Genomic DNA, 288,358 nt, shown 5'->3' with positions numbered 1-288,358 from the left:
TACTTTTCAACTTATCATTTATTAATCTTTTCTTTGTAAGTAACCACACCTGGTCTTATCAAAAAAAAATGGTACAACAAATACTTGTCTTCTGTGGTAATGGGTTTCCCTAGGAGCTCACAAGAGGAACCCCTGGAGAAGGGCATGGCTAAAAGAAAGCTGAGCACCGAAGAACTGATGCTTTTGAACTATGGTGTTGGAGAAGACTTTTGAGAGTCCCTTGGACTGCAAGGAGATCAAACCAGTCAATCCTGAAGGAAAACAGTCTTAAATATACATTGGAAGGACTGATGCTGAAGCTGAAGCTCCAATACTTCGGCTAACTGATGCAAAGAACTAACTCATTGGAAAAGGCCCTGATGCTGGGAAAGATTGAAGGCAGGAGGAAAAGGGAATGACAGCAGGTGAGATGGTTGGATGACATCACCGACTCTACAGACATGAGCTTGAGCAAGCTCTGGGAGTTGGTGATGGACAGGGAGGCCTGGCTTGCTGCAGTCCATGGAGTTGCAAAGAGTCAGACATGACTGAGTGACCGAACTGAACTGAACTGAACCCACTCTAGTATTCTTGCCTGAAGAATTCCATAGACAGAAGAGACTAGTGGCTCCTGTTCATCGGGTCACAAAGAATCAGAAATGACTGAGCAATCCATACTTTCTCTTTTCTGTGGTCATAAGACACATAATTTAGTTCATCTAGGCTATCTTTCCATGCGAGGTGATTCTGTTATTAAATGCCCTCACAGTAAAGAGAATCCATGCCAGACACCTGGAAGGCAGAGGGAGAACCACTTACCCAGCATGTCACTGCCTCAGACCAACCTTGACGTGACTGTGTAGACACTCCTGCCCCAGGTGTTGCTCATGTTAACTCAGCCTCCCAATCACAACTGCACCTTTCTCTTACAAACATGACCTTTCACTTAAGATAACAGGACACATTGTCAGGCTGAAAGGATCACCCTCAGCCCCTGTGAAAAGACCTTAAGAAACAGACTCTGTGCTCTCCCTGTGAGAACTCTGACAGGACTATTACATTACCTGGATGAAATCAAGAAATGTCAGGGGCAGCAAGTCATCCATATCGCCAATGTCTTTAGAGAAACGATTCAAAATTCTTCCTGCAAGAACAGGACACAAGAAATTACTTCCCCAAGTAAGCCCTTTAAGAGAAACAATTCATGAGCAAACCAAAACAATATTTTTAAACTATATGCATTTATTATAGAGTCATATGAAATAAGCTGATGTCAGTGGTAAAGAAGGAGAAAATAGGATGATATCTAAACAGAGATAAAATTCTACCAAATAGCAGTGGGTGGGATGTAGAAATTGCGCCCTGATTTTTAAAAGAATGGGGGGAATCTTCTTGGCAGCATCAAGAAGAGTTGGTGAATTTGAGAATCTTCTCCCTTTTTAGATCCATCCTATCTAAGACCCATTCCAAGTGCTAAGTCAGTAAATAAACACTTGCAAAATACTTCAATTAATCTCAATCATTATACTAATTTTGCTTTAGTTGTCAAGATTAATTTTGATGTGATACTTTTAAAATAAACATTATTATTATCTCTCTGTAATTTTTTTCCCACAAAATGGTTCACAACAACTCACATTTCAGGAAATTATAGGTTCCTGTAGTCTTCATGTTGTGAGTTTACTATCATGGTAATGTCATTATTTTCACAGGTGTACCAGATGTGACAAACATAGACTTATGCTTAAGCATCTAAGAAGACCAGAGGGACGTAGGCAGGAAAATGGCAATATTATGTAATGACTAAAGATCACTTATCATTATTGATTTTATTTCCCTTCTCAAAATCCACAAAAACCGTATATCCTAAAGGCTGCAAGACTGGAAGACTAGAACTAATTTCTAATGAATATCTAGTCCTTTAATGATCAAATTTTAAAAAATTGAAGCTACACATAAGCACGCGCACACACACGACTTTGGTGTAGCAAGTCCTGTTACCTAGACCCCTGAATTTCTTTTATAAATGAGACTCCAGGAAGCCAGCCTGCAGATGAGACATGGGAACCTGACCTGTTCTTCCTGACCTGTCAGAGATGACTTCCTCCGAAGGCCTGCACAGCAAGCCACAGCTGGACCGTGAATGAGCAGCAGCTGAGGGCTGTGTTTCTGTGGCCTGACTGTGGCTCTGCTGTCCTCCACAGGGCACCTGGCTGACAGAAGCACAGGGTGTGCCCATGCCAGGGGCTGGGGCTGCTGGAATATTTCACCCTTAGCCAGGCTATCACAGCCTGTGTCTCAATTTTCCTTTCTCAGGTTTAGGAAATACAGACTCCAGAAACTGTCTCTCAGTGACACTTTTGCAGGCCCAGTGACAACTTCTCTGAGCCTCTAGGAATGCCTGCTTTAGAGGGCAAATCTCAGGATTTAACAGGCTCATGCAGGTGAAAGAACCCAGTCACGATGCCACATAGATTACCAGGTGCTCTACCACCAGTGTGAGATGATGACTCTGAGCCCCAGGTTCTGCAGCATCACGTCCCCTGGGAAAGTCCACCAGGAGCTGCAGGAGAAACTTGGTAAAATGCAGATTCTGATTCAGGAGTGCTGGGGGAGCCAGAGAGTCTGCATACCCTCCAAGCTGGCAGGTGACACCCTTTCTGCTATTGTCCAGGCGGTTTAGAGGGGCAAGAAACTGGGTTATTATTTAATCAGTTGTGCTTCAGGAACATTAAAATCAGATGGGCAGTTTTGCAGATATTCTTACAAAAGTTGTGACCTCTCTGGTCATTTTTATACTTCTCAAAGTATCGATTTTGAAATAAATAAAATATATGTCAAAAATGTTAAAAGTGTGGTTTAAATACTTGTAATTTCTTTGAAAAATGCAACTTTTTAACATTGGCAAGATTCAGAAACACTACAAGTATGATTTGGCTTAGAAAGTGTTGAAGGCAGTACTGAAAATTTTTTAAAATAAAGTGAACAGTATGTAAAAACTACCCCTTTACCTTTCACCGGATATGTGAGCCTTAAGGTCTGAGAGACCAAGGGTTGGCAAAGAGTGTAGAATACAAGAAGAACAGAAACAATGAGAAAAAACATCTCCCCACATGGTGACTACACAAACTGAACCTAATATCAAAGATCATCAAAAAACTAAGCACTTATTCACCAGTGAGCTGAGTGTAAAAAAATGTGAGATCAGAAAGTTCAACAGTTTCTTCCTTGCTCTAAGAAACATTAAGAGAACATATGGTGTTTGCAGAATATTTCCTCTGGCTTTGGGATAAACCGGGCTTCCTAAGGGGCTCAGTGGTAAAGAATCTGCCTGCCAATATAGACAGAAGCAAGAGACAGGAGTTCAATCCCTGATTCGAGAAGATCCCCTAGAGGAGTAAATAGCAACCCACTCCAGTATTCTTGCCTGAAAAAATCTCATGGACAAAGGAGCTTGGTGGGCTACAGTCCATGGGGTCATAAAATGGACACAACTGAGCTACTGAGCACACTTTAACTACAGCTGTGATTTCAAGTTCACAGCCTTGTAGTCATAAAGTTTTCTCAGAAGTCTCCAAATGAAATATTAAATCCTTATCATGAATTCCTTTCACATACATGCCATAACTCTTCATCCAAATAACATGAGGTCCCTGATGGAAGATCTCCAGGGATGTAGAGGGAAGAGGGATTCAGATGAACAGGGGGATCCCAATCCATTTTCAGACTGGTCTGTGTTAGAGGATTTCTTACATTTAACTGAATCTTGTCTTCCTAAAACATCCTTACTTATTCTGCCCTTATAACTGTATAAGGTGAATCTAATTTCTCTTGATATGACAGCCTTTCAAATACTTGAGTGAAATGAATCATATTCTTTGTAGCAACTTTTCCTTGGTGCCTCAATGATCCCTCATAACGCATGGTCCTATACTGTCTGCAGTCTCTTGACCAGACCCAGACAGCCAGTGTCAGTTAATGCCTTGTGCCCAAGTCTTGATTACTTTAGGGTAAAGTGGTATCACCACCTCCCCTTATCCTGCATAGACAGTCACAAAGCTACAACCGCAGTAAATTCTAGAGGCCAGATCATGTTTTGGACACATCACTTCCATCTGTAAGCACAGGTAGATTTGGGGGGAACAATTTAACAATATGCGTAAACTACTCTAAGTGCATCCCTTCTGACCCAGAAAATCCATGTCTGGGATTACATCCCCAGGAGTCAGTAAGTGCATCAATCTGTTGAATGTGGCATATTTATAAAGTCATCTGAGCAAGTCTGAAACAAGTCTGTAATGTATTACGTGCAACTTTAATTTTTTTTCTGCCCATTCTTATTTCTCTACACTGTGTATTATTATTTGTGTAAAAATGTAAAGTAGAGGGAGGACAAGGAGGAGGAGGAAGAAAGGGGTGATAGAGAGGATCAGGGGAAGGGAAGAGAGAAAGGCAGAGAGAAACAAGGGTAGAGAGAAAACCCCCCTTGAAGACCATGATATCCAAGAACCAATCAGTGTCCTCCTAACTGCTCTGGTTCACAGTTTTCTGTCTTGTCCACAAGACAGAATATCACAAAAGATGCCATTGAACTTGTCAAAATACAAATTCATGATGATTGTATTTTAAGGACCGAGTCTATACTCTAAGTTAGATTCAGTCACCTTTAAAATTCTGACACCTGACCCGCAACTAGAATGTCTCAGCTTAGTTATAAACAAACTGTTTCTTAAAACTTTGAAGTTCCTACATCTGGTCTTTGCTCTATCTTTTTAAGCAACAAAAATTAAATATTTATGTATCATAAAATATCAAGGTATATTTTTACTGAGGTATATTTTACATCTCATAAAATTCACCCATTTCAGGTGCACAATTCAATTGGACTGGATTTTAGTAACTTTACTGAGTGATGCAACCACTATCAAAAGTCAGTTTTAAGATATTTTTATGCTCCAATTAAGATCTCTCCTGCAATTTACAGTGATTCCCTATCCCCCTTCCACCCTCAGGCAACCACTACTCTACTTTCTTTCTCTATAAATTTGCTTTTCAGAACATAACATCCAAATGGAATTGTATAATATGGGGTCTCTGGGTCTGGCTTCTTTCATTCAGCCTAAGGTGCCTAAGGTTTCTGCGGTTCACCAGTGACATAGTATTTGTCTTTTTGAGGGCTTTTTTTTTTTTTACCAAAGAACTAGTCTTATATAATTATAGTTAAGTCGCTCAGTCATATCCGACACTTTGCAACCCTATGAATCGCAGCACACCAAGCCTCCCTGTCCATCACCAACTCCTGGAGTTCACTCAGACTCACGTCCATCGAGTTGGTGATGCCATCCAGCCATCTCATCCTCTGTCGTCCCCTTCTCCTCCTGCCCCCAATCCCTCCCAGCATCAAAGTCTTTTCCAATGAGTCAACTCTTCGCATGAGGTGGCCAAAATACTGGAGTTTCAGCTTTAGCATCATTCCTTCCAAAGTACACCCAGGACCAATCTCCTTTAAAATGGACTGGTTTGATCTCTTTGCAGTCCAAGGGACTCTCAAGAGTCTTCTCCAACACCACAGTTCAAAAGCATCAACTCTTTAGCACTCAGCTTTCTTCACAGTCCAACTCTCACATCCATACATGACCACTGGAAAAACCATAGCCTTGACTAGACGGACCTTTGTTGGCAAAATAATGTCTCTGCTTTTTAATATGCTGTCTAAGTTGGTCATAACTTTTAGTCATCAGAAAAAAAAAAAAACTCCATATCAGGTCACGCCACACCTGATCTTGCAAGTAAGAGCAGATATGTTCTGTGACTCTTCAATATTGTGAACTTCTTTATACGTGTCCATGGTTAGCTTCATTAATGGTTCCTGAACCTAATTTTTTTGAAAAGAATCTTCCATTGGTTTGACAGCCCTTCAGAAAGTCAGATGCCAGGAGTGCAGTGCCAAAGCCAAGCTTTGAGTTCAGTGAAGTGTAGAGGGGTAGGGTGGGGAGGATAATAAAAGACTCACTGTCCCACTGAGAAGTTGGATCTATATCCATGCAACATATTGAAAAAGAAGCACAGTCTCTCCAAAGAGGCATAGCAAACATGCCATGCTGGGGCATGGATTAAAACCTGGCCAAAGAGGAGTAAAGCCTGGAGATGATCACCAGGCTGAAAAGGATCCCTGTGTGCATGAGAGAGCCACTAAGGGAGGTGGGCCAGCATGGACTTCCTGCATCATTCTACATAAACTAATTCAGCTTGGGTGAGCCTGAGAATAGGACCTCAAGCTATAGAAGTCGAAGTTTCATATTTTCTTTGTTTTTGTTAGAATTAACAAAACTTAATTGCTGTTAGAATAGGTCATCAATACGGTGGCTGCTCAAAGAAGGTTATGAAACTAAAAGAGCAACAGAAATATTCATAGGAAACCACCAGTGGAAAACCGCCAAGTAATGGTCCTCCTCTGGCCTTCAGCAGCAAGACGCCTTTAGGTAACTCATTCAACCTCCACTGAGAGGAAAATCCCTCATCTGTAAAAGGGAGATGATGAAAATCACAGGATAAAAGATCATGAAGATGAAAGAGATTATGTGTATGCAGATACCATCTAAATTACGAAGTTCAGTTCAGTTCAGTCGCACAGTCATGTCTGACTCTGCGATCCCATGGACTGCAGCACACCAGGCCTCCCTGTCTATCACCAACTCCCAGAGCTTACTCAAACACATGTCCATCGAGTCATTGATGCCATCCAAAAATCCCTTCCTCTGTCATCCCCTTCTCCTCCTGCCTTCCATCTTTCCCGGCATCAGTGTCTTTTCCAATGGGTCACTTCTTTGCATCAGGTGGCCAAAGTATTGGAGCTTCAGCTTTAGCATCAGTCCTTCAAATGAATATTCAGGACTTATTTCCTTTAGGATGGACTGGTTTGATCTCCTTGCAGTCCAAGGGACTCTCGAGAGTCTTCTCCAACACCTCAGCTCAAAAGCATTAATTTTTTGGCACTCAGCTTTATTTATAGTCCAATTCTCACATCCATACATGATTACTGGAAAAACCATAGCTTTGACTAGATGGACCTTTGTTGGCAAAGTAATTTCTCTGCTTTTTTTTTATTATTTTACTTTATTTTACAATACTGTATTGGTTTTGCCATACATCAACATGAATCTCTGCTTTCTAATATGCTCTCTAGGTTGGTCATAACTTTCCTTCCAAGGAGTAAGCATCTTTTAATTTCACGGCTGCAATCACCATCTGCAGTGATTGTGGAGCCCAAAAACTAGTCTCTCACTGTTTCCCCATCTATTTGCCATGAAGTGATAGGACCAGAGGCAATGATCTTTGTTTTCTGAATGTTGAGCTTTAAGTCAAATTTTTCACTCTCCACTTTCACTTTCAGCAAGAGGCTCTTCAGTTCTTCTTCACTTTCTGCCATAAGGGTGGTGTCATCTGCATATCTAAAGTTATTAATATTTCTCCTGGCAATCTTGATTCCAGCCTGTGCTTCATCCAACCCAGCATTTCTCATAATATACTCTGCATATAAGTTAAATAAGCAAGGTGACAACATACAGCCTTGACATACTTCTTTCCCGATTTGGAACCAGTCTGTTGTTCCATGTCCAGTTCTAACTATTGCTTCCTGACCTGCATATAGATTTCTCAAGAGGCAGGTCGGGTGGTCTGATATTCTCATCTCTTTCAGAATTTTCCAGTTTGTTCTGATCCATACAGTCAAATGCTTTGGCATAGTCAATAAAGCAGAAAGAGATATTTTTCTAGAACTCTGTTTTTTTTTAAGATGATCCAATGGATGTTGGCAATTTGATCTCTGGTTCCCCTGCCTTTTCTAAATCCAGCTTGAGCATCTGAAAGTTCACGGTTCACGTACTGTTGAATCCTACCTTGGTGAATTTTGAGCATTACTTTACTAGCATGTGAGATGAGTGCAATTGTGCAGTAGTTTGAGTGTTCTTTGGCATTGCCTTTCTTTGGGATTGGAATGAAAACTCACCCTTTCCAGTCCTATGGCCACTGCTGAGTTTTCCAAATTTGCTGGCATATTGAGTACAGCACTTTCACAGCATCATCTTTTAGGATTTAAAATAGCTCGGCTGGAATTCCATCACCTCTACTAGCTTTGTTCATAGGGATGCTTTCTAAGCCCACTTGACTTCGCATTCCAGATGTCTGTCTCTAAGTGAGTGATCACACCATCATGGTTATCTGGGTCATGAAGATCTTTTTTGTATAGTTCTTCTGTGTTGTCTTGCCACCTCTCATGTGAAAGGTGTTATTTTTATTGTCGTTTGAGGACTTTAGAGCTTTGAAGGGCATGAAAGATAACCAGGCCTAGTCTTCCCAAATTTTATCCTGGGAAGCATCTGAGATTTAACAGAGTTGCCTTGGAGAATGAAAGAGAAGTAGAGGAAAAGACACCCCCTCTGTCTCCCTTATTGTCCATCCCTTGCAAACAGAGCCCTTTTCATTCATCTGGATGTTCACCTTAGAGATGGCAATTCAAGAAGGGGGTTCTATAGCAAACAGAAGTATTCAAATTCGTTTGTAGACCAAATTTCTGATGTTGGAGGAGATAAGGTCCCACCTTGCTCAGGATGATGCAATAGTATTAAGCATACAATATTTCATCATGGGGTGGGTGCTACTGCCAAGCCATCCTGCAGAGAGAGGAGACAAGGAACCTCACTTTTCAGGGAAATTTCCTACAATATCATTTGCTGCCTCTTATTTTCACTAGGGATAGTGCCCATCTTACCTCCCTTGAGGTAATCACTCTTGATTGTGTACCCTTATTCTGATAAAATGTTTTTTTCTCCCCTCTGTTCACCCACTAAGAAGGTCCTCAGTCACCACCCACCCTGTCCAGATCTCAACCTTAGCCCTTTCTTTTCCTGAGACTCTTGATAACAAATATAGCTCCCAGGAATCTTCCACTCACTTGAACTCCTTTAACTTTATCAGACAGGCTTGGAATAATTACTCCTCTCCCAGGAAACTGCTAGAGCCTTGACCACAGCTAATGGAGCAAAGTACCAGGGGATCCTAACCCATGACTAGCCACCAAGTCATTCTGATTTCCCCTCCTGAGAATTATAAGGCCAGGAAAAAACAGAAGAGTAGAGCAGAGTCACCACACCCAGCAAAGGTGAGAGACCAGGGAGCTTGGGCACATGCACGCATCCTGTGACAGTGGCTCCAGTACCCATGAGGACCCCAGTTCCTAACTCCAGGAAAGTCAGCATTGCTCCAGGTGCGCAAGACGCCCATTTCCTTTCCATCAAGCCCTCTTCCTTTGAACTAACCTGGATAGATTCTGCCACTAGCCACCCAAAAGCCTCGACTAGAACAGTCACCACAGGTAGAACAAAAGACTGCATACTAAAATTAGTTGGGGAAATGAGACGTTATTGTAAAGTTAAATTTTCAAATTACTACTTAGGAAGAAACTATTAGTGAGAACTTGTTTTCACAAGGACTGCAGAGTTTTGTCATCTTAAAAGCTGACAGAAATACATCTTTTCTTGAAACTCAGATCTAAAATTTTGAGCACCAATGGTCTCATTGGGTTTTCTCTTTTTTTTTCCCCCTCTGGTCTGATTTAATTGTTTTTAAACATGGCAATGTCCTTTGGGGTTGCTATTGGTTGCCTAAAATGCACTCCAACCCCCACCTATCCACTATTTTCTTTAAAAAATTTATAACACTGTGCTTTCAACTGATACATTTTACTGTTGCCAGCATATTACTCCACCCTCAATCTTTATGTTTATAGCTGAGAACCAAGGATACCCTGCAACCAAGTGGGGCCCAGAAGAAGACTCCACAGGCTCTTAGCAAAGCCATAAGCAGCGCTCATATTTAAAGACATAGTTTTTCTGACACTTTGTTTGATGAGGAACTGTTTCAGTGTCCTTTCAGATTCCACCAGAGACCTGGGTCTATCCTCAGAACATAGTATAATATAATCTATTTGGTGGTTTAACTACTGTCTATGTCCACTAGCCTTGAATTCACGTCTAGATTATACATCTTTTGTAAACATGGACCATATTTCACACACAATCTAAGATATGAAGCCTTCTGTGCTTCTGGACTCTTACACAAAAATAGGAAACATATTAGTAAAATGAGTATTTTTAAAGTGGCTCTTACTGAAGTAAGACTGTAAGATATGTAACCCACTTAATGACCATCTTGGTACATGTCAATACGTGGAAAAGTTGGAAAGATTAATTCTGATCACTACGGAGTCTACCAATGTTCATTTCTTCCTTAGATCTCCCAGGGATCTGCTTAAAATGTAAATTCTCAAGAGCATGTGTGAGGTCTGAGATTCTGGATTGCTAACAACTCTACGGTGATGCTGATGTCGCTGGGTCCAGGGACCATACTTTGAGTAGCAAAGAAGAAACTGAACATTTCTGTCACCCATACCCACCCCTGGGAGCTAAATAATCTTTGCCCTAATTTACCTCTGTTTGTTTTTAAAGCATCTAGTATTTGACAGAGATATTTTGCAGCTATGCTTTGAGAGATATGCTGTGGCCAACCACCCTGAACCACCTCTGACTTAACTATAGGAATGGCCATGCACAGATGAGACTGGAACTATCTGAAAGTTATTTTTGCTTCATTACCATGTTAAGATTTCTACCCAAGGTGGGAATTTGTACTGGACTAGGCACAATTCCCGCCATGTGCAAAGGAGTGTGGATGACTGCACATGTTCCAGCTAACCTGGCTGTTCCCAGAAATCTCTGCCCCTTTCCTAGAGCCCCAGTGACATGCCTGCCTCCTATCCCTTAAAGTTCTTCTACTCCCACCTCCCCTTTGGGAGAAGGTGTGTTTTGAGCATAAGCTCTCCCTTTATTCCTTAATCAATGAATAAAGTTTCTGCTCTACTATATACAACCGGGTTTAAAAAGTAGCATTTGTGATTCCAGGCAAAGAACCCATTCAGGAGTCACTGACCCAGTGGGAATCATCTATACCTTCTGTCTCAAGAACATTTAAATTGATCTTGTCTTATCTACATGTATAACTATTGCCCTTTTAAATTCCATTCTTTACTTTCAGGGGCTAACAACCACTTGTCTTCTTTTTATTCACACAAATTAAATTAGAATATAGAGTAGGGGATGACAGAGGATGAGATGATTGGATAGCATCACCAACTCAATGGACATGCGTTTGAGCAAATTTGGGGAGACAGTGAAGGACAGGGAACCCTGGTATCCTGCAGTTATGGGGTTGCAAAGAGCCGGATATGACTTAGCAACTAACAATAACAGATATTGCTAGGACAGAGATTTTTGTCTATTTTATTCACTGCTGTTACCCCCGTGCCTGGACCAATGCCTCACTGCTGCTGCTGCTAAGTCACTACAGTTGTGTCCGACTCTGTGCGACCCCATAGATGGCCGGCCACCAGGTTCCTCCGTCCCTGGGATTCTCCAGGCAAGAACACTGGAGATGCCTCACTGGAACACCTCAAATAGAAGGCACTTGAATATTCTGAGTGAATCAATAAAACAAGCTCTTCTACTATAAATAAGTGGTTTGTCCTCAAATTCCAGTCTCTATTGATATTTTGAACAATATCTCTTTTTATTTTTAAGCTGTTGTTTTCTAACCTGGAAAAATTCGTTTCAAAGTGAAGCATCTGGTCCACCATATTGTCAACAAAGCTCATCATGTTGATATATGGTGAAACCAATACAGTATTATAAAGTAAAATAAAGTAAAAAGAAATAAAGAAATAAAGGTAGAATCTGCTACTGCTGCTAAGTCACTTCAGTCGTGTCTGACTCTGTGTGACCCCATAGACAGCAGCCTACCAGGCTCCCCAGTCCCTGGGATTCTCCAGGCAAGAACACTGGAGTGGGTTGCATTTCCTTCTCGAATGCATGAAAGTGAAAAGTGAAAGTGAAGTCGCTCAGTCATGTCTGACTCTTAGCGACCCCATGGACTGCAGCCCACCAGGCTCCTCCGTCCATGGGATTTTCCAGGCAAGAGTACTGGAGTGGGGTGCCATTGCCTTTTCTGGTAGAATCTGGGAAACGAGATAAAGTCTAACTCCTTTTTCCCTTTCAGGTTAGTCGAATTTCATGTGCTTATAGAGTACTACGTGCAGAAGCCTTGCACCTAACTCTTCAGATCAGAGTCCCTAGAGGGAAATGGCTTTGAGATGGTGGTGGGGGGCAGGTGCAATGACAAGAAACCTGTAAAGCACCCTTTCTTAGGGCCGCCTTTAGGGGAGAGAACAAGAACTTTAGAGTGCAAGCTCGTACCTCTCCATTCTCTGATCAAGGAATAAAGATTTCCTTTACTTCTGAACTGAACTCAGCCTCATTCTGTTGGCACAAGCAACACCAGGTAGAAAGACACATGTTGGAGACAGATTCACCCAGGTTCTAGAGACTCAGAAAATTCATATCAACACATTTATGATACGCAGCCATTTTACTGGACACACTGGAAACCCCTATTAAATATCTGCTACTGAAGATAAACCAGTAACATCATAGGTAGGGCTGGTGTTAAGTTGATATGAACAGTGATGGCCAACCAGCCTTTGATAGCCTGGGCCCTTGATTGGGTACTGTCTGCTCCACTGGATGCTGAATACATTAAATATTCAAAGAGTTTTTAAAAGTTACAGGAATTCTCTCTTACCAAACCATAATTAAAGTAAAACATTTAAAATAACTCCACTTCAAAATTACATTATGTAAATTACTGGAAGTTGAATGAATTGATTAACAAATGAGCAAATGACTGAAAGAATGAATTGGGACAGATGGTCTAAAAAAAAGCATAATTGGTTAGGAAAGTCCAGGACTTGAGAGCCCCCTCATCCCAGGTCTTGTTCTGTTCTGTAACTTGGGGCAAGTCACATTGCCTGTTGCTAAATATGGTAGGACACTGACCTTGAAGGAGTAGACACACCTCACACACGGCCCCAGGGAACCCCTCTGCCACAGCCACCATAAATGCTTTGCAACAGGGTGTAATTGATACTTTACTTTTCCTAAGTATCAAAGTCAGGGGTAGTGTACTGGGAAACTAGACCAGATTAGTTCCTTTAGCTGTGGATCCCATCCATATGTAACACACACTATCACATAGGAGTTTGGCTAACAGCTCAGTCACTGTCAGGAATGAACAGTAGAGAAATTAACAGGCAGAAATATCTCTAAGTGACTCTGAAACACTGCACATCTGATGAAAGCTATGGAGCATGTCTGCTAGAAATGCTCATGGACCCAGCTTCATGATTTCTGAGGATTCCTAAACCATGAACCACAGGAAGTGGGGTGGCCACAGAGAGATGTGGACCAGGTAAGAATTGCTGATTCTGAGGGAACAGGACACCACCTGTCACAGGACTCCTTCTGCTACAAGAATTCACGACTATCTCCAAGAAGGGTATTTTTCCTGGCCCAGTGCACCTCAACTATCTTTCAAGGCAAAATGCACAGTCTCCATCTCATACCTCTGGGAGAATTTTAACTGCCAACAGATGAAACCTCTGTCCTGCAGCAGATCTCTGAAACATTAGATACAGAAACTATTATCACAAAAATCCTCTGAAGTCCTTACAACCTATTTTGGCTTTCTTTTTCACCAAATTATTTCCAAGTAAGTTCTGCAGGATGATAGAATTACTGGATTTCAGAGCTTCAGGCCTCTCAGATATGACTGAGGTCAAATGTCAAGACTCACTTCCTGCCTGATAAACACAGCTACTAGCAGCCAGGCGTTAATGAAGTAAGTGCTCTCTATCTTCACTCAGAACTCTTAACCAAGAACTATATATTTCTTCATCTCCCTCAATACCACTATATAACCCAGCCAGCAGTTTGCTGCACTTAAATGATTCATTTAATAATGCTAATTGGGCAGTATTTATAGGAGAGTTGTATTTGCTCTGTTGTGTACATTATGCCTTTAACAGCTTTAAAAATATAATATACAGTTTATAAAAACTAACCAAGAATCCTATTTTTGTCCCAGGCTGTTTTAACTATATTTTACCAAAGGAGAAGTTCTGAAGTATCAGAATGTCCATCTAATAGAAATGTAGAAGAGCTGCCTGAAATTAACTGCAGTGAACAAGCATGAAATGTCTCTAAAAACATTCTGTAAATAACATTTGAAGGCTTGACAATCTAAAATTCAGTTCAGTTCAGTTCCATTGCTCAGTCATGTCCAACTCTTTGTGACCTCGTGAGATACAGCTCACCAGTCCTCCCTGTCCAACACCAACTCGCAGAGCCTACCCGAACTCATGTCCATTGAGCCAGTGATGCCATCCAGCCATCTCATCCTCTGTCGTCTGCTTCTCCTCCTGCCTTCAATCTTTCCCTGCACCAGGGTCTTTTCAAATGAGTCAGCTCTTTGCACCAGGTGGCCAAAGTATTGGAGTTTCAGCTTCAACATCAGACCTTCCAATGAACACCCAGGACTAATCTCCTTTAGGATGGGCTGGTTAGATCTCCTTGGAGTCCAAGGGACTCTCAAGAGCCTTCTCCAATACCACAGTTCTAAAGCATCAATTCTTCAGCGCTCAGCTTTCCTTATAGTCCAATTCTCACATCCATACATGACTTCTGGAAAAACCATAGCTTTGACTAGATAAACCTTTGTAGTCAAAGTAGTGTGTCTGCTTTTTAATATGCAATCTAGGTTGGTCATAATTTTCCTTCCAAGGAGTATGCGTCTTTTAATTTCATGGCTGTGGTCACCATCTGCAGTGATTTTGGAGCCCAAAAAAATAAAGTCTGCCCACTGTTTCCACTGTCTCACCACCGAAGAGGAACTAAAAAGCCTCTTGATGAAAGTGAAAGATGAGAGTGAAAAAGTTGGCTTAAAGCCCAACATTCAGAAAATGAAGATCATGGCATCCGATCCCATCATTTCAAGGGAAATAGATCAAAAAAGATTTTCATGACCCAGATAACCATGATGGTGTGATCACTCACTTAGAGACAGACATCCTGGAATGCTAAGTCAAGTGGGCTTAGAAAGCATCTCAATGAACAAAGCTAGTGGAGGGGACAGAATTCCAGTTGAGCTATTTTAAATCCTAAAAGATGATGCTGTGAAAGTGCTGTACTCAATATGCCAGCAAAACTGGCATTTGGAAAACTCAGCAGTGGCCACAGGACTGGAAAGGGTGAGTTTTCATTCCAATCCCAAAGAAAAGCAATGCCAAAGAACACTCAAACTACTGCACAATTGCACTCATCTCACACGCTAGTAAAGTAATGCTCAAAATTCACCAAGCCAGGATTCAACAGTACGTGAACCATGAACTTCCAGAAGTTCAAGCTGGTTTTAGAAAAGCCAGGGGAACCAGAGATCAAATTGCCGACATCCATGGATCATCTAAAAAACAACAGAATTCTAGAAAAATATCTATTTCTGCTTTATTGACTATGCCAAAGCATTTGACTGTATGGATCAGAACAAACTGGAAAATTCTGAAAGAGATGGGAATACCAGACCACCTGACCTGTCTCTTGAGAAACCTGTATGCAGGTCAGGAAGCAACAGAACTGGACATAGAACAACAGACTGGTTCCAAATCGGGAAAGGAGTGTGTCAAGGCTGTATGTTGTCACCCTGCTTATTTAACTTATATGCAGGGTACATCATGAGAAATGCTGGGTTGGATGAAGCACAGGCTGGAATCAAGATTGCCAGGAGAAATATCAATAACCTCAGATATGCAGATGACACCACCCTTATGGCAGAAAGTGAAGAAGAACTGAAGAGCCTCTTGATGAAAGTGAAAGAGGAGAGTGAAAAGTTTGGCTTAAAGATCAACATTCAGAAAACTAAGATCATGCCATCCGGTCCCATCACTTCATGGCAAATAGATGGTGAGACAGTGGAAACAGTGAGAGACTTTATCTTTTGGGGCTCCAAAATCACTGCAGATGGTGACCACAGCCATGAAATTAGAAGACGCTTACTCCTTGGAAGGAAAGTTATGACCAGTCTAGACAGCATATTAAAAAGCAAAGACATTACTTTGCCTACAAAGGTTTATCTAGTCAAAGCTATGGTTTTTTTCAGTAGTCATGTATGGATGTGAGAGTTGGACTATAAAGAAATCTGAGCGCCAAAGAATTGATGCTTTTGAATTGTGATGTTGGAGAAGACTCTTGAGAGTCCTTTGGACTGCAAGGAGATCCAACCAGTCCATCCTAAAGGAGATCAGTCCTGAGTGTTCATTGGAAGGTCTGATGTTGAAGCTGAAACTCCAGTATTTTGGCCACCTGATGCAAAGAGCTGACTCATTTGAAAAGACCCTGATACAGGGAAAGATTGAGGGCGGAGGAGACGGGGACAACAGAGGATGAGATGGTTGGATGGCATCACCGACTCAGTAGACATGAGTTTTGGCAAGCTCTGGGAGTTGGTGATGGACAGAGAGGCCTGACGTGCTGCAGTCCATGGGGTCGTGAAGGGTCGGATATGACTGAACGACTGAACTGAGCTGATCTGAACTCCCATTAGTCTATCAGCTGATTTCTCAACAGAAATTCTACAAGGAAATGGCCTGATACATTTGAAGTAATGAAAGGGAAGAAAGTAAAACCAAGAATACTCCACCCAGCAAGACTCTTGTTTAAGATTTGATGGAGAAATCAAAAGCTATCCAGATAATCAAAAGTTCAGAGAATTCAGCACCACCAAACCAGCTTTACAATAAATGCTAAAGGAACTTCTGTAGGCATGAAATTCAAGAGACAATAAAGACTTACACAAAATAAACCCAAAGCAATTAAGAAAATGGTAATAGGATCACATATATTGATAACTACATTAAATATAAATGGATTAAATGCACCAAAAAAGACAGAGACTCACTGAGCAGATGAGAACATGTTGCATGGATGCATTTCCATTTACCATGTTACTCTGCTTGATCCCCGCAAATTGTATGTGATTATTGTATATTATTAAGTTAATCATGTTCCCTTTATGACTTGCAATTTTAATTATCCTTTTTTTTTTTTGGTCTGGCTATTGATTTATTTGATAAACATCTTTTACTATTGTGATTATGTAACCATTACTCACATAATACCATTGTATCAGGACTGGTCAACAGAAAAATAATAGAAATCTGTAGCATCAAAACTGCTATTTAATACAAAAACCTGTAATCACTTTTTAAAATCCAGATGCATATCAGAATTATCTTGGAATTTTTTATAAAATATAAATACCCAGGTATTGATTTTTTTCTCCAGAACTCCAGATGTTTCTAATAAGCAGCCATGTTTAAAAACAGCTGGACTATATGGTGATCTTTTAATTTTACCTAGCTTGTTTCACTCCCATTTCATTTGTTTTCCAATTTATCTGTCTTTTTTATTGATGTACTTTCTCAACCCCTTATCAAGCATAGTAGAAAAAACTTGTGTATACCTATATATAAATATGTATAATATATGTATTTCATAAAACTGAAAAATTCTTGCCTAACTAAAAAATTTATGACATCTTTATTCTATTTGTTTGACTTAGTATGACTAGAGTGCTGATGTCTAACTAATTTTAAAAAAATAGACATGAAACAAGTAACAGAGGTTTACTATATAGCACAGGGAACTACAGTTAATATTTTATAATACCTTTAATGGAAAATAATTTCAAAAATAATATATATGTATAACTGAATCACCTTGCTGTGCACCTGAAACATTGTAAGTCAACAATGTTTCAATAAATAAATATATATATATTAAGAAAAGCATTAAAAATAAACACTTCAAAAAAAGAAAGAGGTCCAACAGCCTAACACCACAGTACTAACAATGACATCCCTCTTGTGTGAGAGTCAGGTGTTGGGAAACATGGTTTTTCCCAATCACTTGCTCTCAGATGCTCTTGGATGGTCTTTTGCAAATTGTTTTCAGCCCAGCAAGTTGATATCACTACTTCCTTGTTTCCAAGTTTAATAATGGAATCCCTCTTTCTCTCATTTAGACACATTATCTTTATTTGCAGAGAAAAAAAATAACTTTCTAACTATCTATTTAACAATGGGCCACATCACAATAACCTTTGCACATGATGACTTTAACTGGGGGCACTTTTTTTGCATGCAGTATAATTAAGGATTTATTTGAAATACCTTATGTTATAAACTGAAATAAACCTGGAAAACTACAAAAAAAGAAAAAAGAATAAGAAGAAAGAGAGGGACTGTTTGTCTCAATGCTGGGGAACACAACTTACAACCAGTAGATGATCAGTAAATGCTTGATGAGTGGAAAGGCCCCCTCTTCTTACCTGTTAGAATCTGAGGCCAAGAGAAGTGGCTGGCACAGCTCTTCCAAAGCTCTGTTCCAGCAGAACCAGAACATCTAACATCTCCACCTACATCCCAACTCCCTGTCCAATAATAGTTTTTAAATGTCTACTTATGTTTAAAAATGGCTGAATTCCTCATTATTTCTTAATGGCCTTTGGTTTGTAAGGCAAAACTATTAGGTACCAAATATTTAACCCACATAAGCACCATGATTTGCCTTCAATGCTCAGCTAAACCCCAGGAAATGTATTACATGTCTTACGGTTCCATTTCCTTGATTGACAGACACAGAACTTAGAAGCTTGGATAGTCTGGTTCTAGGAACCAGAGCTTCCAAAGTATCAATACATGTGGTTTTCTCTTCATGTGATCACAAACCAGCAATAAAATCCACCATAAATAATCTATTGTAAATTTTACTTTGACAATAAACTATAGGAAAGAGTTCAACTGAATATACCACTGAAGGAGAAAATAATTGATGGCCCTGAATCTTTTGGGCAAAGCAGGCCTATAATCTTTGCAGTATAATACTTATTTGGGCTTCTATTTTCCTGAAGGAATGAGATTCTGCTAAGAGATAGAGGAAGGGGAGGAAAACAAGCACCAGTGTGCCAACTGCTCTAAGATTAGTGACTTTGAAGATTTAAACTTGATTCCAAATCCTTGAATAATAAATAAATCAGCTTCTGGAGACCCTACAGGTCTTGAACATGAAGAACCTGGTTAACTGTGGTCATGAGCACCCAGAGGCTGAAAAAACAGAAATCCAGTCCCACTTAAGGCTCCCAACTTGATGACCATAGTTTTTACGTTAACTGACAAAGTGGAGCAACTTCACAGCCATACTAGTATGGACTTCTCCAAATACTTCCTCACTACAGCTTCATAATAAAATGAGATCTGTATGGGCCTTTGTACTTAACCATTCTGTGCTTGGCTCACTGCCTGGACCAAACAATATGTTTTGAATACATCTACACAAGATGCTCCCCTGAATAGCTTGCACTAATCCTCACAAGAGTCTTGTGAAACAGGAAGGGCATGTGAAATTACTCTCATTTAACAAGAAAGGAGGTTCCCAGATATAATTTCCTCAGCATCAGTAAGGTTCACTAGTCACTGACCATGAGCTAAGTGTTGTGAGTATATTAATAAGCTTATTTCTAACACAGTCAAAAAGTATATTAATAGAATCCCCATTTAGAGATAAGAAAACAGACACAAAGAAATTAAGTAACCAGCACATAAGAATTATATTAATATAGCTATAACCTGCTATTACCACTTGTAACTAGCACCAGGACTGAACCCAGGCAGCTGGCTTCAGGCAAAGCCACACTTTTAAACCAAGACAGACCAAATCCTGCCTTGAAATTTGCCTGCCCAATAGGATCCATCTGCTTTGGCCTTGGTCACATGGTGAGTTGATGGCCAGGCCAGGACTACTCCTGTCCTCCCTCCACTCCACATACCTGCTTCAACAAGTCCTGTCAATCATCGCCTACAAAAACAAAGCTTCCCTGGGCCTCAGCACAAGTCCAACCAACTGAACGGAGGGGCATGTACACTGATGTACTAATGCTTCATAGAAACCCATGGCAGGAGGCTGCCTTCAGAAGCAAAACAAGCCAAAGGCCTCAAGGTGAAAGAAAAAACTACGGAGAAACCTCCAGGGACACTTATATTGGGAAACTTACTACTGAAGATTCATGCGCTATGTACTGTAAAGGGTCTTACCTGTCACCAAGTGTCCACTGTAAAACTATAAAGTTAGTTTCTTTGAAAAAGATGCTTACATTTTACCAATTTGGTATTTTAATAAATTTTTATTACTATTTTTATGTAAACCTCAATGCATGGGCATATGTCAGAGTTCTGTGATTCCAGAAGTGGATGGGAAAAGAAAGAAACACACAGCCTGTCTCTTGAAGATTCATTGTAAGAAGATCCTATCTAGACAACAGCCTAACTTAACACTATATGACACAGCCAGCTTTTAGAAACTGGTCAACAACATTAAAACATGTTTGCATCTAACATAGGATATGTTATATGGCACATAACAAACGGGCTTCTAAATCATTCTGCAAAGTGAACATTTATCTTTACACACACACACACATTGGAATAAAAACTTATATGCCCCTATATTCAGATCAGTACATTTTTTTGTAGAAAATAGATCAATATGCACAGTGATTATCTTCTAAGTATCTCATCCATTTTCAAATATCAAATGTAGTCAGGAACTAAATGCATTAATAAGACATACTGAGAAAGTTGGTGTCTGACTTACCTATTGGATTTCTATCGAAGAACAGCATTGGAGCTCTGAAAATGGACTTCAACATTTTGTTGTGCAAAGTTTGTGAAGAATTAACAAGGACGTAGAATATCAACAGAGATCTTGTGATGCCATAAAGGATGGTACCTTCAGTTAGAACTGAAATAAAGTAACATCACTCAGCACAAGATCTCTACCTTTCCTTCAATTATGTGAAAGCATGGCAGACAGCTTACAAAAATGTTATGTGTCTTATTCTATAAATATAATTTATATATAAATTCACCTATAGACTATAGAATAAATATATAATGGATTCTATGAGAGTTTAGTACATTTACTAGGTACATTTACAAAGAAGAATATAAAAATAAGTATGGTTCTCTTATTAAATAGAAACATGAGAAAAAAATCAGGTGTAAAATACCATTTCAGATTTTCCTAATCCAATTACAAGTACTAATAAAAACTCAGGAGAAAGAAAATGATTTTTAAAAAGACATATCTTCCTTTTGCCATATTTCAAATCCTTTTGCCATATTTACATGTCCCATAATCTAAAATTGAGAAATGTTTTGATAACACCATGAATTAAAAGGGAATAGGAGAGATGACTTACCATTTCCTTATAAATGGTACATGTATATGGAAATTTACTTCCATGTAAAGTAACAATTTCCATGCCCAAGCAGCTTTAAAGAGTATAAAAAGACGATATTAAGTTGCAAGCAATCTCTTCAATAATTGAATTGCAAGAAAACATGTACTATATTTTCAGTCAGTTCAGTTCACTCACTCAGTCATGTCCGGCTCTTTGCGACCCCATGAATCGCAGCATGCCAAGCCTCCCTGTCCATCACCAACTCCCAGAGTTCACTCAGACTCACGTTCATCAAGTCAGTGATGCCATCCAGCCATCTCATCCTCGGTCGTCCCCTTCTTCTCTTGACCCCAACCCCTCCCAGCATCAGAGTTTTTTCCAATGAGTCAACTCTTCACAGGAGGTGGCCAAAGTACTGGAGTTTCAGCTTTAGCATCATTCCTTCAAAGGAAATCCCAGGGTTGATCTCCTTCAGAATGGACTGGTTGGATCTCCTTGCAGTCCAAGGGACTCTCAAGAGTCTTCTCCAACACCACAGTTCAAAAGCATCAATTCTTTGGTGCTCAGCCTTCTTCACAGTCCAACTCTCACATCCACACATAACCACTGGAAAAACCATAGCCTTGACTAGACGGACCTTAGTCGGCAAAGTAATGTCTCCGCTTTTGAATATGCTATCTAGGTTGGTCATAACTTTTCTTCCAAGGAGTAAGCGTCTTTTAATTTCATGGCTGCAGTCACCATCTGCAGTGATTTTGGAGCCCCAAAAAATAAAGTCTGACGCTGTTTCCACTATTTCCTCATCTTTTCCCATGGAGTCATGGGACTGGATGCCATGATCTTAGTTTTCTGAATGTTGAACTTTAGGCCAACTTTTTCACTCTCCTCTTTCACTTTCATCAAGAGGCTTTTTAGTTCCTCTTCACTTTCTGCCATAAGGGTGGTATCATCTGCATATCTGAGGTTATTGATATTTCTCCCAGAAATCTTGATTCCAGCTTGTGTTTCTTCCAGTCCAGCGTTTTTTACCATGAGATAATTAATCAAAATGAGCAAGTAATCTCTCACTAAGTGTTTTATAGAAACACAAAGCATGGGGGTGGTCCTAAGATGGCAGAGGAATAAGACAGGGAGACCACTTTCTCCCCCACAAATTCATTGAAAGATCATTTGAACGCTGAGCAAATTCCACAAAACAACTTCTGAATGCTGGCAGAGGACACCAGCCACCCAGAAAGGCAGCCCATTGTCTTCAAAAGGAGGTAGGACAAAAGATAAAAGATAAAGAGACAGAAGAGGTAGGGACAGAGACCCATCCTGGGGAGGGAGTCATGAAAGAGGAGAAGTTTCCAAACACCAGAAAACCCTCTCACCAGTGGGTCAGTGGGGAGTTTTGGAATGTCATAGGGCAATATAACCAGGAGGAAAATAAATAAAGAAATAAAGCCCACAGATTACATGCCTAACCACAACTCCCAGCAGAGAAGTAGCCCAGATGCTCACAACTGCCACCAGCAAGCGGGGACTGAACAGGGAGGCACGGGCTGCATTGTTTAGGGTAAGGACCAGGCCTGAATGCCCTGAAGACAATATGAGGGAACGTGCTGCGATTCATGGGGTCGCAAACAGTTGGACACGACTGAGCGACTGAACTGAACTGAACTGAACGTGAGACAGCAACCCAAACTATGGGATAGCCAGAGAGAAAAAAAGAAAGAGAGAGAACATTCCCGTGAAAAGCTCTAACCTAAGGCACTGCCAGGCCCACTCACAGAACAAAGAACTGAGTGAATACAAGAGGAGAGCTAGCCAGCTGCAGACCGGCCCATACCCCACTAGCAGCAGAGAGGCAGGCGGGCGACAGCCAGAGCTGGAAAGGGACAATCTCGGCCCCAGAGACCACATCCTCCACCAAACTGCGAGCAGACTCCAGTTGCTAACCAAATGTTCCTGGGATCCTGGACAGTTGACACGCACCAGGAGGGTCACAGCCAGAGATCAGCTCCCCCGAGGAGACACACAGCACACCAGCACACATGGGACAACGCTCCCACTGAGCTCCCAGGAAACCAGTGGCTGGGACTGGGGAGGTGATAAGACCCACCACACACCTGGGGAGAGTGCACTCACCAAGCACCTGGTCACCTGAGCTGCTTGGACCTGGGAAGGGCACAAAACGTAGGCCCAACCAAGTATGTGCCTTTGTGGAGTACCCAAGAACCTGAACCTGAACCTGAGCAGCTTAGACCTGGGAAGTGCACGCAACCCAGGGCCCACTTTAGACAGTTCCCCTGCAGAGCAACCTGAAGCCTGAGCAGTGTAGACAGGGAAAGCACAGGCACCATGAGTGGGGGCAAACCCAGTGTGGTCCAGACAATGTGAGCACTCCCCACACATGCCAGTGATATTTGTTTGCAGTGTTCCTCCCTCCCCACAGCACAACTGAATGAGTGAGCCTAAATAAGTGACCACCTTCACCCCCTTGTGTCAGGGCGGAAATTAGACACTGAAGAGACTCACAAACAAAAGCCGCCAAAATAAACAGAGGGAACTGCTTTGGAAGAGAGAGGTGCAACAGATTAAAACCCTGTAGTTAGCAATGATTACATTGGAAGGGGCCTATAGACCTTGAGAAGAAGTATAAGCTGGAACAAGGAATTATCTGAAACTGTACTGACCCCACATTGCCCACAGTAGCTCCAGAGAAATTCCTAGATATATTTTACTATTATCATTTTTTTATTTTTTTAATTTTAACTACTTTATTACTCCATTAATTTTCATTTTTATAACCTACTAACTTGCAAAAAAAAAAAGAACCTATTTTTAAAGCAAATTTCATATATGCTTTTTATAATTTTTGTGATTTTGTTTTTTTTAATATTGTATTTTTGAGACTTTAACCTCTACTCTTGATTTTTAATCTTTGCTTTTTGGTATTTGTTATCAATTTTGTACCTTTAAGAATCCAATCTTCAGTACCCATGTTTAGTTAGGAGTGTGATTACTGGCTTGTTTGCCCTCTCCGTCTTTTGACTCTCTTTGTTCTACCCCAGGTCACCTCTATCTCCTCCCTCCCACCTCTTCTGTACCCAACTCTGTGAATCTCTTTGGGTATTCTGAGCTGTGGAGAACACTTAGGGAACTGATCACTGGCTAGATCTGTCTCTTGCCTTTTGATACCCCATGTTCTCCTCTTGGTCACCTCTATCTCCTTCCTCCCTCTTCTCTTCTCTATGTAACTCCATGAACCTCTCTGGATGTTCCAGGTTGTGGACAGAACATAGGAATTTGATTACTGGCTAGATTGCTCTCTTCCCTTTTGATTCATCCTCTTCTCCTCCTGGTCACCTCTATCTCCCTCTCCCTTTTCTCTTCTCCATGTAACATTGTGAACCTCTCTGTGTGTCCCTCACTGTGGAGAATCTTTTCTCCTTTAACCTACATGATTTATCATAGGTGCTGTATGGATGGAGAAGTCTTCAGCCTACTGTAGAGTAAGACTGAAAGCCAGAGGCAGGAGGCTTAAATCCAAAACCTGAGAACACCAAAAACTTCTGACTCCAGGGAACATTAATGAACAAGAGCTCATCCAAAAGCCTCCGTAACTACAATGAAACCAAGCTCCACTCAAAAGTCAACAAGTTCCAGAGCAAGACATACCAAGCTAATTCTCCAACAACACAGGAACATAGCCCTGAGCATTAAGATACAGGCTGCCCGAAGTCACACCAAACCCATAGACACCTCAAAATTCACTACTGGACACTTCATGGCACTCCAGAGAGAAGAGATCCAGCTCCACCCACCAGAACACCGACACAAGTTTCCCTAACCAGGAAACCTTGACAAGCCACTCGACCAACCACACCCACAGGGAGGAACCTCCACAATAAAGAGGAACCACAAACTTCCAGCATACAGAAAGGTCACCCCAAACACAGCAATCTAAACAAGATGAAAAGGCAGAGAAATATTCAGCAGGTAGAAGAACATGATAAATGCCCAACAAACCAAACAGAAGAGGAGGAGATAAGGAGTCTACCTGAAAAAAGAATTCAGAATAATGATAGTAAAGATGATCCAAAATCTTGAAAACAAACTAGAGCTACAGATAAATAGTCTGGAGACAAGAATTGAGAAGATGCATGAAATGTTTAACAAGGACCTAGAAGAAATAAAAAAGAGTCAATCACTAATAAATAATGCAATAACTGAGATCAAAAGCACTCTGGACAGAGCCAACAGTAGAATAACTGAAGCAGAAGATAAGGGGTGGAAGATAGAATAGTGGAAATAAATGAAGCAGAGAGGAAAAAAAGAAAAAAATTAAAAGAAATGAGGGAAACCTCAGAGACCTCTGGGACAATGTCACATGCCCCAACACTCAAATCATAGGAGTCCAAGAAGAAGAAGACAAAAAGAAAGGCCATGAGACACTACTTGAGGAGATAATAGTTGAAAGCTTCCCTAAAATGGAGAAGGAAATAGCCACCAAAGCCCAAGAAACCCAGAGAGTTCCAAACAGGGTAAACCCAAGGTGAAATACCTCAGACACATATTAATCAAATTAACAAAGATCAAACACAAAGAACAATTATTAAAAGCAGCAAGGGGAAAACAACACACAAGGGGATTTCCATAAGGATAACAGTGGATCTTTCAATAGGAACTCTTCAGGCCAGAAGGGAATGGCAGGACATACTTAAAGTAATGAAAGAGAAAAACCTAAAACCCAGATTACTATACCCAGCAAGGATCTCATTCATATATGAAGGAAAAATCAAAAGCTTTACAGACAAGCAAAAACTGAGAAAATTCAGCACCACCAAACCAGCTCTTCAACAAATGCTAAAGGATCTTCTCTAGACAGGAAACACAAAAAGGTGTATATATTCGAACTCCAAACAACAAAGTAAATGGCAATGGTATTATACTTATCAATAATTACCTTAAATGTAAATGGGTTGAATGCCCCAACCAAAAGACAAAGACTGGCTGAATGGAAACAAAAGCAAGACCCCTATATATGCTGTCTACAAGAGACCCACCTAGAAACAAGGGACACATACAGACTGAAAATGAAGGGCTGGAAAAATATATTTCATGCAAATGGAGACCACAAGAAAGCAGGAATAGCAATACTCACATCAGATAAAATACACTTTGAAATAAACACTGTGAAAAGAGACAAAGAAGGACACTACATAATGATTAAAGGATCAATCCCAGAAGAAGATATAACAATCATAAATATATATGCACCCAACATAGGAGCACCGCCATATGTAAGGCAAATGCTAACAAGCATTAAGTAATAGTAACATAATAATGGGAAATTAATAGTAACACAATAATAGTGGGAGACTTTAATACCCCACTCACTTTAATACACCTATGGGTAGATCAACTAAACAGGAAATTAGCAAGCAAACACAAACTTTAAATGATATAATGGACCAGTTAGACTTAATTGATATCTATAGGACATTTCACCCCAAAACAATGACTTTCACCTTTTTCTCAAGTGCACACGGACTCTTCTCCAGGATAGATCACATCCTGGCCATAAATCTAGCCTTGGTAAATTGAAAAAAAAAATGAAATCATTCCAAGTATCTTTTCTGATCACAATGCAGTAAGATTAGATATCAACTACAGGAAAATAAAGACTATTAAAAATACAAACATAAGGAGGCTAAACAATACACTTCTGAATAACCAACAAATCAGAAGAACGCACAAAAGAAATCAAACTATGCATAGAAACAAATGACAATGAAAACACGACAACCCAAAACCTTGGAGACTCAGTAAAATCAGTGCTAAAGGGAAGGTTCACAGCAATACAAGCTTACCTCAAGAAACAAGAGAAAAATCAAACAAATAACCTAACTCTACACCTAAAGCAACTAGAAAAGGAAGAAATAAAGAACCCCAGGGTTAGTAGAAGGAAAGGAATCATAAAAATTAGGGCAGAAATTAATGAGGAAGAAACAAAGGAGACGATGGCAAAAATCAACAAAGCTAAAAGCTGGTTCTTTGAGAAGATAAATAAAATAGACAAACCATTAGGCATACTCATCAAGAAAAAAAGGGAGAAGATTAAAATCAACTAAATTAGAAATGAAAATGGAGAAATCACAACAGACAACACAGAAATACAAAGGATCATAAGAGACTGCTATCAGCAACTATATGCCCAAAAAAATGGACAACTTGGAAGAAATGGACAAATTCCTAGAAAAGTATAACTTTCCAAAACTGAACCAGGAAGAAATAGAAAATCTTTTCTTTTAAGTATTTATTTATTTTTTGGTGCACTGGGTCTTCATTGTTGCAAGCAGGCTTTCTCTAGCTGCAGTGAGTAGAGGCTACTCTCTAGTTGCAGTGTGCAGACTTATCATTGTGGTGGCTTCTCTTGTTGCAGAGTACGGGCTCTAGGGCACAAGGGCTTCAGTAGTTGCAGCACGTGGGTTCGGTAGATGTAGCTCCCGGCCTCTAGAGCACAGACTCAAGTGTTCTAGCACAGGGTCTTAGTTGCTCCATGGCATATGGAATCTTCCCCGACCTGGGATTGAACCCGTGTCCCCTGCATTGGCAGGAGGATTCTTAACCACTGGACCACCAGGGAAGTCCAGGAAGAAACAGAAAATCTTAACAGACACATCACAAGCATGGAAATTGAACCTGTAATCAGAAATCTTCCAGCAAACAAAATCCCAGGACCAGATAGCTTCACAGCTGAATTCTACCAAAAATTTTAGAGAAGAGCTAGCACCTATCCTATTCAAACTCTTCCAGAAAATTGCAGAGGAAGGGAAACTCCCAAACTCATTCTATGAGGCCGCCATCACCCTAATGCCAAAACCTGACAAAGATGCCACAGAAAGAGAAAACTACAGGCCAATATCACTGATAAACATAGATGCAAAAATCCTTAACAAAATTCTAGCAAACAAAATCCAACAACATATTAAAAAGATCATACATCATGACCAGGTGGGCTTTATCCCAGGGGTAGAAGGATTCTTTAATATCCACAAATCAATCAATGTGATACACTACATTAACAAATTGAAAGATAAAAACCATATGATTATCTCAATAGATGCAGAGAAAGCCTTTGACAAAATTCAACATCCATTTATGATAAAAACTCTCTGGAAAGCAGGCATAGAAGAAACATACCTCAACATAATAAAAGCCATATATGACAAACCCACAGCAAACATTATCCTCAATGGTGAAAAACTGACAGCATTTCCCCTAAAGTCAGAAACAAGACAAGGGTGCCCACTCTCACCACTACTATTAAACAGCACTCAGAGAAAAAAAAGAAATAAAAGGAATCCAGATTGGAAAAGAAGTAAAACTCTCAGTTTGCAGATGACATGTTCCTCTACATAAAAAACCCTAAAGACACCACCAGAAAATTACAAGAGCTAATCAATGAATATAGTAAAGTTGCAGGATATAAAATTAATATATGTTGCATTCCTATACACTAACAATGAGAAAACAGAGAGAGAAATTAAAGAAACAATTCCATTCACCATTGCAATGAAACAAATAAAATACTTAGGAATAAATCTATATAGAGAAACAAAAGACCTATATATAGAAAACTATAAAACACTGATGAAAGAAATCAAAGATGATACAAATAGAGGGAGAAATATACCATGTTCATGGATTGGGAGAATTGATATAGTAAAAATGAGTACACTACCCAAAGCAATCTACAGATTCAATACAATCCCTATCAAGCTACCAATGGTATTTTCCAGAGCACTAGAACAAATAATTTTATAATTTGTATAGAAATACAAAATAACCTTGTAGAGCCAAAGCAATCTTGAGAAAGAAGAATAGAACTGGAGGAATCAACCTGCCTGACTTCAGGCTCTGCTACAAAGGCACAGTCATCAAGACAGTATGGTACTGGCACAAAGACAGAAATATAGATCAATGGAACAAAATAGAAAGCCCAGAGATAAATCCACACACCTATGGACACCTTATCTTTGACAAAGGAAGCAAGAATATACAGTGGAGAAATGACAATCTCTTTAACAAGTGGTGCTGGGAAAACTGGTCAACCGCTTGCAAAAGAAATGACACTAGATCACTTTCTAACACCATACACAAAAATAAACTCAAAATGGATTAAAGATCTAAATGTAAGACCAGAAACTATAAAACTCCTAGAGGAGAACATAGGCAAAACACTCTCCGACATAAATCACAGCAGGATCCTCTATGACCCACCTCCCAGAGAAATGGAAATAAAAGCAAAAATAAACAAATGGGACCTAATTAAACTTAAAAGCTTTTGCACAACAAAGGAAACTATAAGCAAGGTGAAAAGACAGCCTTCAAATGGGAGAAAATAATAGCAAATAAAGCAACTGACAAAGAAATAATCTCAAAAGTATACAAGCAGTTCCTGCAGTTCAATTCCAGAAAAATAAATGACTCAATCAAAAAAATGGGCCAAAGAACTAAACAGACATTTCTCCAAAGAAGACATACGGATGGCTAACAGATGCATGAAGATGCTCAACATCACTCATTATCAGAGAAATGCAAATCAAAACCACAATGAGGTACCATCTCACACCAGTCAGAATGGCTGCTATCCAAAAGTCTACAAACAATAAATGCTGGAGAGGGTGTGGAGAAAAAGGGACCCTCTTACACTGTTGGTGGGAATGCAAACTAGTACAGCCACTATGGAGAACAGTGTGGAGATTCCTTTAAAAACTGGAAATAGAACTGCCATATGACCCAGCAATCCCGGTGCTGGGCATACACACTGAGGAAACCAGAATTGAAAGAGACACGTGTACCCCAATGTTCATTGCAGCACTGTTTACAATAGCTAGGACATGGAAGCAACCTGGATGTCCATTGGCAGATGAATAGATAAGAAAGCTGTGGCACATATACATAATGGAATATTACTCAGCTGTTAAAAAGAATACATTTGAATCAGTTCTAATGAGGTGGATGAAACTGGAGCCTGTTATATAGAGTGAAGTGAGTTAGAAAGAAAAACACAAATACAGTATATTAACACATATATATGGAATTTAGAAAGATGGTAATGATGACCTATATGCCAGACAGCAAAAGAGACACAGATGTATAGAACAGTGTTTTGGACTCTATGGGAGAAGACGAGGGTGGGGTGATTTGAGAATAGCATTGAAACATGTATATTATCATATGTGAAACATATCACCAGTCCAGGTTTGATACATGAGACAGGGTGCTCAGCGCTGGTGCACTGGGATGACCCTGAGGGATGGGATGGGGAGGAAAGTGGGAGGGGTGTTCAGGATGGAGAACACATGTACACCCATGGCTGATTCATGTCAATGTATCGCAAAAACCACTACAATATTGTAAAGTAATTAGCCTCCAATTAAAATAAATTAATTAATTTTAAAAAGAAACACAAAGCATTTGGAAATGAACACAATAACCTAAATTTAACTTTATTAATGACATAAATGAGTACCTGCTATGCATACAAAAATGAAAATAGCCCTCCTAACATCTCTTGAATTCACAATGCCAAAGAGAGTGGAGAAACCTCTGTAATATACACTCCATCAAATATTTTGTTTTCCTCTTTAGCTGATGCATCATTGTAATTTCAGCTTTGAAAGCTGTTCAAATTCCTGAATTCCATCAATAGGCATTTGCCTTAGGCTACTGGGCTTCCCTGGTGGTTCAGATGGTAAAGAATCTGCCTGCAGTGCATTGCAACCCTGGTTCGATCCCTGGGCCAAGAAGATCCCCTGGAGTAGGAAATCACACCCCACTCCAGTATTCATGCCTGAGAAATTCCATGGACAGAGGAATCTGGCAGGCTACAGGCAATGGGGTCACAAAGTCAGACACAACTGAATGACTAACACATCATCCTATATGAATATATAACATAAGTCCATCTTTCTTTCTTTATCTTACCATAGTTCCTCAATTCAGAAAGTAAACAACTAAGGGATTCACATTTCTTAGCAAGTGATCAACATAATAAATACCAAATTTCAATGAGTGGGTTCTAACAAAGATAATACACTCTACCTTTGTAGAAAGCTTGTATGAGGGTTTCCTATGAGAATATATAATATTTTAGGTGAGAATTTCCTTTAAAAAGTATATAACACTACATGTATTCTAAGCACTCCTGTGAAAACACAGAGAGCTGTGTTAATATTGGCGTGGCAAGCCAGATATTAATCACATAGTTGAGGACACAATAACATTGGGATCTCAAGGGAAGAAAGAGAAGGAATTCTAATTTCTAGACACTGGATTTCTCCCTGCTTAACTTCTTTCTTAAGTAGTGAAGCCCAAGAGATGAGTGTGGTGAAGGGAAGTTTGCATACCTGCGAGGGAATAACACTTTTATGTGGGACACTTTCTGCCAAAGGATTTCATTCAGGATCAGTAAAAGCCATGGTTTATTCAGAAAGAATTGAAACAATACAAACAACAGGGTGGGAATCCGTTTCTAATCCCCTTGCCCATTCATATAATGATGTAGGCTTTAGCTAAAGCAACCTGTTAGAATAGACAGTAGTACATATTTCCAGTGGCTGATTTTCTCAATATGAAATCCTTGTTTAACTACCAAAATCCAGTACAGAGCAAATTAAGAGTCTTCATGAGCCCACTTTCTTCTAGTAGATTTTTAAAATACTCATTCTAATTAATTCACAGAGTAAATGCAACTCAGACTCTTCATCTGTTAAGACATTACTGAATTACTCCTGGGAGCTCTAGTTGTTCACACAGGCTCCTAGTAAACACCTCAGACTCTCGTGTAACAGACCAGATGATTTACCTGAGTAAACTGTTAAGTACCAGCCAGAATCAGGTATTTCAACTACCCTTCCTTTTCCATATGCCATGGCATATAGGGTACTCTGTCTATTTGCCCTAGGGAAAAGGAAAAACAAAGAAAAAATATTACACTCTAGATAGAATTTAGGGAAACAACAGAAAAATTAACCTCTATTTAGGAGATGTGTTTTATGGTGGAAAATGGTTCCCAGCTCACTAGGCCCTGTGTCTGTCTACCTTGTAAAAAATCCATTTGAATCACAACTTTCAGCTCTCAAGAATGTGAGGAAGCTGCTGAGGGTCAAATATGGGGATAGTCTCACTCCACCAGCCAGAAATTTACTTCTTTTTCAGAGAAACTATGTGAGAATCAGAAGAAGAGGCTGAACAAGCCCCAACTATCCCCTCTGCTATGGGAAAATGAGGCTTTATGTAGACTTCACAGCCCTTTGGGTCAGACCAGGAATCACTCACCAGTACGCAAGCCACCAATCCTGCAGGACGTAGGAAACCTGGAGCAGGAAATGATAGTCACTCAGACACTGACATCACTGAGCCTCACACCCTGCTCACTAGGTTGGGAGATGGAAAGGCTCCAGAATGTGGAGACGGTCCTTCCAGGTCAGGTCTGCACCAAGTCCACACCCCAGATGACCACAGGTCAGGGGAGGGTATGATACATTTTAATATCTTTACAAGACATTCTTTTTCTTCCTAGAAGCTCTCTGTTACGTACAAACAACACCTCACCTCAATAAGTAAGCCTCAGTTATTTTCCTCACAGATTTCATTGAGTGCAAACCAAAATGGACGGAAAAGCATAATAAAAACAGCATAAAAGTCAGCACTTTTCAAAGAAAAAAGAACTGATAGAAACTGTGATGATGCTAAAGCCTTTGACTGTGTGGATAACAATCAGTTCAGTTCAGTCGCTCAGTCGTGTCTGACTCTTTGCGACCCTGTGAATCGCAGCACGCCAAGCCTCCCTGTCCATCACCAACTCCCGGAGTTCACTCAGACTAATGTCCATCGAGTCAGTGATGCCACCCAGCCATCTCATCCTCAGTCATCCCCCTCTTCTCCTGCCCCCAATCCCTCCCAGCATCAGAGTCTTTTCCAATGAGTCAACTCTTCACATGAGGTGGCCAAAGTACTGGAGTTTCAGCTTTAGCATCAGTCCTTCAAAGAAATCCAGGGTTGATCTCCTTCAGAATGGACTGGTTGGATCTCCTTGCAGTCCAAAGGACTCAAGAGTCTTCTCCAATACCACAGTTCAAAAGCATCAATTCTTTGGTGCTCAGCCTTCTTCACAGTCCAACTCTCACATCCATACATGACCACAGGAAAAACCATAGCCTTGACTAGATGGACCTTAGTCGGCAAAGTAACGTCTCTGCTTTTGAATATGCTATCTAGGTTGGTCATAACTTTTCTTCCAAGGAGTAAGCGTCTTTTAATTTCATGGCTGCAGTCACCATCTGCAGTGATTTGGGAGCCCCAAAAAATAAAGTCTGACACTGTTTCCACTGTTTCCCCATCTATTTCCCATGGAGTGATGGGACCGGATGCCATGATCTTCATTTTCTGAATGTTGAGCTTTAAGCCAACTTTTTCACTCTCCTCTTTTACTTTCATCAAGAGGCTTTTTAGTTCCTCTTCACTTTCTGTCATAAGGGTGGTGTCATCTGCATATCTGAGGTTATTGATACTTCTCCCAGCAATCTTGATTCCAGCTTGTGCTTCTTCCAGCCCAGCGTTCCTCATGATGTACTCTGCATATAAGTTAAATAAGCAGGGTGGATCACAATAAACTGTGGAAAATTCTGAAAGAGATGGGAATATCAGACCACCTAACCTGCCTCCTGAGAAATCTGTATGCAGGTCAGGAAGCAACAGTTAGAACTGGACATGGAACAACAGGCTGGTTCCAAATAGGAAAAGGAGTACGTCAAGGCTGTATATTGTCACCCTGCTTATTTAACTTCTATGCAGAGTACATCATGAGAAATGCTGGACTGGAAGAAACATAAGCTGGAATCAAGATTGCCGGGAGAAGTATCAATAACCTCAGATATGCAGATGACACCACACTTATGGCAGAAAGAGAAGAGGAACTAAAAAGCCTCTTGATGAAAGTAAAAGAGGAGAGTGAAAAAGTTGGCTTAAAGCTCAACATTCAAAAAACGAAGATCATGGCATCCGGTCCCATCACTTCATGGGAAATAGATGGGGAAACAGTGGAAACAGTGTCAGACTTTATTTTTTGGGGCTCCAAAATCACTGCAGATGGTGACTGCAGCCATGAAATTAAAAGACGCTTACTCCTTGGAAGAAAAGTTATGACCAACCTAAATAGCATATTCAAAAGCAGAGACATTACTTTGCCGACTAAGGTCCGTCTAGTCAAGGCTATGGTTTTTCCTGTGGTCTTGTATGGATGTGAGAGTTGGACTGTGAAGAAGGCTGAGCACCAAAGAATTGATGCTTTAGAACTGGGGTGTTGGAGAAGACTCTGGAGAGTCCCTTGGACTGCAAGGAGATCCAACCAGTCCATTCTGAAGGAGATCAGCCCTGGGATTTCCTTTGAAGGAATGATGTTAAAGCTGAAACTCCAATACTTTGGCCACCTCATGCAAAGAGTTGACTCATTGCAAAAGACTCTGATGCTGGGAGGGGTTGGGGGCAGGAGAAGGGGACAACCGAGGATAAGATGGCTGGATGGTATCACTGACTCAATGGACGTGAGTCTGAGTGAACTCCGGGAGTTGGTGATGGACAGGGAGGCCTGGCATGCTGCGATTCATGGGGTCGCAAAGAGTCGGACACGACTGAGCGACTGAACTGATCTGAACTGTGATGATCAAGTTTCTGCGTCAGCTTGGCCAGGCCAGTCTCTAGTGGTTCAACCAAACCCTCGTCTAGATGTTGCTATGAAGGTATTCAGTGGATGTGATTCACATCATCCTTAGAACTGAAGTAGAGGAGATCACCCTCAATACTGTGGTGGCCTCGTCCAGTCAGTAAAGGCCTGAAGAGCAAAACCTGAGGCTTCTTGGAGGAGAAAGAAATTTTGCCTCAAGACTGCAGGGTCAGCTCCTGCCTGAGGTTCCATCTTGTAGGACTGCCTTTCTGATTTCACATTCACCAGCTAGACTGCACAAGCTCATGAGCAGTTCTCTGAAACAAATCTCTTACTATATATATTAAAAATGTTAATATTAATAAATTAAATAAATACAGTATAGACAATATGTAAATACCAAGAAGAGGGCACAAACCAAAATAAATGTTCTTATTTACCTGAGCTGCGATGTTCACTAAAATAAGGAAAATGATGATAAACCAGTGATCACCGGCTGTGAAGTAATTCTCATAGCTCTTAAAACCAACTCTTCCAACCGAACGGCCCTCCAGTGGAAATGTAACCTGGATGGTCTCAGCCTGGGAGGGAGAACAGCAGTAAAAACAAAATTTTAAGTAAGGAACCCCCAAATTTCAAAAGTTTAAAATGCCCTTCACTGCAAAGCTGTGAGGAAACAGACACATCTCATATGCTTGTAGGAGTGCAGGATGGTCCATTTCCTACAGAAAAGGGTGTGCAAATGTCTATCCAGACCACATATGCATTTACCCTTGGACTCAGCCATCCTATTTTCAGAAATCTATTAGAAAAAGAACATCATTTGCACGAAATTATTCACTTGTTGGGTGGCTTTGCTTAAAGTCAATCATGACTCTCAGCACAAGCACAACTACCTGATTCAAGTACAAATGCAGAAGCTTCTTCCAAAATAATACACAAAGTGATATGGCACTAACATATCCCTCTAAATGACTTGTATCACTTCCAAAGATAGAAACATAAAACATACTTGGTGCTCAAAATCCTAGACAAATACAGCAAAATAAGTTCACACAGGAAGTTGAAATAATGTGAGTCTGGACAGCACAGGACAGCACATGACCCAAATCTATTTAATTCCTGAATTTCAGGGAGTGACTCCTGAGTGTAGAATGTGAGTGACTAATCTGAATATTTATCAGAATCATCCAGGTTCCTAGGTCTGGATATTGTGGGCTTGGATACCAAGGAGTACCCATGTATATTTTTAAGAGAGAGCTAGTGCTTTTCTCCATTTCTGTCTGTAGGACCTAGAATGCATTATAGAGTCACATGAGCCAAAGATGTACTCAACTCTATGCTGACCACTGGACATTCAAGGTGAATAAGATGTGGCTCTAGGTCTCAAAGGGTAATAAAAAAGGAAGACAAGAACTAACTCTAAAGTGTCTGGCCTACAATGAACTATCTAACAAAGGGGCAAAATATTACCATCAATCACCTGCAGTGCCAGAACATTCCAACATATAGGAAAAGTAGCCAATTTAATGTGGTCACAGAAAGACTCAGTCTAAGGGGGTCTTCACATTAAACCTCTAGATGCATAAGGGAAGTTGGGAGCCACCAGAGTGAGTAGGATGTAACTATGGTAAACTGATGAGTTCTCATATCAGCGTGAGCCACAACCAGCTGGAAATTCATAGCAGTGCACCCACTACTGAGCTCCATATGACTCTTCATCCTACACCCAAAGGAGAACACCAAGCAGGCTTGCTCCCTTCATGATTTTCTAATTCTACCAATTCCATGAAATGAGGCTTGGAATCTTAAGATCTACTTTGGGATAAACAAAGATGTCATGACAGAAGTAGACTGAAGGTCCACGAGGCCACCAAGAGCAGACAGACAAGGGCATGTTGCAGGATGAGAAACTCACATCTTGGTCCTCTGGAGCTGCATCTTTCAAAGAGGGTCTGGAAGACGGTTGAGACTGAACCGAAGACTCGGAGATCAGAGTGAGTGTTCCTGGACCTGGAGATGGTTCAGCCTCCTCTGTCTCCTCCCATAAAATAATATCTTCAAAATCTATCCCAAATTTTGAAAACTCAGCAAAAGTCCCCTTTTCCATAACTTTGCCCTAAAATAAAGAATTTGAGAGGAATTCATTTACATTTGATAATATTAATCCAATCTATATACTAATTAAGAAAAGTTAACTAGTTTTAAATTATTATTTTCCTAAGAAAATTATCTCTAGGTTTGGAATTCCGGTGAAAAAAATCTAGTTCAGTTCAGTTCAGTCACTCAGTCACATCTGACTCTTTGCACCTCAGGGACTACAACACCCCAGGCCTCCCTGTCCATCACCAACTCCCGGAGATTGCTCAAACTCATGTCTATCAAGTCAGTGATGCCATCCAACCATCTCATCCTCTGTCATCCTGCCTTCAATCTTTCCCAGCATCAAGGTCTTTTCAAACGAGTCAGCTCTTCACATCAGGTGGCCAAAGTATTGGGGTTTCAGCTTCAGCATCAGTCCTTCCAATGAATATTCAGGACTGATTTCCTTCAGGATTGACTGGTTTGATCTCATTGCAGTCCAAGAGACTCTCAAGGCTCTTCTCCAACACCACAGTTCAAAAGCATCAATTCTTCAGCGCTCAGCTTTCCTTATGGTCCAACTCTCACATCCATACATGACTACTGGAAAACTTATTGGACCTTTGTTGGCAAAGTAATGTCTTTGCTTTTTAATATGCTGTCTAGGTTGGTCACAGCTTTTCTTCCAAAGAGCAAAATGAGCATGGTGTTCACTGTCAAACCCTATGCTAGGTGCTGGGAGATATGAAAGAAATGTATGTTCATGTTTTAAAAATGGAGGCCATTGACATAACTACCATGGGAACTCAGGGATGCTAAAACTACAGATGTGGGTAGAAGTACCAGTACAGTATTTTTGGGCAACATGGAAATTGAGAGAAGCATCATGTTAAAATGCAAGCAAACAGTTAATTGGGGAAGATATTCCAGGAAAGAAACTGAAGGCTCACCCAGACTTGGCAACAAGCACATCTCCAGGGGTAATGGTCTCTCATCAAATCTTCACAGACCATTGTTATAGTATCATGTGCTATAGGCATGTAGGAACCAGCCCTAGAGAACCCATGAGCTTTATCTTCATGGTCTTTGCCACTTCCCCACAAATGCAGGAAGTTCCCAACTGAAAATTCAATATTATAGCTGCCAAATTTAAACAAAGAGGCCATGAGACTGAGGTGGCTCTAAATCCTTGACCTCCCATGCCAGCAAACCAACACCTAAGAACCAATGCACTCAGATCTAACAAAAAAAAATTTTTAATAAAAACTGCAGAACAACCAGTCACAAGCAGTCAACCAGGTATCCTCTACTCAGGCAACTGTTTAAGCTACAGTCATTCTAATCATTTTCTTTGAACACATGTGACACATCATTGCAGTTTCCCTCCTTTTGTTGTTGTTGTTCCATTGCTCAGTCATGTCCAACTCTTTGCGACCCCATGGACTGCAGCACACCAGGCTTCCCTGTTCCTCACTATCTCCCTGAGTTTGCTCAAACTCATGTCCATTGAGTCAGTGATGCCATCCAACCATCTCATCCTCATCCCTCTCTTACAAAGTCCTATAAAATAATGTGCAGATATCTTCACTATATTCTGACCCCACGAAATAAGGCTCAGCTCATTCACTCAGTGTCAAACAAAATATAGGGAAAAATCACAGGATGCAAAACTAAACAGAGGAGGGCATCTCTGGTTAAGGCAGGTCAGATGGAAGAAGGTACCCCAGGACCCTAGCTGGGACCTCTTTCACCCTATCTCCTGAGGTGGTCCATTTTGAGAAACTCAACAAAGCATTTGGGTACTGTCTATACTACAGAATTAGAAAATTATTCAGGGTATACTGTGCCTTGTTCCACTTTGGAGGCAAAATTCAAGGACTTTATTTAATGAAATTACCATTTTCTACATAGTACCTATAAGACACACAAGGAAACAAGTAGTGGTACAAGGATAGCAACTTCACTGAGCAGCCAAGCACAGACAACTCTGAGGGGATGAGAGGGCAGCCATTCCCTTTCTGCTGTTAGAGAGGAACCAGACAAACAGTAAGGATAGACCCCAACTCATCCAGGGGTGCTCACACTTGGACAAATAGTTGTTCTGATAGCACTAAAATTGGGGGTAGTATCCTCAAAAGAAGCAATAAGGGACCCTAAAAGATCTAGGGACAAACTAAATAGGTTACTCTGTCTCCCACTGATCCTGTGCTAATAATACTGTCATCATTGGGGTTTTACACACTAGTATCACCCTCTTCCAACATGAAATTAACTGCTATAAAATCTGAGAAACCTGAACTCCCCATTCCTGAAAGAGGACATGAGACAGTTGACATGAGATATTTCTTCTAGAGAAGCAGAGGTTCTGCATTTAATAATTTTTCTCAGGACAGAAGTTCATTTGATAAATGAGGGACCTGACCAACCTTGACAGCATATTAAAAAGCAGAGACATGACTTTGCCGATGAAGGTCTGTATAGACAAAGCTATGTTTTTTCCAGTAGTCATGTATGGTTGTGAGAGTTGGACCATAAAGAAAGCTGAGCACCAAAAAATTGATACTTTTGAACTGTGGTGTTGGAGAAGACTCTTGAGAGTCCCTTGGACTGCAAGAAGATCCAACCAGTCCATCCTAAAGGAGATCAGTCCTGGGTGTTCACTGGAAGGACTGATGTTGAAGCTGAAACTCCAATATTTTGGCCACCTTATACAAAGAACTGACTCCTTGGAAAGACACTGATGCTGGGAAAGATTGAAGGCAGGATGAGAATGGGACAACAGAGGATGAGATGACTGGATGGCATCACCGACTCAATGGACATGACTTTGAGTAGACTCTGGGAGTTGGCAATGGGCAGGGAGGCCTGAATGTGTCCCTGGGTCAGCCTCCTATTCCCCTGTCCTTTGTCACTAATGGTAGCTTCAAGATACGAGAAATAGAAGATTAAAAACAGAGGGGAAGCGTACATAAGGACGTGATTACTGGCTAGCTTGCTCTCTCCTCTTCTGATCCCACCTCATCTCATTCCAGTCACCTCTAACTACCCCCTCCCTCTTCTCTTCTCCATGTAACTCAGTGAACCTCTATGGGTGACCCTCAATGTGGAGAAACCTTTCATCTTTAACCTAGATGCTTTATCATCAGTGCTGTATAGATGGAGAAATCCTGAGGCTAGGGTAAAAATAAAACTGAAAACCAGAAACAGGAGGCTTAAGTCCAAATCCTTAGAACATCAGAGAAATCCTGAATCCAGGGAACATTAATCAATAGGAGCTCATCAAACACCTCCATACCTACACTGAAACCAAGCACTACCCAAGGGCCAACAAGTTTCAGAGCAAGATATACCACGCAAATTCTCCAGCAACACAAGAACACAAATTCTCCAGCAACACCCCTGAGCTTCAATATACAGGCAGCTCAAAACTACTCTAAAACCATTGACGTCTCACAACCCATTACTGGACAATTCATAGCACTCCAGAGAGAAGAAATCCAGCTCCACCCACCAGAACTCCAACACAAGCCTCCCTAACCAAGAAACCTTGACAAGCCACTGATACAACCCCACCCACAGAGAGGAAACTCCATAGTAAAGAGAATTCCACAAATTCCCAGAATATAGAAAGGCCACCCCAAACGCAGCAATATAACCAAGATGAAGAAACAGAGGAATACCCAGCAGGTAGAGGAACAGGAGAAATGCTTAACAAACCAAACCAAAGAGGAGGAGATAGGGAATCTACCTGAGAAAGAATTCCGAATATTGATAGTGAAAATGATCCAAAATCTTGAAATCAAAATGGAATCACAGACAAATAGCCTGGAGACAAGGATTGAGAAGATGCAAGAAAGGTTTAACAAGGACCTAGAAGAAATAAAAAAGAGTCAATATATACTGAATAACGCAATAAATGAGATCAGAAACACTCTGGAGGCAACAAATAGTAGAATAACAGAGGCAGAACATTTATCAGTAATTACCTTAAACATAAATGGGTTGAATGCCCCAACCAAAAGGCAAAGACTGGCTGAATGGATAAAAAAACAAGATCCCTATATGCTGCCTACAAGAGACCCACCTCAAAACAAGGGACACATACAGACTGAAAGTGAAGGGCTGAAAAAAGATATTCCACACAAATAGAGGCCAAAAGAAAGCAGGAGTAGCAATACTCATATCCAATAAAATAGACTTTAAAACAAAGGCTGTGAAAAGAGACAAAGAAGGCCACTACGTAATGATCAAAGGAACAATCCAAGAAGAAGATATAACAATTACAAATATATATGCACCCAATATAGGAGCACTGCAATATGTAAGACAAATGCTAACAAGCATGAAAGGGGAAATTAACAATAACACAATAATAGTGGGAGACTTTAATACCCCACTCACATCTATGGACAGATCAACTAAACAGAAAATTAACAAGGAAACACAAACTTTAAATGATACAATAGACCAGTTAGACCTAATTGATATCTATAGGACATTTCACCCCAGAACAATGAATTTCACCTTTTTCTCAAGTGCTCATGGAACCTTTTCCAGGATAGATCACATCCTGGGCCATAAATCTAACCTTGATAAAATTTTAAAAAATCGAAATCATTCCAAGCATCTTTTCAGGAGAAAAACTATTAAAAATCCCAACATATGGAGGCTGAACAACACGCTTGTGAATAACCAACAAATCACAGAAGAAATCAATAAAGAAATCAAATTATGCATAGAAACGAATGAAAATGAAAACACAACAACCCAAAACCTGTGGGACACTATAAAAGCAGTGCTAAGAGGAAAGTTCATAGCAATACAGCCTACCTCAAGAAACAAGAAAAAAGTCAAATAAATAACCTAACTCTACACCTAAAGCAACTAGAAAAGGAAGAAATGGAGAACCCCAGAGCTAGTAGAAGTAAAGAAATCTTAAAAATTAGGGCAGAAATAAATGCAAAAGAAACAAAAGAGACCATTGCAAAAATCAACAATGCCAAAAGCTGGTTCTTTGAAAGGGTAAATAAAACTGACAAACCATTAGCCAGACTCATCAAGAAGCAAAGAGAGAAAAATCAAATCAATAAAATTAGAAATGAAAATGGAGAGATCACAACAGACAACACAGAAATACAAAGGATCATAAGAGACTACTATCAGCAATTATATGCCAATAAAATGGACAACGTGGAAGAAATGGACAAATTCTTAGAAAAGTACAATATTCCAAAACTGAACCAGGAAGAAATAGAAAATCTTAACAGACCCATCACAAGCATGGAAATTGAAACTGTAATCAGAAATCTTCCAGCAAACAAAAGCCCAGGTCCAGACGGCTTCACAGCTGAATTCTACCAAAAATTTCGAGAAGAGCTAACACCTATCCTGCTGAACTCTTCCAGAAAATTGCAGAGGAAGGTAAACTTCCAAACTCATTCCATGAGGCCGCCATCACCCTAATACCAAAATCTGACAAAGACGCCACAAAAAAAGAAAACTGCAGGCCAATATCCCTGATGAACATAGATGTAAAAATCCTCAACAAAATTCTAGCAATCAGAATTCAACAACACATTAACAAGATCATACACCATGACCAAGTGGGCCTTATCCCAGGGATGCAAGGATTCTTCAATATCCGCAAATCAATCAATGTAATTCACCACATTAACAAATTGAAAAATAAAAGCCATATGATTATCTCAATAGATGCAGAGAAGGCCTTTGACAAAATTCAACATCCATTTATGATAAAAACTCTCCAGAAAGCAGGAATAGAAGGACCATACCTCAACATAATAAAAGCTATATATGACAAACCCACAGCAAACATTATCCTCAATGGTGAAAAATTGAAAGCATTTCCTCTAAAGTCAGGAACAAGACAAGGGTGCCCACTTTCACCACTACTATTCAACATAGTTTTGGAAGTTTTGGCCACAGCAATCAGAGCAGAAAAAGAAATAAAAGGAATCCAAATTGGAAAAGAAGAAGTAAAACTTTCACTGTTTGCAGATGACATGATCCTCTACAGAGAAAATCCTAAACTCTCCACCATAAAATTACTAGAGCTAATCAATGAATATAGTAAAGTTGCAGGATATAAAATCAACACACCGAAATCCCTTGCATTCCTATACACTAATAATGAGAAAGTAGAAAAAGAAATTAAGGAAACAATTCCATTCACCATTGCAACGAAAAGAATAAAATACTTAGGAATATACCTACCTAAAGAAACTAAAGACCTATATATAGAAAACTATAAAACACTGATGAAAGAAATCAAAGAGGACACTAATAGATGGAGAAACATACCATGTTCATGGATTGGAAGAATCAATATAGTGAAAATGAGTATACTACCCAAAGCAATCTACAGATTCAATGCAATCTCTATCAAGCTACCAGCAGTCTTTTTCACAGAACTAGAACAAATAATTTCAAGATTTGTATGGAAATACAAAAAACCTCAAATAGCCAATGCAATCTTGAGAAAGAAGAATGGAACTGGAGGAATCAACTTGCCTGACTTCAGGCTCTACTACAAAGCCACAGTCATCAAAACAGTATGGTACTGGCACAAAGACAGACATATAGATCAATGGAACAAAATAGAAAGCCCAGAGATAAATCCACACACCTACGGACACCTTATCTTTCACAAAGGAGGCAAGAATATACAATGGAGTAAAGACAATCTCTTTAACAAGTGGTGCTGGGAAGACTGGTCAACCACTTGTAAAACAATGAAACTAGATCACTTTCTAACACCACACACAAAAATAAACTCAAAATGGATTAAAGATCTAAATGTAAGATCAGAAACTATAAAACTCCTAGAGGAGAACATAGGCAAAACACTCTCAGACATAAATCACAGCAGGATCCTCTATGATCCACCCCCCAGATTACTGGAAATAAAAGCAAAAATAAACAAATGGGATCTAATTAAAATTAAAAGCTTCTGCACAACAAAGGAAAATATAAGCAAGGTGAAAAGACAGCCTTCTGAATGGGAGAAAACAATAGCAAATGAAGCAACTGACAAACAACTAATCTCAAAAATATACAAACAACTTATGCAGCTCAACTCCAGAAAAATAAATGACCCAATCAAAAAATGGGCCAAAGAACTAAATAGGCATTTCTCCAAAGAAGACATACGGATAGCTAACAAACACATGAAAAGATGCTCAACATCACTCATTATCAGAGAAATGCAAATCAAGACCATAATGAGGTACCATTTCACACCAGTCAGAATGGCTTCTATCCAAAAGTCTACAAGCTATAAATGCTGGAGAGGGTGTGGAGAAAAGGGAACCCTCTTACACTGTTGTTGGTAAGGCAAACTAGTACAGCCACTATGGAAAACAGTGTGGAGATTCCTTAAAAAATTGCAAATAGAGCTGCTTTATGACCCATCAGTCCCACTGCTGGGCATACACACCAAGGAAACCAGAATTGAAAGAGACACATGTACCCCCAGTGTTCACCGCAGCACTGTTTATAATAGCCAGGACATGGAAACAACCTAGATGTCCGTCAACAGATGAATGGATAAGAAAGCTGTGGTACATATACACAATGGAGTATTACTCAGCCATTAAAAAGAATACATTTGAATCAGTTCTAATGAGGTGAATGAAACTGGAGTCGATTATACAGAGTGAAGTAAGCCAGAAAGAAAAGCACCAATACAGTATACTGACACATATATACGGAATTTAGAAAGATGGTAATGATGACCCTGTATGCGAGACAGCAAAAGAGACACAGATGTGTAGAATGGACTTTTGGACTCAGAGGGAGAGGGAGAGGGTGGGATGATTTGGGAGAATGGCATTGAAACATGTATACTATCATGTAAGAAACGAAGTGCCAGTCTATGTTCGATACAGGATGCTTGGAGCTGGTGCATGGAGATGATCGAGAGAGATGATATGGGGTGGGAGGTGGGAGGGGGATTCAGGATTGGGAGCTTGTATACAGCCGTGGTGGATTCATGTCAATGTATGGCAAAACCAATACAGTATTGTAAAGTAAAATAAAGTAAAAAAAATAAAAATAAAACAATAAAACAATGGTATGTCTAGGTCACACACTAAATAAGTAAATAAATAAAATCTACACAAAAAAACAAACAAAAAAAAAAAACAGAGAGGAAAAAACCTTACTAAATTGTGACTAACCAAGCCTGTGGATGAAATCTGCAAGGCAGCAGAGCAGTGGCTGCAGAAAGTACGCTGTGTACCACATGGGGACCAGGAGAACCAACAATCTGTGTTGGCAATGAGAGGGGAAATGATTCACATGGTTCACACCGGTGACTGTGGGCAAAGGGAGGAGGAAACCAACATTCCTGATGCTCACCAGATCTCAGTCAGTCCTCTTGCTCTCTCCACCCACTTCCCAAACTAATGAGCTCTACATCTACCCCAGAAGAGAGTGGCCAGGAATATCCAGTCTTTCCCAAATGTTCTCCAAATCTTGGTCAAAACTGTCAGGTCTCTGGCTGAGCTCATACATCAACATAATCCAAATCAAACAATGTGCCCCAGGGACACATTCAGTTTTCCTACACGGCCTCTGTACACGGCTCACTACGTCCTGAGTTCACACTACTTGTGCATATGTGCCAAGTCGCCTCAGTTGTGTCTGACTCTTTGCAGTCCTATGGACTGTAGCCCACCAGGCTCCTCTGTCCATGAGATTTACCAGGCAAGAATACTGGAGTGGGTTGCCATGTCCTCCTCCAGGGGATCTTCCCAGCCTAGGATCGGACCCAAGTCTCTTAAGTCTCCTGCATTGGCAGTCAGGATCTTTACCACACTAGCTCCACCTGGTCTCACTGCCCAATCCTCCATAGCCATCCACAGTCCAGATTTTGCCAGGGGAGGGTGGGTGTCATAGAGTGGGACAGCTAACTACACTGATCTCTACAGGGTGTTACAAGTTCATCACTCTACCCTCAGGGGACAGAAGAGAAATCTACAAAGGAACAGATGCACCATCTTTAAAGAAAAAGGGCCTTTATGTTTTGTTATCAGAAGTCTCATTTGTGAGGTCTGCTGAGCTTTCTTTCCCAGTCCTGTCTTCTTACTGGCTCCCTTATAATATTGTAAATAGTAAGGGAAAAGTTTTCACTCTGTAACTCAACACTAATTGAGAATCCTCTCTTGTTGATTGTGGGCCTTCAGAAATGTTTAATGCTTGATGGGTGGTTTGCAAGACAGGGACTTTTTTTTTTTAACACCTTTATTGAGGCATATTATCATAAAGTTCACCCATTTCAAGTGTACAAGTCAGTGATTGTAATAACTTTCCTGAGTGGCACAGACATACAATTCTGTTTTAGAACCTTTCCATCCCTTCAATAAGATCCTTCTTGTCTATTTACATGGTACCCATGGTACTTGGAGAAGGCAATGGCAGCCCACTCCAGTATTCTTGCCTGGAGAATCCCATGGATGGAGGAGCCTGGTGGGCTGCTTTCTATGGGGTCGCACAGAGTCGGACATAACTGAAGCGACTTAGCAGCAGCAGGGAGGCCTGGTGTACTGCAGTCCATGGGGTCGCAAAGAGTCAGACACAACTGAGCAACTGAACTGACTGACCAAGGGCCTGTGGAACAGACAAGGGTTAATGACAGAGGTGCTGATGCTCAAAGATAAAGAAGCCGAGGTCTGAAGCATCAAACAACCAGTAAGCCTGAAATATTCTCACTAATCTCCACCCATCCCCAGTCATGCTAGGAGTTGGGGTTGATTGGTAGCCCCCCAAAAAGTAAGTTCAAGCCCTAAACATGATGCCTGTGAACATGATCTTATTTGCATTCAGTGTCTTTGTAGATGCAATGAAGTTAAGATGAGGTCACATTGGAACAGGGTGACCTTAAATCCTATATGACTGATATCCTTATGAGAAGAGACTCAGACACGGGGACAATGGCCATGTGACATCAGAGGCAGAGACCACAGTGCTGCAGCTGAAACCCAAGGAACACAAGGAAGGTCGTGACTACCACCAGCTGGAAGGAAGGATTCTTGCCTGGAGCCTTCAGGGAGATCATGGCCCTGCCAGCACCTGGATCTGGGATCTATAACCTCCAGGGAGGAGGGAGATGATAAACTTCTGTTGTTTTAAGTCATCCAGTTTGCAGTGCTTTGTTACAGCAGCTCTGGAAACTGATACCCTATCCTGAGCCCATACTTCTGCCTCCTCAGCTTTACTAAGATTTCTAACTGCTTCTGCTGTCACCCCTCCAGTGACCATCAGAGGAATCTCTTAACTCCAACATCAGACCACATCACTCCTCTGCTCTGGCCCATCCAAGGCTTCAATCCCACTTCCAGGCTCACTGCCCACTGCCTGGAGAACAGCTCCCTCCATGTCCCCCTGCTCACTCTCCTCAGACACACTGGTCTTCCTGCTGTTCCTCCAGCCTGCCAGGTCAGCTCCTTCCTTAATACCCCCTGCCTCAGACCCCCTCCCCCAGGTGACTGTGTGGCCCCCACCTTCATATCATTCAGTCCCCAAGAGGCACCAGCTCCTCAAGGAGCCAGCCAGGATGTCACCGTCTTTGTCACATCCATCCCCATAAGAACAGGAGTCCCATGAAGGCAGGGCCTTGTCCTCCTGCTGCACAGGCTCCCACACGTATCGAGCTCATAGAGACCTGGGCAGGGAGATCTGCAGAGTGGGCGTCTCTGACCCAGGTGCTTGGCTACCCAACCTCGCTTCTAATGTTAATGGAAGACGCTCTTGAGGCAAATTGTGCTTGACAATCATGTGGATACAAACAGGTCTCAGTAGCTCTAATTTCCAAGTAAAAAACTTTGACTTAAGTTGTATAAGGGGAAAACACACATTATAAATAAAATAGCACCATTATCCTTAACAAATTTCAATAGAACAGTAATATTTCAGTAGTCCTGTGGTAGCACTCCTATATGCTTTAGTGTTTATGTGGCTTCAAGTTTAATAGTGACACTTTACAGGTCTTTGGATTGATCCTCAAAGACATGAATAGCATCAGCTCTGAGAAAAAGAGGGAGTTAAATTGAGGGAGAAGAGGACATTTACCATGAATCCAAGGAGAGTGACCTGCTGGAAGTTCTGGCCTTCAACACACCTGAGTTCTAGCAATTTCACAGACTTCTAGAAACTACTTACATCTCTCAGTATCAGAATCTGACTTGCATCTTTTAGGTACTGCAGCTGATGAGTCACTAAGATTGTGATCTTCTCCTTCAAGGCCTGACGAATACACCTACAAATGTAAAAGGTATAGAATGCAAATACACATTAGTGGGGGTGCTCCAAACTGAAAACACATATTCTGAAAACATAATGAGACAAAAACAACACAGCAAAGGTCTATAGTTTAAATAAAAAATGAATAATACAAGTTAAATACAAATATGTCAATGATCCTGAGCAGGTGCTCAAATTTATCAGCAGCAAATGTGAGCCCAGTTCCGCTAAAAAAAATTCTAAAATACAGTCCAGTGAAGGAGGCACTTGCTAAATTTTTTCTAAAAACTCAGCTTAACAATAATTTACATTTCATAATGAAAAAATAATTGAGCAATACTGAGATTCCAAAACTTGACTGAACTTAATATTTTATCACTATGTGGGAATGGGAAAAGAAGCATCTATGTTATATTAAAATATGTGCATTTTCCTTAGACAGTTTTCTAGGAAATTATTTATGACTTATGATGTACACATTAACAACAAAAAATTAATAGAATCTTGGTAACCTTTGCTAGAGTGCCTTTTCTAGACACTTCTTCCCAAATAATATTAAACAGAAAATGAATGCCAGTGTGGCTTCCATCAGTCTCTACAACAGTCCCAGTCCCATCCAGGAAACCAGTCTTCTTTCATAAGGACTGAACACCTTCCAAATATGAAAATAAAGAACAGAATTCAGATGGCCCAAATCACAATGGGAATCATCCAATGGCCAAAAGATACACCAGTTCTCTTAGCGAAGACCCTTGTGTGATCAGGCCACCCAAAATGGCTCTTCTCTTGCTCTCTATACACCCCTGCTCAACCAGTGTCTGCTGCACCTACACCTACTTACATGACTGACCTTCCTATATGCTTGTCCCAGGGCCCAGCTAATGACTGCTCTAGCTTTAGATAACAACCCTGTACAATGCTTGTCAAAGGGGCAAGAGGAACATGACCCTCTGCTGGTTTTCATGGTGACCAATGGCCCAACCTGACATCAACTTCCCCTATAACAGGTAATCTCCCCCCTCTCCAGCCCCCTTGCCCTGGGAGCAAAGACTACCATGTCCTGTTCCAACGTGGGCCTCAAATGATAGGATGCCCTTCCAGGATTTCCTTTGGACATGTAAGTTGGCCCTAATCATTAAACCATATGTGTGTCTATCACTGATTCTGGGCTCTTTCTTAAGTCTAATCTGGGCAAGTAATAGGCCTGGCAGGTCTGGAAGGCCAACAACCTCTTTCAGTATCCAACCTTAAAGGTGTTTTTTAAGTAACTTTTCCAACTGCTTCACATTTTTAATTCAGACCCCTAGAAACTCAGCCCCAGTCCCATCCCACAAGGTCCACAAACCCTCCAGGGAAGCAAGTAGTTGGATTTGGGGCCCTAGGTGACCATAGTCAGGGCTGCAAGCAGGTACTCCAGGTGCCGAAGTTCCTCACAGAGCAAATCTTAGGAACCTGGGCCAGAGCTCAGCCTGTGAGTCAGATGGAGAGTGTGAAGGCAGCAGACTGCAGCTCAGTCCCTCTCATGAGCCTGATGTCGGATGAGTGACAAAACCTGTTTCTTCATCTCAAAACAAGGCCAAGGACAACTCACCCACAGGTTCTGAGCAATCAAACCACCAATCCACTCAGTAAATGTCAGCGCCCTTCTCCACTCCTCCCTAACCATTAGCAGTCATGTGCTTTGGACTCATGACAGAAAAGTCCTAAGGGGACACTCTGGACACTGGGCCTGTGATCAGAAGCAAGACACCAGGATGTAACTACACACACCATTGTTTCATTAAGTCCAAAAGAATTCATTTTTCCCTTTGACATGTCTTAGTTCAGCATTTGTATCTAAGATTCCTGAGTGAGTAAACCTCTTCAGACTTAGTACTAAAGCTTTTAATGGAACTGTTTCTCCTTAATTCATAATTACTTGCCAATAGTCCCTGAAGGCACATGTTAATCAAATCTGATGGGATTCTATGTCCAAGACAGAGCAACACAAATTTGGTAAAATGTTTGCTTTCTAACATTCCATCAGAGATGAAGTAATATAAAGAATTACAACAAAGTGGCCAATTAATGACTTTGAAATTTTTGTAAATAATTGCCAACATCCACTGGATCATTGAAAAACCAAGAGAGTTCCAGAAAAATATCTCTTTCTGCTTTATTGACTATGACAAAGCCTTTGACTGTGTGGATCACAATAAACCGTGGAAAATTCTAAAAGATGGGAATACCAGACCACCTAACCTGCCTCTTGAGAAACCTATAGGCAGGTCAGGAAGCAACAGTTAGAACTGGACATGGAACAACAGACTGGTTCCAAATAGGAAAAGGAGTACGTCAAGGCTGTATATTGTCACCCTACTTATTTAACTTATATGCAGATTACATCATGAGAAATGCTAGGCTGGAGGAAGCACAAGCCGGAATCAAGATTGCCAGGAGAAGTATCAATAACCTCAGATATGCAGATGACACCACACTTATGGCAGAGTGAAGAGGAACTAAAAAGTCTCTTCATGAAAGTGAAAGAGGAGAGTAAAAAAGTTGGCTTAAAGCTCAACATTCAGAAAACTAAGATCATGGCATCTGGTCCCATCACTTCATGGGAATTAAATGGGGAAACAGTGGAAACAGTGGCAGACTTTATTTTGGGGGGCTCCAAAACCACTGCAGATGGTGACTGCAGCCATGAAATTAAAAGACGCTTACTCCTTGGAAGAAAAGTTATGAGCAACCTAGATAGCATATTCAAAAGCAGAGACATTACTTTGCCAACAAAGGTCCGTCTAGTCAAGGCTATGGTTTATCCAGTGGCCATGTATGAATGTGAGAGTTGGACTGTGAAGAAAGCTGAGCACCGAAGAATTGATAATTTTGAACTGTGGTGTTGGGGAAGACTCTTGAGAGTCCCTTGGACTGCAAGGAGATCCAACCAGTCCATTCGAAAGGAGATCAACCCTGGGTATTCTTTGGAAGGACTGATGCTGAAGCTGAAATTCCAGTACTTTGGCCACCTCATATGAAGAGTTGACTCATTGGAAGAGACTCTGATGCTGGGAGGGATTGGGGGCGGGAGGAGAAGGGGACGACAGAGGATGAGATGGCATCACGGACTCGATGGACATGAGTTTGAGTGAACTCCGGGAGTTGGTGATAGACAGGGAGGCCTGGCGTGCTGCAGTTCATAGGGTCACAAAGAGTCAGACACGACTGAGCGACTAAACTGAAACTGAACTGAATGCTTTTTATCCATCTCTAAAAAGATAGACTATTTTTCAAGTTCAGAGTAAAGATTTCCAAGTTATGTCATAAAATGATTGATTCAGAAACAAGTTAACGTTAATTCTATATAAGGGCTGTGTTAATTCTATTTATTGGGTTGGCCACCAAGTCCCTTTGGGTTTTTCCATAACATCTTACAGAAAAACCCAGCTGAACTTTTTGTCCAATCCAGCATCATTCTATATAGGGGCTGTATTAAGAGGAGACACATTCCATGGTAGAGGGGATACAAATAATTCAGAATCTGCACCTTCATCCATTCAATCTGCAGAGGTTTACTAAGGTGCCACTCCCTAGACTTACATCGCAGGTCAAGAAAGCAGACATTACTTTGCACCATGTAAAAGGGGGATACACTGAACGAGTATAGGAAATGTACTATCAGGCCATGATGTATGCTCTGAAGAAAAAGCAAGGGGGCTGCTGTCTTAGATGGGGAGACACAGGAGCCCTGAGATTCTCTGGGGAAACATCCCTTGAAGAAGACACAGCAGGTGCAGGGGTCTGGGGCAGAACATGCTAGGCTGAGGCGCCTTCCTGCAATCACAGCTTCTTGGGGGTGGAGAGACTCATAATGATCAAGCGTACCCACTGAGGGCTGTGGGAAAACAGAGGGCATGGGCACCCCCTGGAGGAGCGGGAGGGAATGGCAGGTCTCGTCTTCCATCTTCCTGCTGTGTCCTGCTGTGTCCTGGCACACTGCTCCCTGGCTCTGGGACAGAGGGGCCAGTATGTATAGACAGACAGGGTGAGAAAGGATCCCCACAAAGCCAGCACAGTGGAATACTGAGTAGGTGTGGGGACGAGCTGGAAAGGCTGATGGGGGCAGACGACAAAGAAGCCTGTTCTCTGAAGACCTGGAGTTGCTTCCTGAATTGGGGAGATGGGAGGGGAGGGCAAGGCAAGGTCTGTGAAGGGCCGGAGCAGGAGGGTGAGCTGTGTAGACAGCAGCATGGGAGTCTGATCAGGACAGACCTGAAAAGCTGAAGACGTAGGAGGCAGGGGTCTGGTGATGTGGGGTTGAACCAGGAGAGGGTCCATGGCTGGACACAAGTGAGACTGCATCAGTTCATCTAAGGACTCTCACCTTCTATAGGTAATAGAACCCACTTAATCATCACAAAATATAGTTATAAAAATCACAAACATTAGTAACCTGGTATATACTCATGACTAAAGGAAGCTGATAATGGCAAGTAGAAGTGTGATTCATTCACTTTTAATAGAAAATATTGACCACGACTAAGCTTCAACACGACCACCATCTCTCATAGCATATTGCTCCGTCCAATTGCCTAACTCATTGAGAACATTCTCAGTCACTGTTGAGTGATTTCCTAAATTGCCTTTGTGATCCCTGCCCTAAGTTTCCCTAGAGAATGTGGTTCTGATTAGCAAAGAACTCTTGACAAGCTTGCTTCTATCAAGTGAACATCCAAGGTCACTAAACTGAAAGGTTGGAGAGGACTTTACAAACATGTTATAAACACCTCACCTTTATAAACACCTGAGAGAGTTTTTGTGTTCAGCACACTGATACATGGCAATCAGTAAGCTTTCCCTTCCCCTTCCTGTGACACAGACACAAGAGCCAGCAGAAACTGCTCTTGCAGTGATGGGGAACTTTTGCAGATAGCAGACATTTGCAAGTTCAGGGTGGAGCGCTGGGAACAGGGAGGCTGAGCCACTCATGATGCCAGGAGAGTGGGGGATGGAAATTCATGTCTCAGTACTAGTATCCCATCATTGAACTCATGACAAGCCACAAGGCACTTCCTGAGGGAAAAGTCATCAGTGAAAGTGTTGGTCACTCAGTCGTGTCTGACTCTTCAACCCCATGGCCTGTAGCCTGCCAGAACCTTCTGTCCATGAGGATTCTCCAGGCAAGTATAGTGTCATGCCCTGCTCCAGGGGATCTTCTCAACCAAGGGATTGAATCCAGGTCTCCTGCATTGCAGGCAGATTCTTTACCATCTGAGCCACTAGGTGCTTTAAATAAGAGAAAATTTATCAAATCACAATCAAAAGAGGGTGGGAAAAGGGGGGCGGTCAGATCAGAGAATGGGAGGCCATGCCACATGTCAGCTGCCCTGCTCTCTTTTGTTCTGAAAGATTCAATGCTAATGTGTAATTTTTGTGTGCGGTAAAATATACATAACATGAAATTTACAGTTTTAACTATTTTTTATGCATACAGCTCAATGGCATTAAGTACATTCACATCATTGTGTAACCATCACCACCATCCATTTCCAGAGCTCTTTCATCGCTCCAACACTAAGCACCTTTCACATACAGCCTTCAGTGGTACCTGCCCCATGACCCCTGCTTAATGGATATGGAATCCCAGCTCCTCATATCCAGAGCTCAGAGCTCCTCACATATCTCTCTCACTCACTCCACTGATCTGCTTAAGTCTCTTTACTTTGCTGTTAAGGATTTGCTATGAATGAATTCTGTTCCCCAAAAAATTCGTATGATGGCACATTGACCACCAGAACCTTAGAATCTGGCGACAGAACCTTTAAAGAGCTAACTGTTACCCTTAATTAGAGTGGGCCTAATCCAATCTGACTGGTGTCCTTAGAAGAGGAGACTAAGACATAAGGACAGAAACACGGAGGTGTGCGTGGACAGAGGGAGGACCATGTCCGAGGACACAGCGAGGAAGCTGTCATCAGAAGATAAGGAGGTCTAAGGAGAAACCAAACTGCCCACACCTTGTCATGAGAGTCCAGCCTTTAGAACTGTGAGAAAATGAATTTCTATTATTTTTGCACTGCTCCCCCAGCGCTGCCATCTCTAACAACCTGCTGTGACTGAATGTTTGTGTCCTCAAAATACATACATTGAAACCTAATCTCCACTATGAAGGTACTGGAGATGGGGCCATTGGGAGGTGAGGTCATGAGGGTGGAGTCTGCCTGAATGGGACTAGTGCCATTATAAAAGGGACCCACACAGCTCCCTCACCCCTTCCACCACATGAGGACACACGAATTGGGTCCTCACCAAACACCAACTCCACCAACACCCTCACCTTGGACTTTCCCAGGCTCTGGTCTCTGTGAAGTCAGCCTGGACAGACACAGCCCCAGCAAACTAACACAGGACCTGACAGCGAGAATTCCCAAACAGCTTCTCTCTGCTGTACAGCCTGCCTCCTCCAGGCGAGGATGTGCCTTCTGTTCTCACAGCCTCGCTTCCTGCGCTTCTACTCTTCCTCCAGCAAAGGGAACTGGGTCATCTTCTCAACCTCCACATACATACCCAGCCTGCACACCCCCAGGGCACTTCCCGCTCAGCCCGGGGCACAGGGAGCTGTCCAGCATCCACTTCCATTCAGCACTTACTCTCCTGTATAGAAACCTCTGAACCCTGACTCAGCTGACCTTTCCCCGGGTAACTGTCTTAACAAACTCCACATTGAGACAGATTCCTCAGAGGCAGAAATGAGAGCTGAGCATCCTAAGTCTGCCTTATGCTGCCCAGTGTGGTCCTTCCCCTCTCCTTGCTCTCCGTCCTCCTTGTAAACTAAGAGGTTTCCTGCAGTAGCATCTGTAAGGGCACTGATCTCAGTGCACACAGCAGGGCATTAATAAGTGCAGCTGGAAGGCTCATTGGCCTTAACAAGGTGGACAACAGCAAGGTAAGCAACCATGGGGTAGGTGTGGATGCTGTTTTAGCAAAAGCAAGCTCATGAGGCTTTCAAAAAGGCCAGTCTAGACTCCATCAGAGGCTTCAGTCAGCATGTATTAGGACAAGTTATTCACAGAAAAGCACAAGAGTTGTTCCACTTCAGCCATTCTGTAGCCAGGCAAGAGCAATTTGTATTCCAGAAACACAAAAACGGAAGTCGAGATTGCCACCAGATTCTAGATCTCTAGTTCCACATTCAAGCTAACCCTACATCATGGGTCTAAGTATTAATTCAAGTAAGCATCCATGAAGCAATGCTAAACAATTAATTTCATGCTTAGATGTGGGATATAGTCTTAATTCTAGGCCTGATTAAGAATTTCCAAACCTACAGAATAATAAGCACAAACCAAGAGGGCCTTTCCACGGAACCCCTGTGTCACTACTGAAAATTTTGCTTCATATGTGCCTTAAACACATGATGGAGGAAAAGGACAGACACTAAGTACTAGATTACTGGGTCCAACTCTATGATTTAAAAACCATTCATCATCTTTCTTATTTCAAGGATATGGATCCATCACAGTGTCTGGTTATCAACTGCAGGTCATGGGGAAATCTCCCATCTATTCCTCACTCCCTAAAGTACAGACCCCACTGTCCTTCACACACTGGAAGCACCTTCTGTATTTTCCTGTCCTGACCTCATTGTGATGCAAAATTTCTCTACAATGGATCTTCTGTGGAGGGAAGGGAGGGAAGGGAGGGAAGAGAGAGACACCAGGGCAGAGCGAGCTGAGTCTCCTGAGGCGCAAAGGCTTTCCTGAGCTCTCTTCCCCAATCTCTACAGGGTTCCTGGAAAGCAGAGATTACAGAAAATAGCAAACTCACTGTTCGAACAAGTGTCTGCTGACTCCTACGTCCACTGCACTGAGCGGATCGTCCAGGAGGTAGATGTCTGCATCCTGATACACGGCTCTAGAAAACATAGAGAGATGTCAGGAGAGGACACTTCACACTCCCTGGGTCTCATCTCTGAATCATGATGGCGTCCAGCAACTCCAGGTTCATTCTGAGAGCCCAGGGAAAGAGGCAAGACCCTGCTTCACACAGGCCCACCTGGTGAACAGGGTCTGTGTGCTCACATCCAATAGGAGCCGCGGAGGAGGAGGGGCAGGATGGCAACTGAAACCCCATTTACCTGGCGAGGCTGACCCGGGCTTTCTGTCCTTCACTCAGTGGGGTTCCCCGGTCTCCTATCTTAGTTAGATCATTTTCCTTCAAAAGCTGTAAATCCTACATGGAGATAGAAAAGGAGAGGAAAAAAAAGATCTAAAATAAGTTATCCTGCCATCCTAACTTTTTAGCATCAGTTCTCCCCACAGTGTTTGATCAACAATGACAAGTATATTTCATAGTGGCTAAACCATAACAGTGAACAATTTAAAAAATCCTCAGGGCTCTTTTTTGTTTTCATTCTGTAGTTTTTCCCAACATTTATGCATCTGACCATTCTAACAGATATTTATTGTGGATCAATATACACCAGGCATTGTTCTGGTCACAATGAATTCAGCCATGAGGAAACAAGCCCCTAGAGTTTCTCTCCACAGTAAGAGATGGTCAATAAGGAAAATTAACTTTAGTGTAAGTACTGAGGATGAGAAGGAAAAGGAAGCCAGCTCAGGGGGATGGAGAGTGAAGGAGGGAAGTGAGTTCACACTGGGGTGTCAGGGCTCTGCTCAGAGTGGGTGTGAGCAGATCTGGGGGAGGGGCTCAGGCAGACCTGGAGAGGCTGCTCCACACAGAGGGATGGGCGAGTACAGGGGCTATAGGGAGATGCCCAAGGGGTTCAGGACAAGCAAGGAGGCAGGAGAGCAGAGCTGAGTAAGAATGAGAGAAGTGAAGGCAGAGACAGAGCAGGAGGAGCCTGGGTCACTCCCAGTAACAAGGGGAGAGGGAGAAGGGAGGATTGACCTGGTCTGAGATTTCTACAGACTCACTCCTGTGCTTTCCAGAAAACAAGCAGTAAGGCGGAATGAGTGAGGGTAGATACAAGTAAGGAGGCTACTGGAATAATCTAAGTGAGAGATGACGGTGGCCAGGACCACAGTGGAAGCAGCAGGGATGGAGAGATGGAGCACACTCAAGACACATTCTGAAGGCAGAGTCTGTAAGACCTGCTAATGGGATGGGTGTGGGTTGTAAGAAGAGCACCATGGTGTTGGAGCATGAGGAAGAACAGGATCACCGTTTACTGAGTTGTTACTGATGAAAGTCAAAGTGAAAGTCGCTTAGTCATGTCTGACTCTTTGTGACTCCATGGAATTCTCCAGGCCAGAATACTGGAGTGGGTAGCCTTTCCCTTATCCAAGTGATCTTCCCAACCCAGGGATCAAACCCAGGTCTCCCATACTGCAAGCGGATTCTTTACCAACTGAGCTATCAGGAAAGCTCTGCTACTGATGACTGATGCCTGTTTTCTCATTAATCCAACAGGGGGACCCCATTCACAGTGTGAATGTGACCAAGAGGACAAGAAAGAGAGTGTCTCCATCATAACCCTCCCTGACAGCCACAAAGACACACAGACACACACAGGTTCCCTGCTCACTCAAAGCTTAACAAGGGAGGATCAAACAAAAAGCAGCAATTGCTCTGTCATGAAAATTAATGATTTCATCTTATTTCTTCATCAAGCTCAGAGGTTAATACCATCTCTCCCTCCTGGTTTTCATATCATTTTAAGATAGGCTCCAGCCATACATACACACACACTGTTTTCTGGGCCTCCATTTCACTGTTGACAGTCCTTGCAAACTGTTATTAGGTTTTATCCTTTAATTTTATTAATGTATCTTTCTGGTTTCCTTCCCCAAATAGCATCACATTATAGCACAGCAATCACAACATGCTCTAGAAAAAGCACTGAAGTTCACTCTTTCACTTAGCACAGTCCGAGCATAAGAAACAGGCTCTCTTCAACGCTGGTGGTAGGACTTTGAGTGTGTTGTTGACTTTGCCAATTACTAATGGACAAGTCCCAGATGGGAAGAACATTTTAAAGGATTTGAGGTAAAATCCAAATCAGGCTAATTTCCCAGCCACGATTTTCTGATTAGGTTAAAGGGAAAAGCCTGGCTTGAGCATATATTGCAATTCTTCCCACTGACAGGACAGTGTTCTTGTTCATGTTATTTTCCTCTAAGTTAAATTTAAACAATTTTCACTGAACAACAGATACACAAACTAGAGGCAGACTAGGAAATGAAGAAGCTGGTTTGATACCATCTCCCAGAAACATATCAAGGGCCCTTCAGCAATGGTGGAGACTTAACAGTAGAAACGCAATGGAGCAGTCGTCGAAACAGTTGATGAGCGCCCTGGCAGAGGAGGCTGGATTCCGGAGTCAAACAGTGGAAGGCCATACCTTTCTTTACTGCTTGTCTTCCGTTTGGAATTGCCCTCCTCTGACGGCCTGTCAATATCCTGCTCATCCTTCCAGGCTCAGCCCAAACACACTCTCCATGAAACCATCCTGGAGTCACTCTCTTCCTGCTGGGTTCCTAAGGCTTTGCGTACATTTCTTCTGAAGGACCTGTCCTATTATGATCAATAATTTGTATACATGCACATAGCTTCTCTCAGCTCCTGGTAGGTAAGGTCTGTGCACCAAGCACTGTGTTGCACCCTAACACTGATTATCTTTAATCTTTGCAACAAGCTACCTGGTAAGTACTGATCCCATTTCCCAGATGAGGAAACTGGGACTAAATGAGGTCACGTCACTGTTCTGAGGGTCAGTTCAGTTCAGTTGCTCAGTCGTGTTCAAATCTTTGCAACCCCATTGACTGCAGCAAGCCAGGCCTCCCTGTCCATTGCCCACTCCCAGAGTTTACTCAAACTTATGTCCATTGAGTCGGTGATGCCATCCAACCATCTCATCCTCTGTCATCCTCTTTTCCTCCTGCCTTCAATCTTTCCCAACATCACGGTCTTTTCTAATGAGTCAGTTCTTCATATCAGGTGGCCAAAGTATTGGAGTTTCAGCTTTAGCATCAGTCCATCCAATGAACATTCCAGACTGATTTCCCTTAGGATGGACTTGTTGGATCTCCTTGCAGTCCGAGGGACTCTCAAGAGTCTTCTCCAATACCACAGTTCAAAAGCATCATTTCTTCGAGGCTCACCTTACTTTATAGTCCAACTCTCACAGCCATACATGACTATTGGAGAAACCATAGCTTTCACTAGATGGACCTTTGTTGGCAAATAATGTCTCTGCTTTTTAATATGCTGTCTAGGTTGGTCATAACTTTCCTTCCAAGGAGTAACTGTCTTTAAATTTCATGGCTGCAATAACCAACTGCAGTGATTTTGGAGCCCCCCAAAATAGTCTGTCACCGTTCCTACTGTTTCCCAATCTATTTGCCATGAAGTGAGGGGATCAGATGCCATGATCTTCGTTTTCTTAATGTTGAGTCTTAAGTCAACTTTTTCACTCTCCTCTTTCACTTTCATAACAGGCTCTTTAGTTCTTCACTTTCTGCCATAAGGGTGGTGTCATCTGCATATCTGTTTTTTATATCTCTCCCAGCAATCTTGATTCTAGCTTATGCTTCATCCAGCCCAGCATTTCTCGTGATGTGGTCTGCATATAAGTTAAATAAACATGGTGATAATATACAGCCTTGACGTACTCCTTTCCTGATTTGGAACTAGTCTGTTGTTCAATGTCCAGTTCTATCTGTTGCTTCCTGACTTGCATACAGATTTCTCAAGAGGCAGGTCAGGTGGTCTGGTATTTCAACCTCTTGAAGAATTTTCCAGAGTTTGTTGAGGTCCACACAGTCAAAGGTTTTGGCATAGTCAATAAAACAGAAATAGATGCTTTTCTGGAACTCTTTGCTCTTTTGATGATCCAGTAGATGTTGGCAATTTGATCTCTGGTTCCTCTGCCTTTTCTAAAACCAGCTTGAGCATCTGGAAGTTCACAATTCACATACTGTTGAAGCCTGACTTGGAGAATTTTGAGCATTACTTTGCTAGCGTGTGAGATGAGTGCAATTGTGTGGTAGTTTGAGCATTCTTTGGCATTGCCTTTCTTTGGGATTGGAATGAAAACTGAACTTTTCTAGTCCTGTGGCCACTGCTGAGTTTTCCAAATTTGCTGGCATATTGAGTGAACCACTTTCACAGCATCATCTCTTAGGATTTGAAATAGCTCAACTGGAATTCCATCACCTCCACTAGCTTTGTTCATAATAATACTTCCTAAGGCCCACTTGACTTTGCATTCCAGGATGTCTGGCTCTAGGTGAGTGATCACACCATTGTGATTATCTGGGTGGTGAAGATCTTTTTTGTATAGTTCTTCTGTGTATTCCTGCTACCTCATAATATCTTCTGCTTCTGTTAGGTCGATACCATTTCTGTCCTTTATCGAGCCCATCTTTGCATGAAATGTTCCCTTGATATCTCTAATTTTCTTGAAGAGATCTCTAGTCTTTCCAATGCTATTGTTTTCCTCTTTTTCTTTGCACTGATCGCTGAGGAAGGCTTTCTTATCTCTCCTTGCTATTCTTTGGAACTCTGCATTCAAATCGGTATATCTTTCCTTTTTGGCTATTGAACGGAAGAGCTAGAATCTGACCCAGCTCATGTCAGTTCAGAGACGTCTGCTCTTTCACATCATACTGCCTCTAGTTTCCATGCTTATCCATGGTGTTGTGCTGCCTCTCAGTTGAGGAAGTTTAGAAGTAAAAATTTCTTGAAAAGTGAGCAATGGATGAAGGTGTAAAGGGGCATGTAAACAGAGACCCTGACCAGGGTGTGCCTCTTTCTTCACCAGAAAAGCAAGGTCACGAAAGAAACAGGCACACTCTGCCTGGGTCTCTGGAATTTGTTTGGGTTTTTTTTTAGAGGTTTTTTTTTCCATCTTTATTATTTATTGAAGGTTTTTCATGTTAATAAACTCACATACATTAGGTGATAAGACTAGAAAAAATAGTAATTAACAGATTCATAATTAGCCATGTGCACATATGCATGTGGTCATTCTTCAGTGAAGTTCTAAAGCTCTTTTTTTTTTAGGGGATTATCAGTTTATTCTTTATCTTTTTATTTTTTCACTTTACAATATTGTATTGGTTTTGCCATAAACCCTGTAGTTAGCACCGACTACATAGGAAGGGGCCTATAGACCTTGAGAATTACAAGCCGGACCAAGGAACTATATGAAAATGAACTGACCCCACACTGTCCACAACAGCTCTAGAGAAATTCCTAGATATATTTTTACTATTATCATTTTTTTAATTTGAACAAATTTTTTATTATTTTTAAGCCCCCTATTACTCCTTTAATTTTCATTTTTATAACATACTCAGTTCAGTTCAGTTACTCAGTTTTGTCTGACTCTTTGCAACCCCATGAAACACAGCACACCAGGCCTCCCTGTCCATCATCAACTCCCAGAGTTCACTCAGACTCACGTCCATTGAGTCAGTAATGCCATCCAGCCATCTCATCCTCTGTTGTCCCTTTCTTCTCCTGCCCCCAATTCCTCCCAGCACCAAAGTCTTTTCCAATGAATCAACTCTTCGCATGAGGTGGCCAGAGTAGTGGAGTTTCAGCTTTAGCATCATTCCCTCCAAAGAAATCCCAGGGTTGATCTCCTTCAGAATGGACTGGTTGGATCTCCTTGCAGTCCAAGGGACTCTCAAGAGTCTTCTCCAACACCACAGTTCAAAAGCATCAATTCTTCGGTGCTCAGCCTTCTTCACAGTCCAACTCTCACATCCATACATGACTACTGGAAAAACCATAGCCTTGACTAGACGGACCTTAGTCAGCAAAGTAATGTCTCTGCTTTTGAATATGCTATCTAGGTTGGTCATAACTTTTCTTCCAAGGAGTAACCCTCTTTTAATTTCATGGCTGCAAACACCATCTACCTTGCAAAAAAAAAAAAAAAGACCCTATTTTTAAAGCAAACTTATATATATACATATATATATAATAATTTTTGTGACTCTTTTTTCTTTAATATTGTATTTTTGAGAATCTAACTTCTACTCTAGATTTTTAATCTTTGCTTTTTGGTATTTGTTCTCAACTTTGTATCTTTAAGAACCCAATCTTCAGTATCCATTTCTACTTGGGAGAGAGATCACTGGTCTCTGGAATTTGATCTGGGTGTCAGGAGCTGGAAGTGATTAAGGTAAAGAGGAAATGCCCGAAATCTGTTTACTCCAAACCCTACCTTCCATGGAATCTAGGGTTATGCAGAAACAGATCTGAACTTGAGCTGCAAATGCAGCAATGAGCTGTTTGACCCCCTCAAGTCTCAGTTTCTCCTACTATAAAATGAAGATAGGAACATCAAGGACACTCATAAAGAATAAATAAATCATATTCCTGTTTATGTGTGTGCATGTGCACGTGTGAGAGACAGACATAAAAATGATTTGCACATAAACTCTGAATAAATAGAAGCTATTGTCTCACTGTTTCACATTTGTTTCCCCTCTTCTTTTCTTATGCAGTCTATGCACCATTTAATAAAAATCTAGCTCATTCCTCCTAACCTCACATCATTTCTGCAAAAGCACAATCTCTCATTAACACAAGCCCAGGAGAAAGAAATAGCAGCCATTAAATGAATAATTCTGTTCTGTCCACATTATCATAAAATGCTGCTCACCTGATACCATCTATGATGTTCAAGCCATCGTTCAAGCAGAATTACTATTTCGTCACAAAGAGAGTTTGGAGCCTTTAACACCAAACCTTTGAAAGTCTGTCCCAGCATTTTCCTCACAGTATAAAAGAATAGTCAGATGTCCAGACTGCCCTGAAGAGACCAGGGGGAGCCCTTTGAAACTGTTTTTCACTGATGATTATAACCCAAGAGAATAACAAACTATTTACCGGTATTTACATTTTTCTTTCTTTCTGCCAAAATATATTTTATCAGATAAGTTTAGTTTTCCTGATTCATTCACTAATTTCATCTAAATCCTAATATAGAGTTAAACATTTCACTTTGCCATTTTCTGTGAAAATTGATGCACTTTCTGAAAACAGTCTCTTCTCCAACAAAATGATGCAGTATTAAGAAGAAACATAAGTATTCTATTTTCTTTAAATAATAAATTGTAAATCAAAAATGAAGTAAAGAGGGAAACCTACAGACTGAAAGGGATCGAGGAGGCAACAACTAAGCACAATGGACAGACTTTGTGTGGAATCTGATTCCAACATCAGTGAACAAGATTTCTCAGTGAGATGTCTAACAACCTGTAAACACAGATTAGAAGATTGATAACATTCAGGGTTATCTTTCAGGTGAAATAATGTGGTGATTTTTTTCCCAAAGAGAAAAGATTTTTTCTCTTAGAGGAAATTAATGAAATGTTGACAGATGAACTAATATGATGTCTAGGATCTGCTCCAGAATAATAGGTTGAGGGTGGGGCAGGCAGAAGGCCCGGGTAGAGATGCAGCAAGACCGGCCACCAGCTAATCCTGGCTGAAGCTGGGGGTGGTACATGAGGGTTCATTACACTTTGCTTGCTATTTTAGAAATTTCTGTAATTGTTGAAAGTGAATGAAACTTCACAGAATGGACTGATCCCCTTAAGGGGGGAAAAAAAGGCATTCTGTGAGTCTTATCACATCAGGATTAAAACAGCAATATACCTGCGTATATACAGTATATACACACACTGTATATAACACTATATACCTGCATATTTACCCGGAAGATCAGCTTCAAATAATCAGCAACAATCAAAGATTTTTCAAATTAAATAAATAAATAAATAAAAACTCTCAACAAATCTTGTAGGTTAAACCAATACTATCATTATTTAAAATTCAAGTATATCCAACTTAGGAGTCATCACTCACCTCTTCCAAAGCACAAGCCTTTATTACTTTTTCATATCGTTCTTCTTCATATTTCTTCCCAAATAAAATGTTACTCCTCACAGTTCCTGAGAACACCCAAGGCTGCTGAGAAACATACACGATCCTCCCGTGCACGCTGACCTGTCCCTGGCTCGGGGGCAGCTCCCCCAGCAGAGCATGTAACAGTGACGACTGAAACAGACGGCAACACACACATGTGAACAGGCAGCACTCAGGACGGAACAATGTCGCAGCACAGCTGACCCCACCCTGGCACTTGATACATGATAGAATGCTTGTGTTTAGAACAGGATAAAGTATAGTTCTGGATGCTGCTGCTGCTAAGTCGCTTCAGTCGTGTCCGACTCTGTGTGACCCCATAGAGGGCAGTCCACCAGGCTCCCCCGTCCCTGGGATTCTCCAGGCAAGAACATTGGAGTGGGTTGCCATTTCCTTCTCCAGCGAATGAAAGTGAAGTCGTTCAGTCGTGTCCAATTCTTAGCGACCCCGTGGACTGCAGCCCACCAGGCTCCTCCGTCCATGGGATTTTCCAGGCAAGAGTACTGGAGTGGGGTGCCATTGCCTTCTCCAGTTGCAACCAAAAAGTTGAAAATAACACTGTTGGTCAATGTAAACCCACAGTTGACAAGAAATACTAATAAAATGCTATAACAATCTACTGTGCCCAAGAATTTCCCCCAAATGAAGCGCTATACTCAACAAAGACTAAATAAGAATGTTTAACATTCTTAATTAGCAGAGCAGCCCAGCAGGATGTGTATTTCTTGCATCTGATGCTTATGCAGCTATTCCTACATCTGGGTATCCTTCACTTGACAAATACTTGTTCTTAAAAAGCTACATGTGAAAACTATATCCAAAGATGATTATTAAAAGAACTCTGAAGTGAGTTGTGTCCAAAGAGCAAAAGTCCATCACAGAAGAAATCATCAACCTCTCCTGTACACACTTACATTTTTTTTTAACTTTTAAATTTTTATTTTTACTTTGTTTTACTTTACAATACTGTGTTGGTTTTGCCATACATTGGCGATTTCTGTATTTTGTTGTACAGAACACAAGAGACTAAGTGCATGTACACATGTCCTTCAAATCTTGTACACCACACAGATGTGGTGTGTCTGTGTCCCCACATCACAGTGCTAGGGCACTGGGCTAAAATAATCTGCCTGCATACCTGTCTCACCCCAGAACCTGGTTGTCTCTGGATGGCAGAGGTGTCAGGGCCTTGCTCACATCTCTTCCTTTAGCTCCAGCACATGGCTGCACAGTCACTACATGTGCACTGAGCGGGTCAAGTCAAGTCATGTGAGAAAATACTCAAAGCTTCCTGGAAGAGCCTTCACAATCTCCAGACTTCCTGGAGGGACCACTGTCACAAAAAGAAGTCCCCACTGTCTCATTCTGTCCTGAATAGATGTCACATACATAATTTCCTTCACTGAGACGTCCAAACTCCCGACAAGCTGTTCCCAACTGTGCAACGTGAAACACGAAGAAGGAAAACAGTGTGCATTTACCCGGATTCATGTGGCCACAAAACCTTCTTGCAAAACGAATGTCCCATGGAACACACCTACAGGAAAGCGATTCTAGATTTGCCCTGTTCAAACTGTGTTATACACAGCTTTAGGCTCAACTCTTAAGAATTTTTAAAAAGATTTATTTATTTATTTATTTTTGGCTGTCGGGTTATAGTTGCAATACTTAAGATCTTTCATTGCAGCACACAGGTTTAGCTGCCCCGAGGCATGTGGGATCTTAGTTCCCTGACCAGGGATCCAACCCATGTCCCCTGCATTGGAGGGCAGATTCTTAACCACTGGACCACCAGGGAAGTCCCTCAACTCTGAGAATTTAACAGGGGCTGTGGCGTTGCAACAAGCTGACCAGGGTATCATGACTTACCTTTCCTGCTCCCACAGGTCCAACCACAGCTAACAGTTCACCAGGTCTGACAGTAAATGAAATGCCTTGTAGGGTTGGAGTTTCTAATTCCTGCAAATTAATGTTTATAAAGATCTGCCCATTTCAATAAAGTAACACACATTACTTCAGAAAGTGGAGAAAATAACAAAATAGTCATTGATATGCTAAACATAGCCCACATTTTTCTCCTCCCTATTTTAAGATAATGTGTTCTACAGGACTTTTCATCCAGTCTTCTCTCTTCCAGGGTCTGAAACAACTTCGTTGCCTTTAGAAGGCTCCTTTTACCAGCTATCCATATGGACACAGTATTAGATAGCCACAGAATTTAGCAGTTGAAATGACAAGTTGAAATTTGAAATGTGAATTTTCTGATGTATACTTATTAAAATAATATACTTAATAGAATAGTCAGTATAGGAAGTTTTTAATCATTTATGTTTGCATTATGACCCTTGGTTTTAACTATTTCATTAATCTCCATGATGCGGCAGCTTAAGTACATCATGAGCCTGGCCCTCTACTAATAAATTGAAACCTCCACTATCTCTCCATTTTCATTTGATAAAGAATGAATCTCAGTAATGCTAAGGAAGCAGGTCACCTTGTATGATGAAGTCTTTCTTAGCAAAGTAACTCATAAATACTCGTCAAAGCTCTAACTTCACAAGAGCTCTAATTTAACACCAGCAATGACAACAAAAAAATAGGGAATTAAGAAATTAATTATGACTTTGCAGGTCAGAGTAATAAAACCTCAATTTTAATATGTGTCACATGCGTTACCTGTCCTGGCTAAACAGGGGCCATAAAGTACTTGTGCTGTAAGAAAGCAAAAAAACATGGAGGTACATGCAACAGCACACAATCCAATGTGAGGGAGGTCATGCCAATTACAGGTCATATTCCTGAGAGACTTAAGGGTATGTGTAGGTCTTTACATGTTCTTAGTGTTAAGAAAATTGTCAGTAACTGATAATTTTTGTTTTTAAAAAGAGGTTACAGTTCATCAGTAAAATGCCCAAAAAACTAAAAGTACAAAGTCTGGACAAACTATTGGGATAATCTTCAAAATGAAAAATATTCTCTGGGAAGAACTGAATTATAAAACATTAACTTTTTTTTTCCTTTTTGTTTTTAGAAATTTTTTGCCATGGGTGTACATGTGTACCCCATCCTGAACCCCCCTCCAACCTCCCTCCCCATCCCATCCTTCTGGGTTGTCCCAGTACACCTGCTTTGAATGCCCTGTTTCATGCATTGAACTTTGACTGGTCATCTATTTCACATATGGTAATATGTATGTTTCAATACTATTCTCTCAAATCATCCCACCCTCACCTTCTCCAACAGAGTCCAAAAATCTGTTCTTTATATCTGTGTCTCTTTTGCTGTCTTGCATATAAGTTTGTCGTTACCATCTTTCTAAATTCCATGTATATGTGTTAATATACTGTATTGGTATTTTTCTTTCTGACTTACTTCACTCTATATAAGCTCCGGTTTCATCTACCTCATTAGAACTGATTCAAATGTGTTCTTTTTAATAGCTGAGTAATATTGTGTATATGTACCACAACTTCTTTATCCCTTCATCTGTCAATGGATATCGAGGTTGCTTCCATGTCCTACCTATTGTAAACAGTGCTGCAATGAACAATGGGATACATGTATCATTTTCAAGTTTGCTTTCCTCAGGGTATATACCTCAGAGTGGGATTGTTGGGTCATATGGCCAGTACTCTTGCCTGGAAACTCCCATGGACGGAGGAGCCTGGTTGGCTGCAATCCATGGGGTCACTAAGGGTCGGACACGACTGAGTGACTTCACTTTCACTTTTCACTTTCATTCATTGGAGAAGGAAATGGCAACCCACTCCAGTGTTCTTGTCTGGAGAATTCCAGGGACAAAAGAGACTGGTGGGCTGCCGTCTATGGGGTCGCACAGAGTCGGATGCAACTGGAGCGACTTAGCAGCAGCAGCAGCAGCATGGTGGTTTTATTCCTAACTTTTTAAGGAATCTCCATGCCGTCTTCCATAGTGGCTGTATCAATTTACATTCCCACCAACAGTGCAAGAGTGTTCCCTTTTCTACACATCCTCTCCAGCATTTATTGTTTGTAGACTTTTTGATGATGGCCATTCTGATCAGTGTGAGGTGATATCTCATTTTCGTTTTGATTTGCATTTCTCTAATAATGAGTGATGTTGAGCATCTTTTCATGTGTTTGTGAGCCATCTGTATGTCTTCTTTGGAGAAATGTCTGTTTAGGTCTTTTTCCCACTCTTTTATTGGGTTGTTTGTTTTTTTGGCATTGAGTTGTATGAGCTATTCATATATTTTTGAAAGTAATCCCTTGTCAGTTGTTTCATTTGCTATTATTTTCTCCCATTCTGAAGATTATCTTTAAATCTTGCTTATAGTTTCCTTTGAAGTACAAAAGCTTTTAAGTTTAATCAGGTCCCACTTGTTTACTTTTGTTTTTATTTCTGTTACTCTAGGAGGTGGTCATAGAGGATCGTGCTTTGATTTATCTCATTGAGTGTTCTGCCTATGTTTTCCTCTAAGAGTTTTATAGTTTCTGGTCTTATATTTAGGTCTTTAGTCCATTTTGAGTTTATCTTTGTGTTTGGTGTTAAGAAGTGTTCTAATTCCATTCTTTTACAATGTAGCTGTCAAGTTATCCCAGCACCATTTATTGAAGAGGCTGTCTTTGCCCCATTATATATTCTTGCCTCCTTTGTCAAAAATAAGGTACCCATAGATGCATGGGTTTATTTCTGAGCTTTCTATCTTGTTCCATTGGTCTATATTTCTGTTTTTGTTCTAGTACCATATTGTCTTGATGACTGTAGCTTTGCAGTATAATCTGAAATCAGGAAAGTTGATTCCTTCAGCTCCATTCTTCTTTCTCAGGACTGCTTTGGCTATTTGGGATCTTTTGTGTTTCCATAAGAATTGTGAAATTTTTGTTCTAGCTCCATGAAAAATGCCATTAGTAACTTGATAGGGATTGCATTGAATCTTTGGTAGTATAGTCTTTTTCACAATATTGATTCTTCCTACCCAGGAACATGGAATATCTCTTCATCTGCTTATGTTGTCTTGAACATAAACATACTAAAAAACATTCTAAAATATGTCTAAAACATTAACACATGAAAACAATGACAATTATTTTTCATCACTAAAAAGGAGACTTGGATATTATAGGAATACAAATCTATCAATAAGAAACTAGATTTTTAAACATGAGAAATTTTTTTAAGTTTCTGCACTCTTTTCTTGTCTGATACTGAGAGTTCTATTTTACTACTTTCACTCAGTTATGACAACAAAATAATGAGCCACATACATTCAGCTTCCTGTCCCCACACCTCACAGTTTCCCAGGGCCAGACACTGAGCTCCCTCCCTGTTCAGGCTTCAGAATCTGGCATTGCTCTGCCATTTTGTCTCTCCAGTCCTGTAAATTCTAACATTACAAACATATATACTCTAAGTTCAAGATATGCTAATATGTTGAAAGCTCTCTTGAAAATGAAAGAGAACATGTCAAATGTCTTAAGCTGATTTTACACGTAATCTCTGTTAGCTGCAAATTTTATCTCTGATTTTGAGAATTTTGATAACATACTTTCAGTAAATGTGCAAGTCACATTTTACACCATGTGTAAATTCTCCAATAAATCTATGTCACAGTTATCTATTATCAGTCATGATCTAGGAATGGAGGACTTATTACCTTATCCCAAAAAGCAGTAAAATCTTTCATGTGCACGATTGTCTTATCATCTGATGGCAGTTGAGTGTTGAGCTGTGATATCTCATCGAGTAACAGAAAGTTCTACAGAAAAAGGAAAAACATAGACAGTTTAGTCTTCAGGATGAAATACAAACAAAATAATTTCTTCCTTGGAATTTTCAGTAAAAATCTATACAACCTACAAATTGTTTTGCCATTTGTACTTGAAGTGTTGGCTCACATCAGAACAAACTAATATATAGAATAATATATACTATTATTACAGCACATAGTATGTACATTCATAATATAGGACATATAGTATTCATAGAGTTCTTTATATAAGGGAGTGTGTGTGTGTGTGTGTATAATGTGTGTATTTGCATGTGTATATATGATATAAGTCGAGTGCCTGGCCATGAGTCTATCTGCAACTTTCTCAACATTTCTCAGTGTACAAGTTTTTCCCTAAGGAGAAAATATAGCTCCAAAATCCAACATATTTAGAACTTGGACATTTATATTGCTTTAGTCTTGTGTTACCAGCAATAAACATGGGAGCTGATAGGAAATTATTCCATACATATTTACTGAATAATGACCATGTGACACTGCTAGGAACATAGAGAGGAAGGCCATTCCCAGGCCTTCTTCAATCAGGTGGCGCAAGACAGGCTGGGAACACAAGACCTACAGAGATGCTGAATGAAAACTCTGGCTCTACTGTGGGTCATGACCCTCACATGTGCACTCAAGACCACTCTGCTTTTCTCATGTGTGTTAAATCAATATCACTGCTTTTCATTAACTATCACTTGTTATCATTCTAAAAAGAAAATGTTCTTATGAAAATTCTACCTCTTAAAAATACTTCACAAGCATCTTTTCACTGTCACTTATCTCTTCTCTTTAGTCAGTGCCTTCTCTCCGGCTCAACAGGAATGGCTACATCTTCCACTTCTTGCTATTTTCACAGCACTTAGCAGTCATTCAATGTGATTTAGCTGAATAATACCAAGTCCTGTGAACCACTACAAAGCTAACATAAATATATACCAGAAAACTCTCTCTTGCCCTACAAGTGATAGATGTATTAATAACTCAGTGAAAGAAACTACAGTGGTAGAGAAATTGAGTAAACAACTGAGACCACCTCCATTGCCCACACCCCAAGAACTATGAATGTGTGGCAGAGACTGCTGACTATCCTCAAAATCTGCTCTCATTCTTCCGTGGTAACAAACCCTGGATTTTGGCTACACGTGGCAGTTTGGAAGGAGGGCCTCTCTCTCCAGCCTCACAAGCAGATAGGCACAGCCATGTAGCTAAATCGAGGTCAGTGGAGAGTGACAGCAACCAGGACCTTCCTCCACCCCCACGGTCTGGGCCTTGGAGGCTGCCAGCGGGGTCAAGGTCACATGCATTGGAGTAACATAATAAGAGAGAAAGAGTCTGGGTCCCAACACAACAGAGGTTCACACTAGCCATGGGACTTGTTATGGGGAGAGTAGTATCACCACAAAAAAGATATGTCCTAACCCCAGCTAGCTCAAAATGTGACTCTATTTGGAAATAGGGTGGTTATAGGTGTAATCCATTAAGGTGAGATCACAGTGGAGTAGGGTGGGCCCTGAATCCAACATGATTAGTGCCCTTATAAGAAGAGAGATGCAGAGACAGACACACCAGCAAAAAACAGCCAGATGATGATGGAGACAGAGGCTAGAGTGATGGCAGTCACAACCCTAGGAAAAACAAGGTTTGTCTGAAACCATTTAAGTTAACAGAGCTGACAAAGGAGTCCCCCTTACAGTATTTAGAGAGATTGCAGCCCTGCTGACACCTTGATTTCAGACTTTCAGCCTCCAGGTCGGTGAAACAATATACTTCTGTGATTTTAGGTCTTGTGGTTTGTGTTACTTTGTAAAGGCAGCCCCAGGAAGAGAATATAGAGCCTTACAAGGACTCTTGCATGAGAGAAAAGCAAACTATCCTTGTAAGCAGCTTTAATATGGGCAATTCCAAGACCCAGAGGCAAACCAAATCCCTGCTAACACAGGGGAAACTGATAAAAGCTTCTGGGGATGTTTGAGAAAGAAAACATTTGAATAGGAACCTACTCCCCTAAAATCATAAACATCCTTCAAGTCCTTGACATTCTCATCATCTATCACACCACAGAGCTACGAGTGTGATTGCAATCTTCCTCTTCAAAAGAACAATTGGCAAAAACTGATCATGAAAACCTGCTTCTGTGGGAAAGAAAAGCAGAACCCTTGCATTTCCCTCAAAGACCAGCAGCCAGGAGGTAAGATCCTCTCGTTTCCTCCTCCTCTCATCCAGGCTCACTGAGAATCTAACATGGGACACAGCTACTCCTCCCTGCCCCGAGCCCATGTCCAACAGGAGGCAGGTTGGATGGATGGTGTTCTGAAGACTCCTCTGCAGGCTCTCAATCACCACAGCCTGAGTTCTCTCTCCACATCACCTCTCCCATCATCAGTCACGTAGCAGCTCTTGTCTATTCTGCCACAGCTCATTCATCTCCCAATTTTCCTTTTCTCTTGAAGCAACATAATTTCAGAGTCTAATTTACTATTAATCATTTCAAATACTGATACAATGTTTTGGGTTTTTTCCCTAGTTCCTTCCCTAGACACACCCCCCCAACAGCACTCCTTCCTAATCTCTTTACAATACCTCTGGGAATGTTCACCATACTTAATATCCCCCAGTGATCCATAAGCACCTAAGTCCACACTCCCCAGGTAGCCTCTGCCTGGACACCCTGAGTACTAACCCACCCACCCTTCCAGTCCATCTCAAAAGCTAGTCCTCCTGGGAACCTGTCAGGACATCGCCAGCTGGCACTGTCCTTCCTACCCCTGAATCCCATGAGGGATTCTCCTATATGTCACACAGGAGATATAGACACTACATCACTCACACACTTACAGACACTAGTTCCAACTCCAACAGAGACCAAGCCTTGTACAGAGTCAGCAAATCATGGGTAAGGGAAGGAATAGATTACAGGGCTCTTCAAATCCATCCAACCTGCATTGCTACAGCTTTACATAGACTGAGCTAACACAGCAACAAGCAAAAAGTTGTTGCATATATTGTACATGCATATATTGTACATCTTCCCTAGACAGAATCAAATGCCGATTTCAGCTTAAATATGTTACCAAGACAAAAACTCAATATTCAGTGTGCTCATGTGTTCAGTTCAGTTGCTCAGTTGTGTCCGACTCTTTGCGACCCCATGGACTACATCATGCCAGGCTTCCCTGTCCATCACCAACTCCTGGAGCTTGCTCAAACTCATGTCCATTGAGTCAGTGATACCAGACACCATCAGTGTGTACATAGTAGGACAGAAATTCCCAGCACTTCTCCACAAATAATAGGTTTGAGTGAGGAAATATGTCACAATCTTCCAGGGGTTAAATGAGATTCCAACACATAACCAGCTTGTGAAGGTGTCAGAAGTGCTGGCTGAATTTTTTTCTAGGGCTCAGGCTGATTTAAAAAAAAAAAAAAAAAGCTGAAAATAAATTACAGATGATGTGCAGACCCAGAACAGATCATGTGGGAAAATACCAAAGTCAGAACTTCAGCCAAAAAGATTGACTTCCCAGTGGCTGGTGGGGGAAAATCTAAGCCGTTTTATGAATAATAAAACTTCAGAGACCCATTTTACTGGATGTGAAAGTCACTGAAGACTTATAGTGCTTTCAAGATATTTACAATCCTATTGGACTCATTCAAAGAAAAGAGCTTCCATCCATTTTCCTTATTAAGATAAAATAGAGGGACTTCTGGGGCCTATAAAGTCACAGTAAACCATTCATATTTTGTACATGGGAAAAATGACATGGAAAAGCACATGTAGACAAGAAGACACAACGCTATGAAGACCATGTGTAGGTCTGCCCTTGGGATGGACCACCGCACCCCCTCCAGGTGGGCAGGGGTAGTGGGTTTCCTTCCTGGGGCTGCCAGGCATGACCTGAGCAGAAATCCTGGATGATGAACCACCTAGTCTACTGAGCCCCAGGCTTCAGGAGGCTGTGGGGCAGCAGGGCTCAACACCACACTGTGTTCCAAACTCTGCATGCCCACCACTCCCCCAGCCCATCTGTGGTCAAATCTTGCCCAGATCTGACCACCTGGTCAGTAAACTCAGTTGACCTTTTCTTCCACTTCTGTGGCCTTTTCACCTTCTAGTTGGGCATCATCACATCTAAGTGAGAGGCAGGGAAAGGAAGAAAATGATTATCCGATAATTGCTGCTACTTGTTAGATAACAGGACAGGAGGTTGAATCTGGCCAATGGCTGCTCAGTGAGGTGGGTCTTACAGCAAACACTGAGTATTTCAAAATGCTCTCAGAATCCAAAACCACATCCAGGCCAGTCATCTCCTCAGATTTGGTTCTCTCTTAGCATTCCTTATTATAGTGAATCCAGGTGATTTTACAGTCTGAAAAAGCAAAGCAGCCTGACATCCACCTCTCCTCTCCCTGCCCCTAATACCCAACTCAAAATGTGCCCCTGAGTGGCTCTCAAATCTGGCCAAGTCTCTCTATTTCACCCTAAACCAAACCACATCATCTCGTCCCTGGACCATGTTCTGCATTAGCCTCCTGACACACTCATCTTCCTGTCTCTGCTCTGAGTCCCTAACCTACCTCATTGCCCTGTTCCCCAGGCTGCAGCCAGGCTGACTTTTGAGATGATAAAAACCTTAATGTTTCCTGTAGGATCCTGTATGGGCCCCTGCTCAGGCCTCCAGCTCTCTACTCTGCAGCCTCAGACATTTCTGGTTCCTCAAATGCACAGATCCCCCTTCTTATCCACAAAAGGCCTTTGTCACATGACCATCCCCAGGGAAATGTGAAGCATCAGCCTCCCATCTCCCACACCCCCACACATGGAATTCTCCAAGTAACTTGCTTAGCCTTCCCTGCTCAAACTTCTCAACACAACCTCCAAAAATACACCAGTGACTCTGCCAGAGCAACTCATGGCCCCTCAGACTCTTCCTTCCAAGAACTATCGACACAGAAATGCACGCCAGGTATCACTGTTCGATGCTTTATTACCTCCCACTTGATGGAACATAAATTGCACGTAGGAAGGACTTCTCTGCAGTTGCTTACCTGCCACTGTATATACTCATCTGTACCATACTCAAGGCTGCACCAGACTTGTTATTCTGTGGAATGATTGGATGAATAAATTCAAATTTGACCCCCAAAAGTCAAACATAAATCAAGACAGCTTTTTCCTCTCAACTGATTTTAGTTTTTAAATGGTCCTGTTATCTTTTGCATTTGCTAAGGTAACTTTTAGATTTCTTTCTACAACTAGGCAATGTTTCCCAAACATGATTTATTTTCAGGGACACAGGGACACTTATTAAAGACATAGGTAAGTTGGACTCCAGCAAAGGAATAGTGAATCAGAGACTCCAAGATGTGATAATTTAGTTTTAATAAGCACACCAGGTGGTTCTCATGAACTAGAGACCTACATTCTTTATAGGGTAGTAAAACTAAATGGGTTGAAGAAGTTTCTATTAATAGGATCTAAAAGAAAAAAAACTACTTCCAAGATTACTTCAACACACCATGGAGCAGTTTCCAACACAAACAATCTCACCACTCTTATTCTCAGCTATTTGCCATGCCTTTACTGCAAACTACCATCAACAGATCTCTAAATTCCAAGACCACCTTCTGGCCATGAAGAGAAAATTTAGATGTTTTTCCAAAATCAAAGGTGTGTCCTTCATCAGGACACAAAGCAGCCTGACAAAGTCAGCACCAGGGAAATTCAAAGTTCTCCACAGGCCATAATTTTAATGTTACTGCACACACCTACACATGAAGAAGTCTCAGGCCTTAGACATTGAGTTCATTTTAGTAGAAAAGAAATAAAAACCCACCCAAGTATTTGAGCACAATTCTCTGAAAACCTTCTACAGGACCCCTTTCCCACCATACTCTCTGGTGCATCACATCATCCATCAGAGAATCCCAGTTATCACTGTCTCCACTTCAACCATGCTTAATGGTTAGGTATTTGCAAGATCCCAGACATGATGGAGCCGGAAGGTCCCTTCAGTTACACATTTTCTGAGCATTTGCTATTTCTGAGCACTACGAAAATGAAGAAGGCACTGTCTGCAAGAAGTCTGGAGTTCAGGGAAGGAAAGAAATCCATGAACACATGGCTTAGTGAGGACAAAGTCACATCCAGAAGCTCAAAGGAAGATATGGAGATTCAATAGGGTGTGATAGTTAATTTTATTAACCAGACACTTGGCAGATCAGCCCCCAGACACTTGCTCAAACACATATTACAGTGAAAGCATTTTTAGATGAGATTGACATTTAAATCAGTAGAGTCTGAGTAAATAAGATTATCCTCCATTACGTGGGTGGGCCTCAGCCAGTTAGTCAAAGGTGTTAAGAGAAACTAGACTGACCAACTCCAAAGAGGAGGGAATTCTGTCTCAAGAGCACCTTCACACTAGAGATGAATTTTAGCATAAAGCCTCATGGTATAAATCTTCTTTTATGATGGCCATCAAGACAGACTAATTTTGTTAAACAAGTAAGAGTGTTTCTAGTTTACTACAAGGCCCAGGAGCCAGGCCAGCAGGAGCTACGTGAACACCTGGCTGTGCAGGGCACAGCTAGCTCCTCTCTTTAGAGAGCAGGTCCACCAAGTGCACTCGGGCTGGGTTCAGATACACAGATGGATGCACAAAACAAGCAGAAGATTCAGACCTATCCCCACACTGGATAAGATTCAGCTCCCCTGATTTGACACTCTCATCAAGACCCAATGTTCCAGGAATGCCTATGTCCAATCTGCTCCCTCCTCTGCATTTCTCCAGCTTCTACTGCAGACTGACCCAACCTGGGCCTTTGTAGGGACCCAGTCATTTTCTGTAACTGTTGTCTCAGTCAATCCAGCATTTATTTGATACCCATGATGTGTCCAGCATGGACTAGGCACTACGCTAAAGAAGCACTACAGACAGTCTGCTGTCAAGGGCTCAGAACACTCCCAGGGAGTCAGCATCAACTCCACCTGACACGAGGCTGGCTGTGTACATAGATGGGAACCCCAGATCAATGTTAACAAAAGTGCTGGGAGAGGGTCATAGGGCTGCTGGAGGCTCAGAAGCATTTACTTAAATCAAGGACAGAAGAGAAAGCAATCCAAGAGGCTGAACAGAGTGAGCCAAGACCTCAAAGTAGGGATGTATATGGCAAGTCACAGGCAAGCCCGTTTCCTCCTCCCCATCCCAGTCCCCATGTGCTGAGAAACAGAGAGACCAGTGGAGCCCAGAGTTTAAAACTTGATTCTTCAAAAAACAGGGACTTCAAAGGTCTTCAGAGTAAGAAAAGACGATAAAAACCATACTTAATGCGATAGTCCACATGACAGAAGGTACAGAGAAAGCAATGTAACAATGGTTAAGAAATCAGGCTTTGACAGTCATCAAGACAGTATGGTACTGGCACAAAGACAGAAATATAGATCAATGGAACAAAATAGAAAGCCCAGAGATAAATCCACACACCTATGGACACCTTATCTTTGGCAAAGGAGGCAAGAATATACAATGGAGTAAAGACAACCTCTTTAACAAGTGGTGCTGGGAAAACTGGTTAACCACTTGTAAAAGAATGAAACTAGATCACTTTCTAACACCACACACAAAAATAAACTCAAAATGGATTAAAGATCTAAATGTAAGATCAGAAACTATAAAACTCCTAGAGGAGAACATAGGCAAAACACTCTCTGACATAAATCACAGCAGGATCCTCTATGATCCAACCCCCAGAATTCTGGAAATAAAAGCGAAAATAAACAAATGGAATCTAATTAAAATTAAAAGCTTCTGCACAACAAAGGAAAATATAAGCAAGGTGAAAAGACAGCCTTCTGAATGGGAGAAAATAATAGCAAATGAAGCAACTGACAAACAACTAATCTCAAAAATATACAAGCAACTTATGCAGCTCAATTCCAGAAAAATAAACGACCCAATCAAAAAATGGGCCAAAGAACTAAATAGGCATTTCTCCAAAGAAGACATATGGATGGCTAACAAACACATGAAAAGATGCTCAACATCACTCATTATTAGAGAAATGCAAATCAAAACCACAATGAGGTACCACTTCACACCAGTCAGAATGGCTGCGATCCAAAAGTCTGCAAGCAATAAATGCTGGAGAGGGTGTGGAGAAAAGGGAACCCTCCTACTCTGTTGGTGGGAATGCAAACTAGTATAGCCACTATGGAAAACAGTGTGGAGATTCCTTAAAAAATTGCAACTAGAACTGCCTTATGACCCAGCAATCCCACTACTGGGCATACACACCGAGGAAACCAGAATTGAAAGAGACACATGTACCCCAATGTTCATTGAAGCACTGTTTATAATAGCCAGGATATGGAAACAACCTAGATGTCCATCAGCAGATGAATGGATAAGAAAGCTGTGGTACATATACACAATGGGGTATTACTCAGCCATTAAAAAGAACACATTTGAATCAGTTCTAATGAGATGCATGAAACTGGAGCCGATTATACAGAGTGAAGTAAGCCAGAAAGAAAAACACCAATACAGTATACTGACACATATATATGGAATTTAGAAAGATGGTAATGATGACCCTGTATGCGAGACAGCAAAAGAGACACAGATGTATAGAACGGACTTTTGGACTCTGAGGGAAAGGGAGAGGGTGGGATGATTTGGGAGAATGGCATTGAAACATGTATACTATCATGTAAGAAATGAACCACCAGTCTGTGTTCGATAGAGGATACAGGATGCTTGGGGCTGGTGCACGGGGATGATCGAGAGAGATGATATGGGGTGGGAGGTGGGAGGGGGATTCAGGATTGGGAGCTTGTATACACCCGTGGTGGATTCATGTCAATGTATGGCAAAACCAATACAGTATTGTAAAGTAAAATAAAGTAAAAATAAAAATTTAAAAAAAAAAAAAGAAATCAGGCTTTGGTCAAAATCCTATTTCTGTCATTTGCAAGCTGTGTGAGGATGGGTGAGCTATTTCAACTGATACAGGAACCTGTTTCCTTATCTGTAAAGCAGCGACACTAATGTTTACCCACTCAATTGCTTTCCTGATTAAATGAGATGGCATGATGCATAAAGGGTTCAAGAGGGCCCAGACCACAAATAGATCACTGGTAGCCATGATCAAAGACAACAGCTGCAGCAGCAGTAATAACAAAACCACAATAGCACAGCACACATATGAAGCTTCCAACTGGATAGGTTAATGTGTCACTAAGAATGTCACTACAGTCCAAGGATTTTCCTAAATGTCTATTTCAAGATGTGAAAGCCATGAAAAAGGAATTTTTTAACAAGTTGCATGGACCAAGCCTTATAAGTGTTGCTAGAAGCCCCCATCAGAAAGAATGACAAACTTAGGGAACCAGAACTAACCCCATATGACTGATGTGTTTTATGCAAAATGGCTTCTTATAGCATAGAAACTTCCATCACAAAAAAGATTGGCTTTTATGACAAGACCCAAAAATAAAATATAATCACATGGAGAACTATCTAACTTCACTAGAGATCTATTACTAGTTGCCCATCACTGTGGAGAAGTAGAAACAAGCCAGATTTTTCATAAAGCCTAGACATTCAAGCTCATGCCCAGGCTGACTCACAGAACCAGTTTATTTAATTTTAGATTTATTCACAAACACATGAATAACTGATCACCTACTGTGTGCCAGACCCTTGTCTTGGTGATGTAAATTATTTGCCCAAGGCAATTTACGAACAACGGGGCGGGGGTGGGGTGGGGACCATAGTGGGTATGGTGGGAATCACAAATTTGAAGGGAAGAGTCCAGCTACAGACAGAATTAAGCAGTGAAAAGAGGCAGAGAGGAAAAGGCAGATCCGAAAGGCAAGCTCAGAAATTAACAAGCAAATCACTTATGCAGGAAAGAACCCGTTTCCAACAGAGAACTAAGTAAATCTTCCTGCCCAAGGAGCAAGGAGCTCTCAGAAAGTTTTTTCCTTCCCAGCCCAGAGAGGAATCCTGTTCACTCCAGGACTGTGCGCAGTCACTATCTAGTCATTTGAGTTAGCACAGGAGAGGCAACCTGTTCGCTTCTCTTGTTTTTAGACATATTAATCACCCTGACATCATCACTTGTATGTAGAGAGTCCTGTGTTGTTGCTACTGCTGCCAATAAATGAGCAGGGAACTTATGATATTTATAATATACTCTATCAAAGAAGAGAGGGGAGTATATAAGAGAGTTTGGAATGACTACCTGCTTTGGCACAGAGCTAAACCTCATCTAACTGGCACACAGTCACACCAAATAAAAGAAGGCATTTTATGTAAAATACACCTACAACTTTAAAAAGTTATTTGTTCCCAAACCTTGATTCTTCGGATACTGACGATGGCCTCTGACACTTTCTCGATGGCCATGGGGAAGTAGAGGGTGCTTGTAAACCGCAGAGCCTCATAAAGCGTCACCACCACAAACACTTGGCTGGCTGTAATCACCTTGTTGAAAGCCACATTGGTGGCAAAGGTGACAAAAATCATGATTTTGGTTACAGCAAAAAATGATGCCAAATTCATTCCTCTAAGGTAGGAACTTTGCAGAATCTTGGAAATTTCCTTCCTGGAAAAGAGAGTAGAAAATAGATTTTAAAACAATCACCTACATCCAAGGCATGAATTCCAGTGCCCTGTGTGAGTGGCCCCTTTTGAGAGTGGGTACAGATAAACTATCCCTCACATCATAGGGATGCTACACAGTGCACACCCGGAGGTCTGCCCCCAAACCAGGACCACACTCTGCAGCACCACTTCACTCTTCCAACTAGAAGAAGACTTAGAGTCACACTTTTTTAAACATTTTGGACCAATGAGACTGAGTTTGAACATTCATTCAACAAGCATTCAAAACCACAAGTCCTGGACCAGGCTCCTCACTGATGACAGAAAGACACAGCCCATCACCTCCAGGAGCTCATGAACTTGTAGATGAAGAGAATAAGACACCCCAAAACTGTGACATACCAAGACATTAGACAGAGGCAGCCACACAGCCCCTACAGGAGCTCAGATCAGAGATGTGTAACATGGAGCAGTGGAGTGAGAGCAAGTTGCATGAATGTGGATCTTGAGAAGATAAGCTGGGGTCAGGGTTGGCAGAAGCCAGAGAATAAGGAAGATGAGAGTGTATTCCCAGGAGAGGGAGGGCCCCCACAAATGTGCAAAGTAAGAAGTGACAGGGAGCTGCCAGAGAATTCTAAGTGCCCTGTGCTGGAGTAAAACACACATCAGACATTTAAATGAAAGATGGAAAAGTATTCCACAAAGAAAAAGCAAAGAAAACAATATAGTGTTTTCACGGCTCTGTTTGGAATGAATAATAATGATTCATAAAGTTTTGCCTGATACAGTTACATCCAATCTCTAAAATCTCACCATTTGTGCTACATCAAACTACAGTTTTAGTTTTAATGTCATCATCGCAAATACTAGTACCTTCTGTGGAGAAGGAAATGGCAACCCACTCCAGTATTCTTGCCTGGAAAATCCCATGGACAGAGGAGCCTAGCAGGCTATACTACATGGGGTCATAAAGAGACGGACACAATTTAGAGACTAAATAATGACAACAAGCCCATCCTGTACCCTGCATTGACAACAGGCAAAAACCACCTGCTTCAAGAGAAGAGAGAAAACCAGCTTCTGCCCAGGATCCTGAAATTGTAAGAAGCAGAGGACATCAGCTGGGGCAGAGAGAGGAAATTCCTCACACACAAACTCCACCAATATAGGACAGAGAGACAGAAAATCCACTTGCTATCATCATCAGAAGAAAAGGCCTTGGACTTTTCAGCTAAAGACTGTCCAGCAATTACATACTCTGCTATCTGAAACATTTAGCCGTCAACCATCATGTCTCTGTTGATGTTTCTGTATTGGGTAAGAAAATAAAACTTACCTTGTGGAGTTCTTTTGTAATTGATTTCCATGTGACAAAACTTTATAGACAGTGAAAAAGCTAAGGAGTATTATTAGGTAAAAAGGAATATAAAAGACAGGGAAAAAATACTAACATCTTGAAATTACTGCTTTTGGAGGGTTTCTGGTACTAAGAAATACTTGGAAATTCATTTCTATACAAGAAGCACATATAAATTTTTCCTTTAAGAAGACAATAAGTGGAAGAACATGTTAAAATGATGTCTCTCCTATTCTACTTAAACTTTCTGCCACATGTTGGGGGTGGAGTGCATAAAATTTAAGTTCATCGTAATGTGAAAAACTTGGTAAGACTTCAAAATTGATTCAGAAAAGTCAACTGTAGTAATGTAGGTGAACCTAGAACCTGTTATACAGAGTGAGGTAAGTCAGAAAGACAAAAGAAAATATTAATGCATATATATGGAATCTAGAAAAACAGAACTGATGAACTATTCACAGAGAATAAATGGAGACACAGATGCAGGGAACAATCTCAGAGACACAAAGTGGGAGGGAGAAGGTAGGACAAATTGAGAACGTAGCATTGACATGTATATGCTGTCATGTGTGAAATAGATAACCAGCAGGAAGCTGCTATATAACACAGGGAGTCTAGCCTGATGCTTTGTGATGACCCAGAGAGGTGGAATGGGAGTGGAAGGCAGAGATTCAAGAAGGTGGGGATAGATATATATAATAATTATGACTGATTCGCCTTGATGTATAGCAGAGACCACCACAACATTGTAAAGTAATTATCCTCAAAAAATAATAAGTAAATTCAGAAAAAAGTGGAGGGGAGTACAAAAATATGGTGTGATATATACAAAAACTTACCTTCTCAAGCTGGTAATGAGGTCTATAAGTGACTTTTCCCAAGCATACATTTTTACTGTTCTGATGCCACTTATAAATTCATTCATGGTCCTGATCCTGTCATCTGTGAGAGCTGCAGTCTTACTCCTAAGGGGACAGAAGTGAGACATAAGCCTTAGTTATCACAGCCTAACTTTCTGTAGCATCAGCAACAGGGGACACGGGGAGGCACCAGAGATCAAATGATTCCCTACAGCTCTTCTGTGCTGACATCACAGGCAGGTTCTACTCAAAGTACAAATGGAGAAAAAGACTTCTAGGAAGTCAACAACTCAGCCTAATGCAAAGACTAACTCAGAGAACTTGCAGTATCAGCCAAGGAAGACCTGAAGTGAGTCAGATACAAACCATCTGCCCAAGAAGATGGTGGTTAAACAGGAAAGGCAAAAAGGAATTTAACAGGAAGACAGTGTCTGTGCTGTAATAAAACAGGAGTAAAATTCTGGGGAACAGAAAAAATGAGGCTGTTAATAAAATCAGGAAAAGAGAACAAGAAAAACATCGGAGACCTTGTAGCACTGGAATAGGGCCTCAAAGGATAAGGAACATCTCTCCACAGCAAAGAGAGGAAAAGAAATTTCAAGTAAAGAAAAATACCACATGTAATGGTACACACAGACATAAAAGAACTTAACTAGCTTCAAACAACACACCACCACCTGACAATCTGAACAATGACCCACTCCCAATCCTCTGGAACCCGCCTCAGCTCTAACTCATCACCATTAGCCCTTCATCACCAGTTACTTTTCTATCACATATGCTGCTGAGACTGTGGGACTTTATGAAAATGAAGTCGCTCAGTCGTGTCTAAGTCTTTGCAACCCCATGGACTGTAGCCTACAACACTCCTCCATCCATGGGATTTTCCAGGCAAGAGTACTGTAGTAGGTTGCCATTTCCTTATCCAGAGGATCTTCCCAACCCAGGGATCGATCCCGGGTCTCCCGTATTGTAGGCAGACACTTTCGATGTCTGAGCCACCAGGGAAGTCCTAATAAAGACATAGTTAATCAAGACTGGGGGTGGTCCCAAGATGGCAGAGGAATAGGATGGGGAGACCACTTTTGCCCCACAAATTCATCAAAAGATCATTTGCATGCTGAGCAACTTCCACAAAACAACTTCTAAATGCTAGTGGAGGACACTAGGCACCCAGAAAGACAGCCTAATCTCTTCAAAAAGAGGTAGGACAAAATACAAAAGACACAGAGAGAGACAAAGAGTTAGGGACAGAGACCAGTTCTGGGGAGGGAGTTGTGAAGGAAGAGAAGTTTCCACACAGTAGGAAACACTCTCACAGGCTGGTCTGTGGGGAGTTTTAGAATCTCAGAGGGCAACATAACCAGGAGAGAGAAAAAAAAAAAAAAAACAGAATATGCACCTAACTGCAACTGCGAGCAAAGTAGCCCAGACACTCGTGTCTGCTACCAACAAGTGGGGACTAGACAGGGAGGCAGAGGCTGCATAATCAGTACTTAGGGTAAGGACCAGGCCTGAATACCCTGAGGACAATCTGAGGGAGATAACATGAGATAGCAACCCAAACTATGGGATTGGCAGAGAGAGAAAAAAGAGAGAGAGAGAGAGAACTTGCCCATGAAAGGCTCTAAGGCACAGCCTGGCCCACTCACAGAACAAAGGATTGAGCTAACACCAAAGAAGAGCTAGCCGGCTGCATACAGGCCCCTCCTCCGCAGGTCCCCAGAGGCAGACAGGCAGGCGTGTGACACCCAGAGCCCCACTGCAAGGGGCTGCTCTAATGTCGGCCCCAGGGACCGGCATCCTTCACCAAACTGTGAGCAGGTTCCCAGTTGCTAACCACGTCTTCCTGGGATCCTGGACGGTTAACATCTGCCAGGAGTGTCGTAGCCTGAGATCAGCTCTCCGGAGGAGACACACCTCTCACACAGCACACCTGAGATCATGCTCTCGCAGCGCACACGCGATACTAAGCAGCATGGACCAGGGAGGTGATTAAGACGCATGGCCCACCTGGGACAGTGTGCTCACCAAGTACCTGGTCGCCTGAGCTGCTTGGACCTGGGAAAGGCACAAAACGCATGCCCAAATGAGTCTGTGCCCTTGTGGAGTACCCAAGAACCTGAGCAGCTTAGACCTGGGAAGTGCCTGTAAAGGCAGGTCCACTTTGGACAGTACCCCTGCAGAGCACCCTGGAGCCTGATCAGTGTAGACCCAGGAAATACATGCCACCTTGAGCTTTGGCACACCCAGTGTGGTCCTTACACTGCAAACACTCCCCACACATGCCAGCAATATTTGTTTGTAGTATCTCCCCCTCCCCACAACAGAACTGAACAAGTTAAGCCTAAATAAGTGACCACCTTCACCCCTTTGTGTCAGGGTGGAAATTAGACACTGAAGAGACTTGCAAACAGAGGAAGCCAAAATAAACAAAGAAGAGGGAACCGCTCTGGAAGTGACAGGTTCAACAGATTAAAATCTTGTAGTTAACATTGACTAAATATTGGAGGGAGCCAATAGACCTTGAAAAGAAGTACAAGCTGGAACAAGGAACTATCTGAAACTGAACTGACCCCACACTGCCCACAACAGCTCCAGAGAAATTCCTAGATATATTTTTACTATTATCACTTTTTAATTTTTAATTTAAGTTCCTTATTACTCCTTTAATTTTCATTTTTATAACCTATTATCTTGCAAAAAGACCTCATTTTAAAGCAAATTCACATGTATATTTTTCATAATTTTGTGATTGATTTTGTTTTATAATTTTAATATTGTATTTCTGAGAGTCTAACCTCTACTCTAGATTTTTAATCTTTGCTTTTTGGTATTTGTTTTCCATTTTGTACCTTTAGGAATACAATCTTCAGTACCCATTTTCACTTAGGTGTGTGAAATTGCTGGCTGGCTTTATTGCTGTCTCCCTTTTTGACTCTCCCTTTTCTCCCCCAGGTCACCTATATCTTCTCCCTCCCCTTTTTCTTCTCTACTTAACTCTGTGAATGTCTCTGAGTGTTCTGGGCTGTGGAGAACACTTAGGGAGTTGATTACTGGCTAGATTGCTCTCTCCCCTTTTGACTCCCTCTCTTTTCCTCCTGGTCACCTCTATCTCCCTTCTCCCTCTTCTCCATGTAAGTCTGTGAACCTCTCTGGGGTCCCTCACTGTGGAGAATTGTTTCACTATTAACCTAGATGTTTTATCATCTGTGTTATATGGATGGAGAAGTCTTGAGGCTACTGTAAGAATAAGACTGAAAGCCAGAGGGAGAAGGTTTAACTCCAAAACTTGAGAACATTAGGGAACTCCTGATTCCATGGAATATTAATAGACAAGAGTTCACTCAAAAGGATACATTCCTACACTGAAGTCAGCTTCACCCAAGAGTTAAAAAGTTCCAGAGCAAGATATACCATGCTAATTCTCCAGTAAAGCAGGAACACAGCCCTGAGCATTAAAAGACAGGCTGCCCAAAGCCATGCCAAACCCATAGACACCCCAAAACTCACTACCAGACACTTCATGGCACTTCAAAGAGAAGAGATCCATTTCCACCCACCAGAACACAGACACAAGCTCCCCTAACCAGGAAACCTTGACAAACCACCAGTCCAACCCCACCCACAGGGAGAAGGCTCCACAATACAGAGGAACCATGAACTGCCAGCAAACAGAAAAGGCACCCCAAACCCAGCAATCTAAACAAAATGAACAGGTAGAGAAATATTCAGCAGATTAAAGCAACATGATAAATGCCCACAAAATCAAACAAAAGAGGAGGCGATAGGGAGTCTACCTGAAAAAGAATTCAGAATAATGATAGTAAAGATGATCCAAAATCTTGAAAACAAAATGGAGTTACAGATAAATAGACTAGAGACAGGATTGAGAAGATACAAGAAATGTTTAACAAGGACCTAGAAAAGACAAAGACTGAAAGTGAAGGGCTGTAAAAGGTATTTCATGCAAATAGAGACCAAAAGAAAGCAAAAGTAGCAATACTCATATCAGATAAAATCGACTTTGAAAGAAAGGCTGTGAAAAGAGACAAAGAAGGACACTACATAATGGTCAAAGGACCAATCCAAGAAGAAGATATAACAATTATAAATATATATGCACCCAACAAGGGCTTCCCTCATAGCTCATTTTGTAAAGAATCTGCCTACAATGGAGGAGACCCTGATTTGATTCCTGAATTAGGAAGATCCTCTAGAGAAGGGATAGGTTACCGACTCCAGTATTCTTGGCCTTCCCTTGTGGTTCAGCTGGTAAAGAATCCGACTGCAATATGGGAGACCCCAGTTCAATTCCTAGGTTGAGAAGATCCACTGGCGAAGGGATAGGAAACCCATTCCAGTATTCTTGGGCTTCCCTTGTGGCTCAGCTGGTAAAGAATCTGCCTGCAACGTGGGAGACCTGGTTCAATCCCTGGGATGGGAAGATCCCCTGGAGAAGGGAAAGGTTAACCACTCCAGTATTCTGGCCTGGAGAATTCCATGGACTATAAAGTCTATGGGATCACAAAGAGTCGGACACGTCTGAGTGACTTTCACATTCATACACCCAACATTGGAGCACCTCAATACATAAGACAAATGCTAACAAGTTTGAAAGGGGAAATTAACAGAAACACAATAATAGTAGGAAAATTTAGTACCCCACTCACACCTATGGATAGATCAACCAAACAGAAAATTAGCAAGGAAACACAAACTTTTTAAACAATACAATGGACCAGTTAGACCTAATTGATATCCATAGGACATTTCACCCAAAACAATGAATTTCACCTTTTTCTCAAGTGCACACAGAACATTCACCAGGATAGACCACATCCTGGGTCACAAATCTAGCCTTAGTAAATTCAAAAAAAAAAAAAAAGAAATCATTTCAAGTATCTTTTTGGATCGCAACGTGGTAAGATTAGATGTCAACTAGAGGAAAAAAACTATTAAAAATACAAACATATGGAGGCTAAACAACACGCTTCTGAATAACCAGCAAATCACAGATGAAATCAAAAAGGAAATAAAAATATGCATAGAAACAAATGAAAACGAAAACCCAACAACCCAAAACCTATGGAATTCAGTAAAAGCAGTGCTAAGACAAAGGTTCATAACAATACACACTTACCTCAAGAAACAAGAGAAAAATCAAATAAATAACCCATCTTTACACCTAAACCAACTAGGAAAAAAAAAACGAATGAAGAACCCCAGGGTTAGTTGAAGAAAAGAAATCATAAAAATTAGAGCAGAAATTAATGAAAAAGAAACAAAGGAGACCATAGAAAAAATCAACAGAACTAAAAACTGGTTCCTTGAGAAGGTAAATAAAATGGGCAAATCATTAGCCATTCTCATCAAGGAAAAAAATGGAGAAGAATCAAATCAACAAAATTAGAAATGAAAATGGAGAAATCACACCAGACAACACAGAAATAGAAAGGATCATAAGAGACTAGTATCAGCAACTATATGTGAATAAAATGGCCAACTTGGAAGATATGGATAAATTCTTAGGAAAGTACAACATTCCAAAACTGAACAAGGAAGAAATAGAAAATCTTAACAGACCAATCAGAAACATGAAAATCAGAACTGTAATCAAAAATCTTCCAACAAACAAAAGCCCGGGACCTGATGGCTTCACAGGTGATTCCTACCAAAAATTTAAAGAGCTAACACCTATCCTACTCAAACTCTTCCAGGAAATTGCAGAGGAAGGGAAACTCGCAAACTCATTCTATGAGGCCACCATCACCCTAATACCAAAACAAGACAAAGATGCCACAAGGAAAACTACAGGCCAATATCACAGATGAACTTAGATGTAAAAATTCTCAAAATTCTAGCAAAGAAAATCCAACATATTAAAAAGATCATACATCATGACCAAGTGGGCTTTATCCCAGGGATGCAAGGATTTATTGATATTTGCAGATCAATCAATGTGATACACCACATTAACAAACTGAAAGATAAAAACCATATGATTATCTCAATAGATGCAAAAAAAGCCTTTGACAAAATTCAACATCTATTTATGATTTAAAAAAAAAACCTTCAGAAAGCAGGCATAGAAGGAACATACCTCAACATAATAAAAGCCATATATGATAAACCCACAGCAAACATTATCCTCAATGGTGAAAAACTGACAGCATTTCCCCTAAAGTCAGGGTGCCCACTCTCACCACTACTATTCAATATAGTTTTGGAAGTTTGGGCCACAGCAATCAGAAAAAAAAAAAGAAAGAAAGAAAGAAATACAAGGAATCCAGATTGGAAAAGAAGTAAAACTCTCACTGTTTACAGATTACATGATCCTCTGCATAGAAAATCCCAAAGACACCACCAAAAAATTACAAGAGGTAATCAATGAGTATAGTATAGTTGCAGGATATAAAATTAATACACAGAAATCCCTTGCATTCCTATACACTAACAATGAGAAAACAGAAAGAGAAATTAAGGAAACAATTCCATTCACCACTGCGATGAAAAGAATAAAACACTTAGGAATAAATCTACATAAAGAAACAAAAGACCTGTATATAGAAAAATATAAAACACTGATGAAAGAAATCAAAGATGACATAAATAGATGAAGAAATATACCATGTTCATGGATTGGAAGAATCAATATAGTAGAAATGAGTATACTAAACAAAGCAATCTATAGATTCAATGCAATCCCTATCAAGCTACCATCAGTATTTTTCAGAGAACTAGAACAAATAATTTCACAATTTGTATGGAAATATAACAAACTTCGACTAGCCAAAGCAATCTTGAGAAAGAAGAATGGAACTGGAGGACCCAACCTGCCTGACTACAGGCTATACTACAAAGCTACAGTCATCAAGACAGTATGGTATTGGCACAAAGACAGAAATATAGATCGATGGAACAAAACAGAAAGTCCAGAGATAAATCCAAACACCTATGGATACCTTATCTTTGACAAAGGAGGCAAAAATATACAATGGAGAAAAGACAATCTCCTTAACAAGTTTTGCTGGGAAAACTGGTCAACTGCCTGTAAAAGAATGAAATTAGAAAACTTTCTAACACCATACACAAAAATAAACTCAAAATGGAGGAAATATCTAAGTGTAAGACCAGAAACTATAAAACTCCTAGAGGAAAACATAGGCAAAACACTCTGACATAAATCACAGAAAGATCCTCTTGATCCACCTCCCAGAGTAATGGAAATAAAAGCAAAAATAAACAAATGGGAACTAGTTAAACTTAAAAGCTCTTTTACAATGAAGGAAACTATAAATAAGGTGAAGAAACAGCCTTCAGAATGGGAGAAATAGTAGCAAATGAAGCAATTGACAAAGAATTAATCTTAAAAATATACAAGCTACTCATGCAGCTCAATACTGGAAAAATAAAAGACCCAATCCAAAAATGGGCCAAAGAACTAAACAGACATTTTTCCAAAGAAGACATACAGAGGGCTAACACATGAAAAGATTCTCAACATCACTCATTATCAGTTCAGTTCAGTCACTCAGTCGTGTCCGACTCTTTGCGACCCCCTGAATCGCAGCACACAAGACCTCCCTGTCCATCACCATCTCCCGGAGTTCACTCAGACTCACATCCATCAAGTCAGTGATGCCATCCAGCCATCTCATCCTCTGTCATCCGCTTTTCCTCCTGCCCCCAATCCCTCCCAGCATCAGAGTTTTTTCCAATGAGTCAATTCTTCACATGAGGTGGCCAAAGTACTGGAATTTCAGCTTTAGCATCATTCCTTCCAAAGAACACCCAGGGCTGATCTCCGTTAGAACAGACTGGTTGGATCTCCTTGCAGTCCAAGGGACTCTCAAGAGTCTTCTCCAACACCACAGTTCAAAAGCATTAATTCTTTGGTGCTCAGTCTTCTTCACAGTCCAACTCTTGCATCCATACATGACTACTGGAAAAACCATAGCCTTGACTAGATGGACCTTTGTCGGCAAAGTAATGTCTCTGCTTTTGAATATGCTATCTAGGTTGGTCATAACTTTTCTTACAAGGAGTAAGCATCTTTTAATTTCATGGCTGCAGTTACCATCTGCAGTGATTTTGGAGCCCAAAGAGATAAAGTCTGATACTGTTTCAGAGAACTGCAAATCAAAACCACAATGAGGTACCATCTCATGATGATCAGAATGGCTGCTATCAAAAATTCTACAAACAATAAATGCTGGAGAGTGTGTGGAGAAAGGGGAACCCCCTTACACTGTTGGTGGGAATGCAAACTAGTACAACCACTCTACAGAACAGTGTGGAGATTCCTTAAAAAAAAATGGAAATAGAATGGCTATATGACCCACCAATCCCACTGCTGGGCATATACACTGACGAAACCAGAATTGAAAGAGACATGTGTACCCCAATGTTTATCACAGCACTGTTTACAATAGCTAGGACATGGAAGAAACCTAGATATCCATCAGCAAATAAATGGATAAGAAAGTTGTGGTACATATACACAATAGAATATCACTCAGCTATTTAAAAGAACACATTTGAATCAAGAAACCCAGAGAGTGCCAAACTGGAGCCTATTATACAGAGTGAAGTAAGTCAGAAAGAAAAACATCAATACAGTTTATTAATGCATATATATGGAATTTAGAAAGATGGTAACAAGGACCCCATATGTGACACAGCAAAACAGACACAGATATAAAGAACAGACTTTTTGACTCTGTGGGAGAAGGTCAGGGTGGGATAATTTTAGAGAACAGCATTGAATCATGTATATTGCCATATGTGAAACAGATGACCAGTTCAAGTTCGATGCATGAAACCGGGCACTCAAAGCTGGTGCACTGGGACAACCCAGAGGGATGGGATGGGGAGGGAGGTGGGAGGGGTGTTCAGGATGGGGGGCACATGGCTGATTCATGTCAATGTATGGCAAAAATCACCATAATATTATGAAGTAATTAGCCTCCAATTAAAATAAATAGATTGATTTAAAAATTAATCAAAACTGACTTTGTCCTTGGACACTTATAAATTAATGGAAACGCTGAATTAAAAATAAGACATGAATATACATACTGGAAAAATCACTCTAACCCAAGCATAACAAAAATATATGCAGCTAAGATCAAGCCTGAAGGATTATTACTATTTAATAATGTTTAAATAACTTCAATATAGGTACATTGTACTCAAGGACACTCTACATATTCAGGTACAGTGCTGGGAGGGTTTGGAAAATCCCATAACTTTTCCTGCTTCAAGATTATCCTTCAGCTTAAAGCTGGAGCCACCACTGGCTAAACTAAGCCTGAAGCATCTACAACACACACAAAGAAGAGATCAGAGAAGGCATTTTATTTCTTAAACAAAAGCATTCAACAGATTGTGGTTTTCACCAAATATACGTTACCTATTGTTTAAACCAGTGTTTCACTTACCGGAGTGATGCAAACCACATCCCAAAGCAGCTTTGCAACAGCAGAAGGAAAATGAGAACTGCCATCCCAGCAAGACACGATATTCCTGTTTCCATCCAGAGCAGGGCAGTCACTGCAATTGCCTGCAGTGGCCCCACCCACAGATAGTGCAAGAACATCATTACCTTAAAGAAAAAGATAAGCCCTTTTAGGATATTATAAAAAACAACACAAGTAAGGACACAGTATAGAAATAATATGCTTGTAAATGGAGCCTGGTAGGCTGCAGTCCATGGGGTCGCTAAGAGTCGGACATGACTGAGCAACTTCACTTTCACTTGTTACTTTCATGCATTGGAGAAGGAAATGGCAACCCACTCTAGTGTTCTTGCCTGGAGAATCCCAGGGACGGGGAAGCCTGGTGGGCTGGCATCTATGGGGTCGCACAGAGTCGGACAGCAGCAGCAACAAAGAAGATACAGGAACCAAAACAGAAATGATCACAGTGGGTTTTAAACCTGCTAAAGCAGAAATCCACACATCCACCCCAGATGACACTGTTCTGGGGCAGCACAGAACCGGCCAGACAGAATCCAAGCAGCAGCACTGGGAGGAAGATCTGAATTTTATCCACAACACAGATGAGCTCAGGGTTTCCCCAAACTCTCTTTGTTCCAAAATTCAGCCACCATCTCCCCAGGAGAGCCTATATTATGGTACCTACTACTCTCTCCAGTAATTACTTAAGTATTTACCTCCCTGACAGGCTGTGGCTTTTGGGGGGCAAAAACTAAGCCTAATTTATCCCTGAAACTGAGTAGAAGTCTTACTTCATGGTTTATGAATTAATAATTGAAGGAGAAGTGGTCTAGTGCAGTACAATTCTGACCAACAGCTACAATGCCCTGGGTAATATGATCTATTCATAAAGTAAGTGGGAAAAAAGAGTACAGAGGGACGCAGAGAGGAGGTTGTGTCTGGCTGAGGACCATCCACTTGGCATTATTCCTCACAGGCTCCCCATACAGCAGGCACTGAACAGGGAAAGAAAAACCCCTGCCCACCAGGCCTTCCTCATCCAGAAGAGGAGGAAGACAGCCCAGCAATACCAACACCATGTGCCAAGATGAGCTACACCAGGAGGACCCCTAGGGACACTAACCAAGCTGGGAAAGAATCCTGCTGCCTGTCTATTATTAGAAAAACAAAATTCTCATCCACAGGACAACACACATTGTTACATCTAAGTTGCACACAGAAGAAACGAGAGTTGGATAAAAAGGACCCTTGTCTTAGGTCCTCAACAGAACCCTGGCTGACACCAAACACTGGCACCTGGCATCCCAATAAGCTACACTAAGTAAGAAGGATGGGAAATGGAAGAGGATCCCTCAGGGGCAGCTCACCTGATCAAACCTGTTCACATCGTTGGACAGCAGGTTGACTATCTGTCCTGTGGTGGTCTTCCCCATGGCTGAGCTACTCAGACGAAGTACCTAGTGAGAGAAAGATACAGAGAACTGGATTGCTAAGGTGATACCAAGTCAACATTCAGTTCAGTTCAGTTCAGTCATTCAGTCGTATCCGACTCTTTGCAACCCCATGAATGGCAACATGCCAGGCCTCCCTGTCCATCACCAACTCCTGGAGTTCACTCAGAATCACATCCATCGAGTCAGTGATGCCATCCAGCCATCTCATCCTCTGTTGTCCCCTTTTCCTCCTGCCCCCAATCCCTCCCAGCATCAGAGTGTTTTCCAATGAGTCAACTCTTCGCATGAGGTGGCCAAAGCATTGGAATTTCAGCTTCAGCAACATTCCCTCCAAAGAAATCCCAGGGCCGATCTTTAGAATGGACTAGTTGGATCTCCTTGCAGTCCAAGGGACTCTCAAGAGTCTTCTCCAACACCACAGTTCAAAAGCATCAGTTCTTTGGCATTCAGCTTTCTTCACAGTCCAACTCTCACATCCATACATGACCACTGGAAAAACCATAGCCTTGACTAGACGGACCTTTGTTGGCAAAGTAATGTCTCTGCTTTTCAATATGCTGTCTAGGTTGGTCATAACTTTTCTTCCAAGGAGTAACAACATAGCAAAATGGAGTGTGTTTTCGTGGGGTCTTGAGCAGTCCTAGGACAGAGAGGGTGACCCCAAACAGCAGAGTTCTATGGACCTACATTCATTCTTTGTCTCCTCCTGTGGCAGCAGCCCTGCCCACAAGAACAACAAAGGGAGGACCAGGAGGTAGAAGCAAAATCCCCCATCCTGCTTCTCAATGAACTTGAACCTGCCTGAAGGATAAAGGAATGTTGATTTAGACTTAATAACAAACCAAAATAAATTTGAGCCAAACTAGATGAGAGTGGAAAGGCTACCTTAAAGAAAGAAATTAGAGGACTTGGACAGACTATCAATCTGGAATCAATTATTAATTCTGTGTGTGATCTCATTTAAACACTTTGGCCTTAGTTTATTCTTTCTGAAATGAGTGAGTATAATGTTCAAAACACTGTTCCTGTGAGGAACCTCTGTTCTTAATGCCAGTCTGCTGACTTTACAAGAAACACAGCCTCTGCTGCAAATTCCTCTATTTGTTAAGAAAAATGCCCTAGAGATCTGAGGAACCTGAACAGACACCATGAGCTGCTTCAAAGACCACCAACTGGATCCAAACAGAGTCTCATGGTTCACAAAACTTTTTCATATAGTCCTCAGGTTAAACAAAAAAATCAATGATAAAATGGGAATGTAAAACAACGTAGCTGCTGTAGAAGAGAGTATGGTTCTTCCTCAAAAAACTAAACACAAAATTAGCATATAATACAGCAATTCCACTTCTGGGAATATACTCAAAAGAACTGAATGTATGAACTTGAACAGATATTTATACACTTGTGTTCAGAGCAGCAATGATCACAATAGCCAAAAGATAGAAACAACCCAAATGTTCACTAACAGATGAATGGATACAGAGAATGCTGTATATACATATAATGGAATATTATTCAGTTGTAAAATGGAATTAAATTTGACACCTGCTTCACCATCAATGAACCCTTAAGACATTGTGCTACATGACATAAACAAGACACAAAATGACAAATATTTTACAGTTCCATTTACATGGGACACCAAGTCAAATTCAAAGATTGAAGTAGAACAGTGATGGCTGGTAGGGGTGGGGGTGGGGTGGCTGGAGAATTAATGTTTATTGGATGGATAGGATCACTTTGTGAAGATGAAATTCTGGAGATGGAGAGCAGTGTTGTTTCCTCAACAATGTAAATGTTCCTAATGTCACTAAATTGTTGTTGTTCAGTCACTAAGTCATGCCCAACTCTTTGCAATGCCGTGGACTGCAGCACACCAGTCTCCTCAGTCCTCCACTATCTCCTGAAGTTTGCTCAAATTCATGTCCATTGAGTCAGTGAAGGTATCTAAACATCTCATCTTCTGCCACCCCTGTCTCTTTTGCCTTCAGTCTTTCCCAACATCAGGGTCTGTTCCAATGAGTCAGCTCTTCATGTCATTAATGTCACTAAACAATGTTCCCCAGTTTAGTTAAAATTGTAAATTTTATGTTGTGCATATTTTATAATAATTTTAAAATCAATGACCAAAAGCCAAAAGTAGCTTTACCAAATTTGTAGAAATGACAAATCATTTTATTTATGACACATCCCACAAGATCATTCAAAGTTCAGCTAAAAAGAGCCTAAAAATTTCCCAAAGGTGACATTCCAAAGTGTTAGTGGGAAGAGGAAGAAAAACAGGTGGACAATGGCTCACCTGTGCAGCAAAGAGGAGCTTTGACTGAACCATGACCTCACACCTAACTGAAGGTTTTCACAGTGCAGTTCTGGTGAAATTTCACACATACTTATGGGAGGTAAGCACGATCTAGAAAGACAAACATCTAGCTAACTTGTGGAGAAATCTGAGTACTCATCTCCTAAACAGTGAACGGTGCAAGAGAATAACAAATATATGATGGGGGACAATGAAGAACCCTGGCTAGAATGTTCAGTCATCACTGCCATTTCCATGTCACCAGGAGGAAATCAGCTCTTGTGCCAAACATACACAGTGAGATGCCAGGGCCCCTGGGTTCATACAGCACTGAGATTAACAAGAAGCTGCTCAAAGAAAGATGAGGAGAAGACACTTTACCTTTTTTTTTTTTAGGTTTTATTTTTTTATTTTTAATTTTACTTTACTTTACAATGCTGTATTAGTTTTGCCATATATCAACATGAATCCGCCACGGGTGTACTACCCAAAGCAATCTACAAATTCAATGCAATCCCTGTCAAGCTACCAGTGGAATTTTTCACAGAGCTAGGACACTTTACCTTTTGCCAAGAAAAACATTCCCAAGAAACAGAAGCTCTAGATAAGCAGCAGAAGTAGCAACTAGGTAAAAGAAGCTATAATTTCAATTTAAATTGTTTGGCTTTAGCTTTTGGTTAGGATTTTATCTTTTAATAAAAATTATATGTATTAAGGTGGACAACATGATTATTGTTAAAAATATACATTGGGAAATGATTTCTGTAGTAAAACCAATTAACATTCACACTTTATGTAGTTACCATTTTGTGTGTCTCCTGAGAACACTTAGATCTTCCCTTTTGGCTCAGCTGATAAAGAATATGCCTGCAATGCGGGAGACCTGGGTTCGATCCCTGGGTTGGAAAGATCCCCTGGAGAATGAAAGGCTACCCACTCCAGTATTCTGGCCTGGAGAATTCCATGAACTACATAGTCCATGATGTTGCAAAGAGTCGGACACAACTGAGCAACTTTCACTTTCACACTTTCACTTAAGAACACTTCAGATCTACTCTCACAGAAAAATTTAAGTATATAATACAATTAAATGAGGATTTTTTAAAGCAAATAACCCAGGGCAACAAGATACTGAGAAACAAGTTTACACAGAGCCTTTCAACAGTTGACATGGTGTATCTGCGGCGATTTCTTTGTAAAAACACCTGAAATCCTAATTCCTTTTACACTAGCTAAGATCAGGGTAAGCTATGAAAGAGTTGTGTGCCATTTCTCAATATAAAAATCACTGAACACATCAAATCAGGTGTTATTAAAACTTCTATAATGCATACCAAAGAGAAAAAGGAAACACAGTATTATGAAGATAACTTGAAAGAACAGCAACAAATTCTCTCCCAAATTACTAAAGACAATGGAAATTTTCAAGTTTTATCCAAAATAGACAATTATTGTCTTTAATGCCAATAAAACAATCATAACTATAGCATATAGCGAGTCTGTATTTAGCCTGAGTTATATTTATATTTTTCTTTAGTTAACACAATTGTACTGAATGTGATTAAATGGGCCATTGAAAAATATAATCATTCCCTTTATCAAATCGATTCTGTTCAAGATTTAATTTTATGGATCCAATCCTGAAGTTCACTTTTAAATACAGCTTTGAAGGTTTTAATGAACAACAACAACAAAATTTCCAGAAATACCACTATGAGAATTAGGCATAAAAACATTGAAAATCAATGGGATACCTTTGATACTTTAATTTTTAATTAGATTTTATTACAGATTTAGTGGATATTATGCAACAGTGGATATTATGTGGCTAAAAGTCATAAAAGGTAGCCCTGATCCAATCTCAGTAGAAAACTTTTTGTTATATATTGGAAAAGCAACAAAAAATACTTGACTTGGTGCAGATACCAAACTTCTCCAGTAAAGTACAAATGATCCCAGTTACAAAATTTTTAGTTTACAGAGAACTTTCCCTAAATGTTCCCGATCCTTCAGGGGGGGTACACACTGTGGAACCGAGTGACACTCACCTTGCGGTAGATCATGTGGCACACGGCTACTCTCAGCCTCATCCCCACACGCTGAATGCGATAGAAGTACAAGTGGTGCAGAACGGCCCACACGAGCACGCAGGCGCTCAGCCCTGCCGCGCAGCCGTAGGCTCCCTGCAAAGCGGCAGAATCCGTGCGATTGGAGTTTTCAACATAATTAATCATTTTCCCCAAAAATATGGGCTGAACGACTCTGGTAGCTTCCTAAAAGGAAAAAAAAAGGCTTAATTAGAAATGCAAGCTCTACCAGTTTTCTTAACACAAGCTTTACTTTTACTATTAGTGTATTAAAAGGGCATTTTGGCAAAACACTACATGTATGATTCACCTGAAAAGAAAATATCTATCTCTTATTAGACAAGCAGACAGTAGTTTTAACCTTAAGCCAAAATTTTACATTCACAGACAATGAAGCCTTAGTACTTCGTACTCACTACACTCTAGAAGTTCAATAAATACTACAACCAATGCTTTAGAATGCATTTGGCAAAATACCAAGTTATTCTTAGGGTGCTGGTGCTACATCGCTTCAGTCACATCCAACTCTTTGTGACCCTGTGGACTGTAGCCCACCAGGCTCCTCTGTCCATGGGATTTCCCAGGCAAGAATACTGGAGTGGGTTGCCATTTCCTTCTTCAGGGAGTCTTCCTCACCCAGGGATCGAACCTGTGTCTCTTTATGACTCCTGCATTGGCAGGCAGGTTCTTTATCACTAGCACCAGAAAAAGGGTAAGAAATTTGCTTCCATACAAACAAGCTCTGCTGGCAGTCCATCCCTGTCCCCCTGTTCTTTCAACATCTCAGCCTAACAGAAAGTCAAAATGGTTCATGTATGGGAGACACACTCTAATCACCTTAAGAATCTTTATGAACTGATACACTGGGATAAACGCATTCACTTGTACCCACCCCAAACTTCACACATCAGTACAACAAGAAAACAGAGCCCAGACTCTGTTGGAACATCACAAAGAAACCAGGCTGGGGAGGTTCTCAGGGTCTCAGCCCTGAGGGACACTGTGTCAATATGTCTCTACCCTCTAGAAGCTGGGCTGTTCCTTGGAATCAAGCTAAAAAACAATTTTTGTCCACAGTTTGCCATCAGCCACTTATTGAAGGTGCTGGTTTGGAAGAAATGTTACCAATCATCTCTTCCCTAAGGCAAAAGTTAACATCCTAAACCAGTGAGGTGGGGGACACTGAACCTTCTCCCTTGAGTAAGACTTAGGGAAAGCAATTTTCTTTCCCCAAACTAAAGGTAGAAAACTGCAACACTTGCTCACCCTGCCAAATGGCCACTCCACGCCACAACCTACTTCTTCCCTCTAGTCACCCCTTGAAGGTCCCCTTCTCTCCCATCAAAGAAAACCAAACACTCAACACAAATCCAAGTCATCAAAAGTAAACGCCATGACCCTCAACATCATGTCCTCCACAGACTTCTCAAAAGACAAAAATGTCAAAACTTTGGAAATCTTTCAGGAACTTGACTTTGGAGCAGGCTTTTCCTTTTAAGCAATCCTTCCTTATTAACACAGACAGGAGAAGCAACTGACAGGTTTTCCTTGATAGCGCTCTTCTGTCTGTCTGAAGTTGTGGAAAGGATATGCAAGAGGAAGGGAAGGAGAATCCCAAACACAAACAAAACTAAGAAACATTTTCTCCTCAACAAACTAGTGTCTGATGAGGATATATAAAGTTGTCCCCATTCCTCAAATGAATATAACATTAAACCCCGACACCCCTGTCTTGTTCTGCACTCACAGGTTCACAGGCTACACCAACTGCCTCACCTTCCTCAAGGTAATAGAAAGCTTCATCTATTACAGAGAAGAAATCACTGTTAAGCTAAAGAATTATGCATAGGATGATCAGATCAGAGTAAGAGGATCCATTCTCAAGAACACAAAGTTTCACTGTTACATTTCCATTAAGCCCTGTCATTCACCCCTAGAGAGTCTAAAAGCTTATGGAAGAGCCCCTCAGATTGTACACTGTAAAACAGACTTTGTATAGACTTCACTGAGATAGAAATATGTAGGCTCACACAGAGAAACAAGAATATCAGCCCAGGTATGGCCAAGGGCAGTCCGGTGCTGCAGCCTGCAAACCTGGGGCTCTCCATCAGAAGCCCAGCACTAACACCTGCCATCCCAAACAGCCCTAAAACTTATGATTTTCTTAGGAAATCATTGTTGCCTGTTACTCAGCTCTCCTTTTCACCCTGATACTGTTCTAATTACAGTAAGAGTAATGTCACCCACCAAAGAGAATACTGATAGATGCAAAAAGTTCACCAAAAAGTAGTATAAAATAAAGGCACCTCATTACTATCTTATTGGATTTTTTCTGCTGAGAGATAGTATTTAATAACCCAGTTGAGCAGATAGCCTTATTAAGTAGTAATGCCATGGACTTTCCTGGTGATCCAGTCGTTGAGAATCTGCCTGCAAATGCAGGGGACACAGGTTCCATCTCTGGTCAGGGAAGATCCCACATGCCGTGGAGCAACTAAGCCTGTGCACCACACCTACTGAGCCCATGCGCGCTGACTACTGGAGCCATCACACCTAGACCCTGTGCTCTGCAACAAGAAAAGCTACTGCAGTGAGAAGCCCACGCACTGTAACCAGAGAAAAGCCCTTGCTCAGCAGTGAAGACCCAGTGCAATCAAAATTAATTAAAGAAAAAACAAAAAAAGAGTAAGGCCAGTGGTGAAAGACAGGGAAGCCTGGCATGCTGCAGTCCCTGGGGTGGCAGACACTGACATGACTGATCGACTGAACAACAAATGCCAGTCCTGGCTCAGAGCTTCCACTCCTCTGTCTGCACTTTCTTAAAATCTTGTTTATTTATTTATCTTTGACTCTGCTGGGTCTTCATTGACACACATGGGCTCTTCCTTGCTGTGTGGGCCTTCTCTTGTTGTGGGGAGTGAGGGCTACTCTCTAGTTGCAGCGGTCGTGCTTCTGGTTTTGCTGGCTTCTCTTTTTGCAGAGCAGAGGCTCTAGAGCACACAGGCTTCAGTAGTTGCACCAAGTGGGCTCCGTAGTGGCAGTTGATGGGCCCCAAGGCATGTGGGATCTTAGTTCCTGGCTGCTGCTAAGTCACTTCAGCTGTGTCCGACTCTGTGTGACCCCAGAGACAGCAGCCCACCAGGCTCCTCCATCCCCGGGATTCTCCAGGCAAGAACACTGGAGTGGGTTGCCATTTCCTTCTCCAATGCACAAAAGTGAAAAGTGAAAGTTAAGTCGCTCAGTCGTGTCTGACCCTCAGCGACCCCATGGACTGCAGCCTTCCAGGCTCCTCCATCCATGGGACATTCCAGGCAAGAGTACTGGAGTGGGGTGCCATTGCCTTAGTTCCTGGACCAGGGATCAAACCCATGTCCACTGCACTGGCAGGAAAATTCTTAACCACTGACCACTATGGAAGTCCCTCCTCAGTCTGTTCTTGATCCTAATCCTCAACGAGTAAGAAATAAAACAATTGAGAAAATGTTCATTAGCAAACTTGAAACTAAGCAAATGAAAACCTTCTGGATAGCAGGAACAATATTAAAAATTGTTCCCATTAGCTTTCATTTTTGACACCAACATATAACCCAGTGAATAGCCTTCCCACAAAACAACTGGGAACATTGTTCTTCTAACTTCACAAGAATTTCTGCATAACTGTTAAACTGTAAAAGATATTTAAAACAGTCCAACATAATACCACAACAATTATTTCAAAGTTCTACAAGAGTCTCAGAGTCTCTGAGGCAGACATCTCTTGGTGGAGTCCTTGTTAGTTAACCTCCTGCAAGCACTTGACATTCCGGCTCACCTCTTGCTTCTCATGGGAACTTGTAGTTTCTCCGCTACATTTCCACACTACTTGAAGTGTTTCTGGCCCAATTCTACCATCTTCAAGAAAAACTGAGTAACTCCCTGAGATGGCCCAAGCCACCACCTTAAATACCATCTCCAGCTAAAGAAAGGTTGATAGGGACACATATGAGAAATTAATAGGAAAAGCAGCTAAAATTTAAATGGCTGGGTTTGTTACGGAGATTTAAGTATTCTCCATTGACAAGATTCTTCTGTGATTTAGAGACATCCTTCTCTTTTTGGTACTGGGAGGAAGACACCTTTACAAATGGAGATTTCCTTCATCAATGTAAATGTCCCTCACAGAAGGGTAACTTCTGCTCTGTCTTTACAATTTCTCCTATTTCTCAAAAAAAAAAAATCAGCTAAAAATAAGCCTTGTGTCAAAAATGCACATTCTCAGGTGACACTTTCTACTACCCTTCAATCATATTCAATGTTTGTAGTTTTGAAATATTTGTAACACCTACAGGGAAAAAAAAAATACTCTGTAGGAAGTGGGTGACAGAGGAGCACAGAGCTATTGTCAGAAAAACATCTCTTGACTCTGAGTCTCAGAGGAGGCTGTGGGAGGAGAGGAAGCCTCAGGACAGAACACTGGCCTGGGAGTCCGAACACTGGGCTTCAGAAACCAGGTCGGCCACCTGTGAGTCACATGACCCTAAGCCCATCATGTGCCCACCTGCCCTCCAGGTCTTTGTTTACCTCGAGGAATTGTGGGACAACTGAGAGCCACAACAGCTCAAAGTACTCTAAAACCAACACTAAAAAACAAGTGATCATTTTTATGATACAGAAGTCCTGGGAAGAGACCTGCTCTATTAAGGGCAGAGGCTGGTTTCACAAAGGGCTTAGAAAACTCAGTGTTGCTCATAGGCCACCATGCAGAACAACTCTTGGGAAAAGTCATTTATAAAAGCCAACATTTCTGGATAGCAATTAAAAGTTCCACTTCTAAGCAGATTTTTTTTTTTAATTTTTAACCATTATGAATGCAACCTTTAAAATAGAGGCACCTACTTCCCTGACTTCTAAAAGAAAATGGAATAAGAGAGGAGTGGGGAAAATGAGTGAAATAGGTGATGGAGATTAGAAGGTACAACCTTTTAGTTAAAGAAATAGTGAGATGTGATATACAACATAGGAAATACAGTCAATAATATTGGAATAACTTTGTATGGTGACAGAGGGCAACTAGACTTGCAATGATCATTTTATAATGTATACAAATATTGAATCACTATGCTATATACCTAAAACTAATATAAGTCAATTATACTTCATTTTTTTTATTTTTAATGGGAATAAAACCTTTTTTATGCTTTTTAAAAAATGAATCCACAGGTCATCACTGTGGATATCACTAACAACTAATGGCTAATGCTATGCTCTCAAGATCCAGCAGGGTGCACACAGCAGGTCTGCTCTGCAGGTCCTCTTCTGCTTGGCTCAGTGCCCCCTCCTCCTCTCCCTTGCTGTGTGGACTTCGGTGGTTGCTCTCAGCCCACAGTAACTTTGCCACCGAAGCCTCCACTTTGCCACTTTTCAGCTTCCTGCATTGAGCAGACTCAAGGGACACTTGGAAGAAAGCGTTGGGAAATAAAGGCAAAAGCCCAATACAGCTCTTGGGGAACCAGCCCTGAGTCAAGGCACAACACCCACTGTGGGACTCAGAGGATTCTGTTTATCCCCTGCCCATAAGCTGAGCTCCAAAGTGAATATTTACACAAACATGTGCCTCCTTCAGCCTCCACCTAGACCAGAGACCATCAGCAAAAGTGGCCTTGGACAAACAAGTAACTGGACAAGGCCAGGCCCTTTCTAATGTTCCTGGGAACAGGACATAAACTCTGGTCACTCTGTCCCTCTCAGAGAAAGGGACTGGGTGAACCTACTCTGGTTCTCTGAGGTCACCCCACTTAAACACCAGCAGGTGGAGACCTCGCCTCTCAGAGGGAAGCTCTGATGACCTGCAGAGGTGTTCTCTGTGTCTCTGGTCCAGGCAGAGACTTCAGGCCCCTCCTCCCCACCCTGAGGGCCCTGGGCAGGTGGAGACCTGTCCTCTCCCCCCACATTCCTCTTGGAGGTGTACAAAGGGGTGGGGCCAGACATGCTGAGAACTCGCTGCCGGTTCTGTTCTAATTAGGGGTGACCTGTGAATGCCCCAGGTTCAACATCAGCCTGGTACTTGTTTCCCGAAGCATTACAGTCACTCCTGAATTCTCATGGGACAGAGGTTCACATACCTTGAAATTCTAACCCCAAAATTCTCACCCTGGACTGGTATGGCCCTGCCTCTTCCCACTGATGCTGCCAGGAATACCTGCATTGTGGTTGGTCAGAGCACTGTCTGGGAACCACAGACAATCCATGAGTCATCCTGTGCACCAGAGGAATTTAAAAAAGGCTGGAGGTCACAAAATAAATGTGCTCATGTTTTAGAGAATCCTGAGCTGAGTTTAGATCTTCCACCATATAAAATAAAAAGCCACTTAGGGATGGTAATAAAGGGAAAGGTGGTTTCTTAAAGGGTTTCCTGGGTCCATCTGAACACAGCATGATGCTACTGCTAATGTCAACATCCTAGTCACTTCTGGCACCCAGGGTATATGGTCACCTGGAATCTACCCTCAATTACAATCCCCAATCTGACTTCCTGCTCTAGGAAGTTCTTAGCATCTTATTTATTAACTTCAGGCCAAGTTCAGGATGCATGTGTCTTGAGACCTGTAGACAAAGCTCTCAAGATGAGTCTTCCTGGGAATTCCCTGATGGTCCCGTGGTTAAGATGCTTTGCTTTTATTCCATGGCTGAAGTTAAATCCCTGGTTGCAGAACTAAGATCCCATAATCCACACAGTCAAAAAGAATTTTTAAATAATTTTTTTAATGAGCATTTCTGACACTGGACAAGCTATAAGTCATTGAGATGGTCAGGATGGTAAGTCAGAGTGCCTGAGACATAATGTCCCTCTGTCCTTTATGCTTTGTGAGACCATGGGCACATTATGGAATTACTTGGCACTCAGTGTCCTCTGTTCTAAAACCAGGATAATATTAAGTCAGGAAGGTGGATTCCTCCAGCTCCATTTCTTCTTTCTCAAGACTGCTTTGGCTATTCAGGGTCTTTTGTGTTTCCATATTAATTGTGAAAATTTTTGTTCTAGTTCTATGAACAATGTCATTGGTAATTTGATAGGGATCACATTGAATCTGTAGATTACATTTGCTAGTATAGTCATTTTCACAATATTGATTCTTCCTACCCAGAAACATGGAATATCTCTCCAGCTCTTGTCTAGTTTGGCTCAAATTTATTTTGGTTTGTTCTTAAGTCTAAATCAACATCCCTTTATCCTTCTGGAAGGTTCAAGTTCATTGAGAAGCAGGATGGGGGATTTTGCTTCAACCTCCTGCTCCTCCCTTTGTTGTTCTTGTGGGCGGGGCTGCCACCAAGGAGAGGAGGAGGTAAATTGAGGAGACGAAGGGTAAATGCAGGTCCCTAGAACCCTGCTGTTCGGGGTCACCCTCTCCAGCTGTTTAAGTCATCTTTGATTTCCTTCATTAGTGTCTTATAATAATTTTCTATGTATAGTTCTTTCATCTCCTTAGGTCAATTTATTTCTAGGTATTTCTCTTTTTTGCAATGGTAAATAGGATTGATTCTATAATTTCTCTGATTTTTCATTGTTAGTATATAGAAATGCAAGTGATTTCTGTGTATCAATTTTGTATCCTGCAACTTTGCTAAATTCACTGATTAGCTCTAGTAATTTTCTGATACTATCTTTTGGGTTTTCTATTCAGTGTCATGTCATCTGCAGTGAGAACTTTACTTTTTCTTTTCTGATCTGAATTATTTTTATTTCCTTTTCTTCTCTGATTGCTGTAGGTAGGACTTCAGAAATATGTTGAATAATAATAATAACAAGACACCCTTGTCTTGTTCCTGATCTTAGGGGGAATGCTTTCAGTTTTTCACCATTGAGAATAATGTTTGCTATAGGCTTATCATATATGGCTTTTACTATGTTTAGGTAGGTTCCTTCTAGGCCCATTTTTTGAAGAGTTTTAATCATAAATAGGTGCTGAATTTTGTCAAAGGCTTTTTCTTCATCTATTGAGATGATCATATGGTTTTTATTTTTCAATTTGTTTATATGATGTATCACATTGATTTATTTGCATATATTAAAGAATCCTTGCATTCCTGAAATAAACTCAACTTGATCATGGTGTATGAGCATTTTGATGTGTTGCTGAATTCTGTTTGCTAAAATTTTGTTGAAGATTTTTGCATCTATGTTCATCAGTGATATTGGCCTGTAGTTTTCTTTTTTGTGTTGTTTTTGTCTGGTTTTGGTATCAGGGTGATGGTGGCCTCACAGAATGAGTTTGGAAGTGTTCCTTCCTCTGTAATTTTTTTTAAAGAGTTTTAGGATAGGCATTAGCTCTTCTCTAAATGTTGATAGAATTCTCTTGTAGAGTCATCTGGTCCTGGGCTTTTGTTTTTGGGGAGATTTTTGATCACAGCTTCAATTTCAGTGCTTGTAATTGGGTTGTTCATAATTTCTATTTCTTCCTGGTTCAGTCTTAGAAGACTGAACTTTTCTAAGGATCTGTCCATTTCTTCCAAGTTATCCATTCTATTGCCATATAGTTATTCATAACAGTCTCTTATAATCCTTTGTATCTCTGCATCCTCTGTTGTAACCTCTCCTTTTTCATTTCTAATTTTGTTGATTTGATTCTTTCTTTCTTGATGAGTCTGGCTAAAGGCTTGTCAATTTTGTTTATCTTCTCAAACAACCAGCTTTTAGTTTTATTAATCTTTGCTATTGTTTCTTTCATTTCTTTTTCATGCATTTCTGCTCAGATCTTTATGATTTCTTTCCTTCTACTAATTTGGGGATTTTCTTGTTCTTCTTTTTCCAGTTGTTTTAGGTGTAAAGTTAGGCTGTCTATTCAATGTTTCTCGAGGTGGAATTATATTGCTATAAACTTCCCTCTTAGAACTGCTTTTGCTGCATTCCATAGGTTTGGGGTTGTTGCGTTTTCATTGTTATTTGTTTCTAGAAATTTTTGATTTCCCTTTTGATTTCTTCAGGAACCTGTTGGTTATTTAGAAACATATTGTTTAATCTCCATGTGTTTGTGTTTCTTAGAGTTTTTTCTCTTGTAATTGATATCTAGTCTCATAGCATTGTGGTCAGAGAATATGCTTGATATGACTTCAATTTTCTTAAATTTACTGAGGTTTGATTTGTGACACGAGACATGGTCTATCCTGGAGAATATTCCATGTGCACTTGAGAAGAAGGTGTATTCTGCATTCAGATGGCATGTCCTGAAGATATCAATGACACCCATCTCATCTAATGTATCATTTAAGACTTGTGCTTCCTTATTAATTTTATGTTTTGATTATCTGTCCATTGATGTGACTGGGAGGTTAAAGTCTCCTACTATGGTTGTGTTACTGTCAATTTCTCCTGTTATGTCTGTTAACATTTGTCTTATGTATTGAGGTACTCTCATGTTGGGTGCACAGATATTCACAATCATGTCTTCCTCTTGGATTGATCCCTTGATCATTATGTAGTAACCTTCCTTATCTCTTGTAATCTTCCTTTTAAGGTCTATTTTGTCTGATATGAGGATTGCTACTCCTGCTTTCTTTTGCTTCTCATTTACATGGAACATATTTTTCCATCCTCTCACTTTCAGTCTATATGTGTCTTTGGGGCTGAAGTGGGTTTCTTGTAGACAGCATATATATGGGTCTTGTTTTTTTATCCATTCAGCCAGTCTGTGTCTTTTGGTTGGAACATTTAATCCATTTACATTTAAAGTAATTATTGATATATATGTTCTTATTGCCATTTTCTTAACTGTTTGGGGATGAGTTTGTAGATCTTCTTTCTTCTCATGTATTTCTTGACTATATAAGTCTCTTTAACATTTTTGTAAAGCTGGTTTCGTGGTACAGAATTCTCTTAACTTTTGCTTGTCTGAAAAGCTTTTGATTCCTCCATCAGTTTTGAATGAGATTCTTGCTGGGTACAGTAATCTTGCCTGTAGATTTTTCCCTTTCAGTACTTTAAATATATCCTGCCATTCCCTTCTGGCCTGCAGAGTTTCTGCTGAAAGATCAGCTGTTAAGTGTATGGGGTTTCCCTTGTATGTTACTTGCTGCTTCTTCCTTGTTGCTTTTAATAGTCTTTATTTGTGTTTAGTCTTTGTTAGTTTGATTAATTATGTGTCTTGGCATGTTTCTCCTTGGATTTATCCTGTATGGGACTCTTTGTGCCTCTTGGACTTGATTGACTGTTTCCTTTTCCATGTTCGGGAAATTCTCAACTATAATCTCTTCAAAAACATTTTCATACCCTTTCTTTTTCTCTTCTTCTTCTGGGACCCCTATAATTCGAATGTTGGTGGGTTTGACATTGTACCAGAGGTCTCTGAGGCTATCCTCAGTTATTTTCATTCTTTTTACTTTATTCTGCTCTTCAGAAGTTATTTCCACCATTTTATCTTCCAGCTCACAGATTCATTCTTCTGCTTCAGATATTGATTCCTTCTAGAGTATTTTTAATTTCAGTATTTGTGTTGTTTGTTTCTGTATGTTTATTCTTCAATTCTTCTTCTGCTGCTGCTGCTGCTAAGTTACTTCAGTCGTGTCCGACTCTCTGTGACCCCATAGATGGCAGCCCACCAGGCTACCCCATCCCTGGGATCTTTGTTAATTGATTCTTGCAGTTTCTCCATTTTGTTTTCAAGGTTTTTTATCATCTTTACTATCATTATTCTGAATTCTTTTTCAGGTAGCTTGTCTATTTCCTCTTCATTTATTTGGACTTCTGTTTTTTCTAGTTTGTTCCTTCATTTGTGTAGTATTTCTCTACCTTTTCATTTTTTAACTTATTGTATTTCAGGTTTCCTTTTCCCAGGCTTCAAGGTTGAATTATTCCTTCCTTTTGTTCTCTGTCCTCCTAAGGTTGGTCCAATGGTTTGTGTAAGCTTCATATAGGGTGAGATTTATGCTGAGTTTTTGTTTGTTTGTTTTCCCTCTGATGGGCAAGGATGAGTGAGGTGTTAATCTTGTCTGATGATGATTGTGTTTGTATGCTTGTTTTGTTTGTTGTTTAAATGAGGCATCCTGCACATGGCGCTACTGGTGGTTGGGTTATGCTGGGTCTTGTATTCAAGTGATTTCCATTGTGTAAGTTCTCACTATTTGATACTCCCTAGGGTTAGTTCTCTGGTAGACTAAGGTCGTGGAGTCAGTGCACCCATTCCAAAGGCTCAGGGCTTGATCTCAAGTTTTGCGTGGGTCTATATATTCTTTTCCACTGGTCAGGTACTCCTGTCCACTCTCAGCTGGTGTTCTGCATGCACTTCTGTGTCTGAAAGTTTATTCCTGATGTATCGTAGAGGAAGATGTACTCCAGGTCCATCTACTCCTCTGCCGTCTTATTATCTGCTACTAGTACTTCTAATACTACAGAAGATGAGCCCCCACATTTACCAGGTCCTCAACTTCCCACTTCTCTGCCATGACTGCCCAACAACCAACTTCCTGAAAGAGGGGCCAGGGCTCTACCAGTTGCACCTTCCTAGATCCCCAACAGGCAGTATTACTGGGGCTGGACAACTTTGAAATCAACACTCCACCCTGCCCTCATAAGGCACTGCAGTATCTCGGTGGTCAATACCCTCTCAAAGGTGGCACTCCACCCCCACACACCTGTCCCCACTCTCTGACACAACGGTCAATCCACTTTTGTCATCAAGGACTCCACCTCCCAGAAACACTCAGTCACCTGTGAGCTGACAGACTGTTTGGTCTCTCCAATTGTGTGGGGCAGACTTCACCTACTCTGCTGCCTGCTGCCCACAGTGCCCTTTGGTTCAACACAATCTTTAAACAAGAGCCACACCCCCAACTCTAAACCACCTGGTCCACCCCCTTTATCCCCAACACAATGGACTTATGACAACTCATCACTTTCTCCACCCCTTTCACAGCACCTGCATCTTCCATCCCTCCTGCTCTCACACACTCACAGGCCACCCATGTCCCTAAGGCAGTGCTAAGGAACCACCGAGAGCACGAGCCACCCAAGTGGGTCTGCAGCAGACCTTGAGCAAGCTCAGCCAGAATAGGTGGGCTAATGGCACTGTGTCCCCAGGGTGAAACTGTCTCTCTGGGGGATCTTGACCCGGGATCTTCAGGGTCATGAAAGCCACTAACCTCACTGCTTTCTGTCTCTGGTTTTCTACTGCACATCCCCTCCTACACCTTCTGCCAATGCCAGGCTACCAGGATCCCCCTTCAAGCAGGAAACCACCCCGCATCCAGGGACAGAAACCAGCATGGATGGTGCATGGAATCTCTGCAATTCAGTGATGAAGCTGGAGCTCCTCATCACAGGGAGCTCTGGCCTGGGTGACCCAGCCTACAGGGAAGGAGGCGGCCCAGGGAAGGGTGTACTCTTGGGAGCTCTGATAGCTCCAGCCCATATGCAGGGCCACGGGTTCGGTGTCACAGGAAGGAGAGAGGTGATGATCTCTTCTTAGGAAAGCATTTATCAGATGTGAATTGGGCAAGTTAACAATCACTTGCTGAGCATCTGTAAAATGTCTTATGTTGTCCAGGCTCTGGTCCAAGTTTACGTCCTCCAAACCACATTTCTTGAGTTTGTAGTATATTCTTTTGGTCAAGGATCACTTTCAGCATTTATGTTATTTACTGAGCATCAATAATATCCTAATATGGTATAAAATGTCTTTTCCACCATACTAGGTATATGGTATAAAATGGCTTTTCCTTCCACAACACTATGTTTTAACCTATTAAAAGGAAAAGAGTTAATCCCTGGAGGTCCAGTCCTTTAAGCATCTGTCCATTCTAAAGATAAACACAACTGCTGGGCTTCATCATGATTTCTAGACATTTTATCCTCTAATCTTAAAATACTGGCCTCTCTCCTCACAGGTCCCGTCCATCTCAGTACTGACTTGCATATAGTAAAAAGCAATGCACAGTATAAAAAAAGCTTTTACCTCAAGAAGTATAAAAAATCCCAAAACTAAATAGGATTTCCAGTGACACTTTAAGATTGCTTTCATTAAAGAAGGCTCCCGTGCATCTTTCTCAGCTCTCAAAACTTCTTGATCCCAGTACCTGTGATGAGAAACAAAGTACAGTAAAGAACAATGTGTCCACCAGACAAAACAAGGAAGTGGCAGACTGGAGGAAAAGCCTTTCCTACAGGGCACTCTGTGGATGCCCCATAAATGCTGGCTAATTGCTCACTGGATGCCTGAAAGATGAGTGGTGCGGACCTTGAAGCACCAGAAAAACAGGCCTTGAGGGAAAAGTCTCAGTCTCAGGAAACAAGTTCCTGCCAAGCCTTTGCTGGATTCACAGGGTCATGAGCAGCTCAGGAGAGCAGACACCCTCCTCCAGGGACCCCACCTCAAGGGACAGAGTTCAGCCTCCAGGGTCTTGGCTGCAGGTTCTCTCCACTTCCACAAATGCACAGAAAATATAGGCTCCCCAGCCTCCAAAGTGTGTTAAGCCCAGGGTCAGCCTGAGGGGAGTGAGTGTGCCATGTCAGGGGAAGGAGGCTCAGGAGAATCCAGAGGAAGGCAAAGCTCCCCACGACACAACGTTAGCCACACGTGGAAATTCTCAGTCTTCCTCCCCTTCTCCCTCCTGCCTGTGCTCACCCTTGTAGTTCTTCTCCAAGGTGCTGGGAGCGATCTTCCGGAAGCACGGAGTACATGTCATCTTCTTCTAATCTTCGTTTGTAACCAATTTTAAACAAGGGGTTTAGCCAACTGTTAAAAATTAAGAGAAATGGAGAGTCACCAATATACAAATCACACATATCTAATTAAGTTATAACTCTTGAGCTTTGTAAAAAAAAAAAAAAAGGAAGAAGAAGAATAAAGAGAGAAATGGAAAAGGAAGAATCAATATAGTGAAAATGAGTATACTACCCAAAGCAATCCACAGATTCAGCACAATCCCTATTAAACTACCAAGGTATTTTTCACAGAACTGGGACAAATAATTTCAGAATATGTATGGAAACACAAAAGACCTCAAATAGCCAAATCAATCTTGAGAATGAAGAATGAAACTGGAGGAATCAGCCTGCCTGACTTCATACTACACTACAAAGCTACAGTCATCAAGACAGTATGGTACTGGCACAAAGACAGAAATATAGATCAATGGAACAAAATAGAAAGCCCAGAGATAAATCCATGCATCTATGGACACTTTATCTTTGATAAACGAGGCAAAAATATACAATAGAGAAAAGACAGTCTCTTCAACAAGTGCTGCTAGGAAAACTGGTAAACTACACGTAAAAGAATGAAACCAGAACACTATCGAACACCATACATAAAAATAAACTCAAAATGAATTAAAGACCTAAATGCAAGACCAGAAAGTATAAAAGTCTTAGAGGAAAACATAGACAGACTCTCTTCGACATAAATTACAGCAATATCCTCTATGACTCACCTCCCAGAGTAACAACAATAAACAAAAAGGACCTAATTACACTTTAAAAATTTTGCACAACAAAGTAAACTATAAGCAATGTGAAATGACAGCCTTCAGAATGGGAGAAGATAACAGCAAACAAAACAACTGACAAACAATCTTCACAGTATACAAGCAGCTCATGCAGCTCAATAGCAGAAAAAGTAACAACCTAATCAAAAAGTGAGCAAAAGACCTAAACAGACTTTTCTCCAAAGAAGACATACAGATGGTTAATAAACACATGAAAAGATGCTCAACATTACTCACTTGTTAGAAAAAGACAAATCAAAACCACAATGAGGTATCATCTCACACTGGTCAGAATGGCCATCATCAAAAAATTCTACAAACAATAAATGCTGGAGAGGGTGTGGAGAAAAGGGAACCTTCTTACACTGTTGGTGGGAACACAAACTGGTACAGCCACTATTTTTGGAGAACAGTGTGGAGATTCCTTTAAAAACTGGAAATAGAACTGCCATTTTGAGTGAGTTAAAATGAGTGAAGTCTCTCAGTCATGTCCGACTCTTTGCGACCCCGTGGACTGTAGCCCACTAGGCTCCTCCGTCCATGGGATTCTCCAGGCAAGAATACTGGAGTGGGTTGCCATTGCCTTCTCCAGGGGATCTTCCCGACCCAGGGATCGAACTCAGGTCTCCCGCATTGCAGGCAGACACTTTAAACTCTGAGCCACCAGGGAAGCCCAGCAAACTGCCATATGACCCAGCAAATCCCACTGGTGGGCATACACCTCAAGGAAATCAGAATTGAAAGAGACACATGTACCCCAATGTTCATTGCAACACTGTTTACAATAGCTAGGACATGGAAGCAACCTATATCTCCATCAGCAGATGAGTGGATAAGGAAGTTATGGTACATATATATAGTGGAATATTACTCAGCTATAAAAAGGAACACATTTAAGTCAGTTCTAATGAGGTAGATGAACCTGGAGCCTATTATACAGAGTGAAGTAAGGCAGAAACAGAAAGCCAAATCCTGTGTATTAACACATATGGAATTTAGAAAGATGGTACCAGTGATCCTACATGCTGGGCAGCAAGGGAGACACAGATGTAAAGAACAGACTTTTGGACTCAGAGGGAAAAGGCAAAGGTGGGATGACTTGAGAGAATAGCATTGAAACATGTATACTATCATATGTAAAACACATGGCCAGTGCAAATTCAATGTATGAAACAGGGCACCCAAAGCCAGTGCTCTGGGACAACCCAGAGGGATAGGGTGAGAAAAAAAGTGGGAGGTGGGTTCAGGATCAGGGGGACACACGTATACCTGTGGCCAATTCATGTTGATGTATGGCAAAAACCATTATAATATTGTAAAGTAATTATCCTGCTGCTACTGCTAAGTTGCTTCAGTCATGTCCGACTCTGTGCGACCCCATAGATGGCAGCCCACCAGGCTCCTCCATCCATAGGATTTTCCAGGCAAGAGTACTGGAGTGGGGTGCCATTGCCTTCTCCAAAATAAATTAATTTTAAAAATAATTAGATATGTGTTTACAAACACACGTATACACCCTAATTCTATACAATGAGAGGCCCTGGATTAATGACATACTGGTAGCAAAGAGCATTCCAGTCCTTAGATCTTGGGGTTCTGTTTTTTTTAACATACACAATTACATTTCCTTTCTTGTGGTGAGAATTTTTAAGGTCTAATCTCTTAGCAGCTTTCAAATATGCATAGAGTATTACTAACTATAGTCACCACACCAGACATTACATCTCTAGAGCTTACTTATTTTATAACTGGAAGTCTGCACCTTTTAGGACCCTTCACCCAGATCTTAACTTTCTGATACCCTTCTTCTCTAAAAGGAGCCAAGGCTCCTTGAAGAAATAGCTGGTTCCAAGGTTGGGGCAGTTTATGTAAGCACCTAATAATCAGCTTTTTTGATTATAGTATAAATGCCAGACATTAAGCTTTGGAGACATCCTTGTTGAAGACAGCCACCTCCAATGAACACGTGCCAGCTACACAACTAGATAAAGAGCCAGGCCACCTCACCCACGAAGTTCCCGCTTGGAGAAAGCTCTGGTTGACCTGATAACAGACTATCTTGCTGACTGCTTGGTTCTCCCCTCTCACATTTTATTTCCCGCTCTTGTGTTTTAAATTCACCAATAAAGAGTGAAACTTCAAAATCCTAGACACCCCACCCTCAAGCCCCAAAAGGCAGAATCTCAAATCCAGACTTACTCACGTGCCCTCTCTCTATTCAGGACCTGGCTGTGTCACCCCAGGTATGTCTGGTACCCTCCACGACACGTGAATGAGTGATACACCTCATCATTTCAAAGTCCCCGGATGGTTGCTGCTGACATGTGTCTCACAATCATAAGAACCACAAGAGCCAGTCAAGCCACAACATTGGCTCCAAAAGGAGAATTTCTGTGGGGGCTGCTCATAACTAGTATGAGCCCTGGTAAGCAGAGCCCCAAGCAATCCCAGCAAAAGCCTGTCTACAGCGTAAGACCTACAGGCAGAGAAAGTCCAAGAAGGAACACCTTGCACCATAAAATAAGGAAGCCCTGAAAGAATCATGAGGTTGTATAGGAAGCCTAGAGAAGCCAGCTTGAATGACTTTTGCTAGACAAATCGGGGATATGTTGAGAATCAAAACAAATAAATGGCAATGAATAACAACAAATTAAACAAAGAAAGGATCTCTGAATCCATGTTGTTACATTAACAGGAAAGAAAGGAATGCTCTTGCAAACAAAGACAAACAAACACAAAAGGAGTGATGGAGTCAGAAAATTATCAATGTAAGTTAAAATCAGTGGGTGAAAGTTTGATGTGGAAGACGGTATCCATATAATCTCAAATTCTCTCTCTGCAAATTACTTACTATAAAAGGAAAAAAGCAGTTAACTATACACATGATACCCCTCAAACCCTATTCAAATCAATTAGGCATTATTTAAATGATAATAAAATGTAGAGATAGCCCAAAGATTAATATCGTTTTCCTGACCTTGCCAGGGTAAGGAAATTTTCAAGGTCAGATAATAATAAACAGTGAAAGCAGAGATCACACTTCTTTTATACAATTATTCCAAGGAGAGTATGTGAACAGAGGTGATGCTCAAGAATTATTTATTGAATGTATCAATGTCCATGAATCATTAAAGAAGCAATAAGAGAAGCTGAGCTTCAACTTTTATAAACTCTGGTAGGTTGGCACCTCAAAAGAACCCCAATCCAGGAGACAGAAGACTGGATCCTAATCCCAACAGTGGCAAAGAGGACCCAGGGCCTTAACTGTGCTCGTTCCTCCACTCCAGGTCAGCATCTCAGTGACTATTAATATGTCTTCAGTTTGGTTCAGTCGCTCAGTCATGTCCGACTCTGCGACCCCAAGAATCTCAGCACGCCAGGCCTTCCTGTCCACCACCAACTTCCGGAGTTCACTCAGACTCACGTACATCAAGTTGGTGATGCCATCCAGTCACCTCATCCTCTGCTGTCCCCTTCTCCTCCTGCCTCCAATCCCTCTCAGCATCAGGGTCTTTTCCAATGAGTCAACTCTGTGCATGAGGTGGCCAAAGTATTGGAGTTTCAGCTTCAGCATCAGTCCTTAAAATGAACACCCAGGACTGATCTCCTTCAGAATGGACTGGTTGGATCTCCTTGCAGTCCAAGGGACTCTCAAGAGTCTTCTCCAACACCACAGTTCAAAAGCATCAATTCTTCGGCGCTCAGCTTTCTTCACAGTCCAACTCTCACATCCATACATGACCACTGGAAAAACCATAGCCTTGACTAGATGGACCTTTGTTGGCAAAGTTATGTCTCTGCTTTTCAATATGCTATCTAGGTTGGTCATAACTTTTCTTCCAAGGAGCAAGTGTCTTTTAATTTCATGGCTTCAGTCACCATCTGCAGTGATTTTGGAGCCTAAAAAAATAAAATCTGACACTGTTTCCACTATTTTCCCATCTATTTCCCATGAAGTGATGGGACCCGATGCCATGATCTTCATTTTCTGAATGTTGAGCTTTAAGCCAACTTTTTCACTCTCCTCTTTTACTTTCATCAAGAGGCTTTTTAGTTCCTCTTCACTTTCTGCCATAAGGGTGGTGTCATCTGCATATCTGAGGTTATTGATACTTCTCCCAGCAACCTTGATTCCAGCTTGTGCTTCATCCAGCCCAGCGTTTCTCATGACGTACTCTGCATACAAGTTAAATAAGCAGGATGCCAATATACAGCCTTTATATACTCCTTTTCCTATTTGGAACCAGTCTGTTGTTTCATGTCCAGTTCTAACTGTTGTTTCCTGACCTGCATATAGGTTTCTTAAGAGGCAAGTCAGGTGGTCTGGTATTCCCATCTCTTTCAGAATTTTCCACAGTTTGTTGTGATCCACACAGTCAAAGGCTTTGGCATAATCAATAAAGTAGAAATAGATGTTTTTTTGGAACTCTCTTGCTTTTTCTTTGATCCAGTGGATGTTTGCAATTCGATCTCTGGTTCCTCTGCCTTTTCTAAAACCAGCTTGAACATCAGGAAGTTCACAGTTCACATATTGCTGAAGCCTGGCTTGGAGAATTTTGAGCATTACTTTACTAGCATGTGAGATGAGTGCAATTGTGTGGTAGTTTGAGCATTCTTTGGCATTGCCTTTCTTTGGGATTGGAATGAAAACGGACCTTTTCCAGTCCTGTGGTCACTGCTGAGTTTTCCAAATTTGCTGGCATATTGAGTGCAGCACTTTCACAGCATCATCTTTCAGGATTTGAAATAGCTACACTGGAATTTCATCACCTCCACTAGCTTTCTTCGTAGTGATGCTTTCTAAGGCCCATTTGACTTCACATTCCAGGATGTCTGGCTCTAGGTGAGTGATCACACCATCGTGATTATCTGGGTCATGAAGCTCTTTTTTGTACAGTACTTCTGTGTATTCTTGACACCTTTGTCTTACTATGTCTCAATTTCCTTCCAAAACAAAAGTATAAGTCTGTGAGCTTTACCACTAAACAGATTTGAAACATGTTAAGCCATTTATCCTACAGTCATTCTTCACAGAAAACACTCAGGGAATTAGCACTGGAACATGCCAAGATGATGACACTCTGTCCCCACACTAGTGCAGGATGAAAAGAGTTCTGGAAATTGTTTGCAAAATAATGTGAATGTACTTAACAATGCTAAACCGTATGCTTAAAAAGGGTCAAGATGATAAATTTTATGTTGTGTGCTTTTTTCCACAATTCTAAAAAAATGTAATGAGAAAAAAATTGCACATGATATGCCTCAGTTGGAAATCTTCCTGTGTTAGAGTCTGGACTTTGTCACTTTCTGGTTGTATGACCAAAAACTAACAACGTACCATCTCAGTATTGGCCCCTGGAAACTGAGGAGAACATGTGGAGATAACACCTCCCAAGGCTGTTGAGGTGTCAGTGGAGTAGGCGGTGTTGCTCTAAACAGAACAACATCTCACCAGACAAAGAGCAGCCATCACCACGACAGAGCTCCTTAGTAATTCCATTGTACCCGGTAGAAAACCTTTGATAATTTTGATATATGTAGTTACAATGGCAGAGACTGACAGGAAGAACAAAGATTCTGCTTCTTTCCTGGCAAGGAATCAGCCAGTGAAAAGCCTTGGACTCATTCCTTAACAGACCTGCCAACTTCCTTTCCCTTCTATAATAGTAATCTCTTTCTGTGGCCCTTTGAGGACTTGCATGTAGCTCCCCACAGTTGTAAACACTGAACTACAATTTTCCATTGATACCATAAGCCTGTCTCTGCCAGAGAAATGTCTGATACCCTATTTGTTTCATGCCAACAGAGAGGAAGGGGGTTAACATGATCAGGGGACCTCTGGAAGACTCAGAAAGGCAACTTATTCCCTTGACACATCTGAAAAGACTCTAATTGACACCTCTCAGGGTGATGACATAGCATGATCAAGATCAAAAAAAAATCAAGAAAAAAACTACAAGTGATAAACTTGTTAGGCAGTTTAGTTTTCCACAAGGACACACCACACCTCTAGGATGTTCTACATCTAACTTGAGGCTTTAGTTATTGTATAAAATTACCAAAACTCATCAAACTAAATGCTTACAGGGAACAGATCAAGACCAGAAAAGAAGCCTTGCAGAGGTCACCCAGCCTCAATCTACAACATGGGGATCTCTGACTGTTAATGAAGAACAAGTGGTATTCTGAAAATGGTGCAAGAATCCTAGTTTGAAATTAAACATTTCTATGTAACCATGAAATTCCAGATGTTCAAACTGGTTTTAGAAAAGACAGAGGAACCTGACATCAAATTACCAACATCTGCTGGATCATGGAAAAAGCAAGAGAGTTCCAGAAAAACATCTATTTCTACTTTATTGACTATGCCAAAGCCTCTGACTGTGTGGATCACAGCAAACTGTGGAAAATTCTGAAAGAGATGGGAATACCAGACCACCTGACCTGCCTCTTGAGAAACCTATATGCAGGTCAGGAAGCAATAGTTAGAACTGGACATGGAACAACAGACTGGTTCCAAATAGGAAAAGGAGTACATCGAGGCTGTATATTGTCATCCTGCTTATTTAACTTGTATGCACAAGACATCATGAGAAATGCTGGGCTGGATGAAACACAAGCTGGAATCAAGATTGCCAGGAGAAGTATCAATAACTTCAGATATGCAGATGACACCACCCTTATGGCAGAAAGTGAAGAGGAACTAAAAAGCTTCTTGATGAAAGTGAAAGAGGAGAGTGAAAAAGTTGGTTTAAAGCTCAACATTCAGAAAATGAAGATCATGGCATCTGGTCCCATCACTTCATGGGAAATAGATGGGAAAATAGTGGAAACAGTGTCAGACTGTATTTTTCTGGGCTCCACTGCAGATGGTGATTGCAGCCATGATATTAAAAGATGTTTACTCCTTGGAAGAAAAGTTATGACCAACCTAGATAGCATATTGAAAAGCAGAGACATAACTTTGCCAACAAAGGTCCATCTAGTCAAGGCTATGGTTTTTCCAGTGGTCATGTATGGATGTGAGAGTTGGACTGTGAAGAAAGCTGAGCGCCGAAGAATTGATGCTTTTGAACTGTGGTGTTGGAGAAGACTCTTGAGAGTCCCTTGGACTGCAAGGAGATCCAACCAGTCCATTCTGAAGGAGATCAGTCCTGGGTGTTCATTTTAAGGACTGATGCTGAAGCTGAAACTCCAATACTTTGGCCACCTCATGCACAGAGTTGACTCATTGGAAAAGACCCTGATGCTGAGAGGGATTGGAGGCAGGAGGAGAAGGGGACAGCAGAGGATGAGGTGACTGGATGGCATCACCAACTCGATGGACATGAGTTTGAGTAAGCTCCAGGAGTTGGTGATAGACAGGGAGGCCCTGCATGCTGTGATTCATGGGGTCGCAAAGAGTTGGACATGACTGAGGGAATGAACTGACTGACTGACTGATGCATTCATAATCATTAGTTACTGAGGGCCTAATAGCACCAACCTCCCTAAATCATCTCAACAATCGGCTAGTTCACATCCACCCCTCATGTCATCAGCTTCTCTGATCAGAGTCTCTGGAGAGTCTGACTTGACACCAGTGGCAGTTTCCACATCCGCACTCACTTTGCAAGGGGACAGCTCACTGACTGAGACATGGCCACTGTCAGTGGAGTGAGGATGCAACCACTCCCTGATGGGCCAAGTGCAGCTAATCCAAGACCCTGATCCACCCTCATCTCTAGGGACAGGCCCTGCATCAACACCCAACCTGCTGGCTTCTGGGATGAGGGGGGAAAAAAATGCATAGCTCACCTCCAAGGCTGCAGTGCAGGGCAGCAGGGACATTGCCAGGGAGAGTCTCAGCAGACTGGACATGGTTCAAAAATTGTGCCACTGATTTCCAGTAATGGGAAAAAGGAAGAATCACTCAATAAACTATGATAGGAATATGGGCTGTTTGGGAAAATGGGGTCTATCTTATACCAAATACTAAAAAAAAAAAAAAAAAAAAAAAAAAAATTCTACTTGTCTTTTTTGTTAGAAATTAAAAAAGAAAAGAGGGCCAAAATAGAATGCTTACAGAGATTTAGAGGATGCTAGGATTTTAAAAAGACATTATGAAAGCAATAGGAGAAACCAAAAAGAAAATTCAATTAATTGTATCTAATTTAAAACCTCTAAAGAACAAATGAAAATCTGAAAAAGTATTATATGCACTATTGCAAATTATTCAAATATAAAAATGCCTCATGGGAAAAAATGTCTATGAAGAGACAATTCAAAGAAAGACAAATAGTCAATAGACATAAAGTTACAACTCTAAAAATCAAATAAATTCTTATGAAAACTGATACTGGACTTCCTTGATGGTCCAGTAGTTAAGAATCCATCTGCTAATGCAGGGACACAGGTTTGATTCCTGGTCCAGGAAGATTCCACGTGGCATAGAGCAACAAAGCCCATGAGCCAAAACTATTGAAGCCCACTTGCCCTGGAGTCTGTGCTCCATAACAAGAGAAGCCATGCACCACAACTAGAGAGTGGCCACCGGTCACCACACAATTAGAGAGTGGCCACCGGTCACCACACAACTAGAGAAAAGCACAAGAGAGGCAATGATGGCCCAGCGTGGAGAGCAATAAATAAATAACTGCTTGACATTTTTAACCTCAGGCATATAAAAAATGTAACTCAGATACTCACAAATAGCAATGAAATAAGCACACAAGCAGGTTTTTTTTTTTTTTTCCCCACAAGCAGTTTTTAAGCAGGCAAACCTGATGGAACAGAATTCAGCTTTCACCAGTTACTCTACTTCTAAGAAACAGCCAAATTATCAGTAAGAGTACGTGGCCAACAGAAATAAACTTTTGTTCATTTCTTCTTCTGTAGTTTTAATTTTATTACAGAAATAGTAAAGCATATATTATTTTCTAAAATCCACAATAATTATGTGTAGCCATAATGCATGCCTTTTTTTGACCCTAAGTCCCATCTGTGTTTAGTGTGAAAACACTAAAACTCCAGTGAGATCATTTGTATAAACACAATAAGCTAGTTACTGGCATCATTTGCAAGTTTAGAAAGCAGGTGAAATACGAGAAGAGCAAACACCCAATGAGAAGATGAAAACTCAGTTTTTCTCTACAAGGCAGACTTTGTCTCTGGGCAGTACTTCCTGCCTGGGCTCATGTCAGCTTTCCCCAGAGCAGGGAGTGGGGAACACAAGGAAATCATGAGGGTACCTCAGACTTTATGTACAGGCTGGAAATTGTGGTCAACAACTAACTTCACAAAGTCCGGATTCCTTTTAAAAGTTAACATTGAAGTAGTAATGCCAGTGGGAGGGGTGAAAGCAGAAGCAAGTCTCAACCTTCCATCAGAATCACCTGGAGCTTATTTAACCCCACCCCCAGAATTTCTAACTTTACACAATTGGTCTGCAAAGAGTGCAGGGGGATTTGTGTTTCTAACAAATTCCCAGGTGAAGAGGATGAGCAGGTCAGAGAGCTATACTCTGAGAACAGTCGCCCTAAAGCTCGATTATAGAGATGTTTCACATGCATCATCTCCAACAGCAAGAACTTTAAGAACTTCCCTTGAGCGACTCCTGCCAATATGACCAAAGGTGTGTTTGGAATCGGCTTCTCTGTGCATTTACAAACAAGGACCTACTCGATACAGCACAGGGAGCCAGACTGCTTGGTCTGGGATCCAACTCTTTCACTTTCTAGCTATGTTCTGGTAGACAACTCACTCAACTTCTCTGCTTCAGCAACTTCAAGTGTGAAATAAGAGGTAATAGCTTCTCTCCTTCCAACAGGAAAACTGGAAATTGGTGTCTACCAAAATCAATGAGAAGTCTTTATCTTCCCATTTCCACACACACATTTTGAAAATCCACAGACAGAAGGTGGCTGGAGAGTTGCTTGCCCTGCCTTTAGCAGATGTTTGACTGTTTCAGTATTAGTTAGAGTAACCACACCCACATCCCTTCTTCTAAGCCCCTCTTTCCTTAAGGGCCACCAAATAACCAAGAGATGTAACTACACACTGAATACACCACCATCAGAACAAGCATAGTAGCTTCCATTCCCTGGGAATCCCCTTAGGCTGTCCCATAAAAGAAGTATCAGACTTTGCAGAAAAGATGAATGGGTTAGGTTCCAGAAACAAAAGACCTAATAATCACCCAAGAGTGATTAAAATCCAGAAGTTCAGGCCTGCCTAGTTAGTTCAGTTCAGTTCAGTTGCTCAGTCATGTCCGACTCTTTGCGACCCCAAGAATCTCAGCATGCCAGGCCTCCCTGTTCTCCCAGAGTTTACTCAAACTCATGCCCATCGAGTCGGTGATGCATTCCAGCCATCTCATCCACTGTCGTCCCCTTCTCCTCTTGCCCCCAATCCCTCCCAGCATCAGGGTCTTTTCCAATGAGTCAGCTCTTCGCATGAGGTGGCCAAAGTATTAGAGTTTCAGCTTCAGCATTAGTCCTTCCAATAAACACCCAGGACTGATCTCCCTTAGGATGGACTGGTTCGATCTCCTTGCAGTCCAAGGGACTCTCAAGAGTCTGCAACACCACAGTTCAAAAGCATCAATTCTTCAGCACTCAGCCTTCTTCACAGTCCAACTCTCACATCCATACATGACCATTGGAAAAACCATAGCATTGACTAGACGGACCTTTTTTGGCAAAGTAATGTCTCTGCTTTTTAATATGCTGTCTAGACTGGTCATAACTTTCCTTCCAAGGAGTAAGCATCTTTTAATTTCATGGCTGTAATCACCATCTTCAGTGATTTTGGAGCCCAGAAAAATAAAGGTCCCAGCTATTAGATGAAGACTTCAGGTAAGAGCTTCAGCTCTCTGCAGCGTTTTTCATTGGTGTTTCCTCACAGTTCAGAGACCCATCAGTGGTTTCAGGACCAAATGACTCCTGGGCAGGACCACCTGCATCGAGACCATGCACTGCTTCTCTGAAGGCTAAAGATCTGCGTAAGACCCCACAGGTTTCAGGGACCACATTCCCAGGGTTTGGTCCTCAAATGTGGAAGTGGAGATATTCACAATAGAGAAAGGGGCTGTTCAAATACATACTCCAGTCCTGGCTGTGTGTCCCAGGCAAAAGCAAAACGCATTCAAGAAAAATGTCCCCATTCGTTACATTAAAAACAAGCGTTTTTACACACATGAAACTTGTCGCAAATAGATACCAGGAAATGCAGTGAGAGATGTACAGGGAGAGACGGAGGGAGAACGAGAGACATTGTCACAGGCAGAGTGACGAGGGAGCCCGGTGCAGGCGGAACTCAGCTGTCACCTAAGGACTATGGGGGAAATGGGGACGTTCTCGGAGAAGGCAATGGTACCCCACTCCAGTACTCTTAACTGGAAAACCCCATGGATGGAGGAGCCTGGTAGGCTGCAGTCCATGGGGTCACTAAGAGTCGGACACGACTTAACTTTCACTTTCCCTTTTCACTTTCATGCATTGGAGAAGGAAATGGCAACCCACTCCAGTGTTCTTGCCTGGAGAATCCCAGGGATGGGGGAGCCTGGTGGGCTTCCGTCTATGGGGCCGCACAGAGTTGGACATGACTGAAGCTACTTAGCAGCAGCAGCAGCAGCAGCAGCAGGGGACGTTCTTGGACTATGGTAGCAGTGCAGGGCACTAACTGGATAAAGGAAGCTGTTCATAAACTGCTTGCTTAAGAGAAAACATGCCGCTTTAGTTCACAGCTGCGAGTTCCTGAGCGGTACTGGGGAAGTCGGCTAAGGATGGAGTGTGGGTGTGTGGTATTGGGTGTTGGGGGGAGGATGGCGGGGGTGGAGGGGGTGGTCCAGTCCTTCTCCCTTGGCGGGAGACTCCCCTTGGGCAGCCTGGGTTCTCAGCTTCCCTGCCTCCTGCTTCACTCGCTGCCCCTCCGGCTTCACCTGCTTCCCCTCCTACTAGGGCCTAAGGAGTTCGCTGGTGGGGCAGCGAGCTACAAGTCAGGGAGCCCCACCACGAGTTCCCTCTCCCGGGCTCTGTTCCCCTCGCCAGACGCCAGGGACCACGTGGCCCCACGGGCTACAAGCAGCCAGGTGCCCAGGGCGCCAGTGGAAGCGCTCCCTCGCCCCGACCACCCCCCTCCTCGGTCCCCAAAAGCGCAGCGGCGGCGTCAAGCACCTGCCCCACGACGGCGGAGGTGTCCCAGCCCAGGCGGGCTCTCACCAGAAGAACAGGCGCGAGCAGAAGTTCGCGTCCTGCAGCGGGTTGGGCTTCCCCATCTTGCCGGCGGGGGCGGCCGCGGGCCGGGGTCGCGCTGCTCTGGTGATGCAGCTGCTCCTGGAGGCGCCGGCGGGGAGGCTGGAGGCTCAGACACAGCGCGGTCCTCTCTCAGGGAGACAGAACCACCTGCTTCAGGGAGTGGAGCACCGGCGGGCAGCCCGCTCCTCCCCTCTGCCCCTGGGGCCTGGAGTCGGGAGCGGTGGGGGCAGCAGGACCAAGGGGCGGCCAGGTGGGCTCTGCCGGGGGCCACGCAGGTGTGAGGCGAGGCTGCAGGCGCACTTGATGGAGCCACTTAGGGAAACTGCTGCACCCAAGGCACCGGACAGAGGCGCCTACGTTTGGGTGCAAATTCTCCCAAAGGGCGCGCTCTGAGCCCGGGCCCCCACCCAGAAGACGGAGAGGGAGGGGCAGGCTGCATCAGAAATGCTCCCTCAGCTGTGGTGAAGACCCAGAGAAAGCTGGCAGAAGGAGATAGCAGCCCTTGCTCTGGGCACTCTGCCCTCATCAAGACCAAATAGGGGTGCTATAGGAGGCTGTCCAGCTGTTAGGGAGCAGGACCCTGTGGGGCCTTCCTGGGATAGATCCCGCCCCACCCCACTCCCTCTGCCTGCCTCTTGTTCCTGCATGCGGTGCTCACTCAGTCCTGTCCGACTCTTTGAGACCCCATGGACTGTAGCCCACCAGACTCCTCTGTCCATGGGATTATCTAGGCAAGAATACTGGAGTGGGTTGCCATTTCCTCCTCCAGGGGATCTTCCTGAATCATGGATCTAGCCTGCATCCTGCTTCTCTTTGCACTGGCAGGTGGATTCTTTACCACTGAACCACCCGGGAAGCCCCTCTTGCTTGGAGAAAACATTTAATCTCCCAGGCCTCCTCTGAGCCACAGAAGGCTGGCTCAAGAATTAATGATTGAAAGAATGTGTATGTGTAGTAACAACAACAACAAAATATTAAACAATAGATCAGCCATATAGCAATCACAAAATCTTTAGTCCTTCCCTGAAGGATTTAGATCATATAGATGACAGTGTCTGATGCACATTCCTAGGTTGTTCTGCAGATACTAAAACCTCACCAGATGGAAGAATTTAACTGCATGATGACCACGAGCAGGGAGCCCCCACACCAGCTGGAGCCTGAGGACTGAAGATGCTAAACCCCATGACACAACCCTGTTACCTCATCATCAACCAATCAGAGAATAATGCTGGAGGTGAGCACCTACAAGCACTTTCTCCCTCACCTTCCCTGTGAAAACTCTCCCCTGAAATCCATCAGAGAGTTTGGATTTTTTTTTTGAGCATAAACTCCTTGCTTGACTCTTTCAATAAACCTTTCTTTGCTCCAAACTTCAACAGTTTTTTTGACCTCGGACAACAACAGGGTCTAGCACAGATTATGTCTGTAGAGCTGCAAGACCTAATGAAAAGTAACAGAAAGTTAGAGGAACTCAGATGATTTTGGAAGAGATATGCATGGTGTTAATGGGGGCAGCTTTCTGGCATCTTACATGCTGCATTGTGCAGGGAACCTCTGTGAGCTTGTTGCTGCCCTGTTAGACTGGGAAAGGGAAATCTGAGGGGAGAGAGACTGTCTCATGATTTCTTTCATCATGAGCTCAGGGCCTAGACAAATAACAGTGGCATATGTTACAGAACACAGGTCATGCATACTTCTGGTAAACTTCCCTCACCTTTAACTCTAGCAACACCCTATTCAGCAAGGCATTATCCCTGTTTTATGGATGAGAACGATGAGGCTCAAGGACAGCACTTGTCCAGGGTCTTTGAATCAGTAAATGATGAATCCTGATTTGGACTCAAGTCCAAATCCAGCATGACTATCTCACTGGTGGATGGACAGTGTGCATCAAAACTGCCTAGAATGTGGTGTTTGAAAGAATGAATGGCTGTAGGACTGAATGAACAAAATGTTGGGCTCCCACCCATAAGTATGTATGTATATATATACACACACACATACACATCAGTTCAGTTCAGTTCAGTTCAGTTCAGTGGCTCAGTCATGTCTGACTCTTTGCAACCCCATGAATCGCAGCACGCCAGGCCTCCCTGTCCATCACCAACTCCCGGAGTCTACCCAAACCCATGTCCATCGAGTCGGTGATGCCCTCCAGCCCTGGTGACTCAACTGGTAAAGAATCCACCTGCAATGCAGGAGACCTGGGTTCGATCCCTGGGTTGGGAAGATCCCCTGGAGAAGGGAATGACTACCCACTCCAGTATTCTGGCCTGGAGAATTCCATGGACTGTATAATCCATGGGGTTGCAATGAATCAAATATATACACATACAAGTAGGTAAATGTCCACAGAAAAATGAAGATGGAAGAGCTTGGACTGGGAAGAGTTTTGATCCCATTTGACCCCAGTGTCTGCATTTCCCGCCACTACTCTTCATTGCCTCCCCGTTCTCAGCCTTCACTCACTTCCCCGGGTTTGTCGTTCTGTCTATGTCCCGTGTCAGGGTGCCAGCCCCACCATGGGATGCAAGCCTGCAGAGCAGCCTGAGCCCAGCAGCCATAGCGTCTTATTGGTGCATGGCGCCATCTCGTGGCAAAATTGGGCAACTGTCAGGGTCAGTTTGACACCACTGTATTTGGGACCCTTACTGAGGTGAAAACAAAGCTCTCAATTGTTTGTTTGTTTTTTCTCTCCTTTACTTTTCTTTAGACAGTAAATCACATACACTCAAAGAAATTCGTGTTCCTATTTTAATCATCTCACTGAAGGAGCAAGAAATGCACGTGCAGATAGAAACGGAAACGGGGAGTATATCACAGGAGCAAGAGGGGTTGCGAGGAGCATTTTATTATGAACGCAGTACTGATGCCTCTTTCTCCAGTGTGATTCAAAGGGAGAAGTACAAGTGTGCATCAAAAAAAAAAAAAAGGAAAGAACAAATTAAAAAGAAGAAAAAAGAGATTTCTTTGAAGAGGGGTGGAAATCTGTGAACTCTTCCAGGCTCATACATTTTATTATGTCATAAATACCTCCCTCCTAATTTAGAATGAAGATTATGACCTAAGACATGTAGAGCACAGAGAAAAGCGTTAAATAAATGTCATCTGTTGTTATTTTTATTCCCAGAAAGAGGAGGCTACTGAGAGCAGGGTGATGAACACTTTCGGTTTGCTCAGATGGTCCAGTTTTTAACACTGAATGTCCTGTTTGCTGTGGATTCACTCATCCCCAGGGACACAAATAGTTCTAGGTTTTCAGCTTTTGTTGGGGTTGAGGAGGATGGAAGAAAGTGACTGAACGTCTATTTTCCACAATCAAACGATAATCTCCTGTCAGAAGCCCAGCAGTTCCTATTTCTACCTTATCTTCTCCTCACATTGCCACCTGCCTGCAAAAACGAAAGAAATTCTTGTCCTGGGAGACAAGTCAGCACGTTGCACTGAAGAGGGCAGCCTGAAACTGGACTTGGTGTTCTCTGCACCACTCAGCACCTACCAGCAGAGGGCACACTTCTATCCTGCTTACTGTATTCCCAGTTCCCCTCCCCTGACCTGCCTAGTTTCTGCCTTCCAGGAAATCTTAGTCCATTCATTGCTCTTCCAAGATAGGCTGTGTTCATCCTTTTCCCTCTGCCTCCTTCCTCTCCCTCCTTCCTACCTCTCTACCTTCCTGCCTTTCATTTCCATGAGTAAAGTTGCAAGAAATGTGAGCTCACAATTACAAAGCATCTGTTTTAACAAACCACCATGAGTAAGAAAGTCAAACTTTTGGAAATTTTAGGGAAAAACTAAAATCAATCCAACCTGCAAAAAACACAGATATGAGAATAGTGAGATACAGAATATAAAATAAGCCTCTTTAGGGGCTTCCCTGATGGCTCAGTGGTAAAGAATCCACCTGCCAGTGCAGGAGATATGGCTTCGATCTCTGATCCAGGAAGATCCCACATGCCTCAGGACAACTAAGTCTGTGCACAACTACTGAGCCCGTGGTCTAGATTCCGGGAGCCACAACTACCAAGCCCAGGGGCTGCAACTACTGAGCCCTCTCACCCCAGAGCCTGTGCTCTAAAACAAGAACAGCCACCGCAATGAGAAGCTCATGCACCAAACCTGGAGAGGAGACCCCATTCACCCCAAAAAGAAAAAACCCATGCTGCACCAAAGACTTAGCACAGCCAAAAATAAATAAATAAAAATGAACAGCAAACATCTCTAATACTAAAAAATAAAATATGGCTTCTGAATTTTGACTAAAGAACAAGAGGTTAGGAAAAAAAACAAAATAGACAGATTTGATGAATAAAATGGAAATTCTAGAAGTTTTTTTTAAGAGTTTTACATAGCTGAAGCTAAATTTTTTTAAATCAGAACATATGTCTGAAAAAAAATTCTCAGAATGCAGCATGGAGCAATAAAGAGGTAAAAAATGTTAAAGGGAGTTTGAGATATAGGACAAAGTAAAAACTACATCTTATCAGAGTCACAGAATGAGATAAAGGATGAAGGCAGAGGTAATTCCTAGAGAGAGAAAGAACTAACAGTTCTTCAGAACTGATAAAAGAGCATCAGTTTCAAGAAGATCAGTAAATCCTAAAGAAGATTTAAAAAAGAAAAATCCACACTTAGAAAATTAGTGAAACTGCCAAAACCAAAGAAACAATCTTAAATCCAGCCAAACATAGATTAATCTACACAGAAATGACAAATCAGGCTCTCAGTTTCTCAAAAACAACAATGGAAGTCAACTAAAAATAGTTGTATCTTCAAAGTACTGATTCAAAATGATGATTCAGTTCAGTTCAGTTCAGTCACTCAGTCGTGTCTGATTCTTTGCGATCCCATGAGATGCAGCATGCCAGGCCTCCCTGTCCATCACCAACTCCCAGAGTTCACTCAAACTCATGCCCATCGAGTTGGTGATGCCATCCAGCCATCACATCCTCTGTCGTCCCCATCTCCTCCTGCCCCCAATCCCTCCCAGCATCAGGGTCTTTTCCAATGAGTCAACTTTTCACATGAGGTGGCCAAAGTATTGGAGTTTCAGCTTTAGCATCAGTCTTTCCAATGAACACCCAGGACCCATCTCCTTTCGAATGGACTGGTTGGATCTCTATAACCCAGTAAAATTCATCCAATTAAATACTATATTCTGCTCTCATAATTTATGAACTATAGCTACATTCCGGAACACAGATAAATTTCACAAATGCAATGTGTGGGAAAAAATAGGTTACAGAAGAAACCTAACACAATGATTCCATTTATGTAAGACTCAGAAACACACAAAATTAAAGCAATGGGTCAAGTAAGCCTTCACTGTTACTGTATAATTTGTACTTTGTAATATCTGGTCATTCCATGGTTCGTTAAGCTTCAGACTAACAGAAAATTAAGCATTAACTACGGAGCCAGGAAAAAAAAAAAAATCTGCAAACTCAAAACCTTTAGAATCGGTCTACAAAGTTTTAGTAAATACCCGTGTAGAAAGATTGTCTTTGGCTACTTCTAAAACGCCATCGGTAAATCAGACTGTATCCTAAATTCCAGTCCTTCCTCCAGCCATCCGAGCATGAAGCGCTGTCACCTACCCGCATTGACTTGCTGCCACGCTGGTCCACGCGGGTTGTGCCCGCTGCATGCCTAGACCACGGCTGCCATCTGTCTGGACAGTGTCCCCGGAGACGCCTGAGCGACATGTCCAGGGCTCAGATCTCGGCTCTGGTGTTCGGCGTCGGGGGCTTTGGCGCTCTCGTCGCGGCCACCGCGTCCAATGAGTGGAAAGTAACCACCAGGGCATCTTCGGTGATAACGGCCACTTGGGTTTACCAGGGGCTCTGGATGAACTGCGCAGGCAACGCGTTGGGTTCTTTCCACTGCCGGCCGCACTTTACTATCTTCAAAGTAGAAGGTAAATATAATAGCTTTGCTTGGGGTGGAAGCAAAATGCCACTTTTCCCCGTTACGGCGATCGAGTGTCTGCGTTCTGTCTGCTGTTGACTGGGTGCTTAATCCAAGTGCCAAGATTTGCCTAAGACGGATGATGTGTGTGAGTGTTGGCTGAAAGAATTAAATCATGCCTTTCATATGGAAAAGGAAAATTAAGAATAACTTTATGGATATGGTGAAAGTCGTTCAGTTGTGTCCCACTTTTTGTGACCCCTCCCCCACGGACTATACAGTGCATGGAATTCTCCAGGCCAGAATATTGGAGTGTGTAGCTGTTCTCTGCTCCAGGGGATCTTCTCAACCCAGGGATCAAACTCAGGTCTCCTGCATTGAAGGGGGATGCTTTACTGTCTGAGCCACCAGGGAAGCCCAATGGTTGTGTTAGAAATACCTAATGTGAATAATAGATGCCAAGGGAAAGGGCAGAGGTGACTGGCTTGTTTTAAAACTCGTTTCGATTTGCCTTATGTCATGGAGGACTCCATATACACACATATAGGAACACACGCCACCAGAAACCATATGTTATACTGTTTTGTTTTCTTGGCCTCCCTGCCTGGCATGTGGGGATCTTAGTTCCCCAACCAGGGATCCAACTTTTGCCCCCTACAGTGGAAGCAGAGTCTTAACAAGTAGACCACCAGGGAAGTCCTGATCCTATGTTATCCAAAATCCTTATATTTCCTCAGGCCATTCTAACATGAAATCCATACACACACATGTATATACTCATATATATGTGTATATATACTTATATTCACAGTGATATGAACATATGAGAAGACATATAGTATTGAGAGAGTAAGAGTTTTTAGAGGGGTTTCCATATTTTTAAAGAACTATGCTTAGTGATAAAATAGCAGGACAAGAAATTTTTAAAGTAGAAGGGAAATAAAATGCACATGAGGTTTTCGTCAGGATTTATCAAAAATATGTATGTAGATGAGCTTTCAACTTTATGCATATTAGAAACTATTGCAAGGGGTTTCTTGCAACATACTGCAAGTATATGTATCCTCAAGAGGGAAAAAATTTAAAGGTTTTTCAGTATAATTTATAAGAATACCAAATCACTGTGTAGTACACCTGAAATTAATATGATATTTAAATCAACTATACTTCAAAGAAAGATATTTTCATACCTTGGGATACCTCCAGGCAACAACTATTGGCTACTTGCTTGTTTGACATTATGGAATTACTATCTGCATCTGTTTTCTGCCTATTAGGTATGTTTACAAATCAGTCACAAGTTGTGGGTTTATTATACTAAAAATTGCCCCCAGTAACTTATAATACATAGAGTTTTCACAATCAAATGGCAAAACTGAACCTTGGCCCCAGTAAAGAAAATGAAATAAAATTTTAACTAGGAAGTTACTAAAGCATAATATTTTAAGGGGTTTTTGTGTCAAGTATTCATGTCATTAGTCCACAATGTGTGCCAAGGGATAAAGAGAGGATATTTAGCTAAATTCAGGAGATTCTAATGACAATCAAGGGAACAGTTCAAGCTTGGACACAGGCCTCCAAATAACATGGGCTTTCCTAAGCCCTCATTATAGGAATCAATGCTCATCTCTCTTCAGTCCCAACTTGTAAACTTATCTTGGGATATTTCAAAATTGTTCCTTCTGCTGTGGAAGGTTTCCCGAGGTGCAGGGGAAACCGTTAAAGGAGAGTGTTGTGGGGGACATGGTTGTCATTCCACAGACCTCTTGGCCCAGTTCCACCTCGGGCAGCAAGTAGAAGATATCTCATGCGGGTAAGTGTATTTCTTTGTTCTTTCTGGGTTTGTTCTTTATATATATACATACATATATATGCTCCGCTGCACTGTGCATTAGTCGCTCCAGTCATGTCCGACACCTTGCAACACTATGGATTGTAGCCCGCCAGGCTCCTCTGTCCATGAGGATTCTCCAGGTGAGAACACTGGAGTGGGTAGCCGTTCCCTTCTCCAGGGGATCTTCCCGACCCAGGAATTGAACCGGAGTCTCCTGCATTGCAGGTGGATTCTTTACCAGCTGAGCTGGTATATATTTATGGTCTTCTATCTTTCATTCTCTATTCCTTAATGAAACCCAGTTATTGTGAAAAATAGGCAATCAACCTCAGCTCCAAAGTGGGCTAAAGAATCATTGTAACCTTTTATAATGATTTCAACAGCTACTTCCCTAAATGTATCTTAGAAAATGTGGAGTTAGAAATTTTGTTTCTAAATATTGTTGATGGTGATCCAAACAATCTTCTACCCTTAAACTTCATGCTCGTGACTTTGCTTCTCAATAGAAATATAGCGTGTTCTGTTCTATGTCTGCTGTGTACGCTGCACATGAGAGGTAATTTGGAAAATTTTCTTCATTGACAATGCTTCAATTAGAATTTTTAAAATTCATTTAGGGCTTCCCTGGTGGCTCAGAGGGTAAATGTCTGCCTACAATGCGGGAGACCTGGGTTCGATCCCTGGGTTGGGAAGATCCCCTGGAGAAGCAACACAATCTTTCTGCTTTCTTCATCCTGAATCAAAATCTTTATCAAAGACGCAGGTTATTATTGAGATGTATGTTCAACATCAGGAACACTGATTCATATTTTCAAGGAAATGGACACACAAACTTGGATTTCCTCATTCACACAGAGTCATTGCTGTCAACGCTAATTACTTTTCTTTTATTCTTTTTTTAAAGCATAACAGTGAGATGTTTGGAAAGTTTTCTATGCCAATAAGCTCTTAAATGTCACAATAATTTCAAACTGAATTAAAAAATTCAGAAGCCAAAGAGGAATGAAAATGGTTGTATCGTGTTTTAAAATAATAAATTGATTTAAGCCTATACTGTCAATTTGAGACAAATCTTCTTAGGCCAGATTAAGCCTCCTCTAAGAAAGAAAAAGAGAAGATCTTTTTAAGCTGCAAGATTTTTTTTTCTTTGATGTTTACATAACTTCATATCAAAGTCATACCTTCTTGTTGCTCACCATCTTAGATGCCCCAGTATAGCTACAGATTTTTAGGAACTCATTTAGATTAATAATGATGACATCCTTAAAAGATTTGATGTAAGCCAGGACCTCTTTGGACAAGAGGCATTTCCAGTTGTGAAAAATATAAGCCCCCTTTTACTGTAGTTATAAGGAATCAATTTTAGGAGATTACCATATACTTTATTTTTCTGGGCTCCAAAATCACTGCAGATGGTGATTTCAGCCACGAAGTTAAAAGATGCTTACTCCTTGGAAGGAAAGTTATGACCAACCTAGACAGCATATTGAAAAGCAGAGACATCACTTTGTCAACAAAGATCTGTTTAGTCAAGGCTATGGTTTTCCCAGTAGTCATGTATGGATGTGAGAGCTGGACTATAAAGAAAGCTGAGCACCGAAGAATTGATGCTTTTGAACTGTGGTGTTGGAGAAGACTCTTGAGAGTCCCTTGGATTGCAAGGAGATCCAACCAGTCCATCCTAAAAGAGATCAGGCCTGGGTATTCAACGGTAGGACTGATGTTGAAGCTGAAACTCCAATACTTTGGCCACCTGATGCAAAGAGCTGACTCATTTGAAAAGACCCTGATGCTGGGAAAGATTGAGGGCAGGAAGAGAAGGGGACAACAGAGGATGAGACGGTTGGATGGCATCACCAACTCAATGGACATGGGTTTGGGTGAACTCTGGGAGTTGGTGATGGACAGGGAAGCCTAGCGTACTGCGGTTCATGGGGTCGCAAAGAGTCGGACACAACTGAGAGACTGAACTGAACTGAATCATAGTTGTTCAGTCGCTCAGTCATGTCTGACTCTTTGTGACCCCATGAACCACAGCACACCAGGCTTCCCTGTCCACAATCCCCTGGAGTTTGCTCAAAGTCGTGTCCCTTGTGTCGATGACACCATCCAACCTTCTCATCCTCTGTCACCCTCTTCTCCTCCTGAATGCAATCTTTCCCGGCATTAGGGTCTTTTCCAATGAGTCAGATCCTCACATCGAGTGGCCAGAGTATTGGAGCTTCAGCTTCAGATCATAGGAACACTTGTAATTCAGTCCTCACTGTGGCCTGAAAGCTTCTTGACTCAATTTCAAAGCACTTTGTCGTCTTTAGATGCAATATCCACTCTAAGCTGTGTCTCTTGTTTTGTCTTCTTTGTTTTTTCTTACCTGTGAAATGGTGATGAAATGAAAGAACATAGGCAAAGTGCCTTGTACAGTGCCTGACTCAGAGCCGTGCACCATAAAGAGTGGCAATCATTCCTATGAATACAGATTTTGATGCCAGGAGAGCTCACATCTCAGTGGTAGGAAGGTGACTGTTTCTTCTGCTCCATCTATTTGTTTCTAGCCAGGACAGTCATAGCTGCTATCTGGGATCCAAAACCAAATAGAAGGAGGCCTCTGATCCTTTGTTGCACACCCTATGTCATATTTATGACAAAGTGAAGGCTATTGTGTTCATTGGATTAAAGTTTATGCTTATCCTACAGGTTAGGATTCACTGTACATCATTAGCCAGGACCACACATTGTGTCAAAGCCAGTTTCTCACCACAGATGTGGACCTGTTCCTTCTGTCAATCACATGTTGCATCTGCTGAAATGGGGAGAAAAGACCCCCTTCAGGCTTCATGGTGGGAAGTAGAGCCTCACCAGACCTAGGATGTGTTTGTATGCTCCTACCGTTACCATGCCGTGCTCAGTCGTGTCCGACTGTTTGCAACCCTATGCACTGTAGGCCACCAGGCTCTTCTGTCCATAGGATTTCCAGGCAGGAATATTGGAGTGGTTTGTCATTTCCTTCTCCAGGGGATCTTCCCAACCCAGGGATGGACCTGTGTCTCCTGAGCCTCTTGCATTCCAGGCAGATTCTTTACCTGCTGAGCCTTTAGGAAAGCCATTGGGATAGCCTATTTGTGTTCTGGGCAGTCAAAAATAGACAAAGTTTCCTTAAATATTCCTGGTTCTGAGCACTGGGGAAAACTTTGTGACAGTTTAATTTACTGATTTGATTCACATTTGCATTTTACAAAGTGATTTCACATACATGATCATATTTATCCAAAAGATGGTACTCTGTAGTTCCCATTTTACAGATTAACCAAGACTCACAGGAGAGTGTATTTATAACCTTGTATGGTTGTCTATAGAATTTTGGGGGAAATGTCCAGTGTTTGAACCAGCCTAAAACCTGCATTGAAGTCCTAGCTCGGCCACTAATTTTTTGTGTGACATGCATGCACAGATAAGCTACTTAAATTCATTGTTTCCTTTTCTCACTGAGAAGATGATGATATTAGTTACATACCAAAATTTGTGGAAGATCAAGAAAAAGAATCCTCTGTGTGTGTGCATGCTCAGTTGTGTCCGACTCTTTGCAGCCCCACAAACTATAGCCCACCAGACTCTTCTGTCCATGGAATTCTCCAGGCAAGAATACTGGAGTGGGTTGCCATTTCCTTCTCCAGAGGATCTTCTCAACCCACGGATCGAACCTATGTCTCTTACATCTCCTGCACTGGCATAGGATTTCTTTACCACTAATGCCACCTGGGAAGCCCTATTAAGTATATATTTTTAAATGTGCCTGGAATTTGTTTTAATCAGGGATGGTAAGATGCACAGACATGAAATGCCATCGAGGAGGAAGTTTTCACACTCACAGATCCCCAGAAGTAGGAGCCTGGATCCCCACACAGGCTCAGGCTAGCAAGCACTAGAGTCAGTCAGGAGGCTGAGGAGTGAGAGGAAAACAGAGGCAAGAGCTTTTATTGAGTTGTCTGGTACCCACCCCAGGTTGATCACGATGGAGGAACATTGGCTTGACGTATGAAAGCTTGATCAAGGAGATCACTGGGATGTGGGCTTTGGATTAGTTGATTTGTTTCTGAAAGCGGCACGTGTATTTTATCTCTAAGAATCCACTGGCCTTGGTACTGCCCTCCCCTACCTGCCACAGTGATGCCCTGGATGCCAGAGCACTGAGAATGCAGAAAGCAAGAAAATACAGGGACTTTCCGGATGGTCCGGTGGTTGAGATTCTGCCTTGCCATGCAGGGGACATGGGTTCGAGCTCTGATGAACAGCGAAGCCTGCCTGCACGCTCCAGCACTCGTGTGCCATAACTAGGGAGCCAGAGCATGGGAACAAATCATGCGCTAAGACCCCATTGCTGCAGCTAAGACCCAACACAGCCTAATAAATAATTTTAAAAAAAGAAAAAAAAAAAAGAAAATACAGTAAACACAGTATGGCTATGGAAGCCTTTGGTAGTGTTTGCATAGGTAGGTCAGGAAGGCAAGTGCTTTGCCATCCCCCCTCCCCTTTATGGCCTCTCTTGCTTATCTGTTGGGAGAAGGCAATGGCACCCCACTCCAGTACTCTTGCCTGGAAAATCCCATGGACAGAGGAGCCTGGTGGGCTGCAGTCCACGGGGTCGCTGAGGGTCGGACACGACTGAGCGACTTCACTTTCACTCTTCACTTTCATGCACTGGAGAAGGAAATGGCAACCCACTCCAGTGTTCTTGCCTGGAGAATCCCAGGGACGGGGGAGCCTGGTGGGCTGCCGTCTATGGGGTCACACAGAGTCGGACACGACTGAAGTGACTCAGCAGCAGCAGCAGCAGCTTATCTGATTGTCAGTCTTTGTTTTCTTGTGGCGAATATTTTGTGTAGAAAAGGTTCAGGTGAGTTTCTTGCCAGGTCCAGGGCTCCTCTCTCGCCCATTGCCCATCTGACCCCAAGTGCGGCCAGCTGGCGCCGGCGAGTCTCTTCTGCTCGGATTCCCTGACTCACCCACAGACTAATTCGCATCCTCAAGCAGATGAACTCAAAGGGCATCTAAGCAAAGAGCATGCTGGAACTGGTAAAACCCACCACTGTTATGCATTTTTAGACACTTGCAGAGCATTTCAGAAATCAGTAACGCTCTTAAATAAAGCCAGGATAATTGAGCAGATTTTCAGGAGACAGCTGGTCTACAATTTAACTTCGACCAAATTTTTGTACACATTACAGGAAAAAACTGATGATCAAAAATAACAGTCTGGCAAATGGCTATGGTATCATATTACAACTACAAAAGGAATCCTCTAAGCAGTTAATTTGCTTATTCACTAATAAGTTCCTTTCCATTCATTAGATTCCCAGGGCAGCATATGGGGACAAGTGAGGACAGGACCCAGGCCTATCCTCTGTGGATATATGGCTCAGAGGAGACGATCATTTAGCAAGCGATTAGCCCAGGACAGTAAGTGCTGTCTGGGGTTAAGTTCAGGGCATAGGCAGACTTCCCAGAAAAGCTAATGCTTGAACTGACATAAAAGATGGGTAGAAGTTGGCCCAGAGAAAGGAAGGGAGGGCATTTCAGGTCAGGGGACTTATCCAGCTCTACAATTTATTAACTGTGTGACTCCAGACAAAAATGCTTAAAATATGAGCTCCCCTGTCTGTAAAATGGAAGTAATATTATTACTACTATTTAATTAATTAAATATAATTAATATTATTATTACTTAGTAATATTATCTACTTTAGAGGGCTGTAGTGAGGAGAAAATGAATTGATTAGTGCAGAGGATTCAGAGCAGGGCCTGAAGCATCTACAAACAAAGACCTCAAGGCAGAAGGAGCTAAGTGCATCAGGGACCATCAAGCACATCGGAAAGGCTGACATGTGGACATGCAGGAGCAGGCTCAGACGGGGTGCAGGTGCAGAGAGAGGGGAATTTGCAGAAAGACCTTTAAGCTTCATTAGGGGATTTAGACTTTGTCTTAGAGGAGCTAGAAAGCCATTGAAACATTCTGAGCAGAGAATTTCTGATGGGACTTGCATTTCAGAAAGATCCTGCAGTATTTCATGTGAGAATCTGAACCATGAGGGCAGCATTGGGAACTGACAAGGAGGGTGCTTAGAGGCAGAGATGATGAGACCAACTAACTTGGTGACTCGTGAGGGATGAAGGGGTCATAGATGCTCTGAGGTTCCTGCCCAGAGACTTGTGGGCAGCGAAAGAAGAAGCTGGCTACAGAGCAGGTCCCAAACTAAGTTCCATCCCTTCTCCCAGAACAGTGTTTTCCAATATATACCAAGATCTCAAGCAATCAGATCCTCAACTTAATGTCTGGCTTTAAACATCAATTGGATAGAATGAAAGATAATAGTTTGAACCAAATTAAAAAAAAAAACAAAACTGTGCTTTTTAGATGCCTAATAAAGAACAACAGGAAAAGGTGGCAGCCATAAGGATTAATGCAATCTGAAGTGCCATTAATAGCATAAGAATGTTAAGTTAGAAGACATATTCTCCCCATATGCTCCCCATATTCTGTAGTCAAATTGCATAGGGCTAGCCTGGGCACCATACATCAAGGAACACAAATACAAACCACATTCATTGATTTGAGAGGAGGGTAACTAGGAGGATGGAAGGTCTTGAAATAAATTCACATGAGAAATTGTTTCACCTGGAAAAAGGGGAAAAAAAAATGCTGGGTGTAGGAGGGACTGAGGAATGGGAAGAAGATGAGTAGGAGCGATGTGTAGATGGTACCAGGGAATCCGATTCACAGGGGCTATGGAGAAATTTCTGAGTTGCCCAGTGATGGAACAGGCTGTCCCACAAAGAACTGGCTAGAAGTATCCGGAGGAGGCTGCTATTGGTCCTCTGTTAAAAGATGGTAGAAATAATTCCTGCACTGGCTGGAAATACAGACTGTGAGCATACTCAGTCACTCAGTCATGTGTAGCTCTTTGTGACCCTATGGACTGTAGCCCACAAGACTCCTCTGTCCATGGGATTTTTCAGGCAAGAATACTGGAGTGGGTTGCCATCTCCTCCTCCAGGGGATCTTCCCAACCCAGGGATTGAACCTGGGTCTCCTGCATTGCCAGGTGGATTCTTTACCACTGAGCCACTTAGGAAGCCCAGAAAGACAGACTAGGTAATCCCTCAAGTCAATTCCAGTTTGAGATCTAAGATTCTGTGACATATAAGTAGAGAATATTTAAACATCAGTATTTCTGATTTGCATATTGCCTTATTTTTGGACAACTCATGAGCTCCATGTTGGTTACTTTGGAACAAAATAATAAAAAGACCTGTCTGACGTGGAGATTGTTCACAGTCCAGAAGGGAACATGAATTAAGGTAGTAAATGTTATAGTAATGTTATTATATTTAAATCAATATATTAAGGTATGTTAGAATTAACATAATAATCATGCAATTCTCTATCTTGAACTGATAACTTCAAAGGTCCTAAGCAAGCCCTAGGGGTGTGCCTCCTAACACTTGCAGAGGAAGGAAGGACTCCTGCTAAATCCAGGCATAGAGTAAGCCCTGGTGGCTGAGGGGAGAGGTGGATATAAGAGCACAAGTCTTGCCTTTAGCTGGATTTCTTTGAATCAGTATTTTTGTTTTATATGAATCAAACATAGTCCATGAATATAACAGCCAAAGCAGTCACCTTATTGGGAGACACATTTTCTGCAGAACACAAAATGTGACTCTCAGTGACATGGGCAGGAAAATGAAGGCTAGTTTCTCCCTGTCTGACCACAGCAGAGGCTCTCATTCATTTACCAGCAAACCTCCAGCCAGTCATGTCTGGGGATTTTCACCCACTCTGCAGGACTCTTACAAACGTCCCCAGGGAAGCTGTCTCACCTGTGGGCGTTGGGACCCTTCCTCAGTCCTGCACGCCTGCTCTGTGCTCTTCCCACTATGATCAGCCTCTCACTTTCTGGAACAGAACAGTAAAACTGCTCTCCTGTTGAAACCTGGACCTCAAACCTCACATTTCGCTCTGCCCGCTGATATCTGGGCTCCAGACAGTACATCTGTCTCATGACTGTCCTACCCACGAATTGCAACCCGCCAGGCCACTCAGTCCTGACCCAGTGCCTGCTTTCAACTCTGAGCTCCAGTCCCAGCAGGCCAGACTGCCTGCTGGTTTGCCCAGGGGGTTCTCCTGCCCCGGGTTCTATTTCCTTAGCAGAACAGGCTCCTCTCCTACCCTCTACCTTGGGAAGGACTATTCTCCAAGATGTGAGAATGTGGGCGGGAAGGAGTGAAGCAGGAATCACTTCCATGGTCCAGTTAACAAAGGGAATGCAGTGGGTGGTGGTCTTGGTAGGAGACGGAGCCACAAAGAGGAGCCAACAGATGCTATTTACAGAATTATCTAGAATTGATTTATGTCACCTGGGAAAATACCCAAGTTATCCTAATATCTTGTCCCATCACTTCATGACAAATAGATGGGGAAACAATGGAAACAGTGACAACTTTATGTTGGGGACCCCAAAATCACTGCAGATGGTGACTGCAGCCATGAAATTAAAAGATGCTTGCTTCTTGGAAGAAAAGCTATGACCAACCTAGACAGTATATTAGAAAGCAGAGACATTGCTTTACCAACAAAGGTCTGTCTAGTCAGGGCTATGGTTCTTCCAGTAGTCATGTATGGATGTCAGAGTTGGACTATAAAGAAAGCTGAGCACTGAAGAATGGATGCTTTTGAACTGTGGTGTTGGAGAAGACTCTTGAGAGTCCCTTGGACTGCAAGGAGATTAAACCAGTCCATCCTAAAGGAAATCAGTTGTGAATATTCATTGGAAGGACTGATGCTGAAGCTGAAACTCCAATACTTTGGCCACCTGATGCGAAGATCTGGCTCATTGGAAAAGACCCTGATGCTGGGAAAGATTGAGGGCAGGAGGAGAAAAGAATGACAGAGGATGAGGTTGCTGGATGGCATCACCAACTCAATGGACATGAGTTTGAGTAAGGTCCGTGAGTTGGTGATGGACAGGGAAGCCTGGCATGCTGCAGTCCCTGGGCTCACAAAGAGTCGGACATGACTGAGTGACTTAACTGAACTGAACTATCCTAACTCCCCCTATTCCAGATTCAAGTCGGTACCGGGAGGGTTAGGAGACCATAGCAGCCTCCCCAGGGAACTTCTGTTCCAATGCTGTCCTATAGGGGCGCCCGAAGGTTCTTAGGGAGCAGTAACTACACTCTGCTTTATAGGGCTCTTTCTGCTTCTGCTTCCTGCTCCTTCATTAATCTCCCCTGGGAGTGCTAGGGGTGGGGGGGACTGCCACCACCCAGGGTGGTGAACCACCCAGCTTGTGCTCCAGTTACTCTAGAATCATAAGACAGACTCACACCAGAGTGCTCACTCCATGTGGGCACAGACATGCACACAGACTCAGCTGGTTCTACAGCTAACTACACGTCCATACAAACTCTCACCATGAAAACACCTCTACACATCATGTGCACACACGCACACACACACACACAACTTACCATGTAGACATCTCACCCATATCCCACACCACAGTCATCAGAGTCAAAAGACAGATTTAGAGGCCAAGATTTTCACAGACAGAAATGTGGACCCAATGAATAGAAATGACCGATCACCATTCATCCCAGCCATAGTAACAAATAATTCACGTAGATCTGGGGTCAGCACAAAAAAGCCATAATCCTGCCTCATCCTCAAATGCCTTCCTAGGCCTGGGCAGTGCCTAAAAATAACCTTCTATTACATCGCCATCATCTTTCACCAGGTCCTACTTTAAATCATTTCATCTCCTTCCAGGCCTTCCAGCTTCCTAAGTATTCCCTTGGGGGAATTTGGTGTCTGGCAAATTATAAATACTCTATGACCATCAGTTTCCTTCCTACTTCCTTCTGGAGAGCAGAACCTGAAACCTGACTTCCTGTTCAAATCCTAGGTTTACCATTATCAGCTGTGTAACCTTGGTCTAGTTTCTTAACCTCTCGTGTTTCAGTTTGTTTCCCTGTAAAATAAGGATGATAATAATACCTCCCTTATGAAAAAAATTAAATGAGCTAACAAGCGAGTTCATTATTATTGTGGTGGTTGTTTTCTCCAACCAACAAATCTTGCCTTCAAGACGATTTTGAATCCCGATTTGGTCATCTCCATGTTGGGTGTTCATTGGTAGGACTGATGTTGCAGCTGAAATTCCAGTACTTTGGCCACCTGATGCGAAGAGCTGACTCATTTGCAAAGACCCTGATGCTGGGAAAGATTGAGAGCAGGAGGAGAAGGGGACAACAGAGGATAAGATGGTTGGATGGCATCACCAACTCAATGGACATGGGTTTGAGTGAGCTCCAGGAGTTGGTGATGGACAGGGAGGCCTGGCATGCTGCAGTTCATGGGGTCACAAAGAGTCGGACACGACTGAGCGACTGAACTGAGCTGAACTGATGTTTAATATTGGGCTTCCCTGGTAGCTCAGCTGGTAGAGAATCTGCCTGCAGTGCAGGAGACCTGGGTTTGATCCCTGGGTTGGGAAGATCCCCTGGAGATGGAAACAGCTACCCACTCCAGTATTCTGGCCTGGAGAATTCCACGGACTGTATAGTCCATGGGGTCCCACAGAGTCCAACGTGACTGAGCAACTTTTACTTTCACTGTTTAATATCGTATAAAAGCCTTCTGCGTACTCCCTGTGGTCTCTGTGGAGCTCCTGCTCTAGAGGTAAAGACATCTTCCACCCAGTTGCACACTTAGCCCTGGATTTCCAAATCCAAGAGGATGCAGCATGATTTCTCCTCTTTGTTTTTCCCAGACTGCTGATCGCACACTTTAGTGGTGGTGGTTTAGTAGCTAAGTCATGTCCGACTCTTGCGACCCCGTGAACTATAGCCCGCCAGGGTCCTCTGAGCCCCCACCTTGTCAACTGCCAAACCCTGCAGAATCTGCCTACCACCCTCCCGTTGCCCCTGCAGGAAGCTCTGCCTTGTCTGTGGCTCAGCCAGCGGTTCGCCTGAGCTCAGCCTCCCCGCTCACCTGCTGCACTAGATTGAGAAAGACACTGTCTGCTCTTTGACTTGCCATCTGGTGCTGCCAGTTCATGCTTGCAAAACAGAGCTTCTTCCAGTTTAATTCTGAGAGCTTCTTGCCTTACTAAGAGCTCTAAAACCACCTCTTTAGTTATCTATTCTAGAACCGATCTGGGGTTTGCCATCAAGCACACCAATGGCCATTTCTGAAATGTACCCTTTTGAAATTTGGGGTATTTCCTTGACCTTTGCCCTTCTCCCTGGTCATTGCCTTCATTCTGAGATCATACCTGGTCCTTTCATCCAGCTATTAACGTTATGAAAAATCTCAGGCACCATTCACATGTTTCCTTAGGGCCATAGCAAACAGCTTGTATTTGAAAGGCGCAGCTGAGAAATCAGAAAGTGATTTTATTAAAAAAAAAAAAGTCTGATTATTCTGATTATTTGAACATACTCACTCTCTGAGAACTTTCTGTCCTCTGAGTGGTGGTGGGCTGAGTCCTCTTGGTAATTAGTGACTCTGAGATATGGATGCGGCTGTTGGTGTTGACCATAAATCACCCAGCCATGCATGACCACTGTCAGCAGAAAACAGAGCTCCCTAGCCCTTCATCTGCTGAATTCTGAAGAGGGGCTGGACTGTTGGGCCCTTTCTGTGAGAGTTATTTTCTGCAGGTTACAAGCAACTGGGTAGAAAGTGCAGGGTAAACGTCATTCACTTCAAGCAGACCAGATTAGAGGCCGTCCCCAGCAGCAGCAGCAGCAGCTCGAGATAGCCTGGTACCACTCGGGTTAACTGTGCTACAAAACATGTTTGAGGACAATTTTTCTGGAAACAGTGGTTCTTTCACAGGTCTTACTTTAACTCAAATGGTTGACAGGAGGAGGGGAAATCAGTAAGCTACTTCCTTCCTGAATTTTTTTCTCGTCAGGATTTTCTCCTCATTACTCTGTTGCCTGGCCATACACCACCCCACAACTGAACTGTGCTTTCTTAGCTTCTTAAAAAAACATTTATAATTATCTTTATTAAGTTAATTGAGAGCCCTTCTCTTCCTATTTACAAATCTTGATTCTTCCCTTAATCAGGATGCAATTTTTTTTTTACTATTTAATCTCTATCTTATATATTTTCTTCTTATGTGTAAAAGTTATATTCTACACTACACCAACCTATGGGAACAAATGCTAAATCTTCACATTTCTGCCCCCAGTTCAAATGAAATCCAGGCAGAAACTCCAGACTCTTCCAGGGATCGCTGCCCTAAATATCTCCGAGCTCCCTGGTAATGCCTACGATGATCTCGTCTCCTACTTGCTCTTGTCTCAGGGGAGAATGTGGATTCTCCTCAGCAGGGCTCAAGTCCCATGACCACCACCTCTGCTCCACCTCAGACACCATCAGCCTTTCCTCTACGTGAACACACTTTGCTTTCTATGCAACAAGGCTTCTAGAAAAGACCCCTAGGCATAACTTTCCCAATGACATCACTGCACACAAGCTCCTCCCACCTAGAAATCCAGCACCTGCATTTCTCGTCAAGGTCATTCCACCACTGCTGGCCTCTGCGTCCACCTGGCTCCTTCCTCCTCCCTCCCGATGTCAACTGCAGAGAGGCTTGTCCCAGGGCCCCAAGATGGTGACACTTTCAGCTCACCTATGGGCAGGTGTTTCCCACAGAGACACCACAGCCAGGATGGCCAAGGCAAGACAGGTTTTAGTGTTGGTGCCACATTGGACCAAGACCTGGTCCTCCTCTCCAACAATTTAAAGAAGGCTGATGCTGAGACCACACTGCTGCTCAAGCTCCTCGCCCACTCTCCCCACCCATTTATGGGGTTGATGGCCGGGTGGGAAGGGAAGTGCTGTCCTTTCTACACTCTGGCCTCATCTTAGCGGTTCAGGGGGGATGACAGCAGAGTGGGTGGTGTGTGTGAGGAGAGAAGGATGCAAGGGGGCCTGGAAATGATGTCAGGGTCAGAAAGCTTGACTCCCATGAAAATTTGTCAATATGAATAGATATTGAAGACAAACTCCATAGGACATGTCATAGTTACATGTAATGCAAAAGGACATTTGGGGGCTTAATTCCATTCCCCCATGTCACAATAAAGTTTGAATTCCAAGCCTTTAAGTCCAGTTGAAGGAAAAAATGCCCCTTTACAGAAACCCCTGGCTGGTGGACTTTGGCCAGTGGGACTAGGTCATTCTCTCTCCAGGCTGTTCTGTGCTGACCAGTCCCTGGAGCCACAGAAAGAGATGGACATTGCTGTTTCTAGAGGTGTTGATAGTTCCTGAGCACACCGTGTCTTCTCATGCAATGTTTTGTGGTTCTCAGAGGCTGAATCTCATCCTGGGTTCCAGAAAATACAGCACACTGACAACCTCAGGCAGGGAGCAGCCCCTTGTGACTGGTCCCTTCTTCCCCCAAGGACCAGTGGGACAAGCAAAGCCAAGGGCCTCCCAAAAAATGGTTCCCTAGAGTTCTTCTGCCTCTAGCCTCCACTGGTCCTCATCGCCTTCATGAAGCCCATGACAGAGTCCTCATCTCCCAGGGATTCCACAGCCTCATGCAACTCTCTTATGACTATTATTACCATCCACCATGTTTTTTTTTTTTTATTTTGGACAATGATGTGTTGGTAAATGTTAACAACCAGTGCCCCAAAAAAGTACAGATAAAGTATAAATAAAGATATGAAGATACATATCCTTACATGCACATGTAAGTACATATGTATGTTTATGATAGATTTTACTGATGCAGGACTTCCCAGGTGGCTCAGCAGTAAAGAATCTGCCTGCCAATGCAGGAGACACAGAAGATGCAGCTTTGATCCCTGGGTCGGGAAGATCCCCTAGAGGAGGAAATGGCAACCCACTCCAGTATTCTTGGCTGGAAAATCACATGGACAGAGGAGCAGGACAGGCCACAGTCCATGGGGTCACAAAGAGTCAGACGCAAATGAGCAACTGAGCATGCACTGATATAAGGAATACGTGGCACACAATTTATAAATAGAAATAAGATGCACAGTAGTGGGGTTTTTTGACAATTTTTAAAATATTTATTTATTTATTTTACTTTTTGGCTGCACCACACAAGACATGGGATCTTAGTTCCCTGACCAGGGATTGAACCTGGGTCTCCTGCAGTGGAAGCGCAGAGTCTTAACCACTGACCATGAGGGAAGTCCCTAGATGCACAATATTCTTTATCATAAACTACATGTAATCTTCAGCAAATTGGACCAAGAATCTCCCAGTGAGTTGAAAATTAATCCAGTGAAATGTTCTTTTTGTTTTGGATGAGGGAATTCTATCCCAGATAGGTCACACTCTCTCACTAACCTCGGGTCTGGTTGAAAGAAGATTCCTCTAATCCAAAACATCCTGCGATTTTAATTTAATTACAGAACACATTTTGCAAGTTAAGTTGGACTTCAGGATGACTTAGCAGAAAGACTCTGCTTTTACAAGAAAACAGGTGCCATCTAGAGCAATAAAAATGACCGCACCAGGCCAAGCAGTTAGAGACAAGTGAAAAAAATAAAAACAAAACTGGGATGGCGTTTACTTAACATGACATTAGGAGCAATAAATTTCTGTGTCATTCAAGGTTAAATTTTAATTTCACATTCTATAAGCATAAAATGCATTTGTTATTTTCACGCCAAGTAGACAATCTAGCTGTCTTTACTCTCTTTCTTTACTTCTCGAATCACAACTTATTTTTAGGTTCTGCCAACTCTTCCTTCTGATCTTTTACATCTGTCTGGAAAGATAGCCAGCCTTTTCCAACCTCTGCTCTCCTCCTGACCCACTTTCCTCTAAGGAACTCCAAGGAGCAAAGGGAAATCTCTGCTCAGGAACATTTGAATATTCATCCACTCATCCATCCATCCATTCACCTGTCCATTCAATATCGTCTTTGTGTAAGGCATTTTGCTTGGTCATAAGGTCAGATCAAAGAAAACCAAGCTCTTTCTATTCTTCAAGAGAGGTTTAAACTTGAAGGGAAGACTGAAGTGAAGCGGGAACAAGAGAAAGATGGAGCTGATACACATAAATATATGATATGAATTCACCAGGTCATAAGTAGGTCCTGAACGGAACTCATCATATTCCCCTACAAACCACTTCCTTTTCCAGCCTTCCTCACGTAGTCATGGTCCCCCAGCTGCTCCTCTGTGTTCAGGTAGCTTTTCACTGTACCCGTCTCCTGTCCACCTGTATCACTGTCTGTTATGCATTTGCCCACTTCTTGAGGAGGTCTGTACCTTAAACCTGGCAGATTTGATTCCTAGTCACATCCTCATCCCTGGAGATGACTCCAGTTTCCACCGGGAAGGACACTTCTCAAGACCATTATTTATGCAAAAAACCACTTTACTTTTTTCCTTCCCCATTCATCCCCATTGATAATCATTCACCCCCATCTCTAAATTATTTGGCTTTTCTCGTCATAGCATTAACTCTCTCGAATTCTGTCTGAGTGCTCCTTCCACTCTCTCACGCTGTGTTGCAGTTTAAATCAAAGCTAACTATTTCTCCTGCAGTGGAAATGCTTGAATTCTCTGTTCCTCTGTGAGACATAGAACAGAACCCGCTCTTTATAAAGCAGTTTCCATGTAGTACCTAACGCTTTTGCTAGGCCAGCCTTTTTTCCTCCACATTTTTATAAAATATTTACAAGCATTTTCCCACAGTACATAATACACACAGAGAACATTCACCCAAGCCTAGGATTCCTTGTGATCTGGGGAAAGGAAGCAAGGAATGGGGCTGAAGAGGGAATGGGGAGATGTTAATAAAATGAAGGGAGAAGCTGTGAAAGATGCTGAAAGGGCGAGAGAAGCCACAGAATATCACTTCAGTGAAATGCTGGATTATGACCGTTTGCAGGGTTGTTTTATCCTGCCGAGGTGAGCACCTTGGTTGTCAACTAGGTTGTTTTATAGCTGTTGAGGCAGCAGTTAACTTGTAGAAAACGAATGGTGATACAAATGATTACTGCTCACAGCAGGGCAAACGATCCTGCTCACACAATAGCAAGGAGTTTGTCAGGGACGGACTATGAAAACTAATTGTATTATCTTACTGATTCCATCATGAATTAATAACAGTTCATTTTAAAATCCACTTTAAATTTAGAATGGATTAATTATGACCATTTATTATTTGCATAAAAGTCATGATTTTACTTTTTTTTCACTTAAATATTTTTTTAATTAATTTTTATTGGAGTATAGTTGCTTTACAGTGTCATGTTAGTTTCTCAGTCATCAGTTCAGCCGCTCAGTCGGGTCCGACTCTTCGCGACCCTGTGGACTGCAGCACGCCAGGCTTCCTTGTCCATCACCAGCTCCTGGAGCTTGCTCAAACTCAGGTCCATCGAGTCAGTGATGCCATCCAAGCATCTCATCCTCTGTCGTCCCCTTCTCCTCCTGCAGTTAGTTTCTCCTGTGCAGCGAAATGAATCAGCCACACATGTACATATATCCTCTGCCTTTTGGACTTCCTTCCCATTAAGGTCACCACAGTGCATTAAGTAGAGGTCCCGGTGCCCTACCGTATGCTTTCATTAGTTGCCTATTTCACACAGAGTGTCAACAGTGTACATGTGTTGATCCCAATCTCCCAATTCCTTCCACCCACTCCCTTTCCCCTTGGTGTCCATATATTTGTTCTCACTCATGTCTGTGTCTCTCTTTCTGCTTTGAAAATAAGATCATGTATACCATTTTTCTAGATTCCACACATATGCATTAATATACAATACTTGTTTTCTCTTTCTGACTTACTTCACTCTGTATGATGGTCTCTAGGTCCATCTACAGCTCTACAAATGACCCAATTTCTTTCCTTTTTATGGTTGAGTAATATTCCATGGTATACATGTACCACACCTTCTTTATTCATCCCTCTGCTGATGGACATTTATGTCGCTTTCATATTTTTGGCTATTGTAAATAGTGCTACAGTGAACATCAGAACACATGTATCCTTTCAAACCATGGTTTTCTCTGGATCTATGCCCAGGAGTGAGATTGTTGCATCAAACGGTAGCTCTATTTTTAGTTTCTTACAGGAACCTCCATACTGTTCTCCATAGTGGCTATACCAGTTTATAACCCACCAACATTGTAGGAGGGTTCCCTTTTCTCCACGCCCTCACCAACATTCATTGTTTGTAGATTTCTTGATGACGGCCATTCAAACCAATCTGAGGTGATACCCCATTGTAGTTCCATTCGCATTTCTCTAGTAATTAGTGATGTTGAGCATCTTTTCATGTGCTTTTTAGCCATCTGTATATCTTCTTTACAGAAATGTCTATTTAGATCTTCAGCCCATTTTTTCTTAAGTCATTTGCTTTTTGATGTTGAGTTGCATGAGCTTTTTGTATATTTTGGAGATTAATCCCTTGTTGTTTGCTTCATTTATAAATATTTTCTCCCATTCTGAGGGTTGTAGTTTTTGTTTTTTGTGTGATGTCTCTGTCTGGTTTTGCTATCAGGGTAATATTGCTCTCATTAAATGGACTTGACTTCCCTGGTGGCTCAGACGGTAAAACGTCTGTCTACAATGCAGGAGACCCAGGTTTGATCCCTGGGTCGGGAAGGGAAATTGCAATCCACTCCAGTACTATTGCCTGGAAAACCCCATGGACATAGGAGCCTGATAGGCTACAGTCCATGGGGTTGCAAAGAGTCGGACACAACTGAGCGACTTCACTTACTTCGCTTATACTTTGGAAGAGTTTGTCTGCCACATAGAATGAAGTTGATTATTGAAGGCTTGCTTTGTCAAAATAGAGGGTATCTGCATTTTATTACTTACTAGAATATGCATTTCAATAAAATTTTTAAAATCACTACAAGTAAATACAACTTAAACAAGCATTATCTTTATAAGATAAAAAGTGTTAAAAACATATAGTTTAGGAGGCAGATGAGTGTATTTCCAATAGTGAAAATGGAATTGGTTTTGAATGGTACCTTAAAAATGGAGAAGCATTTGAAAAAACAGCATTTATTTGTAAAAAAATTTATTGTGGAAATAAAATACAAAAATAGAGAAAATAATATAATCAGCTCCCATGTTCTCATATTCTACTCTCCAATGATTATCAATACACGGCAACTTCTGTTTTTCTATAGCCACTCTACTCCTCAGCCTTACTCCTACCCTTCCTGAATTATTCTGAAGTGTCAGATATTAAAATTATTTCACTCACATATATTTCAGCCTATATCTGAAAAATATGTGGGCATTAAAAAGCATAGTCACAGGGCTTCCCTGGTGACTCAATGGTAAAGAATCCACCTGCCAGTGCAGGAGACATGGGTTCAATCCCTGATCCAGGAAGATCCCACATGCCACAGAGCAACTAAGGCCACGTGTCACCTGCCACAACTATTGAGCCTGTGTCTAGAGCCGGGGAGCCGTAACTACTGAAGTCCGTGCACCCTGGAGTCCACGCTCTGCAGCAAGAAAAGCCAGCATAGTGAGAAGCCCTTGCACCTCTAGAGAGCAGCCCCCGCTCACTGCAACGAGAGAAAAGTCTGCACCGCGACAAAGACCCAGCACAGCCTTACTAATAGCACAGCCTTATTAATATAAATAAATAAAATTATTTTTTAATGTCCCACATCAAAAAACCTTTTTTTAAAAGAAAGTATAGCCACATAAATATCATGCCACCTCTCCCAGTTTACAGTGTTTCCATAACACCATCAGATCTCCAAGCAATGTTTTAAATAGACCTTATTTCTTCATAATTTTATCATTTTTACAGTTGATTTGTTTTAGTTGGTCTCCATACTAGACCCCTATATTCGCTATATTGCATTTGGTTGGTGTGTCTCTTAAATCTCTTTTCATCTATAGGTTCTGGTCCCTCTCTCTTTTTTTGTGCAATTTATCTGTAGAATGTCCCATACTTGTTTGTTTTTTTAAATTATATTCCTGTGGGGATGTGTTTCCTATAAAATGGTCATAAGATCTAGGCTGACTTCATGTTCATTTGTTTGGTCTTGCTTTGTTTGTGAAGAAGGCTTCATAGGTGGTGTTGTGAACTCTCGCTGCATCTTATCAAGAGGTTCATGAAGCCACATTAAGAATCATTGGTGGGTTCTGGTGTCATAGCCTGTTCCATTCATTGTAAAATTTCCTATCCGTATTTCACCTAATCTTTTAAGTCATTGAAAACCATTTGCCTTCATCCATCAGTTCAGTGCTGCTGCTGCTGCTGCTAACTCACTTCAGTCGTGTCCAACTCTGTGCGACCCCATAGACGGAAGCCCACCAGGCTCCACCATCCCTGGGGTTCTCCAGGCAAGAACACTGGAGTGGGTTGCCATTTCCTTCTCCAATGCATGAAAGTGAAAAGGGAAAGTGAAGTCGCTCAGTCGTGTCCTACTCTTAGTGACCCCATAGACAACAGCCTACCAGACTCCTCCATCCATGGGATATCCCTGGCAAGAGTACTGCTGCTGTGCTCTAGTCACTTCAGTCTTGCCCAACTCTGTCGACCCCAGACGCAGCCCACCAGCTCCCCGTCGCTGGATTTCCAGGCAGAATACTGGAGTGGGTTGCCATTTCCTTCTCCAATGCATAAAGAAAAGTGAAAGTGAAGTCACTCAGTCGTGTCCAACTCTTAGTGACCCCATGGACTATAGCCTACCAGGCTCCTCCGTCCATGAGATTTTCCAGGCAAGAGTACTGGAGTAGAGGTCATAAAATAGCAATATTCCAATTCTATTATCCCTCTTCATTTATTAGCTCAAATTCCTCTAAAAGAAGAAATTTAATTCGTAAACTATTTAGTTATCCTTCAATAACAACTTCAGTATAATTCTGCAGGAAAAATGTTGACCAATTATTTTTCCCTTCTCTTTATTTCCCAATTTTCAGAATAAGAGTTTTAGCTTCCTTTAAAGGTGTGTGTGGGTGGGTGGAGGGAGGTAATGACATGAACTCATAGATTTTTAACATATCCATTGTGCCTCAATCCTTCCTTTTCGTGTGGAAACTGTATAATCTCTGGCCTACAGAGATCTCTGTTTCTTCAGTTTGAACCCTAAGTCTTTGGGGCATAGTCTTGTGGCCTTTGATAGTTCCATGGCTTGTTGGTATGTCAAGATATCCCAGGCTCATCCTTGACTTGGATTCAGCCATTTCTCCAAGAAGCTCTGTTCCTTTTAGTGGAAAATGTTATTTAGTAGCACAATCTAGATGCTAAAGGTGTTGGGGCTATGGGTTAGTCAAGGTATCTAAGCCTTTGTAACAGGCAGAGCTAGAAAGAATATTTTTTAAAAAAACAGAAAACACATGCATTCTTACTAATATTTCTAAATCAAACTTAAGCTACAGGGTTTTTATTTAACCTCTTTGATTCAATCTGTATATCACTTTTTTCTTGCACTGAAAATCTTGGTTCCTAACAAAAAATATACATTTTATTTTGTGGCAAAATATATTATTATTTAATAACTGTACCAGAAGTCATAATATCAGTCAGGGGGAAATCAGCTAAAAAGTAAACTCCTGAAAACCATTTGAAATTTCTTTGCAGTTTATCTTTTCTTTCTTTTTTAAAAAATTAATTAATTTTAATTGGAGGCTAATTACTTTATAATATTGTAGTGGTTTTTGCCATACATTGATATGAATCAGCCATGGGTGTACATGTGTCCCCCATCCTGAACTCCCCTCCCGCCCCCCTCCCCATCCCATCCCTCAGAGTCAGCCCAGTACACCAGCCCTGAGCGCCCTGTCTCACGCATCGAACCTGGACTGGTGATCTGTTTCACATATGGTAATATACATGTTTCAGTACTATTGTCTCAAAACATCCCACCCTCGCCTTCTCCCACAGAGTCCAAAAGTCTGTTCTTTACATCTGTGTCTCTTTTGCTGTCTCACATATAGCTAATCAATGACTATAGTAAAGTTGCCAGATATAAAATTAACACAGAGAAATCCCTTGCCTTCCTATACATTAACAATGAGAAAACAGAAATAGAAATTAAGGAAACAATTCCATTCACCATTGGGACAAAAAGAATAAAATACTTAGGAATAAATCTATCTTTTCTTTCTTGATATGTACCCAGCTAGAAATAAATGATCTAATTGGCTTGGCTTTGTGCTTGGTCATATCCGACTCTTTGTGACCCCCTGGACTGTAGGCCCTCCAGGCTCCTCTGTCCATGGAATTTTCCAGGCAAGAACATTGGCGTGGCTTGCCATTCCCTTCTCCAGGGGATCTTCCTGATCCAGGGATCAAACCTGTGCCTCCTGCATTGGCAGGCAGATTCTTTACCACTGTGCCACCTGGGATGTCTACAGTCCAATTAGTGTGGTTTAAAAATAGAAGCATTTAAAAAGTTCAGGTTCAGCTGAAGAGAATTTTAGCTAACTTTGGAGGCAGAAATGACACAACCTGGAGCCATTATGATCTCAGTGCTGTAATCAACTATTTATTACCTCAGGTTTCTGCTAATTCAGGAAAGGATATGCACATAGTTATATTTGCAATAATTGCTTTCACTTAACCAGCTATATTTAGTAGGAGGTAGAACCTTGCTAATTATCAATTTCCCAACTGGTTGAGAGTTCATTTCACTCGTGAGGCTTTGGTCTTCTGGAGGCAAGTACAAAGTCCTAGAGCCATGGAGGGCTGCCTTGTTACTGAAACTTACAGGTCACCTGGTTTAACCACTGCAGTTTGCAGAGGCAGAAACTAAGCCTAACAGAGTCTGTTAACCTCTCTGACATCACACAGCTAGTTAGCAGCAGGGACAGAACCAGAAAGCAACCTTTCCTCACCCTCCATACACTTTGCCCTGCTCCCTTGCTCCCCTTGTGTGAATTTTTGCAATGAGCAGAGGCCCAGTGGAAACTTGAATCTCAAGACTCAAAATGATCAATGTTTATGAGCACCTGCCCTCCATCATTTGGTAGATATTCCTAATTGGCTCTGAGTACATAGCAAGATGGCTTTTACTGTCTACTTTTTCCCCTGTACAGGTAATAAACTGAAGAAAACATGTATTTGGTACAAAGTTAAAACAGGAGATTCTCAAACATTTGAGACAACTTTCCCATACTCCTTTACAACATTACTTTAAAAGTAATTTCTACTGTCCTGGTTGTAAATGTTGTCTGTGTTTATCTAATTCAATACATCACAACCATGGACTGGGCTAACGGAGATTTTCCAATAACCAGAACTCTCCAACTATGGAACTGGCTGCCTTGTAAGTTAGTGAAGTGGGGAACAGAAGGCTATGAGCTATCATCAGAACCTGCAGAGGGCACTTCTGCAGAGGTCGAGCGATGAGAATCAATGATATCCACGTCCTTTATAACCCTGAGAATGGATGAGAGATTCGGACACTATAACTTGTGCGATGTTTCTATTAAAGTGGCTTATTTGGGTTGGAGAGCAGAAACTATTTATACAAAGACACAACCTCTGTCTCCCTCCAGTTCAGTTTCCACTCAGCTTTGACCTCAGAGCCTCAACATATCAGAGAACCAGCCAGAGTGAGCCCTGGGGGAACGTCTCCATGGCAGGATCGTTCTGGGAGCCCCCTTCACACACACAGGACAGGCTTTGTGCAAATCACAGCAACTGGCTGTCAGCCATGCTCTTCCTGATCTAGCAAGTTCTTTCCTTCCTCCTCTCTCTAGTTTACTTCTATTTAAATCATACACATGTCCTCACTCTGATACCTCCCTGCACACCTCTGAAGTTTATTAGAAGCTAACTCCTTAGTCCAAGGGAAAAAGAGAAGTGGATTCAGAAATCTGGGACTCGGAAAGTTGTTCACCTACATCCTGGGTGCTTTCAAAGTCACCCACCAAGTACTGAGCCCTCCTGTGCCCAGGTTCCCAGACATGTGCTAAGGTCCCTGGAGGGGACACAGCTGCTGCTCTTCCAGGCTGAAGGAGGAAGGAGAGGAGAAAGGAGCTGACGCAGGAGAGTCTGGGCCAGGGCGGGGGTGGGGGTGGGGGGTGGGGTTCATCTCACAGAGGAGGAGGCATCCTGCTGGGCAAAGCAATGTTTCACTTGTGACCTGAGAGGAGAATGAGTCAGTCAGTAAAAGACAGAGGAGGGTTTCCAAGCAGTGGAAAGACAAGCCCAAAGGTCAGAACAAAGGAGACGTTTGTGGGTTCGAGGAACTGAAAGGGATTAAGACACATTGGAACTCAGGCTGGAGAGAGAGAAAGTCTGGAGATGAAGCAGGAGAGGAGGCAGGACTCAGGGGGTGGAGGCCTGTCCCCTCACCCTCTGATGGGCTACATGCCTATGTACTAAGCCGCTTCAGTCGTGTCTGACTCTGCGACCCCAGGGACTGTAGCCCGCCAGGCTCCTCTGTCCATGGGATTCTCCAGGCAAGAGTACTGGAGTGGGTTGCCAGGCCCTCCTCCAGGGAATCTTCCCAATCCCTTCTATGCACACCGTCTTCAGTCCTAAAGGAGTCCTTCCGCAGCTTCTTACACACCCTGCCAGGGTTTTTCACTGGGTAGTTAAAGTCCAACATTTGCTCAGCACCTTTTAGGGGCAGGCATGATATTGGGCCTGGAGAAAAGCAGTAATAACACACAACCCCCCATAAACTCATAAAATTATGTTCTGTCTTTTTAAAACACCAAATATTAACCACAACAAATACATCCAAGAGCCCAGAGACAAAAATTAAGGAATAAAAACACAAAACAAAACAACCCACCCCATTAACAACTTTAGACTAAGCTTTAGAAGAGACACATCTCTACAGTCAAAATCAAAACTTTAAGGCAATAACATTCTAACTTATTTGACAGTGCTTTTCAATTGAGGTATAATTGACATAAAACATATTAGTTTCAGGTGTACAACATGATTTGCTACTTGAATATATTGCAAAGTGATTTCCACAGTAAGTCTAACATCCATCACCACTTTTAAGATCTACTCTTAGCAACTTTCAAATACACAATACAGTGTTATTGACTATTGTCACCATGCTCTGTGTTACATCCCCATGACTTATTTTATAATTAGAAGTTTGTATATTTTTACTACCTTCAATCATTTCATCAGTTCAATTCAGTCACTCAGTCGTGTCCGACTCTTTGCGACCCCATGAATCGCAGCACGCCAGGCCTCCCTGTCCATCACCAACTCCCGGAGTTCACTCACACTCACATCCATCGAGTCAGTGATGCCATCCAGCCATCTCATCCTCTGTCGTCCCCTTCTCCTCCTGCCCCCAATCCCTCCCAGCATCAGAGTCTTTTCCAATGAGTCAACTCTTCATATGAGGTGGCCAAAGTACTGGAGTTTCAGCTTCAGCATCATTCCTTCCAAAGAAATCCCAGGGCTGATCTCCCTCAGAATGGACTGGTTGGATCTCCTTGCAGTCCAAGGGACTCTCAAGAGTTTTCTCCAACACCACAGTTCAAAAGCATCAATTCTTTGGCACTCAGCCTTCTTCACAGTCCAACTCTCACATCCATACATGACCACTGGAAAAACCATAGCCTTGACTAGACGGACCTTAGTCGGCAAAGTAATGTCTCTGCTTTTGAATATGCTATCTAGGTTGGTCGTAACTTTTCTTCCAAGGAGTAAGTGTCATTTAATTTCATGGCTGCAGTCACCATCTTTTCATACCACCCACCATATCTTCAACTACCAATTTGTTCTCTGCATCTCTGAGTTTTGTCGTGGTGGGTGGGTTTTTTTTTAGGGGGGTGGGGCTTTTGTTTTTGATAAAGTATTTTTAACTTCAGAGTGTGGATGAGAAGCCGGGCACCATGACCAGCCTCACAGTGGAGGCTGACTCTACTGACCATGGTGTTTAGAATCCAGGGCTCCCTGGAAATCAGGTTTCTGCTCAGGACACACCTGAGATCTTCATGTATATTAACAACACCCTGGGGAAGGGATGCACCACAACACGATGATACAACAAGGGCTGAGGAAGAGATGGGTCATGGGCATCCCAGGCAGCTGTAATACCCCATGACCCCAAGTAACAGGGACCAGGGAAGAGTTCTGTCAACCAGGCACCACCCTGTGATGGCTGAGTCGAGGCTGAATACTAAGAGCAGGTTCCCTTCACATCCTATTTCCTGAAGTTCTCCTTTTTCAGATTCAGCTGATCTCCAACCTGAGTATGCATTAGAATCACCTGGAGGGTTTGTGAAACCTGAGCCCCACTCCTGGAGTCTGACTCAGCAGGTCTGGGGAAGGGAGGATATCTGTATTTGTGGCAAGTTCCCAGGTAATGCTGCTGCTGGCAGTCCAGGGACCACACTCAGAGAATCATTGATGTACTCCTTCCACAAAAACTGCCCAAGCCCTGCTTGGAGCCAGCTGTTCAGCTTCAGGGGACACAAACCCCTGCCCCCCAGGGGCTCGCCCACTAGGGGAGGAAACAGATACAAAGGAAGTAAGCGTAACATAAGGCAGTAAAACAAGGCTCTACTGGGGGCTAGAAGAGGCTGTGATGCGCTCACTGGAGAGGAATGCCCCCCCCACCGTAGTCCTGGGGAGCTGAGAGCAGCTCAGCCCGGGCTTCCCGCATGCAGGGAGGGGAGTGGATGCAAGACGAGGAAGAAGGAGCCACGTGCATGGAAAGGGCAGGAGGCCCATGGACAGTGGCCTGTGTCTCAGTGGAACTGGTGGGGGAAGGGGGAGATAGTTCATAGAAAGTGACCAGGGATGGAGGAGGCATCAGAGAGACTGATAAAGGGTCCTGAGGGGGGTGGACTGATGGAATCTGCCTTTTCGGAGGATGGTTCTGGGGCGGGGCCAGGCCTGTCTGAAGACTGATGAGTGTAACAGATGAGACCACGATCCTGAGCTCAAGCAGGAGATAAAAGGATGAGGCTGGTGGATCCCAGGGACACTTTAGCACATATCAGCGCCTTGGTGAGGAGTGTTAAACCTCACAGGTTCCCTGGCTTTGGGCTTGTCTGGGGTGAACTGGGTCTGCTAAGCAGTTAAGGACACACACACCAGCATCTCATGGTTTGAGCAGGAGTGTGGGAGTCACTGGCTGTGTCCCACAGCTTAGACGGGGCAGCAGCAGCAGCTCAGGTCCAGGGTTTAAGGGCCCCCTTGCCCCCTGCCTCCCGCACCCGCTACATATGGGGCCAAGGGGCATCCGAGTGGCCGTGGAAGCCCCCTGATGGGAGAAGCGAGAGGTGAGGCAGAAGAGCATCTGGACCCCAGCGGGGACCAGCCCTCTCTTCTGGGAGCTGCAGTTTCCTGGCGCTGCCATGACAAGCTCCACGGACTGGGTGGCCTAAGCAGCAGAAATTCAATCTCTCACCATTCGGGAGGCCAAAAGTCTGAAATCAAGGTCTGGGCGGGGGGGCGCTCCCTCTGAGGGCTGTGATGACCTGCGTCTCTCCTAGTTTCTGCTAATATGGTGACAATCTCCGGGGCCCCTTGGCTTGGAGACAAGGCACCACTGTCTCTGCCCTTCTCTTCACCTGGTGTTCCCACTATGTCCAAATGCCCCCTTTTCATAAGGACAGAAGTCAGACAAGCTGGATTAGGGCTGCCCTAGTGACCTCATCTTAATTACACCTGCAACAACACCTGCAACAACTCCTAGTCCCATTCCGAAGGACTGAGGATGAGGAATTCTATGTATGAATTTGGGGGGTGGGAGACACAATTTAACCCATAATGTGCGTGCATGCTGAGTTGCTTCAGTCATGTCCGACTCTGTGTGACCCTATGGACTGCAGACCTCCAGTCTCCTCTGTCCATGGGATTCTCCAGGCAAGAATACTGGAGTGGGTTGTCATTTCCTCCTCCAGGGGAGCTTCCCGTCCCAGGGATCAAACCTTGCACCACCTGCATTGGCAGGCAGACTCTTTACCCCTGGGCCACCTGGGAAGCTCCCGTGATACACAGGCACATTCCAATATGGAAAGCACTGGCCCCGACTACAGACGAATGGACAGATGGGGGAGAAGAAATGTGATAAGTTAGGAAGGCTTCTTGGAGGAGGCCTCCAGCGATGAAAGCAGCTGCCATTTGGGAAGAAATGAGACCTATTGCTTCCAACCGTGGTCCTCACTTGGCTGCAGGATGGAGTCACCTGTGGGGTTTTGTTAATAAAAAATGTTGACTCCTGCCTCCCCTCCCCCAAGATTCTGATTTAACTGAGATGAGGCTCCAGCCCTGGGATTTCACAGAGCTCCCCTGGTGATTCAAATTTGCAGCCAAGTTTGCAAACCGCTGACCTTTGCCATATTTAAGGTATAAAGGAGCGTACCTGGACGAGGAAACGGTAAACAGGTCAGGTGATTCTGCAGGAGCGTGCGTTTCTGTGTGTGGAGGGTTGGGTGAATGATGAGGGTGAGGCAAACATAGAGACGCCCACCCCTCTTGCCTGCTGTGAGGACTTCTATGGCTTTCCGCCCTCCTCACCTGGCCTAGATTCTGCTGCCCCCTGGTGGTGGTTTTCAGTATGACACCGTTGTCCCTGGAGGTTTCATACAAGCCCCGCCTTCAGTTCAGCTCAGTTCAGTCGCTCAGTCCTGTCCCGCTCTTTGCGACCCCATGAATCGCAGCACGCCAGGCCTCCCTGTCCATCACCAACTCCCGGAGTTCACTCAGATTCACATCCATCGAGTCCGTGATGCCATCCAGGCATCTCATCCTCTGTCGTCCCCTTCTCCTCCTGCCCCTAATCCCTCCCAGCATCAAAGTCTTTTCCAGTGAGTCAACTCTCCGCAGGAGGTGGCCAAAGTACTGGAGTTTCAGCTTTAGCATCATTCCTTCCAAAGAAATCCCAGGGCTGATCTCCTTCAGAATGGACTGGTTGGATCTCCTTGCAGTCCAAGGGACTCTCAAGAGTCTTCTCCAACACCACAGTTCAAAAGCATCATTTGTTCGGTGCTCAGCCTTCTTCACAGTCCAACTCTCACATCCATACATGACCACTGGAAAAACCATAGCCTTGACTAGACAGACCTTAGTCGGCAAAGTAATGTCTCTGCTTTTGAATATGCTGCCTAGGTTGCTCATAACTTTTCTTCCAAGGAGTAAGCATCTTTTAATTTCATGGCTGCAGTCACCATCTGCCTTAGGATTAGTATTAGTCACTCAGTCGTGTCTGACTTTTTGTGACCCCATGCGCTGTAGCCCACCAGGCTCCTCTGTCCATGGGATTCTCTAGGCAAAAATACTGGAGTGGGTTGCCATTTCCTCCTCCAGGGGACCTTCCCAACTGTGCATAAAGGAGACTTCATTAATGTGCATTAGAGGATACCCCAGGTTAACTGTCATAGAAAACTGTCTCTTGAGCCTTTCAGTTCTATACCAATTCTACACCTCTGGTTGGCCGATTGTTTCTTTGTTTAGGCTTTGAGGTGAATGACCTGGGGTTCTTTGTTTCCATCAACCTGATTGCGAATCTAGAGGCGCAGTTGAAATGTCTATTTTTCTTGCCATCCTCAGAAGAGATTGCTGCTGATCTACTCTACAATTCTCATTCTTTTCAGCTTATAATACAAATAGCTTATTATTTTTTGCAACCTATGTCTTATAATAAAGCAGTGCTGAAAAATTAAATAGAAGAATGTTCAGTTGCCACATAGGCTACAAAAATGATTTGCTGGCGGTGATTTTTAAGCTTGATTCTAAATAGATTTATGAAGAATGGCACTTGGAAGATGTGGTTCAAATTTTGCTATTTAAGGTATCTTGAAATCATAGGCTCACTCTCCCTAAAATTTCAAAAAGCATAGAGCTTAGGCTCTTAAGGGTATAGCAGTGATTAAAGCTTTCATAGTCATTTCTAAAAAGCAACACTTCATAGTTTTCTGTCTCCAATGGTTCTCTAATATACTTGTAGAAGGAAGGCAACAGAAAACCAAGAATAAAAATGTGAACTAAGCCCCGCCTTAGTTCATCACAAACCTAAGCCCGAGTCCCAAGGTGTGGCTTGCTGGAAGCAAAATCCTGGTAACTACAGGATGAGCAGCTCGGCAGTCGCTTCAGGAGTTGCTCTTGCGCAGAGAAGCTCGGGGTGCTCTAAGTCACTGGCCAAGCGCGGGTCTGGCACATGCCTGTGACTGGAGCCTTCCTGGGCCTGGGGTTCGAGGAAATTGGTCTTATCAGCCAGTGACAAGTGCCTATGATATCAAGCATCAGGAAGTGCAGAGGTGTAAGGTGACAAGCTTCACAATAAGCAGCAGCTGCCCCTTATTCGGCTCTGTATTCCAAGATTGTGTTTTTACTTAACTATCACGTTTAATTGTAACAAAAGCTTAGAGGGTGTTAGGATTCCCATCTCAACAGACAAGGAAACAAGCCTACAGCGCTTAAGGAAATTGCTCAAGGTCATTTGACTCCTGACAGATAACTCTGAGCCCCGGTGGAACCGCACAGTCTGTCCCAGCTCCTCCCATGTACCAGTAGGACCCGGAGGTCTCCCTGCCCAAAGACCTGCTCAGCAGCTTCAGCCTGACTCCCCGGGTGGGTCCGTGAGGTCCCTCCAGGCGCCTGCAGCCCCTTTGCTCCTACTGCCCCTGACTCGGGTCCTTCCTTCTGCAGGGGAGCCCCTGAGAGCCCCACGGTCCACAGGAGGACACCCTTGCCCCATTCTAGCAGCTTCTCCCTGCAGCCAGCTCCCGGGGGTGGGGTCAGGCCAGGTTGTGAGGAGAATCAGGAGAGAAGCAGGAAGGGTTTGAGCTCATGGTCAGCAACTTCCTCTGACCTGTGACCTCCCTCTCTCCTCCCTGATGCTTCCTGACCCTCAGGTCACCTCCTCTCCATGCCAACCCCCGCCCCCCAATTACAGGTGCTCCGGTAGCTCTGCTGTGGATCAGAGTCACCAGGGGAGGGGTCAGAATGCAGAGTCCTAGGCTCCAGCCCCAAAAATCTGATCCAGGGGGCCACTCATTGTGGGGCCTGGGAATTTGAATTTATACCAAAAAAATGCAATTCTGATACAGGGGGTCCTCTGAGCACACTTTGAGAAGCATTTAACAGACCTGCCACTCATATCTGTGACCTCAGGTCAAGAGTATAAATAAAGTCCATACTATTTGCTTAAATATTCACAAGTTATAAATCAAGCTAACACACTCTCAGGTACACCAGCGCTTCTCAAACTGTAATGAAAGCAGGACCCACCTGGGATCTGGAGATTCTGAGTCAGTAGCTCTGGAGCAGAGACCAAGAGTCTGTCTTCCTAACAGCCTCCCAGGTTATGTTGACACTGCTGGTCCACAGGCCACGTTTAGAACAGCAGAGTCCTAGGGCAGGGTGGGCAGGGTGTTTCCGTAAAGAACCAGGAAGTACATTTCCAGGCTTTGTGGGCCCCTTGATCTCTGCAACTCCTCAGCTCTGTTGCTGTAACACAAACTTAGCCTTGGGGAAATGTGAATGAATGAGAAGGGCTGTGCTCCAATGAAACCTTTCTTCTGGACACTGAAACTTGAATTTCATATAATTTTCCAGTGACACTAAATATTCTTCTTTGGATGCTTTCAACCTCTTAAAAATGTAAAAACTGTTTTTAGCTCACAGACCATAACAATAGTGGGCCAGACTTGGCCCCAAATCTCTAAAAGATACGGATGCTTTAACATAACCACGACATCAACATCACACCTAAAAATAATTAGCAATAATTCTTGAATATCAAATACCTTTCCATGTTTGAATCTCTGACTGTCTCATTAGCAGATTCACCCCCGTTCTTAAACATATAATCACTAATCTGTCCTTTTCCCCTTTCCCTGTCCCCTCAGTAGCTCAGTGTCTTGCACTCAATCAGTTCAGTTCAGTTCAGTTGCTTAGTCGTGTCCGACTCTTTGTGACCCCATGAATCGCAGCACGCCAGGCCTCCCTGTCCATCACCAACTCCCAGAGTTCACTCAGATTCACGTCCATCGAGTCCATGATGCCATCCAGCCATCTCATCCTCTGTCATCCCCTTCTCCTTCTGGCCCCAGTCCCTCCCAGCATCAGAGTCTTTTCCAATGAGTCAACTCTTCTCATGAGGTGGCCAAAGTACTGGAGTTTCAGCTTTAGCATCATTCCTTCCAAAGAACACCCAGTAGATGGCATCATACTACATTTCACCAGTAGATGGCACTAAAATCATGACATTTACTAACTTGGTCTAAGCATTTCCACAAGAGAAAAGTTATATGCAATTTGTAATTACAGGTGAATATAAGATTACAAAAATTGAAAACAGCCTGATTGCTCTGTGCAACATGAGATAAACCTCAAAATTTTCCAATTCCAAGAAAAAAGTTATTGCTGTTAAACAAATTTCAATTTTTAAAAAACCAAAAGAGAGAACGTAGGGAGCCCTTTCTCTATATTGAGGCTTACCTTTACTGTGTCAACATTCTAAGTGTTCAATAATGGAGGCCCTTAAATCTTCATATTCTTCTGCTTAAGAAAATATCACTGAATCTATTTGCACAGTTGATCTCTGTTAAATACCCATTACTAATGTACTGTCTGAACTGTATTAAGTGTTCCTACCTCTGAATAAAACAATTTCTTTTCCAAACTTGTTCCATCCTATTGAGAAGAACAAGTAGTTAGGATGTGAGATTTGGATGGAGTCTTTAAGGCCATCTTGTCGAGCCCCCTCAGCTAACAGCAGACTGAAATGTCTCTATGAAATCACACAGCAATGTGATGGTTTTCTGTACCATTTGCCATCTTTCTCCCAAAGATCTCCCTTCCTTCACTCCATCCCTACCCTGCAATAAGCGTGAACTATTTAAAATATCTAACTACTCAATAATAAATGCTTCATTTTAATGCAAGTGTTTTCTATTTATGAAATATATGCCAATATTTAATAAAATATTTAGTGCAGATATTTTATTTGCACAAAACCCAAATTGTGCAATTAACCCTCCCCTTGGCTGTCCTTGAAATATATTCAGCAGAGATTTATTGGGTCCTGCTATGTCCCAGCAAGATCTCATTCTCTTGCTCAGCTGGGTCTTCCATTTGATCTCACATCTTGTAATTTCCTAGAGAGAAGTGAAGACAGCTTTAGGAAATCAGCCTGGATTATGTTTCTAAGGGGCAGCATGTATTAATATGACACTTTCCAGCAGACGGTCACAGTAATTCTAAGAGATTTGTTATCCTCTCCTCCTATATTCAAGATATAGGAATATTAACACGATACTGGAATATCCTTTCTGTTTCGAAAATCAAGTCCTTTGTGCAGGGCAGGCCCTATACTACCCCCTTGACAGTTAGTTTTCACCAGATTTACTCCAAGACCCTCTTCTTTATGGTTTATCTTTCCCAAGTTCTGGTGCATCCGGGATCTTCTCCCTGCAGCACGTCTCAACATCTTTCTGGAAAGAGCCCTCTGCTCTGCCACATTGCTTTGCTCCTCTTGGGCTCACCTGCCAAGCCTCCCCCTGCACAAGCTTCTGACCCCCACCTGGAAACAGACACAGTCTCACCTGCGGCCCCTTTCAAGTGTGCTCCATGAAAGAGTCACGGGTGTCGGAGTGTTCCATAGTCAAAAATCTTGAGAATTAAACAAATTAAACAAATTTAAATACCTTTCCTTAAACTGCAGGATTTTTCACAGCCTTTGATCTCCTGATAGACATTCTGAGTCCTTTAAGATAGGGAGGGAGTGAACTGAGCCTTTTCCAAATCGCTCCGATTGAAGAGAGCCCTCCCCTGTATTGAAGGCTTCCCTGGCGGCTCAGACAGTAAAGAATCCACTTGTAAAGTAGACGAATCGCCATTCGATCTCTGGGTCAGGAAGGTCTTCTAGAGAAGGGAATGGCTATCCACTCCAGTATTCTTGCCTGGAGAAGCTCATGGACAGAGGAGTCTGGCAGGCAACAGCCCATGGGGATGCAAGGAGTCGGACACGACTGAGTGACTAAGCACACACACCCCTCTGTATTAAGTCAGCTGAAGCTGCTATTTTAAAAAAAAAAAAAAAAAAGGTTTAAACAAGAGACGTTTATTTCCCACAATTCAGGAGGTTGGGAAGTTCAGATTCAAGGTGCTGGCAGCTTGAGCTCCTGCTGTGTCCTCTCTTGGCAGCGGGAGAGGAAGCCAACCTCACCTAAGCCTAATTCCCTCCCAAAGGCCCCTCTCCAAGCTCCATCACACTGAGGGCTTGGGCTTCAACATCTGGATTTGCGAGCACACATTCAGTCCATAATAACGCCTGCTTTTGTTCTTCTCATCTGTAGTACATTGCATGGAATAAACCTCGGGACACACACTCCAGGGTAGGCTCTGAAGGCAGACCACCTGAGCTGGAAATAGACACTCCAATTGCATCCCAGCTGCCCCGCTGCCTCCTGACTGTGGGTTGTTTTTGTTTTGTTTTGTCTTATTTGGCCATGGGACATATGAGATCCTAGTTCTCCTACCAGGAATCAAAACTGTGCCCCATGCATTGGGAACGAGGAGGCTCCTGGACCGTCAAGGAAGTCCCCTGACTGTGGGACTGCCTACCAATTTCTCCATCTCACCTTGCTCTAGTCTCCTTATCTGAAAAAACAGGGTTGACAATGGTTCCCATCTCATAGGGTGGCTATGAGGATTAAACGGGTCGATACCACGCATTGACAATGAACTGTATAATTAACCAGTTTATCGTTTGAATTGTTACTGAGCATATTAGTAATTACTAACTCATTTGATGGCAACATGTAATTTCTGTTTAGGTTGAATATTGCTTTTTACCATTGGGGCAGGGCCAAGCCTCTTTTCCATTTGCTTATTTTTATTGAAGTACATGTAGTCGGTGTACAAATGATATAAGTTGCAGGTATACGATGCAGTGATTCACAATTCTTAGAGGTTATACTCCATTTATAGTTATTATAAAATATTGGCTATATCCCCTGTGTTGTACCGTGTATCCTTACAGAGTTTGTGCCTCTCAGTCCTCAACCCCTCTCTTGCGCCTCCCCCACCCCTCCTCGCTGGTAACTACTAGTTTGTTCTCTATCTGTGAGTCTGCTTCCTGTCTGTTGCGTTGACTAGTTAGCTGTATTTCTTGTATTACGCATACAAATGATATCATACAGTATTTGTCTTTCTCCATCTGAGTTATTGCACTTAGCGTAATGCCCTCCAAGTCCCTCCACGCAGCTGCAGATGACAACACTTTGTTCTTTTTTTATGTCAAGCCTCTATTTTAGACGGCAGACTCCTAGGGCAAAGTAGCCCTGAGACAAACGGCAAGAGGAGATCTTGAAAACGTGTGCCAGGAATCTGAAGTGGTGTGGCTCGATTTAAGGGAAAAGGGGCCGCTGGTCTCGGCGCCAGAGCTCTGTGCCAACCACCACAGCCCTGGCAGGAAGCGAGCTGTGATTCTGCAAAGGGCAGACCAGCCACACAATGAGGGCGGTAAGCCTGCCCCTCACCCTCTGCTCTCTGCAGACACGGTCCTGCTCACTGTAAATAAAATTGCTGTTTGCATCGTCTTTGAACTGCATAGCAACTATCATCCATATTTACCTTCCCCAATTATCCTAGAACAGAGAAACTTCAACACAAATATGTCCCTGAAATTTCAAAGAGGTAAGGGGGTTCCTTTATGTAAGAAGACAAGAGATCTGTGCCAGCCGGGAAACCCAAGTGTTTAAAACTTGTTCAGCATTTTTGCAGGGCAAGAGTAGTTGCTAAACATCGCTCTCTCAAAAGAAAGCAGGCCACTGAATGAATTCTAGACAAAGGAAGTCCAAACAAAACCGGAGAATGAAAAGGGATGTCTCAAAATAATGTCAAACTTAAATTGAGATGATAATACACTTGAACATATTCGAAACCCACACAAAGAGAGAAACAGAATAAAGCTGATTTTTAAAAGCCAACCAAGAAAAAATGTTATGAGCTATTAGCTTCTAGATGTAATCAAACAAGAGCAGAGATTTTTTGTTAGAGCTCTTTAGAGCACTCGAAGAGTTATGGAGTCAGGCTCTTCCTGAGAAATGATCTAAAAGGTCAAAGTCAAGGTCTGAGGCAAGTACTTCTTTGGAACGCGCCCTGCAGCTCTCATCTCCTAGCATCATAGCATCCCATGCCCCTCCTTATTATTAGTTAATTGAATTATCATGGGACCCATAAGGTCCAACTCCAGACTCTCAATAGATATTCCTTAAGGAGAAACCGAGTGGGATCTGTGCTCTGGGAGGAGAATCTGAACTGTTGCTGACAATTACTGGAGGCTCCAGACAGACAAATCTGAGAGTTAAATACTCCAGGGGTATGTGCATAGCATTATTCACAATAGCCAAGACATGGAAACAATCTAATGTCCACTGACAGATGAACGGATAAAGAAGATGAGGTACATACATGCCATGGAACGTTGCTGCTGCTGAGTCACTTCAGTCGTGTCTGACTCTCTGCGACCCCAGAGACGGCAGCCCACCAGGCTCCCCCGTCCCTGGGATTCTCCAGGCAAGAATACTGGAGTGGGTTGCCATTTCCTTCTCCAGTGCATGAAAGTGAAAAGTGAAAGTGAAGTTGCTCAGTCGTCCCCGACTCTTAGTGACCCTACGGACCCTACCAGGCTTCTCCATCCATGGGATTTTCCAGGCAAGAGTACTGGAGTGGGGTGCCACTGTGGACCTGGAGATTATCATACTGAGTGAAGTCAGAAAGAGAAAGACAAATATCATATGATATCACTTATATGTGGAATCTAAAATATGACACAAATGAACACATGTATGAGACAGAAACAGACTCACAGACAAAGAGAATAAACTTAAGCTTGCCAAAGTAGAGAGGGGGAGGGGGATGGAAAGATTTGGAGTATGGGACAAGCAGATGTAAACTAGTATACATAGGATGGATAAAGAATAAGGTCCTACTGTAGAGCACAGGAACTATAGTCAATATCCTGTGATAAATCATAATGGAAAAGAATGTATGTATGTGTATAACAGAGTCATTTTGCTATAGAGCAGAAATTAACACAACATTGTTAGTTTTCAATAGAATTTAAAAAAACTTCAGGGAACCCTGTACATAATAGGGCCTCACTATATATATATATATATATATATATATATATATATATATACAATATATATGAAATACATATTTCACATATTCATATATGTGAAAATTGAGGGCAGAGGATAAAGGGGTAACAGAGGATGAGATGGTTGGATGACATCACCGACTCAATGGACATGAATTTGAGCAAACGCCAGGAGATGGTGAAGGACAGGGAAGGCTGGTGTGCTGCAGTCCATGGAGTCACAGAGTCAGGATATGACTTAACAACTGAACAACGTATATATGTATAATATATTGCTGCATGGGACAGCTTGTGGAATCTTTGTTCCCTGACCAGGGATTGAACCTCTGCCCACGGTAGTGAGAGTGTGGAGCCTTAACAACTGGACCATCAGGGATTTCTCAGCCCCACAATATTTTGAGATTTACCTCCAAGAAGTCGACTAACTTCCCACAGCACGTATTGAAGAAAACACGTCTCACGTTTCCAGCAGGGAGATGGGGAAAGGAACCATTTTAAAATATGCCAGCGGGCTCTGTTCTTCTTAACAAGGCCCACCCTCAGGGGAAATCAGTTAACCAGGGCCTCACCTGCTGGAGTGTAATCAGAGAGGGGAATAGAGTGAAGTTTATTTTGTTAAGATATGGAAGGCCACACACAGGCATTCTTATGCACAGGAAAGAAAAAACATTCTGTTTGCCTATATGTTAATTCTCCCACAAATCCTCTGCAAGAAACACTAATCACATTTACCAAAAGATAGTCCAACCTTTAAACGTTCTTTAAAAGCATCCGTTTACTTATCTGCACAAATTACCGTTGAATATTATAACGTTTTTTTGAAAATTCTCACCAAGTTCAAGGCACTGAAATGTAAAGTCAGATCTTCTGATTCTATTTCTCTGGAAATTTAGCAGAACCTCAGAGCTGAAAAGGCAAGCATTGGTGTAGCCACACGGTTCATTCCTTGCTCAGATGCACAGTGGTATGCAAGAGACATCTCGGATTGAGCGCAGCGAGGTTGCTGACCGAGTCACTTATTAGCTCTTATTAGTATAAATACTATGGTCTTTGGAAGTTGATTTTGGTTCTAACCCAGGCCAACAGTCTCCTTGTGGCTTGTATGAAAGATATTTTTGGCTCCATAAGCAAAGCCAAGATGATTGTTGGCAGTAGGAGAAATAAGTACCATTTGAAAGCTCTCATCAGTTTATTGGATTACTGCCACAACTCTTAAATCCACTGATGAGGAAGTGGGCAAAGCAGTGTTTGCAAAGGAAGGTTGACCTGTACTAGGGCTTGAATGAAATAAAACAGACGCAATGGTAACTTCGTTTGCAGCAAGTGCTCAGTTTCCAAGTTGCGTCCTTTCTCCATGGGATTCTCCAGGTAAGAATCATAGAGCCGGTTGCCATTTTCTCCAACCCAAGGTTGGTTAGGCAGATTCTTTACCACTGAGCCACTGGGGAAGCTCTTCTTAAGAAGGCCCTGTCTTGTGGTAAGACCCCTTCTTAAAAAGGGAACCAGTTAATCATTGGTATGGTAGGTAGAAGGAACTCAGCCTCACTGCCTGGTTTCTCAAAGGGCCTTCTCTGCTGAGCCAGCCTGGGATCTCTGCAGCTGCTGATGGGTGTGTGTGTGTGTGTGTGTGTGTGTGTGTGTGTGTGTGTGTGTGTGTTTGTGTGTTCCTGCAAAATGAAAGGATAATCTCTGTCCTTCCCCCAAGTCCCTCCTTCCACATCTATGGTCTCTTTCCAAACACGCAGTGGATTACAATGAGTTTTCTTCAGAAGAGTTGACAGATCACAAAAGAAGAGCCCACTCAGTGTAGGAAGGACAAACGGTGGACTTCATGCTTGAACCGTGGACCTCCAGAGGGAAGGGTCCCCATGGGCACTTCTCCCTGCCACCTGATCTCTCTTGAGCCCTCTCTCAGTGTCCATCCTGTGTCTGAGATCTCAGCTTTTAAATCCATCTGCTGCCTCTCTCCTCCGTCTCAGGGGGAAGTTCTGCCTTCTCGGTGTCGGTAGCCTCAACCCCTCTCTCCTCGCGCACGGTGGTCCTTCTGTGCTCAATAAAGGGGAAGGTGGGCCCAGTCCTCTTGTGAGGACAGGGTCAGTGGGCCAAGCCTAGCTCAGTCTCTTTAGCAGGACAAGCTGATGTCTTTACTGTTTTAACCGGAAGTAAGAAGACCTTGCTATGGGACTTCCCTGATGGTTCAGTGGTCCCAGTGCAGGGGCCAGGGGCTCGATCCCTGCTCATGGAACTAAACCCCATAAGTCACAACTCAAGGCTCACATGCTGCAACGAGTATCAAAGATCCTGTGTGCCACAACCAAGACCCGGCTCAGCCAAATAAATAAATAAATGTTTTTAAAATATATAGAGACCATCCGAATTTTTTTTTTTTTAATTACAGCGCTTTGCTAAAGTGAACTCGAGGCAAAGAAACATTGCTTTCTATCAGTTGACCCACAGGGGGCGCACATTCCCTTGTCACAGGAGAGGACACGCACTAGGCCGCCCTCTCCAGCGTCTCCACCTTCCTTCAAATCCTATATCACATCCTCGATGCCGAGGTGAACAGCAGGAGCGTCTGCAGGCAGGGCCAAAATCCTTGAAGAATTCTTCTAGATCTGCTCCAACGAGCAGAGAGACAGGTGGTCAGACCATACACCGAAGCCTCAATACTTTTAGCTTCATAAAAATACTAGGAGTGGGGCAGAATATAACCAGATTTAAAAAAAAAAAAAAAAAAAATTCATCACTCACATAATGCAAAGCTCTCCGCAACTCTACTGTCACCTAAAGGGATAATGCAGGTGCTTCCCCTCGCCTCTGGACACATCTCTGCTCAGCTCGCTCACTCAGTCTTCTCCCAGCGGTTTCCTCCACCCTGTTTTTGTCCACCTCTGACTCCTTGCTCATTTCTCCTGCCCCATCCCCTGGCTCCCCTTTCTCCTCCTCACACACGACTACCCTTAGAGCTTCCTGATTGTAAAATGCTGATCTTCCAGGTGTGCTGGTGTGTGTTTAACAATGTGGGGATGGGGTAGGCATGGAGGACTGATTCGTAATGATTGCCAGTCTCCGTGGTGTAAATACTCACACCTCAGCAGATTGCAAACTTCCAATGATATATTGTGAATGGCCTCTCAAAATTCCTATAATGTTGACTATGGCCAAGCTTTCCTAAGCGTTCGCAAGTGATCCAGCACACCACTTCTGATATGAAGAGTCACATGGAATGTGGTAGTGTTCCTTCCCTTCCCCTTGGGGGAGAAGCTGGAATTAAATGGATAGTCTGTCTTACAAGTGAAGATGTTCTCAGGGGATGACATTTGAATTTTGTTTTTGCCTACCCCTGTGATCTCAGCTCTACAGAGAGGAATTGAACCCCCACTCCCTGTAGTGGAAACTTGGAATCTTAATTCCTGTACCACCAGGGAAGTCCCTGAAATTTAAAATTTTTTAACTTTGAGTTTTGCTTTGGCTATTCTTCCCTTTCCTCATCAATGTGCATGTTCACCCTGCCCTTTTTAGAAAACGTCTGTGATTTTCCTGACCCCTCTCTGCACACTTGAATGTTTATGAATTCATTCCTTATTTTGCAGATCCTTGTCTTTTGCACAAAAACATCAGCTCTTTGTGCTAGTATCACTTAGAGAATATTTATTCTGTTTTCTTAGATTGATCATAAACTTCTTAGGGGTAAGGATCTTATCTCTACACATGATTGACTCTTAAACATTTGATTGACTGCTTATCTGTAAGCCCGTCTCTGGTTTGCCTTATCCTAATCTTTCCTAGGCCCTGCATTTAAAAAATTATGTTCCTGGCTTAACATTAAGCCATATGTATAAATCTTTTACATAGAAGGAAATGTATACGTAATCACATAATTTTACATAATCACGTAAAATGTCTTTGCACATTAGAGTCATTTGATGTTGGTAAATTCATAAATTACTTTGCAGGGAAATCAAAGGGATCAGATACACTGGTTCATTGGAGGTTTCCCTCTGTCACTGACTGCCTTGCTACCTGGGGCAAGGTATTCAGGCCTCAGGCCTGCAGCTGACAAAAGGGGGATAATTAGAAAACTTTCAGGGTGTTGGAAAGATTATGTCAGCTAAAAAATGTGTAGTATGGACTTTCCCAGTGGTCCAGTGGTTAAGAATCTGCCTGCTAAAGCAAGGGACACGGGTTCAATTCCTGGGCCAGGAAGATTCGACATCCAGTGGGGCAGCTAAGCCCATGCACCATAGCTACTGAGCCCGTGTGCCCTAAAGCCCACGCTCCACAACAAGAGAAGCCACCACAGTGAGAAGTCTTCCCACCACAGCTAGAGAAAGCCCTCACACACAGCAAAGAAGACGCAGCATGGCCAAAATTAAACAAATTTTAAAAATATATAGTCTTTGAACTCTAGTGTAAAAGTGAATATGATATATCTATCAAGCATAAAAATTTTATAGACATTAAAACATTTTACACGGCAGGGAACATTTGTTCAAACTCAGTGCTTCTTGGAACTGCTACAAAATGTAGGATTTGACAACCAGTTTTACAAGAACCGGGTCCAGTCCCTTCACACATCTAAAAGTCAGACAACCGTAAGAACCCCGAGCAGCATTAAGTGAAGTGAGATATTATAAACACAGATTAGTGTCATTTGTCCAAGCCATTGTGAGGTTTTCTTTAGATTAAAAAAAAAGCAAAACAGATGATAGAATGGCAGAGAACAAAAAGGTAAGAGGAAAAAATTGCCTGAAACAAGGAGGCCTTTCAAACCTATGTCTGTTTATTAATAGAAACAAATATTGAGAAATGTGGGTGATGTGAAGCAAACTTTTTCAGAGAAAAGCATTCCTTCCTGCCAGAGTGTTCTGCAGTAGACAGGGATGAGAGAAAGAGGTGAGGAGTCTCTTGGTGTTTCAGAGGCCAACAGTGTGTGCATGCTCAGCTGCATATGACTCTTTGTGACCCATGGACTGTAGCCCCCCAGGCTCCTCTGTCTGTGGGATCTCCCAGACAAGAATACCAAAGTGGGCTTCCATTTCCATCTTCACCAGATCTTCCCGACCCAGGAATCGAACTCACATCTCTTGCATCTCCTGCATTGACAGGTGGATTCCTTACCACTAGCACCAGCAGGGCAGCCCACAGTAGATTTAGGAAAAAGCATTTACTGTAAAGATTCATTCTTCCTCCCTTCCTTCCTCCCTCTCTCTCTCCCCTCTTCCCCTCCTTCCCCCCATTCCTTCTTTCTTTATTTTTATGGAAATGGGAGCAACATGCTTGTCCAACATGACTTAAAGGGAGAGATGGGCAAATGCAGCAATGGTGGAGGTCTTAACTCTCTTTGAGGTAGGTGATTTCATCCAAGGACAGTAGCTTAGTTTCTGCCACAGAGGATGATGTCCTGGGAATTTCCCAGAGGCCCATCCACCCCTAGATACCAGGTGTCATCTTCTCTCTGCCACTTCCACCACCTGTACTTTGAGGTGAGCTGGGCAGAGGTGCTTCTGTGTCTGGGCTCCGAGTGCCTACAGGATTACTTAGGAGAACAGGATGAACCAGAACACAGAAGCTTGAGCTTTCTGCACAGAGAAAGTGCCTAAAGTGTTTTATCAATACCTGATGCACATTCAGTGTTTTATTAACTGGAATGAGGAAATTTCCTATCATTGTACCGGTCCTTAGAGTTCAAAATCAAGAGCTCCTACATTATTTATCACTCGATAGATATGTGAGTACCCGCTATCTGCCAGGCACTGTGCTGGATATGGACTTATAGTGTGAAAGTGGAGTTGCTCAGTCGTGTCCGACTCTTTGCGACCCCATGGACTGTAGCCTACCAGGCTCCTCCGTCCATGGGATTTTCCAGGCAAGAGTACTGGAGTTGGTTGCCATTTCCTTCTCCAGAAGATCTTCCCGACCCAGGGATTGAACCCAGGTCTCCAGCATTGTAGGCAGACGCTTTACCGTCTGAGCCACCAGGGAAATCTGAGATTTACATTTTACAACAACAAAAGGCAGACATGGTCTACACTGAAGAGTGGCTTGTTTCCTGGTTAACACAAAGACTGAAAATCATTCCACCTGAAAAATTCAAACCACAAATTCATTCCTTCCATACAACACCCTCTAACTCCTGTTACACTTTCAGCCCTTCCTTCTTCCACACCCGCCCTGCCTGACGTCCTAACTCCTTCTTGGCCTTCTGAATTTTAAAAGCAGTAAAATTAAAAAATTTGTTCTGAAATAAGAAAATAATTTTTTTTTTTACTTAAGAGAGCTAAGAAAAGTAAAAGGCTTGGGAAAAAACCTTTGTGTGTGACATGAGCACTTGACATTAACTAATAAATATTTATTGAAAACATAATTGATAAGAATTGGGCTAGGGCTGAGATAGACCCTCCTTCCTAGACCATATATTCTGAGAGACATTCAGTACTTTTTTCCCCTTTGAAAAGAAGCACTAAAACTAGGTTCTCTAAAACCCCCATATTGAAGAAACTTTCTTATGAAAATGATGCTGTGTCTCTTGTTCCAGTAACCAGTTATTGTGGTCCTTGTTGGCCACAATGCAGACAACGTGTGCAATATTGCTATTTGACACATTTTTCAAATATTCAACTTCCTGGAAGAAAAATACATAAAGGAGGGCCTGGAGGTTGTTGTTTTTGTTGTTTGTTTGTATTGGGTAAGGAGGGGTGAACAGGCTATCTTGAACAGGGAGATCTTGAAGTGGTGTTTATATAGAACCCTTCCTTGCAGGAATAATAGGAGCTGATCTGTCAGATAAGTGCATTCCTAATACCTATTGTCTGGGGAAAATAAGCAGGTATCCCAAGCTGGCTTGTTTTTTAAAGTTTTTTTTTTTTTTTTAAAGTGAAGATTTGATGTATACCATGGGAGAAAGGGAGGGGGGTAGGAGGAGTTGGGAGATTGGGGTTGACACATATACACTATTGATACTCTATCTAAAATAGATCATTATTGAGAACATACTGTACGGCGCAGGGAACTCTACTTAGGACTGAATGGGAAGGAAGTCCAAAAGGGAAGCGATGTATGTGTATGTGTGTCTGATTCATTTGCTGTGCAGTAGAAACTAACACATTATAAAGCAACTATACTCCAATAAAAATTAATTAAAAAATAAAATGAGCTCCATTTTATAGCTTCAAGATAATGTGTTAAAATAGCCAAATAAATAGTTGCTATAAATGTATGTTGATCAAACAGTGGGAACGCAGTAATAGAGTATTTCTCACTTGTATCAGTTGGCCCATTATCATGATATCCGTACAGTATCATTACACTCTAAATCTTCAGATAGATTAAACAGCATCATAAAAATATAAGAAACAACATGCAAATGCCCGGAGATCCAACCAGTCCCTCCGAAAGAAAATAATCCTGACTATTCATTGGAAGAACTGATGCTGAAGCTGAAGTTCCAATTTGATGCGAAGAGCCAACTCATTGGAAAAGACCCTGATGCTGGGAAAGATTCAAGGCAGGAGAAGGGGACGACAGAGGATGAGATGGTTGGATGGCATCACCGACTGAATGGACATGAGTTTGAGCAAACTCTGGGAGGTGGTGAAGGATGGGGAAACCTGGCGTGCTGCAGTCCATGGGGTTGCAAAGAGTTACTGAGTAGATGAACAAGAGAGAATGCAAGTGCAACTCTCTGAGATCTTTGACCATCATAGCTTGAGGCAGAAAGGATTCACAGAGAAGGCACAGCAGCCTTCAGGCTTGTGTTTACTGTAGACACACCTTCAAATGAATGATTGCGTTTGGGGAGCCATTATTTTGTTAATGCTCTCAAGTTCTTTTTTTTTTTTTACTTCTTCTGAAATAAAAAAGAATAATGTTTTTACCAAAAATATTTACCAGTAGATGGGAAACTTAAGTGATTCCCAAAGAAAACCGATTTCCAAAAACCCATAAAGCCTCTATTATTAGGCAAACAAACACTATACAGAGATCCCGTCCCTCTGCCATTCTCAAGAACCCCTTTGGGAGTGGCAACAAAACACACTGAGAAAGTAACTTCGGGGTCTGGGTGTGCATAGGGTGCCAAGGGGAAGACTGTCTCCTGCGGGCTTCATCCATATGTTATAAATCCTTTACTATATAAATTAAGAAATTAATCGGAACTTTTGGTGGGGTTGGGAGAGATTTCTTTCTGCCAGATATATGGCTAACCACATCTACTAACCACAGGCAATATTTATCCATAAAGTCATTTGTGATGAAACCATTCTCTAGGTTAAAAGATCATTTTCTCCCTTCCTCCCTCCCTCCCTCCCTTCCTGCTTTTCCACCTTTCTTTCTTCCTTTTTTTTCATGAACTTTATCTGCTTATCTTTGTGCTGGGCCTCCGCGGATACGAGCTGGCTTTCTCTAGTTGCAACGAGAGGGAGCTCCTCTTTGCTGTGGGGTGTGGCCTTTTCACGGCAGTGGCTTCTCTTGTTGGGCAGCACGGGCTCTAGGGCTTCAGTAATTGTAGCATGCAGGCTTAGTAGTTGTGGTGCATGGGCTTAGTTGCCCAGTGGCTTGTGGGATCTTCCCAGCCCAGGGGTCGAACCCATGTCCCCTGCATTGGCAGGCGAATTCTCAACCAATGAACCACCAGGAAAGCCCAATGAACTTTTACTGAGCATTTACTCCTGTACTATGCTAGGAGCTGGAGGTGCAGACAGGAATGTGGCAGCCCTTGCTCTCTGAGATCTCTTTCCAGAGACAAACAAATAATAGGACCATGAAGCCATGAACACATACTGACCTTGAGGATCTGGTGATGGAAGAAGATGGAGTCATGGGGGAAAAGTTAATCATTAAATTGAACCTTAAAAGATTAAAAATTATAGAAAATTGTCAACGAGACAAGTGGAGAATAACTGATCTAGGCAGAAACTAAAATACACTCTATTTTTTTCTCATAAAGTTATAAATAGGTATAATATTCATAATTGTGCTAATCTTTCCTGGGAAGATATTAGGAACCTTAGCTCAGACATTTAGACAGTTTGAACATACCCAATATTCAAAATCACATTTTAAAGTCTTTACATGCTTCCTCTTTCCAAAAGAATGTCAAAGCAGCTTATAAAATATATAATATAAAAGAAAGCATGAATAGATGAGGCAAGAAATGTAAGAATGTTCCTAAATATTAGGAATATAAAATAAAGCTTACAGCCTGCATGCCATGGGTCTTTGACAGTTATTGGAGATGGTCAGCAAACAGAATCTCAAGTCTCCTTCTTACCATACGGTGAACATAATCAGGCACGATAATCATAGAGTCCATAAAATAAAATCCCACCAGAGTTTCTCCCACAAATATGTTAAGAGGACCATAGTGGAGCGTGATGGTTTTGCTGCCTGGCGCCCATCCACTCTTACTCTGAAAACTAAACATAATTTTACTCTCGGAGTGCCATCTTCTACTCACCCATGACCTACGTGCATCTTCTGGATTTGACTCCAACCTCCCCCTTGACCAGAGGTTCAATAGTGACTCAGACAAGACTATTGCGTGCACTGCATTTGGCTATAGGGATTGGTTTGGAGATAAGCATGTGACCTAATCAGAGCTAATCTGGACCCAGTCAGACCATGTGGACTTCTGGAAAGAGATTCTGAACTTGAACATGAGAAAGCGTGAGTCTTGGAGCTGCCGCTGAAGCTATTGAGAAATCTCAAGAGCAGAGCTTATCTGAGAATGGGGTCAAGATAAAATGAGAGAAAGTAAATCCTGCTGACATCTTCTGTGCATGGATCTAACCATCCTTGAAGCACATTTAGACTTTTCAATTCCATGAGCCAATAATTTCCAATTTTGCTTTAGCCAGTTTGTGCTGGACTGTTTATTATCTAATGATATTATATGGTGGAGCAGAAAACATTTCCAACAAAGTCATTATAGTAAACACACAAGATCTGTAAAACTTCCTCATACCCTCAGCACAACCTAATTGCTAAATGCCAAAGCTTAGCAAAGGGTTTCCCTGGTGGCTCAGCAGTAAAGAATTTGCCTGCAAGGCAGGAGCCACAGCAGATGTGCATTCAGTCCCTGGGCGGGGAAGATTCTCTGGAGGAGGGCATGGCAACCCACTCCAGTATTCTTGCCTGGAGAATCCCATGGACAGAAGAGCCTGGCGGGCTACAGTCCATAGGGTTGCACAGGGTCAGACAGGACTGAAGTGACAACATACACACAAAACATATCAAAGTGAAAGTGAAGCCGCTCAGTCGTGTCCGACTCTTTGCGACCCCATGGACTGCAGCCCACCAGGCTCCTCTCTCCACGGGATTCTCCAGGCAAGAGTACTGGAGTGGGGTGCCATTTCCTTCTCCCGGGGATCTTCCCAACCCAGGGATCGAACCCGGTTCTCCCGCATTTCAGGCGGACGCTCTAACCTCTGAGCCACCAGGGAAGCCCTAAAGTCAGTTCTAAATGGAACCAAAGCAACGCGGACCCAAATGATAATGCTGATGTGAGCCAAGAATATAAATACACTTAACATTCTTCACAACACTGCCAACGAATATTCTATCTTGACACTACAATTACAATATGAAGCGAGAGTCTTCTAATGGGATTTAAGTGTAGCTATATCAAATTGCCAACATCCAATGGATCATCAAAAAAGCAAGAGATTTCCAGAAAAGCATCTCTTTCTGCTTTATTGACTATGCCAAAGCCTTTGACTGTGTGGATCACAAGAAACTGTGGAAAATTCTGAAAGAGATGGGAATATCAGACCACCTGACCTGCCTCTTGAGAAACCTATATGCAGGTCAGGAAGCAAAAGTTAGAACTGGACATGGAGCAACAGACTGGTTCCAAATAGGGAAAGGAGTATCTCAACACTGTATACTGTCACCCTGCTTACTTAACTTATATGCAGAGTACATCATGAGAAACGCTGGGCTGGAGGAAGCACAAGGTGGAATCAAGATTGCCAGGAGAAATATCAATAACCTCAGAGATGCAGATGACACCACCCTTATGGCAGAAAGTGAAGAAGAACAAAAGAGCCTCTTGATGAAAGTGAAAGAGGAGAGTGAAAAAGTTGGCTTAAAGCTCAACATTCAGAAAACGAAGATGGTGGCATCTGGTCCCATCACTTCATGGAAAATAGATGGGGAAACAGTGGAAACAGTGGCTGACTTTATTTTTCTGGGCTCCAAAATCACTGCAGATGGTGACTGCAGCCATGAAATTGAAAGACGTTTACTCCTTGGAAGAAAAGTTATGAACAACCTAGACAGCATATTAAAAAGCAGAGACATTACTTTGCTGACAAAGGTCTATCTAGCCAATGCTATGGTTTTTCCAGTAGTCATGTATGAATGTGAGAGTTGGACTATAAAGAAAGCTGAGTGCCAAAGAATTGATGCTTTTGAACCGTGGTGTTGGAGAAGACTCTTGAGAGTCCCTTGGACTGCAAGGAGATCCAACCAGTCCATCCCAAAGGAAATCAGTCTTGAATATTCATTGGAAGGACTGATGCTGAAGCTGAAACTCCAATACTTTGGCCACCTGATGCGAAGAGCTGACTCATTGGAAAAGACCCTGATGCTGGGAAAGATTGAGGGCAGGAGGAGAAGGGGACAACAGAGGATGAGATGGTTGGATGGCATTACCGACTCAATGGACATGGGTTTGGATGGACTCCGGGAGTTGGTGATGGACAGGGAGGCCTGGCATACAGCAGTTCACGGGGTTGCAAAAAGTTGGACGCGACTGAGCGACTGAACTGAACTGAACTGAATACCATATTACCAATTAAGAGATAGAGTGTAAGCTTTGATAATCAATGAATACTCTCTTACTAGACAGAACAGACAGCTGGCCCTCCATATCCATGGAATCTGCACCTGTGGATTATACCAATCTCAGATCGAGAATATTAAAAAACAATTCCAGAAAGTTCTAAAAAGCAAAACTTGAATTTGCTGCATGCCAGAAACCATTTACATAGTATGTACATAGTTGTATTTACAACTATTTACATGGTATTTACACTGTATTAAGTATTATAAGTAATCTAGAGATCCTATAAAGTATACTGGAGGATGTGCATAGGTTATATGCAAATACTACACCATTTTATATGGGTCTTGAGCGTCCTTGGATTTTGTATCTGCATGGGTCCTGAAACCAATCTCCTTCAGATATTGAGAACAACTGCGTTTCTGGAGTCAGCCTTCCAGAGTTCAAATTCCTTTTCCGTCACTTATTAGCTTCAGTTTTCTCACCTGAAAAATGGAGATTATTGTATCACCTGCCACAGAGTTGCTATGAGGACAGAATGAGTAAGTGATGTGGTTGTAAAGTGACTTGAATCATGCCAAGAACACAGCACTCAAAAAATGTTGTAAAACCATTACTTTACCATTATCACATCCTTACAAAGAATCCTTTAAGGGCAAGACCACTCAAACATTTTCCGTTCCACACTTTGTTGTCGTCCAGTCACCTCCTTGCGACCTCAGGGACTGTGGAATGCCAGGCTTCCCTGTCCCTCACCATCTCCCAGAGTTTGCTCAAATTCCACTCTAACACCACCCCCCAAAATGGATGACCTAGTCCCCAAAGTTCTGTCATAGATCATATCCCTAGTCATTTCCACGGGAACATTTACAAAGCCTAGACTTACCAATGGCAACCATGAAGGGAAAATGCCACCCACAGAACATCTGATTTTCGGGAAAGCAGCTTCCTGATGACACAGATGTAAGACAGAGTAGCCGCAAAATGGACCCCACGTAACACAATCAGGATAAAGTGACCAGAGTTATAGAACTGCTGGGAGATGTTAGTCAGAAAAAAAATGTTTTCGTTTTAGGATGTGATCTGATATCATATTTCTGACAATAATTAAATAACTGAATCCGTTGTTGAGGCCGCCACGAGTACGTGACAGCCACCGGCAGATCCACGTGACACTGGGTGCATTGCTTAATCTCACTACCCCTCAGTCTCCTGGGGGTCACAGGGCACGTCTGCCAGGTGCTTAGCACGGTGGCCCGGACCCAACACAAGCTCATCCAAGCTCAGTGTCTCAGGCGGAGACTGAGTCTTCTTGCACAGAACAGAAATCACAGCAAACGGCGTCTGCAACCTCTGGCGTTTCTTTTTTCTCTCCATACACAAGAAATCTGAAGGTTGGTGGCTCAAGACTGGCCCGGAAGCTTGAAAAGGCAGAAGCCAGGTCTCTGTGACTCTCTGGGCCTTCCTCTCACCTATGGTCACCGGATGGCTGCCATAGCCATCACACCTACACTGCAAGCTTTAAGCAGGAGCGGGAATGTTTAAGGTCTATTCATTTTGTAGTAGGGGGAGAATTGATATGACAGGTTTCACTGCAGTTAGCTCCAGTACTCTTGCCTGGAAAATCCCATGGACAGAGGAGCCTGGTAGGATCGGACACGACTGAGCGACTTCACTTTCACTTTTCACTTTCATGCATTGGAGAAGGAAATGGCAACCCACTCCAGTGTTCTTGCCTGGAGAACCCCAGGGACGGGCGAGCCTGGTGGGCTGCCATCTTTGGGATCGCACAGAGTCGGACATGACTGAAGCGACTTAGCAGCAGCAGCAGCAGCAGCAGCAATTTATCACACCAGATCTTCTTAATAGCCATGGAGGCAGGCATGGGAAATGGCTCCATTTTACAGATGTGGAAACTGAGACGAAAGAGGTGAAGAAATCTACCCAACGCCATACAGTCATAAGTGGCAAAAACAGGCTTCTGACTCAGGCTACCATTCTCCCAGCTCTTAGTTGGTAACCCTTTTCAGCATACTATACTGCCACAGGGGACAATCCTTTGTCAGAGGCACTTGGATGAGTTTTAAGACTATAAAGGGGCCAGTGGAAGATAATATCATTACATGTGAATTAAGGTACTGTGCTGTGAAATACTCTGAGAGTCTAGGTGAAGAGGGCAGCGAGGGGTAGAACTTACAGATTAAGATGGGAGGTAAATGAGAATCATACATGAACCATCTACAAAGTCATCGACGAAAATCAGATAGTATAAGCAGATGAAAATCTAAAGAGCAGAGAAAAAGTTGTAACTATGCCTCTGCTTTCCTTCAAAATATAGTTTGAAGAATAATGTGTATGTGTGTGCACATGTGCATAGATGAACATGCATTCATGTGTGTATCCACATGCCTGATAATAGACACAATCATGTGAATAAAATCAGAAGTAACACCAGATTGTGTTCTAGATTAATAAAAGCTTTCAGCCCAAGTAGATAGATTTTTGCACAAAATATTCTATATTAAAATAGATTTCCTATATGGTATGTTATATATACATGATTTAAGCAACTTTTAATATTTAAATATATATCTTGTATGAAATGACCCCACAGTAACAAAATCCATTTTTGTGTATTTTAAAAGAAGGGTAAAAAAAAAGAGGACTATTACAGAAACTATCATAAAAATTAACCTTCCTGATATCAAAGTTTAATCAAAGCATTTCGTCAGTGATGAAAACAACTAGCATGATAGAAAGAATGGTAGACATTTTAACCTAAGAAATCACCTGGAGCGGAATAGTGGTTTCATTTTTTGTTTTCTCGTCTGTAAAATGGGGATATTTGCCTCAGAGTTGTTTTGAGAATTAGATTTAATAATGTTTACAAAGTCCTTAGCATAGTATCTGGCATATACAGAATATCCAACGTTAGTAAATTTCCTTTTTTCTGTAAATCGATTTAATTTTTCTTATCTTTAAAGAATTGGCAAAAAGTTCTCAAATGCAGGCATTAGGATTTTTATTTTAAAGCATTAAGTTATTTAATAAGGTTGAGATTCCAAAAGGTTTATCTTCTTACTTACTCTGCTGCTGCTGCTGCTAAGTCACTTCAGTCGTGTCCGACTCTCTGCGACCCCAGAGACGGCAGCCCACCAGGCTCCCCCGTCGCTGGGATTCTCCAGGCAAGAACACTGGAGTGGGTTGCCATTTCCTTCTCCAATGCATGCAAGTGAAAAGTGAAAGTGAAGTCCCTCAGTTATGTCCGACTCCTAGCAACCCCATGGACTGCAGCCTACCAGGCTCCTCCGTCCATGGGATTCTCCAGGCAAGAGTACTGGAGTGGTTTGCCATTGCCTTCTCCATCTTACTTACTCTAATGACTACTAAAAGGAAAGCTAGGCTTAGAAATAATTCCATGGATATATTTTGTAAAATTAAACTGCAACATTACTTCTCTAAGTTTCAAAACATACTTATTTTAATGCTACAATTGCCTTGGAATTTAAACACTACTGTCCGTTTTTATGAGGCAAGAAAACAAAAATTACTCATACTATAGAACTTTAACAAACTGTCACTGCCTCTTGGTTACATCATGGTACCTACTTGTGCTTAAATCCTGTGAGTGCCAACTTGACCTCTCAGTGGTCAGGGTCCATATGAAAATTATCATTAGGCATAAATGCTTCAGCCAGTTCCTATTACTTTATACAAAGCAGGGAGTTCTGTTCCAGTAAGAGCTGAATCTCCTAAGATTTCCTTTAATCTCAGTAGTAACCTTCAGGTTGCATGTTCAGTCACTCAGTCGTGTCCGACTCTGCAACCCTATGGACTACAGCCCTCCAGACTCCTCTGTCCATGGGGCTCTCCAGGCAAGAATACTTGTGGGTTACCGTTTCCTTCTCTTGGGGATCTTCCAGACCCAGGGATCGAACCCATGTCTCCTGTATTGCAGGAGGATTCTTTACCACTGAGCCACCTGGGAAGCCCAATCTTCGTGTTACAGACCTGGAAACTCAACAGATACTATTAAAATCTCTTCTTGCTTTGCTTATGGATTTATTTCTTCAACCAGTAAGTTAGAGATGCTTTCTTTTCCAGTGATTGGAAATGTTTCCATCAGATTTCATGAAATATTTCTTCCATGGCAAGTGAGATTTCCAACTAATTGGAGTAAGCATCCTTCTGTCAAAAGAATGTGCCATGTTTCACAGAAAACAGGACTTGAAAGGAGTTGTTAGGAAACATTAGCCTTATTAATATTTTATTTTTGTTGCTGTCAAGGGCACTGGGAACTCCAGTCTTTCACAGAGGAATTCCTAGCTTCTAAGTGAGCCTGCCTCCAGGCTGGAATAATTTAGTCACCTGACTTTCCTGTAACTTTTATTATTTTTGGCTTTGTGAAGCAGCATTCATGCACAAATGGCCCTTTTCCATGCCCTGAAAGTTCTTTTGGAGGACACTGAAAATCTTTTTTCTTTTTCTACTTCTCTGCATGAAGTGTGAAAAAATCGCTGATCATACCCAGGGATCATATACTAATAATAAATACAGTTGGGATTCTGATTTTGTTATTATTTGTTGCAAATAGTTTTGGGTTTAACATTGTTGTTTCTTGGTTTAGCATGAGATAGCTGTCCCTTAAAACAAACTGATTAGATCTGATCATTTGGTACTGTTTTTGATAATTATGGTAAAGAAAACATTGTAAATTATCCTAGAGTCAAATCCACTTAAATTGTTATCGAAGGTCACTTGCACTATTTAAAACATTGAGTTCGTTACACTTAAAAAAGATACTAGGAGTGCATAAATTTCATATATGAAACGACAGGCCACATTCATATAATGATTTTCAATGTCCATTCACATCAACTAGAAAGTGTGTTATTTCAAAGCACTTATATTTGTTTGTTCTTGAAAACTGGAGGGAGGCAGGGAGCATCAGAAAGTTTCCACAATTTCTCCAGAGTTATTTAAATTCACTTCCTGTACAATGAAGGCCCTATGACATTTCCAGAGCTGCTATTTATTTGGGGATGTGAGGGATGTTAAAATTCTTTGTGCTTAAACCACAATATTTATGAGTAGCATGAGACAAAGACGCGGGGCAGGGTATCAGTGGTCAGGCAATCCTTACCGGAAGGAAAGAGGCTATTGCATTACCGGAGTCGAGGGCAGGCAAATCCACCCGGGTTGGCAAGCTGGGTAGAGGCTGCCAAGAAAGACTGACATCTGTGTTCCCTCTCTGAAGGAACAACATGTCTCTGTCTTCTCACGCAAAGGGGAGCTTATGAGTTCACACACTCGTTACACCCTTTTACACAAAGGAGAATGCCTGCTACACGGATGTTCAATGAAAACAGCTCGTATGTCTCAACCATCTCATACTATTTATTTCTGACTATTCTATCTGTATGTTTCACTGCAGTTACTTCCCTGAACTCACTGTCTTAACAGTGCGTGCGTGCTCAGTCGTGTCCTTTGCTACCCCATGAACTGTAGCCCACCGGTTTCCTCCATCCATGGGATTTTCCAGGCAAGAATACTGTGGCGGGTTGCCATTTCTTTCTCTAGGGGATCTTCCCAACCCAGGGATCAAACCCTGGTTTCTTGCGTCTCCAGCATTGTAGGCAGATTCTTTACCACTGAGCTACCTGGGGAGCCCAATATCTCATTGTAATAGGAACAAAGAATTACTTTCTTTTTTTCTTTTTTCTTGAGGTATAATAGTTTCAGATGCGTGACATAATGACTCGAATTTGTATACGTTGTAAATGATGTCCATAATACATCTAGTTAACATCCATCCCCATATATCGTTTTCCTTCATACCTTTCTTTCTTTAAAAATAGAAAATAGAGAAAATCACTTATCTAAGTTCATATACTAAATTCCTAGAAACATCCCTTGCCCTTCAACCGCTTTACTCTTACGGTAAGTGAAAAGCGATTATCTCAATTACATATTAAAATATGGTGAACTTCAAATTAGAATATAACAGGGGTAACCTCGTTCTTTATTTTGCATTCTAAGGCCGTTTTCATTTTCAGATGAGGATTTCAATATATTTAATGACCAATATGAAAGTGTTCCTGGTGAATTTAAGGTTTTTGCTTCATTTTAGGAAGAATACAGAGATGAAGCAGGGAGGTTAACAAAGTAAAATGAGAAGTTATTTAAGCAAGAATACACTCTCAGAGGAAGAGTGGGCAGAAGGGTGAGGAGCTGCTACCCTGGGTTTCTTTGGCAAGCTGGTTATGAGGAGTGTACAAAAGAAGGGATGGAATATTCACCAGGGAAGGAGGGGTTTGGGATCATATTCCCTGATTTTCATCCCAGCTCCTTCTGTCTGAGGGGAGGAGGGATTTTTGTCCTTATTTAGCTTAGATCAGAAGTGTCATAGCATCAATGTGTGATGAGTACTCCTTATCCGCAAGACTAATTTATTGCAATGAGAGCAGATGAGCAACAGATTACATCCAGATACAGGAGGTTCCCCAACTTCCCATGTGGCTTAGTGGTGAGGAACCTGCCTACAGGAGACTCAGGTTTGATCCCTGGGTCAGGAAGATTCCCTGGAGAAGGAAATGGCAACCCACTCCAGTATTCTTGCCTGGGAAATCCCATAGACAGAGGAGCCTGGCAGGCTACAGTCTGTGGGGTCACAGAGAGTCAGACATGACTGAGCGACTAAACAAAACAAAACAAAAAAAGAGCATTCACTGCTTGCATACCCTGCAGGATGTGAAGGCTGGAAAGTCCTAGGTCCTACCTGCAGGGGCCACACTCTCCCTGGGCAGCTCTGAAAAACTCAGCAAAGTTCAGTCCTTAAAGCACCATAGAACAAAGAGAAGAAACAGCTGCTCAGTCCTGTCTGACTCTTTGTGAGTGCATGGACTACACAGTCCATGAAATTCTCCAGGCCAGAATACTGGAATGGGTAGCCTTTCCCTTCTCCAGGGGATCTTCTCAACCCAGGGCTTGAACCCAGGTCTCCCGCATTGCGGCGGATTCTTTACCAGCTGAGCCACCAGGGAAGCCCAAGAAAACCAGAGTGGGTAGCCTAGCCCTTCTCCAGGGGATCTGGAGAATCAAATCCTGCATTGCAGGCAAATTCTTCACCAACTGAGCTATCAGGGAAGCCCTGAGGCACCATAGGTGAAGGATAAATACCCAAATGCCTAGCAACGTCTTCAAGGCCCAGCAGCGCAGGCAGCCAGGCCCAGCTCGGCTAGCCCCTCCACGCTGGTCTCGCTCTGCCCTCCTCCCGCCACAGGCCCTGCTGGCTCCATAGACAGCGCTCTCCTCCTACTCCACACAGGAGCGTTCCCCGTCCTTCATGAAGCCCCAGCCCCAGCCCATTTCCTCACAGCGGTTCTCCTTCACCCAGAGCAGGGAGCAGGTCCTTTGTTACACAGCTTCAGAGGACAGTAGTCGTTTATTCCAGAGCACTGGCTCATCTCATAATCCTACGGTCACTGCAGGGATTGTCTGAGGAGTGTCTGTCTCCTCTACTGGTTTTAAACTCCATGACAGATAAACTATATCTTCTTTTCAATTCCAGTCATATCCCCAGCTATCTATTTCATAGAAGGTTACACAGGAAAACACATAGACAAATGTTGGTTTTGTTGAATTGTTTTCCTTCAATAGGAAAGAAAAACACATACACACACACACACACACACACACACACACACACTCACACGTTGGTATTACCATATGAATCTGCTGCCAGGGTAGCTTGTTAATAATATAAGTTCAATAAAATATTTTTAAATCAAAAGAAGGAAAATGATTGTAGACTCATAGAATCTTAGAATCATAGGCTGGAAGGGACTCTGTAGAGGCCAACCAGTCCACCTCTGTTTCACTATATTCCTGTTGAACTTATGAATCGTTGCTGTTGTTCAGTCGCTCAGTCGTGTCTGACTCATTGAGACCACATGGACTGCAGCATGCCAGGCCTCCCTGTTCCTCACCATCTCCCAGAGTTTGCCCAAGTTCATGTCTATTGAATTGATGATGCCATCCAACCATCTCAACTTCAGTCTCGCCCTTCTTCACCTGCCCTCAATCTTTTCTGGCATTCAGTTCAGTTCAGTTCATTTCAGTCGCTCAGTCGTGTCTGACTCTTTGCAACCCCATGAATTGCAGCACGCCAGGCCTCCCTGTCCATCACCAACTCCCAGAGTTCACCCAAACTCATGTCCATTGAATCAGTGATGCCATAAAGCCATCTCATCCTCTGTCATCCCCTTCTCCTCCTGCCTCCAATCCCTCCCAGCATCAGAATCTTTTCCAATGAGTCAACACTTCGCATGAGGTGGCCAAAGTACTGGAGTTTCAGCTTTAGCATCATTCCTTCCAAAGAACACCCAGGACCGATCTCCTTTAGAATGGACTGGTTGGATCTCCATGCAGTCCAAGGGACTCTCAAGAGTCTTCTCCAACACCACAGTTCAAAAGCATCAATTCTCCGGTGCACAGCTTTCTTCACAGTCCAACTCTCACATTCATACATGACTACTGGAAAAACCATAGCCTTGACTAGATGGACCTTTGTTGGCAAAGTAATGTCTCTGCTTTTCAATATGCTATCTAGGTTGGTCATAACTTCCCTTCCAAGGAGTAAGCATCTTTTAATTTCATGGCTGCAATCACCATCTGCAGCGATTTTGGAGACCCCAAAATAAAGTCTGACACTGTTTCCACTGTTTCCCCATCTATTTGGCATGAAGTGATGGGACCGGATGCCATGATCTTCGTTTTCTGAATGTTGAGCTTTAAGCCAACTTTTTCACTCTCCTCTTTCATTAGGGTCTTTTAATTATTTTTTAAAGAACTATTTATGTTAAAGTGTTGAAGAATTGAAACCAAATATATTCTCAGTTCTTCAGAGACTGATCTCTGTATAAAACACTTTGTACGATGCTGGATTCACAGTAATAATTGTAATTATTATAATTAAAGTAGTAGTATTATCAGAAAATCTATAATTCTGGGTTGTCCAGATGACCATTTTTGCCTTGCGGTTGCAAATCTTGCCTTGCAGCCCCATTAGTGTGGTCTTTGCAATGTCTCTCACATCTGTTCTTTCTTCTCTTTTCCCACGATCTTTGAAACAAAACTGTGTTTATTTTTAAGCCATTGACTGCATTTTAAAGCTCTCATTGAACTGTCTTAACACTCTTTATCCCAAAGAGGGCGCCAATTTCTCATGAAACATAGTATAGTAGTTCACAAAATTCACTTGCTCCCAGTAGTTTTTAAATTTCACAGCTGCCATAATTTTATCCAGAAAAGTTGTTCCAGTGGCATGTTTATATAAATTAAGCCCTATTGTGTGAATGCTAATTAAAGCGTTTTGCTTCTTCAAAGTAGCTTCAGAGAAAAGCCACACTATTGCTGTTAAATAAGTTGAAGTTACCTTTTTTTTCTAGCAATATCAAATTAAGCATTAAATGGGATTTTTAAAAATGTTTGTTTACAATCTACCAACTTTAGGGTGTGTTCCCATTCTTTGTTGTTGTTTAGTCACTAAGTTGTTTCTGACTCTTTTCAACCCACAGACTGTAGCCCACCAGGCTCCTCTGTCCATGGGATTTCCCAGGCAAGAGTACTGGAGTAGGTTGCCATTTCTTTCTTCAGGGGATCTTCCCGACCCAGGGATCAAACCCCCATCTCCTGCTGGGCAGGCAGATTCTTTACCACTGAGCCACCCGGGAAGCCTGTTTCCATTCTACTACTGGCTTAAAGAATGACTGGTGGAGCAATATATTCAGACCTTATCTGTGGGAAGTTGATAGGTTACCATGGGTAGGGGGGGTGTCTGCTGGTTTTGAGTTTTCTTGGCCATAGCTGGAACTGTTCCTATTTTGAACACTTTGTACTGTATGCAGGATCACTGTGAATAGAGGAGGTAACGTGGTTTCTGATCTCAGCCTCAACTAGTCCTTTCGGTTGAGTCCCTGTGCTTCGAGTACATTTTCTCAGGAGAATGATGTGCCAAAGAAGTGCCGAAGTGCTGGTGGGCTTCATAAATTCAGGAGATGGAACTAGAAGGAAATACAATGATGGTAATGTACTATAGGCCCCCTTATTTAACAGAAACTCATTTAACTAAACTCATTCTACACTCAAAATGTAAAGATTCAGGCACAATTTCAATTGTGCCCTTCCAAATTTGAAGGTCCTAGGAGCCTGGCGGGTTACAGTCCATGGGGTCACAAAGGGTCGGACATGACCGAGCAACTAACACACACACACTCACACAGACATACACACCCAGGCACACAGGCATTAATTAGCTTATTCTTGCCTCTATAACTGGCTTGGATTCCAAATTCCAGCTTTTCTTTCTATGATCCCTGACTGCCAATAATTTGCTGGTACATGGTTACAATCAAGGTTTACCCAGAAAAAATACTACTATTTTGATTGGTCTCTAGCCCCTAAAAGTGAAGCCAATGATGAGAAGAGAATCACTGAAACTTTGCTAACTGATTACTCACTGGGCTGTTACTCAGAATCCAAACTCCATCCTCGAGTGGCAACATAGAAATAGCCCTAAGTGAGGGCAAGAGCTGAATTCGCAGCCCCTCTTCTTCATGCACCAGTCTAAAAGGACATTGCCAGGACTTCCCTGGCAGTTCAGTGGTTAGGACTCTGAAATTCCACTGCAGGAGACACAGGTTCAATCCCTGGTCATGGAACTAACATCCTGCATGCCTCATGGCCAAAAAAAAAAAAACAGACACTGGCAAGATCTGCATATCTCTTCAATAGGTAACCAACATGGTGACAATAACCAAGCAATATTTCCAGTTTTCATTTAATTACAAATCTACAACCCATTGCCAAATTGTTTCCAAGAATTGCCGATAAGTGCTCATACTCATCCTCCTCATTTGATCAGGTACGTGTAAGCTCAGTTGCTTCAGTTATGTCCAACTCTTTTCGATCCCATGGACTGTAGCCCACCAGGCTTCTCTGTCCATGGGGATTATCCAGGCAAGAATATTGGAGTGGGTCGCCATGCCCTCCTCCCGGGGATCTTCCCAACCTAGGGATCGAAGCCAGGTCTCCTGCGTTGGTAGGCAGGTTCTTTACCACTAGCTCCACCTAGGAAGCCCCTGATCACAGAGTACCACAACTGATTTACCTCACTGATTTTTCCTTGTGATCAGCCAAAAGTTTCCTTCATCTTACACCGCCCCCACAACTGCAAGGTCACTGTGTGTGTTCACCTTGAAATGCCCATGCTGCATCTTGTCCAGCTTCCTCCTTTTCTGACCAGAAGATTCAATCTCCTCTTCTGTAGGGCACAGCCTGAACCCCGTTCATTTTTTTGGATTTTGGCTGTCCATAACTCCTCCTCTTCCTCTGCCCCTGACGCAGCCAACACCCTTGTTCTGTTGTACCTCTCTGGCAACACCTGGAACCCCGCTAGATTCCAATCCTGTAGACTCCACCAAGAAGGTAATTTTTAAATACTCATTTCATTTAAGTTTGATGCCAAACTTCATTACATTTCTGAAACTTTCAATCTCTCTTCAACAATGAAAACCAGATCAATCAACCACCAACAATATTTGGAGACGGCTGTGTGAAAATGGAGGGTATAAAGACACAAGTATCAGTTCAGTTCAGTCGCTCAGTCACGTCTGACTCTTTGCAACCCCATGAATTGCAGCATGCCAGGCCTCCCTGTCCATCACCAACTCCCAGAGTTCACCCAAAATCATGTCCATCGAGTTGGTGATGCCATCCAGCGATCTCATCCTCTGTCATCCCCTTCTCCTCCTGCCCCCAATCCCTCCCAGCATCAGAGTCTTTTCCAATGAGTCAACTCTTCGCATGAGGTAGCCAAAGTCTTTGGAGCGTGGTGATAGGGCTGGACGTTGAGTCGGATTTCCACATTCAGTACTTCTATTGAGACATTTGGGGATACGAATTTTTCAATTTACCATCTCTGAAATGATCATTTTCCAATTGGTACATGGCTTTAAAATGTATGCCACATTTGCTGGCGTAAAATTAACACACCAAAATCAATCTGTTTAGAAAATGAATCTGATTTTATAATAAAAGTTAAAAAAAGATTCGATTAGAAATGAGCAGCTGGAAGAAAGCTGTTGCATTATTTAAGAGCATTAATGATACATAAAGGTAAGTGGGTAATAAAAGCTAATTACAAGATGGTTTTACTTCTTATGGGAGTTATAACTTCTGCCTTTCCAGAACATCGTGATAATAATATTTACACATTCCTTTTTTTCTAAAGGAAATTGTGGAATTAGAAAATGATTATTATTTTGAACTCAAAGGATGATGCTTCCTTGGGTTCTTATCCAGCTTCCAAAGGATAATTTTGATCCTTTGACAAATATTTACCTTTATGAACTGTTTACCATTGAAACATAGCAGAATATGTATAAAATTATTAAAGATTACTTTTAATTGCTAATCTGAATGAGATAAGAAGCAGATGGTATATATGAAGCCATTGAAAATATCAGGAAAAAAACTAAACAAAAATTAGATGCTGGCTAGTGGCTCTGAGAAATGAATGAATTTCTAGAGTCGTTTCCCTTTATTACCTGTAAATATAAGATCACATCTGTAACTGAAGAGCTTGAATAAAATGTCATGTTTGTTGGAAGTTGCCTCTCCCCTCTGACACTGACAATACCAGTTTACTATCCTATGAAACGTCCTTGTTTAGAACTGAAAGAGATACGTGGTATTTTTCAAAGTTGGCATTCAGACTCTCTTGGACCTGTTATGTTTGAGAAAGCTTGTTCACGACCCTGGGCACCAGAAGTTGCCTGCAATTGACAAGAGTGTGATTCGCACACTGTGTGGAGCAGCCTCGTGGCCCGGCGGCCCGGGGCCCACACTGAGAATTCAGCAGCTATGTGTGCTCACCAGGGCCCCATCATTAACCTACTGTGGGACCTTCTACAGATAGCGTAATTCCAGCCATGAAAATAAACACAGACACCAATGCCCCAGAGTAGATCTGAGGGAATCAGACTGTGTGCACGGAAGACAGAAACTGCCTTTCTTTCTAACACTGTTGAGGACAGGGAGTGATCAGGCTGTAAGTTACTGCTCTTTGCTTCCAAATAGGCAAACATAAGCAAGGGACTGTAACCAGGAGGAAGTGTGACAGCTGAGGTAAGGATGAACAGAACTTGAGCAAAATTCAAGAACTGAAAGGTCAATTTCCGGGGCTGTGAGAAAGATTTCTCAGTGATTCTAACTCTTCTGCTGGTTCCATTTGTGGGCAATGACTCCGTCATTCTTGCCGCTTTAGCTCTGTAGCTGAACCTCCCTTTTGATCCTGTTTCTCTTTCTCTGTCTCCCCCATGCCTTCTTGTTTTTTCCTCGTCGGCACTGTTCAAAGGGAGGGAAGAAACTATTTTTCCACAGCATTATTCATGGCCTCCCTCCATTGTTGGAACGAGGCAGAATTTCACAGACTCTCTACAACCCAATCACTTTTTAGATGGAAAAATGGGCCCAAGTTCAGTACATGTAAGTCAGCAAGGTAGTAACAGCTACAACTAGTTGCCAGGTCCTTGATATGCCGGTCCAGTGTTATTGCCATACATTGCACTTAGTGTAACGATAAAAAAAAACCCATCCCTCCCAAACCTCCCAGGCTGCACTGACCTTCTATTTTTCATATGTAAAAATGGTATTCTATATGCATTACTTTACAAGCTTAGGGATTAGGAGCAGGAGGAGGATTTGATGACACATAAACTCCACTGTTTCATGTATGTAAGACTATTTAATTTAGAATATGAATGTGTATACTTCAAAAGGCAATGTGAAGGCTTCCCTGGTGGCTCAGTGGTAAAGAATCCGCCTGCCAGTGCAAAAGACATGGGTTTGATCCCTGGTTTGGGAATATACCACGTGTCACGGAGCAAAAAAGCCTGTGTTTCACAACTACTGAGCCTGTGCTCTAGAGCCCAGGAGGTGAAACTACTGAGCCCACACGCCGCAACTAGAGAGCAGCCCGAGAGCAGTGAAGACCCAGCACAGCCAAATACATAAATGAAGCTTAAAAAAAAAAAGCAATATGATCTTGAATTGTAATCACAAATATGGTTCATCTTTGACCCTGTTTGGCCAGAAATAATAGTTCCCTAGAAATATGTATGCTACATTCAGCAAATAACTTTTAAAAATTATAGTAAAAATTAGAATTATGGTTATAACCATGGAAAAAAAAAGTCATATTAGTAAAGACCCACATCTGTCCTGTGATTAGGTAAAGCAAGGAGGTTGTTCAGTCCCTAAGTTGTGTCCGACTCTTTTGTAACCCCATGGACTATAACCCCATGGACATGCCATGGGATTTTCCAGGCAAGAATACTGGAGTAGGTTGCCATTTTCTTCTCCAAGGGATCATCCTGTTCCCATCTCTTGCATTGGCAGACAGCTTCTTTACTGCTGAGCCACTGGGAATTCCCAAACACTTGGCTAAATGACGGTCTAAAATCCAGCCCTTTAAGAAGTCTTGTGCCCTGAGAGCTTTCCAGGTGGTAAGAAAAGAAGAACAGTGTCATTTTCAAACAGGTAGGATTGTGGAGGTGTACATTGCCTAGAGCCCAGCTGGGTTTTCCCCCAAAACCAGCAAAAGATAAGCATCTTGAATGTCAGAATTAACTGGCTGTTAGGAGAAAGGGTACAAGAAACTGATGATTCTAATGGGTGAGTTAAGTTAGCACATAGCTCTTCCTGGGAGAGGCTATGGAGTCAATTCTGCTTACAAACAGGAAAAAACAACCAAATGAAAACATATGCTGCATTTTCATATGGTGTGATTCCTCACCATCTGTTGAGAAATTATTTAGTGATAATTATTTATATATGTGTATGTGCTCAGTCACTCAAGTCATGTCTGACTCTTTGTGACCCTATGCACTGTAGCCCACCAGGCTCCGCTGTCCACGGGATTCTCCAGGCGAGAATACTGGAGCACATTGTCATTTCCCCTTCCTGGGGATCTTCCCAATCCAGGGAATGAACCTGAGTCTCTTGTGTCTCCTGAATTGGCAGGGGGGTTCTTTACTACTAGAACCACCTGAGAAGCTCCAATATATATAAATATTAAAAATCAGAAGAGGGAAATTATTTGAGGATTAATTTGATCATTTGAATTGTAAAATAAGGCCTTATTTTTGTTGCAAGATTATAATATGAAAGATATGATTTTTCATCATTTAAAAAGATAAATTACTTGGAACAGCAAATAAAAATTAGACTTTGACAGAGTTTTTGAGAGCTTATGCTTAACATTCCATCCAATATTTTAAGTCATTTATCCTTTTGACCAATAAAATTAAACAATTTATCAAATACCCATAATATATCCAGTTTTTTAACATCTATGCTTTAATGTATTTGATCCTCTCAATCACATCTGAAAATTAGTATGAAATAAAAGAATTTTATTATCTGCTTTTCTCCTCTATAAAAACTAAAAAAATATCATTCAGTTTACTTAAACAAATTACACTGGGGGAAGGAAGTTCCAGAGGGAAGGACATATGTATACCTATGGCTGATTTGTTGATGTATGGCCGAAACCAACACACCATTGTAAAATAATTATCCTTCAATTATTGATACAATTTTTAAAAAATCTTTATTTACCATATCAAAAGTTTACAGTATACTTTTTCATGTAGTGTTTTGATCAGAAAGCAAAGCATTGCTTAACTCTATAAGATTACATGGGTGAACTGTATGCAGAAAAGTCATTGTCTTAAGGCATATTTATTTGTCGGAAAGATTTATGTCCAAAATCCTAGCGGTGTGGCAGTTATAATTGTAGGCAAAACATGACATCGGCTTTGTTCTTTCGATCTTTTAAATAACTCTTCACAAATCCAAGTCAAACACAGAAACAGCTATTGTAGAAATAGCTATTTCTGTGGAAACAGCTATTTCCACAGAAACAGCCACAAAAAGAGGTGTGTCTATTATCTGTCTACCCTCTTATTGGCATAAAACTCCATTCTTTCCAGTTCATGCTGCGTGCTCAGTCGCTCAGTCGTGTCCAGGTCTTTGTGACCCCATGGACTGTAGCCCCCCAGGTTCCTCTGCCCATGGGATTTTCCAGGCAGGAATACTGGAGTGGGTTGCCATTTGCTTCTCCAGGGGATCCTCCCAACCCAGGGATCGAACCCACGTCTCCTGCATCGGCAGGTGGATTCTTTAGCACTGTTCTCTCTGAGCTGCGGGCCCTGGTGTGGGGTTACAACCACACGGGGGACAGGGCGCATTCGTTGAATTCACACAAAAGTGCCTTACCGGCCAACAAGAGGCCCTAAGATGTGATTACTTCTCTCATCTTAAAAAATACTGACTCCCTCGTTTCTATCGGTCTTTCTTCATCCAAAAGTCATCTTCTTAAGGAGGGCCTCTCTGGCTGCCTAACTAAAATTTAACCCACCTACGCCCACTATGCACACACACTTTGTACAACATTCCCCTTCCCTGCTGGCTTACTTTTTCTCTTTAGCGCATATTATCTGCTATACTAAGCCTTTTTCTCACCTTGTAATATTTGTCTCCTCCAGTAGAAGGTCAGCTGTTTTAGGGCAGAGATTTTGTATGTTTGGTTCACTGTGTCTACATTGTGTGGAAGGATGCCTAGAGCACAGTAGGCACTCAAATGTATTTTAATTTGTTTCAGTGAACAAATACTGCTGTTTTTTAAATGGGAGCAAAACACCGGAGTGAACTCTCCAGGCTGTTTCATCTTCTCAGGGCCACGGATCCCAGCCTCTTACACTGGCTCCTCCAATCTCTTCAAATCCTCCCCAGAGGTCAAAACAGCCACCTGGCTATCACTTTCTTCAGACCACTATTCCCCTAGCTGGTCATTCCTCCCAGGTTTCAGTGATGTTCAAAAGGTCTCTGATCACCTCTGTTTTTTCAATCACTTCCTTAAAGGCACCTCCAGCAAGTTCCCTGGCAGTTGAAGTTGCCTTCAAGGATATGGCAAAGGAAATGGAAGGCAAAAATCAGTGGACAAGAAATCTTGTCTTTCTGTCATGCCTAGCAATTAAAACATACTATTTGGTGATGAGAAGACTGTGGTTACAAGTTTCTTTTCCAACACTTGGACAATTTAACTCAAAAGGAAAAAAGCAAAGTCGGTCATGCTGACATGACCCAAATGCTTAATTCAGTCATTGTGTTCAATCTTTCATCATCTTCCCAGACACATAAGAACAGCGCTGATATTGCTCTTTAGATGCCTTAAATCTCCAGTGCTCAGATATCTGTATGTCTATACACGGAGACGGCACAGCAACAGTGCAAAGCAGGAGCTGGTCCTTGCTTCTGCCTCCCGCCTCATTCCACACAGACATACAAGCTTATATTAAAAACCCCTTCACCATCTCCTACCTTATCACCTTCAGTCCCAACCAATGTGTTACAGGGAAAACATCTTCTTTTGTTATTACATGTTCCTCTTGTCTCCCTTTTACTTTCATCCCTTAGCCTTGTTCCTGTCACCCTTTGTCTGTGTGTATGATAGAATCACAAACATTTGTACACACATATATACTAGTTTCCCTGACATTTCAGTTCAATAGTCCAAATTTCTCTCTCCCTACATCCCTATTCTCCCATAATCAGTAAAAAGAGGCCAAAGGAGAACAAAAAATAGTGATGGACAAAAAAAATATTCAAATAATGACTTCTCTTTAACTTTGGATACAGTGATGTGTGGAGATTTTTAGTGTTTGTCTTTGAATGTCCTCAAAACTTGGATGACTGTGCTATCCTTTAAACGTAAGAATATGAACTTTGGAGATATATAAACTTTAGGTCTTACAGTAATATAGCAATTACATAGTCAGGTGAAATAAGTTTGGGGAGAACATGAGAAAACCAGAACCATTCTACCCTGCTGTGGGATTGCCATGGGGTAGAGCCATTCCAGATACAATATGGCAATACCTAGTGAGAGAAAAGCTTGCCTTCCAGCACCTGAATGGGACACTTTTCCTTTGTTTTATTGTGGCACACCCTTTGTTGGTGAATATGGGTCAAAATTCCAGTCAGAAAATAAGCATAAGAGGCATAGGTCATGCACAGTAAACAACACACACCACAGAACTCCCCCAATTCAGAATAGCAAGGAAAACTCTAAAGAACTGTTTAGTGTGTATGTACATACATATACATATACACATCTACATACATATATATCCAATACATATAGACCTCCACACACACACACACATTTTAAGAAAAAAGACCTAGATATAAACTGTGATATAATGAATTCGTGTGGTCCAGGACATTGTTAACAGCATATTAATGAACTTCAATTGATCTATTACAAGATACGGTCATGTAATAAAATTAAATAAGGAAATTAGGTATCCTGTTCAAACACTTCTGGTTATAAAATACATTCTCCTAAAAAAATAAAGATAAATATAGATTATGTAGGATTATTTTAATTTTTTTTATTTGTTCCTTTTTTTTTACGAGTTAAAAGCAACTTTTCTTTTTTTTCTTACAATATTGTATTGGTTTTGCCATACATCAACATGAATCCGCCACGGGTGTACTTATACTCAGGGGATATTTACCGAATACGTGAACCACAAAGCATTGCCTTGCGTGCTCATGAAGTCACTTCAATTGTGTCTGGACTCTTTGTGACCCTATGGACTGTAGCCAGCCAGGTGGGTTGCCATGGCCTCCTCCAGGGGATCTTTCCAACCCTGGGAAGGGCATGGCAACCCAACCCTGGGCTCAAACCCCGAGTCTCTTACATCACCTGCATTGGCAGGCCGGTTCTTTACCACTAGCGCCACCTGGAACCCCCTAGTAGAAGTAGAAGGCAAATGACTGACTACAAAGGAGTGTAGACTCAAGAGCTAAACTGGCTAAGCTGAAACCACCTCCACCAGCTTCCAGAGCCAGTTACTACATCTCTCTGTGGTTCAGCATCTGCACAATGAGAGTGAAAACAGGACCTACTCCATAGGACTGTTATTAACACGAGTGCAGTGTTTAGAATGTAGCACCTGGTACCTGAAAGGTACCCGGGTACCCACGTACGTTTATATTAGATAAAAACCGGAGAAGGTCTACATTTGGAGAATAAAAAAAGGCCTCACAATTATTTGCTTATGAGTATGTTTTTGCAAGAACTTTCATTTCTGACCCCTAAAGAATTCGTTTTAAACTTCCACAGATTTTTCCCATGAACTGAGCCAAATGGTAAACACAGGACTTCTGAGAGCTTGGGGTCAACTTCTTACCAGCTCTATTCTGAGGCCCAGGGAAGGGGGAAGCCTCTTCAACTGTAACAGCCACTAGAACAAGGCCCTTCCCACCTCTTACATGCAACAGTATAGAAGGGTGCGGGCTGGGAAAACAGCCCTCCTCTTCTGCATCCAGGTCTCCCATCTTCTCTTCTCAGTGCTGACTTACTCCCTCCCACACTCCTTCCCATCCACATTGGTCCCCTTTTCCTCCCATCCCCACCCTGGTGCTTCCCATCTCTTTTTCTTATCCCTTATCCTTATTTCTTGTTCCTTTCTCTTTGTATTTGTTCTCCTCTCACTTTGTATTTGTTACCTTTATTTTAGCTCAGCTGGTAAAGAATCCCTCTGCAATGCAGGAGACCCCAGTTTGAATCCTGGGTCAGGAAGATCCCCTGGAGAAGGGATAGGGTACCCACTTCAGTATTCTTGGGCTTACCTGGTGATTCAGAAGGTAAAGAATCTGCCTGCAATGCGGGAGACCTGAGTTCGATCCCTGGGCTGGGAAGGTTGCCTGGAGGAGGGCATGGCAACCTAATTCAGGATTATTGCCTGGAGAATCCCATGGAGAGAGGAGCCTGACGGGCTACAGTCCATGGGGTCGCAAAGAGTCGGACATGACTAACACTTTCACTTTAATTTTATCTTGTAGTTGTCCACTCCCTTTTACATTTAACTATTCTAGTTTTCTTTCTCATGTTTGTTGTGCTTCCTTTTGCACACCCCCCACCCCTCCCAGTTCCCCCCAGCAAAAAAAGACTAATCTCACTCTCACTTCCTGGTTTCTCTCCCTCGCTCTCAGCATCAACCCCTACCATGTTGGCACCCCACTAAAGTCTTTCTGTGTTCTTATTAAGATTTGCAATACAGTTTATTCATATTTGCTTGCTGCATGTCAGTCTAACTCTGATTAATCCCCCTTTTACGGAAAATGCAACTTTATAACTTTAAAGAGAGGTAGGGAAATGAAAAAGCATGAGTGAACTGGAACAGTACCCTTTTTTTTTTTTAAATATCTACCATGTTCCAGATCCTTGATGTACATTGTCTCCAATCTTCACAATAACTTTGAAAAAGCTATTATCTGTTCTCATTTTATAGTTGAAGAACAGATACAGAGCAATTGGGTGACCTGCCAAGGCCACACAGAAAGAATTTTATCCCACACCTTTACAGTTCCCTCATCTATTCCCAGCCCAACATCACCACTTCATAAGTGAACTGAACTACTTACTGCACATTTTTATGCAACTTAAAGGTTAATTTCCATTTACAGTTATTACAAAATATGTTCCATATTCCTCCTCTGTACAATACATCCTTGAGCCTATATTATACCCGACATCCTGTATTCCCATTCCCCAGCATCTTTACTGCCCCTCTTCCCCTTTCCACTGGTAACCACAGTTTTTTTTTTCATTTTAATTTCTTTTTAACACCAAAACCATTTTGCATTGGGGTATATCCAATTAGCAACATTGTAGAAGTTTCAGGTGAACAGCGAAGGGACTCAGCCGTACATATACATATATCCATTCTCCCCCAAACTCCCCTCCCATCTAGGCTGCCATGTAACATTAAGCAGAGCTCCATGTGCTCCACCTGGACTCCCCGAGGGAAGGTTTCAACAACTGGTCTGGGGCTGGGGTTGAGTGAGTTACAAGTGCTGCTAAGGACTAAACGTTTATGAGTACCCCCTACCCCATCATATGGTTCCGTATTCTTGCCTGGAGAATCCCATGGACTGTGAAGCCTAGTGGGCTACAGTCCAAGGGGTTGCAAACAGCTGGACACGACTGAGCAACTAACACATACATATATACAATCTGGATCAGTTGGTTGAATTAATACTCATAAGATGCTCATTGACCAGCAAGTCTTAGAAGTCCCAGCATCCCAGAGTGAGAGTCTTTCCAGACTGGAGGCATATTCACCAAGACAGCTATGAGCCACTGGCACCTCAAACTCTCCAGGTGCCCAAGAGGAATCTAGATAGTCTTAATATACCTCAGAAAGTCACTGAGCACAAGTTCGTGTGCCCAACGCGCAGTGAGGCCAGACAACACGGAAACGTCAGAGTTTGGAGCAATCAAAAGTTGATTTCAGGACAATGCAAGGAGACCTGTGGCTCCCGCCCCCAAAGGCCCCAGACTTTCTGAGGGGTTTCAGCAAAGCATTTTTAACAGCCAGGTGAGAGGGGGAGAGTCACAGAGTAAGTGGTCATCTTGTGCACAGTTCTCTGACTGGTTGACTGATTGTGAGATAGGTAACAGGGTGGCTAATTTTAATCAGTCCTTGGGTACCAGTAGGTCTGAGGGCTACATGCCCAAGACTATCAGGGAGTTAATTCCTTCTATTTGGTTGGTGGTTTTTAGCATCTGAAAAACTCAGGAAAGATGCGTGAGATACCATTATCCAAGCACCTTAGAGAGGAACTACGGCAGAGGATGTGAGGGAAGGGTCCTGTTTGGTTACAAGAATTGGAAATTAGTGTTTCAAATGAATATATGAAAGACAAGCTCTTAAGATATACGGCATTAACTTCTAATGCAGTTAGCCTCAGAGGGTACCGGATGTCAAAATAAACCTCTGTTTCCTTATAATTTCCAAAAAAAATTTTATACATAGACACACATATATGATCAATGATGCAATGATAAGCATGAGTATTTGTTCCTGTAACTACTCCTCTCTTGCAGTACCTTTCATGCTAAGTAACTAACAAGTATCGTAGAATTAGGATAGAGCATTAAGATAAACTAAGAGTGTTAGGGGAAATGAAGGGAAAAGAATACAGATATGCTATTTTACTATCTTAGTATCGGTGCTACTGTCTTCTTGAAGGTAGTGTAACAATAGTTGGCTCCTGGGCAGTTGCTGTTGTTTTTTTTAAGTTAATACCGCATTTATCAGGACTTTAGTCCCTTCCCACCTGGTGAGCAGCATGTCCCCTCATTGGAATCTAAGAAGGAGCTAGTGTATACTGAAACCAGATTTGATGCTTAGAAAATCCTTGAGCTGTTAAAAGGCACACCTGTGTTGTTTGGCAGCTGAGTTGAATCTCAAGTAAAGAATTTCTGCAAATCTCTGGTTCAGTCGGCTAAACTGGTTTCACTCCCACTGAACAAGTGTGGGGTGGGGGAATCCTCTATTTTTCCTTAACAACCATAATAATGCCAAATAAATAACTTCCGATGTTAAGTCTCAGCAGCTTAGTTCTCAAATGTGGAGAGGCTCAGAATATATTTCAGGCCATTTAATGTCTTTATGTCAAATTTATTATAAATTAGTACTATTCATATCAGAAAAGAAACAATGCTTATTTTTTTGGAAAGGCCAAGTTAATGTTAATTAAGACGTTATTTTGAATAATTTGGAGAAGTAATTTTCTAACTGTATCACTTTTGTGTTTAAATTAAGAATGGTTTGTTATGACTAGTTACATAAAAAGTTCAGTAAACTGAATCCTAAAGAAAATAAGGAAGCATTTATCAGTTGAAAGGTACTCTGTAAACGGGTTTTCAGATTAACTGCAAAGGTTATTTGGGACTCTAGAATCTTAAAGTGAAATAGGTCATTTATCCATTACTTCCTTTAAAAAGACTCTCTTCAATCTGTCTTCCTTTTTTTGGACATTCTTAATTTGGATGATGTGGTTTCTTCTGACTAAACTGGTTTTGAAAAGCTTAAGATATAAGACATTTCTAAGTAAATACTTGATTCACTACATAATATTCTTTAGGTGTTAAGGAAAGTTAATAGTTTTCATCCTTCGGTCAGGTACTTGTGGGCTCTAAGAAGTCACTCTTCATAGTTAATACGCAGTACACGCCAGCGAAGAGAAGTCTGGGGCTGTGAAACCTCACGGAACAGACAAAGGATAAAAGTAAAAGAAAATTAGTCAAGTTCACAGGCATAACGACCCTAGTCTGTTTCAGCTGGCAAAGGAACTAATAGTGCTGCCACACGGTTCATAATTTATGGGTTGTTTGTGGTATTTTCAACCCTTTTGAAGCTGTGTGTTATGATCTCTATAGTAAAAGAGTATTTCTTTTTTCAACGTTTTCAACCAAGAAAAGTGAAGTGAAGTGAAGTGAAGTGAAGTGAATTCGCTCAGTCGTGTCCGACTCTTTGCGACCCGTGTACTGTAGCCCACCAAGCTTCTCCATCCATGGGATTCTCCAGGCAAGAATACTGGAGTGGGTTGCCATTTCCTTCTCCAAGGGGTATTCCCTACCCAGGGATCGAACCTAGGTCTCCCATATTGCAGGCAGACGCTTTAACCTCTGTACCACCAGGGAAGCCCAGGAATATTCTTTTTTTCTATAACGCAAATCATCCAGTTTGCTAAATTGACTGTTTATATACATGAATCTCAACTGGTCAGAGTTGTGATGTCCAACCTGACTGTGCATTACAAGTTTTGGAAAAATCACTCCCAGAGCACCCCCAGAGATTCTGGATTAAATGGTCTGGTGATGTAGCAGAGTCTTCCTTGGAGGTCCAAGCTAGAATTTAGAATTTGTTTCCTCCAAAAGCTATATTGCAATGATAGGTTTGTGGATATTTTAAGTACAGTTCGCAAAACTACATTATCTGTTAAATAAATCTGTGGGGGCTAGTCTGAAGCACCAAATTATTCTTCACAGTTGTTTTTGTAAAACCATGTACCTGTGGTTCCAAATGATGGCATTCATAACCAATTTATTAATAAATTAGGATCTTCATGAGTCTTTAAGGTCACAATACTAGACTTATTGTGTGTCAAAAGTAAGTCAGGGTCTTGCAGAAAAAGAATCAACAATTTTAGTGAGAAACTACCATGAGGAAGACACAAGCAAACAAAGACACTCAAACAAGGCCAGGAAATAAAGTCCCAAACCGACATCTGTGCACATTTTACCTTTTGGAAAGTCCATAGGGAATGTTTTGGATTATGACTTCTTGCGTTGTCTGAACAGTAAACTGGATTAAAAGAAAGCAGATCATCCAGAAAGAAATATGACATAGAAATAACGATGTAAATATGCTGGAGGGTATGAAACCAGAAAATAAAATCATTTTGAAATGGCAAATCATACAAAGGAATAGAGGACACCTTGTTGTCAATACTCAAACTGGATCCCCATTTAGCTGGATCCCCCAGTAAACCCAACATTACACAGCAGGACAAGCTGGGACCAAGAGGAGCATAGTAGTGGAATCACGTCTGCATTCCACAAGGTAAACTGTCTTCACCAGTATTCCCATTCACACAAGGCGTGAAATGGCCAAGCACACACATACACACTGCCCAAGAGCTGCTGCATGGCCCAAAAGTAGGACTTAACTCGTGTTTTCTCAGTGCAAATCACGGCAGTTGCATGGATGTTAAAGAGAGACAGATTTGGACTCAACAGAAACAAAAACTTGCTCAAAGGCTGTCAGTACAAAACAAAACCAGAGCACACACCTTGCCACGTGCTAAAACCTGAAGTTCTGAAGGTTAGAGCGTGAACTGAATATTATCTCTAGAAATACGATGATTGTGTTGAGTGTGGAGTATGTCCATACAATCTCCAATGGTCCTCCCAAATCTGTTCGGCTGTTTCTATAATTCAATGCTCTCTCTTCTCCAGAAACATCAAATCACTTCTAATTTCATTCTATACTCGTATATAATTTTTTTTAAGTGACAAAGGGGAATTGAGAAATTCTTCACAATGAACCAAAGGGTCCCTGCATAAACATTGTGAAGCAGGCTTGTTGTTCAGTCACTTAGTCGTGTCTGACTCTCTGTGACCCCGTGAACTGCAGCATGCCAGTCCTCCCTGTCCTTCATTATCTCCCTGAGTTTGCTCAAACTCATGTCCATTAAGTCAGTGATGCCATCCAACCATTTCATCCCCTATCACCCCATTCTCTTCTTGCCTTCACTCTTTCCCAGCATCAGGGTCTTTTCCAATGAGTCAGCTCTTAGAATCGGGTGGCCAAAGTATTGAAGCTTCAGATCAGCACCAGTCCTTCCAATGAATATCCAGGGTTGATTTCCTTTAGGAAACAGGGTTAGCTAGCTTTATTATAGCACTGATTTAAAGGTTCATTCCAAGAACTTTGGACCTCCCAGGTGGCTCAGTGGTACAGAATCTGCCTGCCAATGCAGGAGACACAGGTACAAATCTCTATTTCGAGAATATTCCTTGGAGGAGGAAATGCAACCCACTCCAGTATTCCTGCCTGGAAAATCCCATGGACAGAGGAAACTGGCTGCCCTACAATCCATGGGATTGGAAAGAGTCGGACACAAAAGAGCACCCTCGCACCAAGAGCTTTAAAGGGACAAATAATAAAGCCAGTCTTTGTTCTCTCATTTTTGCGCAAATGTGTGACCTCTGGAGCCAAAAGTACACCCTGATCTTTAAGTTTACTTTCAGACAGCAATGAAGGAATGAGTTTATCCCTCAGTTGGATGCTAAAGGTGGAGCCGGTAAAAAAAAAAAAAAAAAAGTAAAACAAGATGCAGAGAAGCTGAAACAGACCATCATAGAAGAGACTCAGAAACGGGAGCTGGAAGGAACCCACAGGAAAGTGTCTTAAATGCATGTCCTACGTGTAGTGCATTGGTATCAGCAGGCCAGCGTTGTGACTGGAACAGTCACGATCAGGACTGTAAAGAAGGTCCCCTTGCAGCCTGGGCTCTGCACAGACCGCTGTCCTGAACTGAGGTCTGTGTCACCCACCTCCTTGCAATGACCTTCTGCATGCCGCCGGGCAAGGCTCAGGGCAAGGCTGACTTCGAGCCCAGAGCTGCAGTGATCGCTCCTTGACAAGCTGAACTGGGTCACCCAAAAGAGCGTGGCACGAAAACCTTTAGAGTTCAGCGGGCCAAGGGCTGCGTTAGCAGGCCGTGTCCTTTCTGGGCATCAAAAGCCTTTCTTTCTTTCTTTCTTTTTTTTTTTTTTTGCTCTGCTTTTACAAGATACTCTGAACGCCAAGCTACTGCCAATGGGTAGAGCCGGGGAGGGGAAAGAGGGTGGATGCAGCAGGTCGCCCACATTCGGCTGCCAATTTGTTCAACAGGAGAGCCCCTCTCCACGGTGCCTCGGCCCCGAGATGGCGAGCAGGGAGTGGGGAGCCGCAGGGACGCGCAGGGTCGCGTTGGGCCAGCAGGCTGGAGGGGAACCCGGGTAGCAGCTCCGCGCGAGCCGTTTCTGCTCCCCGAGGGCGCGTCCCGGGTCCGCGCGCGCCCCCTAGCGCCGGGTCCGCGGATGGGCGGGGCGACGGGGGCGGAGCCGCGGGGCCGGGCGTGCGGGGGTCGCTGTGCGGCCGCCGAGTGGGGAGCGCGAGAGCTAGCGCGGCGGCAGCGGGCGGCATGGCGAGCACGGCGTCGGAGATCATTGCCTTCATGGTCTCCATCTCCGGCTGGGTGCTGGTGTCCTCCACGCTGCCCACCGACTACTGGAAGGTGTCCACCATCGACGGCACGGTCATCACCACCGCTACCTATTGGGCCAACCTGTGGAAGACGTGCGTCACGGACTCCACGGGCGTCTCCAACTGCAAGGACTTTCCTTCCATGCTGGCGCTCGACGGTCTGCATCCCCCTAGCCCCCCAGCCCCAGACCCTCGCTCTCTCCTCCCCTCCGCCCGCGGTTGGGCGCCCACTGAGCCTCACGACCCCCGGCGGGACCCCCCCACCACAGCCCCCCGCCGCCCGCCCCGGACTCCTTCCCAAGCCCGGCCGCGCTTTCCCTCTCGGTCCCTGGAGGAGCCGGGGAAGAGTCCCCGGTGCCCGTGGCCCGCCTTCCCCGGACATCTGTCCCGAGGGGCCGCCTGTTTGAGCCCGGATCCCCGGCGCGGGTGAAAGGGGACGCGCAGAACCGACCTGGGTGGGGTGGGTTCCTCTCAGGCGACTGGGATGGAGGGAAGCAGGTCTTCTGTCCTAGGAGTTGAGGACTGAGTTTTGGGACCCCGCCTTTCTCTTGAGAACTGTTGGGGCAGAGAGTCACGGAGAGGGGGCTTGCCCTCTCCAGCCAGCACTCCCAGAAGGGCTGGATTCTGATTTAAACGGACTCGTCAAAGCGAAATCTGCTTGTTCTGAACACCTTGTAGCCATTTCATTCGTGGTTTAAAAAGTGGGCTAGGGGAAAGGAAACATACTGCAGGGGCAACCCCCCTCCAAAAAAAAAAAAAGAAAAGAAAAGAAACCGCTAAGTATCTGCAAATGGATCTGCTGGGCTTTAACTTTTGCTGTAAATTTTAGGAAAATAAATAGTTCTTGCTTGTGCTGCAGAGAGTAGCCGAATCCTGGCCACCCACAATCTTGTGCGGGGGAAATGGGACAAGTTCTGTGCGGCTCTCCTAAGTCCGCATCTGCTGCCAGTTGTTCATGAGACTGTTTTCTAGGCTGTTCTTGTTAGCTGCGCTGTATAAGGTATTGTATTAGAGCAACAGGTGTTCACAAAGAAAACTGGCTATTTTTAGTTTCAAGAGGAATGGTACCTGTCCAGGCGGTGACACTGATTGCTCAAGTTCTAGGCTTCTTTCTCCCAGGATTTCACAGCACATCATTCCTGGCAGAAACTTTAAGAGAGTCATTTACATGAGTTCTCGGTTTGAGGTGTTTTCTTTTTCTTTTATTACCGCACAGCAAGTCTTTGTTTGCGTAGCTGAGTAAATAACACACAAAATTTAATTCCCCTGAGATGGTGCTTGCCACGAAAAGCAAACTCTTGCTCAACGGAGGTATTTGGTGGAAACCCCGCCGAAGGGAATAGGTATCTGGTTTTAGATGAGTGACACCTGGGTCTGCCATCGTGGTGTGTAAAATAAGTAGCTGGGATGCCACTGATGGTCTGGAATGACTGTTGAATTTCCTGTGCCCTGCAGAGCACACATCCAGATAGATGTTTGAACAGGCAGGCTCGTTTCTGTGGTTTCCATTTAGGAATATGGATTGGCAGTTGTTGTTCTAAACATGTTCGTTCTTCTCTTGTAACTGTCTGGTCACTAAGAGGCTGCCAGACAGGTGCGCTTTCTTCTATGGGACAGTTGGGGGACAGAGGTGGCGACTGAGAAATAAATACATCATGAAAATGATTGGGTGTAGAATAGTCACCCTGTGTGTGTCAGGTGAGAATAGACATCATGGTCAAGATCTGGGGGCATGGGAGCTTCACTGGTGGTCCGTGGGCTAAGACTCTGAGCTCCTGATACAGGATGCCCAGGTTTGATCTCTGGTCAGGGAACTAGAACCCCCATGTCCCAACTAAGACCTAGGGCAGCCAAATAAAGGATTCCCAGGTGACTCAGTGGTAAAGAATCTGCTTGCCAATGCAGGACAAGCAAGAGACATGGGTTCAATCCGTGGGTCAGGAAGATCCCCTGGAGAAGGAAATGGGAACCCACTCCAGTATTCTTGCTGGTAAAAATCCCCTGGACAGAGGAGCTTGCAGGCTACAGTCCCTGAGGTTGCAAAGAGTCGGACATGACTGAGCACTGAACACACATACAGGCACACATACGAATAAAGAAATAACTTTTTTTTTTAGAAAGATTTGGGGGCCAGAGAGGTAGTGAGGAGGAAGAAGAGCATAGCTTTCAACCATCCAGCTCTAAAGAAGAGGCGTGACATTTGTATACAACTCCGCTCACAAAATGGCCTTCCACGTGTGCTGTTGTGTCTAGAAAATGACTTTACAAAACATAAATGACATCACCGCTTGTTCTGCCTTGTTTTCAAGTTAATAACATAGCTTTCCAAGTCAGTACCTATAGAAATGACTCTTTAACGACTTCATGAATACTGTTAAATAAACTGGTTTATTTAACGACTTACCCACTGTTGGACGTTGGGTAAAGCCTTCCTAGGTTTTCACTGTCGTTAGCGCTTTACGGAAAACCTTTCTGTTTGCTTCTTTGTGCGTATGTGTGTTTCTGTAGTGTAAATACTGAGAAGTAGTATTGTCAGAGCAGCCTTCATTTTATTAGTCAGTTTATACCGCCACATTAATTCCACCTAGAGTATGAGAATACCCGTTTCTCTCTACATTCTCACCACTAAGTTTCTCATCCAGTTTAATGGACAGCAACCTATCACGTTATTCTTCTAGTTGGCATTTCCCCGATTACTGTGATTTTGACCATCTTATCATATACTTATTGACCACTTTTTTTCCTTTTATGAGTTGCTTGTCTGTATCGTATGCCCATGGTTCGGTTATTTCCTCTTGGTTTAAATTTTTTTTTTAGATTATAGATGTGGGTCTTTGATTTGTTAGATATGTTGCAATCTCAGCCCATTGCTTGTCTTTTAAATGTGGGTGTCTTTTCTCATACAAAACATTGAAATGTATCCTATAATCCAATGTATCAGTCTCATCGTGCTGGCTCAGCTTCTTGTGGCTTAAGAGGGCATCGCCTATCCCAAAGTGATCATTTACTTTTCATTATCTCCCAGGATAATATTTGAAGGGGGGAGTTCAGCCACGCAGCTGCATTTTTCCCTGTAGAGAGAAGTCAGTTCCCCCCACTTACAAGTGGAACTTCCCAGAACAAGCCCCTTTGCTTGTTGATGCTCTGCAGTGTACTTTCGGGGCAGCCACACGTGCTTGGATGCTGGCCCTCAGTCAGGTCCTGCCCACAGCACGGTCCGCTTGGACTTCTTGATATTGCATTTGAAGTGAAGGGAGAAAGCTACCTTAGCAGGGGGTGTTGTGGCCGCAGCCCTGAGTAAGCCAACCCTCCCCTTAACCCAGGCAGAAAAATCCAAGGGAGAGAGAAGGCTCACAGTGCTTCCCTGTCTCATCTTAGGTGGAAGAACGTGTCTCTTGGACACAGAGGATGGGGTCATTATTCTGAATTTCCTGTATGAGGTCAAAGCTCTGATTCCTCATTGTCAAGAGGTATTATTGTTATCCCAGTTTTCCCAATAAGGAAGAAGCTAAATGTACAGACTGAATGTAATGCCATGTTAAGATTCCAACTCTAATTTCTGCCTAGAATCAATCTTAGGGTTAGAGACAGGAAGCTTTGATGTGTTTCTTACCACTCACCAGACAGTTCATATTATTCCTCCTGTGAAGTAAGTGCTGTTCTCCCTGGGTTTTACAGATGAGAAAGCAGGCTTGGAGAGATTAGGGAATGTAGTCAAGGATACACAGCAGGTAAAGAGAGGAACCGAGCTGAAATTCAGAGTTCGTGTTTGCCCCTCATACCATCCTTCTCACAAAGGATCTGCTAAAAGCGCATTTTTTTTTTTTCTTTCTTCCTTCAATCAACAACTAGCAAGAGTGCTGCTAGGAAATTGTCTCCACCAAGTGGATATTTTTATCTCTGCTAGTTGGAAAATAAGGTACGTGTGGAAAACATTTAACTTTTACGGAACACCTTGAAGGTTTCCTGCAATGGAATTCATTAAGGTCATGGTATTTTACTAATTGAAAAACTCACGGTTGAACGAGCTGGTGATTTCTGTTTATTGCTAACCCATATTCCTTTCAAAGCACCACTTGAACTACAGCTGGGAAGCATTTTAAGCTATGCTTTAGGTTTGTTTTTTTTTTCAGTTTATGCTGTCTATTTTTGTTAGTGGGAATGTTTGTCATTTTTTCCAAGGAAGTTAACTATAAATTATACTTCAGAGAACTTCTGAGCAAATATGTTCATGCCTCAGCACTTTAATGTGTTAATTAGCTATTAACGGTGTCAGTAAATTAGACCTGTCAAAAATAATAGCCTCCTTGACTAGGTTTTTACCACCACTTCACTTGAGGGTGTTACTTATAAATTTTGACCTCCGGAACTGTTAAAAAGCAAGGTTGTAGAAGTCTGCTTTGCAAAAGATAAACTCTGAAAGAGTTTGTGGGAAGTCGCCCAAGGCTTGAGTCTGTGGGTGTTTTAAGAACCAGTAGCCCCTAATTTACAGACCTCGAGCCTACCAACAACTGCGTTCCATTTATGGCTGGCAGTGGAGTTTATCCCAGGAACTCCAGACCCTGCAGTGCCTTCCTTTGTGCGTGTGCTGTGTGTGCTTAATCGCTCAGTCATGTCCGACTCTTTGCAACCTCGTGGCTCCACTGTCCTTGGGATTTTTCATGCAAGAATACTGGAGTGAGTTACCACTCCCATCTCCAGGGGATCTTCCCCACCCAGGGATCAAACCCCCATCTCCAACATTGTGGGCGGATTCTTTACTGTCTGAGCCACCAGGGAAACCCTTTATGCATGTGATGAGTTAGCAACTTATTGCTACTCTTCTCATGGTAGGCAGAGTTACCTTCCCCTCCACATCAGGGTTCTGGTTGGTTCTGATGAAGGACTGACATCATCAGAATCTGCTCTCTCTCTATCTCTTCTCTTGTGCCAAGAGAGCAGAGCCAGTCTTTCTGTAGGTATCAGAGCTGAGACAGGAGAACCGAGTGAGAAATTCAGAAAAAAATAGTATGAGTAATGGTTAAAGTTTAAAGCCTACTGTTATTTTCCCTAGTCATATTAAGGGTTGAATGCACCAGCCTGGGATTCTGACCACTGTGTACCTTCTGGGAAAATGCATTCCACGTTCTGAGTGATCAAATTGTAGACTTAACCGTTTGCACAGCTTGTGTATTTTCTGTACATAAAGTCTATGAGATTACTAAGGTAAATGCAAATTATGGTGGATGATAAGGTTTTCTAGAATAGTTTTTTTAAAAAAACATTATAATAGAGGTTATGGGCTTCCCAGGTGGCACTAGTGGTAAAGAATCAGCCTGCCGGTACAGGAGATGCAAAGATGTGGGGTCAATCCCTGGGTCAGGAAGATCCTCTGGAGAAGGGAATGGCAACCCATTCTAGTATTCTTGCCTGGAGAATCTCATGGACAGAGGAGCCTGGTGGGCTACAGTCCATGGGGTCACAAAGAGCTGGACATGACAGAGAGGCTATTAGTACTACTAAGTCACACGTACACTTTCTAGTCTGTTTAAGATTGCAGTAAGAATCAGCTAAAACATCTCAAAACCATAGGTTGAAACAAATGTCAAAAATTTTTTTGAAACCACACTGTCCCAGTAGCTGTGGTGGTAAGTGATGAGCTAGTTGCGGTTTCTCTGGAGGACTCTCTTTAACCTTGCAAGGGGGAGGGAGGTGGGAGGGGGGTTTAGGATGGGGAACACATGTACAGCTGTGGTGGATTCATGTCAATGTATGGCAAAACCACTACAATATTGTAAAGTAATTAGCCTCCAATTAAAATAAATTTCTATTAAAAAAAAAAAAAAAACCTTGCAAGGAACTAACAGGCTTCCTCCCCCTGTGCTTCTGCCGCTCCCTGGGTTTGGCTGGGGGACTTGAGGATTGCAGCTTAAAATGGAGCTGAGTTAGCATTCCACAGCAAACACACAGATCACCCTTGCAGCACTACTATTACTACCAAAATAAGCCTCCCTTATCCTGTTTTGCAAAAAGTAAGTTTCTTTTACTGGGTTTTTGTTTTTTTTTTTTTTTGACAGCCTCACCATCAGTAAAATTATTTTCTGTCTGGAAACAGTTCACACTATAAAATGGAAGATCGTTGTCCTTGCTTTCTGAATTTGTGGTGGTGTTCAGTTGCTAAGTCAGGTCTGACTCTTTGCGACCCCATGGCTTGCAGCACACCAGGCTTCTCTGTCCTCCACTGTCTCCCAGTATTTGCTCAAACTCATGTCCGTTGAGTTGGTGATGCATCCTAACCATCTCATCCTCTGTCGTCTCCTCCTCCTCCTCTTGCCTTTAATCTTTCCCAGCATCAGAATCTTTTCCAATGAGTCACCTCTTCGCATCAGGTGGCCAAAGCTTCAGTTTCAGCAATGGTCCTTCCAGTGAATATTAAGAACTGATTTTCTTTAGGATTGACTGTGGTTTGCATTTGTAGAGGCCTAAATTTGTTCAATTAATTAGAACATCTTCTGGATACTTTTCAAAATGGATCCTGGGGATAGGAATAAAACTTAAAATTTTATTTTTTGACCAAGAGACATGGCCTGGAGGCCACCTTCCGGCATTATTCCCTGAATATATGATTGCTGTAGCCTTAGAATTATTACTTATGCGATTATCATAGCCTTTGCCTGAACACAGTAGGAAATGACTTGGTGTATCTTGGCACTTATGAGTTTTTTCAAATTAAAAAGTTCACTTCCAACTGTAAACCCGATAGATATTATGTTCATTTGCTCAACAAATATTTACTTACACTGGTGTGTCATCACTGTTTCAGAATATAGCACTGTTTCAGGCTGAAGTATACATAATGACATTTTTTAAATGTATTCATTTGTATCCTATTAATTTAAAATTTGTTAATGTCTGGACAAAAGCCAGTCTGAAGTTTACCATCATCCTGGCTGCGCAAATAAGAATATATGACTAAGAAAATGAGTGGTGTAGGAGGAATGTTCAAAGAAACCAACAGAGCAAGCTTTTAGGATACTTGGAAAGCATCCATTTGTATGCAGTTAATTTCATAATTATAAAATATTCTTCTAGGAACTAACCAATGCTTATTTAAACCCAGTGTTATTGTATGTGCCCTGAAAATTTTTTGAAAGGTCATGAAAATACATCTTGATTTAGATTCCTCATGGTTCATGATGATATTTCAGTTAGTCTCATTTATAATCTTTCACTAATATTAGAAGATGTGAATCTTTGGGAGCTCTGCTCAGTTATAAGGTTTTCAATGTCAAAATCATCAAAACATCTGTTTTTAAAGGTCTGATGTGCAAAGGAGTAAGAGGGTTGAGAGAGCGGCGGATGAGGTTTCTCAGGGTGAAAGGCAGTGTCATGTGGATTTTGTAGTCAGATCTGGATGGGATTCATTCAGCCTCTTACTCACTCATCCCTGGCATATCACGTGGCTCTTATGTGTCTCGGTTTCCTCACCTGTGACTGTGGAATAATAACACTCAGAGATGTAGCCTGAGGATCCTGCATATGCCAGACTGAAAAGTGTGCCACAGGGATTAACTTTCTTTCCATTCTTGCCTGTTTTAACACGTGTTTTAACCATTTTTCGGTCTTTTTTTTTTTCTTCTTCTTTTTTTTCAGAAAACAGAAAGTCATTCAGGAGGACAATGTAAAATGTGTTTCTCCCTGGACAGCCACATGTTTTATGCTAATATAAATGCCCTACTCTAATTGCAGGTTACATCCAGGCGTGTAGAGGACTTATGATTGCCGCTGTCAGCCTGGGCTTTTTTGCTTCCATATTCGCCCTGATTGGCATGAAATGTACCAAAGTCGGAGGCTCAGATAAAGCCAAAGCTAAAATTGCTTGTTTGGCTGGGATTGTATTCATACTGTCAGGTAAATAGTAACTTTCTTCCAAACAAGGGGCTTCAGGATGTTAATGAAACACCCAGAGTCATAGTCCTTTCCTTCTGATGCTCTTTAGGGCTGTGCTCAATGACCGGGTGTTCCCTGTATGCAAACAAAATCACAACAGAATTCTTTGATCCCCTCTTCGTGGAGCAAAAGTAAGTATTCTTTAAGTCTGTATGCTTATGGCTTACAGGAAATGGATTTAAAATCATCTTCTAAATTAAGGTACCTAAATTTCCTCTATGGCTTATGAAAGTGGGGTATACTGATAGAGGCTATTTGATGACATCATTTAAGAGCAAACGGTGTATGTGCTACACTGGCGAAAGATGCCCTGAATCACTGCATTACTGTTACAAATGTCTTGTAACATACTTGTCTGTACATAGCTCAAGGCTTAGGATTTAGAACGCTAAAGCTCGTCTACTATACATTGTAAAACTGAAGTCAAATGGGGGAAAGTGAAAGAGAGGTGTAAGATGGGGAGGAAAGAAGGAGAAAGTGTGATAACCGAAAATTAAGTGCTTGCCTTGATTGCTGTCCATCCAAAATGATACTTGCCAGCTTTTAGGCTGTGGGCCAGTTTCCATCGCAGTCATTGGAATGAAAACGAGACTGTGGTTCTGAAGATTAGAAATGATTAAATGATAGTGAATAAAATATTATTTTTCATTTTTAATCAGCCTTTTTCATTTGTTCTGTTGACTGTGGCCTTAACAAGTTCTACCTAATAAACCTTTGTAAAGAAACTGTACATGATGCAGGGTCTTTAAAAAAATTCTCTGAGAGTGGCACAGACACCCAGATGTGACCAGTTTCAGCTGCGGGTGAATGCTTTGGCACTTACAGACCAGTTCTCTTGGTGCTGTTGGTTTTTAACTGTGGCCTGTTGCTTTTTATAGTTTCCCTAGGCTTATTTCTTTGCTTTGGAAAAAACCCAAGGAATACCAAATTAGAAATCATAATAGATCAAACAGTTTGTCTTCCGTGAGAATATTCCCATAGATTCCTGTAGAAAACTGCTCATGTATGCATGTGTACCGCTATCAACCAGGCTGCGGATTTTCTTTCAGTCTTCAGATAAAATACTATAGAATTTTAAAAGAGTAATTACTAAAATGTCTGATCAGGATCCATTACTTTTTTCTGGTGGATTTAGGAATCTTTAGGAAATGATTTTTCTAGTAGTGTCTCTTGTGTAGTTCATGCATAAATAGTAAGTGCTTATATAATGAAATATAATGAAAGTAATAGATAACACATGTTAGGCCCCTACCATTGACCAAGCAGAGCATTGCAAATATTATTTTATTATTTTACTCTTACAATATCCTCTAGTAGAAGAGAAGGAGACAAAAATTAGGAAAATCAATTAGCTGAAAATTGGCTATCAACACAAAGTAAACTGATTCCGTAGGTCTTAAAGTATTTAATTTCTGAAGTGAGATTTTGACTTTGGCATATTCTAGGGGAGAGGACTTCCCAAGCTGGCATTTCCTAGAATTTAGTAATCGGAGCCTCTGATGTAGTTTGTGCATGAACTCGGAGAGGAATATGTTGGAGAATTGCTGCCAAAGGCAGAGCCAGCCCTAGGGGGACTGGGGTGAGGGCAACCCCCCAGGGCTGTTCTGATTATTTCCTTGGTGTCTTCACTGATGTTCATGAGAGTAGGTTCCTTGAGATCAGAAAACACTTGTATATCATCTCTTATTTGCTCAGCACGGTGCTTGGTTAAGTGAAATCCTGATCTGCAGAGCTAGTCCTCTCGGGATTAGTAGAAAAGCCTTCTGTTATCTCAGCAGACTGGCGAAGCCTCTGCGAAGATGGAGAGAGAAGGCCAGCTCATCCTCTTCTCCCATCTGTATCATGCATTCATCTTCCTAGAGCAGCATCTCTCCCTGCCTGCCTAGATGGCTCAGCTGGGCACAGGGACGTGTGTGTTTAGCAGTGAGGAACAGGTGTTTGCCACATGCTCTAGTTTAAATTTCTGGTGACAGTTTATGGCCTAATATGTGGACTATCTTGGAAAATGTCTTGTGCACTTAAGAAGAATGTTTATGCTGTTGTCGTTGGTATTCTCTGTATATGTCTGTTAGATCTCATTAGTTTATTGTGTTAAGTCCTCTATTTCCTTATCTTCTGGCTGGTTGGTCTGTTCATTACTGTGAGTGAGATATTGAAATCTCCAGCTATGATAATAGAACTGTTTATTCTTTTTTTCCATTCTGTCAGTTTTTGCTTCATAGATATTCTGTCATTATGTGCATAAATGTTTATGGTTGATATATCTCTTGCTGTATTAAATCTTTCATTAATATAAATAAATAAATAAATTTCTGGTGAGCAAATACCTTCCCTAAGATGCACTGAAAAACAGTGGGCCACAGAACCTGATTTTGTTGCTGTTGTTTTTCTTAAGGATTCTCTACCATGTAAACTGAATCTTTGTGGATTTCCAAGACTCACCTTGGTTGCTTACGTTAGACACACACGACTAAGCTCATCCACAGAGTTCCCACCACATTCCTACTATGTGCAGGAAACTCAGGAGGTGCTTTATTGATAAGGGAACAAAATGAGTGGCTTCTGATGTTTCATTGGGGTGAAGATTGTGGCAGCTGCACCGCAAACAGTATCAGGCTTTGTATTCAGTGGCTGATTATTTCCGAAACCCTTTCTTTCCCACAACTTATCTGGGAAGATTTTTCTTCCTGCCTACAATCATTTGATTGCAATTGCAATCTTTAAAGAGTTTCACCTGGCTCTGGTTGTGTTCTGCCATTTCCCCATTTCCCTCCCTTTTGTTTTGCTTCCTTGCTTTTATTCAAGTTGTGGTTATGTTTTACAGCTCTAGGATGGACTCCTGCAAAGCCTTGAAAACTGTTTCTCAATGCTTCCCTTTGGGCTGTTTCAAACCAACTTCCTCCTTTTTATTAAAGCAAAATCTACCAAATTGAAACAAAATCTATCCTCCTGAAAGCTCATGGTCATAAGCACCCCTTAGTATGATTCACCCTATCATTTTGTTGAAATATACATTATTCTCACCATCTGTTGTCCAAACCAGTATCTTCCGGAGTGTCTTGCTTTGTTTTTTTCTTAAATAGACGGTTCCAAAGAATTGATTGGCATAAAGAAACTTCTTTTCAAATCATGCAAAGTTAGAGTATTAAACCAATTTCCTTAATTGAGAAAACAGAACATCTGATCTTAGATTTATTCTCTTTCAGTCAGTGAGATTTATCAGTAACATTTTGGCCCAGATATTCATGGTTTGGGTCTTATCATACTCAAGACTTTTTAATTTCAGAGTTTTTGAAACCACAGAGTTACTTACCTTTAGCATGCTTCATTGCTGGAATACAGTTAGTTTGTACTTTAGTATCTAAGTTTTACTAAGGTAAAATCTTTTCAGTGTTGTGGTTATTTAGTAGTTTAGAAATAAACAGCTGTCTGCTTCCTGGTAAATTCTCTCATTCCTGTTATCTATCAAGTTAAATGCACACATGCTTGGAGCTGGTGCATGGGATGACCAGAGAGATGTTATGGGAGGAGGTAGGAGGGGTTCATGTTTGGAACGCATGTAAGAATTAAAGATTTTAAAATTAAAAAAAAAAAAAGTTAAATGCACAGCAGACAATTCAAGAAATATGTTTCTAGATTAGACACATTTTCCCAGGTGAACTTGAAAGGACAATCGATCTCACTAGGTGGCCTTGCCAAGATATTTAACTTCTCTACTCTGTCCTTATTATAATTTAATGAATTATAGATGTTTGTTTACTTAAGCCTGTTCCAATCAAGAGGTTATTTGGAGAATGAATTAATGCTGGTAAGAGGGTCATAGAGTCTCAGGTAAAGGATTCCGTAGCAGTGCCAAGTGTTAAGAACAAACCGGAATTTGACTGTTAAATATTAAGAAGGATTCACTTTGTTCTGTGGTAGGACTGACCACTTGAGATCATCAGAATTGCTCTGATGCCTTTTTCATGCTGGCAGAACTTAATATACTTAGAAATCAAATGTTTGGCAACTGCGTTTTGTTTTCACTGACCAGTATACGAAGCCACGATTTCCAGTTTGCCATGCTTCCTGGTGACTCAGCTTTTACCACCACCCCTTTCCCTCTCCTTTTCACATCCCGGCCCACCTCTGTGTATCCTGCCGGAATTGCATTCTGGGTGAGGTGCCCACCAGGGTGCTCCCTTTGCTCTTGGTGCTTCTGTTACAATCCCACTGGGCAGTGGCACTTGCCTGTTGGTCCATCTTCCAAGCGAGACCAGGAGTATCTTGAAGCGAAGACCACATCTTGCTGATTTGGGCATCTCTTGTATCTAGTCCATACTCTATGATGTTTACAGCAAGGAAGATTAGTAAGCAATGGTGTATAGCTGTCTGTCTGTCTGTCTGCATCTCTCTTAGGGTGGAAAGACTGAGCATGCTTGGGAAGATTTGGTTTAAGGGATGGGGGAGGGGAGACCTCAAGAATGAGAGCCCTGGATCTAGGCTGCCTGGGAGAGAACCGCAGCTCTGCCATCTTTTAGTGCTGTAGTCTTGAAGAAATTACTTGTCCTTTCTTGTGTCCTGTGTTCCTCATCTGTAAAATGGGGAGAATGAGAACTACGGGTTTATCATGAGGATTAAATGAGATAGTACATTTCAGCTGTTTAGACTGGTGCCTAGAGTAGGCACTCAGTGAACGCTATTCTTTTAAATGGGACTGACCCTTAAGCAGAGGCTATTACGTAGCAGTTTATTTATTTTCCATTTCCTAAATTTGAGAATTCTCTACGAAGTTTCCATATGCAAGTAGATGTTTATTTAAATTATCCCTTTCTACTTGAGCCATGGTTTGGGAGGTGCCTGCCACTATTTCGTGGCCCTTTGGGAAGCTCTGGGTAGGAAATTTTGTGGTGTCTTGCAGATCACTGAGTAAGCTGTTAACTAACATGAATTGTATAACGGAGAGGAGAATTTAGCAGCCTTGGGAGGTACATGGATTGGTGGTCACTAAACAGCCTGCTTCTGGTACCTGGGACCCCAAAAGAATGCGGGGTATTTGGGGGGAAGGTGTGCTTGTAGATAATGCCTGTAGAATGCTTGTTCATATAAAATCCACTCATGTGGTGATATAGAGCTTGGATTATGTAAGTGTTAGTTGCTCAGTCATGTCCAACTCTTTGCGACCCCATGGACTCGGGCTTACCAGGCTCTTCTGTCCATGGAATTCTCCAGGCAAGAGTACTGGAGTGGATTGCCATTTCCTCCTCCAAGGATTGTATAAGCCTTTGAGTTAAGTTTCTTTTGGATGGTAACATTTAAAAGATCAGTATACCAATGGAATTCAATTTTTAAAAGTTAACATTGATAATATATGGATGTACTTCCTAAACTTGGAACTTTTAAAACATATTTAGTTGTTTTAAGGTAACGGCAATGTTTTGGCTGCTACCACCCTTGATTAACATAAGGAGTAGGGCAGTATGTTTGGAAAAAAGTCCATCCTTGAGGTCAAAAGACTTGGCTTCTAGCTCTGCAACCTCTAGCAAGCTCACTTTTCTCTGGGGATCTTAAAAGGATGAAGTTTTTTTTCTTTTGTTAAACAGTTTTTGTTTTGTTTACGGAGGAGCTGCAGTTTCTTTTTTCAAGTCCAGCAAGCCCTGATTTTAATTACTACCCTCACCTCTTTTTGTGCTGGGTGAAAAGACAGCCGGAGGGAATTCTGAAAAAAAATTCCATACCCTAGAGCCACTGAGAAGGCAATCAGCTGGGGAGAGAGGGAAAACTCACATCTTTCTGAAATGACAAGCCCAAAACATTGCACTGATTGTATCTTTTCATATCGATCCCATCTTTTCCTTAGCAAAGGTGAAAAGGGAGAAAGAGTGATAGCTAAGAGCTTGGGATTGGCTTATGGTATCCTTTGCTATGCAAAAGCTTTTAATTAAGCCCCATTTCTTTTTTTTGTTTGTTTGTTTTTATTTTATTACTCTGGGAGGTGGGTCAAAAAGGTTGAGATTAACTGATTGACTTTGCTATTCAGCAGAAACTAACACAACATCATAAAGCAACTAGGTGTGTTAGTAGCTCAGTCGTGTCTGACTCTTTGTGACCCCGTGGACTGTAGCTTACCACCAGGCTCTTAAAGCAACTATACTCCAATAAACATTAATTTAAAAAAAAAAAAAAAAGAGCTCGAGGATTGGAATCAGTTATGGGTTTTAAATCTTGGTTCTACTATTTACTTAGCTGAGGTATGGGGAGGCAAGTAATTTAAACTCACTCAGGTTCAGTTTTCTCTGATGGTAAGAAGAACTATCTCTTAGAATTGAAGATCAAATATGATAATACATGCCAAAATACTTAACACAAAAACAAAATCCTGCTACAGTGATCTGACGGTAGCTGTTGTTATGGTGGACTCTTACTTGGACCACATCTATACATATTTGGGAGAACATGTAATGTTTACTTTGCAAACACATGTTCTTCTGCTTCTGTTGTTAGGCTTCATTGTCCTTTAATTATTTGTTTAATGTCTGACCATCGCCTCTAGACTGTAAGGTCCTTGAGAACAGCACTGTGTTCTCTCATTCACCCTGAAACACATGATTTGAACAATATCTAGCTTGTCACTGCTCTGATGGTAGGTGACAGGGTAGGTGGGATACACATGCTCCCTGTAGATGGCAGATCAAATGATAACAGGGCTTTGGGTGCAGGAAAGACAGAGATAAGAGGTGTTCCTCAGTCTGTTCCCTAAGGATTACTGTGCATGTTACTAGGCTAAAATAGGAGGTGAGTATGGAATGCATCAGAATTTAGACTACTGAGTGTGGTTCTAGCCCAGGCTCTCTCGTTAAGAAATGAACAGTAGCCTGGAGTCCTAGCACAGCCAGGTGAATAAGAATTAACTTCATCTAGTAATTCAAGGTATATTTTAATGCCTTAGATCATTATGGTTCTTTTTTGGGGAAACTCTGGTCATGAATCTGTGCTTTACTTTCTCTCTATAGACAGAAAAATGTTCTCTATTGCTTGTTTACTAGATTCACAATTATATACATGAATTCAGGTCATAAGGCTGCTTTTATGAGTCCTTTCCATTGAACAGAATGTGTGAGACATAATCCAAGAACGACGTTCTGATCTGTAAAACAGAGATCAGTCCTCAGCCTGTCGATCCTGCATCTGTCTGGTGCTAAGCAGACTGGTAGCCTTTCCGAATAATGAATAAATTTTGGCGATTGTAACAGCTCAATAAAGACTGGGAAAGCTGGTCTAGGGCCAGGAAGATGTTGTTAACAGAAGACAGACCTGCAGCAGATCATCTGAAATTTGGATAATCTCCTGAGGCGCTGAAGTCAGCTTTTCAGTTTTACCAAAAGTGAAGAAAGATTTCCAGGCAGAGATGGAGTTTCCCAATGAATGTCAGAGAAGGAGTGGCCCGGAACGAACCTGAATGGATGTTACGTGGCTCACCCTCAGTCCTGTCTTTCAAAAACACTTCCATTTTTGCCAGATCACGCGCACTGATGGGTGTGAATTCAAGCCACTGTTGAATAAGTCTGCTGTACGTGTCTTTCAACAGAAGGAAGAAGAAAAAGTCTCTAAGAGAGAACCACATCACAGAATCCCTCACATCCAATTATTAGAAGCTATTGGTATAGATGTGGAATCTCTTTTAACACTTTAGCTTTAAAATGGTTCTATTTATTAAATATTTGACTGATAGAATTCATAAAATGCTCAAAAGGAAATGATACTCTCCTTGGAATAGAGTCTATGTTTAGTGACTTCAAGAAAATCTAAAAATATGTTTAAAAACAGAAGTTCCATGACCAGGGATTGAACCCGTGAACCTGCAGTGAAAGGTCAGAATCCTAACCACTGGACCTCCAGGGAATTCCCAAACCAATTTTTAATATAAGCCACACTGGTGACTCTTAAATCCTTTCAGAAAGTTTCAGTTTGCTTAAATGAATATAAAGACATAGTTCCCAACATCTGAGCTGTATGGGTAGTTATCCTCTGATTTCTCCCCAGTTGTATGTTCTTTTTAAATGAATTCACAGTGCTGAGTTATGATTTGAGTTCTACTAACCTATGCCCTAAGGGACCACTATCAATTATTAGAGACTTATTTTTAACCATGATCCCGGCACTGGCATCCTGTTTTAGTAAGCTAAATGTTTAAAGAAAAATCTCAGACTGTTTTTTCCAGGAGTATTTACACTGAAAGTTAATATACTAATACATAGTTTCAGGAGAGAAGACAGCCTAAGCTCTAAGGAGAAAAGTAAAGAAAAATAGAAAGTATTGTTAAATTGTAATCCTATAATAATGTCCTCCATGTCGAAATGTTCAGTGTGCTCATCCTTTAGTTGTCTTTGCAGTAATAGCATGACAATGGATGGACTGGATGCCAGCTTACTGTAGAAATTGCACATATTTTAAAGAGGTCCATTGACCGGTACCTACAACTTGGCAGGCCCTCTGCTCGTTTTATTTGGATAATGTCATCCAAACATTGTACAAGAAGGGCCTATTGTGGGAATCCAGGATATCCTTTGTAGATGTATAACATATTTAATGAAGGTATCTTTTATAAAACTACAGGTTAACACTCTTGATCTGGCCAGCTCTTTTCACCTGGACACTTCACTGTCCAGTCCTCTTTCAAGCTGGTTTTTGCAGACACTGAAGGCTTTTTCCCCACTTACACTGACCTTCTGTTTCTGCCACTGCCTCAGATTGGAGCAGTTTGAGAAGTTTCTCGGTTCCCAGAGCCTAATCAGTGCTTTAGTGCAGGATGGGGTGTTTATAAGCTCTTCCTTTAGCTCTCACCTTGATTCCCCAGGTAAAGCAATGCAAGAGTGAAAAAGAAGGGATCACGAGGCAGTGTGTATTATGTAACAACGGCAGCCCACTCTGGTACTCTTGCCTGGAGAATCCCATGGACAGAGGAGCCTGGCTGGCTACAGTCCATGGGGTCACAAAGAGTCGGACACCACTAAAGCGACTTAGCCTGCATGCACACACCAAGTTGTAGTGTGTATTATATAATTCACCTCTTCCCAGTTGCAATGGGAGGCTGTGAAATTAACAGAAAAGCCATATCTGGAAATGGGCAAGTAGACCACCAGGCCCTTGTCTTGTGTAAAGGCTGCTTCCTGCTCCCACTGCCTGGCGGCCGGGGCCACTGTCTCACCACACCGCTGCCTGCCCCTGCCAGATGGGAGTTCAGACATAGTGACCCAGCATGCCGAAAAGGATGAGACAAAGCTCAGGATAGGTACAGGCCACACATGCCAGATGCTGTCCACAGTGTGGGGAGGCCTTGATACCTAAGCCTGACCCGGCACCAGGTCCAGGGTGGGTAGCCTGACCTCGACCCCAACTTTCCCCTCCTAGTCTCGACTTCCTTTCATTCTCAGCCCCTCTGTGGATTCTGTATGATCAAAACAGACCCTTCCCGCTCTGACTTCATTTAACACTGAAAAGCACCATTAGGTAGGGAATGTCATCCATTTGTTTTCACCTTGTGATAGAGGTCTGTGAGCTAAAAGTCTGAGATTCATTTCTTTATTAAAAAACAAACAAACCCTAATTCTTCAGGAAAAGGACAGGCAGACATGAGAACACCACAACCCCTGAGATTTTGGTATACTTTGCTCGTTCTGTATTTGTTTCTCCATACATATATCTATCTCCCCTGAAAGGATATCCTCCAGCCCTCCACGTGGCTTCCTTTGTTGTTCTCGGTAGTGCTATTTGTTGTATGGTGACCTCTCCAGGGCAAGGGCTGTCTTACTTACCTTTGCATCTGTTCTAGTTATCAGTGGTGTACTATGGCCTGCCATCAAGGAGAGGCTTCATAGCAGGCTGTCACTAAATGATACTTTTTTATTCATCTCTCACTGGACTGTAGTGATAAGCACAATGAGGCTGTATCTATTGTGGACACTGTAGAGGAAGAAAAATGATTTTTTCCTCTACTCTCCTAGGCTCTCTGCTGAGAAGAAAGATAGATTCATAAGAGAAAACTGGAGTTTATTTATATGTGCATTGCCCCTACACAAGAGAGTACCCAGTGGCATGTAATTCAAAGGGTGGCTAGAACTTGGTCTTATATAGCATCTTAACAAAAGAACAGTACATCTGTAGAGAAGTGACAACACAAAGGAAAAGGACTTTGAGCTTCTAGAGGCACTAATTGTGGGAAGGCACTTGAGGAGGGACAATCCTAAAGGAAATCAGTCCTGAATATTCAGTGGAAGGACTGATGTTGAGGCTGAAACTCCAATATACTTTGGCCACCTGATGCGAAGAACTGACTCAGTGGAAAAGACCCTGAGGCTAGCAAAGATTAAAGGCAGGAGAAGGGGACAATAGAGGATGAGAGGTTGGATGAAATCGCCAACTTGATGGACATACGTTTGAGCAAGCTCCGGGAGTTGGTGATGGACAGGGAAGCCTGGAATGTTGCAGTCCATGGGGTTGCAAAGAGTCAGTCACAATTGAGTGACTTACCTGAATGTAAGGAGGGAACTAATGAAAAATGCAAATTAGTGAAGTTTGTTAATGTAGATTGCTCCGGTGCCACTTGTGGGCTAAGCAGGGTGTTCAGTGTGTCTGAGAATTAACTTCTTCCTGGTAGTGAGGGGATGGGGACAGTTCTACACATTTATGCCCAGCTTTTAGGCAAACAGGGAGAAGGCAGAGAGCTTTCCTGTTTCTTCTCAGTTGCTTTTGGTCCCTTGTGCCAAAGTGGCATAGTTGGGGTGGCATGTTCTGTCACCCTTTGGCACCTTGCACATGACTGCACACAGTAGATGCTTAACCACTTACTGAGTTGAACCAAAATAAAAGCAGAGGCAACTTTCCTTTTTCCATCTAAAACCTGCCTAAATAATTTACCCTGCACAACAGGATAAATAGATGGAAATGTTTGGGCTTCAGGCAGAGCCCAGAGGCAATGTGCTGGCAGAGCCAGTAGGCCTCACCTTGAGTCCACGGCTTCTGCTTTACCCAAAGGCATCCTGATGCCTTCAGCTTCCTTTCAGCTTCCTTTTGGGATGTTGGGAAGATACAATTGAGTGAAGGCTATAAAAACACTTTGAAAAAGTATAAAGCATTCTTTACAAATATTGCTTCCTGTATAAGCTCCCATAGCAAGTGTATTATAAGCATTTAGTATGTGTTGGCTAGTAGTGTTAAATGCTGTTTACTCCCCCAATCAGTAAGCTTTAACACTTGTGTGCTACTCTTCACAGGTATGAGTTAGGAGCTGCTCTGTTTATTGGATGGGCAGGAGCCTCACTCTGCATAATTGGTGGTGTCATATTTTGCTTTTCAATATCTGACAACAGCAAAGCACCCAGGTATGAAAAGAGACAAAAATGACCTGTTAAAAAGTACAATACTATTCTAAATTGTTATATGTGGGATAAATTATAGGTAGTTCTTATGATTCTTGGGAAGGTTAAGAATATATAGTATGGTAAAATTATATTGAATAGACTATAGATAATTAGTTAATTTAAAAAGCAGAGCTTGTGTTGATATAGGACAGAAACCAACACAATATTGTAAAGCAATTATCCTTCAATTAAAAAATTTTTTTTGATGAAGCATCAAAAAAAAGCAGAGTTTGACATTCTTACGTTCCAAAGCTATTGCTGTAAGTAGAAATTTTGTCTAACTTTAGGGGCATATTCTTCACTTTGGCCTCACAATTTTCACATAAGTGGAAATTGCTGATTAAGGTCATCACAGTCTCCCAAGATTCCAGGAAGATAAGTTTTATGTAAGGTTTGAAGGAGAATAAGTGAACAAACTAAGAAGCCATGAGTTTCTTCTGAGATCCTCTTAGTCACACTAGCTGTTCTGAAATGACACTGAACGATTTCTTGGGCTGAGAAGGAAGAAAACTAAACATAATCAGGGAAAGATGACTTAGTTGTGACAGAAACGGGGGGATGTGGTTTCTTCCCATTTTTGTTTGTCCTACGTGTGAAAGACCATCTGCCAAACCATTTTGCCTTTCAGAATGGGATACACGTACAATGGGGCCACGTCTGTCATGTCTTCTCGGACCAAGTATCACGGCAGAGAAGCAGATCTCAAAACCTCAAACCCTTCAAAACAGTTTGACAAAAATGCTTACGTCTAAAAAGAGAGCTGCCTTCAAGCTGTGTCTTGAGCTTGTTCTAAACGTGAACTGTTCACAAAATGATGCCATCAAGGCCCTCCTATAATTAACACTCAAACTATTTTTAAAATATGAATTTGAAGAATTTGTTGATTCTTGGATGTAAATGTTCTTCTATAGTTACATACTAATCACTTTCTGTTGTGGCTTTCTATAAAAAAAAATAAACAGGCTATTTACAAGATTTGTATATATCTTATACATCTGTGTTTAACACCAAAGATTCCAGCAGTGTTCGTAATGTAGCCTTCTTAATCACCCAGACCTTGCACTATTTGTCCCCATTTTTTATGTGTTTGTTCCTTCATATATTAAACAGAGTTATTAAGGAGTCATGACTTGTAAACAGTATGGGGGTGATCTGAGACTGTTCCTCAGATGTCTGGGTTGAATGGACATGTACTGGCTGGGTAGAGCCGATTGCTAGCTGCTGACATCTGTCTGTCACCACTGTGCTTCTCAACGGCTGCTCCAGGAAGGGCTCACGGGGCCAAGATGCTACTGCCCACTACCTGGCTGGTCCTCCTTAAATACCTCCTCCTCTGGTATAGAGAGCAGATCTGGATACACCGGTCATGGCCGACTCTGAGGCTGACAGAGGAAGGCCTGGAGCCGCCCGGTCCCTGCCTCACTCAGAAACAATGGATCGAGTTCCTGAGGACCTGTGTTGCTCAGGCTATGTGTGGGGAACCAACTGGCAATGGAGAGACAGCATTTTTTTCAAGACATGTAAGTTCCTCCAGGGATCTCTGACCAAAGACAATGTTTTATTTCTCAGGCCAGCCCTTTCAGCTCATATCCACAGGGCAATAGTTACCTCAGCCTGTGTGTGCCTGTCGCTGCTCTAAACGCTCTGTGTGCCCTCAGTCACTGCAGCCTCATAGCCACCCTCTGAGGTAAGTACTGTAGGACCCTGAACTGACAGAGGATGAAATGAAAGCAGAGAAGCTGAAGCGACTTGCCACAGCAAGTGACAAGACCTCAAGGACTTTGAACTGAGGCACTCTAGGGTGAAGTATATTCAGTCTCAGGCTGTGGCTACGAATCGCTTAACCATGTCTTCTGTGACTCAGGTACCCAACAATACCAGTCACAGCATGGGTGACGTGAGATCTTCCTCAAGCCTGAAGGACTTAAAAAGGAAAAATCACATTGCTTGGAGGTGCTCACTGAAAAGAAAATGAACGAGTTTATTACTGATACAGTAAACTTTTTTTTTCCAGACCATGGTAGTACTTAAATACCTTTTCCGGGGATACAAATGAACTGGAAACCACTGAGGGAGGCTGGGTACTATAAGCAATGTGGGCACAGGGTTTGGTGAATGTGTGTTTAAAACAAATTTTTAAGTTTTTAGAGCTGTACTGGTGAAGAAAATATTTTGACTGTATTGAATTATCACAGCTTCTGAAGAATTTAGGGCGACAAGGAGTCAAAGTACAGAAAAACTGTCAAGAGCCAGAAACATTAGCCGTGTGTCCGTGTCAGGAAATATAAGGCGATGGTCCAAAGGAAAATGAGCAATTCTAGTACAATCTAACATGACAGGACTAAACAGAACATTAGCTTTTGCGACACAGATGCATAAAGACTTGTGTTACTTAGGAGACAGTCTTCATATTTCCCCAGTCCTTGCTGTTTAGGAGTAAAGACCAAGCAGACCCAGGACTTGGGAGTTGAGGCCTGGTTTAAAGCCTGCTTTGGTCATTTTTCTAGTCATATGGCTTTTGGCAAGTTACTGTATAGCTTAGTTTCTCAGATCTATTTTTTTTTTTTTTTTTAGTTTCTCACATCTTTAAGAAGAAGATTAAAATAACATGTCTCAAAGTTGTTCTCATCAAATAACTAATAATGTACATTAAAACAGAACACGGAGCTCAACAGATCTAAGTGGATAAGTGAGTGAACACAGGAACCCACGTGCCTTCTTAGGCATTGTTGTAGGTTACTTACCTGTGTCTTACTACAGTGAAGATTTCATGCAGGGTTTATTAGAGCTTTTAGAAACTTACATTCAAAGCAGGTATATTTGCATTAAATGGCCTTTATGGGATGTTTTTAAAAAGGTAAATGGCCCACAAGTAAAAAGGACCCTGGTGGGGCAGAAACAGATAAAAGAAAAACTGCTGTTTTAGATCAGCATGTTACATGGCATGGCTACCAAGACAAGCTTAAATCCTTGAATGAGATGAGTTTAACTTGAAATCAGCTCTAATAACTCAGCCACAGTCACAAGGGTGTCACTAAGGGTTTTACTTGAAAGGCTGACAAAACAAAGAGAGGTCCAAATCCTAACAGACCATTTAGTTAAAATAGTTCTTTTTGGGGAGAAACAAAAGTAGAGATAGTACCACAAAGTATAAAAAAAAATGCAAAAAGCAGTTTATATGAACATGTTGACTATTGATAATGTCACTGTTAAGAATATAGCTAAATTAGTTTTGAGGTATTTTCTAATGCGGAAAGGGCATTTTAAAAAAGTAAAAAAAAAATACAGACACATATGAATTCAGGACTGACTCTATTCTATTCATAGTCTGATAACTGATATTTAAAATGGCTACATTTTATTCATAAAATATCCAAGGTCAAGGTTATGCTGCAGAAATAGTATTTTTAAGTTCTAAAACATGCTTACAGTGGCCCAAAGCTGCATATGGTAAAAGTACTTCCAGAAAATGTAGTTAATATGGGCATAACTATATTCTTATTAACTCTAAACTTACTTCTAGATGAAACATAAGCTGTCTACTCTTAAAATTTCACTGATTTCCACCAATTCCATTTTAAGGATACTAACAGAACTTTATAGTGAAACACTTCCAACATGACAACGTACATAAAAAAGATATATTTTTTTAAAGTTTAGATGCAAACTAAAACCTGCTATTAGTTAAAAAAAATTCACTTAAAAATTAGTTGAAAAAAATACACCTAAACACTAGAGTACTGTTCTGAAGAAAAAACTTTTTATGACTTCGGTTGACACATTATTTTTAAGCAGCAGCAGCATTCTTAAACACCTTTATATGCTTCAAAATACTGTTGACAATTTGTGTGTATGTGTTTTTAACACTGTGTTAGGTGCCATTAAAGAGACTCTTGTTCTCTGAGAGCCGGTTTCCTTGTTATTGCAGGAGATACTGTCAGGCAGGACAATCATAGTTGCGTAGGCAGTGCTGAAATAGCACGATACCAAATACTGCTGAAGTCTGGACGGACCTCCTGACGCACAGGGTGACGGTTACACGTCTGAAGAGTCGCTCCATTCAGTCACAGTTACTAAGCTGCTTTTTAGTGTACTGGACTCATCCTGAGGTCCTGTGTGGGAGACAGGGAGGGAGGGAGGGGAGGCCCCAGTGATTAAATGAGCACATTGTCCAGCCAATAAAAGCTCCATAACTTCACACTGTAATTCGTCACTCGGGCCTGAGTCGGCTTGCCAACCCCACCCCCAGCTCCCACAGGCTGGGGCAGGACGCCGTGGACCATCCCACCACCGCGGGACGGCCCTGTCTCTAGGTCGGGATGGCCCTGTCTCTAGGTCTGCCTCACAGGGCCGTCGAAGCTTCCACCCGGCCCCCACCTCCTGGCATTCAGCACAGCGCCTGGAGGCAGGCAGCCATTAAGAGAGGAGAATAAAATTAACAAGCCAGGGAGGGACTACATGCTAAAAATAGGTTCTCTAGCATAGATGAGCTAAAAGGTGAAGTTAGATCAAAAGTGCCTTGAGCCACTGAAACAGCACAGAGAATTCCACTTGAGCGTGACTAGGGATGTTTTCTCTGAGGGGCGTGGGGTCATGGCAGTGGCAGGAGGAAATGTACTCAGGGCATTCTGAGTGTCCTGAGTGTCCTGTGTCCTTCCACAGTCACTGGAGCGTAAACGCGTCTTTATGATGAGGATGGATGCTGAGACATAGCACAGAAAACTTATGACGGTGCCAGAAGAGGTCAGTGTTAACAACTGACACACTGGTGGAGAGAAGAGATCAAGTGAAGACACAGGCAATGGTTCATCTTAGAAATGCGGGGTGCGGGGCACAAGATCCTGCTATAAACAGACCAAGAGATGTGCATGTATTCATTTAAAATTATAGATGGTGTTGGGGGGGGGGACTAAAGTACTGAAGAGGGGGCATGAGAGGTGCAGGCAGTGGAGAAGGAGCCAAGTCTTCATCTGTCGTATCAGCACCTAGAAAGTTCACGTCTAAAATTGCTAAGTCTAGAAACAAGTCTGAGCCGGTTACTTGCAGGGATATAGGATGGCTAGGAGGAGGCACTGTGTGTATGTGGGGTGGAGTGGGGGGTGAGGGGGCACGTGGAAAAGAACTTCTCTGATTCAAAAAAATACAAATAATATTTTCTGATTTTAAAAATTAAATGTGTTGAGAGGTTAAGTGACTGGACTTATTATCCAGACTCTAGCCTGGGTGGATAGGATCAATGGCAGTAAATGGCTTCCCTGGTCCTTCATTCCACTGGCTACAATGCTCCAAGAAGAATCTCCCTTGGAAGAAAATAACAATATTTAACACGTAGACAGATGAATACAGGAAGACAGTTAGGAAAAAAGTGGCCTCATTTAGGTATGTATCAGAAATGTAAATTTCTAGGAGGCATTTCGGAGAAGGCAATGGCACCCCACTCCAGTATTCTTGCCTGGAAAATCCCATGGATGGAGGAACCTGGTAGGCTGCAGTCCATAGGGTCGCTAAGAGTCGGACACGACTGAGCGACTTCACTTTCACTTTTCACTTTCATAAATTGGAGAAGGAAATGGCAACCCCCTCCAGTGTTCTTGCCTGGAGAATCCCAGGGACAGGGGACCCTGATGGGCTGCCGTCTATGGGGTAGCACAGAGTCAGACATGACTGAAGCATGTCTGACTTAGCAGCAGCAGCAGTAGCAGGAGGCATTTACATGAAGAGTATTTGTAGGGGCACTTTCAAAAATAGATATTAAAAATTTTTAAAGATAAAAGATTAGAAACTGAAATTAAAACTTAGAAAATTAGTAAATAGATACTAAATCAGTAAGTTGTTCACATTCAGTCCTTATTAAAATAATGTTTTTTAAGTCACTCAGTTGTGTCTAATGTTTTTGTGACCCCACGGACTGTAGCCTGCCAGGCTCCTCTGTCTATGGGATTTCCCAGGCAAAAATACTGGAGTGGGTTGCTATTTCCTTCTCCAGGGGATATTTCTGACACAGGGATCAAACCCACGTCTCCTGCTTGGCAGGCAGATTCTTTTCCGCTGAGCCACCAGGGAAGCCCATTAGGGTAGTCTGGTATTTATAAAGGCTTCCGGTAGACACCAAAGCTTCGAACCTTCTCCCTTTGGTCCTTTCGGGTTAGCTGCACCCCAGGCATTTGGCACTTGAGTAGAATTTGACTCATTCTTCACAGGTGGAGGAGGTTCCTTCTGTTCTCTCCCAGCTTTTCTCCCTATAGATCTGTCTTCCTCTAAGGATGATATGTCCCAGTCATCGTCGTCCACATCTGTACACTAAAAAAAAAAAAAGCAGAGATTAATGAATGTCCCCTAAAGAAACCATGTGTGTTAGAGCCCCTCAAACAGACTGGGCCACTTACGCTAAATGGTAAGAAGTTGGGAGCCTCAGAGGGTCTCTCATCTAGTCATCTCTGAGGGCGATGAAATGCGTTTGGAAATCTGTGCTTCGAAAGCAGAGGGAACCACCTCTTTTTGTCTGTTGCCATGGAAATGTATGTTTCCTACGCAGCAATCGTGAATTTAGAAAATTCCAGAAACTATGTTGTAAAGTCAAGTCAGGATGCTCCCCAAGGAGCAGTCAGACCAGCTCTGGGGCTCTTACCTCTGTGATGCTAAGACATTTAACTGCAGGAGAGATCACACGAGGGCCCTGCAAAAGTGGGCCCGATGGGAAGGACTGTGTATTTCTCCAGTGCACTTTCTAAGGAAGACACAGTGGCTCTTGACTGATGTGACTTTTTGTCATTTTGGGCTTGTGTAACACAAATGGCACTAACTTATGAAAGTAGTTGGACAGAATGCTCTGGATTCCATAGATGAGCAGAGGAAGAATTAAATCTAGTGTAAGTGAAAAATTAAAGAAACAGCAACTACTACTGGAAGACCCAGTCAACAAAGAGAAGCCCACCCAGGTCTCCATCCACAGGAGCACTTCCGGGGCCTGGTGCCAGACCTTGGAGTGTGTCCGAAGTCTCAAGGAGGAGAGCTCGGCTTTGTCCTCCGCTCGGGTCACAGTCTCTAAAGCATGTCTTATGGACTCCAGCTGCCAAGTGGGGATAAACTCTGAAAAGTCCCTATTTCACTTCCAGGTCATGTCTTCGTAGCAAAAAGATTCCTGGACTCAGATCTGAAAGTCCAGATTCTGTTCAGTCACAAGTTTCTGTGAACAAACTACCTAATATCTGCCAGCGTCAAATAATACACGTGACGGGATTCTGAAAACCTGTAAAACCTGATAAGCATAGGATGTATTATTACCAGTTATCCTCTCAGTATCTTTGATTCCCTATGGAAATGCAATACTGAAAACAAGATAAATTAAAAATCTCAACCTCTACTATACTAATAATTGTATTTGTTTTACATTTCACTACAAAATACAATTAGTATGATATATTCATTGAAAGATGAATTTGTGTATGTTTAACAAGTAAAAGTGACTTCACCTTTAGATCTTCTTTTAGTTCTTTTTTGATGAACGTGTCAGCAACATTAATTCCACCAACTGGCTTATTCATATTTCTGTGATTTGAAACCGTCTTTTCAACTTTTCCAGTTAATGTTTTAATGGAGGTTCCTATAGGACCCATAGAAAACAGGTAAAGTTTAAAAAATTAAATCTTCAGTTCCAAAATAATCTTACAATGTGAGAGAGACTGTGTGTCAGTCGCTCAGTTGTGTCCGACTCTGTGTGACCCCATGAACTGTAGCCTGCCAGGCTCCTCCGTCCATGGGATTTTCCAGGTAAGAATACTGAAGTGGGTTGCCATTTCCTTCTCCACAGAGAGTCCAAGCATCACAGATAATGCCTTTTAAAAAATCATGATCTTCTAGACTAGAAGAATCACATTTTTATTTTAAATCAAAAAAAGGAAGTCATTCAGACTCATGATCAGAAACTTTAATTTCAGTCAGGCAGCCTGTGTGAATGGATATTCATATGGTATTTTCAAAAGCAATTTTAAAAGTTATATTTTACATATTATAAAAATACATGGTATATACAAATTCTATACAATAATTACATCTGATATGTTTACATATCAATTAAGAATACACAATTTTTAAGTTGCATTAAACAGAGTTTCTTTCTTTTTTTCCTTAAATGACACTTTTGCCTCTTCTCCTTGGCAAATTATCAGCAATCACCAACTTGGACCTCACGTTCCTTTAGAATTGCCCCATTTTCAAAAGGCAACATGGTGTGTTAGAACAGTTATTCTCAAAGACACACAGTATTAGGGATTGAATTATGTCCCAAATGCGTATGTTGACGTCCTTACCCCCATTACCTCGGAAGGTGACCTTACTTGGAGACAGGACCTTTAAAGAGGTAATTAGGTTAAGGTGAGGTCATTAAGGAGGACCCTAATCTGACACAACTGGTGTCGCTGGACAAGAGTGGGAAATTTGGACACAGAGGCACCCACAGAGAAAGTCAATGTGACGAGACATAGGGAGGAGACAGCCATCTACATGCCAAGGACAGAGACTCAGAGCAGGTCCTCTCCTCATAGCTCTCAGAAGAAACCAACCTTGCCACCTTGATTGTGGTCTTCCAGCTCCTATGAGACATTCTGTGGTTTAAGCCACACAGTGTATGTACTTCATTACAGCAGCCCTTGTATTTGTTACTAATATATCCAGACACCCCCAACCCCTTCCTCTCCTTCCACCTGAACATCAACTACTTGCTAAGCCCCTTCCATTTTTCCTCAGGTATCAACAATTTTTTGATTAACCCCATACTCTCTTTCCTGGTGGCTCAGATTGTAAAGAATCTGCCTGCAATGCAGGAGACCCGAGTTGGATCCCTGGGTTGGGATGATCCCCTTGAGAAGCCAGTGACTACTCACTCCAGTATTCTTGCCTGGATAATTTCAAGGACAGAGGAGCCTGGCAGCCTACAGTCCAGGGGATCGCAAAGAGTCAAACACGACTGAGGGACTAGCACTTTCATTTTACTTTCACATCGTTTCCTCGAGAACTTTCTCAGCTCAGATGCCCAGTATGGAGAGCTGAGAACCACTGTCCACAGAAGCACTGTGGTTGAGAACCACTGTCCGAAAATCAAAATTTCCAGATGGATTTTCAGTAAAGGAAAGCTTACCTGTGGGCTTGGGGGAAATATCAGAGTCCTCAATTTCACTTCCCTCGGTCCAATCAGTGTCGCTTTTGACGACAGCGCTCTTTCCAAAACTACTCTTGTTGCTTTTAGACGACAGCACAGGAAGTACATCTGGGGAAGTGAACGCCTGGATGAGGTCGTCAGCATCCAGCTCCTCCTCGGAACTGAAGGGAGGAGTCCTAAACAAATCAAAGCCCAAACAGGGGGCGCTGTTTCCGTGTTTCAGGATTTACAGACAATACGGAGAAGGCAATGGCACCCTACTCCAGTACTCTTGCCTGGGAAATCCCATGGACGGAGGAGCCTAGTGGGCTGCAGTCCATGGGGTCGCGAAGAGTCGGACACGACTGAGCAACTTCACTTTCACTTTTCACTGTCATTCACTGGAGAAGGAAATGGCAACCCACTCCAGTGTTCTTGCCTGGAGAATCCCAGGGATGGGGGAGCCTGGTGGGCTGCCGTCTATGGGGTCGCACAGAGTCAGACACCACTAACGTGACTTAGCAGCAGCAGCAGCATGCCCCTTAAAGAGGGTGGAACTTTCTCAAGAGAGCCTAACAAATGCCCGCGTGGCCATAGAACAAGATGGCAGCCAGGCCGAGGACTTACTATGCAAAAGGCGGAATGGTCATTTCAAATTTACATCTGCCAACCACATGCCACATGGCCTAGATACCAAAGTGGACTGAAGTTAGGACATTACTCCTCTAAACTCAAATTTTGTATTTTTTTAATATTAGTTTTTACACACCTAAGAAACATATTTTATAGTGGAAAAAAATATTTCTGGGATAAAACTATGCTGTCTTTTAAAACAGTGTCATTTGCAAAGAGTCCACACGACTGAGGACACACACAGGCACGCATGCATTACTAACGAAGATCATGGCATCCGGTCCCATCACTTCATGGGAAATAGACGGGGAAACAGTGGAAACAGTGTCAGACTTTATTTTTGGGGGCTCCAAAATCACCGCAATGGTGATTGCAGCCATGAAATTAAAGGACGCTTACTCCTTGGAAGAAAAGTTATGACCAACCTGGATAGCATATTCAAAAGCAGGGACATTACTTTGCCAACTAAGGTCAGTCTAGTCAAGGCTATGGTTTTTCCTGGGGTCATGTATGGATGTGAGAGTTGGACTGTGAAGAAGGCTGAGCGCCGAAGAATTGATGCTTTTGAAGTGTGGTGTTGGAGAAGACTCTTGAGAGTCCCTTGGACTGCAAGGAGATCCAACCAGTCCATTCTGAAGGAGATCAACCCTGGGATTTCTTTGGAGGGAATGATGCTGAAGCTGAAACTCCAGTACTTTGGCCACCTCATGTGAAGAGTTGACTCATTGGAAAAGACTCTGATGCTGGGAGGGATTGGGGGCAGTAGGAGAAGGGGACGACTGAGGACGGGATGGTGGGATAGCATCACGGACTCAATGGACATGAGTCTGAGTGAACTCCGGGAGATGGTGATGGACAGGGAGGCCTGGCGTGCTGCCAATTCATGGGGTCGCAAAGAGTCGGACACGACTGAGCGACTGAACTGAACTGAACCAAGTACTTTTATATGAATAGTTTTATATGAATACACACACTCATTTGTGTATCATATAAATCATCACCCCATTTTAAAGTGAAACAAATTCAGAGCAGTATCCATTCATTTAAAAAATATTCACTGAGTACCTAAATTCCACACAATGTTCAGTTACACTACATCCCATGAAATAAAGCTCTTCCCATGAGATTATTACATGATAAGTGCTTCTGAAGGGTGAGTTATCATTTACAGTGTCTTTATTATATTTATTCTCTCTACTATGGAATTCAATTATCATAAAATTAGTTTTACTCATAATTAATAACAATGATATACCTACAACTTATTGAGTACCCACAAGTACCAAGCACTGAGGCCAAGTCCTTTTCATATGTTCTCATTTTAATTTGTAGAACTATCCTGTGAAAGAGGAAGCATCATCCCATCTTACAGATAGAAAAACTGAGGCTTAAAACAGGTAATCAACTGAATCAGTGTCACACAGTTAAGGAACGACTGAGATAGGGTTCTCAGTATCCTGAGCAAGCCTAAGAGAGTAAGGTCTAAGGCCATTAACAACTTCCACAGGAAGCTGGAACACTAAAATTCTATCCAGATACACCATCATGGATCCAGCCACTAAAAAGCAACATCACGCATTCATCATGCTTATCGAAAATTACTAAACTAGGCAGGGGTGGGGGTGGGGAATAACAAACATGACTCAGGTGTGGTCCCACTTGTTAATGGAGGCCACAAGTGATATTGACTTAGGATAAAGAAATGAAGGTGTAACAAAGGAATCACAGATTAAATATGATATGTAATAATTATGGTTCTAGTGAACCACAATGAACATACTAATTTACAGTAAAAGGAATATTCAGTGAAAAGAACTTTTAAAAACCACCTTTCCCTGCTCCCTCAGTACTCACACAATAGTGGAAGACCTCCTGGGAAAATGATCTTCTGTGGCATTTTTCTTAACTCTAAAAGCAAGAGAAAAATATTTCCAGCATGAGCAAATCATGTAATTTAAAATAGAGTTCTATGGAACTGGTGATTTTTGCTTTATCAGAGGGTAAGCACTTATGAATCTTCCTGAACTGAGAGAAGGGTAGGCATTCCAAGTGTGATTCTCTGTTGAGTCACACACTGCTGTGGGCTGAATGCTTGTGGCCCTCTAATATTCCTGCGTTGAAGCCCTAGCCCTCAGCGTGATGGTATCTGGAGATGGGGTGATTTGGTTTAGATGAGGTCATGAGGATGGGGCCGACGCTGAAAGGAATTAGTGCCCCCGTAAGTAAAGGAAGAGAGACCAAGGCTCTCTTGTTCTCCGGCTCTCTTGTTCTCCTTGGCATATGAGGACACAGTAAGAAGCTGGCCATCTGTGAGTCCTGGGAGAGAAGCCTCCCAGAACCTGACTATGTTGGCTAGCACCCTGATCTCAGACTTCCACCCTCCAGAAGTGTTAGAATATATATTTCTGTTGTTTAAGCCACCCAGTCAATGGTATTCTGTTATAGCATCCCAAGCTGAGACAAATATTTAAAAAAAAAAAATTAGAGTTGAAAATACTCACTTTGGAACAGATGTTCTATCAGAAAAAACAGGTCTTTGTCTAATCAGCTGTCTGCTTTTGGGAGGAAGGTGTATTGCTTTGGGTAGTTCTCCAGTTGAAAGGGTGTCCATTTGAGAAGCACCATACCTGTCTGGAATAGTAGTGTCATTTGTGAGTCTCCACTGCATGAAAAGCAGAAGAAAATGCTACAATATTGTCTACATTGGCACTGAAACAAACAAGCCCATCTCAAGGGTCTAGAGTCCATACTACAGGAGGTTTTTAATTGTAAAAATACAATCTAAAATGCAACATTCAATGGTTCAAACAGTAACAGTTGCCGATTAAGTGCCAAGGTTTGTTAACCATATAAAATCATGAAATGGTTGCTCTATCAATATTTCCGCAGACATGAAATGGCAGTGGGTGACAGTCTTACCTGTGGACAGCAGTGTTCTCTCTTCAATTTTACAGCTGACCTGATGTTCAAGGAATTCTCGAATTTGCTGAATGTTAGGTATTTGTCTTTCTCGCTCATGTCTTGTTGATTCTACAGTTCTTAGCACTCTATTCAAGTGATCGCTTGGAATACCACGTATATCCTGAAGGAACAAAACATTAAGTTAATCAATTATCCTTTGATGTTTTTCATTTCATGGATGTTTGTCTGCATTAACCGTGCCAATCTTTCGTCCTTACTGCTATATGTAAGATGGGGATATATAATACATGGTCCCAGCCCCAGAAGAAGCTCAAGGTGCAACAGGACACATAAGAAGTATGTAAGATTATACATGGCTGGTTAGGAATACTGTGCATTTGGGATCAGGACTGAATGCATGGAAGGCATGCGAGTGACTGATTATGACTGATTAACCAACAATGCAAGATGTGTGATAAACACTAAATGAATCCACAAGGGCTGGAGGAATTCAGAGATTCAGGCCATCAGAGGCATCAGTGGCCCAAGAAGGCTTAAGGTGGAGGCTGGGCTGTGCCCTGAAGGATGGGTAGATGAAACAAGTAAAAAGAAGGGTGGGATCAGATGGGGGCACCTTGTGGGGAAGGCAGGCGATGAGGCAGTGACAGTCAAGGCGTCCAGGGGTTAATGCTACAGAGGAACACGTGAGGAGAGCAGAAAAGGAGACTGATGCCACAGTGAAAAACTTCAAGGCTAGTTACGCCACAGGTAAGAGGAAAAGCATCAGGCTTTCAATTATGAAAATGCCATAATTTAAGAGGTGATTTCAGAAAATTCTTCAGGATTTGAAAGGTTCTAAGAAAACCAGTTAAAGAGTGATTTATTCATGTATTCGATATCAGTGTCACACACACACACTCCCATCTCCTCCCTCACCTTTCCCTCAGTCTTCCTCATTCCAGGAAGTGGCCCCACCACCCATCCAGCTGCCCAGGGCAGAAATCTCCATCATCAGATCGACTGCCACCTCCAAGCAGTTTCTCTGACCTCAATTATTCAATCCCTTCTACTTTTCCTTCATTTCACATCCTATAGTCATTATGGATCTACCACCTGTTTGTGTGAGCAGGTGTTCAGCGCCTGTCTTCCTATACCCTGATGCTGGATGCAAAGACACAATTCTGTACACATGTCAGTTCTTCCTAAATAATACACAACATTTAAAGCAATTCCAATCAGAATCCCAGCAGGGATTATTTTGGAACTGCAGCAGCTGTTTCTAAAGTTCACTGGAAAACAAAATACGAAAGAACTGCCAAGAAATTTTTGAAATAAGACTAATAAAAAGGCATGGCCTGTAACAGATACTAAAATATAGGACAAAGTTACTAAAATTAAACCAGTATGGTGTTAGCAAACAAATGCCAAAAAATTGAAAGGATAACATTATTGAATGTCCAAAAATAAATCCAAATGTATGTAAAGATGTCCTTTATGATAAAACTGCTATTTCAAACAAAGAAAGGGTGGGTTATTCAACAAAAGATATTGAAACAACTGGTCCAACTGGAAATAAGTTTAGATCTCCAACTCAGTGTTTCCAAACTTAATTGTTAAAGCCCAGATAGACAAAAAAGTAAACAAAAACCTATACATTCTATTTTTAAAAAGGGTGTTTTTATACTCATAGGATAAAAGTAAATGTCCCAAATGAAGCATATAACCCCCAAACCATATGCAGCTGCAACAGGAGCTCTCACACACTCATAGGGATATTGTCAATGTTTATACTTTGGAAAATTATTTGGCTACACCTACTAAAACTAAACATGTATAGTCTTAGAAATTTCAATTCTAGATATACATCTAAGAGAAAGGAATGTCCATGTCCACCAAAAGACAGTACAAGAATGTAAAGCCAAAAAAGCCCCAAACTGGAAATCCAAATGGCCCTCAACAGGAGAACAGATAAAATGTAGTGTATTTATACAACACAATATTACAGTACAAACTACTGTGAAATGAAATAATATGAATGAATCTTAAAGAAAAAATCATAAGCAAAACAAATGACACATATACTACACGGTGTAGGATTCCACTCATATGAGGTTTAAGAACAAACGAAACTAAATCTGAATAGCCACTGCCTCTGGTTGGGGAGTACGGAGCAATATCGACTTAGGAAAGCCAAACAGAGTCTGCTAGGATATTGGAAATGATGGATTTCTTGACCTGGATGGTAGTTACAGATCATGCACACACACCCCACATACATACAAATCTGTAAATACACATCTTTGTATACACACATACATTCAGATACACACAAATGTATGCACATGTGTAGATACACATATACACGTATGCATACAGATTCATGCACCTATGCACACACGAATACACAATATATACACACAGATCAACATACACAAACACAGCACGTGCATCTGCACACATAAACGTGCATGCATGCATGTACACAATGCACACATGTCCATGTGCACACAACTGCACAAGCCACCCACACATGTATGCATACTTTTGCATTGCACATTCACACATGCACATGTAATATGTATACTCATACGCAGAAACAGGAATATATAAATTCAAGTTGTTCAATTCCGGTTTTGTATTTTATGTACGCAACCACTCAATCTGGCAACACCATGAAATATAATTCATTCACCCATTCATTTAATAAGTGCTGCTGATTTTGTAATAGACATAGTTTGGAGCTAACATCAGAATGTAAGCAGCTCTGCAACTGCCTAGAGGCAAATCCTGGCTCCTTCATCACTAACGTGTGACCTGCATCAGTGACTTCACCTCTGCAAAATGCAGATGAACTGACTTACCTCAGAGATCAATCTCTACGTTTAAATAAGTTACACTGGGAAAGCTCTCTGAAAGGTGTCAGGCACACGGTGAATGCCAGCAAAGTGTTTAATGAATCATGTTGCATTAGGCTCTGGTCTCCAAATGTAACAGAACTGGCATGCCACCTCCTCTTCTCTGATCATTTATTATTTAGAAAACAAAATAAAACTAAACCAGTAAATATTCCCAAAGTGAGTGAACTTACTGCATTAATTCCCAAGGTTTCCAGTTTCTCCACCAAACTCTGCTCCAAGACGGTTCTTATTTCCTTAGTGAGAGAAGGGTTATTCTTCAAAGTTTTCCTTATATGTATCTTGTTGTCATTTAATTTCTGTTCATTTTCTCTTCCTAAAATAAGGTTTTTATAATGTGTAAAAAGGAATTAAACAAATGTATCAAACCTCTAAGCAGAAAAGGCAAAACACAACTTCTAAACAGCAAGCAAGCATTTATAATGTTTTCAAGTCTTTGAATATTTTAGTCATTCAGCATAATATATAATCCTTAAGTATTATAGCTTTTAAAATTATCTTAAGCCTGCTTCAAAACTTCAGGATCTTCAAAGACTTTTTCTTCATTACTCAACCAAATTATAGCCAGATAAGTAATGTGAGAAATAAGTCTCTAGAGATATTTAAAAGTTTAACATTTTATCCTAAAATTATTTTTACTACCTCCTAAAGAAATCATCTCTCCTAAATCCAGTTAGAATTTAGGTTTCATCTAGTGAAGAAAAAGCCTTATTTCTTTTAAATAATTAAGTTTTATGTAATAAATTTAGTAGATGTTAAGTTCACATAAAATTTCAAAATGTGAAGATTATGATCTCTCTCAAAATACTTACCAAAATGTAAAAGAAATTAACAAAAGTCTTAGGAAAAGTATATTTTGTTTAAAACAACCTAAAGTTTGAAACAAAAAATAACAGGACAGAGTCTCTTAATGTGTCCTTCCTTATTCCTTTTATTTCCTTCTAGAAAAAAATGTCTAGTTTAAGACGGTTTGGAGAAAGGGGCAGGACTGTATGACCTTGAACAACCAGTGCTTGTGTCAAAGGAAAATGAAGGCTTAGGAAACAGCCTCAGTGCTGGGCAGTTCAGACCCTTAGTGAACACCATAGGCAGATCTGGAGAGGGTGATGATGGTACTATTGTCACTTTGAAGCCTGTTCTCCTAACAAAAGCATTTCACTCAAAGAAAGTGGCACCAAATTCCACTGTCCAGGTCTGGGGCTGCAGGTCCCCACAGAGACTCCGCTCTTTCAAGGTCTCACCGGCCTCAGCAGATGGGATTTCTAGGTTCCCATGGCATGTGGATTTGCAGAATATCTTAACAACATGCCTTTTGGTTAAGATGCTTTCTAAACACTAGTTCAATTCCAACAGTAAAGAATATTTCTCTCCATTGTTAACAAATTTCAGGCAAAATTCGCCACATTATTATTGGTCCATTAAGTAGGAGGGAAAAACCTGCATGATGATGCTTTCCTACACTTTGCTACCATATGGATAAAAGTCAGATGTAAATTTAAATTTTATATTCTCAGCATTTATGCTGCTGTTTTCCCAATATTCTGAAACTACAAAAAAAAAACAAGAACTTCTGCCCTAGGAACTGAGTCCATCAAAACCTAGAGGGCTTAGCTGCAGACATGGCTGCCGCTGACTCTGGCTGCTGGTTGGCCATCAAGTCGGCAACTGTCCAGGGCTGAAAGCAAAAAGAAGTACCAAGAGAGAGCCTGGAAGTCATAGAGCTACTATTGAAATAGATGCACCTCCTGTCTCAGTTAGGCAGAGATAATTCTTTGGCCAGCATCTCAGATACAAAAAAAAAAAAAACCACAGAAGCACAGTCTGAAGAGAGGCTCCGGGACATGGGGCCACAAGCAGGGATCAAGCGACACCCGGAACGGACTGGCCACAGTCTAGAAGAGTTGCAAGGCCGTTGACAGAGGTAACTGAATTAATTTGCTGGCTGGTCCAAGTTCACCTTCAGCCCTGATGACAAGTTCATTTTGATGCCTAAGTTCCCCCAAATGATGGAAGATTTCCCTCTGTCCTTAAATTCCTTCATAAGTGGGTGCTCACTTTGGAAAGTTATTTGTGAATAATTAGAAAAACTTTTATACGAAGAAGTCTTATGAGCCTGGGGCTGGCAAGACAAAAGCGAGAGAAAGAAGGTAGAATAGATAGGAAAAGATAATAAAGATAAACCTTTTCTGTAAAGGTGAAATGAATGACTTGAAAGACGATCAGAACTGAAGATTTTTAGGTAAAGCACATATTGTTTCACCAAGATCAAGACAAACTATTCTAGAAATCTGCATTTCCTCTAATTAAAAAACATAAAGCATGCCCAAGCAGATGGCCAGGCTAACGCATAATAGCCCATACATGTAATCAGTTATATCAGACTCATTAATGCACCATACCATTCATGGTAAGCAAATAATTGTAGTGCAAAGCAAGCAGTTAAACAAAACAAAAAGCAACACACAACAGAATTTCTGAGTTGGAAGCGACTTGATCGTCTAGTACTCAATTTCCTCATTATTCACAGGACTCTAAAACCAGAGAGGTAGAGAATTCCCCAAAGGCCACCCAGCCAGTCCTGCAAAGGCTGGACCTGTTTGCCTTGTTCCATCACTTTGTCCTTTGCATTAAACCATGGAAAACAGAAAACCTGGACGTTAGTCCCAGCCACTGTCACTAATTAAACTCAATGACCTGGAGCAAGCTCCTAATCCCCTTGTGTTCCAGGTTTCTGAAAAATAAAATAACCCCTGAGATCCCTCCTGGCCCTCACATTCTAACATCCAAGGGAAGTGAGATCAAGTCTGCCTCAAAGGATGAGTTAATTCTTGGTAAAAAGCTGTAGTGTTTTTGCAAATCACTGCCAAAATTCAGCTGCACAGGCATTTGTCTGCAAATGTTAGTACAAGCAGAGGAATTTATTGATGGCAATTAGTCTGCTGCTAGCCGGCTGGCTCCACGGAGGCACTAGAAAGATGCAGTCACTGGTTTCTGTAACAGTGCGCTGGGACTCAGTTGATCCCAGTGGTCCTCAGCACTCACCCATCTCCACCAGAGCTGTGTCTGAACACATGGTGGGTGGCAAAGATGAGTTTCCCAACTCGGCTCCCTAAATGTGGCAACAGCCAATGATGGTGTTTGCCATCAGCAACGCAAACCTTACATTGTCTGAAGTAGAAGAAACCTAAAAGAAGCCCAGGCAGAATGTGCAGTGGGTGAAACCTAGAACTGAAATGGTGACGATGGACAAACCAGGAGTCCTCTTGGAACCTAGCTGACTCATTTTAAACAGTACGAACTATGTAATTGGAGACACTAGTTTCAAAATTTTGGACCCTATCTATGAACCTCCTGACATTTTCATTGGGATTCTTCCAAGAATAAGGGATCTTGTGTTCCGGACATCATTAAATGATACTTATGAAAAAGCAAGCACGTTACATGCAAGTAAAATGAGAAAAAATATCATGCAGATGTTACAGATATGCTTGATTTAGTCCCTTCTCAATCTGTATCCTTATACAAAAAATAAAATAAAATTGGGACAAGTCTAGAGAACACAGAAGTTATAACATTAAGAATTTACATGTTAGAATGTATAATTTTACTTTTCTTCCTAACAAAAACGATACAACCACAGCCCATATAAATATTAACAATTTAAGAATTGATGCTTTTGAACTGTGGTGTTGGAGAAGACTCTTGAGAGTCCTTTGGACTGCAAGGAGATCCAACCAGTCCATTCTGAAGGAGATCAGCCCTGGGATTTCTTTGGAAGGAATGATGCTAAAGCTGAAACTCCAGTACTTTGGCCACCTCATGCGAAGAGTTGACTCATTGGAAAAGACTCTGATGCTGGGAGGGATTGGGGGCAGGAGGAGAAGGGGACGACCGAGGATGAGATGGCTAGATGGCATCACCAACTCGGTGGATGTGAGTTTGAGCAAACTCCGGGAGTTGGTGATAGACAGGGAGGCCTGGCGGGCTGCAATTCATGGGGTCACAAAGAGTCAGACACGACTGAGCAACTGAACTGAACTGAACTAACTGAAAGAAGTAAAATATGGTAAAGCATTACTAAGGAGAAAATTATGATAAACTGATCCAAATATAATTGTTTTAGGATCTCTAAGTCATTAGAAAATTCTATTAATAATGTAAATAAACATTCACAAACTTTAAAAATTAGTTGATAGGAAATAATTTTTATTATTACTGCCAAATAAAATGAAGAAGCAGTAATAACTTTAATTAACTCCTCAAACATGTAACAGCTCTCAAATTCTGCCATTGAGATATTCTGCATGTAAATATTCCACATTCAGAGCTTAGACATTATGCCTTCCTTGCTATTAAAAACAATTTTTGAAATGGGCACTTTACTTATTCATTTGGTAGATTCAGGGTATGAGAAATGCCTATTGTGGTATTAATATTTTTATATAATCTGGCACACAACTGTGTCAATTTTTCACCTGATCAGAAAATCTTGGCACTGACATGTGGCTTAAATTTTTTTTTCAAGTTCCCTGACATAGAAAATTTCTTACTCATATGCTAAAAAAACAGTAAGGCAGGGCGGAACTATAACAGCACATTATGGGAACAGGATGCCAGAATACTACAGACAGATTGGAAATGTAATCCAAACATAAATGCCTTCCTAATTTTGATACCCTAAGATAAAACTCAAGTACTTTCAAAGCTTGGGTTTTAGCATCTAAATGTGATTGATGCAGGTATAAACCCTGATCAAGCTCATTGTTACCTTTTTCTTCCTCTGAAAGTTCTTCTATTGGTTCCAGTATGTGCGATGAGAATGCCTGTTCTATTAATGAGGAAAAATAAGAATAGTACAGACAGGACAACAGCAAAGTAAAGTTAGTTCCTTTCAAACAATTTTGAAAGACATTGTTCCATTGTACTTTAACCAGGCCTGAAATAGCAGGCCTGAAATGGGAAAAAAATGTTAAGGCAAGGCAGTCAGTTAAAGCTGTTACTTTTCCACAGTATCCGCCCTTTCTATATATTTTCTGTTAACTTCACTCTCAGGAAATTATATTTTTAAATAATTAGGTTAAAATTTCTTGCTCATCAACTTAGTGCCAGATATGATTTCTTTAAGGCACAAGGACACAACTGCAAAAGTTCTTCCCTTATCCCTAAAAATATTTTTGACACATATATATTTCCCTTATATAATATATATATATTTCCCTATATCTTATATACATTTTCTTATATCTTATATCCTTATATCTTGTATCTATATTTTTCCTTATATTAAAAAAATATTTTTTTCCCTTATATCTTAATCAGGTAGCTAAATAGAAAATTATCGAAACAATTTCAATTTCCAAAGATAAAAACATAAAAAATTCCCAGGGCCCTGGGGTTCCCACTTCTTTTTAGCCCCAGGGCCTTCGAGTAGAAGACCCAGAATAGTAGAAGGGCAAGGAGAGGTCTCTTGGGATCAGCAGGAAGACTTAGACCCACTCTCATCATACACCTCTGCGTCCCTAAACAACATTTCATGCGCTCCCAGGGAATCAACGGGGTAAAGCTGTCATCAACAGATGACAGATGAAGGTGGGCTCTTCCCAATCCCACCCCAGAAGAGGGAGCAGGGGAGATGAAGTCTCTGGGTGACTTCCTGGGGAAATGTCACCGTGCACACACAAGAAAACCTGGGGCAGCATGGATAAAGCAAACCCCATCTATCAGCAGAGGGAAGAGGAGGACAGGATTTGGCTGAAGGTCTAACTAACCACAGCAGTCAAGCATTAGGCACAGAGGGAAATGCAACCAAAAGTCTGGCTTAGGAGGTGCCTGGTTCACTCATTCTCAGCCTGGAGGCTGACACAGGTTGCCTGAACAGAGAGCTGTCCACCTGCCCCTCATTCCACCACCAGACTGGGGAGGGTAATAGTGGCCAACAATTACTCCCTAGGCTTCCAGGCACAGACCTAAGTGCTTTGCATGTATTATCTCAGTTTTACTACCTCCTACTTGGAAGGTCTTCTAATTTATTAAAGGGTATTTATGGTACTCTATTTTAGGCATATAAAAAAATATATAAACACACACATATATATAATAGCTATGTTTAAGTGTTTATAACTAGGCTCTTACAGCTAGTCCAGCAATATACTCAACATCTCTAACACTGACTATATGGGAGAAATGCATTTTAAACTACTTTCAAATGAACTGTCAGCACACAATGTATCAGCAAATAGGATTCCACTTTAATTCTGAAACATAAACACGGCCCCACCACAAAGGAGCATGTGATTTGAACCCTGTAACACAAGTGGTGAACACCACAAATGTGCTTTTGAATTTATTTTTCAGCATCAAGATTTTAAAGTTATACATGTGTAACTATGGCTGGTGGTGGACGTTAACTAGACGTGGTGATTATTTTGCAACACATACAAATATCAAATCATTATATTGTATACCTGCAAATAATATAATGTTATATGTTAGCGATACTTCAATAAAAAGCTTAAAAATTAAAAAAGTAAGGTTACACAAGTATTTTCCTAATTTGAACTGCTGAAAACAGAGATTTAAAAGGATAGCTAATTTCATTTTTTTAAGTCACATAGTTTATATTTTATTGTAATTTCTGAAAAAGACAAAAATAAAAGTTATGAGGAAAATGTTTATAAAATCTTACAATATCATAATATACATACTTATAGGGATAATCCTATGATTTATCTTTCTTGAGTCAGGATTAATGGCAAAATCTGACATTTCCTACAGTGATGCAGAAGGTGGGGGAAGGACAGATTCCTGAATCTGGGCTCCTACAATAATAAAGGCTGAGGAAGTGAGGTTGACCAGACCCCAGAGCACCGAAAGCAGGCTGATATCCCAAATTTGGGACGGAAGGCCTGCCATCCTCATGCTTTATAAGCTGAGACCTCCAGGGTAAGAGTTGAAATGCTCAGAGGCTTCCAGAAAAATCTTTATGTCAGTCTCCCCCTATTACCTCCAGAAGAAAATCCCCCAGTTCTTCACCCAGCCCTTTCTCCACTGGCTGACTTTGTTGGACTTGATCGCCCCACCCTAGAAGCTAATGTTTAGCCTGTGCATGCTCAGCGACTTCTGCTCCAAAGGCCTTGGCTCATCCACCCTGACCACAGCCCAGTGGAGTAGCCAAGACTCTTCTCCCCATCTGGCAAACAAGGAAACCCAAGTCCACAGTCTCATGACTCAGTCATGAATCCAGACTGCTTCCAAACTCCAGGCTCTTGGCCATGAAGCTCCAATGCCTTTCCACCGATGCCATTTGGTTTGTCTTCCAGACATCGCCCAGCCAGTACCTGAGCTCATCATGTTCTGGCCTTTCTCTCTCCTTTGCTCCCCAATCACTCACACAGCCTTTTCACCAATCCCATAGAATAGCTGTTGTGTTCACTCCCTCCCATTTCATCACCATAACCCCAATCCCTAGGTAAGGAATCTCTCGTTGCTTAGTTGCTCAGTCGTGTCTGACTCTTCGCAACCCCACGGACAGTAGCCCGCCAAGCTCCTCTGTCCATGGGATTCTCCAGGGAAGCATACTGGAGTGGGTTGCCATTTCCTTCTCCAGGGGATCTTCCCGACCCAGGGACTGAACCCACATCTCCAGCTTGGCAGGCAGATTCTCTACCACTGAGCCACCTGGGAAGCCTGTCACAAAGGAGAGGAGACCATTCAAGGACAGACTAGGAATCTCTCAGACTATGTCTAACATCACCAACTGATCTCCCAGCTCAGATTCTTTGAATTCTTCGTGCAGCTCAGCTCTCCAATCCTGCCATGCTCAGTCTCTGAACATTCAGCAGCTATGAAATGCCGTAAGAACGCCCCAAACCACATCACTCAGTGGTTGCCATAAGCAACCTCAACCAGCATCCCTCCAATTTCTTCTGCACATTCCCCACTCTGTCAACGAGTTCATCGGCACCAATAATTCACATCCAGTGCTCTCCTGCCACCTTTTGCTGCTAATTTTTGCCTGTCTGAGCGGAAAGGAGCAGCCAGTACCCCTCTCCCTAGGGCAATGCATATCTTATAACAGTTCACCTCAACTCTGGACAACTCCACAATGCCCCTCCCACCTCTAAAACCCCCAGTCAGACCTGCTGAGACCTCTACTGCAGCTGCCTCTGGGATCAACGTCCCTTTAACGCCCAACCCTGCTTCTCTCACGGGTGTCATCTGAGAGCAGTGCCCAAATCTCACCTGCAAACCTCCACCCCGAAGCCTGTGTCTAGGGGAACCCAACCTCAGGTGGTGAGTAATCATGAGATTTTTCATGGTAAAGGACCTCATCAAGGTTTATGATGGAACAAAAGGAAAGACAGAGAGGAAGCTGGGCTAATTAATGTTGTGCAATCCGTGACCAACCCTCCCTATCCCCTCCAACCCCTTGCCCCCCTCCCCAGCACCTGAGGAAGCTGCCACGGCTGGGGGCGGGGGCAGTGGGCCCCCGCCAAGCCGGCTCCTCACTCCTAACCATTGAGATGCTCACAAATCAGCTTTGATTCCAATCCAAGGGCTGTGGGCCTCATGCCAGGCTGGCATTTAAAATGAGCATTTCAATCACAGCAGATGCCAGCAAGGGAGCATGGCTAATTCATGCAGCCCCAGCCTGGGCAGGGCAGGATCCACATGGAACACGATGCTCTAAAACATCAGACTTGTTGGGACCTTGGAATCAGCCCCAGATAGCATTCCATGCCTACTGTACGTGTCCCTGCTCGGGCACCAAAAATATAAAACAACGAAAACACAGCCCTCATATAATGTCAGATAGGAGGCTAGCAATAACAAAGGGGAAACAAAAGAAACTAAAACATGTTGACGTATAAAAAGAAATAGCCAACAATGCCTTATAAAAATCAACCCTAAAAAAGGAGGCAACAAAGAGATATTAACCTGACATAAATAATATGAATAGACAATAATTGTTAGAAATGATTTCCTCATATATTCATATATAATTCATATTGAATATATTCATATATTTATCTCTGTTACTGGTTCAAAGGGAAAAAAACCCTGCATGTTCTAAACACTTGAAAATAATAACATCCAATATGTGAAGAATTTATGCATTATGTATTATAAACACATGCCCAAGGGAACCAATCCCCCTGAAATGCTCTTAGGAAAAAAAAATCAGGGGCAGTAAACACTTTATCAATCAGTCAGTAAATCAATGAGTAAAGAGAATAATTACAAAAGGCCATCATACATGAACCACAATATTTCTGAAGACAAAAAGTCCAACTCAACTGGCCATGGATTTAAGTCCAAAGTAAAAGGCTAAATAGAGAAGTGGAATGAAGTAATCATTAGATTCCAGAAACATTTGTAGGTAAGACAGGAAAAAGATGGTCCCCCTCCCACTTTAATTCATTTAACACACAGCAGACCACAGGAAAACAATAAATCGAAAACATACCATAAAAACTGCTAGCACCTTAGTTGTATAAAAATATGTTTATAAATATTCACCCTGTCTACTGGATCATGTTAATAACAATTATTACCCTGTGACCTGGTCCAAGACTTGGATCCTGGCAGCAATTTCATCCAGGGGTTCCTACTTTTTCCTTTGGTTTCCATCACATGTCTTTTCTAGATTCTCTCAACCAATCCCTGAAACTGTTTGCTTAAAAAAGGTGACTAGCTGCCACAATGAAAGTTATACAAACAATCACGTATGCCCTGTGGCATGTGCTGGTTGGCTGGTCTAGTAGGAAAGTCACCCTCTTACCTGATACCTACTACTTTCCACCAAAAATCACAAATGCTCCAAGAACTACTCAGAGTTAAAAATCTCTACTTGTGAGCCCAGCAATAGAGACATTTTCTACTTTAAGACTGGTAGGTTTGACTAGTTCATAGTAACATTACATAGGAAGACTGCAGTTTTATTAACTGTTTTGCATTCATCAAAATGTTTTGTTTGCATAAATAATCCCCACAGAAGAACTTTTCAGTTAATAAGTTATCTAACTCAGGTAGAAACTGTATATAAAACGCTGAGACTTTGCTGAAACTTACCATGTGCCATTGTTAGACTCGACTTCGCATCCAGTGTCTGGGGGGCTGGGGCATTCACTGAAAAAGCATAAAAATGTAATTACAGGGTCCTGTATATACAGCATCAACATCTGAACATGAGGATAAACTAAGTATTTATCAAATTAGTCAAGGTATATTAATATACAGATCATGAGGGAACAAATGTTTCAAATGACAAAGATAGCACCAACTAACCTAAACCAAATTTATAACAATTTGAAATACAATCTACCCTTTTCAAATATACAAGTCAGTGGGTTTTAATACAGACACAGAGGTGTACAATCATACCCACTCTCAAGTTTTTTAACATACTCATTACATGTACACCTCCCCAAATACCCATCTCTATTAGCCCCATCTCTCCCTCCCTGCAGGCCCGGGCAACCAAGGATCTACTTTCTATCTCTGTGGATTTGCCTATTCTGGTCTTCACTTATAAATGGAATCCTACAATTCGTTATGTGACCTTCTGTAGTCCGCTTACTTTAACTTAGCATCATGTTTTCATGTTTCATCCATGTTGAAGCATGCGTCAGCATTAGCGTGTATTTTTATGGCCAAATAACATTCCATTTTGTAGATAGACCACATTTTATTTATCTGTTCATTAGTTGATGGCCATTAGGGCTTTTTCCACTTTTTGACTATTAAGAATAATGCTGTTATGAATATTCATGTACAATAAACCAATTTATAAGACTACCCCAATCACTGGGCTGAAAGACACCTTTTAAAGGCATTAATTCAGCTAGAGCCTTTAGAAGAGTATACCTGATTCAAGTAAGACTGAACACTCTTTACATCAAAATATCTCAGAAAATTATATTCCACAGCCTTTCTTCTAATACTGAAATTTCTATCTGAGGTTCCTCTCTCAACTATTTGTCTTTATGACTCTTTCCACAGCTTATTAAAAACAGATCTTTAATTCTAATCCTATCTAAGAAATACTGGTCACAAGCCCCAGCTACCCCTGTAGGCATAAAATTTCATCTTTACAATGGCTAGTGTGAAAGTGTTCAACTTCTAACTATGGGTAAACTGCTACCGATTCTGGAAATATGGCCTTCGAACCTATCTGCAACTTGCTAAGCTAGATCCAGGTTTGACAAACTACAGTCTATAAGACACACCAACACCTGCCTGTTTTTGTAAATAAAGTTTTATTGGAACATGTTATTGTTTCAATGGGCTTCCCAGGTGGTGTTAGTGGTAAAGAACCCACCTGCTAATACAGGAGACTAAGAGGTGCAGGTGCAATCCCTGGGTCAGGAAGATCCCCTGTAGGAGGGCATGGCAACCCACTCCAGTATTCTTGCCTGGGAAATCCCATAGACAGAGGAGCCTGGCGGGCTACAATCCATGGGGCCGCCAAGAGTCAGACACAACTACAACTTAGCACGACTGTTCCAATATTGTGCTAAGTATAATTAAAATATAAACAACAGTAATTGAACGTCTTGTAATTTTTCCATACTTCTCTGAAATGCTTCTGTTCTCTCCTTAGCTCTACCCTTGGCACTTCAATTGCCCTCTCCTCCTCAGCATCTCTCAACCTCTTCAGCTTCCAGGACCAACATCAACAGGCCTCAAGAAGCAGTTGAGCATTTAAAACCATCAGTGCTTTCTAGTCAATTGTGCCCAGTTCCCAAACATGCTCATCAGTGTCCTTTCATCATTACAAGTCCTGGGCCCACATGCATGGTGTTCCGTGCCCGGCCTCAGGGCAGGCCCTCCCTTAGTATTCAGATCCTGTTCACATGCTCTCCTGAATGGAACAAAAATATTTCAACTAATATTAAGAAGACAATCCATCCATTTCTCAACTGTACAGATTATGTCTTTTTGGATTCTAGCCAAATCCTGACAGCTCTGGAAGACTGCGGTGCTATGACTTTGTGAGTGACTGACCCAAGGGCCTTGGGTCGAACCCTGCAGCACAGGGTCTCAGAGACGCCAAAATGTGGTGGTCACGACACACAGTCACATCATCACAATGCTTTGCCTTGGGAAACCCAGAGCATGCACTGGGGTGATGCCAAGGAATTTTTAGCCATTCTTTTATTAGGCAAACTGTTAAGGTAATAGGCATGGCTAACCAAAACCACCACAAAATCACATGGACATTTATAATAGTGGATTTTAGAACCAGGTCAAGGCCAGGAATCAAAATAGATCATTATGTAATCTCCAGACACACTGACGTTCCAAGAATCATCTCTAAAAAGAATACGTAGAAGTTATATATGGGTTTAAGCACTTTAAAACTATCTTTAGAACCCTGAGCCTATTATAGAAACTTACTTGGTACAGTTGGGGCAGTTGGCTTAGATTCAAAAGTTTGCCAGGTTAAAAGATTCCCTGAAATAAAAAAGATAAATTAATAACAAAACCCACAAGCTATGGGTTATATTTTGCTAATGTACATCTTAATATTTTCCCCCAAAATACAATACATGAAATGTACCAACATGTAGCGACTTGTTACAACAAAGATGCAACAAAGATGCTTAACATAAATCCCTTAAAAGTTAACTTTTTCCTAAAATTATTTTTCAAATATTTATTCTAATTATTCAGGTTTTCCTAATTATCTGAACTGTAACTATTCCAAGAGAAGTTACAGCCACCCTTTCCAAAACTTGATCTTAAAACAAGGAAAGCAAGTGTCTAGGTCAACATATAGGTCAATCTCATTTTACTGCACTTTATTGTACTTTGAAGATATTGCACTTTTACAAATTGAAGGTTTGTGGCAACACTGCGTTGTCAGGTGACAGCATTTTTAGCAATACAGTATATGTGCATTTTTTAGACATAATGCTGTTGTACACTTAATAGACTATGGTATAGTATAAGCATAATTCATATACACTGGAAAATCAAAAAAAATTGTGTGACTCACTGTATTGTGATTACTGGTTGTATTGCAGTGATCTGCAACTGAACCTGCAATATTTCCAAGACATGCCTGCATTTCTCATGACCCCAGAAACAGGGAGGAAATGCAACCCATACACCCAGTACCAATTCCCAGTTGGCATCCCTCAAGTAGACAAAAGATACCCTCCTATCTGAGACAGATGGGAACCAAGACTGGGACCACTCAGAAGGCAATCAGGCAGAAGGCAAGCTTGATGCTAGGATGGGAGACTCTGTACTTCTGACTCCCAGTCCCGCTTCTAGACCAGTTCCTGAATGTTGTGGAGATGGGTGGCTATCATTACTATTTTCAGTAGGCTGTATATCCCCCCACTATGCTTAGAGCAAACCCTCAACCCCAGCAGACCATAACATAGAATTGCACATCAAGCCTCCATAGCACTTTAGGCTAATTAAGAGTTTACTATCAATAACAATAGCCAATACTGATGAGTATTTAACAAGTGCTCTTTACATGTTTTCCCATTTAATCCTCATAACAAGTCTATGATGTAAATACTACTAATATTCCAGCTTCTGAGCTGAGGAAACTGGGGCAGAGGCTCACAAAGCTACAAAGAGATGGGAGCTGAACCCAGCCTGCCTCTGGACTCTGTGCTTTTAATCCTAAGTCATCTAACTGCACATTCATCCAGGGGTACAGTTACTGAGCATGTATTATGTGCATAACAATACTCTGATAAAAAGGACAGGAGACCATTTGATGACAGATTAGGTATCTGAAATTCTTCAACTCTCTGGGTTGTGGTAACAGAGCTCCCAAGTCAAAATAACTAGAGGAACATCATCTTAGCACCTATGAACCGTCTCAGTCCCACATTCACCAACGTTCAGCGCACGGTTAGGATGGCCTACCTTGCCTTCAGCACTGGGATCCTGGTCCACTTACCTTTGGGTTCACTGACACTGTTTAACGGTTTACTGGTGAACTCTTTAATCTGCAAAGAAGAACAGTCTTTCAGCGATCCATGTTTGAAACTAGACAGGGATGTACTGGATGGTCAACAGATACTCGGCTCAGTAAATGAACCTTTTCACCAAATGCCCCAAAGACACAGGACATGCGGACTTTAATGACATGGAGACAAACGTTTTATAAAAGCAGCATTTGGATTCACCTGCTTCTCAAAGGAATTAGCGAAAGAAATCCTTAGGTGCCTTCACATTTATCCTGAATTCTAACTGAATAAATCTGATTGCTCTATAGTATTTCAAAAATACTTAAAAAAAATTATTTTATTGACTTGGACAAACAACCATGGGGAGTGAGGAGGTGGGAAGATATTCTATCTTCATCTTATCCAACTTACAAATGCTCTAAAGACACGTTCTTAAATAAGTTGCACTGGTTTCAGAAAAATGGTGCCTATATATATATATATATATATACCAAAATACCTGCTGTCTCTGAGTGATGATCAGCTCGTTCTGTTCCTGGAGCCTCTGCCCTAGTTCTTCTATCCTTTTCTTATAGAAGACATTACTTGCATTTAGATCGTCTATCATTGAAGTTCGAAGTTTCTCTATATGTGACAGGAGCTGCAAGAAAACGAGGAAGAAAGGCATGCATATGGAACCTGCAAGTAAATTTCTTCTTTCTGCAGTTTGTATGTACACACCTCGCCTTCTCACTGGCTTATGTCATCTACACATTGACTAGCTCTCTGATCACCGTGTCCCCAGGCCCTGGCTGTTATAAGGGGCTTCATCTCTGTTCCCAGGGAGCTCATGGCCCAAAACAGACAACATTGATCATGTGAAAAGCGTAGTGACCCATTACATGAAATCACACTGGGAGGAGCGAGGATAAAGGACCGGGCCACCCACAGAGCAACTCCGACCCCAAGCAGCCCTCAGATATCATCCCAGCTGGAAAGCACACTCCCCCAGCCAGAGAGCCCAACTTAATTATTTTATACACCTAGCAGTCTCTGTTCCTTAGCAGGTTTTCAATAAACATTTAGTGAGAAATGGAAGGGGGTTGGGGGTTGAGGAAAAGAGGAAGAGAGGAGGGAGAAGGGTGGAGAGAGGGTGGAAAGGATGGATGGAGGAAGGGAAGAGAAGGCAGGGAAGCACAGGGCAGATAGATCCAAAGATGCACAGATTCATCTCTAGAGGGAATATCAGTTCTGGACAAGAACTGAAGAAAAGGAACTTCCCTGGTGGTCAAGGCTAAGATTCGTGCTCCCAATGCAGGGGACCTGGGTTTGACCCCTGGTCAGGTAACTAGATCCCACAGGCCACAGCTAAGATCCTGCATGCTGCAAAAGACCCAGCCCAGCCAAATTAATTAACTAAATATTTTTTGAAAAAGAATACAAGAATTTGGTTTCAAAAATTCAAGAAAACATTCTTAAAGCAATTTCAGACATTGCTTAAAAGGAGGAGAAAAAATCCTTGGTAAATGGCACGAAGCACATTCCAATTCTGTGGCTTGGGAATGGAGACAGGGAAGTGCAGGTCAGAAAAGGCGGGTAACTGTGTTGAGAGGAGCACAGAGAGAGCCTGAACCAGCATTTCCTAACTGGAGAGGTTCGTTTGTGTTTTAAGCAAACACTCAACACGTTTTAAAGGCTAAAACGTTAAGCACATCTTGTTGAATCTACACCACAGCATCATGGATACATGTTTTGACCCCGTTGTTCAGATGGGGAAACTCAGGTCTAGAGAGGTAAGTAGCTGACCCACATGCAGATAGCTGGAGGAGGGAAGAGCCCAGACCTCAGCTTTCCTGTCTTCCAAGTCCACACTCTCAAACTTAGTGTCTGTGTCATGAGATGTGTTCAGAAATTGTGCATGCGTGCTCAGCTGCCCAGTCTTGTTTGACTCTATGTGACCCTATGGACTGTACACCGCCAGGCTCCTCTGTCCTTGGGATTTCCCAGGAAAGAACACTGGATCGGGCTGCCATTTCCTCCTCCAAGGATCTTCCTGACCCAGGGATGGAACCCGTGTCTCCTGCATCTCCTGCATTGGCAGACAGATTCTTTACCGATGAGCCACTTGGGAATCCCTATTCACAAGAGTGAACAAGAATGAACCCTAAAATAATGGTAGACTTTGGGGGATAATGAATAAATGAATGAAGTCGCTCAGTCGTGTCTGACTCTTTGCAACCCCATGGACTGTAGCCTACCAGGCTTCTCTGTCCGTGGGATTTTCCAGGCAACAGTCCTGGAGTGGATTGCCATTTCCTTCTCCAGGGGATCTTCCCAACCCAGGGATCGAACCTGGGTCTCCCGCATTGTAGACAGACGCTTTACCATCTGAGCCACCCGGAAAGTCTTTGGGGGATAATGACATATCAATATAGTTCATCAGTTGTAACAAATGTATCACTCTGGTATAGGGTGTTGATAATACGGGAGGCTGTACATGGCAGGGGTGTTGGGGGTCGGGTATTTGGGAACTCTGTATTTCCTCTTCAATGTTGCTGTGAACCTAAAACTACTCTAAAAATAATCTAATTTACATTTAATAGACACATAACAAAAACAACAACAAAAAGTTAAAGCTCTCCATCAATACATAGCAGGGTCTTCCCTCTGAAGGGCTGTGTGCTCATATGAGCCCAGACAAACAATAGGTTGAATCAAGTTACAAAGGTTTCCTGGGTAAAGACTAGAAAGAAACCTTACATATCAGTGGATGCTAACAATCTCAATGACAGGAGAACACTGTCAAGAACCTTCCCCACATTTTCAAAGACCACTGTAAGAGTGCCCCTCCCAAGGCAGTCTGGGAAATCCTGAGAAGGAAAGTAGAAGGGAAGCCAGTAAAAACGTCCAGGGGTCTGGGGGGAGGTTTAGGATCAACAATATGGGGACTCATTGCAGGATCCAAAGAGAAGGAGGACTTAAGAAAAATGATGGGATGGCATCCTTTTGATACTGGAATTAAGAACTGACCAAGAAGGTACAGAAAGAGTCTGCTGAGAGAGGAATGTGCTAGTCTGAAGATGAGGACTAGCCAGAACTTATTTCAAAAAGCTGGTGGCCCTGGAGCTCATTTCTTTTCTTTTTTAATTAACTAATTCATTAATTTTTGGTTGCAGTGGGTCTTCATTGCTGCAGGAGGGCATTCTCTAGTTGGGGTGAGCAGGGGCTACTCTTCATTGCAGTGCCTGGGTTTCTCATTCCAGCAGCTTCTCCAGTTGTGGACCACGGGCTCTAGGCACGGGGGCTTCAGTAGTTGCGGCTCTCGGGCCCTAGAGCCCAGGTGCACGGGCTTAGCTGCCCTGCGGTACATGAAGTCGTCCCGGACCAGGGATCAAACCCGTGTCCCCTGCATTGGCAAGCAGATTCTTATCCACTGTACCACCAGGGAAGTCCTAGAGTTCACTCTTGTGACTTTCTACCACTGCGAGTTTCACATTTTTTTCTCTACCAGCCACATCACCCCATTCTGCTGCCCTTTTACTAGTGACCATTCCACAACGTCCCAAGCTCTGAGTCTTCTGTTGGGCGGAGAAGGGCATGCCACCATTTACCTGTGGTTCCCTTTGAACTCCTACCACTGCTATTTAAAAACAAAACCAAAAAAAAACAGACTGCCAAGAATTTAGGTAAAGCAATAAAAAGTTGGCAAACGCAACTTCCCGTAAGCAGAGAAATACAATATGCGCATTGTAGGAACACAGTAGGCACCAATCATGTGGAATAATTGATAGTCAGGTCTCGGGCACAGATTACTAAACCTGAGGGAATTCGCCCCTCTGCTGGGGTTTAAGAGGAATGAAGGGGGAAGCAAGGAGCTTCTGAACAAGCAGAGCCAGCAGACAAGGGAGCAGCGTAGCCTGGTGGCAGCACCAAAACTCCCCGCTCCCAGCACCCGGGGCGAGGTGCCTCCCTCAGAACCAGACCTTCCCTTCCTCTCTGTCGCCACCTGCAGGGGCCAAGTGGAAATGTCTACAGCTTACACAGCAGTCTAGCCAGAAAGCCACTGAAATTCCCACAGCTGCCTGGAATGCAAGAGGCTTAAAGGAGCAAGAGCTAAAATCCCCTATTAAAAATGAACCCTGAATTTCTGTCCCTAAACCCCTGTGTGCTAAAGAAGCCTTGAAGAATAAAAGTAGGACTTCAAGTCGTAAGAGCAGTGGTTCAAACCATGGATCCAAAACACAATGATGTGGGGTCTGCTGCTGTTGTTATTGGTGTTTATTTTTTGCCAAACTCTGCATGTCCCAGACTCACCTGCCGAATGAGTCTCGGGAACTGCTGCCTTAGAGCATCTCAAAGGAAGGATTCAGGATTCTTACAGAAAAGCAACTGCTCTAAGTTGTCTGTTTCCCTCCCCTGCTGGCTAAGTGCCTCAAGAATAGCAGGTGAACAAGGCAGAGGGGCAGATAAGCAGGGAGCCAAGGTTAAGAGGATCTGGATTCAAATATCACGCTCACACTAACAGACAGCTCTTTCCACCCTGCTCTTCTGCCCCCTACAATTAGCATCCCTCTCTCCGCATTAAAAAAAAAAAAAAAAAGGCTGAGTGATCCCCTTGTTGGCCACCTATCAACCTTCTGCATTCATTTAGCAAATATTTAGTAAGCCCCTAAGAACGGATGCTTTCAAACTGTGGTGCTGGAGACGACTCTTCAGAGTTCCTTGGACTGCCAGGAGATCAAACCAGTCAATCCTAAAGGAAATCAACCCTGACTATTCATTGGAAGGACTGATGCTAAAGCTGAAGCTCCAATACTTTGGCCACCTGATGCAAAGAGCCAACTCACTGGAAAAGACCCTGATGCTGGGAAAGACTGAGGGCAGGAAGAAAAGTGGGGGGACAGAGGATGAGATGGTTGGATGGCATCACCGACTTGATGGACATGAGTATGAGCAAACCCAGGGAGATGGTGATGGACAGGGAAGCCTGGCATGCTGCAGTCCATGGGGCCTCAAAGAGTCGAATACAACTGAACAACAACAAGAACATTTTAGGAACATTATTAGATTCTGGGAATGCAGTGGAGGAGTAAACAGAGCCCTTCCCTCAAAAGGCTAATGATCTCGTTGGAGAGACAGACAATAGACAAGTCAACAAACTACTTAAAATAGTGATCAGTCAGAGTTACACTTGTGAAGTGATGAGAATAATTAGGGAGAGGATCGCTTCCCTGGATGGAGTGGTCTTGGGTGACTTCAAGTGTCTTAAAGGAGGAGAATGAAGGCAGGAGTGATGCTCTCCTATTGGCCTTGAAGAAGTCACAGTCAGGTTGTGAACTGCGGAGCTGAGGATCTCACTCCACCCTGACTCCCACGGCTGACCATGGGGAACTGCACATTGCCACCCATCTGAACAGGCTTCGGAGAGGCGCCAGAGCCCCAGAGAAGACAGCTCAGCTGACACCTCCAATGCAGCTCATGAAACCCCAAGCAGAAGACCCAGCTAAGCCATGCCTGGATTCCTATCCCATGGAAACTGTGACATACTAAATCTGTAGTAATTTGCAACACAGCAGAGAAAACTAGGGCTTTCCTGGTAGCTCAGATGGTGAAGAATCTGCCTGCAATGCAGGAAACCTGGGTTTGATCCCTGGGTTGGGAAGATCTCCTGGAGAAGGAGGGAGTGGGAACCCACTCCAGTACTCTTGCCTGGAGAATTCCATGGACAGAGGAGCCTAGTGGGCTGCAGTCCATGGGATCACAAAGAATAGGACATGACTGAGTGACTAACACTTTCACTTTCAGAGAAAACTAAATCAGAGGGGAAGGAGCCAGCTGCATAAGGAGCAAGGGGAAGTACCTCCCAGAAGTAAAAAACCACATGTACAAGGAGAAAAAAGGCTGCGTGTTCTATAAATTACCAGAAGGCCATCATAGCTAAAATAGTAGGTTGAGAGAGAGGATCAGGACGAGCTGAACAGCCAGGTTGTTCTGTCTGCTCTGCAGAGAGCAGATTACAAGAGGAAGGCTGGAACTGGGAGACTGGATAGACCCAAAAGGGGTTTCCCTTTTGGAAATGCTGGGAGCTCAGTGGAGAAGCAATGGAAGGCATAGAAATGTCCGGAAAAACGTGGATATGAGATACTCAGCAGGATCCATCAATAGCCTGGAACTGGGAGTTGAGGAAGAGATGGGAATCAATGTCTGCACTTGAGTGAACGAGGATGCCATCAACCAAAAAGAAAAAGATGTCTGGGAACAAACCCAAGGACCTCATTTTAGACACATCACATTTAAAAAGTTGTGCAGAGGCCGAGTACCAAGCTGGCTATCTCGTCTGGAGCTCAGAAGGGTGGCTTAGGTTGGAGAAATGAATTGGGTGTTATATCTACTCATAGGCCAGCCACTATTTTTAACAAACTCTCTCTGTCCAATTGCTGGAGCAATAGAACCATGAGAAATAAGTTTCTGTTGTTTATCAGCCACCCAGTCTATCCTGTTTGCCCAAAAGGGGATACAAAGGGCTACGAAACACATACAATTTAAAGTGAAAAAATAAACAGATGTTTTCCTACCTAAAAATCTCAAATAAATTTATTTTATATTTTTGCACTATTATAAAAGCATCTTAACACTTAAATTTCTGATGTACCTAACAGAATGGAAATAGGTGTTACAATCAATTTTTGTTTTCATTAAAATGACTTAAAAAGTGACTTTAATATAAACAATCCTCGTTTTTATAGATAGACCTGGAGATACTGTGGATTAAGTTCCAGATCATAGCAATAGAGCCAAATTGCAATAAAATGAGTCGCATAAATTTTTTAGTATCCTACTGCATGTAAAAGTTACATTACACTACATTGTGGCCCATTAAGTGTGCAATAACATTATGTCTAAAAAACGATATACATATGTTAATTAAAAATACTTTATCGCTAAAAAATGCATCATCTGACAATGCAGGGTTGCCACAAACCTTCAATTTATATAAAACACAATTATCTGCAAAGTGCAATAAAACAAGGTAGGCCTGTATTCAAAACTTAGATTGCCACTCTGTAATGTAGAAAAATTAGAAATATGTATTCAACAATGAAGAAGAGATTAAATAGTTGATGATACATCAATAAGATCATCATGGAGTCATTAAAAAAATCACGATTTTGAAGAATATTTTAAAACATAGGAAAATGTTTATGATAAATTAAAATGTATAAAGTTATAGATATAAAGCATAATTTTAAAACTGTGAGACAAATTATATGTATGGGTTTCTGTACCTAAAGAAGCACATTTACAGCATCAAAAAGACTGAAGAAATTATAACAAAGCAGTAGCACTGGTTATCTTTGGTATTGGAATTATAAGTAATTTAAGTTTTTGTTATACATTTCTCTACAAATTGTTTTCAGTGGACAAATACTATCTTATTATAAAGAGAGCAAATATTCTTTTCAGAAAGACCCACTTTTTATAGGCCAATCATTTCTTAATCTTACCCGGCTCTTTTCTTTCTTGTGTTCTTGATGAAGAGCCTGAACACGAGCTGTCCACTTGCTTTCCTGCAAAACAGTAAAATAGGAGAAATTCAGGTCCAACTATAATAATGACGGGCTTTCCAGGTGTCACTAGTGGTAAAGAACCTGCCTACCAATGGAGGAGAAATAAGAGACGTGGGTTTGATCCCGGGGTAGGGAAGATCCCCTGGAGGAGGGTATGACAACCCACTCCAGTATTTCTGCCTGGAAAATTCCATGGACAGACGAGCCTGGTGGGCTATGTCCATTGGGTCGCAAAGAGTCAGACATGACTGAAGCCACTTGGCATGCACTCATAATGATGACATCTACTCAGAACAAGAGCTTCTTTCTCAGTGAGTATCTAGGAAACCCAACTATTTGGGTAACATTTTAGCAGCCATTTTTAAAGACAAATACAGTCAGAAACTAATCACACTTGCACCTGGTTTTCACCTTACATGTTGAGGCAGAGGTCAACAAATATTTTCTATTAAGGGGCTAATAGAAAATATGTTAGGCTCGGGGGGGGCCAGATGACTCACTACTACCAGGAATGGGAGAACAGCCATAAGTAAAATGTGAATGAACAGCCAGATGATACATAGTAGCAAGGCTGCGTCTTAGTGCTTAGTTGTTCAGTCCAGTCCGACTCTGCAATCCTATGGACTGTCCCCGCCAGGCTCCTCTGTCCACGGGGATTCTCCAGGCAAGAATACTAGAGTGGGTTGCCATGCCCTCCTCCAGGGGATCTTCCCTACCCAGGTATAGAACCCAGGTCTCCCACACTGCAGGCAGATTCTTTACCATCTGAGCCACCAGGGAAGCTCTGTGTTTCAATAAAACTTCATTTTAAAAAACCAGGTGTTAGCCTGCCAACCTAAGAAGTCAAAAGGAAACATCACGGTTTCTGAGTCTATGGGTTATGCACTGACAGAGCTTGCAGGAAGGCCTCAGACAAAAGAAATTCACGTGGCACCTGAGAGTTTCATAGCCGAGTCCCTCAGCTAGCGAGGGAGCAGCCTGTTGGGAGCAACCATCAGGACCCAATTCCTGATTCCCTACCATGTATCTGCACCTCATTGGGCAGCTGCAGCAGGCTGTGTGCGTGCATGCTAAGTCGCAACAGTTGTGTCCAACTCTGCTACCCCCTGGACTGTAGACCTCCAGGCTCCTCTGTCCATGGGATTTCCCAGGCAAGAATACTGGCATGGGTTGCCATGCCCTCCTGCAGGGGATCTTCCCAACCCAGGGACTGAACCAGTGCCTCTTATGTCTCCTGCATTGGCAGGTGGGTTCTTTACTACTGGTGCCACCAGGCTGGTAGAGGACTAAGAGGCGGGCCCTGCCCTCCCTGGGGGCGGTCGGGGGGAAAGTGGATATAACAACGGGAGGTTTCCACATAATGTGCACGTGGTCAGGTCCAGCTTGGAGGACTGTGGCATGCATTAACCCAGAGGCCCAGGAGAACTTTCCAGAAGAGATGCCATTCCAGCTGAGTAAGTGATGGCACCTAAAAACCAGGAAGTACACAACAAAGAAAGCTGGAACCAGGCGCTTTTAGGCACTGCTGGTGTGTCAAGGTAAAGCCAAGAATGGTGGGAGATAGCAGGACCAGATGCCCAGGGACTCTGAATCCTGGTTAACGGTTCTAGAGTTTTTTCTGTGAAAAAGGGGGAGACACCAAAGGATTTTAGGCAGGGTGGTGATGTGGTCAGCCTGGCTGCAATGCAGAAGGTAGATTTGGGGGAGAGAGGCAAGACAAGAAGCTGTGGTTGTAGTCCATATTCACAAACACTTTAAAAAAATTTTTTTTAATTTTGTCTTAGGGTATAGCTGGTTGGGCTTCCCAGCTGGCGCTAGTGGTAAAGAACCTGCCCACCAATGCAGGAGACAAAACAGATGCTGGTTCGATCCTTTGGTTGGGGAGATCCCCTGGAGGAGGGCATGGCAATCCACTCCAGTATTCTTGCCTGGGAAATCCCATGAACAGAGGAACCTGGCGGGCTACAGTCCAGGGGGTCACACAGAGTCGAACACAACTAAAATGACAGCACACACACGCAGAACCATTTAACAATGTTGTGATAGTTTCATGGGAACAGCGAAGGGACTCAACCATTCACATACATGTATCCATTTTCCTCCAGACCCCCTCCCATCCAGGCTGCCACATAACATTGAACAGTTCCATGTGTTATATAATAGGTCCCTGAAAAACACATTTACTTTTTAAAATGATGTAATACTGCTTTTTGAAAAAGAATCGTGACTTCATAAGCTTTAATCTCTGTTTTCTGGCTAAAACAAGTTCTCCTAAGTCACTGTGACCAAAAGAGCCAGGATGAAGGCTGTACTGATTACTGAGGTTCACTTCCAGATGACTGTAATTCATCTGATATGTGTAAAAGATCATCAGTTCACCAGTGCAGCTTATACGCTCTGAAAACACAGTCTGTGCTTCAAAATGCCTTTCTATGCCTTTCGAAAGTGGGCCTTCATCTGAAACATGAAAAATAACTACTAAAGTAATATAAACTAATTCAAACATATATCATTCGAGGAAAAATTAAACAACGTTGCCAGACGTTCTGTATCCACATCTATTAGTCAATCAGTAAGTATCTAATAAAGAAGGCTGAGTGCCAAAGAATTGATGCTTTTGAACTGTGGTGTTGGAGAAGACTCTTGAAGAGTCCCTTGGACTGCAAGGAGATCCAACCAGTCCATTCTGAAGGAGATCAGCCCTGAATAATCATTGGAAGGACTGATGCCGAAACTGAAACTCCGACACTTTGGTCACCTGATGTGAAAAACTGACTCATTTGAAAAGACCCTGATGCTGGGAAAGATTGAAGGCAGGAGGAGAAGGGGACAACAGAGGATGAGATGCTTGGATGGCATCACTGACTCGATGGACATGAGTGTGAGTAAGCTCCAGGAGTTGCTGATGGACAGGGAAGCCTGGCATGCTGCAGTCCGTGGGGTTGCAAAGAATCGGACGAGTGAGTGACTGAACTGAAGTATCTAATGAACATCTATTATGAATTACACATGCAATAGGAGACAAGAAAAAAAGAATTAGTCACTGTCACCATCACTGAAAGAGACACTTTTTCTTAGATGCTGTCTCCTATAAATTACTTCACCAAGAAGAATCAGTAGTCACCCACTTCTACGTACCTGATTGTCAAGTAGCTGCATCACATTTTGGAAATCCTGGGGATGCTGTGGACGCTCTTCTTTAAACTCATGCGCATCTTTTAGCGTGCCTATGTTAGACTTGATCTGCATATTGGACTTCTGGATTTCTGACAATTGCTAGAAAAGAGAAGTAAAAATCACTGGTAAAAATGTTCATACTTCTATAAGACTGAAGCAGAGGGCCTCCCTGGTGGCTCAGTGGTAAAGAATCCACCTGCAAATGCAGGAGACGCGGGTTCAATCCCTGATCCGTGAAGATCCTACATGCCACAGAGCAACTAAGCCCGTGCGCCACAACTATTGAGCCCGTGCTCGAGAGCCTGGGAGCCGCAACTACTGAGCCCACAGGCCACAACTACCGAAGCTGGCGTGTCTTAGAGTCCATGCCCCGCAACAAGAGAAACCACTGCAATGAGAAGCTTGAGCTTCACAGCTAGAGCATAGCCGCAGCTCTCCCCAGCTAGAGAAAAGCCTGCAGAGCAACGAAGACCCAGCACAGCCAAAAAAAATAATGTTTTTAATTTTTAATTAAGAAATAAAGACTGAAACAGAGAACAAAATTGGGGAGCCTGTAGCCATACATTAAATCTGACTGTCCTACAAGACACTCATCGTGCTTCTCTTCACAGTGGTTTTCCTGTTTTACTTCTTCCAATAAAAGAATATGCACAGGGTGAAAAAGGGAAAGGAAAACCTAACTTTCTAATCTTAGGCGACTGGTGACGGGCAGGTTAACAGTTGCCAGAAACAGGAATTGCGTGCAGTTGATAGACTGGGTGATTTAGTGAGGCGGCCAGAAGGGGGCGACAGAGGATGAGATGGTTGGAGGGCATCACCAGCTCCAAGTTTGAGCAAACTCCAGGAGATGGTGCAGGACAGGGAAGCCTGGCATGCTGCAGTCCACGGTGCCGCAAAGAGTTGGGCACGACTGAGCACCTGAACAACAACAACTGTCCAAGAGCTCTGATGCTCAGACCCAAGGGAGGTGATGTGGGGACACCTGAAGCAACAGGGAGTTGCCTGAAGGAAGCCCTACAGAAAAGACACAGTGAGCCACCCCACGTTAACTTCCCCTCAACTTTTTATCTGCAAATTACAACTTACGGAAAGGTTGAAAGGACAGTATAATGAACATCCATTTCACTGCCACCAATAGCTAACTAACCCTGGGCCACATTTGCTTTATAGACAGCGGCTGGCAAACTTTTTCTGTAAAGAGCCAGATAGTATTTGACTTTGGAGACACATAAGGTCTTGGTCACAGCGACTCAACTCCATGGTGGCAGCACAGAAGCTCCATAGAGAAAGTGTAGAGGAAACCGCACAGCTGTATTCCAAAATGCTCTCTTGTAGACATACCGGAAGGCCAACTGATACCATTTTCATGTCATGAAACGTATTTCCTTTTGACTTTGTTCAGCCACTTTAAAGTGTAAAACCCTTTCTTAGATCAAGGGCCATACAAAATCAGGTGGTTTGCTAGATTTGAGTCCCAAGTCATAGTTTGCCCATCCCCATGAGAGGGTTCAGGGCGTTTTAGAGAAGGATCTTCGCAGTTTTCCCAAACTACCCCTCTGTTTCCGTTTATAAAACACGTTGCCCCTAGAGGGAGCTCAAGAATCTTCCCTGGTCTCCTTTGCTTCCCTGGGACCAAGGCTGCTCTCACAGGGAAGCGGGAGGGGCTGCATTTAATCACATCCAGCTCACCCACCTCACTCAGACTGAACAGGCCTCTTTCTGGGTCAGCTTCTTTCTCCCACATTGGAGATCTGTGTCAGTCTTTCTAGAAAGTTCCTTTGGAAAGCTCCAAAACTTGGGGAAGGGGTTATGGTTTCAGGCTATCCAAACCTAATAAGTTAAGCAAGAGGGTCCTTCTCTGATCTGACCCAAATGTACCAAGTGTTCTGCACTGGGGTTTGGGGCCAGAGCTCCTGCTCTTAAGGACTTGCTCTGTTTTCCATATGCCCAAGCTCCCTAGGCTCTCAGGGAGGATGGGAGTCTGGGCCAGGGCACGATAAAGGAACTTGTGGGTCTGAGGGCCACATTGCCACTGTTATGCCACCTCTAAAGGCCACAACTCTGTTGATGCTATGAGGACTCCTAGGTTTAATACTCACATATTCTAATGCTGAGTTCTTAGAAGTCAGTTCTTTAAACTCCTTCATAAACATTTCCTTGACTTTTTCCATTTCATCAACTAGTTTCTCCTTTTCTTCTTCTTTCCATCTATCGAATAACTTCAGAAATTCTTCCTCTTTTGTTTTCTGCATTTCATATTCCTGAAATTGATTTAATACATGGCTTTAAAAGCTCTGACATGAAGCAAGCCTGCAGAATTTTAAATAAATGGGCACAGCTTCACCTCACATGGGTCGGTGAGACTTGCAAATTCTTGTTTTGTTGCAAAAAACACTGCGTATAAAGGGAGGTCTGTGCACAATGATTTTCCCAAACCAAAGGCAGCACATAGCGTTCCTTTTGTCCTTACATCTCTTAAAGTATAAACACAGTGGTCCAAAGTCTCAAAAATTCCTAGAGACTATACAATCTGCCAAGATTGAATCATGAAGAAACAGAAAATCCAAACAAACCAATAAGGAGGAGAGATTGAATCAGTAATCAAGAGAAACTCCCAATGAAGAGAAGTTCAGGACCTGATGGTTTCACTGGTGAACTCTACTGAATATTTAAAGGGGATGAACCCCAATCCTTCCCAACACGTCACTGCTTCAGAATTCAGCCTCATACCTTAGAGAGCCTGACTGCGTGGGCATGCTGTGCAGCCTCTAGCTGAGACTTGGTGAGCTGCAGCTGCTCCTTCAACATGTCGATCTCACTTTGGAGCTTGTCCGTCTGAGCCCTTGCCTTATACTCTGTTGTAACAGAAATATCGTTAAAATATCATCTCTTAGAAACCCATTGGAAAACTTACAGGGTACAGTGCTACTAATAAGACAAAGACAAAGGAAACTGCTTTTTCTTGGGATATTACTCTTTTTCATGCTGCATGAGCCAACTTTACTCTTTACTTTGTATTTTCAGCCCTTTGCATCGTTGGGCACCGAATTATTTTTAAGCAGATTCTTTCAGCCACTGGGTTGAGGTTGGATTAACCCTGCAGAGGCAGGGTGAGAGCCCGTTCAGGGAGCAAAGGAATAATCCTGGGCTCTTCTCCAAGACGCCTGTCTCAATCAGAGAAAGGAAATCAACAGCTTCAACCGCAGATACCTCAATATTGAAATCTCTATGGTCACCATCTTTCTGGCTCCCACGGAACTCTCCTGAACATGTCATCAGTGCTCAGACAAGCAGAGGCTGGCACTCAAAATGCAAACTTGGGCCACAACCCATCCACGGGGCAAAAATGAACTACTGAGAAGTTGTAAAAGGAAGCAACAAGTGAAGGGAAGAACACTTATGTTCATGTACTTACATGCAGATGTACACATGACTGAATGGATATACATGTGTCTGTGAGTGTAGACATGAAAGGTATGGAAACCAAAGTAGAAAGTCAGAATCTCAAAGATGACCTGAAGAAATAATACTCATTTCAGAGTCTGAAATACTCTCTGAAACGAGTATGAGATAGAATAAGATACTGAAACAGAAGAGAAAGAAGGTCAGTTTCACACTGAAGAATGATAGGTTAATTTAAAATATATTTAATCTCCCCAATTTCTCCAATATACTGTTAAACTGTATCCACGATTCATGGCTTACAAGTGGAATTTTATGCTATTCATGTTGTTTATACAAAGCTCAGCTGTCTCCTAAATAAATCTTTCAGAAATAGGCAGAAATGGAAACAAGCCCAAAAGGGAGGGAAAAGCAGGTACAGGTAGTGAGTAACAAGCTAGAAGTATAAACGTCCAGGTACCAAAAACATTTAGATCATAATGAGCATTTCCATGGGTTACTGTGGCAATCTGTAGAGTTGCTCTGATCTGCTCATGGAGAAACAGGCCTTGCATTCTTTGCTTCTGAGAACATTTAGATTAGTTGCAAACCTGGTTCCTTCCAAGCCACAGAGCCCCTCCCCTCTTCTGTTCCTTCAATTAGCCCCTCTAGGCACTGGTTAATTCACACTGGCACCCAAGCACATCTTAGTATCTCTCACTGCAAATAAGATAAAATCTTCCCTTGGTCCCACTTTCCCTCCAGATACTGCCTCCTGTCCCTGCTTTCTCTCCCAGCAAACGTTACTGAAATAAATGGCTGTAATCGACATGACCACTTCCTTGCCGGATCCTCAGCTCAGCTCACTCCAGTCCAGCTTTTGTCCCCAGCAGTTTGCTGCCGCAATGTCAAGGCCATCAATGGCCATTTGGTCACTTCTTGGTCTTTATCTCACTCTGTGCCTCAAGATCATTGGGGGTCACTGCCTCCTCCTTGAAACCCTCATGCCCCTTGGTTTCCATGACAACACACTCTCCACTTCCCTCCTGCCTCCATCACTGCAGTTTCTCACTGTCAGCTGCTCCTCCTGGGCTCCTAGTGGGGGGCTGGCCCTGAGTTGTCTTCTCTTTTTAAGTGACCTCATCCAGCCCAGTTCTGCTAACTTCTCCCAGGTTTTTATCTCCAGCCTGGGCCTCCACCTTGACCTCCAGCGTCCTCACATGCATGGCGACTATATGTGTGACTTGAGTGTACCCAGAGCCAACCCAAATTCCCCATCCTTCTTCCTCCCTCAATGTGCTCCCCTCCTGGTCCTCCCCTCAGTAAACAAGATAACCATTCACCCATTTCTACAGGACAGAAGCCCAGGATCATCTTTACTTCATCTCCAGCTCCCATGTGGAGTCACATGGCTGTGGGCTCTGTGTCCAGAATAAATCCTCTCCATCTCCACGTCTCCCACCTCCAGTCCTGGTCCGGCTGCCGCCTTCTCTCCCCTGGGCTACCTGGTGCAGCCTCCTCATACTTCAACCTGCTTCCACCTCCGTCCCTATTGTCTGTTCCCCGCCCACTAGTAGATGGGTCATGTAAAGGTACAAATTGGAGGCAATTCCATGGCCATCGCATGGTTAGGACTAGGCGCTTTCACTGGCAGTGCTTTGGATCCCTGGTCAGGGAACTAAGATCCCATAAGCTGAGTGGCTCAGCCAAAAAAATATAAAAGTACCAGTCCAAATTACATCATGTCCCCACCCCTCCAACTTAAAATCCTCCAGTGGCTTCTCATTATGCTGATTAAATCGCCCACATTCCTAACCAGGGCATTTGAGGCCCTATGTGACCTGGCCCCCTTCCTAGCCCACCTCTGCTCACTCTGCTCCACCAAACTTTTATCTGTTCCCTAAACACACCGGCCTGCCCCGCCCCCCAAACACAGCTGACAGTGAGAATTTCCTCTGCCTGAGATCTTCATTTCCTAGATTTCCTGCATGCAGGGACCCTCTCATCATTCTGGTTTCTGACCAAATATCACTTCCTTAATGAGGCCTTGGCTGACCACCAGGAGTCACTCTCAGTCCCATTCTCCTACTTTATTTTCTTCATCGCACTTGCTGCCACTTGGAAACATCACTCATTTGTTTAGACGTGACTCCTCCATCCCCTCTATTAGGATGTAAGAGAGCCAGACAGGGTCTGTTTTGCTTATGGCTGCATCCTTGAGCCCTAATGCAGTGCATGGCACATCACAGGGGATCAATATTCACTTAAGGAGTGTTCAAACAAGGACTATGACACTTTCTTTTAAAAGGATTGAGATGCTTTGGACCATGTCTCACTGAAAAAAGAAAAAGCTACCAGAAATAGTATCTTTATTATAGGGCTAAAGAAAATAGCTCTCTGAAGCAGAGCTCACTACTTACCAAGATGCGAATCTTCAGGGTGACGGCGCTGAATATGACTTTGTAGGAAAGCTTGGTTCATAAAGGCCTTGTCACAAAAATGACACTGAAAAGGAGAAAGCAATGAATCCAAGTGTCTCTAACAAGTGCCTTTCCACCTAATTTGAATTAAAATCTTGGTACCTGAAGCACTCCCTCTTGGGGGCTTTTCCGCAAGAGATACCAGCCTGGCAACTGATGCTGAAAGCATAACTAAAAAGACATTTACACCCGGGGTGTTCTTCCCAAACTAAACACACGCCAGTGAAAACCATCTCAGTTAACGGAGCCCAACATGGTGGTTCCTGGAACCCTTGAGGCTGCTCCCGTTACATAGCTGGTTCCCAGCCCACCAGCACCAACTTGTCTATGACACTCCAGCCATGCCAGCCTTCTTCCTGTCCCTTACGCAGGCCAGCTTCAGACACTCTGCACTGGCCTGTCCCCCGCCTGAATTTTCCCCAGACTTTCCCGCGGAAGTCTGGCTCCTTCCCAACATTCGAGATGTCATTTATGGACCATCTTCCATGCTGGGGCTGCGCCGCACGTCCGTAAGAAATCTTCCTGGATACGCTCCCTGCCAGGCACTGTCTTTTTGCATCATTGTCCATCTCACCACTTAATATTATCAGGTTTAGTTACTTCCTTTGCTTCTTATCTCCTGTCCAGTTCCTCTAGGATCTAGAATGTCAGCTTCCTGAGAGTATGAACTCTCTTCTCTTTATTCACAGCTTTATCCCCAGAGCCCAGCATTAACAGATCACTGATCACATGCTTAGGAATATTTGGCCTCCTAAGACGAACTTACTGAAAAAAACCAATCTTGCCAATATCTCTATTCTCTACTTTTTAACATAATTTTTAAACAAATAACAACAAAAACCAATCAACTTGTTCATCTATATCCTTCCCCAGGACTATTCTTAGTAAATCCTGGATATCATGTATTTCATCTGTCAATATTTCAGAATCTATCTCCAAAAGGATTTTCTTTTAACACGATCATAATATTATCATCCCACCTTTTAAAATGTGTAAATTCCTTAATTATTGACAAATATCCAACCAATTATTTTTTTCCCAATATTTCACACATTGCCTTAGAAAACATTTTTGTATTTTTAAAAAATAATAATTATTTTTATTATTTATTTGACTGTACCAGGTCTTAGTTGTGGCATGCGGAATCTAGTTCCCTGACAAGGGACGGAACCTGGGCCCCCCGCATTGGGAGCATAGGGTCTTAGCCAGTGGACCACCAGGGACATCCTTTGCACTTTGTTTTGAATCAGGACCCAAATAAAGTTATATCTTGCAATTAGTTGTTTTGTCTCTTAATTCTCTGCTAGTCTATAGGTTGAACCTCCAGCTCTCTTTTCCTTATAACTTTCTTGATAAAGAAAATGAACATTTGTCCTGCTAAGTGTCTCTCAGTCTGGATTTTGCTGCTTCAATCCTACTGTGCTATTTACATGCTTTCCTCTTCAGGTTTTGCCTTAGGCTTATTCACTATAATTATATCACAAAGACGTAGATCACAGGTAACCACAGCTCACTATGGAGAAGCCCCCGCAGATATCAATGTCCACTTGTCAGATGTTATTTACTAAGCCTTCCTCATGCTATTGGAGAAGGAAATGGCAAACCACTCCAGTATTCTTGCCTGGAGAATCCTAAGGACAGAGGAGACTGGAGGGCTACAGTCCATGGGGTCGCAAGAGTCGGACACAACTTAGTGACTAAACCACCTAAACCGACCACCTCATGCTTACATGCATTATCTCATGGGATTCTGCTACTAAGGCTCTTGTTTTCCAGATGAGGAAACTAAGGTTTAGAAGTTAAATGACTTGTGCAGAGGAATAGCTGGGATTCAAACCCAAGTAGAATAACTCTGGAGTTGTCACCCTAAATGCTCTCACAGCTCAAGAGCTCCACAAAGAGACCACGGCAAGTCACTTAATAGAGGGCAGAGTGTACCTACACTAAATACACTAAGTAGGAAAAGGTGGTGTGGTCTTTCCTTCCTCTTCTTGGCCACCCCCTGGGCACGCCATACAGCTACCACTACCACTCAGAGAGTCTGTTGAGTGGTCAAGAGTTGGCAGGTTCCACTCATTTGATAGAAGTGTGCCATTAGTTTATTATCCTCATATATCATTAACATTTTACAGTCTTCATTTACTAACAGCTGTTTCTATGATAACCAAAAGAATGAAAAAATGTTTATAAACATAAAATTTTTATGTTACAGGTTTTAATGTTTCACTGCTTAACATCAAAGTCAGTTGCACTTTCTTTAAAGGTTTTAAACAGAACCCATTCTATCCATTTTACAATAATATATTTCTAGAGAACCATCTCGGCACTATTTATCAATATTTAGTTTTTAAATAGCATTTATGAAACAAATAGGCAATTATTGATATCTGGGATCGTTGATGATTTCATCTAGGGGTTGTGTACCCAAGGCTAAACATTAAGACTTTCTAACAGGATTCTTTCCTGGCAGTTCACCTAGTGTAAGTACACTTCTCCCAAGGCTCCTATTGGGATGGTCCTGAGGACAATTCATCACACTGCTTTCTGCACCCACACTCATTTCTCTACACTCTCTCCTGCTTTGGCTCCACCATCCCCTAAATCCACTAAGGCCTGTTTAGTCCTATTTAGCCAAAATGACTGGGTGTGAAATCAGTCTCTGTCAGTCTATTGCCTACTTTGATATCTTCAAGCATTCTTCCTTTCTCCACCTAATTCATAAAAGATACATACACTGACTTCATTACACTCAAAAATGACAATATTTATCTTGGGCTCAAGAACAAACAGCTGGAGATTAAGAACAAAAAGACAAGAATTTTAAAACAGTGCTGTTATACTAGCAAGTATTCTTCTTCTCAGAAAATATATACATTGAAATATTTAGGACTCTGCAGCTCACTGCCAGACGGCTTAACAGTAATAGCATGGTACAGACACAGAGGAAATAAAGCCAGTGTGGCAAATGCTAATAATTGGTGGATTTAGTTGAAGGGTATCAGAAGTCTTAGCATTGTTCTTGCAATCTTCCTGTAAATTTTACAACATTTCAAAATTTAAAAATGGGGGGGAGGGCGGAAATCCACAAGATGCAAGTATTCCATATCATTGCTGTTGGGGCCCAACCTCAACAGCAATTTGCACCTGGTTTATTTTTCATTACACCTGTTAGGAGGAGGAAACAGCTTCTCGAACCACCAGCTTCTAGATAATTCAATAAAGCACTGCAGACAAGGCTGCTCGTTAAATTATTAACCCCGTGTTAGTCTGCACAAGGTAATGAGCCATGTCATCTGTTGGTTAAAAGTACTCTTTCGCTTAAAGAGTACTTTCTCCTGATTTAAACAAATCTTAAACAAACACAAAGGGCAGAGCAATAGGAAAGGACTCTCAATATCCCAGCCAGTAGGCACTGAGGGTTTTACTGGCCAATCGCGAGGCAGCGTCCCACCTGGTAATAGCTGGCTTTGGCCTCGATCATCAGCTGCTGGGTGGAGATCAACTTCTTCCTGCGTTTACACTCTTCCTTGAGCAGCTTGATCTCGCCGGCCTGCTTGGTGAGGAGCTTCTTGCTGTGCTCGCCTTCGGCCAGGCTCCGGCGCAGCCGCTCTTCCAGGCCGTGCAGCTGCGAGGTGAGGAACTCCTGCGAGTGCAGCAGGTACTCGATGGTGAGCTGCGCCAAGCGGATGAGCTTCAGCAGCACCGGGTCCACGCCCGACTGGCAGTGAGGGCACTTCTCGTCCTCCAGCTTGCAGAAGGTGATGTTCATGATGTTCTCCTGCAGCGTGAGGACGTCCACGGCGCCCGCCACCTTGTCCACGTCGATGGCGCTCAGCCGCCGCCAGTCCACACTCTCCAGCCGCGGGCGGAACTGGAAGAAGGGCAGGGGGCCCGACGCCGCGCTGGGGGGGCCACAGGCCATGGCGGCCCCGCCCGCCGCGGCCGCTGCGGAGGCGTCGGGTGCCTCCAGGCCGCCGGCGGCGGCGAGCGGGTAGTAGACGTGCTTCTGAAAGGGCTGCGGGAAGGAGAGAGAAGCAGGGGGAGGCGGAGGGAGCTGGGGGTCCCGCCGTCCCCCACATCGCTCCCCCTACCCCACCCCGCCGCATCCGCAGGCTGGCATCCCCGGGTTCCCGGCTCCTTACCATGCTTGGAAGCAAATCCGCCGCCTCCGCTGGCATCGGGGGAGGGGGCAGTCCCGTCTTCCCGGCCCGGGCCGCCGCCGCCCCACCCCTCGGGAGCGGGAGAAGGCCGGGTCCCGGCGGCGGCGGCGGCCTAAGGTCTGGGCGTCCAGGCCGTTGCTATGGCAGCGCCCCGGGCGGGCACCTGGAGCGAAGTGCGAGGCGGCCAGCGCGCGGTCAGCGGGCGCCCAGAGTCCTGCGGGATCAGAGGAGAAGTCGTCTTGGACCCCAGAGGACGGCGGACCACCCCTCCAGGGGACACACTTCCCAGTTCCCCAGACACCACCCTCCAAGTCCCTAAGGCTTGGGGAACCACATCCTAGCCGCCAGCCTCTGACCCTCGCCTTAGGTTTTGGGATGAGAAATAGCCATTCATCCTCATCTTTCACACGCAGCTCAGAAAAACGTTAAGCCACAAATCTTTGTAAAAATCAATGGGATGGAGGGGGGCTGGCTGCCAGAAAGCATAAAGACACTTTGGGGGTATAATAAAAAATGTTCTCTATTCTGATTGGGCTGTTGATATACCTAGGGATATATATACATTTGTCAAAACTCATTGAAGGGTAACACTGAATATTAAGGGTCCATTTTGTATAGTATACGTAATAGTTGTTTTAAGAATTAAATTTAAAGTGTAGTCAATTATATTTGATGGAGCATGTGTGTATTAGTCCTTCAGTCGTGCCTGACTCTGCAATCCCATGGGCTGTAGCCCGCCAGGATCCCCTGTCCATGGGATTCTCCAGGGAAGAAGACTGGAGTGAGTTGCTATTCCCTTCTCCAAGAGATCTTCCTGACCCAGGGGTCAAACCCAGGTCTCCTGCATTGCAGGCAGATTCTTTACCGTCTGAGCCACCAGGAAAACTCTTACCAACCAGAGAACTTCCCAGAATGTGTAATACTTTACTTGTCTTTCCAAAAGGATACATTTTCAAAACAATTATACGGAGGGGAAACTTTATAGGGCCCTGGTATTTACCTTACAAACTTGTGCAGCAGCTGCATTCTGTTTTCTGGAGGGGCTAAAATATTTCTAGCAGCAACCTGTAGACCTCAGGCCTCTCATTCTCCAGGTCTTCTGGGGGCTGCCTGAGATGCAGGAACTGAGGAAAAGCCAGCCATCCCTCAGTCCACCAGGGAGTCCCTGTTTGGACCAACCATCAGGAAAATTTCTGTCTTTCCTAACAGCCAAAGAACAGAAGAAAGGAAAATACAGTTGAGAGTAACTGGAAGCAACGTTGTAATATCAACCATTTCTAGCCCTTTCTAAACACTGAGAACTACAAATAAGTCCACAGGAAAGCATCCAAAAATTTAAGCATACACTTCATAAGACTTCACAGAAACCATACATCCCAATAATTTTGAATGGGATTTTTTGGGGAAAAAAGAGCTAGTACCAATTCACTGCAGCCAGCATACAAATCTTACAGATCTAGCTTCAGGGTCTGATTCTTCCACGTGCAGACCTAGAACAAGTTATATCAGCCCTAGGCCTCAGTTTCCCAGTCTGCTTAAAAGGCGTCAGGACACCAACCTGGCAGGTCTAGGTACCGTGGACTCCATCCACTGGGCTGCAGGATCCGCGGGAACAAGGACGGTGGTCTCTCTTGCTCACCGTTATATCCCCAGAACCTAGTATACGTCAGGCAGAGAAAAGGTGTTAAGAATTTGCCAAAAGGACACGTGGATAAAGGATGATCCGAATGAATTAGGCGCTTGGTTAGGTAAAACGTCAGCTCCCGGCCCCTGTCCCTCGTATTTCCTGTGCCTCTGGCCTGTTAGGGGAATTCACCCGAGCTCTGGGTTCAAGCCCTCGGAAATTAAGGTGGGGGTCTCTCCGCGCGCTCCCTCTGTATTCGGGGGAGGAGGTGCGCTGGCCCCCGAGGCGCTCATCTCCACTCCCCGCCACCAGCCTGGCCCCGAGCGCCGCGTGGTTGGCCACGCTGGCCCCTAGGCTGAATCTAAATCGCAAGATGGCCGGAACAGGAAAGAAGGGGGACCGCTTTCCCATTCCCTCTGGCCCCCAAGCCTCAGCGGGGCCGCTAGCCGGGTGCAGCGTCTCTCGCCCCGGGCGCACCGCTGGGCCGACCCGCCGAATCCACAAAGACAAAGGCCCGGGAACGCGGCCTCCAGTGGTGCCTCGGCGCCGTCCCCTGAAGGCGAGACAAACGGGGAGTGAGGATTGCGGCAGGCAGGCCCCTCGGGGTCTGCAGCGCCTTGGCTCGCTTCGGCGAAAAAGACGGAGGAGGCCACGGCTTCGCGGCACCGAGATGCTCCGGCCTTCCCTGCACGCCTGGCGCATCCCGGACTTAGACTCACCCCAGCCGGCGCGCTCCTGGGCGGGCGCCGGGCGCTGCAGGCGGACGGGGGCAAGGCTGGGGACGCAGATTCCAGGGGTGCTGCTGGCGCAGGCGGGCCCGCGGAGGCCGAGGAGCAGCCAAGAGGGAAGCAGTGGGCCGGCTCCTTCTTCCAGGGCGCAGGGTGAGGCCTGTGTGTTCTGGGCAAGTTGTGGCGAGGCGAGCCGCCTGGCGCCGCTCCGGGCCCTCCCAGATTCCCGGGCACGGGCGCCTCCGGATCCCCCACCCCCCTCCCGCCCCCTCCCCTCCGCGATCTCCCTCCAGCCTCTTCTTTCGGCCTCCCGGCTCCTCTGGCAGCTGGGCGGGACCGTGCGCGTCTAGACCGCAGAGCTAAAAAGCGCTGGGCCAATCCCGCTGTTGGTGCAGACACGTGGTACCTCGGCGCGCTCTGTTGCTGGCGGGGGATGCTAGCCCCTGGAAGGTTTTTCAAAGAGAGACCAGATTTACTCCTACCCTGTGGTTAGCCTAAACCCTCAGCTAGCTAATTTCCCATAGAGTCAGGAGCTTTATGTGAATTCCTTATACATTTTAATCGCAGTAGTCTGTAGATGCAAGAGACCTTGAAGAGTCTAGCTAATGCAACCTTGGGGAAAACCGGAATAAAGACCACGTGCCAAAGCACACAAGAATTTAAGATTTCTATGCCTTGGCAGGTGATTTTCCTTCTCTTTCGGTTATGCCCATTTTAGGGCGAAAAGCATGGATCTCTATAGACAGGAAGCTTGTCAGTGGGGTAGAGGGGATGGATGTCCTGGGTCAAGAGCAAGGTTACTATATTTGAAGCTAAAAGTGGAACATGGTCTCTAACAATGGGACAAAATTCCATATTTTTAAATAATGAGTAATCCTTTACAACCTTGAGGTTGACCCAGGTTGAGAAATCTGAGTGCATCTTTTGGAAAATCTTAGTGCCTGTTGTAGCAAAACTGTACTTCGGTTAGAAAGGAGTAACTACAGAATTTTTATTAGATGTTATGTTACTGTAAAAGGCCTTTCCTTGTTTCTCCTTGATGGAATTTGCTTTAGAGACTATTTAGCACGAGGCTTCAAACATAGTAATAGCTCAGTATGTATTTATGTTGAATTCCTTCCTTGTTTTAGTTTTTACTTAAAATCATAAGGACTTGGGCTTCCCAGGTGGCTCAGTGGATAAAGAATCCACCTGCAATACAGAAGAGGTGGGTTCGATCCTAGGGTCAGGAAGATCCTCTGAAGACTGTCATGGCTACCCACTCCATATTCTTGCTGGGAGAAACCCATGGACAGAGGAGCATCGTGGGCTATTGTCCGTGGGGGCACAGAGGCTGGACAGGAAGCGAAAGGACACATGCAGGACAGCCTTGGCGGTTTTTGTTTTTTTAATTTGTTCCATTTCAATTTAATGCTTAAATTGGAAAGATCCACAACTCCATAAAAATGTTCCAAAGTAGTGAAGGAGATGTGGCCACTGCTTTGCAAAATCTCTATTTTGTAGCACTACGTGGGGGGTGGAGGGGGTGGGGTGTTGTGCATAAGATGATTACTTCATCGACATGATTTGATAATACACCTTCTGTGTTATGGGTATTCCCATTACCAGCTCTGAGTATATTAGGACACATGTGCAGAATTGGAAGAGGTAAGATGAACCAGTGACACGCCCAGATTTGTCACAACACAGCCCCGTGTCGTGACAGGGGCAAACGTGATTTTCCCTCTGGGAAATTTGTGGTCTTAAAGGCTAGCGGCTTAGCTCCAAGCAGAACCCTCTGCCAACTCAGGCTGACCTGCCACATAAAGGGAAGTCAATTGGATTGGGAGCTTAAAAATAAAGAATGTTGTTTTGTTAGTCGCTCAGTCGTGTGGGACTCTGCAGTCCCATGGACTGTAGCCTGCCCGGCTCCTCTGTCCATGGAATTCTCCAGGCCAGAATACTGGAGTGGGTTGCCATGTCTCCTTCATGGGATCTTCCCAACCCAGGGATCACACCTCTGCCTCCTGTGCCTCCTGCCCTGGAGATGGATTCTTTACAGACGAGCCGCTGGGGAAGCCCTGCACACTCTCTTGGGCAACCATTAACAAATTTTAAAGAGTAGTATGATTAATATGCTAAGAGAGGAGATAAATGGAATGATATAAACTGCTCCATTAGAAACAGAGAAGGCAGGAAAAGGGGGCAAAAAGAAAGAATAAGCGGAATGAACAGAAAAACAGTTGCAAACATGGAAGATATTAACCCAATTATATTAATAATCATTTTATATGTGAATGGTCTAAATGAAACAATTTAAAAACAGAGCCTTCTCAGAATGGATGAAAAAAAAACAAAATAAAGACCCAACAGTCTGTTATCTATAAGAAACTCACTACAAATATAAAACTTAAGATAGTTTGAAAGTAAAGGGATGGAAAAAGATATATCACAATTCAAAAGAAATCTAGAGCAGCTGAATTAGTTTCAGATGAAGGAGACCATAGAACAAGAAAAATGTTCAGGGATCAAGAGGAATATTGTATAATGTTGAAGGGGGTCAATGTTCCAAGAAGACATAATACTAAACAGGTATGTATGTACCTGTATGTACGTAAGAACAGAGCATGAATATAAACGAGGCAAAACATAACTGCAAAGAGAAATAGACAAATCCACAATTACACTTGGAGATTTCAACATCCCTCTTTAACAATAAATAGACAAGCTAGGACAAAATTGACCTGAATAGTATTATCAATCAACCTGATCTGATTGGCAATTATAAAATACTGCATTCAAGCTGGTTTTAGAAAAGACAGAGGAACCAGAGATCAAATTGCCAACATCCGCTGGATCATCGAAAAAGCAATAGAGTCCCAGAAAAACAACTATTTCTGCTTTATTGACTATGCCAAAGCCTTTGACTGTGTGGATCACAATCAACTGTGGAAAATTCTGAAAGCGATGGGAATACCAGACCACCTTACCTGCCTCTTGAGAAATCTGTATGCAGGTCAGGAAGCAACAGTTAGAACTGGACATGGAACAGACTGGTTCCAAATAGGAAAAGGAGTATGTCAAGGCTGTATATTGTCACCCTGCTTATTTAACTTATATGCAAAGTACATCATGAGAAATGCTGGGCTGGAGGAAGCACAAGCTGGAAGCAAGATTTCCAGGAGAAATATCAATAACCTCAGATATGCAGATGACACCACCCTTATGGCAGAAAGTGAAGAAGAACTAAAGAGCCTCTTGATGAAAGTGAAAGAGGAGAGTGAAAAAGTTGGCTTAAAGTTCAACATTCAGAAAACGAAGATCATGACATCCAGTCCCATCACTTCATGGCAAATAGATGGGGAAACAGTGGAAACAGTGGCTGACTTTATTTTTCTGGGCTCCAAAATCACTGCAGATGGTGACTGCAGCCATGAAATTAAAAGACACTTGCTCCTTGGAAGGAAAGTTATGACCAACCTAGACAGCATATTAAAAAGCAGAGGCATTACTTTGCCAGCAAAGGTCCGTCTAGTCAAGGCTATGGTTTTCCAGTAGTCGTGTATGGATGTGAGACTTGGACTATAAAGAAAGCTGAGTGCTGAAGAATTGATGCTTTTGAACTGTGGTGTTGGATAAGGCTCTTGAGAGTCCCTTGGACTGCAAGGAGATCCAACCAGTCCATCCTAAAGGAGATCAGTCCTGGGTGTTCATTGGAGGGACTGATGTTGAAGCTGAAACTCCAATACTTTGGCCACCTGATGTGGAGAGCTGACTCATTCGAAAAGACCTTGATGCTGGGAAAGATTGAGGGCAGGAGAAGGGAACGACAGAGGATGAGATGGTTGGATGGCATCACCGACTCAATGGACTTGGGTTTGGGTGGACTCCGGGAGTTGGTGATGGACAGGGAGGCCTGGCCTGCTGCGGTTCACGTGGTCGCAAAGAGTTGGACACGATTGAGCGACTGAACTGAATGAAAAACAGGAGAATACATGTTCTTCTCAAACTTGCATGAAACGTTAAGAAAGACAGGTTGCATTCTGGCTATCAAACACAACTTAGCAAACATGAGAGAATAGAAATCGTAGGACGTATGTCCTCAGACCTCAGTAGAATTAAACTAGAAATCAGTAGCAGAAAGATAGCTGGAAAATTCCCCAATATTTGGAGATTAACCAACACTTCTATGTAATATACGGGTCAGAGAAGAAATCTCAAGAGAAATTTAAAAGCATATGGAACTAAATAGAAACACAACTTATTTAAATTTGTGAGATGCAGTGAAAATGGAGCTTAGAGGGAAATTTGCTCATTAGAAGTGAGTCCCTAAGTTTGACCTACACCCAAGAGGAAAGCAATCATGTTTGCCTTTTGAAGGAAGGAAGCTTCAGAGATTTTGAGGCCCTATTTTGAAACCACATTGCAACCAGTACCATCATCTCCCTTTCTTTGATCGTTCCTTGGTGGCTTAAGTAGAGAAAATGATTTGGTGGCAGCCTCAACTTAACAATTCAATTGAACCATTTATGTGTTGCCTTAAACTGAATTGGATCTGGAATGTCAGTTAAAAAACAAAACCGAAACCTAACTTTCATGGAAGATGTGGCTCAGTTCTGCTGTTTTGAGTGAGATGGGAAGGGTCCTATAAATCAGATAAGAACATGTATTTAAATGTCATACTTTGGACCCCCTGATGAATTTAATCACAACCAGGGCTTCCTCAGTGGCTCAGTGGTAAAGAATCTGCTTGAAATGCGGGAGATCTGGGTTTGATCCCTGGGTTGGGAAGATCCCCTAGAGAAGGGAAAGGCTGCCCACTCCAGTATTCTGGCCTGGAAAATTCCATGGACTGTACAGTCCATGGGGTCGAAAAGAGTCGGACACAACTGAGCGACTTTCACTTGAATGATTCACTTGAATTAATCATTCACTTGAATGATTTCACTTGAAGACAGAAGTGAGACAGAAGCGATTTTCCTGCTATAATTTTTGCTGGCAAGCAAGGTCATATGCCACAGAGTGTCCAGGGTGTCAGTGGATAAAGGGAGCAGCTGAATTCCATGTCTAGTCAAAACTTTCATCATGTCAAGTGGCTGTTGAGACAGCAGTGTCTGCACTGGGTTTTTTCAATCAGAGGATTAAACTCCCAAACCTAAAATGCTACTGTTCCCCACCCCAAACTGCTCTATCCCTTTCTATGATTTTGCAAGTATCTAATTAGGTGCAAATATCCTGAGATGCAGGTTCGATCCCTGGATTAGGAAGATCTCCTGGAGTAGGAAATGGCAACCCACTCCAGTATTTCTTGCCTGAAAAATGCTATGAACAGAGAAGATGGTAAGCTACAATCCATGGGGTCTCAAAGAGTCAGGCACGATTGAGCTTGCATCCATGCACACACCTTGCTGCTTTAACTACCTAGAGTGGCTTCGACTTCCTACACTAAAGCCATACTGATGCCCTTTTTATTACTAAAAGTTTATATCAAAGATGTGGTGAAGAGGTGCCTGGACTAGATAAACATAAACTATCCCATCCTTTATTCCCTTTTCCTGAAATTTTTGAATTCCTTCCTTTTTAAAGGGTTTCTGACTTTGAAGATATAATGGATTGTGGGACAAAATCCAGTGCACATCTGCTTTGAAGTCTTTCTCCCAACTTTTCATACGATGAATATACAACCTCTGGGAAGGGCCATATCTACCAATACATTAAGCCCCATCCAAATTATGAACAGTGCTTCTTGATCTAGAAACCTCAAGATCTAGTCCCATAAACATTCTCCCAGTTTGGGGAGGGGGGGCATAAATTAGCAAATTCCTACACCATCTAGATTTCTAAATCTTCCATACCAATGTTCTTCCTGATTGTCTCACCCACGCTCCCAACCCCACCTCCAGGCAATGCTAAATTCGTATTCTGTTGCCATAGCAACAGTGCGGCTTGGCTCCTGAGAAGAGAATGATTTGTTCTCACCTGCAAAGGTAGCAAAGCTTTCTCTGCCATAGAAAGCAGAGGGAGGAGTCATTTCTGGATGGCTGAGGACTTCAGCTCTTCTCAAACTTTCAGATGCTCTCAAACTTTCATCAGCATTTCCTGAAAGACTTGTTAAAACATAGATAGCTGTGCCTACCAGTAGAGTTTCACATTTAGTAGATCAGGGCTGGAGCTAGAAATTTTGCCTCCGTAACAAGTTCCCACTTGAGGAACCAGAGATCAAATTGCCAACATCCACTGGATCATGGAAAAAGCAAGAGAGTTCCAGAAAAACATCTCTTTCTGCTTTATTGACTATGCCAAAGCCTTTGATTGTGTGGATCATAATAAACTGTGGAAAATTCTGAAAGAGATGGGAATACCAGACTACCTAACCTGCCTCTTGAGAAATCTGTATGCAGGTCAGGAAGCAACAGTTAGAACTGGACATGGAACAACAGACTGGTTCCAAATAGGAAAAGGAGTGCGTCAAGGCTGTATATTGTCACCCTGCTTATTTAACTTATATGCAGAGTACATCATGAGAAACGCTGGACTGGAAGAAACACAGCTGGAATCAAGATTGCTGGGAGAAATATCAATAACCTCAGATATGCAGATGACACCACCCTTATGACAGAAAGTGAAGAGGAGCTAAAGAGCCTCTTGATGAAAGTGAAAGAGGAGAGTGAAAAAGTTGGCTTAAAGCTCAACATTCAGAAAACGAAGATCATGGCATCTGGTCCCATCACTTCATGGGAAATAGATGGGGAAACAGCAGAAACAGTGTCAGACTTTATTTTTTGGGGCTCCAGAATCACTGCAGATGGTGACTGCAGCCATGAAATTAAAAGATGTTTACTCCTTGGAAGAAAAGTTATGACCAACCTAGATAGTATATTCAAAAACAGAGACATTACTTTGCCGACTAAGGTCCATCTAGTCAAGGCTATGGTTTTTCCTGTGATCATGTGTGGATGAGAGAGTTGGACTGTAAAGAAAGCTGAGCACCGAAGAATTGATGCTTTTGAACTGTGGTGTTGGAGAAGACTCTTGAGAGTCCCTTGGACTGCGGGGAGATCCAACCAGTCCATTCTGAAGGAGATCAGCCCTGGGATTTCTTTGGAGGGAATGATGCTAAAGCTGAAACTCCAGTACTTTGGCCACCTCATGCGAAGAGTTGAGTCATTGGGAAAGACTCTGATGCTGGGAGGGATTGGGGGCAGGAGGAGAAGGGGAGGACAGAGGATGAGATGGCTGGATGGCATCACGGACTCGATGGACGTGAGTATGAGTGAACTCCGGGAGATGGTGATGGACAGGGAGGCCTGGCGTGCTGCAGTTCATGGGGTCGCAAAGAGTCGGACACGAATGAGCAACTGAACTGAACTGAACTGAACTGATCCATTGGTCTAGGGACCTCACTTTGAGAGCCACAACTGCATTCAGTTTTATAAATCCTCTTAAATGTCACCCTTTCCACTGTCAGGATCCACTGTCTTCTCATCAGTTCTCCAGCCTTCGTAGAATGAATGTGAACCTAACTCACAAAATCCATTTTTTGGGTAGGTTTCTTATGTTTGCAGTTTAACAGCTTTAGGTGAAAATTTATTTTTTTCATCCAAATCATAGAAAGACCTGGAATATTGCCAACGTGAAATGTTGAGATTTGATCCTTTTCTCTTAAGTTATACATAAGATGAAGAAAGGTCATTATGCCTAGTTGTCCAGCATTCTTCATCCTTTTAAAGTTGATCAGTGGCAGCAACTACTTAGCCCCAACCTTAATGGACAAGCTGTTTCAGTGAATGTTAATCGGAGTCTCAGATTCTTTTTACCTCATTTTAGTCAAGTAATTCCAGACATCCCAGATTTCCCCAAGAGTGCCTGTTCTCAGGCCCCAATTTTCATATTAGTTAAATTTCTTTGCTCGTCAGCAACAGAAAATGATTCTGTTAACTGACAGCAATGATGGACCTGCGTAGCTTGGATACAAATTGGGAACTCTGGAAAAAGTATTCATGAAGATAAAGAATAGGATATACGTTTATCTCATTTAAAGAAAGTCTAAGGACTTCCCTGGTGGTCCAGTGGCTAAGACTTCACGTTCCCAATGCAGGGGGGGCACAGGTGCAGTCTCTGGTCAGGGCACCAGATCCCGTATGCCTCAACTAAGAGTTTGCACATCATAACAAAGAAATTGTGCATCCTGAAACTAAAGAGTATGTGTGCTGCAACAAAGACCAAGCACAGTCAAATAAGTCAATTAATTAAAAAATTAAAAAATAAGTCCAGAGAGAGGCAATTCGAGGATAGGTGGCTCCACAAAGTTACCAGGCACTCAAACTTCTTCCAGCTCAACCCTGGTATGTGGCAGATGGGTGCTGCAGTTTCCACAGTCAGGTCTCATTAAATGAATTTAAAATAATACCTGAAAAACTATGATCAGAAGTGCAGCCTCCATGGGTATTTTTCCCGGAGGCAAATATGATACATGAAACCAGAAAAAACTTTAAAAATGACTAGCAGGAGCAATATTCTGGCATTCTTGCATATCCAAAACTGTTGATCTGTTGGCTTTATTCTTAAATAAGTTTTGCTAATTGCCCATAGCACTGAGTGTTTGGAAATGACTGACCCATTCTAAATGTTTATTAAAGTAATAATTGACAGAAAAAGAACTCATGTGAAAGACGGGTAAACAATATGCAATGGTACACTCAGTTCAGAGTTCCCAAGGGAGAAAAGGAAAATAAGGCAAAAGAAGAAATGTATCAACATGTAAGAAAAATTTCTAAGAATAAAGGAAGACTTGACTCTGTACATTAAAAGAATGCTCCTGATATGGAAAAATTGCACATAGTATGCAATGTGCTTGCATTTTAAAAATCATTATATGAACGAACTTTTAGTTTTATTTTTTAATCCACTCTCTTTTTGTTGGAGGAGGTATTTTCAATTTGTGGTTCTTATAAATAAAGCCACTAACAACATTACAGTACAAGACTTTTTGTGGACATATGTTTTCGTTTCTCTAAGACCAATACCTAGGAGTGGAATTCATTGCTAGGTCACTGAGTCCATATAGGTTTAACTTTTTAACTCATTATCAAAATTTTCCAAAACGGTTGTCAATCAGTTCAGTGGCTGAGTCCTGTCCGATTCTTTGAGACTCCATGGACTATAGCACGCCAGGCCTCTCTGTCCATCACCAACCCCAGACTTTACTCAAACTCATGTCCATTAAGTCGGTGATGCCATCCAACCATCTCATCCTCTGTCATCCCCTTCTCCTCCCACCTTCAATCTTTCCTACCATCAGAGTCTTTTCAAATGAGTCAGTTCTTCGTATCAGGTGGT

At 42.4% G+C, this 288,358-nt stretch overlaps 3 protein-coding genes and 1 non-coding gene across 7 annotated transcripts in view; 1 reads left to right on the top strand and 3 right to left on the bottom strand.

Moving 5' to 3' along the window:
• LOC102187779 (multidrug resistance-associated protein 4-like) overlaps window positions 1–111,715 on the bottom strand; it is a 210,362-nt gene extending 98,647 nt beyond the window's left edge. The window contains 19 exon segments of the mRNA XM_018056290.1: window positions 1,044–1,123; window positions 20,628–20,774; window positions 32,078–32,172; window positions 32,551–32,588; window positions 35,377–35,517; window positions 36,855–37,055; window positions 48,200–48,296; window positions 56,090–56,176; window positions 56,400–56,494; window positions 64,112–64,303; window positions 66,041–66,130; window positions 69,808–69,909; window positions 80,286–80,535; window positions 82,731–82,856; window positions 92,195–92,358; window positions 93,580–93,669; window positions 98,014–98,238; window positions 110,976–111,096; window positions 111,645–111,715. Of these exon segments, the coding sequence (XP_017911779.1) occupies window positions 1,044–1,123; window positions 20,628–20,774; window positions 32,078–32,172; window positions 32,551–32,588; window positions 35,377–35,517; window positions 36,855–37,055; window positions 48,200–48,296; window positions 56,090–56,176; window positions 56,400–56,494; window positions 64,112–64,303; window positions 66,041–66,130; window positions 69,808–69,909; window positions 80,286–80,535; window positions 82,731–82,856; window positions 92,195–92,358; window positions 93,580–93,669; window positions 98,014–98,238; window positions 110,976–111,096; window positions 111,645–111,700 (2,397 nt within the window). The 5' untranslated portion in view covers window positions 111,701–111,715.
• Window positions 130,216–228,817, top strand: CLDN10 (claudin 10). 2 transcript variants are annotated; one of them, XM_018056440.1, is made up of 5 exons: window positions 130,216–130,659; window positions 214,822–214,983; window positions 215,072–215,153; window positions 226,275–226,382; window positions 227,050–228,817. In XM_018056440.1, exons 1-5 carry the CDS (start codon window positions 130,446–130,448, stop codon window positions 227,171–227,173), a joined length of 690 nt encoding a protein of 229 aa, XP_017911929.1. In that variant the 5' UTR covers window positions 130,216–130,445; the 3' UTR covers window positions 227,174–228,817. The 2 variants fall into 2 exon arrangements, with proteins under 2 accessions (XP_017911929.1, XP_013823828.1); XM_013968374.2 differs by lacking the exon at window positions 130,216–130,659 and adding an exon at window positions 206,947–207,251.
• Window positions 178,941–179,012, bottom strand: TRNAF-GAA. Its single transcript has one exon. It is a non-coding gene; the product is annotated as a tRNA-Phe (tRNA).
• DZIP1 (DAZ interacting zinc finger protein 1) lies at window positions 230,160–279,311 on the bottom strand. Of its 3 annotated transcripts, none has more exons than XM_018056437.1 (23): window positions 279,032–279,310; window positions 278,247–278,344; window positions 277,689–277,890; window positions 276,671–276,902; window positions 275,980–276,543; window positions 272,469–272,553; window positions 269,398–269,522; window positions 268,767–268,928; window positions 266,629–266,766; window positions 263,428–263,490; window positions 256,443–256,583; window positions 255,934–255,982; window positions 254,406–254,462; window positions 252,078–252,134; window positions 246,775–246,834; window positions 242,180–242,322; window positions 239,110–239,272; window positions 238,692–238,821; window positions 238,045–238,098; window positions 235,558–235,754; window positions 233,894–234,024; window positions 232,544–232,721; window positions 230,160–230,533 (listed from the first exon to the last, which is right to left on the bottom strand). In XM_018056437.1, exons 4-23 carry the CDS (start codon window positions 276,704–276,706, stop codon window positions 230,457–230,459), a joined length of 2,610 nt encoding a protein of 869 aa, XP_017911926.1. In that variant the 5' UTR covers window positions 276,707–276,902; window positions 277,689–277,890; window positions 278,247–278,344; window positions 279,032–279,310; the 3' UTR covers window positions 230,160–230,456. The 3 variants fall into 3 exon arrangements, with proteins under 3 accessions (XP_017911926.1, XP_017911928.1, XP_017911927.1); XM_018056439.1 differs by having other exon boundaries at window positions 275,980–276,399; XM_018056438.1 differs by lacking the exon at window positions 246,775–246,834 and having other exon boundaries at window positions 279,032–279,311.

This window comes from Capra hircus, chromosome 12 (assembly GCF_001704415.2).
Source record: "Capra hircus breed San Clemente chromosome 12, ASM170441v1, whole genome shotgun sequence".
In the NCBI taxonomy this organism is placed as follows: domain Eukaryota; kingdom Metazoa; phylum Chordata; class Mammalia; order Artiodactyla; family Bovidae; genus Capra; species Capra hircus.
The sequence above is the reverse complement of the archived record's forward strand: the minus strand, read 5'-3'. Positions and strand labels throughout refer to the sequence as shown.

Excerpts from the sequence above, each read along its gene's own strand:
- CLDN10 (XM_013968374.2), top strand. The coding sequence starts at position 207,032 with ATGGCGAGCACGGCGTCGGAGATCATTGCCTTCATGGTCTCCATCTCC. Across the intron at positions 214,984-215,071 it reads GATTGTATTCATACTGTCAG|GGCTGTGCTCAATGACCGGG; the intron begins GTAAATAGTAAC and ends GATGCTCTTTAG. Across the intron at positions 226,383-227,049 it reads GACAACAGCAAAGCACCCAG|AATGGGATACACGTACAATG; the intron begins GTATGAAAAGAG and ends TTTGCCTTTCAG.
- DZIP1 (XM_018056437.1), bottom strand. The coding sequence starts at position 276,706 with ATGCCAGCGGAGGCGGCGGATTTGCTTCCAAGCATG. Across the intron at positions 256,584-263,427 it reads ACAAGAAAGAAAAGAGCCGG|CTCCTGTCACATATAGAGAA; the intron begins GTAAGATTAAGA and ends GTTTTCTTGCAG. Across the intron at positions 238,822-239,109 it reads GAGAACACTGCTGTCCACAG|ACAGGTATGGTGCTTCTCAA; the intron begins GTAAGACTGTCA and ends CTACTATTCCAG.